The sequence below is a fragment of the Tyto alba genome, unplaced genomic scaffold (genome assembly GCF_018691265.1).
Source record: "Tyto alba isolate M040663 unplaced genomic scaffold, T.alba_DEE_v4.0 Super-Scaffold_19, whole genome shotgun sequence".
NCBI lineage: Eukaryota > Metazoa > Chordata > Aves > Strigiformes > Tytonidae > Tyto > Tyto alba.
This window is the reverse complement of record NW_024881281.1, coordinates 9,590,608-9,847,136: the sequence shown is the minus strand read 5'-3', so window position 1 is coordinate 9,847,136 and position 256,529 is coordinate 9,590,608. Positions and strand designations below refer to the sequence as shown.

Here is a 256,529-nt window from a genome sequence, read left to right as displayed (position 1 = left end):
GCACCCACAGACACCCCAGGACACACAGACACCCCACGGCACACACACTCATCCCCGACCAGAGCCCTCCCGCCCTCCCCGCTGGGCAGCGCCCACTGCTCCCGGTGGGTCCAGCCCAGGGCCGGCGGGGCTCCAACAGCAAGTTGTAAATTGGGAAACGCAGAGACAGACAGGGGACGAGATGGGGCCAAATGTATTTGGAGACTGGTGGTGGGGCTTTGGGATGTAAGAAAATCTGAGGATGTGGATGAAAATGGCAGTGCCAGGCTGTCGCTGCCAGCATTCCTGTAGCAGTGCCCTTCCCTGTACTGCTCCGTATCTAAGAAATACTAAAAGACAAATGTTTTATTTAAGAAAAAAAGGCTCAGAAAATAGGAAAACAGACTCTTCCCTCTGCCACTCCTTCCTGCTCGGAGGCAGCCACAGCCTGGGTGGGTTATGCTGCCTCCCCTGTGCAGGAGCCCAGCCGCGCTGTGAGGACCCCAGGCCCGTACAGGTACGTGCTGGAAAGCACCTTCGCATCATTTTTTTCCTTCCAAGTATGGCAAATTAGCCAGCCCAAAATACACCTGCACCTAAATATACCTGCAGCGGGTGAGGGGGGGGGCGGAGGGTACAGGTCCGGGGTGCACACAAGGAGCAGCTCAAATTAGAAATAAAATAACCTACTTGATTTTGCATTGATTAGCAAGAGTAATTTGCTAAACCCGACACCACCGGGTTGGCTCAAATTAGCCCGGCAGCGCTTCAGGCCGCGGCGCCGGGGGCTGCGGCGGCTTGGGGGGGGGCTGGAGGTGGAGGGGGGGGAACTGCCACCCCGGGGGGGGCTGCAGGCTGGGCCTGGCGGGGGAGCAAACCCCGACACCCCCGTGAGCCCCCGCACAGCCGGGCCGGGCTGGCAGCAAACTGCCCGGTGGCGTGAAACACGCGGCAGCAGGTAAAACACATTATTGTAGGCACCTGCTACGTTACAGCGGACGCCTTTCTCTACAGGATTGTTCAAAAACAAATGACTCAGAGAATTAATAATTAGCCTGAGGCTTTCAACATAGTCCCGAAATAATATTACTTAGGCATGCCTCATCAGAATCTGCTTTTTTGTAGCTTTTTTTTTTTTTTTTTTTTTTGCAAAGGGCTGGAGCCCCTCCCGGTGTCCCAGGCCCTTCTGCATGAAGGCATGAGCCTGGGCAGGTAAAGTAAGAAAAATACTAATGCTAAAAACCTCTCAGTGTGTGCAGTGTGGTGGGGTGGGTGCCAGGCAACTGTTTAACAGCTTAAATCTTGTGTATTTACCTAAGACACCAGTTGGTTAGTTTTCTTCCTAGTAGCTGGTACAGTGCTGTGTTTTGGATTTCATTTAAGAATAATGTTGATAACACACGGATGTTTTAGTTGTTGCAAAGTGGCACTTATCCTAAGTTAAGGATTCTTCAGTTTCCCGCACTCTGCCAGCGAGGAGGTGCACAAGAAGCTGGGAGGGAGCAGGGCCCGGAGAGCTGACCCCAACGAGCCAGAGGGATATTCTGTACCATGGACCATCATGCCCAGTATATAAACTGGGGGGGGAGGATTGGCTGGGAGGAATGGATCACTGCTGGGATATCAGTCAGCAGGTAGTGAGCAATTGCACTGTGCAATACTTGTTTTTTCTTGGGTTTTATTTCCCTCTCTTTGTGTTATATTAATTTTCATTACAATTATTACTCTATTTGATTATTACTATTGTTATATGCTATTTTAATTTAGTTATTAACCTGTTCTCTCAACTGAGTTTTACTTTTTTTGCCTTCTCCTGCCCATCCCACTGGGAGGCGTGAGCGAGCGGCTGTATGGTGCTCAGTTCCTGGCTGAGGTTAAACCATGATGCTGTGATCAGGGCGACGTCTCATCTAATTTCATTGGTTTTTTTTTTTTTCTTGCACACTTCAGCCAGGTCCTCCAGCTCCTCCTTGCTGAGCTGCGTGTGGCACCGGCCCCGTGCAGCCGCGTCGCTTACCGAGAGGTGACAGCACCTAAAACACCCCGCGAGGGGCTGGCGTTCCTCCCGCCCCCGGTGGGGTGCCGGGCTCGGGGGATGCCCACCAGGCACCTTTCTGTGAGCAGCTAAAAATTAAGTCTTGCAAATACACCGGCAGTATCCCTCTGACTTGTTATTTTAAGGGAACAGGACGGGGCAGGTTTGTGGCTCCCAGAGAACAGCTGAGGACGGAGAAGATGGTGGCGATGCCATCCCTGGGGGGTAAAATACACCCAGTGACAGGTCTGCGACACCGGAGAGTGCCGGGGGTGGCTGCTGACCTTTCTAAATGGGTGTTGGTAGGTAAAGGGCACTGGTGGGAGCAAGGCCTAGCATGGCTGTAGGTCAAAAAAAAAAAAAAAAAGAAGAAAGTGCGCTACATCTTATAGACAATGCCAAGCTCTGCTTTATTTTCATCAGTTTGATCAGTACAAAAGCAGACAGCGTATGTTTCACTTTTTATTCTTTCTCATTTTAATTAACACTTTACAAAGTACAAAATATACTGTCATTTATTTTGGAACATTAGGATTTTTTTATTTTTTTCTGTTTTGTTGCTTTTTTTTTTTTTTTTTTTTCTCCATACAGTACATAAATCTCAGCTTTTCAGCATAAGACCAGCAAAGAAAAGCAGCGTGTGCACTCGCTGGGAAAGCAAAGCATCCACTTCTCAGCTCCACACATCGTGCCCAGAGCACGATCCTCAGCTGCTGCCACCTCTCCCTCTGCCCCGCGGGGCGACACCTCCCCTCGCCCCGGGCCGGCACAAGGCCACCGACGCTTTCGGGGTCCCTGCGCCTTGTGCTGCTGCCCACACAGTCAGTTCGATTAGTCTGGTCATTAAAGGGAAAAAATACACATATTTTGCTCCACCCCCACCCCCCCAAAGGAAAGGCTCCCGTGGGGTTCCGAGGAAGGGGAGCAGGGAGGAGAAGCTGCAGGAGGTCGGGGTGTCCAAGGCTGCCTGCGTCCCCAGCCCGGCTTCAGCCAGTTTGGTGGGTGTCTGAGGCCTGAAGTGGTATTTCACTTACAGAGAAAATGATACACAACTAACTTTTTTTAAGAAAGGCCTAAAGATTTGTGTTTCCTCCTCGGGCTGCCCCGCACGGCCGTTCCAAGCAGCTGGGGTGCAGAGGGGCAGACCCTGCTCCAAGCCGGGCAGCCGCTGCACCAGGAGCCTCTCTGCTCTCCTGGCAGTTCTAGAAATTCAGGTTAATGCTGCGGCCATCATGGGCATCTGGGGAAAATTCGGGCTCCTTCTTAAGTCCAGAAAAAGGGGAGAAAGAGAGAAATGCTTAGGCTTGTTCAAGCCAGTTGAGACACTAATAAAGTGGCGATGCACTACGGCTGTGGAAGGGCTGACCCCCACCCCCAGCTCTGAACGTGCCCAACGCCGTGGAGTTACGGTGTAAATCCGCACCGTAACCCCGCAGGGCCACAGCTCACCGCGTTTTAGCCCAGAGAAACCAAACTAAAAACCTGTCCCAAAGCACTGATGAGGACAGTGAGGCTCCCTTTATGCAACGCTCCCTCCAAATCAACCCTCCCGGGTACCTCCCGGTGCCAGAAGAGCAGGAGCCAACCGAGGCGAGCGCGCGCCGTGCTGCGGGGCCGCAGCCGGACACGTTCCCAGGGTGGGGCTGCGGGGCCGGAGCGTGTTCCCCGGGCCCTGCGGCACCGAGGAGACCCCACATCCCAGCAGCACCGGGAGCTGCGGGCACGGCTCGGTGGTGGGAGCGGGCGAGCATGTTCACCAAACTGAGGTCATCACCCCACCCCCCCCCGCCTAATTTTAGTGAAAACAAGGGGAGAGGGGGGCTACCCGGGGAGGTAGCGGAGAGGGAGGGAAGACAGGCTCTTCCGAAGGCTGAATTGGAGCATCCAAAGAGCTCCTGCCCTGAGTCACTGCCCGGCAGCCTCCTTCTCCCCTGCCTGTCCCAAGAGCCTCGGCCATCCAACCGCTTGGGTCAGCAGGACGAGCGTCCCCGCGCTGCAGAGGCTGCACCGAGGAGGAGGAGGATGTGCTGGCAGAAAACACAGCTGCCACGGTGCTACAAATGACCCCCTCCTCAACTCCGTGTCTCACGAACCCCAAAACCAGCCCTGCAGCCCATGCACAGGGGAGGGACGACAGGAGGGGTGACCCAGGCACTGGGGACGGGGGACGGGACCGCACTGGCTGTGACACTGAGCACAGCCCCGGGCTGGTGAGTGCCACCAACCTCTGCGCCGCCAGGCCCCTAAGCCGGGCACTGCCAGCACTCGGACACCGTTCTCACACCCCGACTGTCAGCGGCCATCGGATTAGCACGATTATTTTTAGCAGCAGCAGCAGCAGCAGCAGCAGCAGCGAGGTTTTTGGGTGAGCTGTGAGGGCAGCCCCAGCTCCAGCACAACCAGAAACACCGGGAAGACTCTTCCAGTATCTCTGGGGAGCTGTGAAGCACCCCAGCCCCCTGCCCCAGGGACACTGATGTGCTCCTCCATTCCTCTGCACTATCGGAGCAGCTCACAAATGCAAATAAAAACCCAAAGGAAGGACTGAGACGTGGCTCAGGCCCCGCAGGGCTGGGAGTGGGGACCCCGGCGGGCAGGGTCTGGAGGAGGGTGAGGGTACAAATCATTTTTGAATACTACAATAAAACTAAAACAAGGGCAAGCTTGTTGAGGAGCAGACAGTGTCTGTTCCTAACAAAGGAAAAACTGGGCACTCCTTTCCCACACCTTTTTGTACGCCGAACCTCCCAACGTGCCGGCGCAGGGCTGGGCCCTGCTAAACCACACTGACCCCCCACACACACCGCGAGGGAAAGCACAGGGGTTCGCTCCCAGAAAGGAGACGTTCAAAATCCAGTGATTTCTTCAGGTACAGGACTAGTTAACCAGGCTGCCTGCGTGTATTGCTGTGGAGGAACAGCCCGTGCCTCGGGGCTGAGCCACGGGGTGAAGGGTCCCGGCACCCTGTGCAGGCCAGTCCTGCCCTGGAAGCAACGCTGCCCTAGGAAGGTTTGCAGTTCCCGCAGTTCTAGCAGCAGAGCCAGCTCTTTAGGTAATTTCATTGACCTCAAAAATTCAAAAAAATCACAAGGCTGGCCTTAAAAATAATTACAAGAAACAACTACAACAAAAGGCTGTGGGTTTTTTTCTCCTTTGCCCCATGCATACAGCCCCCTCGCCCCTTCCTTCAGCATCCCACATGGCAAATGCTCTTTTGCTCTTCCCACCGACCACAAACCCAAACAGGAGACTGCTGGTTTTCTTCAGCAAAAGGGAAATTTCCCTCCGTGTCCTCTTCCAGCCGATGGGAATGGCTCAGTGGGGGCGAGGGGGCTCCGCTCGCCGGGGCTGCACCTCCCCAGCGCCCCGTTCCCCCGAGCGGCCCCAGCCCGGCCGCTGCTGCAGCGTTTCAGCAGGAAACGGGGCCGAGCTCTTTCGGGGCTTGAAGGGCCATCGGTGCTCACAGGAGCCAGCCTGGCAAGCGGGGTGCTTCCAGCAGCATTCCCACAAGGGCCAGGGAATCAGGTACCTGGAAAACTGTTTTTCAAGTTACAAAAGAGCTGGTAGGAATCATTTGGGAAAAAGTTTTATTACTGTAATCGCAGAAAAGCTGGTTTCCAACTCTCAAGACACTGAGATAGCAGCAGACAGCTGGGCAGAGCAGGGGAACCTCAAACTACAACCAGCCTCCCCGAAGAGAGAGGCTGCCTCTGCCACATCCACACAGGGAGGAAAAAAGCAACCACCTCCACAAACTAAGGACAAAAGGAGCCCTTTTTCTGGCATCATCTTTTAGGGCTGGGAGGACACCTGTAAAACCACGGGCTCTGCCTAGAGAGGGACAGGCAGCAGCTGATCAGCTCTCCTGTGGTACAGGCAGAACAAACACTGAGGGGAGCAAAGTGCTCCCGCTCCGCTCTCGGAGACAGTTCAAAATTTCAATCCTGCCAGGTTCCTGCTGGGCAACTCTGTCTCCAAAATCCACCCACCCTTCATTTACAGAATTCTGCAGAAAGCTAAAAAAAGGATGAAAACAAAAACCCAAGGGACTTAAGCGGCTGGTCGGCAACCCCACGACCCCTCGGGCAGCCCGAGCCGGGGCCGCGCGTGGTTCCGCAGCCCAGGCAGGAGCTGAGCAGCCGCCGTCCCTGCGCCCGCGAGGGCTGGGATTCAGCTGGGGTGAGCTGCCTGGGGTTCGGGTTTCCCCGTGGTCGGGCCCCCACCGAACGCGGGGCAGGCTGCGGCACAGCTCGTCTTTGCAAGGGAATCACGGAGCGGGGAGAAGCTACTACAGGGAATCTGCAATTACAAGGTACCATTCAGCCCTAGGCTTCGATACACAAATTATCTTCCCAACCTGGAGGAGTAATGGCTGGTGCTGTCTAGAGAGACCAAGAGAGGGACATCTTGGCTATATATGTTCCAAAGAGGTATGTTCCTCTGCACACTCATACCCTAAAATTGGAATATACTTTGTTTGATACATACTTCATTTATTTCCCCTGCTCAAAACAGGGGCTGTGCGTTGCTCCGCACTCACCAGAGCTTCTGCAGGGGCTATTGCTGCCACAGCCAGGAATTGCTGAGCAGCCTCCAGTGTGCACCCCATGCTGCAGAACCCGGTCCTTCTCTTCACCTGTGCTAACCAGAGCTGGTGTCTCAACCGAGCTGTGCTTCATGAAGATTAAATAAAGGCGGCAGCCAAGGGATGGAAAGGAGGGGCTGAAGACAGCAGAGTAACTCAAGATTGAGCGTTTCCCTCCCAGGTGTCCTGGGCAGGTCCCCCAGCCCTCACTGGGGACACGCACAGAGCATTCCTGCACTGGCTCAGTGCTGCCGAGATGCCCGAGGGATATTGCTGGCCCCTGACATGTATGACAGGGTACGGACAGACAGACAGACAGACAGACAGACATGCTCATGGGGAGAAGGAATCTAAATCTGGAGGCAGATCTGCACGTCTCGGCCAATGTAAACACACCCCAGCACACGCTATAAAATGTAAATACTATTTGGCAAAGGATTACTGGGTTTTACTCTCCAGCAGGTAATAAAAATTTAATCCAATCCAACGTTTTCAGGCAGGACTGGAAAGGTAAGTGAGATGCCTTAAGCTGCTTACTGGAGATGTCCACAATAGTCATAGCAACAGAGAGAAAAGAAATCCTCATCAGAAAAGGATTTCTTGTCCTTCACCGAATGCTGCTGTGAGAGGCCTTCACTCAGGACCTAGCAACCAAGGCTGAATGAAGAATTTCTCCCTCGTCATTATCAGAAAATACCAATTATCCCGTGCCAAGACAGGACCATTTGCTTTCGCTGAGCACCGGCTGCGCCGGCACAGGACCTGGCACTCAAGTCACTGACCTGTAAGGGGGGAGTCTGAACGCCCCGGTGCTCCCAAACAGCACGTGTGGGTACGTCGATGGGAAAAACCAGAAGGATGTGACTAACCCCTCCGGCCACGGTGCTGACACCAGCATTACCTCAAAACACTCAGTAGCACTTGGAGGCTTGTCCCCAAGACGAGATCGAGCATTGGAAGATTTTCTGAATAGTGGGGGTTTGGGAGGGCTTGTGCCACCCTCGCTGGGACGGTGCTACCGGGACAAATGCAACCCCAGGGGGTCACTGGGCTGAGCAGGGGGCTGGGCAGGGAGAGGAGGTCTGTTTGATCCGGAGAGGAAAAAGAAGAATGAAAATGCTTTTGTGTTCACAACAACAAGCAAAACTGCACACATTCATATTTGCACAATTAAAAAAGGAAAAAAATAACCCCTTTGCATCACTTGATACTCCAGCTATCCCTGCTAGTCCCCTGGCTTTTCCCTGCCTGTCCACTAACAGAAAAATGGAACCTGATAAACTTCTGTTGGATGCTTTTCTTGGCTAAAGCAATCATGACCTTCCAGTAACATTTTCCTCCAAGTGTCAGTTCTGAAAATCCCCACGCCTGCTCTGCATGGCACGTCTTAAAAGAGTAAATCACTGCTCGATGCCATTTGCAACCCCACAGGCAGGGTCTGACACCAAGTTTTTTGTTACAGACGAGGGTCGATTCATCTCTGACCAACAGCATTCCCTCCCTGTGCCCCTGGGAATGGTAACACTTGAGTGTGGAGTTAAAAATACATTTGGAAGCAGCAGCATGATGTTTATATGATGAATGTTCTTTATAAATGGCATCGCCATTAAGTAAGTCTTAATACTAATGTCACCCACTGCAGGTGCCACTATCTCTGTGCTCCAGCAAACCCCAATACTTCCATTAAGGCCTCCCTATGCAAGAGAGATTAACACATGCCACTTAAAGCACAGCGTTTCAGAAACTCTATCAACTGCAAACCAAACTGACTTCAACATCTGAAAAGAAACAGAAAGCTGCGCAAACCTATGCAAGGGTGCATTTATGGGGCAGACTGAAAATCAGCAACCTGGAAGCGCCGAAAGGCCAGCTGCAAGGCAGCACCCCCACTGCACTTGGTGAGGAGTAACTGAACTATCAATAGGGGACGTTTTAGGTAAAAACCTTTCCCCACCTGGACCCTAACAGCACTCCTGGTCAGCAGGAAACTCTGACAACGAGCTGCAAAGGCCACCTGCTTCCAGCAACCGGGTTCAGACAGCCTCTCCTGCTTCCACCAGGAAAAGACCCTCCAACACTCCCATCTATTTAAAAATAACCCACTGATTTATGCTCCTCACACGCCAACAAATGCGAGTTTCCCACTCAATACCAGAGCCCGGCGCTAGCCCTGGGCTGCCTTCTGGCCACCGAGCCCCCGGCAGACACCCACGCGCCCACGGCAGACACCCACGCGCCCACGGCAGACACCCACGCACCCACGGCAGACACCCACACACCCACGGCAGACACCCACACACCCACGGCAGACACCCACGCGCCCACGGCAGACACCCACGTGCCCACGGCAGACACCCACGCACCCACGGCAGACACCCACGCGCCCACGGCAGGCACCCACGCGCCCACGGCAGGCACCCACGCGCCCATGGCAGGCACCCACGGCCGCCAGCCCCGAGGAGACGCGGCGCCAAGCCCCGGCCCCCCCCGGCCCCGGCGGGCAGGAGGCTCGGGAGGTGCCCCCCGGCCCCGGCCCCCCCCTCGGTGCTCGCAGGAACTGGCAGCCCCACTGCAAACCCCCCGGCCAGGGCCTGGGCCGGCGCTTCGCAGCCGAACCATCCCTGCGCGCAGGCTGAAACTATTCAGGGCAGCAACTGAAATATATAGGCAAAGGAAAAGGAGCAACTTTCCTGCAGTCCCTGTGCTCGAGGCACCACGCCGAAGAGGGACAGGACGTTTCTGAAGCAGGCAGGAAAAGCCGGCGCTGCGAATCGGCGGGGGGCTCGCGGAGGAGCCCCCAGCTTTGCTCCAGGTCAGCTTCGCTGCTGCTCTTCGCTAAAAACGTGTAGAGAGATGCCGAGAGCGTAGCTAGGTATTCATATTGCCTATATACTTGAATTAAAAATATATGGTGAATAAATGTGTGTATACAGCGCTTACTACATACATATACGCACACAGAGCGTGTGCCTAGAGTATACACACATGTACTCACACAGTATATATTAACCTATATTGCTCAAGTATATATGCTATGTACAGTATATAGCCATACAAACATGAAACACAGGTATTTATATATGTGTACAATAGAGACGTACTAAGTATTTCTATGTGAACACTATACAGTTATATGAACATATGCACACACTTGCACAGTAGAAGGGAATTTGCAGCCAAAATCTAATCGGGGTAGGGGAAAAAAGACAAAAGCCTACGTAGTAACACACACAACATGAGAAAGATTGAAATTTCTAAGAAATCAAAGGCCTCGGAGAAACAAGGAGGGTGCGGGAGGGCGCTGTTCTCCTCCCCTGCCCACCCCTCCCTGCAGGGCTGGAAACGCTTCTTGCATTTCGCTGTTTGGTGAATTTTTGTGCAACGAGAGGAACGGAGCGGGCGCGGGGAGGGTCCCGCAGCGTTAAGGTGATCCCTGCTGAGCAGCAGCCCCGGCCGGGCCGGGCTCCCCCGAGGCGAGCGGGGCAGCGCGGGGCTGACAGGGCGCCCCGGCTTCCAGCGCCGCGGGCCCCCGGCCGACGGGCATCCCACTAGGACGTGTTCCTCCTTTTATCCACACAGTGTTCAACAGCGCAGTGCCAGGGATGCTCAGAGACGTTATTATCATAAGGCATTTAAAAAAAAACCAAGAGAAGACCCTTCAATTTTTCCCCACCCCATAGGCCAGGTGCCAGGAGCGTGGGAGCTGCTGAGCAGCTTGAAGAGCCCCTGCTTTGGGCTCATTAAGCACTGTGGTGTTATATTATTATTATCACTAATAATTTTTTTTTTAACGAAGCCCCTACAGTCCCTTTTCTGCCTTATCCAGTGAAGGTCTCACAAGCAACACCGCTGTGCAAGTTTGCACTGATCCTGCCCTTCCCCAGGGCTCTGGTTCAAGGTTCAACCAATTCTGGCTAAATTCGGAGTATCTCAGTTCCCACCAGCAAGGCGATGTGGGGAACACTAAAGGGAAAGCAGCAAACTACCCCAAGTTGTCTGAAACAATCTTCCTGGGTCTCAGGACAAAATAAGAGAGGAAATAGAAGAGTGAAGCTGAGGGTGGTGGCAGAGACAAAAAGCCCCTTGATGGCATTTTACACCTTGTGAGTTTTTTAGGCTTTCTCGTGCCGGGACATCAACCTACTTTGTGAAGCTTTGAAACACACCAAAGACTTCTACAGTTTTCACAAATTTAAGGCTGACTCCCTCTGGAAAAAAAGCAAAAAAATTGAATTAAAAAATCAGCCTCTAAAATAGCCTGAGTGCAAAGTTTGGAAAAATAAAAATTAAAAACTATTTTTTTCGCTTCCTCTTAAGGCTCAGTAAAGTTGTTGTTTGTTTCAAGTAATTCCTTACCGTACATGTTGCGGTCCTTAGAAAGCAGCACTAGCACATGGGGAGAACAACACAGGTTGCTCTCTGATGGGAAAAGTGGCTAAATAATCATTTTCCAATGGCTGACAAAACCCAGGAGCACAAAGAAGACGCTGTCCTGGTGACACTGTTCACAAAGACAGGGAAAACCCAGGCTCAACTCAGCCGACCAGAGAGCCCGGGTGGAACTCAGTAGCTGTACACCAACTCCTGTGCTGGCATCCCTCTCCAAAAAACTCCTGCACAGTCCTACACACATCCCAGTGTGCCATCCCGCGGGGAAACCGTTCAATTTACGTGGTGGAAAGCTACCGCCCGCCCTGCCGCGTCCTGCCGTCGACGCTGTGCGGAGCCACAGACAACATCTCCCAGTGCCTTTAGATACTGCACGGCACAGCCTGGGCTCGCAGCCCCACGGCACGCGGCAGGAGGCCGCAGCACCCTTCCCAGCAAACACCCGGAGACGCGTGGTGCCACACCTGCAACAAACCATTACTCCAGAAATCTGGAGTGAATATAACGTGTCATGGGGCAATTCTGAAAACCCATGTAAACCAAACTGCTCGGTGAAGTATTAAACATGTGCCTAAGTGTTTCTCACCTTAACTCAGTTAAGGCCTACAAAAGACAGTTACCCACACTTTCTCCTGCGGATACTCGGATTCCCGCTCCAGCTGCCACACAACATCCCACCGATGAAAAATCAGGAAACTGGAAACTCAGTGTCTGGGTCCAGCAGCACCAGAAATAACAAATGTTAAGCTCAGCCCTCCAGCGCTGTGAATGAAGAACTAAACAGCGAGCCGTAAGCCAGTGCGTGCGTTTGCATGTCCTACACACCAGTATAAACCTGTCTGCATGTCCTACACACCAGTACAAACCATGCCCATGGCACGACCTCAGGTGCCTGCTCACTGCCTCCAGATTAATGCAAAACCCTGGCTCCGACCTGCAAGACACAGCCTCAGGAAATCATGCTAGAGGCTGCCTCAGAAGCAAAGCTGGAAAGCCCTCATTAAAACTCCAAGACCTGCAATTAGTCATGTCAAAAATGAAATGGGAAGTCTAGAAATGCAAGAGATCCTTGGGCTCCTAACCATATAAAAGCAGAGTGCTCTGCAGGCGGCTTCTCCTTCTCACCACCCCTCACCGAGTGTCCCAGCACGGTGATACCGCTGGTGCCTCCGCCCCGGGTGACGCCAGCTCTCCCGCCGCCGGCCCCCGCTGTCCCCCGCGGCGCTGGGACCGGCTGCCATCCGGAGGCGGGTGCCACCCTGGGCCTCGACGCCTGGCTCCTGCTGGCCCGCAGCTTCGGTGCACGTCAGGAGCACAGGCCTTCCCGCTGCCCCGCGGGAAAAGCCCGCGTCACCTTCCCGCCACAGGACCCGAACGAAACACCGCGGGGTTGATGCAGTTTCAGCACCGTTCCGCTTTCGAAAGGCTGCCCGCTGAACCCAGTGGAAAGCCCCTGGGAGTCAAGAGCCCAGCCAGCAGTGATTTCCACCCTGGTGATGAAGGAGCTGATGAAAAACTTCGGGAAGGTCCCAGCAGGGCTTGGGCACCCTCCTGGCGGAGACAACCCGCTGTGGCTCTTGGCCAAGGAGCCAGGGACCCCGGGCGATCCTTCGCGTCCCGGTGAATGTGAACAAAGTGGAGGGGAAAAAGGCCGAGGGGAGAGGAGAAAAGACGCCTCCCTCCTCTTGCTGCCCCTGAGGGACAAGGGCTCGGGGATGGCTCTGCCGTGGGGGGCGAGGGGACAGCAGCTGCCCTGGAGCAGGGGACATGGCAGGGGGACACTGGGGGCAGGGGGAGGGTGATTGGGGAAAACTGAGCTAAAATGGACACGTCTCTATGCAGACAAAGTCTTGGTGACGGCACCTCCCAGGAGGTGGGGCAGAGCAACGCTCCCCCTGCCCAGGCTTTCTCGGAGCAGTCAGGCTTTGACCACAGAGAGAAAGGGAAAAGGGGAAAATTCAAGTAACTGGGTATTTTCCCCTTTTCCAACACCAAACAGGTTTGTCAGGGGAGACAGAACCCAGTTCCCATCCTATCTTAACACAGGCAATGACGGACAGTCCTCAGAAAGTCTGATGCGAGGAGACAAGCCAGCACTATGCGACGTCTTTTCTGTTTAATTCCACATTTCATTCAGTTTATGGTTCTCAGGGCGCTCTCTGAGCCAGCGGCCCACCCGTCCCCGCCAGGCTGTCGGCAGAGCGCCCGCGCCGCGGGGAGAGACGGGGGCCCCCGGCAGCTCCTTCCACACCGAGAGCGCGGGCAGGTTACGCTTCGCCTTGGAGCTGAACGTCAGGAAACCGTCTGAACGCCCTTTCCTCCTGCCCCTCATTCATAAATTTAATAAAATAACAATAATAATAATAATAATTAAAACAAAGGCTTATTGGAGCTGTTACTGCTCAACTTTCCACAGTCTCTTTTCATGTCACTCTCTGGAATCAGATTTTTCAAGAAATACTGTGAGAAAAAAAAGAATAATAATAATAATAATAATTATAATAATAATAATTATAATAATAAAAAGCATCTGGAACCAGCTCAGAAGATTTCTAATGCTTTTCAGCTTGACTGACTTGGAGTGCATTGACCACACCATTTATATTTTCTTCAGGTACCTGCAAAAAAACAAAAAGAAAGGTCATGCTCTAGCAGAAGCCAGGCAGGGACAACAAGGAAAGGAGAGTCAGGAGACGAAGCCAGAACAGGGCCAAGGAGTCAGGCACTTTGCTGTTGGCTGCCTGAACTCCACGGAGGAAGGACTCCATCTACAAGAGACACCCTCTGATCAAAAGCGTTAACCCACGGTACCCCTAGGAGCAAATATTGTGAGATCTGGCTGGTCTGCAGTCTGTATGGTGGGTGCTGGTGGGGAGGCGACTGTTCTGGAGGTTTCTTTTTCTTCTCCTTTTCCTCTCCCCTCCTTTCCCTTCCTTTTGTTGGTAAAGCCTTTGTACGCTGGCTCATGCATGGTGCCTGTGCTGATGGATTTAGGCGGCTGCCTAAGGGCTCCATGAGGCTCTCCAGGGCATCCTACTGGTTTGGGACCCACAAGTGTGCGTGGGGAGACCACGTCGGGTGACAGGGGAACTTGTCCATCAAAAGAAGAGAACCGCCAGTCTGCTTGTGGTGGGGGTCCCAGATGGTGCAGAGTCGCACCCCAGCTTTCTTACTCAGTCTCGTGATGAGACTTAACCACAGAAGTACATATACAAAATTGTTACTGGGTGTCTTTTCACACTTACTGCAAGAACAAACCCTTGTAACAGAAGCTACAAAAGATCTAAGAGCAACTGTCATCGGTAGAAAAGAATATCACAAGTAAAGTTACATCAGACAGAAAAGAGGCGTCTGACCATTACATAAACTTAAAGACGACACTCAGGGGACAGGCAGCTAACAGCTCTTGGAAAGTAGAAAGGAGACTGGGGGAAAAATAAATTATCTGTGAGCTGCTGCAAGAAGCCAAAATAATTCACGTTAAGTAAGTTGAAGAAGGGACTGTCTCCTCTGCGAGGTATTTGAGTCCTTGGCCAGAAGTACAATACCTGGATTCATTGGACACCCTCCAGAGCTCAGACAGTGGAAATACAACTGGACTGTGATTTTCTGCAAGGCTTTTAACAAAACTGAGGAAAAAACCTCATGAGAAATAATAAGAAAACCGTTCCATTTTCCAATGGGAAGATGGAATAGGAGCAGCTAACTCTGATGATGTGTGAACAAAAGTCAGCTGGGAAAGGAAGAAAATAAAACAACCATACAGCAAATTTTTCTGGGTTAGGAAGAAAACCCCTGCAAGCGTCCACTGTAGGGAATAGGACTTTGAGACAGGATTCTCCCCTGCCTCCCCTCCATCATTTTTCCCAGTACATTGAATACTACAGTGGTAGAAGCTGTATGACTTTCTGCCTCTCCAGAAGATAATGAGAAAAGACACGGGAATCAATTTTGCAAAACACATTTTCTTAGCCAGCCCCAGCGGACGATCAGCGGGTCTCTCCACGTGCTCCCTCAGTGCAGTACAGAAGCAGGAGGAAGCAGAACTGGCCAGTTCTGGCCAGCTGGCTTTGAGGTGCAGGGACCCACCTCCTCACTTAAACACAACGGGCCGATCCTTCACTCACTGCAAAATGCTCGACTCCCTTAATGGCAAGGAAATGGTATCAATCATACCACGAAAGTTTGGGCCAGATTTTCTCCAGGACAGATGTGCAAACAGTTGTGATTTGTAGGACACATCCTAGTTTGCCACCGGTGGAGAAGTCCTACCCCTCTCTGCCCTGTACCAAAGATCCGTATCGCAGGGCAGCTGGTGCAACACCTTCGCTTGTCAGCTGGAGGGCAGATCAAAGCACCCACCATGAAGAGAGATGTAAAGCTCCAAACTATGTCCCAGACACAGCTTCAGCCTCATTAGGTGCAAAATTCTGATGGAGAAAGATACCTCTGAGCATGAGGCAGCGAGAGCAGAGCACCTGGAAAAGGGACTCTTCTCACCTGCACTCTCTAGAGGCAGCTGGAAGCTGCAGAGCTCTCAGCCCGACCTTATGTCACCCGGGGGACAGAGCAGAGACCTGGAGGTTCCCATCTCAGCATTGTCTCCCAAAGGGATTTCTTCTCCAGCACAGGTGCTGATTTTCACAGCAGACTTCTACAGCTACAGCATTGCAGAAAGACCTGAGTATTAACACTCAGGTCAAATAAAAAATTAGGCAACAAAACCCACTTTAAGATGCCCAGGAGAAAAAAGATCAGGTCAAAAGAAGCAACAAGCTTTTAGAAAGCACTCTAAACTGTTGACAGCAAGTACCAAACAACCTTAAATAAAGAAAGGGAGGATGTAGAGAAAGGATTCAAGATGCACTCAGACCTTGGCAAACGTCACTAGAAGTCAAGGTGGCTGGGCAGCAAAGTTAGGGAAAACATGACAAAATCTAAGTCAGGGTCTTGGTCAACAAAAGCCACCTAGAGCCAGCAAGCACACAGCCCAGCCATTGCACCTGGAGCAAAGTCATGCAAAGGAGGGCTTGAAATGCACCTTCCACACGGAGGAAGGATTTGACAGCTAGAATAGCACTGACAGATGAAAAAGCTCTTAAGCTGTACAAAAAGAAAACAGCAAGTAGCAAGGGAAATGCTAAGATACTGATTTGAGTAAGAAAGATGGGCAGACCTCAGTGCATGGCCTGAGTAACACCCTGCCAGCTGCTCGGAGGTGGGGATCTGCTGGGCTCAGGTGCAGCAGGATGAGACACTTTTAAAAGGCGGAGCTGCCTGCAGAGTCATCACAATTGTATGGCACAAGTTTTAAGTGAAATATCTGTTTTAACTGACAGGGCTTAGCTCTCCAGATATTGCCTGACAACTAGAAGCACTCTGCATGTTGTGCTCTGCACAGAAAGCAAGCACCTGGGCCCCAACAACAGGTAGGAATGTGAGGCAAAGCTAACAGTATTGATTTTAAAATGGTGTTTTATTAGCTTATCTTATCAGCACAGTTAATATTCAAGAAAATAAGACAAAGATATATAACACTTTGACCTTTGCTATCTGGAATAATATTTACTTTTACTCTTTACACACGTGACCTATAGGCTGCAAATGGTTCACACCAACTGTGAAAAACCAAAGTAATTAGCTGAAAAAAACCCACCTTGAACTCACTGGAGCTTTTACAGGTCAAAAGTAGGATCTAAGCAGCGAATTTACAGTGGTGAAAGGAGAAGTGTAATGCAATAAAGGGCACATTTAAGAAGAAAAACTTCAAAAGCACAGAGCAGCTGAGTTTTGTTAGCTTTGTTAGCACATGGGTTACTGATTCCCTCCCTCAGCAGCTGGGGAAGAGGCTCCAAATCAAATGCTATTCTGTTTGTGGCTACAGGCATAGCAATTTTCACTTGTCAGGGAAATTCCTCATTTTTGAGGGTGTCCTATACAGCCAAAGAAGGAGCAGAGGTAGGCCTAGAAGGCAAAATATCTGCCAGTATAAAAGAGAACCCTGCACGAATGGCAAGACCCTCACGCTGATGACTGCTGCAACTGCTTATGGGCACTCATGAGAACAAACATGGCAAGACCCTTCTCTCAAAATCACCTTCCCTTGCTGTGCTGCCAATTATTGCTATTTTATCAAAGGCCTATTCCATGAGGAGGATGATGTAGGGACAGCAGAACTAACCAGGACTCATAGACAGGTCTCGAAACGCAAAGGCTAGGGCCATGCAGGTATCAAGAGATGAAGGCAGGGGGCTGCTGTTGGGAGACGACTCTCCAGAAAGTTCCCCTCCCCACACAAAGGCAGCCTCCTGAGAGTCTGGAGCCCACAACTACATTTGCAAGAAAATGGAGAGGGTTTGTAGCTGTTTCCAATAAAAGATGGTGAGGAAGTGGAAGAGACTGCTCGGGGAGGGCGCTGACATCTCCATTGCTGTAGGTCTTTAAGGACTGAGACCAGCCTCTTGCAAGAATGCCACTGGGTAACAGGGCTTTGCCTTGGGGTAGGGCTGCCCTTGGTTCAGGAGCCTCTGACCCCAGGAGGCTGGAGAGAGAGATCTGCTGGGCTACGTCAGAGCACAGGCACTCCCACAAGCTCTCCAGATGGGCAATGATTTTCTGATCATAAGTTTTCTCCCAGCGAAAAGATCTCCCCTATTCCAAAGAAGCTGTCTCGATACTCACCAATGCGTGATCAAACTTAAAAGTACTGATGTAGTAGGCTGGGATGTCGGCTGCAGCCAAAGGCTCAGAAATCTGAGCGACAATTCCACATTCATCTGTGGGGGAGATAAAAAAATCAATCATTGTCTGAACGGCACTTGTCAGTCTCACACAACTCCTGGATCTCACCAGCTCCATGCCTATACAGGGAGAAGTTTGTCTTCACAAACTCCAATCAGAAGGGATCTCTGTAGTAAAACATGTTCTTTCCCAAAGAATTGGGCTCATTGGGCCACCCCCATACATTGCACATTTGATTTCATCGCCTTGGGTTTGTTACAGAGAAATGTAAATCCCCCAAAGGCACAAAACATTAGAACCGGGATGATTTTCAGAGGCCTCAAAAAAAAGGCAATTAATGACATTTTGAAAGGAAGCACCAAGAACAGTCTCATATGCCCTTAACCTTCATTTTTCTCTTTAGTTGTTATTGAACACTTTGCCTCATCTCTGAGAGAGGAGATGCTGACCCACTGGTCAGCCTGGACACATGGTTCCTAGACCACATCCCACCACAGCCCCCGAGACAAGATTTCAAACCAATTTAAATGGTTCATCTGTCCGGTTCATAACAGATCAATGGTACATTGTTTCCAGATGAAATCTGAATTTCACTGATCCAAACTGAATATTTCCAATTGATTGTAAGCTAACATATTTAAACATTGCATATTTAGGGGACTGGTAGGTGTTCTGATGTCCCATCAATGGCATACACCGTGCCATTTCTATGTATTTTGCCTCTAAGATGCATAAAGAGAAGGTACATGAAAATTTTCTTCTTGCTCCTTTTGGGTGTCTGGTGTAGAAGTTGCAGTTAAATAGAAAAGTTGGCCAAATATTTTTCAGAAATGTTCTTGAAGCCTGTATTTTATAACTGTTTCAGAGACCATGAGAAGGAGCCCCAGTGTTTTCTGAAGATCAGGCCTTTGTTGCAGGATTCAGATTGAACTCCTGAAATTTGCAGGGGACATAAAAATAGCAAGAACGATGTTGCAGACATAAAGTATTTGCTCTGTGCAACTTAGGCCCAATATTCTTTTGAATAAATGTTTGCAGCACTGGATGTGAAGCAGGTCTATGAATAGGACTCCCACTTGGACTGCCATAACCTGTACTAAACCTCCTAAAGCCACAGAGTTGCCCAAGGACTGCACTGGAGGACGACAGTGCCTTCTGACCACTGATTTCAGTAATCTACAATGCATTCCCATGCCATCTTTTTGTCCACTTTTTCTCTTTAAACAGAGACCTAGCTGTAGCTACCTCCCAAGTCCAGCAGATGAATGCAATTTAGATGGAGCCATCAAGCATGTAGCAATTTCAAAAGTATATTTAGAAGTCTGACTTACTAGGTAGGAGTCAGACTCCTCCTGTTTGAAAATCTCAGCTTGCAAAGTCACGTTAAGCTGCTTGCTCTTAAAAAGCCTCAGCCTCAGATGGATTTTTTCATCATCCTTGAAGTCCCTGAGGCGACTGGCTACCTGTGCACCAACTGATCCCCCAAATGTTTACCTACCGAAGCCAAGAGGCTGCCCACCAATCCGCACCATCTTCCAGAGTTCGCCAGATGCACTTGTAAACAACAAATTATTAGGAAATCTGTAAAAGAAAAGGAACACCAAACGTGGCAATTAAAACACAGCAGTGTGTCAGATTCTGCCTGCGGGGATGCTGCTGTTCCTGTCTGCATCCCTGTGCTGCTTGAAGCCAACAATAGCTGTAGCAGCAGCAGCTCAGTGAAACAGAGAAAACCCAAGGCAAGCAGGACAGATGCACCTGCCTGCCCCTCCAGATGTCCGATGGTAAATCATCTGATGCTGGAAGTGTGCACGGGCACCCAGGGAGGGATGGGAAAATTTCTAAGAAACAGGCCATGTCCAAGCCTCACAAACATTGAGACTGATAATCTGAAGGCTTGATTTGAATTGCATTTAGAAACAAGTAGGGACAGAATATGTTTCCATACCTGCTCTCTTAGGAGTGTAAACGGTGACCACTGTTTTTATGTCTGAGCATCATCACTGCTTTTTTCCATACCACCCCTGGAGGTCCCTGGGATCGCTGCAGAGATCCCCATTTCTTAGCAGGGGAAAATGCCTAAGAGACTTGCCCAAGGTCAAGCAGGAGGTGTGTGACAGAGAAGGAACTGGTTGCCCAGGCTGCCCAAGCACCAGGCTGCTGCGCAAACCCTCCAGCCTCTCTCGAAGGCAGGCAGAGGTTTACTCCAATTAAAGTCAAAGAAATTTTCAAGAGGGCAATTAATAGTTTGCAAAACAAGACCCTAGGGCAGGCAAGAATCAAAACCAAACACTGCAGAAGCAAATCTATGCACTGCATCTCGGTGCAGCATCCTGTCTAGCCTCCAGACCTCAGAGACTTCTGTGATGTGAAGCTGCAAAGCACACACACACGCAAACAGGCTGATATTTGCTCCCTAGCTGACTTTCTCCTTGCCAGACAAACGAGCCTTGGGCTCCACAGAACAGGGATGACTCAGTACATTATCATCACAATGAGACTCTGCAGAGAGCCCAGCCATGTGTAAAAGCAAAGCAGGAGGACAGCATCACCAACATCCCCACCCTACTTTTTGCCTTTAGCAGTAAAACTTCAACCGTGTACACCAGATTTTTTTGGGTTTTGCTCTTAAAAGCACAACTAATGAACAATGGAATAAAAATGTCAAAATCACTTTGCTCCAGTGTTCTGCTTTCAAAAGTGAGATAACCCCACATTACATCAGCTTGTGATTTCACTGAGGGCTTGGACGGACAAGCCCAAAATTCAGGAGCTGGAACTAACAAGCCAGACTTCACTCAGAAAAGTGAAAGGCTGTACAGGCGCATGACACCCACACAACGAGGCTCCCAAGAATTAACATGGAGGAGCTTAAACTGCTTCCTGCCCCTCTGAGAACATCCCAGGTACTTTTTTGGGGTCCAGGAGACCCTAAGACCAAAGCTCACCTCTGCTGTGTCTGGACATCCATGACCAAGGAGATGTAACCCTCAATGAGAGAAAAGGAGAAAAAGCGAATATGTCCCGAGTCTTCGTTGCCCACCACTGAGTCTTTTACTCTGAAGAAACAGGAGAGAACAGCATTAACTGTGGCTAGAAGAGCAAAGGGAGGCTTTTAAAGCAGATACAGCCAGTGAAACCAGAAATGTTCATACACTCACATAAGGAAGTGACACTGAGTCCTGTCACATTATATCGCTTTTCATTTTTCTGTTTTTGCAGGGGAAAGGAACGCCAGTCCTCACAATTGACAAAACTCTTCCATCGCTGCCCCAAGGTCCTCTCATGGGAGGCTGTGGGCCAGGAGCCACAGGCACCAACGGGCAGCAGCACAGCCAGCTGTACATCCCCTGGTCATAGGTGGATATGCAGCACATTGATCACCCTGCTACTCTTAGCTTAAACCTGAAAAGGCTCAGCTTTCCAAAGCCAGCGGATGTCTTTGGGCACCCTCAATCTTCTATTTGGCTTCCGCCTGTCAGGAGAACCCTCTTGAGCCTGTGACACCTCCCTCCCTAAGTGCTGAGCACTGCAGCAGCATAAGGCCACAGCAGATCCTTGGGCATCCCAGAGGAGCAATGTGAATTTGTCAGCCAGCCACGCCTCCCCCGGGAGCCCGTCGCCCTGCCAGGACCTACCCATTGGAGTAAAACATGACATCCATTAGGAGTGTAGCAACAGTGGGAAGGGTATCTGGATCCAGGCTGGTGACGCAGAACATATTACTCGGACTGGAAAGGGGATGAATGACAGGCCTCTGAACTGAAAGACACACACACAGACACACACAACTATGAAGCCACGTCTGCAGCAGGTTCACGCCCCACCAGACGCGTTATCCACGCACCAGCAGCGGCCGCAGAGGAAGCTGACAGGGTCTGTAAGGGAGTTCCTCCTTGCTGAAGCCCTGCTGGCTCTCTGACAGGAACCGAGGAGCCTGGGGACAACCTGCTCTTGCGTTGTTCTCCCTGAGGTACAGGCTGAGATCGTCCCGAGTACCCTGCCCTGCACGGGCACACGTCAGCTCTCTGCTCATAGGGGCTTTCAGGCCATCGGGTGCATCCACAGGAGACAAGAAGCAAACTAAAGGAGGTGCCAACACAAACTGAAAAGTAGAAGTAAATTCAGGCTTCCACCATTTAAAAGGCAGGGCCATGGAAGGCATTTCTCCGGCTGTGGTTGCTGGCAGTACACCCTCTTTTCCCTCCTTCCTGGGTGCCAGTTTTGCCATAATATCTACAAAAATTAAAAACCAGCAACCATGCAGCAGCTTGGCGAACACGCTGCAGCCAGTGGCTGAGAAGCATCTGGTATTTAGGCATGCAACTATTAAACAGAGCAACACAGCAAATTGCATACCTGTGCGTAATCAACATCTGTTTCACTGTGCCCTTCCTTCGTGCTTTAGCGTAAGGCTCATTTTCTTAAACAAGATGACTTACAGCTATTGAGTGACAAGGCTGAGTGGCACTTCATAATAACTGATCCCTGCTTTGTTTGGTTATGGGCACAAAATTACACAGAGGTGTGTACGTAAACATACGTATTTAAGTAGTTTCTTTTCCTGATTGTGCCCTTTGCTTGATGCTTGTTCCTCTAGACTGGAAACATCCTAAGGTTCTGTACAGGCCTGCGCTCGTTGTGGCCTCAATCCTAACTGGGACTGAAGTGTGGAAGTTGAACAACAATATTCTCTGTGCATCAATCACTGCAATATTTAAACAATCTTTTATGTAAGACATTTTCCTTTGAAATGTTGAAACATGGAAATATGGGCTACAGACAATGTTATTTTTGCAACTGAAATGAACTGTACTTCTGTCCTACAAAAAGCATGTCTCCTCTGAAGATGTGAAACTAGCATTAAAAGGCTCAAATTCAGCAAAGCTCATCAGCACTGCTCAGAAAATTAAGTACCTACTCAAATCCTTGGTTGAAGTGGGAAGGACTCAGGCATGTGTTAAGACTATTATCTTACAACAGGATAAACATTCACCGAGATGTTGAAGGAAGGTAGGAGGCAGACTTTCACCCCCACGTGCCATGGAGACCACCTCCCTGGCAAGCTGAGCCCATGCTGGTCCTTACCTAGTTTTGGTTTGACAAATCCATTCGTTATCCCAAGGTCATCGGCAGCCACTGTCTCCCCATTCACTACTCTGAGGATGGTGAACTCAGCAGCCAGCGTGTGCATCACAAAGGGCAGATCTCGCTCACGTACCTGAAGTTGACAACAAGATTATCTCGTGATGGCACGCACCAGAAGTGAGAATACACTGCAGTGGAGGTTACATACTCTCAGGGCACAGAAAAGTGAACGCCTCACTCCTGCTTGAGCCAGCAGGTGGGTAAGTTTATTTACCATCTGGATGTGTGTCTAGAGAAGCACATTTGGTGATATCACTGCAAATATCAGCAGGATTAAGCACCACCGTGCTTTTAAGACTGTGGAGACTTCTAAGAGGGAGATGTTTCACCTCTTCTCCAGCATCCCTTCAAGAGCACTGCCTGCTCTTCAGCCTCGTTTCCTAAGGAAATAAAGCTTATGTGGTTGTGCCCTGTGTGCGTGCACATACACGTGTGTGAGACAGAAAGACAGTCTGTCTATCCCCAAAACAACTTTGGAGCATTGTGGCCATCATCAGCTGACCTGAGAGCAGACACTGTTTCTGTAACTCTCAGAAAACCAATATCTGAGTGATGGTGAGAAATGCTGCCAGTGCCTCCATTAAGGGAGAGCCTGCAGCGTGGGCTCAGCACTCTGATCAGACACCAGATAACCCATATCAACAAATACCTCATGCCATGGGAAAAGCTCCTGAGATGTCAGAGAGCCTTACTGCAAGGCACCAAGCTCTGGGGAAAGCAGACTTTGGTACTTCTGCTGGTCCTCAAACAATTCGTTCCCAGAAATGTTATAAAAACTGCCCAACTGAACTTTCATCTGGTGGCAGGGAACTCTGCCTGGTCCTCCCATGTCCTCTTACCAAGATGAAATCCGTCTGATAGGTGGAGAGCATGAACACTGAGATGTTTTGGTCAGCTAGTGGTGCTATTACTGACTTGGCAATTTTGGTCACTCCGATGGGCTGGGAGCCGGAGAAGCCACCTCCACCAGACACCACGTTGAGGGCAAGCCATGTTGCATCAGCCACGCTCAAGTGTTCTGAGGAAGGGAGCTCTGCAAAGAGACAGAGGGGGAGGACAGAGGTTTGTTTTAGAGTCAGAGAGAGCCAGGTCCACCATCTGGTTTGTATGTGGCTAGCACAGACCTCAGTGCCAGGAATGGGATGAGCACACTTATCCAGCCAACCTCCTGCACTTCCCATGCCGCTTCACAGATCGGCACCATGCCGCTTTTTAGATACACCAGTTGCACCAACTTCCACAGCAGGATTCATGCAGATTTTCAAGGACAACACAGGGAACTATGTGAGCCTCAGCGATTCACCGGGATGCTGGGGATCAGCACTGCTCACTTGCCTGTGTGGAAACAGCCTGAGGTCTTTGACTTAATTTGAATCTCTCCTATCACACAATTTCGCCAAATACTTTACTTGCGCTTTTCTGGTCTTCTTTGTTTCATTTTCCCTGCTCTAAACCCAAATTTTGTTCTCCTGGACTTGAGATGGAGGTTGGCAGAGCAGCCTGGGCACTAGCCCCAGACTTCGGAGATGCAGAGCAGGTATCCTATGCATCTGCTGGCTGCTGCCTCCATCTCTACAGCAGAAGACATGAACCACACAGCTCTCTAAGGGATGGATGGTGTAACATATACACTAGAGATTACAACCTGATCACATACTAAGATAGTAGAAATCTTTTTAAGAATAACTCCAGTTCTATTTAATTTGCTTCTAGCCTATTGTTGTTAAGTAGTTAAAAATCTGTAGCTAAATCATCAATTACAAATTAATAACTGTTTAAAAGAAATCTTAATGTATTAACAGCCTGCAAAACCAGATGTGGATTCCAGAATGAAGACATAAATTTCTCTTAAGATTCTCTGGACTCTGAATTTTTGTTTGGCAAATTACAGAAACAAACAGTGTTCATATCCAGATCCAGACTTAGAAATGCATAACGCCAGTTAAATCTACTTGGCCTACGAAACCTGACCTCAGATGCAGATCCAGCCAGCAAAGACACAGCGGAGGTCCCAGCGGAAACCTACACTCTTTGCTCAGAGGTTAGATGCAGCCCAGCAGTCCAAGAGCATAAATCCCAGTAAGGCTGCTATTGCAGTCAGTGCCCGGCACGGCAGGCAAGTCACTTCATGTCTCCATCCCCAAGTTTCCTATTCTGTCCACCCACTCCTGGCTCCTCCACTCAGTACCCTTTCCTTCTCCTTCAGCGAGACCTTTGGGAGCTGTTTCTGTACAGCTCCAAACACCATGTAATAAATCCATAACCTCACACCCTCTGGGTCCCCAGGCACCACTGCTGTGAGACGACGACAGCGCTGAAAACCCAAAATGAACTGAATAACAAATACTGTTCATTTTGCTCTCCTCAATAACCTCAGTTGTGTGTGGCATAAAAATAACCCTGAGCAAACACATTGCAAACAGTGGGGACACTGAGGGTTCTGCTTCTGCATTTTGATGTTTAGCTTCATAGGCCAATGTTTCTTTTTTACTGAATAATCAGAGCTTACAAAGAATGAAAACTAGACACCAGGGAGAGTGGGTAAGTTTGTGCATTAATCAACAGCATGTTACCTCGGAGAGGCCAGTGCAAGTTGCCTGCAGAAAATTATTGCAGCAAAATACCATTTTCTGATCAGACAGCCCTTTGCATCAGAAAAGCACCCCCAAAACAAAGATTACTACATCAACTGGCATGGAGAAGCTAGGGCTCAAAACAACTGCTGCTGATCTAATAAGCAGCTGACGTCTTTTTTTCCTTTATTCCCACCTCTGCTCCTTGCCTGTGAAATAAATAAGAAGAAGAAGGGAAAAAAAATAAAATGTGTTCCTTCTTTGGACATGTATTTGCTCCCTGGCAGCACAGAGTGGGCAGGCGCAGGCAAGGCCACCTGCACGTCATCGGTATTTACACTTCCATTTCCCGCATCCCAGATCCATTAAAGCAGCCAGGCAACTAAATCACAGAAAGGCCAAGTGACACCTTTCCTCTCTGCAAACTCATCCCCCAAAGCCTCTGGCAGCCTGGCTGCCCCAGTGACCACGCCAGCCCTGGGGTCCCGCGCTCACCGACCTGTCCCACCCGCAGCCGGCACGCCCCGATGTGCCCACCTCCGCCAGCGACTCGTACCAGCAGCGAGAAGAGATCACCACTCGTTTCCCTCTCTATAAACGGCGTAGACAACATTCCTGCTTTCTATGGCTGATACAGGCCTGGCTGCAGTTCATTAAATACCACTTTAAATACTATTTTGGGTAAGGGATGTGATGGAAGATGCAGTATTTCACGATGGACAGAGGCATTGTCACATTTCACTCCAGCAGCAGCAGCGCTGGAGGAGCTGCCCCAAAAAGTCCTCGACAACCTCTTCCTCAGGGGGCAGGGAGGCTGATTTGCCCGTTGCATTTGTAATTACTGGAAAGTGTTGATCATGTTTGGTTTTATGTGTTTAACAGGCCCGATGAAGTGTGACAGGGGCCATTGCATTTGCTTAAGTAACCTGCTTCTCACAATTCAATTAACTTTGCAAAAAATATATAGTAAGTGACTGAAATACCAATTTTGGACACTGTTTCCAGTAGGCAGCCAGATGGAAAAGTACAGCCCAAATTTTAATGAAACAACCCAGGCTAGAGGCTCAACAAATTCATCTAAATAGCATCAAATAAGCCACATGGGAAGGTGCTTTGCCCAGGAAGCTGTTAAATGCAGTAAACCCAAGAAGAGCTGAAAACACCAGACATAACATTAACGCAGACCCAGTGAGGCAGAATAAGGTAATAAATAAAGAGCAAAATGAGGAATCACCCACGTTTCAGCACCAACCCAGCAAACCCACCATCTCTGTCACTCCCCCTGCGGACAGCATTGCTCCTGACACCCCCCAGCTCCGGCACCGCCGCTCCCCTGTCCTCACACTGCAAGGGCCGTGCAGAAATCTCTCTGGTTTTGGCCTCTCAGGATCCTCTTTATCAGAGTGCAGTTCACTCCCGCTTCTGGTCGCAGGGGACATCTCACCCATGGCTGAGAAGGACCTCTAAGAGGTCAGAGACTTGGGCTTTGTTTATTGTAATTAGGATCTTTGTTTTGAATTAGCTTTGGGGTGAAGCCTTTAGATTTTCGTGCGTTTGCTGCGCAACACTCTGCGGGCACCCCGGAGCGGTTCAGCTGCCCGCAGGCTCTGTAACCGTCGTTTGCTGCCCGTCGATAAACCATCACTGGCAAGCAGAGGAGGCTCACAGACTCCAGCTATCATTTCATCCACGCTAGCTGGCATGGAACCCCATCAACCTACAGACGATGTGATCATCCTGATAGCCCAAGTACCGCATTCATCTCGTGTGTGATTTTGCCTGGCAGTGCAGTGCTAGGTACCAATTGCTGGTGGGCTCCAGGAGCCCACGGTACCGCTCTCCGTTGGCACAGCAGTTTTCTCTCATCCAAAATTCTCCCCACTTTGTGAAATCTGCCGTGCCACCAAGCAGACAGACAGATGCCATGTGGGACACAGCACCCACCGAGGGAGGTATTAAACAAATGTCAACCCCTGCTCAAAACAAGCTCAACAAACACAAGTTAAATAAAGTTCGGGGCATGAGTTAAACTGCTTATTCACACCACGGGTGATTTAAAAGGTCAGAGGTCTGTCCGGAGCCTCACTGGCCGATTTGGCATGTACAGCAGGGGCAAAGCAGCCTCTGTGGCACACATCATCCTGGGATGCAAGGTGGTGACTATCATATCGGCCGTAACTGGCTCCTGAGCTCAAATAATCAATACTATTTCCAGTGAGGACAACAAACGTTGGCCAAAACCCAAATAAGGATTGAATTTCTGCCACTGGAGTGCTACGAAATGCTGTAAGCACTGCAGGCTGGTGCTCCATGTGGCACTCTTAAAATACCTTCGGGAGGATGCCGCCCAGATGAAGAACTTCCAGCTCACGGGTCTTTGCAAGCAGCCAAGGTGGTCATGGAAAGCAGGGAAGGAAAATCTCCTCATTTACAGCCCCAACCAGAGAGTCAGCCCGATGGTGTGGGTCTGCACAACAGTGGGAAAACAGCAACATTCTTCTGCCTCCATTTTCCACCCTGGGGACCCCTCAGTCTCATGCACCCTGTACAGCAGGAGGCAAAGCACTAGAAGAGAGTCCTCTCCCTCTGGAAGAGCACTGGAAAATATTCAAAATGCTCTGCGAAATTGCAAGACCACCAGAACTCTTTTTCCCCTTTCTGTTCCTAATTTAAATGGGTTCACATTTCCCATAAAAGGGTTACAGTTCATGGGGGATAACTGGAAAGTGCACAGTTCCGTAGCAGAAATGCATCTCACCCACCCACACCGACATCTGGATCCGTGCTGTGCAAAGCACTGCCAACCAGGGACTTACTCCCTTCCTCCAAAAGGATACCCTGGGAGCTGTTTTCTGTGGACCTCATTCCAACCTCACAGCGGTCAGGTACCCACCTGGGGACACCTAGCAGCTTTCAAGTGAAACCGTAGATACCTGATGGATTTATTGTAGTGCTTGGAGAGAAATGAAGGCACTCAGCTGTTTTGTTTCTTTGCTGTGGTATGTTGGATCATCTCCTTAAGCGCTTATCTTCACTCAGTACATAGATTTTTGCATTATACCAGAGTACTCTTGTTGATGTGCTACTCCTTGATTTGTTCTGGTACTCTGAATGAACCAATTGCTCATTCAGTTTATCATGACAGGACTTACGTTTGCAGCTGTGGCTAATTCCAAATGTTAAAAAATAATGAAATTAAAAAATACCGTGGATTTTTTTGACCAGCCTTCTGGCTTTAGATCCTTTACACTGTACTTATTTCACTTTTTATAGCCTCTCTCTGCAAAAATGACAGCTAGACTGTTGCTTGTATTAAAAAGATAAAGAAAAAAGCTCCTGCAATAGCAGGACTCCAATGGTCAGGCATTAAAAATAAAAGCACAGTCGACTGCAAAATTCATGATAAATTGGGAGAGCTGTCACCAATGCCTCTATGTGGCAGCACAGTTTATGTATATATATTTTTAATAGGATTTTTATGTTTATTAAAGGATTCTCTTCCCACTGCCCAGTGGAAGCTTTTCATTGCTCTGCAGCTTTAAAATCCCATCTTATAATGAAGTGAGGACTTATCTCAGGTCATAAAGCCTGATCCAAAGCCCCGGCATCCTTCTGACTTCTGTTGGCTTTATGACACAGCCACTGAGGAGGGGCCACGGGGTGCTGGAGCTGGGTGCTGCCCAGAAGGGCGTGCGGTGGCGGGCCCATGGGGAGCTGGGATGCCCAAGGCCGGTTTCCAGCACCCACCGGTGTGGTTTCCCTGCCAGCTAGTAAAGTGCATGTGTTTGAACTGGATGTCTCTGCTCAGAAAACGTCCTAGGAACTTTTTATCCTTGAGGGAGCTCTGGAAACTGGACACACAAGCTCAAAATCTTGAGGGGAGAGTGGGAGGAAGATAACTACCTGAGCCTCGTTTCTTTTGAGAAATTAGGCTAAGTAAGCATTCCTTTAATGTTAGGAAATAGAGCACTGTTTCTCTCGTTTCCAGAAAGTCGTGCGAAATGGGATAAAGCAGGGTAAAAATGCCACTTATCAGTTTCTATAGTGTGCTAAAATCCAGAAAGAGCTCTGAAGCTGGTCCAAAGCCCAGCTCTGTATGTCCCAGTCCCGACTACTCTGGAAGCACGAGTGCTAATCCTGCAGGACGCCCCGTTTCTTGCTTTGCTCTGCTGCAAGGACAAGCCAAAGTGATCCACCTCTGCGCTTCCCCCATGGGGACCCCACCAGGGCAGCAAAAACATCTCGGGGATGTTACAATGCAAATCATAACCTTTCAGAGGATACAAATACCCTTTCTTTTCGCCTCAAAAAACATACACTGCCAGCTTCGCACGTAATAACCGGGAGCAAAGACCTCTGCTGCTGCATAAATTCTAAACAAGCCCCACAGGCAGTTTGCAGCACGGTGCGAGATGGCTCCAGACAGAAGGTCCTTGGTGTCGGTTTGATTCAAGTGCCACAGAACACTCCCACACCAAGGGACTTAACTGAGCACAATAGCCAGGCGAGATGAAAGCACACCGCTTGGCTGGGTGTTGGGAAACATGATGATTTGGTCCAAAAAGTTAATGCTTTTGTGCACAAGAGAAGGAAGAAAATCCCACAGCTCTGATTCAGCTGAAATCATTTGACATGCCAATGAGCTCGAGCTTGTCCTGGGAAGAGGTCGGCGCACTCACAACCAAGCAGCTTTTGCAATTTTTTCCATTTATGCTAGTTGTTTGGTCAGCTGCCACCCTCTTCTGAGGGCAACACCAGAGGTGATCACAGACCCACAGAATGGTTTGGGTTGGAAAGGACCTTTAAAGGCCACCTAGTCCAACCCCCTGCAGTGAGCAGGGACATCTTCAGCTAGGTCAAGCTGCTCAGAGCCTTGTCCAGCCTGAGCTGGAATGTTTCCAGGGATGGGGCATCTACCACCTCCTGGGCAACCTGTGCCAGTGACGGGTGCCACAGGCAGGCACACGAGACAGCCCTGCGAGCATGAGTCACGACACGGGGAGTGCAATGCCTCCAGCACCACACCTCTGCCCTGCAGCACGCGCCCTGGCTCAGTCTCAGAGGCATGAGCCGGCAGCAAAACATCCCATCCAGCAGCACATCAGCAATTTTTAAAGTGCTGGTAGCTCCAAATGTTCATTAGATACCAAGCGCTACTAGCAAATGGGACAGCAGGTTTCTCCAGGATCACAGCGGACTGTGAAACTTCAATTTTTGTCTTTTCTCTGTGCATCCCAAATTTGCTCCCGATGGGATGCCTGGGCACCTCTGCAGGACTGGATCCACAGCCAGGGATCCTCGCCATCTCACCATCTCTAACTGTGTGCTTCTGTGTTTTTGACATTTTCTCCTAACAGAGCATGCAAAACTGAGGGGTTTTTATTCCAAACTCCCTCAACAGGGAAGCTGTGAAACCTGTCATCTCATTTTCCTATTTAGGTATTATCCCACTCACAAAACTGTCAAAAGAACATTGTTAGGTTCATAAACTCAAACACTCTGCAGTGAGGAAATGACAGCTTGACATTTTATATATTTAACCTCAGTGTTTCTGTGCCTCAGTTTCCTATCTATAAAGTGGGTACAACCCCCCCTATTTCTTCTAAACCTTGCTCTGAAGAAACAGCTGACCCGTTTATCTGGTGTTTATATACATCTCACAACTGAAGCATTTCACAGTTAATGCAGAAATCAGCACTAGGCAGACAAGCAGCATGGAAAATTTCTGCCCAAAGAGGGAGAGTGGCAAAGATTTAAGTGTCTGAACACAGGGTGACAATGGAAGAAACTGGGAAGTTTTCCTCTGGCCTCTTTGAGCATCTTTCCTTCATCACTGAGGGAGGACGCTGTTGGTACCAGTGCTATTCTAGGGATATTAAAGCAGGTTTGAAAGGCAAAGGTCTCTCACTTTCCAATATCAAGACAGACAAATGGATAGATAGAGAGAAAGAAAGAAAAACAAAAAGGAAGCAAAAAAGAACTCACCCTCTGGAAAAAACCAAGCAGCCAGAGCCTGTCAAAGTCTCACTCCCTGAGCTCTGAGCAGCCAGCGCTCATACAGCACACAGTATGGACCAGCTCTCCCCAAATCCACACCTGGGAGTGCTCCCAAAGTGACACTGAGCAATGCAGCCATCTTCCCTCATTTCTCACATGACATTTATCTTACACTGTTCCTTGTCTACTGTTACAGATTTTCTTTCAATTATGGATTAACTAAATCTAAAGGCTATTTATGGGTTTATATTAGAATGGGCGAACATATCCAGTGCAATTTTCTCGTGTTTGTCTGACAATTAATTTAAAAGTCTACCCAGTGTAATAATCAGTTTGAATTTCAAACTATTCATGTGAACAGGACAAATTACATACACAGGGAATTATACACAGAGATCCCAGGTCCCATGTTCATCTGACTGAAGCTACTGTTACTAATCAAGGGAGTTCTCCAAGGCCTTTAGTGGAGGGAAATTACAAATGCATTCATCCTGCTTTTATTTTATAAAAACTGTGAGACTGAAAAACCTGCTTCCAAAAGCATGGAGGTCACCCAGGCCATTTCTTCAAGCCCCATTCACAAAGAGAGAGAAATAGCTCCTAACCAGAGATATTAAGTGATTCAATACTGAGTATTTCCAGCCACCTCAGCAGCTATCAGAGAGACTGTGTCGGCTCAGCCATCTCCACCGAATCTTCAAGGGCCCCGTAAACAATTTGCAGGCATCTGTGAGTATTTTTGAATTTTCAAAAGAGCTGAGCACTTTTTATGTAACGTACCTACTTTTTCTAACCAGCCCCATCCACTGTCCCATACAACACAAACATTTCTGCAGGCACTACAATCAAGCAGCTCTTTAGCAAGAGCTGTTATAAAAAGTTTGCAGAGAAGAGAGGGTACGCTGCTGTGCAGCTTTTCCACTGCTATGTATCTGCCCACATATCTGCACAAAGTCAAGTCAAAAAGTCTTTCTGACAGCGCTGGAGATGTCATACTCAAAGATGGAGAAGTCAGTGTATTTTTACCATTTACGGTACGGTTACACAAAGACATCCCAGGCACCATGTCCATGCCCTGGGATGATGGAGGAGGACAGTGTGTTGCTGCTTCTCTCTGCCTATCCAGGAACATGTGCATCCCCTTCTCAGCAGATGCCAAAGGGATCCTCGCCTCTGCTGACATGGACATAGCCTACCTGCATTCTGAGGAGTGAGATGAGGTAGATGCTGAGGGGTGGCACCTCCCTGGAAAGTTTACTAGCTAGTGTGTTAAAAGCAGCAGAAGTGGCAACATATTTACACTAGTTCCAGAGCTTGGGAAGCAGTACGTGCTAATTAAAATCATTCTTTTTGCTCAGCATGTCCTCAACTGCATTTGCACAGAGCAGAGATGACGCCATGTGGCTGACTGATCTATTTACACCTCTGGAGTCCCCTGCTCATGCCCATCCCTGTTTCCCAATTAAGGGTGCAGACAGGAATTTGGGCAAGTTCCAGCAATCAAATATGCCTGGCACACCACTGGGACTGAAGAGACAAACCAGTAACTTTTACCCAACATAAGCTGTTCAGGATCGATCTGCTGCCTGAAAACAGGCAAGCAGAGGAGCCTGAAAAGCCCATTCCCAGGGAAGAGCTAAAACAAAGTGATTATTGCTGCTGGAGCCTGTTGTGAATGCAAAAAGTCATCAAAAGCCAGGTTAAAACTGTCTGCCACTTTTTCTGACTTTAAGAAGCAAGAAGCATGCTGCATTCAGAAACGCAGCCGCTCCTGTGCAGCCGCCGGGTCTCTGGGCCGGGCACGTTCCGTGTGACTGGAAGCACCAGGGTGGACAGCCCACGGCACACACGCACCTGAGCACACGCCACGGCCAACCCAGCACTGCTGCTTAATTCAGGTTTGGCCAGGACATAGCCCGGCACCGCTCCCCAGCGCCGCACAGCCCCAGCCCGCTGCGAGCCCACGTGCCCCCACCGTAACGGAGGTACCACTGTACTCCCAAAGACGCCTCCCGTATCTGTTAAAAGAGAAGGCATGGCTGAGAGCTTGTGAATGATCTAATTCAGATACAACCATGGCAGTGCAGATAGGGAAAATAAAGCTTCCAGAAGATGTGCTTTTGCTATCAGCACCTCGGGGGCTCTTCCTGGCTCTCCAGCTGGTCGTGGTCACCGAAACACCAGCCGCCGCAAGAGTGATTTTAACACTTTGCTTTTTTTTTTTTTTTTTTTTTTTTTTTTGCAGGGACAGGGCTGTGTCTCTACTCCCCAGGTCTCTGCGGGCATCGGCTACGCCTCAGCCACGTGCTCAGCATACAGATCTAGAAAGCAGAGCCCTAATTAAAGAGCTACTGACCTCTGAGGTGGTGAAGAAGCAGCACAGGGGATGAAGCTCTCCTGCTGCACTCTGTCTTGCTGGATTTGACCTAAAAGACCTAGATGTTGCCAGATGCCCTTCCAAGTTGGAGATGTGGGTCTCTTCCTCCCTGCAGAGCTCCAGGCCTGGGGACGAGGTGTCTGCATTCAGCTGTGGCTGGAGCTGCCTATGGCAGGGATCCCTCCAGCAGAACACAACTCGCTTGTACAACTGCGCTCCTGGATTTGGTGACTATCCAAATTGCCACTGAACAGCAAGCAAATATTTGCACAAGTTCACGGAAGCTTTTTATGGAAGAAAGGAGCTATGATATTTAAAAGACGAAAACAGTATGCTGCAGGTATGAAGATTTTTGTAATTGAAAGTATGTGCTGGGGAGCCCGCATAATGCTAACTTTCATCAATGTTCAGAAAAATAAGTGAAATATATTCTTATTCCCACTGCTTATTTCTCTTTTAAATAGAGGGGAATTAGAGTATATATCAATTACATGTTGGAAAACATGAAACTGTTTGCTGATCTCCCACGGCATTTTATCACTGGTGTTTCCTGGAGCAGCTAGTTCTCAAGATGAATACTCCCCTGGCTGCACCACCAGCAGCTTTCTCTCTTCCAGACTTTCTTTATACTCCCTGACCAGCTGGCTGCTGACTTAGGGGTCAGTAGAGCTGCAAGCTGTTTCACAGGTGCCCCATCCCTGCCAGACAGACCCAGACTGCATCAAGGATACTGGGGCACTGGCAAGGGCTGCAGCATTGCAGATGGATGCTGTGAGTCCATCACCGGGGCCTGGCCCCAGCAGACATGGCTTACTTGCCTTACTCTGCCACTAGTTTATGAGGTGACCTTGAGCACATCATGTCCTCTCCCTTATCTGTGTTTCTCTTCCACGTTAAGTATGTGTGGTCGCTAAAGTCCTTCTCTCTTGCAATACGCATGTGAAATATTGGCACCACAGAGCATTGTGGTTCCTGGGTGTTAAAGAGTAATAGCACCAAAAATAAGCTCAGATGATGTGACTTGGCCATCCATCCTGGTGCACTTGAAGGAAGCAGCTCCCCTTTATTTGTCTCCTGGTATTTTCATTTCATGCAGTTTTCCCAAAGCCACCTGTGTCTGCAGCACCATGGCACTCAGACCCACCCCCAGCAGCGCCTGTGCCACTAAGGGGAGGGGGCTCCATGCCTCCTCTTACCCTCTGAAGTAGGTAAACCAGCAATAGCCGCAGAAATCCAAGCAGTTGCTTTTTTCTCCCTCCATTAGCCTCCAACCTACAACCAAAACAAGTGACTCCTTCAGTCTGCATCTGGAGAGCAGCTGGATCCCCTTGCAGTAATGGAAGGCCAGGATTTCCCAGGGGGAAAAGAATGTGTTTGCAATGCAAGTTCCCTTTGCAGGAGAGAGATCTTCAGCCATACGAAGCACAATATATTTCCTTTAAAATCAGCAAAAATTCCTCCCAATCTCAGCTTCCCCGTCTTCAAGCAAAGAATTAGCATCCCCGTGTCGACCTGACAGAGAGCTGAACTCGACAGCCGCTGCGTGCTGCACCGCAGCCTTCCAGGTGCCGCAGGCAGAGGCCAGCAACACTACCTGGGGTCTCTGCTTGTCCCACACTAACCACATACCCAAGCAGTGACATGTTCTGTCAGACCTGCTGCAGCCCAACCTGCTTCACCAGAGGCACCCAGCACAAATCCCTGAAGACCCATCTGAGCTCATGTGTCTGTCCCTCTCCCTTCCCTGGCACAGTATCTAGTATCTGATGAGCATATGCACTGGGCTTTGCAGGGATTTTTCTGCTACCATCATTTTTCCCAGGTCTCATGGAAGTCCCCTGACTGACTCTGGTCCTTCACCTGAGCCTGAGATGAAGGTTGGGGCAGGAAGAAAAGCCCAGCAAAGCTGTGCCGCTGGCGGGTACATGAGATCACTGCTCCTGGAAGTGCTGCTGCGGTCCCGTGTTGTGCCACAGTGAGTCTTGTGTGCGTCCTGGGTCACGTCCAGAGCCACAGGCATGGCTAAGGCAGTGAAAGGAGTGAGAAAGGCCATTTTTAAGAGTCGAGTGGGTCTCTGATGTACAGTGCTAGATCGGGGATCTGCAAGGCAAATAACTTCACATGAAAATGTCAAGCTCTCCAACTTCTGAGATTGTTTTTTCCAAATGCTCCCCCTCTTGTTCCAGTTAAAAGATGTGGAGGAGAAGACACGTCTCTTGGAGATGTTCAGGATACCAGTGACCACACCAAGTCAGACCAGACACAGTTTCAATAGTGTCCAATGACAATCATGCAGGTCCGTTTCTGGGGTGTTCCCATCTCACTCTGAGACTACAGAATGGATCCAAAGCACCACTCAAACAACTACACCCGTTTAAAAGGGACTTCTAGGGCAGTGCAGTCATATCCACAAGTCTGCGGGCAAACCAGAGAGAAACCTGGGAGCGCTGGCTACCCAACCCATCCCGAGGACGATACCTGTTTGCCACTTGTCATCTGAGCCCACCATCATAAAAACCAAAGACCCTTCCTGGCTGCCAGCCACGCAGACCAGCGGAGCTCTGCTGCGTCCCCACCTCCTGCCCACGCCAGGCACACAGGTGACACAGGGTGGTGCTGGGAAAAGGATTCACAGCAGCTCAGTTTCCAGCTTATGAGATGTTTCTTTCTTTCTACCTCCCCTTTTCTACTCTGTGAACTTGTGGATAGACAGAGCGGATATTTCACTACTTTGTTTGAACTGGGAAAATCTTTCCTTGGCTGGGAGGTGCCGGATTATTCCAGAGATGTCATTGATCTTTGCCATTTCTGGAAAGCCAAGTACACAGGTGCGAGGGCTGCACACACCCACTCAGGCAAAGCCTTCGGAAACAGGAGCAGAAGAAATACTACCTTTTCTATAGATGAAGTCCTTAAAGCTATGGCTTAAGTGTGCGTGAGCCAGCATCCCTCCAAAGGCACGGTGCGAGGCAGTGGCGGGGGGGTGAAGCGTCCCCTCCTGCCAACGTGAGACCTGCCAGAGGGACAGGATTTACCAGCCAGCGGGAAAGAGGCCAGGACTGCAAATGGTGCAAACATCCACCCCCCGCCACCTGGGTCCATGCACACCTTAGAGCTGGCCTCCACCTCCGACCCTGTAAAGAAGGGGCTACTTTTGTAGCAGGAGATAGGTGTTATATTTCACTTTTCAGAATGTGCGTATGATTCAGGGTAGACAACTGTTACTCATCTCTACTTATGCACATCCCCCCCACACCTGGAGACAAGATCGCTCCCAGAAATGGGATGCAAAGGTCATCCTGTGCTTTATTCACTGTCGCTGCTGTCCCGGAGGGGTGCACCTCCCCACGCAGCCCCGCTCACGCCGGGCTGTGTGCTGCCCTTTGCTCCTTGCCCAGAGCTGCTGCACCAGCCTTGCCCTCTTCCCTGGTTAGCAAAACAACCACTGATGTCATTTAGAAGCTACAAGAGCAAGTCCGCCAGGTAAACCGAACCTGCACATGCAAGCTGGGGAGAGAAATGAATGCAGATGAGTTTATTTTTGCATAGCCTCCTACTACCAGAGCACCGGGAGTTGCTAACATTACATCATCTGCACACCCCCGCCCCCTCGACGGATCAAACCCTGCAAAGGCACAACGCTTCTGCTGAGGGCTGCTGGAAGCAATAGCCATAGGAGAATTAACTCTTTGCTGCGCAGGACGCGTGCTGCACTCTCCAGGGGCCAGTAGTTACCCTGTGCTGTTTTTTTGTAGTTAGCTGTTACAGAAAGGGATGTCTGAGACCTCAGAGATGAGCAACCCCAGCAACCTCTGCCTCCAAGTATTTACCTAACAGAACACATATTTTACTAACAGGACAAAGAGTCTGAGTTGCTCCCAGTCTGTCCCAAATGTGGGACTAGGGATGGGCAAGAGAAGCCACCTGATACCTCAAGGAATAGACTAACAGTTTTGATAGAGGGACAAGACTGAGCAGGACTTTCAATTCCCACCCACAGACTTCAATTACACAAGGAACGGGTATTGTTAGTGTCAATTTTCCTTGAGACCCACGTAGCCTGACGGAGCGGCCGGTGACTGAGACAGAGGCACAGGCATCTTGTCGAGAGCAACACAAAAGCTTTTCTTTGCAGGAAATTAAAAACAAGGAAACAAACACCAGCACTTGCGTAAGCCCCAGACTGGCTCAGACAGAAAATTACCTCGAGACTGTTTGTGTTCCAGATCAATGGCTCAGCTGCAGCGCGGGGCAATTAGCACCTTGAAATTATTCAGCAAGCCAAGGGTGGGAATTTTAGAGGAGGGCAGCAAGGGAAGGGTGAGAGCAAGAAGAAATAACAGTAGATCTTTCTGGACACAAAAGTCAGTGCTTGGCTCTGGCTGAGTACGAATGTGGCTGTTGGATGCTTTTGCAACCAGGCAAAAGGGGGCCTGGAGAGAGCTGGAGGGGCTGCTGACACTGCACCCTGGCAATGGGTATATGGTATCAACATGGAAAGCAGAGCAAATTTTTCCTGCCTGGGACTAAAGATATCTGCCCAGTTATACCACAAACCTGTTTTCTGCTACACCCAGCACTCCAAGCAAGAGAAAACTGCTCTGTAAACAGATCCTAGCTGTGCTGGATGTGCAGACAGGCGCGAGGTGCAAGCTGGCCGCAAGGCAAACACGTCGAGCAGGCAGGCACCAGCTGAGCCCGGGCTGTGCCCAGGCCTGCGACCCCGCTCGGCAGCAGCCCCGTGCAGGGGAGCCAGCACCCGCGCAGGGGCTGGGTAGCCCTCTCTAACCACGCTCCTCAGCAGCACACACCCCCAAAACCTTCAGCATTCCGGGTGTTATGAAGACACCGGTCTGATTATTCCTGCCGCTGTCAGAACAGGAAAATCTCATTAATTCCTATGTGCTACATAATGTTCACAAATATGTAACATGCTTTACTGTTGCCATCAGAGAAGGAGGGGGGAAGAAGGATGACTGTGGCTGGCTCCAGCGTAACATCTTTCACGACCCTTCTTTAAACAAACAAAATCTCCAAACTCACTCAGGAGAAATGAGACATTTGCTCAGACGAGTCTTGTTCCCCAGCCCACGGGGACCAGAAGGACTCACTCCCTCTCCCTGTGACTCGGGGAAGCACACACACGGCCTTTGCTGCGGGAGCTGGGGGCTTTCCCCACCATTCCTGAACGCCGACCCACAAAAAAGCCAGATACCAAAGACGTAACAAGGATTAAAGTAACTACATGAGAAAACCTTGCAGCTTTCTAATAGATCTCCATGCTTCTATTATTCATCCAGGATGAAAAGAAAACCACCTCTGTCCAAACAGTTTTCTATTATCACGAATGTGTTTGCATCTAATCGGAACACAGGGAGGCCAAGGCAAGCCGAGTGCAAAACTCTTTCAGGCATTGATGCTCTTAACACTACGAAATCATGCTAATCTGATAAGGCACTGCAGGAATTATATAAGTAAACAAAGCCGGGCCCCGATAAGGAGTATTAGAGCTAGGGCACACCACATATTTAGCGCTCAGAGGGAGGGGGGCAGCAATGGCCAGCACAGGGGAAGCTGCGGCAGGGCCCGCACAGCGGCCGGCACGGCGAGGAAGGTCAGCCTGCCCCAACCACTGATCGTTTGTAACCCACGACAAGGAAACTTAAGCAGCAGGATGTGAGTGCTGCTGCTCACAGCTAGATTTTCCTGAGCATTACCATTTGATCACAGCACTTCCTTTGCCAGGATACAGAGAGATGCAGGAGGAGGACAGGATAGAAACCATGAATAAAACCAGCCAGGACATAAGGGTTAGCTGCAAATGGGAGACAAAGGGTTTTTTTCTTGCCTCTGCATGGTTGGTTGATGTTTGGCAAAACCCAAGTCCCCTCTGCATTCCAGGTTGCTGATAACACTTTAGCTTTGTGCTTTGTGAAAATGATGCAGGAAGGCTGCAAACCGCTGCCTGTCCTCCTGCCATGCTGCTTCACTGGGAACTCGCCTCCCGTCTCCCTGCAGAGCCCTCCAGACAAACAAGCCTCACAGTTGGAGGAAAGCTGATCTAAGCCCTAACTCCTAAATCAACTTTCTAATTTAGGGGCAATTTTTCAAAAGCCTCTCCCCACCCTGGGACACGCAGAGCCTGACTTTGCACAAACGCTGCTCTGGGACTCAGCACCTCGGAAACATCAGGCTGCAACTCAAAGCCCCAAAACAGACTCACCCCAGAGCAGCAGACACCTCCTATGAAGTTTTGTTGCTAGCTTCTTCGTCTTACTTTCCTTATTTATACAATGGGGATATGAACCCTGTCGTTTCAGGAATGCTGCTGAGTGATTAATAGCTGCAAAGCATTTGGAAGGTAAAATGGTCTGGGTAATTATTACCTTGAGCAACAAAGAACAAGACAGTTCAAGAGTACACATTGATAGATTACAACATCATACTACAAGGAGGCACCCAAAATCTCCCAGCAATTTCTGCTCGAGGGACCAGGTCCAATGCTATACGTTGTGAGAGATGCTGTGGGATTTTAATCTCTTCTTCAGCATTTGATTCTATTATTATTATGTTAATTGCCAGTGGAAAAGAAGAGATTAATGGGGTAAGGAGAAGGGTAAAACAGGCTGCGGGAGGGGCTCACACTGATGGGATGAGGCAGGAATCGCCGCTCTCCCACTGCTGGCTCCCCTTTCCTTGGCAGCTGCTGCGTGGAGCATGGTGCAATGGGAGCAATGCACATGAGGAAGCCTGGTCCCTTCCGTGTGTAATACAGGACCTTTCCCTGGAGCAGGAAAGGGTGAACAAGGACACAATACCTCTCCCATTTCCCACCCACCCATTTGCACAATTAATTGCAGGAGCCTGAGATCACCAAGAGCTTCTCTGCCTCCAGCAAATTTGGTTGAAACCAGCCAAGCAGAGAGACTCATTCTCTCCATGTGTGCAAATCTCACTTTCCTAGGAAGAACACTGGTGTTCCTGAGACAGGTGGGCTTTTGGGTAATCCACTGCTAAGTGCCACCGAAACAGCAGCATTAGTAGTAATTAAAAATGAGATGCTTTCCACACCAGGCTGTCTACTTTGGAGGCAGCCAGTTCACCCAAACAGGATTACAATAGCTCAGGATTTTACTTCTTTATTTCCACTCCCTTAACCATGAGATCAGTGCAGCCAGCCTTGGAAGAAATAGGCACAAAATTCACTTACACTGAGATGGGTCTGAAATGAAAATGTATTTTTCCTCTATTTCTCCAGAACACTCAAGACAAATACAAATATGGAACAGGACTGACAGTGGAAAGCAAATAGCATTTAGTCACCCACACAGGCCTCTAACAAGCACTTTACGGCATAAGTGAAAATCCCCTGCAAAAGCAGTTTAGTTCAGGGGAAGGAAACCTTTAGGAGAGTGGTAGGAGAACTCCCTGACCGCTCATTTGTGGGAAATTAGAGGTAAAAAAAAAAAACATACAAGGGAAACCAGGATGGTTTAAGTGGGAAACCTCCAAACTGAGGAAGCAGTTGGGCTGTGGTGGCCTGCTAGCACATAAACATATAGTGTGCTTGTGTGCATCTATATACATACTCCTATATATAACACATAAGCGTGTCAGCTTCTGCACACAGAGCAATGCTCTCCCTTCCCGACCGGCCCCATTTTCAGTGAGTAGCAGGCTTGTAGGACAGGCAATTTGTCTTCAGGCCACACATGTGAGCTGGCATCAGGAGCATTTGCTCTCTTTTTGACCCCAGTATGTTGGTTCATTCTATTTATGTATTTTTGATCTGTAACCCACAAGAGAGGTTTTTGGCACTCTTGCTGGAAGGTTAGGGAAGGACCGCAGAAGAGCAAGTCCCAGGCATGGGGCCCTTGCAGAGCATGATGTGTCAGCTGCCTCTGCCAGGAATTTGCTGTGTTTTGAATTCAAAGAATCTCTTCCAAAACCAAAAACCCACCCAGGCCTCCATACCAAGATGGTAAGCTGGCAGCCAGAGCTGGTGGAATAGCACGGGGAGCATCCCATATTCAGATGGGGCAGCCAAACTTAGGGAGACACTCGGCCATGCGACCTGCGAGAAGGTCCTGTGGAGAGGGAAGGGATGGGGCAAGATGGAAAAGGCAGATTCAGGCAGGAGGAGAAATGCCCTCTGAGAACAGGCTCTACTCCTGCCCAGCACTAAGCATGCTGTTGGGCAGCCAGTTTATCAGCATTGCCCAGGGCAGGGGAAGGTGCCTGCAGAGCTGATGGGGAGCTAAGAACCATTCCTTGAATTTCCTTCTCCCTCCAAGGACTATAAAAGACATTTCATAACTTAGATCCTGCTTCCATTAGGTGCCTGTGAACATCCCCTGATGATTTCTTGTACTGTCTTGTCAAAGGATCCAATGAGAGAGTCCAGGACATGTGCCAGATAGGACAGGAGGTTCAGCCAGGAGGACGACTTAGGTCCTGAAACCCTGTGAAACAGTCAGGTGAGGCTAAGGAACAGGAGACCACTACATGAGAAAGGGCCATGTGTATCAACAGAGTTGGGCAAAACACGCCAGGGTAAGGTTACCAAATACACGTTCTCTTCATGAGTAACCAAGCAAACTCATGAGTACACGTTGGATGTCCTAGGAGAAGACACTGGAGGGGAAGAGGGGGGAAGAGCTACAGGGCTGGGTTTTCAAATGATAGAAAAGCACAAACCTTGGAGGAATGGCACTTCGGAGTTTCCAGCAGTCGTTTTCTAAAGCCCTAATTCCCACATGACTGAAGAAGGTCTAGAAAAGAAGGTGAATGCAGGTGCCAGGAGTTTCCCCTTGCACAAGGCAGGTACATATTTAAAGAAGCAACAACAGAGTAGAGTTGGGTTGTATATTCCCTGATGGGGACAAACCACAGCACCCTGGTTTTCAGTGCTCAGGTTTAAGAAACATCCTCCAAACTTGACAGTTCATGCCCATGGATCTCTCAAGACAGTACCAGGGGATTTTATCATTACAAATGCTTCATCACAGGTTAACCCCTCCTGCAGCTTCAAATCCCACGGTGGGGACAGCCTTTCCTGAGAAGGGACAGTTCCCACAGAATGAGAGCATTTTGCGGACTAAGCACACCCTCCCACTGCCTCCCCACCTTATCAAAACACACTATTTATTGAGCAGGCACAAGTGACGATATAAGAAATACATACGATGGTGATATTCCCTGGGTGGACAATAGCATCTTCTCTCCTCTGGAGGCCCACGGCCGGGCTGTGTTGGGTATCAGCAACCAGGCGCTCCCCTGACCACGGCGGGTGCATCGTCACCGTTCACCCACTCACGTTCTGGCACGTGAATTTTCTGTTTAATAAACTTTCCTGCAGTTTGTGTTTCTCGGTAACCCTGCGGTAGTAGTCATGGTGACAAAACTGGGGTCCTTGGCAACACACCAATGATGCTGCAAATCTACGATGACTAATCCTAAAAGCCTAATTTGTAGAACTCATTTAAATGCTTAAAGATATGCAGGTCACCACAGGGGTTGATTTAATGGCTATGGCATATCTGATGGTGAAGCAGTTGTTACAGGAGGAGCAGTCAGGGCATCTTCTGGTCATAAAATTAAGTGGATTTTTAATGCAAGATGTAGACTAAAGAGATTAAAACAAAAGCACAATTTAAACATAGGCACAATAACAAACCCAGCTGATTTCCAGTCAAAGAGCTGGTCAAAGCTTCCAGATGAAACGCTGTTTTAAATAACAATCCCACACAACAATATCGCTGATACAGTACTGCCTGGTTTATTTGTGCCTATTCAGAATGTAATGAATGCTCTTCTCAACACATCTTGCCCATGAGTGTGCAAAAACACGGTGCAGCACAGCCAGTTCCCCAGATTGGCCCCATTAAAGGCACACAGAGGACACACGCCGAGGACCTTCCAGTGCCGTGGTTTCCAGCTTCACCAGGACAAATGATGGGCCGAGCATCTGCCCCGTGCCGCCTTCACCCGTGAATCTCCCACGGGGGAGCACGTATAGGACAGCAGCTCTTGTTACCTATTCAATGTTTCAGACTTTCAGCTCTTTGCTGGCACTAAAAAATTCATGGCCACATCTTCAGTTAATATGCTGATGACATCACCGAGGGAAGAGCGCCAAAGTAAGTCTATTGCTAGAACTGTGCTCGGCTGGACCGAGGCAGCGTTAAAGCCATTGGCTCTTTTTTCCACAGCGTTTCCCCTCTCCAACTGTCTGCCACCTGGCATTTAACACACATAGGCACAAGGAAATGGAGAGTGGCTTCTGCTGACACACACATCAGCAAAACCCCCTTTGCATAGGCTCTCTCTCCCTCTTTATACAAATAAAGCAGTAAGCACTGTAGACAATAACTTACCCCACAGAAAGCAAATCAGGCTGGCCTGAGGCTAGAGAGTCCTAAATCTTTATCCCATAGTGCTAAACAATTATCACTCACCTAATTTGTTGTGGTTTTGAGTAAGCATTCACATCACTCTACTCAGCAACTACCAGAGACAAGCATCAACACACAACCAGCTTAAGCTGTTTAATCACTCAGCAATATGATTTCCACGTCCTGATCCACTGCCCTAACCCACTGCCCTTCCTACACAGGCATCTTCAAGGAGAAAGACTTCTTTCATCTGACCAGGAGCTGGGACATAAAGCCCGATCATGTGGCAGAGAGTAGGCAGCTTTAGTTAAAAGCAAGCAGACAAAAATACTTGTTTGGTAAAATCCTAGTACTACTTACTTAGCAGCATTCCCCCCTCCTTAAAACTGGATGCAACATAACTGCACTTGTCATTGTGGCTGACACAGAGCCAACTCGAGTGTAAAGCACCCCTGGTTCCCTTCATTAGTTCGTCAACATTTCTGTTCCTGCAGAGGAAATTGAGTTTAACCAGGAGTTATCTGCACTCATACTTCATTATATTGCTGTAATAAAGCAATAGCAACAACAATAATTACTATGGGTACTAATGACTTCTGCTGCACCTTCAAGAGCAAAATGCGCCACACAATGTATGTAATGCTTGCTTGGATGCAATCAAGAAGCCTCTTGGGTAAATTCATGCAAAACAAAGGCTCTGCAAGTCTTGAAGACAGACTCAACCTTTGCACTTCTGAAAAACAAAACCCCTTTTTGAGCCTACTGGGTACTGAACCAGTGATCCTGGAGGGCTTGGACAGTTACACACAATCTCTGGTCACTTAAAAGAGCACCTGTGACTCCTGCAATGAAGTGTCATTAGTCTCCTCGACCACAGAGATGCCATAGCTCATTAACAGGCTGCACCTACTATAGTAAGAAACCTGAATATGCCATTGATACAGACATTCTGGTCTTGATGCTTGGATATAAGAACAGCACAATGACTGTTTTCAGTGATGAGGAACAGAAATGGCAATGCTATACACCAATTACAGCAAACGATAGGAGTCCAAACCCTGCCTTCTGAATCCCTGTGTGTGACTCTGATCCAACCGAAGTTGCTTCAACCACAGCTCAGTTTCACCACTGGTGATAACAGCACTAGTTACCCTCTCTTAGTATTACTGTGAGGCTTTAATTAAAGCACTCGTATAATTTTGTGATACATAGTGTTGTTCAGTGTTGTACATCTCTATGCAGACTAAAATCCTGGCTATGTGGATGCAAAGAGGTTTCTGCTCATGGCTTTTTCATCCAGGACTATTTGAGCCTCTCTTGTCAAAATAACAAACCTTGCAGGGTCCCCATCAGTGGTGGAGCTCACTGCTGCTGCCTGCGCGACCGCCCTGCAGCTCCCGCCTGGGTCACCTCCACCAGCCTGTCACGTCCCCCTGTCCCCAGGGACCACAGCTGATGCTGACTGCCCTGCCCCAGAGAGCTGCCACTGCCCTCGAGCCCCGGCCTCGGCACTTCCATCTCACAGCACTCCTCGGCCTGGGCTGCCTGCTCGGCCTCTGGGAACGGTGCTCCAGGCCCTCCACAGCCACATCAGTGTTTTGCTACAGAAAATAAGGGCAAAACATGAGTGGCATCAGTTCTGGGTAAGAGCACCTTGAGGGGTTTACTCCCTTTTTGCAATTGCATCTGGGCTGAGCGTCCGGGCATTGATGTCAGGTCCTGCTGGCAGTTCAAGGGAGGGCTTAAGGATGGAAAAGGCAACATACTTTCTGCTGCAGCTCAGCTACAGAAGAGCTCCCTATAAAACACTGCCTATGAACCTGTCGAGTTTTCAATGGCTGCTGCATGAGCAATTGCAAAATCTATTCCCTGCTACACTTTACACTCACCTCCTCCTGAGAACCCAGTGTCTACCACAGACATTTAAAGCTCAGCTGAACAAAGCATTAGAACAGGGGCTGCGTGGACCTATGGCATGGTCAGTGGGGTGTGCAAAGAGAAGACCTGAAGAGGCATTTACCATTTTTAAAACTCCAGGCAGAAGAGAAAAACAAGATTGGAGAAAAAGAGGGATAAGAGACAGAATAGGTTGCTGTGCATTCTAGGGGACCTGTAAGCTCTTCTCAACATCTGCAGATGGGTTTGAATACAGAACCAGAAACCCTGGGACAACTCTAGTTAAATGCTTCAATGAATTGGAAGTTATCTTCCAGTATATTTTTAGTTGGCACCAACAGGCATTACATAATGGCTATTATATAACACTACAGCTACAAATGCTCTCTTTTGGGCTTTTTGTTTGTTTTTTCTTTCTCTCTCTCTCTTTTTTTTTTTTTTTTTCAAAATCTTCTCCTTAGTAGGGGATTGATCAATAATTGCACTTTCCATCAAATGAGGGAGGCAAATCCTTAGGAGAAAAATCAAATGGAGTAAAAATACTGTTACTAAGCCTGTGAGCGCTTCTCTCTTGCCCAACCTCAAACAGAATTAACTATTCCCAGAATAGAAATTCCACTAAGGCTTATCTGTAGTTTAAAGGGACAGGCTATGATTCTGCGAAGACACTAAATTTCTCAAGACTGGAGGGTTTTTTATCTCGTAGTGATGATAGCTTAGAAGACAAAAATAAAGGGGCGAGAAGCACTATGTAAGAGATGCTGATGAGAAACTGAAGGAGATTTGCTTTATCTGCCAACAATATCACTGCCTATTGGTGTTCCTTTAAAATCTTCCCCTGGCGTATTTTTTATCTTTTCTTCCTAACAGCCATACTGGCAGAGCAACAGAGACTTTTGCTTCCAAACTAGGTGCTACATGAAAAAAAGAAGAAACTTTCCAAAAGCTGGAAATATTTCTTTTCCTTTATTTCGTATCTCTGAACCTAAAGAGAGCCAAAGCAGGCGCTCTGTCTCTGAATGCAAAAATAAAAATCAGTTCAGTGGCACACCACGAGCTCCCACATCATGCCGCCCTACGGGCTTAGGCAAAGGCTCACTTTGCTTTTGTTATCCCAGCACAGAGCCTCTCTGACAAACACAGCACTCTCAGTAATTCTGCCTTTTTCAGGCTAGTCCTTTAAAACAAATGAGCTGATTCCAGAAAGAGCAAAAGACATCATCTGACAAATAATCACTTCTTTGCTAGCAAGCTTCTCCCTTCTGCTGTTTCACTCTCCCACCTCCCCAAACCCAGTAATGCCCCTGATGCTCTCCTGACTCGCGCTAGGTTTATAAATAAACCAAACCCTGGGCTACCTAGATGGAAAGGCATCGTGCTGAGCGCATCGCTGGGTGTCACACACGGGAACAAAAACAACCCTGAGTGAGTGGAAAAGGAAAAAATACAAATGCAGCTGCTTGGAAAGCACTAAGTCAATTCAGAGAGGGGCTTTTTGGCTTCAAAAGCCATCACGGTACGCAGCAGACCTCACCACAGATAGCAGCTCTGAAGGCAGCGCCTGCAGCCAAGTGTAGAAGGACAGCCTGGCAGGGCTGGTCATGTGAACATGAGCAAAAATCCAAAAAAACAGGACAAAGAGGGAACAGAAGGGATAAAGATGAGTTAGCTGGCATAACAGTGCTAGGTTTGGGCTGAAGTAGTGCAGTTGGGCGCAGAAGAAATAGCATAAAAAAACTTATCAAATGTACTAAGGTATGTTATTACATGGGGACTACTGCCTTGGTCTGTTTTGTGGGCATCTGACACCTAACTATTATGATCTTCAACAGTTAACTTGAGAAAAAAGTAATTTGCTGGAAAAGCTAGCTCGAGAAGTTATCTGAGCTGTGAATGTATGAATGCATGAGACTCCTGCTCTGGAATGGTCTGCAAGTCATCCATGCTAACCACTAGGAATACAGCCATTTGTCATTCAGGACTGAAAATATTAGAAAAAACAAGTGTCAAAACAAGCCAAAGCAGTAAGTTTACTTGCATTTGTCATGGTTTTCTCCTCTATACAAGCCATTAAGGGATTTTACAATAACCGATCACTTGCAGCACTGGGGAATAGCAAAAACAAGCTTAACTGAGACAAACATTCAAGGTTCTCAGGAAAAATGCTCCTAATTCATTTCAAAGCTACTCTGCCCTGCTGAGCCTCCAGCCCCAGGTGCTCAGGATAAAGGCATTTGATACGGGTTTGGACGCAGTGCTGTTTCTGCTGTTGAGTGCCCTTCTCAAGATCAAAGCTCTGCAGTCAAACACGGCACCACTGCTAAATCCCTTGTTAATGAACCCTTCTACATGGCTGTACATATATATTGGTAGCTTGTTCATGCACGTATGCAAATGGAGGGGGGGGGGGAGGGAAGACCTCCTCAGGAATCAACAGCTGAACATACGGTCGGGCACTGTTTATCAAACAGAGGATTGCAGTTGCTGTTGCAGCACTTCTGTTTGAGTCGGCGGCAAACAGCCCGTCCGCAAACAGCGCGGCCACAATGGGAGCGCGCTTGGGGGTCTTCCTGCCGTGGGGACTCGCCGCGGGGAAAGAAAAGGATGTTTAATTTAAAAGGAAGGGAGCAGCGTACAGACTGTGTGAACTTGTAAAAATCAGGTTTCACTCTGACATATTCAAAGTTTGGCCAAAGAAAACCAGCTGAACTCTGTGAGTACAGAACCGCACAGCTCTTCTCCATCAGGAGCTTCCTTTGTCCAGCTCCCCATTAATCCTGGCCAGCAGGCAGGGGGAAGAGCTGCTAAAACCAGGCTCCACATGCACCTCCTGTGCTCCAGGACCAGCTCGGGGCAAAGGCCCAAGCGGCACTGCTGTGATGTGCCTGGGACACTGCAAACCGCCTGGCAGGAGGGAGAGCAGCAAACGCTGCGGAAGGGACTCCTGGATTTTACCCCTGCTCTGCCACAGGTGTGTGCTCACATCTGAGCCCAAACCACCCACCGTACCAGCCCCGGGTCCAGGTCACACAGGCAAGTAGCTCAGTCATTCCTTTGCCCTACTCGATTTCCTTATCTCAGTGGACCCAAACATGCATTCCCATTCCCGCTCCCATTCCCACCCAGCCTCTTGCACATGCCCCTAGAGCAGCCTGACATATCAAACCTCTCTCCTGTGAAAGCAGCACAGTTATCTCTCATAACCTTGAGGCATAATGCACTGAGGTTCAGTGCGATGGTGTTTCAGAACTCCTTGGTTTCTGACTTTTATGAGACTTCTGGGGAAGTGCACACAACAGGACTGTGAAGAATCCCAACTCACCAGCTGCGTGTCCGAGCGCGAGCCTCTGCAAACATGCTGCTGCTGGGTAAAAACAGCCAACTTCACTGTAAAGACTGTTTCATTGTATTTAAGATGGAATTAAAAAATATTTAACTTATGTAAGTGATATGTAATAAATTTAAGAATAAAATAAAAAAGTCCCATCCGCAAAATACTAACTATTAATCAAATAGACACTCTGAAAGGCTTCACTGTAAAATCTCTAGTGATTAGCTGTGGGCACTCAGCCAGAGAGGCCTGCAAGCTCTGTTTCACTGACATGTATTTTTAAACTAGCTCCAGCAAAGAGGAGGCCATTTGGGGCACAGAGTATCAGCTTTGGGGGCTGGGATCAGTCCCTACCACAGATTATCTTGCAGAGCATCTCTCTGTACCTCAGTTCTCCATCTCTAAAGACTGGAATAATATGTCCCGCTCCTAATTTCTGCCTAGCTTTTACAACTACATCTGCAGGGCACAGATCACCGCTTCCTAAATTCATGTAGTATGCAATGCAACTCTGTCCCTGTTTGGTGATGAGAGCTGTATACATCTGTAACACACACCATGGAGACAATAAAAAAAACAGGATTGAAAGATCTTCAGGTGTAATGCAGCCAGTCTAGGGCAGGGCCAGTTAGCCCTAGATCATTCCCAATTCTATTTGATACATTATTTGAAACCACCCAGCGACAGAGAACCTGCTGCCTCTTTAATAGCCTATTGATTAAATGTATAGCCACAGTCTGTGACACAAACTACTAGAAGCATCTCTCAGACTGCATTAACATCCCCTGCAACTCCAGGTATGCCAAAACCTGCCTGGGCTGGGTTGGGAGAGCTGATGTTTTGTCAGGCTGGTGGCCCCTGTCTGACTTGTGCTGAGCAAAAGATCTATTAACTTCTCTCAGTTTGCAAATCGCCCAGAAGGCTACAGAGACAAGAGGTTACACTGGTAACAAACACAGAATTAAGCTGACAGTTTTAAAAGATTAGTAAAGTGTTATTTTCCATTCAAATTAGAGGGAAAAAAAGATTGCTTATAAAAAAAGAACTTCCCCCCCCTGAGTGTTTACCCTTTCCTGAGATGCAGCAAAAGGTATTTGCATTACTGCAAATCCTCATCAACAGAAAAGCACATGTTTAGAAAGAGGGAGAAAAACATAAGAGTTTGGAAAATAAAGCCAGTTAGAAGGTTTTCAGATTGATGTGCATGAAAGAAAATGAGTATACAGTGCTCATCTAAACTCTAGCAAAGCAACAACCGTTTAAAGGGTGCAGCAGACCCGCAGAGCGGTGTCAGCACGGGGCCCTGGGCGAGCAGGCTGCCCCGAGCTGGTCCCACGGTGGAATCTGAAGCCAGCGCAGCACAGCGCAGCAGGGCTCGGCTGGCAGCGGTCAGCACTCGCCCCTCTGTGCCGGCCAGAGCCACCGCGGCCCTCTCCGAAAGCCATGGTTGGGGGTCAAACTCACCGTCACTTTTGTAGCTTCTGGTGATCCTCAAGCAAAACAAGGTACAGACCCAAAGGGTGGCTATGAGGGCAGATTCCTGAGCTGGCAGCACCACTGCGGCTTGGCTCCTACCTGCTGGAAGAAGGTTTGCTGGACACAGTGGCTGGGGGAAAGGGAAACCCCACGTATGAAGGTGAGGTACTAATTAAACAACCAGAACGGAGCAAGCAGAAAAGCAGACATCAGTATCTCCTGCGTGCCTCACCAGCTGGGAGTGATTTAACATGCAGTTTTATTTCAAATGCTTGTACCACGTAAGGTCTTGAAATAAGTTTTTACTGATCGCTTTACTTGCAACAAATGGATCAGAGACAGCGTTACACTGAAGGGCCCTGCACTTGTTTCAAAAAGATGATGCTTGCCCCTATGAGTTTACAATTCAACCTAATACAGAGAGACAATGGACAAAAGCAAAAATGCATTCTGGCTGCTTTCACAGCACGAGAAGCATTAGGAGAGTAAAGAAGGTAAGTATAGACAAGAATAGTTTAAATTGATTTCTGCAGATATAATCCAAGAAGTGCGAAGTAGAACTTCTCTGTGTATTGCAGGGAATCAAAAGCAAAAGAAAGTCCCATGACAGGGCTTAGCAGAAGCTCAGCACAAGCTCTTGAGCAAAGAAATAAAACAGGCATCTTCACAGAAACACAAGTTCTGAGAGAACTGATTGAGAGAGATGATGGGTGTCCCAGAGAAGGAGGCTTACAAATGGATGCAGACTAAAATGCTGCTCCACAGCTTTACCTTCTCCTCCTGAGCTGGCCAAGCTGTGGGGAGGTGGGCACACAGCCCTACCAGCAGCGTCACTGCTCAGCATGCTCTTCGGCTTAGACTCTTGCCTTCAGGCTATCCTTCTCAACTCTATTTCCAAAGTGCTACCCTGACACAGCTAAACTCTAATTTGTAAGAATTAGAATTGGTCCTATCAGTCTTGGGTCCTAAAAATATAAATAAAAGGACAGCTAACTTTTTCAGCTCTACTGTGCCCTGTTGTTGTTGTGAAATGCCATGGGACAGCATGGTATGAAAGAAAGCATACAAGCGAAGCATCCTGCAGAATAAAGCTGTTGTGTCTGTGTTGGACTCGCATGACCTCTTCTTTAGGGTAAACAAATCTGGACTACTTCTGAACCAGACACAGTCAGAGATGACTCTCCACTCCCAGGACTCCCAACTGATCCTGAAGATGAAAGAGAACAAGAAAACCTTAAACGCGGAGTTGCTGCAGCCCCATCTCTCCCATGTGTGGCACGGACGGCCCTTCAAACAGGTAAAAGCGATCTCTTGACTTGCTGGACTCGAGTTAATCATCGATTAGCCACTTGTTTAGCATTTATTAACCTTTTATAACTTCCCTATACATGTGCCCTTAATGAGAAGGGTGATCCTTTTCCTCAATATAGCTGGACATTATCTGCAGAGTTTCTCCATAGGGACAGTTTACTCCAGATCGCATGACAGCCTGGAATTTGGGGCCCATTACCTATGCTTGGAAAGCAATACATTCCTCAATGGTCAAGGGACCATGCCCCACAGTACCGGTCAGTGCCCAGTGTGACAGATCATCCTGCAACTACACTACAAATCAACTAAAGCACTAATGCACCTGCCCAAGTCCCACTGATCTCAGTGGAGCTTAAACACCCATTTTAGCACATTGACCTGGAAACAGTGGTTCCTTGCAGAGAACTTCCCACAACCCATCATCTTGGAGCCTGCTTTACACCAACCACTCCAGCACAGTTACTGAGGATTCATCTTACACATAAAAACATTGTTTAAAGTGGTGCAACATTGAGTGCTCTGAATGTAGGAGGCTGCCAAACCGAGGTTGTCACAGGCAGGGACACAATCCTATTTACCATGAAGCCAATCTTTCTTTTCTTGCCATGGGCTTTATTTAGTTACCAGCTTCCAGCAGCGGGAAGGATGCAGCTGTTTGCAGCCCCCAGCCGCATTTACCACCCAAGGCAGATGCCACCCCAGTGCAGGAGCTTTGGGCACTCAGGTAGTGGATCTCAAAGCAGTAGCCTGTAATGATGCAACTGACTGCCTGCATCATGAAGCAGATGCAAGAGGAGGTCAATTATCACAGGCAAACTGAGTTTTGGCATAAGCCTTTCTAATAATCCCAGGTACTTTTACGAATAGTTACACCAAAATGCTCAGAAACAAAACCAGTACAACTACCAGCTTGGGCACTGAAAATTGCTGAAAAACTGTTAATTGCATCAGAGCTCCATTGTGTTCTGCACATGCCCCTGTTTTAGAGCCAGCCCGTTCAGCTGCCGTGTGCACGGCAACTGTAGCTGGCCTTTCCCACTGCCCAGAGCTGGGGTGGAATGAAAGACACCCGTTGCTGGTGAGTGGGACAGGTACCTGCCACCCAGGGTGTCCTCACGGGCAGTGGGAGGAGAGGGTGCTCTGGGTGGCCAATTTCTGCTCATCCACAAACCCAACATCCACCCGTTTGTTCCTCTTTCTTAACTTCCCTCCTCCCCACCCCAGTCACTCTCACCAATAGCACTTAGTCCTCATCATCCTCCTTGTTCATACATCCAGCTTTACTCTTTTTCATCTCCTCTTGTCCTCGTGCCTATCTTCCCCCCAACACCTTCCCCCTGACACTAGGTCTATCCCCCTCCACCCCACCCTCCCAGCCTGTCCTCATCTCCATCACTGCGGCTCTCACTCAGATTTTTCCTCTTCAGTCTCAGACTATTTACACCTTTATTCTATTTCTTCCTCTGCATTATGTTGGCAATAGCAGGGCCAGAAACCTTCCTTGCTCCTGCACAGCCCCAAAGGTCCCTGCTCCCCACGGCAGCACTGAGACAGTTGTTACAAACCTGGGGGTACAGCATGCTCTGACAGCATGAGCTGGACTACAGACTGAGAAAAAACACTACAGACTCGGTATCACCCTGACACTTTGGCTGCAGAACTCCAGGGTGCAACAAATCTACACCTGGGCTGAATGGTTTTAATAAGGCGAAGGTGCCTTCTCACACAAGGGCACCTCCCCTGCCAAAGCATAAGAGGGCTAAAGCTTTTCAAAGGCAAAATTGTCAATATTCTGCAGTATTTCCTTCCAAGCTTCTCTTGAGAATGACTTAAATAAAATAAAATTTTTTAAAATTGAAAAAGTCAGGTCCCCTGGCATAGAGAATCTCACTCAGGTTACCAAATCTAGCCGGCAAAGGCCTAGGGCATTTTAATGGGAAAGAGTGGGCAGAGTTAACAGAAGGCTGTACTATCAGCCCCACCTATAACGAGTTTTAAACTTTTGCTGACACAGTTCATTATTTTACGAAACAAATTGCTCCAAGTGAACTGTGACATTAGTGTGTGTGATTCTCCGGTTGCTCAGGCTATTAATGTTTAAGATGTAATTAGAAGTAAGGGTAGAAAATAGCCTTTGCAGAATATTTTTCAGACCATTAGTTGAAAGAATTTTCCACACAATTTCTCTCTGGCATTTCTGAGTACAAGGACCTTCTCTTTATCAAGTTCTCCCCACCCTGCTAAGCACCACGCGTTTTCCGTAGTCACGCCAGCCACCCACCCAACGTGCATCAGAGGCTCTTGCTCTTATTCCTCTACTTCACCAAACCAGAGAAGATCAGGTCAAATTAGACTTATATTGACAAGGGGCTGCCTTGTTTAACTCGCCTTAATGGAAAAAGGCCAAATCAATCTTACTCTCTAATCCGCAAGTCCCTCTTGGTAGCCAGATTGTTAAAGAACTGAAGGAAGAAGCTGGGAGGAAAACAACAATAAATTATTGCACATCTATGCACGGTAGAAATTATATGTATTGTCACTATCCAGCAACAGAGACTCTGTCCACTTACTAACATACCGTTCATTAAGGCAGCCCGTTTCTATATGGGAAGCTGTTCATATTACGCCTCTTTGCCTTCTGCTCACCTTGGAAATAAGTACCTTCTGCGCTTTATTTAAAACCTTTCTTGCCACCTAGAACCTTCTAGCTGCAATGGCTGCTTGGAAAAAAGTACTTGCCAAACACACCAGAGTCTTTCAGTTTTTTGCTTCCCAGACCACTTTACTATTATTATTTATGCCATAGCAGAGGCTAAGAGACCTGGTCATGGACAAGAGCCCAGCTGCCTCGAGCTCACTGGAGGGGGAGTGGGGTGGGAAACAGAAAAATTCAAAAGCATGAAAGGCAGCAGATGAAAAGCAGTGTCTAATTCTTTTCCTTTTCCCAATTTTCCACAGAGTGCTTTTTAAGCATCATCTTTCCATTTTCAAACAAGGAAGCAGGCTGCACCCTACGTCAGTAGCCCAACTAATCAAAACCGACAACAAAAGTGTCCCCACCTAGAACAACCCATCAAAAACATACCATACTCAACCACAGGAATCCCTATAGAATAGGCTCTTTTTTTCATACTAAATTTCCCTCCAGAAACTTTTCAACTAGAGAGAATTTTTAAAGCAGCTGGGGAAGGACTAAGAATCAGTGACAAACACAATCTGAAATACTGCGGTGCCCATTAGAGCTGCCCTGCAGCAAGCACTCCAGCACACGCCTCATCTGCTGTACTAAAGAGCCCTGCTCAAAATCCAGTGTTTTGTGCTGCCAACAGACCATCAACTCCCCGTGTCCCATAACCCAAAGTCAGATACATCCACATAACGAGGCTTTTATGCGAGTAAAACCTCTGCTGATGCCCTCCCTCCTTCCCATTGTGAAGAGCTGGGCTCCCTCCTGCTTTGCTTTCTCCCACCTCTTCTATGGGCTGGTACACCAAGCGGTCCTGATATTTTGGATATTTAAGCCACGTTCAGCATGCCAGTGGCTGTCTAAGCCCCAGCTTAATATGCTTAAAATGAAACAGGTGCATATGCCTTAAAGGAGCAGCCACTGCTCCACAAACAGCCTTGCTATTAAACCTCCTATCCTCCAGAGTGTTTTCCTTTGGGGTTGGTGAAGTGTACTCTGCAGTTCCTTTGAACTTCATGTTTATGAGACACAGGTTGTACTTTTGAAAGCAAACTGGTTTCAGTTTGTGATTTCCTTTCATCCAACTGGGAGGCAATCTGAGAAGCTGGCATGGATTGTCCTTGATTCTTGGACACATAAATACATTTCCTTGTAAAGGTACATACAAGCCACTAAAACCAGGCACATTGTGGCATGTTGGAGTATTCATCTAGGTCAAGAATTTGTTTATACAAATTCTAAAAATGAATTTGTCTGGGGGGAAAATGATCTCCTCTCTGTTTAGAGCATGAAGAGACATGGTAAACATCCATCAGAGCAGGCACTCCTGTCTGCTGCAAACAGCAGAAAGCTTGTTTCAGAGGCTGTTTTATTTTTTGTTCACTGGTTGAAATGCCAAAACAGAAATCCACCAGAGGCTTATCCACACGGTGACCGACATAAATCATCATCCCAAAGGCTCATTAAACTTTTCTTAAAAAAAAAACAAAAGAAACAACAACAAACAAACAAACAAAAAAATCAAAGCAAAACCAAACCAAATCTAACTCACCAAACCTAAAACCTGATACCACTGAGGGTTTCAGCTGAATGACAGCAGTACTCAGAGATCAGGACACAACCTGCTGTCTAGCTCCTGAGAATACCCTCCTCTGCTGGATTGTCCACAGTTATGGATATTCACATCTGTGTGTGAGCAACCTATTTAATTCACCAACTAAAGATAACCTTGGTTTGGTCCTGGACCGCTGAGTCCTGGCAGATGCTCTCACTCAATACATTAAAGCTTGAAAACCCAATATACTTTTCAGTTTTAAGACAGAGTTTAAGGACAAGTGTCTGAAAAAGAACAGCTAAAAATGCTTTCACTTGATCCAGTTCTACATCCCTGAATAAATATATACATATACAAATATAGGTATATACACATACGTGCACACAATCATTATATATGGATATATAAAAATTGGCAACTCTTAATTACACAAGTTCAGCTCAAAGTGTTTCAATAAATAAACATCTTATCCAAGCCCAGGGAAGCAGAAGAGAAAAACAACTGTGAAATAAATACCTCGCAGACACAGTTACTTCAGCAGGACTCCAGAGATTACCATTTATTTATCGCTTACAATCTGCTCAGCAATGTGCAAGATACAAAGATGAAAAATCAGGTTGTCGGGGACCCTCCAAGGGAAGGCCAGCCACAAGCCCAGTGCTGCTGACACCTCCGTCCCTTGAGAAATCACCTCTCATCTTATAAAACTCTTCAATTTCATGTACAACAAAAACTCACAACAATAAATACAGACTGTGACTGTAGAAATATGGTTCACTCCAACTTCAGAAATTCAGTAAATGTGGACGTAGGGCAGTTGGAACTGAAGAGGGATTGGTAAATCTTGTAAAATAACTATGAGAATCTTTTGGTAGAACATGACAATGGAAATCTCCAAAAGAACAAACCCAAAGGAAAATAGACAAAACTCATACAAAGCATAACTGGGGACATGTTCACCACTAGATGGTATGCAGGAAGCCTGGAGAGGGATTATGGAGGAAAATAAACTTCAGTTTTTATGCTACTCTGAAGGAAGTTAACCACTGTAAATCACGTTTGTGATTCAAACTGATAGGTATATTTGGGGGGGAAGAAGAGAGAGGGAGGTATGAACCTAAATACATCGTGATTCTCTCCATTTGTCTTCTGGGAATGAACTGTTCATATTTAAAATTTTAATTTTATTATTCTCTATCATGAGAAAATCAATGGATTTTTTCTTTTTTTTTTTTTTTTTTTTTTAAAGTACTATCGCTATAATATAGTTCTCAGAGATGGGATTTTAAGGAAAGATATATTATGATACAGCTTATCAAAAGGCAGAATTTGTCTTACAAACTTTCTCACTACTTGCCTAGTAGAGTGGAATGAAAGTGAAGATCCTCTCATGGACTTTTAAGAAAAACAGCTATAAACACTCAGTTCTCAACGGAGGGATTTTTGCAGGATAAACCAATAGAGGCTCCTGACAGGACCTACGTTATTTTACATTTTCATGAAGGGTCTGTTCATCCCCATTCCTAAGAGTCTTGGAAACACCGGGGATAGTTCTTTGAGAAACATCAAGTTGATGTTCAGAGATCTTTAAAAACTGTTGGGAGGAGAACTGTGAATATGACAACAGGCATCGTTATGCTACAGTGCAAACAAACAATACCTGAAACCCAATGAAATTACCCAGAAGCAGGTTTAGAGGACGTGAAGTACAAATCCATACAGCACACACACCACTGCACGTGCGGACAGAGGATGCCGTGGAGACCAAAAGAATGAAGAGGCCTCAAAGGGGTTTAAACAACTTTGCGGTGGATTGGTATAATGATAGCTATTAAATATGGTAATGTGGATTTACCCTGTAATTCAGGAATCCCTCGGTTTTTGACTGGTGGGCGACTGTAGTGGGGGAAGGAAGAATACAAACTTTCTTGCTCATCTCCTATCCTTGCAGATCTTACACAGAGGATGACCCATGGGCATTGCTCATGTAGCCACAAGCCAATCTGAGCTGACATCCCCAGTTTTTTTCAAACAGATCAGCGTCTCACCAGAACTGGCTAAGTCCAGATTAATGCAGACAATAGGGTTTCACTGCTATTATACACTGCAATTGATGCAGTCATCTCTCTTTCATTGTATTACTGTGTCTGAGCAGGATATCAGTCACCTAAAAGCAAATAGATATACAGAATCCATACCAGAAACCTTCAAAGGCGCCTTCTGGTCAGTGGTACAGGGCGTACGTGTAAAGACTGCTCAATTGAGAGGCAGTGGTAAACTCTGACTGCAGATTAGCAAACACCTAATTAAGGTTCCAAGACTTTTAGGTAGGCATCCAATATACCAGAACTGCAATTTTGCATCATGGTTATATAAACAGGACATCAAGGGAAAGAGATTAAAGCTTTGCAGTGATGGGGACTTGGTGTGGGAACTGCCAGAATCGTGAGCTCTGGAAAGGAATTGAAACAGGGACTAAAGCAGTGAAAAAGAAAAAAATAATCTATTTTCTTTTAGAATCAAGACTTCAAGGGAAGTCTGTGAATTAAAGGAGGGGAAGGACTCCTGAACAACCACTTCCTGCTGTCACAGGAGGGAATTCAGAAATCATCAATTTGTACAGCCCAGTGCATAAAGCTTCCATAAGCACAAATCATGTGTCAAGATCTAATTAACATAACCTGATGCTAACACCCTTTCCAAATTGAATAAATGATTTGGAAGAATAGTTGACTTGTATGTTTATTTCTATCACTGGCTGATTGTGCACTAAGTGCATGAGCCATAAAAGCAACATATGGGCAACGCTGCAGTGTAATATAACCCCCAAGAAGCTACAACCCTCAACTACAGGTAAATCTCATACACTTTATTGTTGCCCGTGTGTCTCTAAAATGCTCTGCAGCCTCAGCTGTGCAAGCCCTGTTAGTCTTGCTGTGCTGATAAAACATATTTCTGGAAGGTGGTTACAGCTGAAAGACAGATTTACTGATGACACAGTCCAAAAAGATGAGAAGCGTTTTAACCACAGGGGCAGAAGAGCGGGCATGCCTTTAGCATTATGCACTGAGTATCACAAGATAGGCACAGCTCTGCCAAGGGAAGCTGGAAACGCAACTCGCTCAACTTTCTCATCTGTAAGCTGCATACAAAATATTAGTGCCATGGTCAAATAAAACATTCTACCATTTTAGGCACATTGCCTAATTAGAGGCCATTGTTATCTGAGAACACTGTTTTTGCAGCTGTCAGGAAATTAAATAACCCAAGGGTAACTTGGAATTAAATGAAGCTGTACAAACACACAGCCCAGCTCTGAAATCCCGACACTGACAAGTAGCTCCTCTGCTTTCCAACGGACTAAACATCTAACGTGGGCATGCAACTATCCTCCTCTATCAAGCCATAGCCCTTCTTCAGTGGCTGATGTGGTAGTCCTTCTGAGACTGGGAATCTGCAAAGCCATACATATGCACAGCCACTGCCTTCCCTCCACTTAAATCATCAGCACCCCCTGAGGAAAGACCTTCTGTACAAGTGTCCACTAAAAGAGCAATCAAGGACTGATAAAAGGAAATGCTTATACAGAAACCTCTGCTTTCATCTCATTTTCAATCAATTACTTCTCGTCTTGCGATCCTTGTAACTTTAAACTTTGAGAGCAATCTAAAAACTAGCCTGGTTATATTTTTACAATGACTTTTTAAAAATTAAAGAAAAAGGAGCACATTTCCAATGAGATTGGTGCAGTCATGTGAAATGCACAGAAATGTCCATTTAGAAAATATATTTATGGTGGACTCCTTTCTTAGCTTCCTACCTGTGATTTCTGCTGTGAGAAACAAAAAACTCGACTAATAGCAATGGTCTGAGTCTAAGAGCAAGGAGGTGAGTTCTTGCCAGGCCAGACACTGGTTTAGCAATAAATGGCATTGCACAAGAAAGTCAAGTCGCACTGTAGAAGTTGCTATAATGCAATAGCATACTTCCCACCTGGCTATGAGCACAGAGGGATAAAGGACTCTCTACACACTCCTGGGAGGATGTCTGGAAAACTGTGGCTTTACAGGAGTGTCCCAGAACAGACACTGGAGTTTTTGGAATACAGTGGTATATAAAGTCTGACTTTGCAGTGCAGACAAGTACATGGCAATTTGTGCTTGTAGGTAAAGAAAAACCTGATCCATCCCACAAAGCATTTATGTGACTTGAAACAAGTCATTCGGTCTCCTTTTTATCAGTTTCCTCATATGAAGGAGAGAAAAAGTAATTCATACCTCACAGGGGTATCGTAAGACAGGAAGTATGAATACACTCCAAAAACAAAGCATCATTATTGTCTTTGGCTAAAAATGTGGAACATGGCAGGGTAGATTCCAAAAATAATCACTATGTTCACTCTCACTGGAGAACCATGTTAGGAAGACAAATCCAGGTTAGGCTCCAGTTTGCTCTCAGGAAATCAGACTGCTTTCTTCCTTCCTCTTCATGGCATAATGCACCACTAATAATGAGCAAACCTGGAAAACCAAGACCAGATCCAAGCTCCAAAAGCCACCGTTTGCTCATGAGAAGAAAGAAGGGAGCAGAAATTGGCTTTTTGCTTTAGTGATAAGCAATGAAGATTAAAAGTTTGGCTCAAGACGTGTTCAGAGCGTGGATATGAGTGTATCTGTCCTTCTGCACAGGACTGCCTCCCGAGGGCACTCACTTTGACACCCTCTCTGTGCCACAAGCAAGAGCTGGGTCCTTCCCAACCCGTCGACCACGGCTTTTTGCTCCCAGCCAGGATGGCACTGCTCCTGGCCAGCCTCTCCTCACCCACTTGCTGCTTCACGAGTGAATGGGCTCCACAGTCCGAGAGAAGTGAGGATTTTGTCTCTGGTAATCAGAGGGCAGGAACTGCAGAAATTAGCAGATTTCCCACTTCCTGAAAAAACTTTCCCTGTGTTTCAAAAACTCTTGGCAAAGGCTTTGCTTGCAGAATCTGCAAGCCGGGGGGGTGGGGAGGACCTAGCCCAGACAGTCAAAGGCAACGCTGGCGGCTCAGGTTACTGCTGGCAAGGGGACACAAACAGCATGTTTCACTGAAAAATGAAAAACTCAGAAATAAAAGATGATCAGAAAAAGAAACCAATGCAGTTGGACTCACATTTCCAATTCCGTCTGTATTTTCAAACAAAATAGCAAAAGGAATCCTTTTTTTCTTCTTTTTTGAAAATCACATTTCAGACAGTATTTCACTGGACTGACAGAGCAGAGCAAATAATTACATTTCAAATGAGACTTGAAGATGGAGCCACTAAATTCCTAACTGTTGTATGACTGTAACCTTGAGGTTGTGAGACTTAATCCTGTGCAAGATTAAATACTAAGATATGAGATTTTAAAAAGATTATGCAACTTTTTTCACAAAAGGGTATTTTTTTCCCACCATAATCTCCAATCTGTTCCACTGTAGAAATGATTTATTCAGTAGGTCTGCAAGTGTACCCATTGTAAAAATGAATCCTGTGGGACTGAAGCTACCTCAATTATTATTTATCATGGCCCTTGCCTGTTACATTATCAAAGCATTTCCACATGTTTACTAATTAATCTTTATAAGGCCTGTTATGAGGTGATTTAATGGGATTATCCCTATTTTTCAAATGAGGAAACTGAGACACAATGAGAGATTTGTCCAAGGTCAAACAGAGAAACCTGCAGCAGACCTGGGAACTCCATCATGCTGCTCTGACTCCCCATCCCTCCACCTTGCGATCGCAGAAGCAAAGCTGCTCACTTGAGAAAGGCTCATTTGCCCAACAGGCAGCCCTTCCACAAACCCGAGGAGACTTTCTGTGACCGTCAGGCCAAAGGCCTGATGATGATGGTTTGGCCAGTCTGTCACCATCAACTTAATACTGCACGAAAATTAGCTCAAAGCATCAAGCCTCCCCTCAATCCCCTCAAAAGAGAACTGTTACTTTGGACTCAAACACGTCTCACACTGCATTTCCAGAGTGAGATTCAAGGGACTCAGCTGCATCTAGTGAAAACCAAAAAACTAGACATATGGCACTGGGATTATGAGAGCTACACCCGATCCATCATTAGGTCTGGAGACTTTGTACCAAGGCTGTAAAGAAAGCTGGAAAGGACTGATTACTGCACCATGGGAAAATAAAGTCGGTGAAGTTTTGGGGCACAAAACTTGCCACCTCTGCCTGAGAGCCTCGGTCTGGGTACAGACAGGATGTATGTTTGTTTGGCTTTCCCTCCTCATTTGACCAGGAGGATCCTCCAAGCCTGCCAGGGACAGAGATTTTTGCACATTGATGAATGACTGCTGACCCTTGGGAAACCTGAGGCATGGAGGCCTCCATCTCCTGCATCAAAGAGAAAGAAAATCTGGCAAGCCTACTCAGAGACCAACCCTGGGGAGTGCCACATACTGTAATTTTTTAAGGAATTACCACAAAAGAAAAACATTTTCTCTGTTTGCAGGAGATGACAGACTGGTTTTTGGAAGGTTATTGTCATTTCACCATTTCCAGACTAAGGTCACAGCATTTATGACATGCCAAGGTAAAGGAAATCCCCTTTCTCATCAGGTCATGAACTTGAGAAAAGTGTGGCTTGAAACTTAAAGTAGGTTCACAAATAGTAAAGTTTAGGAACTGAGGGTTTAATGCTTTCAGCCTTGGGAAAAGAGGTTCATTTCTCTGCTGTATCACTGATCCTCCCTGTGCTTCAGTTCTGAACCTGTGATGGGTGGTAACAGCACTTCCTCATCTCTCACAGGGTGGTCCATACAAAATTCACTTAAAGAGCAAGGAAAGATCACAAATTACAGTTCCACCAGCACTTAAGATACACAAATGCTTCAAAAGGTCTTACAGAGTATATTCAGCTTGTCCCTTCCCTGCCATGTGGTGCACAGTCAGCTACCCTGGCGTGTCTCCACCAAGCCGGCAGACTGTGGTTAGCTCCAGACACAAGCAAACCATGAAAGCCACCAACTCCCCTTAAGCCCTGCCTCAAGAAATTTAAAAAACCCACAGAAACACACCGGTAAAACAGCAAGCAGATGGCCAAATGCTCTCTAGTGAAACAAATAAGCAGGGCTGATACTCCTCTGTTGAGCTGCATCTTGCTTTTAGAGACCAACCTAAAATTTCAGTGAATTGTTCCATCATTTCAGCCAGACGAGCTTTTTTACGTCCTGCATTTATGAGAGCGGGTTGATAAGAGTGAGCCATGGCATCTATCTGCTCATCTATCTCAGACTTTGGAAAATGCTAGGAAGCAGCAAAGACGTAATAAATTCAAAGGAGGAAATCATGGCCAGTCAAGTGGTTCAGGAAGAGATGTCTGGGCTTTCTCACCACAGGCTGCGAAACAAAAATAGGTATCAATACACACCCATCTGCTGGAGGAAACAGTGAAAATTATGTATTATTTATGCCGTATTTCTTTAAATAGGAGCAAGCAGAGAAACTGGACTAAAAGACTTCACGTTTACAAATATAAGGAATAATATGTGCTATCAAGATTTGCAAACCCACTTATGTAGGAGCTCTGAGGAGAAGCTAAAGCGCTCCTTTCCCCAGGTAACACAAACCAAACCTCGGAATATTACATATTTGTCACCCTTCCCTCCCTTCTCCCAAAAGCTTTAATTATCAAAACTTACTGCCTCTCAGGAAAAGGCAGAAATCCCATGTAATCACAGCCCCCCAACATATGTATCAACATATATGCATTGCAGGAAAAACCCTTCCCAACCAAGCATATATTTCTAATTAGCTAGTAATTGAATCCCCATGTTTTTGATTTGAGTTTAGGTCATTAATACCACATTACTTAAAAAACCTGAAAACCACAGACACAGTGTAGTCTGGCCAATATAGGGATCCAAAAGAGAGCGATTGTGCACGTGTTTAATAGAGAAAAACATCTTCTGCCTAGCAACCAGCAGGCTCTCCTGGCAGTCCAGGGGAAGGAATTCAGCGCTATAAATGTCAGAAAGCAAATTAAGCCACTGTGCCTGAGATACAAAGGCCTAGTCACTGGGCAATAAAAAATTAAAGGAGAAATAGTTATAGTAAGAAATATTCAAAAAAACAGATGCATCTATTAGCTTGCTTCCCTCTGTATCTTTAAATAAAGTTACAGATTGCTCCCAGCTAGATGGGTTCTGTGCTCGCACTTATTTATAAGCTGTTTTCTTGCCCATTTTATATACAGGATGAGAGAAAGGACACTGAAAGCAATTTACCATTTTGATGTTATTGAAAAAGGGACTCAATGTGGTACTAAAGCATACAATGGTCCTGAATCCAAGGTCAGATAGGGAACAGGTTGTCTGAGGATGATGGTTATCAAAACAAAGCACTGCTGGCAAGAGGGCTTTTTTTCTTTTTATCCTTTCTTTTTGTTAGAATGAGGTCAACATTTTATGAATTCCAACAAAATCTCTTTTCCACTCTACCTAGTTGAGATTTTTCAAATAGTTCCATTATTCTTAATGTATTGGGCAATTTATTGTGAGGTATGAACCGAGATTAGGAGCTTTTCCTTTCTGGAAACTGTGTAAATGCATGGATCTCTTGCCTTAGAGAAGTTACTAGCCATGTCAGGCAGCCAAAGAAGGTTACAGGAAGGACTGTCACCTCCATCTTGCAGATGAATCTCCGTGTGGGGAGACTGAGAGTCTTGCTCTACGTTCACACAGGGGATCTGCACCACAGAAGGAGATGTTTCCCATTGCTGCTCCAGTACCGAAATCAAATTGCTTTTCCTCTCTGGTTCCAATCCAGAAGAGATCAGTCAGGACCTAAGGTCTGACTGCAGTGACCTACATGAAATGGGCTTGCCAGTTCTAGGAGAAAGAAGACCAGAGCACGTGAAGGTCATGTGTTCCCCTCCTTGCCCTCTATTTCCCTGAAACTAGAATATGCATGTTTACCAAGTTGGAAATCATAAGGATTCACTCCTCCCTTGACCCCAGCATTTGATTTCATTTCCTCTTCTCTGGTAGCTCTTAAGTTCCCTGTCTACAGAGAAAGATTGCATGCAAGGGACACGAAGCAAGTGCCAAGGCTGAAAAGGCAGTGATGTCTCCTTGAAAATGGTAGCAACATATTGCTTTACAATCTTCCATCTTCAGGACAGCTTCACCTGGGTGACAGACTGTCACAGACCCCATTTAAGCAGATGTTGATAGAGCAACTCCGCAGCTGCCAAGGTCACAAAGGCAGCTAGGTCGGGGCAGCAATAGGCTAGGGGTTGTCCCCCGCCTCAAAAAGGGAGACTCCCCTTCCCATCATAAACAGGGCAGAAACTCAAAAAGTAGAACTTGTTGTCTTCTAGGTGCAAAGATACTACCTTGTCATAGGAATGATAGTACAGAGGAGTTTCTTTTGCCTTAGCATATAGCCACGTCCCAGCGATGGTGATCCTGGGAAGGTTCTTATCAAACAGTTCAGCTTGGTTTCAAGTAGATGCAAAAGTTCTGAAACTAAGAAATACCTGAGGGTAAACTGTAGCCATCTCTCCCTTCCATGCAATTCGACCAATTTATATAGATGACACCGGATGGGCTCTTCGTTCATTAGGCTTGTAGAGAATATAGGTAGTTGAGGGAGAGTGTTAGCTCTTCATTTCACATTGTGCTGTGCAATTAGAGAAGTGCTGTAAAATGGGAGGCTAGATGGATGGCATTTCATTGAAAGCTACCCAAGCAGAGCTATCGCTAAACCCAGTAGTGGACTTCCAAGAGAAGAAAGGATGAACAGGATGGCAGACAAACCGACTGGAGAAACCAGGAACAGAAAAGTGACAATCAAAACAAACACGTAAACTGCTCCTTTACCTCTGATAAAAGGCTCTCTGGATATATGGTACAGAAGCTGCAACAAGACAGTTGTTGGGAGTGCCTCTGGAGGAATGTTGCTATCCCTAAAGCCCATTATTTTACTCAGATGGCATCTCCTGGATGGGACTGCAATATCAGCAACTGCTTCCCGATGCACATTAGCAAGGTTTCTCAGATCATGGCTATCTCCAGGTGTGCTGGCATGTGTTTTCCTTTGATGGAAAGTCTCCTTTCATCTCTTTTGATGAACAGAGACTACTGGAACCAGTGCTAAAAGCTCTGCTGCTGCAGATGTCCAGAGTCTGTCCTTGCTGCCCTTTGAAAAAGGGACAGACTACACAGAGAGCCCAGGGCCTGTGGCACGTCTGCACCATGCACAGGCAGCTCCTGCTTTCAGCCAAACCTTGGGAAAAAAGGCAAACCAAACTCAAACAAATATTGCCATATTTCAGGGGGCAGCAGCCGCTCTACTACTCTGCCACGTGCTGGCTGCACAGCAGGTGATAAATGCAGGGATTTTACACGGCTGTCCAAGCACCCCAGTAGCTGAGACACTTGTCTTCAACAGAGGAGGGCCCACGGCCAAACTCCTTCTGCTAATTCACCTCAGTATCAGCCAGGAAAAGAGCGTTCTGTGCACTGTCGCCCTATGTCATTTGCTGAATAAAGTTCTTCCTCATTAACAGGCCAAAGCCCAAGAAACGGCCACTGGAACAAACAAGGTTCTGTGCAGCTATAATCCCCACCTCACTGCTGGGGAATTAAAGCAAAGAATTAGGCTGTAACCGTTCCCTTCTAGCACAATGAATGCTTAAGCAGGTTATGGCTTTGCACTGCAGACGTTTTCTGGGGAAAAGAAATAATTACTTCTTTACCAGCCCGACTCACTTGCTACTCTCAGGGAAACAAGCCTGAGGATTATTTTCTGACAAAACAGTTAAGAATGATTACTGCGTGTCAGTATGTTTGAAGTATTAACCTCAAGGATTGCTGAAAGTGCCAGTATTTCTCCAGCCTCTTCTTTTCCCTTCAGTGCTGTTTGTGATATGCAGGAGAAGGGGCCTTGCTAACATGAGAGATGCCAGCTAACAGGACAATTTTCCTATTGCTGCTGCAGCAAAAATTCATACACGTGCCTCAGAAAGAAAGCCCCTCATTTTCCACACAGAAGATCCTGCCCTTCAGAGACTTACATCGAGTTTGTTAAGTACAGTAAGAACAAAAGTTACCTGGAGAGAAAAAAAAAAGTCATTTGTTGCTGGACTTGCTACTGAAACTGCTCACCAGAGGTGAAAATTTACCCTGTAATTCTTGAGCAGAACCTGGCACTTTGCTAGTCAGGTCAAGAAGCAGCTGATGTACCTGAGGCATACATGATTGGTGCTGTTTTGCAAGAAGGTGGGATGCTGCAATTCTTACAGATTTTGATTCTGTTCAAGCCCATGGGCTGATTACACGCTATACAAAGGCCACCAAGAGAGATTCCTCCTCCTAAGATATTAATAGCCAGACGGTGAGGGGAAGCAGGGAGTGAAGCAGAGACCTTTCATTGTTACAAGACATCCTAGATGGTAGATCCTGAATTCCTCCAGACCGTGAAAAATTTATGGCATATGGAAATGAGGAACATGAATGGAGCAACAGTGGAGACTGCGGTCTGAGCTAACCCTGGGAGGAAGCTTTGGATGTGGTGGTGACAATTCAGAAAGAAGAGCGTAGGCTGGACGCAAACCCACAGGGCATGAGGGTTGTGTTGGGAGAGTTAGCAGGATGTAGAGAATACAAGTCTTGTCAGTAGATCATCACTTACTAGCAAAAGGCAAAGCAAAGGTGATGAAGCTGCCAGCTCTGTGACACTACTACCCATGCTGGGTTTTGCACCTGGCTTCCACACCATCCAGTAGCAGAGGAGGGTCTTAGCACACTCCTTCCTTCCCCTGCATTGCCTGGAAGGTGATCTCTTCTCCTGTAAAGTCCTGCTTTAACACCCCAAATGCACACAGTGTATTTGAACAAAAAGGATGTTATAAGCTGCCAAAACAATAGCCCAACAGAAGCTACATGGGTACTGTAACTATCAGCAGTAAATTAATGTGACTATGAGAGCCAAGGTAACAAAGTCAGAAAGGTCCAAGCAGAGAGAGCTGCTGCTTTGAAGTGCAGCAGCACTGTCTGGTTCACTGAGATAACCCAGGGCACCAGTGGAACACGCAGCTCCTCAAGGACACTGGTCTGGCTAGACCTGGGATTTGCTCCAAGGACAAGCAGTGGCGTACACAGTGCAACACAATCACTCACTACCGATGAGCAAAACCACTGCTTGAGCTTACCTTTGTTTCAGGCTGGAATAATTTCGAGAGGGATTAATAGCAGTGTGGCTGCTAGAGGCTCTACAGGGGTGGTTGCAATCCAAACTCGCCACCAGTGATTTAATTGAAGAATCTGCCTTATGCCAAGTGGGCAGAGAAATGAGTGCCATGGACGTCACAGACACAGATGTGATGCTAGAGACAAGCATGCCAAATCTGCAGAGACAGCACAGTTCAGTGACGCAGACGGCCTCCTGAGAATGGGATTCTCCAGGTTTCTTGCTCTGCCACGTGCTGTGGCCCTTGGAAAAAAACCCCTCTCCTTCCCTGGGGATTTCTCTCTTAAAATAAAGGTCTTAAAGGTAGGCTTTACATCCCACTATTATGACAAAACCAAATTTGACTCAATTTCCCCCAGCTGCCACCAATAATAAAAAAGCTGATACTACCTATAGTAGGAATAAAATTTCTGTGCATATGTCCCCTGAACAAATGCAACAAGGGACATTCTGGCAGCAGAATTGTACGTCACCTCCTCTTTTGGGAGCAAAAGCACAACACATGACATATACTTTCAGTCAAACCCTGCAACACCCAAAATACAAACAGCAATAGCTGTCAAGATCCATTCACCTATTCTCAACCTAGTGATTATTTTATGAAAAAGTTTAGCCACCACTGCAGTCTTCTAAAATATAATAATTTATTCCATTATGTTTGTGAGTACTCCTGAAACAGAAAGGGGAATAATTCAGCAATGCTACTGATTATAAAATTTGACTCTGTACTAAATAAAGATGGTACAGTTTCTCGTTTTCTCTTTAGGGTTTGGATATCACAAACCCATTGAATATTACAATGTCACAAAGTAGCTTCTCAACAGTTAATTCCTATTCAGGAACTAAATCCTCTTTTTTCATATTTTAATTCATTTTCTCCAAACTGGTAAAATGTGTAACTTTTAATTCCAACCACAGAAAGCAGTGAGTGAACAAAAATAATGATAGCTGCACAACACTTCCTCATTCCACCACCTCAGTAACACCGCTACAAACAAAACCTCTCCACAAGATAAATGTTCTTACAAACTATTTCCATCCACAAAGCCAAACCATTCTCTCCATCAGCACTCACCCAACGCCAAGCCATCTGCAGCTCCCAAGCACATGCCAACTACCTTTTCTGACACACAGCCAACTCCACCTTTGACACAGGCTGAGACACCTTCAGCCACCACAGGCAAAGATGGCACATTCGGTATGAAGAGAGCTGGGTGTAAGAAAGGGGGTTAAATCACAGCTTTCAGTGATGAGCCAAAGGAGCTGATTCACAACTCCACAGCACTGCAATGGTTGTGGGGATGATATAAACTACTCATCTTCAAGTGCTCCTTTTAAAGAGAGAGGCTGGATGAGCAAGCTGGAGATGCAAGACGTGGTGTGCTTGTGAAGGTTTGGAGACAAAGGCCAGCTCATTTTAATACAATGATACGCAAATGGTTTTGTTTTTTTCAAACATGCTTAAACTGCTCTTTAAGACCTCCGTGTGCTATTTTCCCGACATTAAAATATATTTGTATTCCATGTGTGAGATGCCTTGTACAGCACAGCAGCAGAGACAGTGTGCTTAAGTGATCAAAGCACCTTTCCTGGCTGCACTACTAGCACTGACAAACAGACCTGTTTTACAAACGCTTTGGTTTATAATCTCAGGGACATGTTTTCCTCCTCCACCCCCAGGCTGGATACCGAAGTGGCACACACCGACACTTACCTAGGAAGCCCTCTTCATCCACAATGATGGTATAGTCCTCTGGGGTTTCTGTGAGGCTGAAGAACTTGCACCTGGCAAAGGCAAACAGCAGGAGAACATGATTAGCTGCTGGACTGAGTAGAGCCTGGTCTTCCACCTAAACAGAGGTCCTTTCCCACCCAAGCTGTGCTGGAGGAAAGAGTCATGGTCTGGTGTTTATGGAGAGGCCTGAGGCATTAACAGACCTGGATTTTATTCTTGGCTCAGCCACTCACACTCCGTGGCCCACATTCCCTGCTGCCTGCCTATGCACAACGGAGCTGGTAAAACACTTATTATTTTTATGACTTAGTTCTTAGTTACTTTTCTTAATTACCATATCCCTTAAGGCTTCCCGTCACAGCCCGGGACCTGCTGTATTGCACTGAGACAGAGCAAAAGGCTCTGCTCACCAACTGATCACTCCAACGCCCTCCAAAAGCCTTCCCATGGCTCATACATGCACCCATCTTCCACTGAAGTTTCCTGCCTTGTCAAGGTTTGACATCCGATCTCTCAACCAAGCCCCAGTATCTCTTCTTGCTGCTTCAGAGGCTTTTGCCACCAGCAGATAGCATCCCACTTCCCTTCGCTGGTCCTTGCCCCTTCCCTCAGCAGATGCCTCCCTTCTCTGGGGAGCTCCAGGTGAAGAGACAAGTGTTAGAGCCCATCGAGCACACGAATACAAGGTCGAGCTTCCCCCCCTGCCCTTAATCTCTATTGCCTCTGTTCTGCACTGTGCTCATCTTTTCACACCACAGGCCATGTGCAGCACAGCCTCTCCATCTCATTCCGCACTGAGCACAATGTCACCTCTAACATGAGATACAGAACAAATGTGACATGGAGTTCTCGTAGACACACAAACAAAAAAAGCCTCAGCCTTAAGGTTTAACACTACATATAGTTGGAAAAGTTTTTTTCTCTGACACACCAACATATTTACATCAACATCTACTAAAAAAATAACCCCAAAATACCTTTCTCCAGCTTCTATCCAGTTGGTCCCCAGCAACAATGGGAAGGTTTGCACAATGTTCTGCAAGCTCATGTTCACCTTCAGCAGAGCATGCACTTGTTGAGCATCAGCACAGTGCTGGCTGGCTTCCCCGACCCCGCCAGGAGCATGCCAGAGCACACGGACTCTATTTGCTGCCCAAGCCACAGGAGAAATTTTCCCTCTAGGAAGCTAAAGTGGGTGCAGCAGGAAGAGCCTGTGTCTATAAGGACCAAAGAGCAGGATTTCACAGTTACACTGTAATACTATCAGATTTATCTGAGACAACCTACAGAAAATATTTTAAAATACTAGAAAGACTGTTAAGGCCCCCAAATTTCACAACATGTTCACAGTATAATTCCTGCTTGGAGCAGAGTTCAGCAGGACCCAGCAACCAGGGACTACCAGGGCTTCTCGGCACTGCCGAGCATCTGTGTCCCAAAGTCTTTAGGACTTCTGAAATCCTGGAACTCCACACTGGCGGGTCAAGTCATCAAAAAATTGAAGCATTCAGCTGATTAGAGAATCAGACTAAAAACTGGCTTGAGCATTCTTCTGACCGGCTGAAAAGAACAAAGATTACAGCTATCCCCCTCCAAAAACAACAGGGAGAAAAATGAGATGCCTGCTGCCCTCCCTCTTACCCCATCAGAAAAACTAGAAGAAACAACATGCAGCTCTATTAGTGATCTGCCATGTAACCAACAGGATTTCATGTAAATGAAAAGTATCAGACAACCTGTCTTTAGAGACTCGTCCTGATTTCCTGGAAGCATCTGTCACGACAATCAAGCATGACATTACCCCTCCTAGCACAGACATATCCCTGTAAAACACAGAACTGGCCCCACCACAACAGAAACCACAACTTAATTATTTTGTGTCATTGGTAATAGCTATTGTGACAGCCACATTTTCTAACTCAACTTTCTCCAGGAATAGTGCCAAGAGGAGCAGAAAACAGCAGCAGCCCAAATTTTTTATGCTCATTTCTTAACTGCACAAGGAGGCTACCTGTGCGAGGGGTGATCCAAGCTGGGTAAAAAGGACTTCTGGGAGGCTGCTTCAGGTGGGCCCCAGAGGTGTAAGTATTTATTATTTAGTGGATGAATTCCCTGCAGAAATCACTGAAATAAAACTCCTTCCTACTACTACCTGACTGAGCCACATGCATGCTGACTAGGGAGAAACTAGTGGTTTTAAAGGAGGAAACATTTATACTAAAAAAAAAAAAATAAAAAGTTCCTGATCTACAGTGGCATTTATGGAGAAATTTTGTTCCAAAACAGTAACACACGTCTGTGTGCACATAATGACCCGAGCAGAAAAAGTATGATTGTGACAGATGCCATTTTCTTTGCACACATCCAACAGTGATGATATTTAAGGGATATGTACAGATGAAATCCCATAATTGCTGGCTCAGAACACATGTCAAAACCTCACATCTTCATATACCATCTCAAAGCCCAATCTCCACCTCGCTGCAATTCAGTAAAAGGTCAGCAGCACAGAGCCATCTGAATTTAAAAGCAAAGTCTTTTCACCAGCAAAGAGAAGACCAGGGATTCTTGTGGTATACATTCACTTTAAGCCCATGATGCATTCTTTTTCCCAGGGAAAATCTAAAAATGAAAAATCGGAATTGCAAACATCGTGTGATAAAATACGGCACGGAAAATTTTCTTACCATCACATGCTGCCAAAACTCAAGTCCTCACCCTAAAACCTGTGCCTCGGCATAGATATGTAAAGATCTACTTCCACTGTGAGTGCAACTCAAAAACTGTCTTTAATAACCAATGATGGGAGGAATTCAATGTCATATTTCTCTCCTGCACTATACTACACATGCTTTTTCCATTCAAGTTATTACAATCATTTCTCTTTCCTCTTATACCAGTTCTCAATAAGCTGAATGAAAATGTATCTTCTATTACCACACCAAAACTAATTAAGGAAGAGAATTGCCCTTTAATAATTTTGAGACATCAGGCAAACAGTATTTCTCTAAGTAAGTGTGGAAGGCATATATGTAAGACGACAATATTTTTAGTTTCCTAATAGCCAAACCTCAGATAGATTCTTCTGGATTTCTGCCTTCTTCGTGTTTCAGCACATTTCCACTTCAGCACTGTTGCTGACTTCAACTGCCTGACAACATATGTCTTTTTCTGGCAACGCAGCAAATGTAGACCAATCTATTATTAGATTAGATCTTTGAAACTGCAAAGCTTACACTGTGTATGGAAGTAATACCCAAGCCTGCACAGAGCAGGAAAGCATGTGTAGGATGCAGCAACAGCATCATTTCAGTTTGCAAACAGCACTCAAGTCTCCACGAGAGAAGAAAGCAGGCAGGAGAGCGTACCGGTTGGCCTCACTTGCAGGTTTGCACCCGAAGTGTCTCCTCAAGACATGAGGTCCCCAGGCCTGCCAGGATCACAGGGATCACCATACGGGAATGAATGGGACATCCATGGGTTCCGGGTCACACACAAAGCACACGTTTGAGGGAATACTGCTGTGGGTCATCTGAAAGTTCAGCACAGCTGATGGTCTTTGAGGAAGCCACAAGTCCTATCTTCTCATTTATAAGGAAACAACTCAGTTAACTGTTGCCTTGGCAGGGTAAAGTGTTGCAAAGCTGTTTGTTCTATGGAAAAGATCCTTCCCAGAAGCAGGTGCGGGGCTGGCCTCCCCACACGTCAGAAAACCATGGCCAAATGCCACTCAAAACCAACATAATGCCTAAAAGGCATTCAAATGCAAAGTCTGGAGGTAACCCAAAAGTTTGAAAAGAAGCAGTTGAACTGAATGGGAATTAAGCAGCAGCAGCAAGTTGATCTGAGTGAATATGAAAAACATAATTTGTTGTGTTTTATTCCACGCTGTCTTCTCATTTTAGATGAGAAGGGATTTGTAAGCTTCACTCTGTACATTATCATGATAATATATATTCTTAGTACAGAAAGACAGTCTCATGCTAATCATCTAATTCTTCGTGATCTTAACTTTTTTGCAGTTTATAAATAATGACAAGAGGTGGGTTCTAGTACGACATATTGTGAAATGTATTTAGGAAAGCAGTAAATAACACTTGTGCTGTTAATGCGTTTTGACATATTTGTGTAACATGCTAAGTACTTTACACCATCTAATTACAAGACTATACAGTCAAATGGCACTGAAAATTGCAAACAGTGAGATGATTGGTGTTTTCTAAACAGCGTATTTGTTTGTTAGCCAAAACACTTTGCCATCTTTTTGGTAAGACTGATAAAACACAGTTTAGCTGAACTCCAAAAACAAAAAAAGCCCCTTCCACTAGGTAACAGTTGAGTTTCTGCTGAACGCTCAGATCAGGAAATGGTGGGTTCACCTTTCTTGGAGTAACTTAATTCTGCAGCCTAATATTAGAAGGCTGCTACCCTGTTAAAAGGAGCATTATTGTTTGTATGAGCTGTTTAAACAAACTCTGCATGACCATCCCGACCAAAAGTAACACGAGATGTCACAGCACTGCTAGAAGCGGTCAAAGGACAGCAGCAACATTCCTTCCAGTCATTAGGAAGGAATTGCGCTCAGATCTGGGATAGAGACATTAGCAAATACAATCAGGGACCGCCTAAAGAGTCACTGTGATAGCAGAGTTTGGTTCATTACAGAAAGTTAATCATTTTCAGAAACAACAGAGAACAAAACTAACGCATTTGTGGCCAAGGAAAGCAAGTATTCATGAACAGACATAAATTCAGGGAAGTCCTACAGCCTGTACTAGGCCAAAACTACCAACACGATAACCATGATGGTCTTGTCTAATCCATAATAATAGCGACAGTTTGAACTACAGATTACATTGTGTAAAGTTAAAGGGGGGGGACCTTCAGTCAACCCCTCTCCTTGCCACTTTTGTGTAGCTGGGGAAGTTATCTAAGCCTTTATTTAGACTATGAGAAAACTGGGAGCAGAAAAATAGAAAAATCTTCGTCACTCTGAAGGAACAAAAATCAAAACACAAAACGGATGACCCACAATACAGAAAATAAATAAATAAATAAATAAATAGATGTGGATATGCTGAAGAAGATACTGATCTTAAGTACAGATTACTGATCAAGCCAGGACACATGGCAAAAATAAACAAGGATTAATCCAAAAATGGCAGCTGGGTGTCTACTGTATTAGCCTTCATTAAACCAGTATCAAACTGTGGTTCAAGTCTTCATCAGAACAGTTCCATGTGGTCTGGACTACGAGAATCCATGCAAATCAAATTATTGCTTCACATGAAAGATCAGCAGTAGCTTGAAACAATACCAACTAGTAATCCTGGTATGATTTCTATTTTTCTGGAGTCAGACTCGGTCAGTCCAGACTTTCCAAGCTGCAGATTAAACAAAGCTACAATATTCAAGAGTTATCTTGAAACACTACCACAGGAGATACTTTTTTGTTTCTATAAACACACACTTGGAGTTTATTTTGTATGACTAGCAAAGCTCAAGTCATGATGCTTTCACTGGTCAGAGCACAGCATTTGCAGTACTGCTTTGTAAAACTGTTACTTTGGATACTAAAACATATCTTTCCTTCATTTGTCATGACAGCATTTTTTTAATACTTCCTAAAAAAACAATTAGAAAGCAACATGCAACTTGGCTGGTTTATTTTTCCCCCTTCAACAGACTTCCACCATCGTATTTAGGAAGATTCTGTAAGAAAATCTGTTTTATCTCGACTTATGTGTAGAAATAAATTCTTGCCAAATGTGAAGGGAGAAGCCAGAACTACACCGAAGTAGTAGTACGAAAATACACCACATGAAGGAAAGTAAGGCACGTTACATGCTGGAATGGAGTGGAAAGCTTATCTTACTGAAGAAAACTATGTAAGGGAGAGGAAAAGGCCCAAGTCCCCCCAAGTGCAGCTCCCTCATTAAGCCATTCCATCTGATGAACGTGAACGACACTGGTTTCCCAGCCCAGCATGACTGCCAACAGGCAAAGTCTGCAGTGCTTAGCAGAGATGTACTGCAGGAAATATAAATGCAGTTTAAGACTATGCAAGTGTTACTGTGCTCATCTGTTATTTGTCCATTGAAGGAGCTAAACACAGATTTTTTGTGTGTGAACTCAATGAGAGCAATAGATAAACAAATGACTTCAGGTGTGGGCATACTGAAGTCAATATATCTTCTATACCCAAGACTTGTCCTGGGCATGAATCTGCAGAATAATTTACTGACCTGATGTAATTAAAAAGTTATTCTTAGCACAGATATTTCTTCCTGGGTCATAAATTATTTCAAGCGAGCTCTGCTGTGCAATTTTTACTTGGATTGTCACCACTCACCACCTATATTAGTGAATGGGGCCGAACCAAAAGCCTGGATCTGAACTCCACTGCTCTGGCCAGTGCCCAAGATGATGCAAGTGCCAGGTGCTTGGCAGAAGTCCTTCCATCCACATGCTGAGAAAAGCCACCCAGTTATCTCCAAATGGCTCCCCCATAGTTTGAGACTCCAGTCTGCAAGGCACCATGTAAGCACCCTCAATGTTAAGGGTGCTCAAAGGTGTAAAGCACAAGGACAGGAGCCTGCAGCAGACCTGCACTGATGCTGCACCTCACCTCACACAGCCACAGGGCAGCGTTCTCTAGGTTTTAGTGTTCTTACTCGATATTTAGTGGTACTGCACACTGGTGCTCATAGGATTTGGTGGATACAATGCATCCAAAAGCCTATCTGGTGTTCAGAGAGGAAGCAGCTCTTGGTCTAAAAAACCATCAGTTATAGCAACATAATTCCAATTTTGCTGAAGTAACCTGAAAAAAAAAATTGAAAAAAACGTCAAAGGGAATTACCTCACCTCTACTTCTCATTTGTCATTTTCTTTTGTCTTCTTTGCCATCTTACTTCACAAAAAGGGGTAAAAGAAGTTGAGGCAACAAGTTCTTGATAAACCAAAGCTAGGAAATCACCTGTAGCTTCAAGCTGAAAAACTTCCTTTTAGTTTTAATTGAAATTAAAAATTTCATGCCAGCAACAAACACTTAATGGAAGGCACCATTCCATTTTGACATAACTGAGCCCCTCAAATCTTAATTCCATACACAATCTTCACCGGTTAATGCCTTCTGCTTGGGAAATGCTTGTTTATCTTGGTGCAGCAAATAACAAGGGGGTTGGAAGAGTTCAGCAGTCATGATTCAGAGTTGCAGACAGGAACAAGATCCTCCACTAATCTTAAAGGTAAAAAAAATATTAGAACAGAAAAGGCTTTAGATAGGTATATGCTCATGCTTTCACTCCTACACTCTCTTCTCAGGCCTTTAAAACTACTGTGCTTCACAGCGTGTATGACTGCCACATACACCTCGCTTACTCTCACCCTGGGACCACAGGGTTATCCCTCGGGCTTGCACATGGCACGTGCACTACAAATGCTGCAGGTTTAAAAGCCCCATCCCATTACGTGACCCATGACAGACCCCACCTTCCTCTTCTGCAGCCAGAGATGAGTTGCAAAGCATAATGCTGGCCTTTTCCCATCTTAGAAAACTAATTTTTATCATCAGCTTACGTAGGGAACACTGTAAGGCAGGAAAGAAGGCTGGAAGAGGGAAGAAATGAGAGGAAAGAGATACATTCATTTAGGTTTTACTTTCACAAATACTATTTGAACTTTTTAGGTTCATTATGGGCAAAAAATTCAGGTGTCAGACTGCTGATGGAACTAGCTGCTTTTCTGTTTGAAAGCAGACATCTCTCCGTGCTCTAACCGTTGGAGACAGAAAACAGAGGAGAATTACTAGGTCATTCATTTTCTGTTATTCTCACAAACTTTGAGAGCTATTGCTTAATACTGCCTGCAAGGTACTAGTTTTCTTTCCTGTCATCACACAGTGATTCTGAGCCTAAATTCATCAGCATATGGGTGAACATGAATAGAGTGGACTATGCATCTTTGTCCCTTGACTGTATGGAAAACATGAGCACACTTGTTTGTAGGGAAACACAGCCACAAAGTCAATAACAGGTGCACCTTCTCACTCAAAACGATTTCCTATTTTTCTTATAACACAAATTTGGCAACTTAAAGTTCTGTGAAAATAATAATTATTAGTTGAATTTGTATACCTGCCTAGAAACATTAAAGCCATAGCTTCCCCCACACCTTGGGATTTCTCAGCACAAGGTGGTGGCAGCTGTGTGCCCAGCTGCAACTGCAGTCAGCAACTTTGTAGGGACTTTGGTGGGATTCCTGCTATCCATCCCAGGAGCATCCTGGTGTGTGTTCAGGGCTGTGATGAGCACTGGGTGTCTGCCTGGGGTCAGCACGGGTTATTATGGCAAAAGTGTTTTTGCAACCCTGGTTCCACGGAGCTCAAGGCAAACTGAGCACAGCTCTATTTCTTGACCAGATTTGAAAGGTTTCCTGCTAAGCCTCTGAGGAGCATTTAAGAAACCGGCCTTGCAGAGTCATCGGAGCCAACGTGCCCGGAGAGCCCCACGACATGGGCCAGGCGTGGAGCAACGCCGTGCACACTGAGAGCACAGTGCGAGAGTCACGAGGTGTGAGACAAGCTCTGATCCCCAACTCTTCCCAAGTCAGCATTCATCCTGTGCTGCCTCTTTTTACCAAATGGTGCATAATTTTCTACTGATTTAGGTGCTCTCACATAGCCTTAAGTAAACACTGACAGGGTGACAACCTGTTTGCATTGCAGGAGAAGCACTGATGCATGTTTGCAACAGAAGCAGGTACAACGCATCAGGTCCCTGATCCACCAGGCTATCCTGACGGCTCACAAGCACTCCCAAGATTTGCTTTTTTTCCCCCCATCTGTTATGGCAAGTCAGGGCTGATGTTGAGCTTTCACTAGAAGGAGCCTCCCTGAGCTTGACCACAGCCCTGCTTGCAAGGAGTTCTGCTTGCAATATAAGAGCAAATTAAGTGAACTTAAGCCAAGAAGTTTTGTGAACCCTGTCTTCATGGTTTTCTGGTTATTGGGATATATAAGCAAGATCCAGCTGTAGGAATAGGTCTTGCATAGAGTTGGCTTTGGATCATTAAAGACTCTACATTTCCCCAAAGGCAAGGTGCATAAAGAAAGCAGATTTTTGTTCTGAACACTGAAAACATGGATGAGAATCTTCTTCCTCCAGCTGCCACCGTTGATTGATACGTATCATATTATAGAAACTCAACTTGAAAAAGTGAACTTTCAGGGAAAGCCATCTAATGCAAATTTGAATTCGGGATGAAAACAAAACAAAAAACTGCCAACAAACTTGCAGTGTTCATAAAAATATAACCAAAAAGAGCCCAGGATTTATTAGCATGGTTTTCTGAGTTAAAAAGAAGCCATAGAAACATGTTTCTGTCCATGCAATTCGCTGAACATACTCCAGTTAGTGGCTTGCACCAGCTCTCTTCCCAACTCTTCCAGATTTCATCAACCCCAATGCTAGCTTGACTCAACACAAAACAGTCAAAGGGCAAGAGGAAAGGATATTGTTCCTCATAGAAATCTGCCTTTAACACTATTATCTGAAAGAACAGCAGTAGTGTGTTTCTATATCACAGTCCCAGAAGACTCCAGTTTGGATTGTCTTGCTCTGTGTTCAGCTTTTCACCGGGGGCTCTGGGCATGTTCTGTACCTCCCCCCAGGGCGGTGCAGAGCTGCAGAGGACTACCACGGTGTTGTGCAGTTCCACAAAACCACGAGACTGGTGAAAAAATCACTTGCCACTCTTCATGTCAAAGTGAAATACTTGGAGGCTTGGCACTAGATAAAATAAATGAAAGGCAAGCTAAGGCAGGAGGTGAGCCACAGCACAACTTAAAATGCCAGACCCGCACCTCTGTGCGGAGCAGGGAGCCGGTCTCTCCAGGAGCCAAAGCAGCACAGCACTACCAGCATCAGTGGTATCAAGAGCCTTGAATATGGACCAGCCATGGCTGCACTGAGCACTGTCGAGGTGTTGTCTATGTTATGCTGACCTACTACAACTGTTAGCAGGAACCATAATAACCATTAACATGCAGGAAGAGCCAGGACGCCTCCTCTCAGCCCAGAGTACTTTAGGGAGAACAGAAAACTGCCTGTAGGGCCTCTATGTACATTCTCCTCTGTTAACCTAAAACCTGTATTTAAATAGATTTTCCCCCCTTCTGCCCCTCCTAGAAAATTTTATTAGGAACAACTGTGAAAAGGGACTAAGACCCTAGCAGTGTGTACGGTGTCACAGTCCTCAGACCCAAGAGACATGAGAGCAGTCGATAACAGAAGTATTCAAAAGATAAAACAGCCTTAGCTAACACGTTCCTCCAGTCATTACAGCCAACTACGAGAGGACAGTCACAAAACAGACTGTAACCACTAAGCCAGATCCTGGTTTAGAAGTAAAAGCACCCTGAGACTGGTTACATTTCCAGCTTCCCTGCCTGGTGGGATGGGAGCAGCTCTTTCCCAGTGCAAAGGCAGGTGGTAACACACCTCCTGGGTTACAGGATCCAGCCCCAAAGGCTGCAGGCACATATCCATGTGTGAGAACGGCAGCAAGGGAGGTCATGGCCACTGCTACTGACCTAAGCCTAGACAACAGCAAGGAAAGCTCTATTCTTTTTAGGCAAACTCATACATTAGATCAGGAATTATTTTAGTCCGCTAATTTAGATTGCAATGTCTTAGGAGTTACAAATCGGAAAATAACACAAGACTCTTATCCGCTTAAAAAAAACCCTCATCAACTAAACAAACAAAACCAAACACCACCACCACCCCCAAAAAAACCCCAAAACAAAAACCCAAAACTGCAAACAAAAAACCCCCCACACCCAACAAAACACAACCCACACCAAAACTGCCAGAGTTACATTACAGGCTCCAGGGACTCTAATCTAAGACCGTGCTCCATACTGGTCCTATGGGCCAGTCTATGACTCAGTTTCCATTTGTGATACAGGTCTAACACCATCCCTTGTTGAGAAGTATGGGAATATAAAACCAAACCAAACCTCATCATATTCTCATTTACGGTGCTAACGGGAAGTAAATGATCATCTCTGGCATCACTTTGCTCATGTTTTTTTGCTGTTCTTCCTCCACCTTTCTTTTTTGAACCAATATATCAGAAACAAAGCAACAGAGCAATAGCAAAAATGTTTGAATCCTCAAACTTGCAAAAATCATAAAATTATTTGCAAAGATTATTTGCAAACTATTACCTGATGCATAGTGCAGTGCTGCCTGTACTAATTTCCTTCTCCAAGGACAATCGTAAAAGTGCCCATCACTTCTAATCCAACTCCTTTAACTTGTTCCTTTTGGTTTGATTCTCCCCCCAGGCATCTTTAACAATATTGTTTACAGTTTTATCATTGTTAATGACAGAATAATAATTTTTCAAATCTCCACAGAAGGTCAATGGATGTTTACATCAAAATGGCAAAAACTCTTTGCTTTGGGAGAGAATGCTGTAATCCAGCCTTTGAAAGGGAAGTTGAAGCAGTAAATGAAAAGGAAGCTTAGTTTGTGTGCATTGGAAAAGGATTCATTTATTATCTAACAATTAACTAATTGATCCAGACACACCTTTTCCTCTTCTCTCTTTGCTATTTCAGTCTGCCAGCACTATTGCGAGCCAATTTATCCATACAAGAGATGCAAAAGCAATTATTTCCATTTGAAATAGCCTATCATTTATTTAATCAGAAGGTGACTGCACTTTTAAAACTTTTCCTTTACAGCAGGAACAGTATCCTCTGATCACAGTCAGAGCTGAACTTACTTTCAGCACAAGAAAGAGAGGTGGAGTACAACACAGAATTTTCCTTAGCCACAAAATTATCTTCTACAAATCAGAAACTGAACTGAGAAACACATTACAGATGTGGGTGTGGGACCTAAGGTTTATGGTTGAAAACAAAGCATGATTTAATGTACAACAAAGGCTTGTGAATACATTTTACCAACCAGATCCAGAAGGATTATCCTATGAGGACAATGCAGATGCCAAGAAAGCGAGCAAGCCCTGTTCCCTTTCCCCTTCCAAATCAGGCACTATGCATCAGTACTATCGAGTTTGATTCTCTCTTCTATTACTCCTTTAATGCCCTCTGCTGCAGAATATTGACTTTGAAATCCTACCAACAATAAAATACAATTGAGTTTTCTTAAGTACAGTGCTGCTGCACATCCAAACCCAAATATTTGGGGTACATAGTAGCTATTATTGTGTTCAGCCAAAACCCAATGATTACCTTGTGGACAGCACTGAAAAACACTGACTGCAGAACATATGCTTTTTATTTCAAAGATGGGAGAAACCCAGGCTCAACCCAAAGGGGGCAAGAGGTTCTTACGATATTGCTCCAAGAGACAAAAGGAGGAGGAAGAAACAGCAAAACTGTTGTGGACTGGAACTGATGAACTTGTTTCCCTGCAGGAACCATAAACACAATTTTCCCAGCATGGGACATAACAGTTATCCCACAAATTACTAAAATATATTTCCAGTGCTCAATATAGAAAGCTAGATGCAGAAGAAATGTTTGCAGCTTCAATGCAGGCAGTAATTGAGAACATGTGTGGCAGGGGGATTGAAGGGGGAGGAGGAGAGAGAGCAAGCCATAGTCCATCGAAATGGAGCGGCAGGCGAAACATATTTCAGTCCTCATCACTTTCAAAGAGCTTCCATTTGCAAGTGGGTCCAAAACCCCATATCGTAACTCCATCTGAGGGGGAACACTGTCTGTGAGTCTGCATGTCAAACCCAAATTTAATGCACATTAACAATTTAAGAGCCATTGTTGAGCCTGACAAAAAAATAGAAGTAATAGTTTCATCAACATTCCCTTAAGCACAGCGAGTGAGTTTAGTTTCTTGTATGACTTAAGGACACATTTACAGAAAATGCCACCTTTGACTCCTCTCATTCTCCCAGGCTCTGCTTTTGGGTCCTACCCAACATGGGTATTAACTAGCCCAGCGATGAACAAGAAAAGCAATATTTCTGCATATACTAGTTGACATTATGTGCAAAATAACATTGTAGATCTGCCTGTAGCCAGCTTTCCATAAACCTGTAGGTTAGCTGTTTACCAAATCTATCACACTCAGACTGACTGAAAGGAAGCTTCGTTTGCTTCCTTTGTTAATGTAGCAAAAGGAAGCTGCTCTTGTGCCAATTCTCTGTTTTTTTGGATAAAGTTCCCTATACACACAAGCAAAGGGGAAAATGCATTTCAAGAATTTTATTTTTTTTAAAGTAAGTCAATACTGACAACCCACGAAGTTTCAGCCTTGAAAATGCCAGCCAGTATTATTTTTAACAATGCACTTCCAAAACGCTCTTTCTAAATCGGTCTCTTCAGGCTGCGAAGGAAGAGCACACGGTAAAGGTAGGAACATCAACTTCTTCCCAGGCTTACCAGACCCAAGAAAAACATGTGAAATTATTCAGCAAATGAGCATTACATAGCTCAGATTGAATTCTGTAGTTTCTGAATATTGCTCCTGAAATCCAGCTGCCAGATCCAACACCCAAAACAAAAGCCAGAACTCCTGGAGAAGTCAAGTCCACTGATAATGCAGAGCAGGTGACTGGGTCAAAACCAGCGTCCTGGCCAGCACCATCCCACACACACTTCTTGTTGCTCGGTCACGTGGAAGGAACATTGCAGCCACTCCACAGGGCTTAGCTTCACTGCGCCCGTCTCAGATCCCTGCAGGGTCACCCATGTGAAAGGCATCAAAGCAGCTCAGAAGCAGCTCAAACCAGGGCCTCAAATCAATACTTCAAAAGTCTCCAGAAATTAATGGAGTTACTCATTCCCTCACTGTGTTCTGGGGCTTTGGATTTGTTTGATGGCTACTTTACCTGGCTGCACTGTACCTACAGTGCCTTCCTATTTGGCTTCTGATCCTTTCAAAGTTTCAGCACAAGAACTCCCTCGCACTCTCTGTACAGCACCTAGTACAATGAGGCTCAGACGTTTCTAGAGAGCATGTGACACAAAAGTGTGCATTAGGAATACTGTTTTGTAAGGCTGTTAACTTCGCTGGGTGATGAGAAAACAGCTGCTTAGAGCCAAGGATTCATAAACTCATTTTCCATCTAAAGATCTTGTAATGCCTGGTGACTGAGTAATAAGATGGCAGGTGAAATACAAAGTCAATAAATGGAAATTAATGCATACTGAGGGGAAATCATTTAAATTCTGAATGAAGAATGACAGGCTTTGAATGAGCTATTACCACTCAGGAAGGATATTCTGAAGTCACCATGGGCTGTATTCCGAAAGGGTCAAGGTTTTCAAAGAAACTGAGAGAACAGGAATAACCGGGCAAAGAGGCAAGAACATCTCATTACCCCAAAGTACAAATCCAGCACAGACCCAGCTGCCAAGTACTTCATGATCAAACCATCCCAAGGCTACCAAATGGGTTGGAATTCAGTTGGAAAAAACACAGAGAAGGGACCAAGGGTGATGCAAGGTGTGGAAAGCTGAACAGATGAGAACCATCCAACTGCAAGAAGCGACAGCTCAGTGTGGGATTATGGGAGAAGTTATAATGGCCAAGGTGATTAAAGAATAATTCATTGTCTCGCAATGTGTGAAAGTGGGGCAAAGAATTAATTGATCTGATAAAACAAAGTTTTCCATCTAAAAACCTGCATGACTGCGTCCATATGTGAGAGGAAGGGCCAGATAACACTACAAAAGCCAATACGCCCTGGAAAGAGATAGGTTCAAGGAAGAAGAGTTGACTGGTGAACATGGTGCCCCTGATGACATCTTCCCTTTAGGACACCTCTTACACTCCTGGCGCTGGGAGGACGCTCCAGGGTAGGTACAAAGGCCCCATTTCACTCGCCTGAGCAGCACAGTCAGTGCTACAGGAGACACAGCACTGGGCCAGACGGCTCCTTGCTCTGAACAACCTGGTATTCCAAAGGACAGCACAGCTCAAAGCAAGGGCAAGACAGGAAGATCCGGCATGAATTAAAAACATGAAGGACTCAATCCTTTTTTTTTTTTTCCGTTTCTTTTTCTTCAGGAAGTACTTGTGCAATTCCGGCAATCAATACCTACTACTCTTCAGGTAACTGGTCTGAGGGTCAAACGGCCCCAAACACACCCAGTCGAAGAGCAAAGCCCTGTGTCATTGCACCCTCTGTCCTTCTAGGCATGTACCCTAGAGGGACTCCTCATGCCAAGTTGCCACCTTGGGAGAAATTTCTCATTCATTTCCCAGAGTGGGGAAGAGAAAAATACCAGCACTAAGCCGAGTTGGTTGTCTGGCTAAGGTAAGTCAGAGCCCACTGCCTTAGATACAACCACAGAGAATTCCATGTTTCAAGTCCCGATTCTCAAATTCATACTTCCAAGCTGGTATGTCAGAATAGGTAAAAGGGGAGTGTGAGCCAAAAGCCAGCTAAACCCTGTTATCAAGACATATCATCTGGCATAACTCTCACATCTACTAAATTTGTGAAGTTTTCTTAGACAAGATGAACTGTGCTGGGGAAGTGGGATAGGACAGAACCGTATCAGGAAAGAAGTCAGCATTTTAGTATCAGTTTTGAGGTTTCATCTACCAGAGATCAGTGTTAGCTGTCATCTTAGTCAAATTAAAAAGCATTTCAATGGCAGTGGTCTGTCTATGTTTTAAAGAGGCATTTCAAGTCTATGGGAATTAATACAATGCATTTAATGTGCTGGGAAAACCTTTCCACAAGCAGAGGTAGCAAGAAGTTAAGGTAGTTCTAAGTGAGAGCCTGAGGGCTCAGACAACATCTTTCCATTTCCAATTGTCTTGGATTGGATAGGCATTTTGAAAGTGAAAGGAAATGCTTCGCCTCTGGCAGGTTTTAATACTTTAACAGATTTTCCCCTGCCCTGCCCTCCTTGCTTTAAAATGTAGATGAATCAAGTGCAGAGCCATTTAAAATACCACTTTGTATGAAATTCTAATCACCATTTCAGTTTGTGTTTTACTGCATTGTTCATTCCCTGCTTCCCCACAGAGAAGGAGAAGAAAAGGGATGAGGAGATATTTGAGTAACTGACAGAGTCCATAAACATGTTCTCTGGAAACAGCCAAGGATTGCAAAATGGCCAGGCCTTATGAAGACCCAACAGGCTGTAAACATCTATTTGTGTCCTGTCCTCACCAAGTGCTGTGCAGGATAAGTATTAAAATTGATTGAAAAAATTAAAGCAACAAAATAACAGCTGTCAAAGATTTACAGAAAATTAAAATTGTGAAATCACTAGCTGGGATTAAAAAGAGCATAACAAAACTACACAATCTTCCTTTTGTAAGGATATGGGCAAGAACAAATACTCTCAGAACAATACAAGGCTGCATCATCAAAAGACACCTCCAAAGTATGAGAACTTAATGAGTAATAGTCTTGGATCTTCCTGTGTGTGCGGCTGTGTTGAGGCCCACCAAAACCCAACAAGGGTAAGGCTGGGCAATATCAACATCTCCTCCATCCTTGGCAGCTGCCTGGGAATACTCCTGACTTCATTATTACTTCCAACCAGTAAGTGGTTAAGTGGATACAACAGAAAATACACTGTTGGATGTTGCTTTTAATTTTCACCAATGAAGAAGTTTAAACCATCTTATGACTCAAAAAAAGGAAGATGAGACACCTCCAGAGAGGTCCTGAGACAAATCAAGCACCCGTGACACCCGTGTGCTCATACCACACTGGCTGGGCTGAAAAGCTTTGAAGGGAAAGTTCTGCTGTGGAAAAATGCAACCAGCTCAGGTGCCCATGAGCTCACGTCTACAACATCAACAGTGTCCAACTCAGAAAGGATACAAGTCAAAATCTCAGTAAACTGAGCCTTTAATATAAAAGGCTCTTCTCTCACCTCAGTTCTGTATTTAGTTTTTAACTGAAGTACTTCAGCAATATAAGGTTCCAGGGTAACAGACCTGTGTAGAACATAAGTATCTATAGATCTAAGGGAAAGCACAGTCCTGTGAACTGAGGGGATATACCTCAGGTATGTTAGCAATCCACTTACACTCAAATCAGGATTTGAAACACACTACGGATACAGATGAGGATTCTCATTTATTGCCTGCATGAGTCCTTTCTGCCCATAGTATTTCAAAACACTTCCGAGCGCAATCATAACATAGAAGCTTATTGGTTGATCTGGGTGAATAACCCAAATTTTGCCTAATGCTTCCTGAAGAGTCCAATGAAAAGTCTGTTATACTGAGGAACCACCATCAGGATAAATGACAAAAACTTCAGGTGAGATGTAACCCTGGACTTTGAGTAGTGTAATGCAAGATGTAAAGATATTGATGAAAGCTTATAGCCTGACTCACATAATACAATTCTCCCTTCTCCAGAGCCATCAAATACCTGAGATTAGCACCATTAGAAAGCTCTCTCAAAAATATATTTAGGTCACAGAAAACACTTGATCCACAAAGAAGATACAAAACTAAGCACAATGTTGAACTAAGACAATGACAGATGAAATAAGAACTAGAGAACACAAGTTATTGCTAGGCTGTGAGTGGACCTGATAGGGAACCACTAATTTACTATTGCCAAGGAACAAAAGAAGAAAAGAGTCTTAAAAAAGGCACAATTCCACCTGGCTCCTATTTGCTGCTTTTCACAAGCAGACCTCAAAGCACTTTCTAAAGAAAGACAGTATCAATATCAGGTTTTATTGCATCTCAGCTTCACAGGACACAACACAAAAGTAGTAATTCTCTCTGGCCTCACACAGCCCAGACAGGTCTGAACATTTAGTGCTCTTCCAGCAAGTCCTCTAGTAGAATGAACAGTTTGTAACAGTTAAAGAACATTTTTAACCTATGCTGAGGATAAAGGGAGCACAGCCTTCGGCAATATACAAGACTTTGCTTTCAAGCCAAGACTTTGCTTTTTCACAGCAGAAAGAAACAGGAACAAAACCACCAGGTATTGCTGTCCGCACGCTCTACACAGTGAGAAAGCAGTGAGGAGATGAGAAAACAGCGTGGTCCCACACGACAGCAGGGTCTGACCCAAACCACCAGCACCTTCACATGCTCATCCACAGATAATCCAAGCAATAGCATAGAAGCTGGAAAAGGAAGTAATGACCTGAAAAATAAAATTCAGTCCTGTTCAGTGTTTGAATATCTGTAAGATTTTTTTTAAGCATGACTAGGAACCTACACTTAATTTGGTCTGATGTGGTGCACAGGTCTCCGGCAGGATCTGGCCTCCAGTAACCAGATGACTCCAGAAGCAGTTTCAGGAGGTTTCTGCAAAGACATGCTGCCTGGGCTCCCGTCCCAGACAGCACTTGGAGGATTTATAAGAAAACTGCCTGGAACCAGGGCTTCAGTGCTGAGGGAAACAGAGAGTGCAGGACAGTCTGGGAAAGGTAGATCTCTCTTTCAACATGGACAACTTCTGTTTTGCTGAGCCCAAGGCTTTATTGTCAAGCTTACACTTTGAGATACAGACTGCAGGCTGTGTTCTGGCAGCAATTAATTGGCTTAGTCACCATTTTTTTCCTGCTGTCGTTGACCTATGTCAGTAAGTAAACACCATGGGTTTTTTGATCAGACAAGGAGTGAGGGGGTAGAAACTGCTCAAAGAACAGAAAACAATCATAAATAAACCTCAGATCTTAGAGGCTGTTATAAATCAAGAGGGGGAGCAACAGAGAAGGTGCTAGGAAACCCACTGGTTATTGCACAAGCTTTTCTTCACTTAGTGCCAAGATTCAAATCCCACTGGAAGGTTAGGAACAAAACAGCCTTCTCCACAGCTATGACAGCATGCCCAGTTGCCAAGCTGAGAGTCGTCTTTATTATTCCAGTTCAAGATACTGCATTAATGTACCTACATTATCACAGATAAAACCTCAGACTCCACTATGTCCAAATCTAGAGCATTTGCTATTATTCTTGATCTGGAATACCTCAGTACACAATTTTGGTCTATTCTGCCCCACCCTGATGTACCTTCTCCCAGTGCTTAAGCTCTGCGCCGAGCAGCCCTTCCTTCCCCACCACCTTCACTGTGGGGATGGGAAGTCTCACAGATTATGGAGGCTGCTAAGGAAGATGAGCAGCCACACGCTTCAGCTGCAACATCCTTGGGGCAAGCACTATCTGTAGAGCTCAGCAGGATCCTGTTGCATAATTAAACACATCTGATTTTGTCACAGTAAGAGAGATTTCAAGTTTCAATTTGAAACATAACAACACAATGGTCAAAATTCAGATGTGGTGCAAGTCACAGTAGTTTGGGGGTGATGAATGTCACACAAGGGGTGTATTGGAGGGATGTAGTAATTTATATTCATATATCCATACAGTTAAAATTTCCTTAAGCAGCAACAAAAGCAAAACTAACAGGAACATAAATTAGTGTAGTAAATGAACGAGACCACCATGTATTTTTCCCTGTAGGCTACTTCCAGATCCACTTACACAGCTCTTCATAAAGGCCTGCCGACGACATCAATCAAGCTTCCTAATGCAGAATGACCGATTTCTCTGACCATCCAGAATACATTTATATCTCAAAGAACTGAATAAATCCAACAGAGGGAACTTATCGTTCATTTATTTGCCAGCAAGTTCTTTGCCATTTTGCCTTTTGCTCCTCTGCTAAAATGAGTACTGCCATGAATCGCAGAATGATCTTCTGACATAGAAGTCAGTCAATTCCTCTCACATCAAAGAGTCCAAACAGCATTTTGCACCATAAACAGCAATTTCACCCACGGATTTAGGTGCTATTCACTGTGAGCGTGGGATCAAGAGTCTGGTCCATGATGGAGCTGTAAGAAGGCTGGTAGGAATGTCTGTGCACTGCTGTCTCCTGCAGATCTAGCAGAGCAGCATGAATGTTTTGTGAATGCGAATTTTTAATTGCTGTCTTCCCTATAACTTCATTTCACTGTTTAATCTCAACAGAGGGTTGAGATGCCCAGGAGGTGTTTGGAGAACCTGTGCATGCGCTCTAGCAGATGAAGAGCGAGCCAGGGTCACACACCTAGATGTTCCTCCAGTTACGTGGCAGCCGCCAAGAATGGTGAACTGGTTGTGAGCCAGGGAGCTGCCTTGCAGGTAGACGAGGCTGAGCCATGAGTCACTGAAGCTGCCCAGTATGGAAGAGGAATAGTGACCCACTGAAGGAATCAAGATCTTACTAAGATGAGAAGTTCTGCTTTTTTTCTTACTGTGTTCAGTTGCTCAGCAACAAGTGGTGCATGGAAGAGATGATCACTATCTTCCCAAAGACAGGGCAGGGAGGATTGGGGAAAGAAGTATTGATAGATCCCCTATTTTGGGCCTAGTTTTAAAGAGGTGCAAACACACTTGTCCCTTCCATGTACGTTTTTGACCTATTGGCTAATTTCTGTTAAATGTCAGAGTTGGAGATTTCAAAGGTACTAAATTCATGTAAGTTTTATTAAAGTGTGTGTTAGATAGAGGAGGAAAGCCTGCCTGCTGCAGTGCTGAGGGAGAGGCCATAATGCAAGCACAAACCTTATTAGACAGCAAAGAATCCACAAGGAGCCTGTCCTGACCACAGGAAACCTCAGAGCTCATGCCATGCTAGACTCCAGAGAGTCTCACTGCAAGACAAAACGAGAGGAAACCAGCTTTACTAGTTTGGCTGCTTGTTCTCATCAGAGAAGTGCAGCCCAGGCATGCTTTGCGAGGCAGAGTTCTGGTTGTTTTAGAAATCCCACATAAAGCTGCAGTGTTTCTTTCTATCAATTGCCTGAAGGAGCTGGAAAACGCGGTAGCGTGGCTCCAGCCAAGGGAAGAGCACATGGACTGCCGTGCTGGTGGGACACAGCTGGTCCAGTGCCTGAGCTGGGGGCGCAAACACAATTGCCACCATCCTTGGGAACCAGACCTGACCCAAGCCCAGCAGCCTATGCACATGCACCTAGATGTCCATGTAAGAAACAGGGTCTGTCCCCGCGTTTGCTCTGGGGAGATTGTCATGACTGAGGGGCATCTCTGGCAAAGGACAGTGCTCAGCCAGCCCTCCTGCCCTGCCAGGTCACAGCAGTCCTTGCTTCCCTCCTGGAGCTCCTTGGCCATTTTGGAAGAAGCTCTCTTCTGCTGAGAAGCAGGGGCACCCAAAGCCAGCTCTCTGATTTTGGAAGAGAGAAGGCAAGCCTGAGTATGAGTTTTTGAAGGTTGAGGACTGGCAAACTTTCATTAAAGCAGTCTAAAAGTTTTCAGTTACCTCAACATCTGCCTGTATAAATATAACGTTTCTCTCAAAGTCAACAGTGATCTGTTTTTATCTTCGCTATCCTTTGATGTCATTGCCCAGAGGGCTGGAAATGGTACTTAACAGCATCACCACAAAAGCACAGGTAGCAGGATCTTCTGCATCAATAGCTGATGACTCAGGAATCCAATATAATTCAGCCTTCACTTTTGGCTGTTTCTGTTACCTGGATTTTCACCACGCTGCAAAACCTGCATAGAGTGCTTAGTATCTTCTCCTTGGAAATGGCCATCTGTTTACCCTGACACGGTTGAGCTGATTTCAGGTTTCAGCATTGCGTATTAGCTATAAGCCACCGAGCAAACAAGGCTTGAGGAGAACCTCCCAGAAATAAGACTGGGGGAAGGTATGTTTTAGTCATTGATATAAGGGGAAAATCAACTTAGAGCTGCTTCCGCCTCACTGACAGCAGCACTTTTCCACAGTTACTTGCCAGCCAGCCAACTTCCAAACTAAAACCCAATGACCAGACTTTCAGAAGGAGGTGGGGTTGCTAACAGTGCAGACTATGAGGTTTCCAAAGCATCTGCCCCTTCAAGAGAAATGGAAAAAGAAGTCAGGCATTTCGATACCTCTGAAACCCCATATGAGTAACCACATCTCAAAATGAATGAACTAAATCCCTTTGCACATGCAGTATCTAGTCTCACCCTGTAAGTGTGGGGAACTTCTGCTTCCTACCCAAGGTGCCGCTGTACCATAGGGTCTCTTTCCCAGTAAGATGAGAAGGGACTTCACTGGGAGCTGTTATCATTTCTAGACCCAGTGAATCACTGAGCACTGGCAGTAGGCTGGGGGAAACCCCATCTAAGCAATCCTTGCTGTCACAAAAGTTAAATAAGTTAGATAAACTCAGTAAACCAGAGATCATTCATGTTGAGTTAATCTGGCTAAGGCACAGCTCCAGCTCTCTTCCAGGCTGGTAGGAGGCAGAAGACACAACAAGTGAGATCAAAATGAGCTTGTGGTGCCAAACGCTTTCATGCTACACATGGAACAGAATGTCATCCTGCACTAATTTGTGCTATGGTTTCTTATTCATTCCTCTGCATCGGTTTCACATATACTCAAGCTGCAGATCTTTAAATGGACATGCTAAATATAAGCTATGGAGCTGACTGACAGTTTTATTTTTGTCTTTTATTTAAAGACATGACTGAATCTAGTATTGCTAGCTGGTTTTCTCTCACTGCCCATATTCGTCATAAGAAATTCCACTCCCTAGCAGGTAAGAGAGGTAAGGGAAATTTCACTCATCTTCCTAAGAAAAGAAGTGACTTCTATCTTAAATAAACACCACTTACATCCTCCTATATAAATTCACATCTGCATCACTACACATAAATATAGGAGTCATACTAATGCATATAGAAATGATTTATAATCTTCCTCCATTTTTACTAGTCTAACATTCTTTGTATCCAATCAGCCCCTCAGTAAAACCCAGAAAACCCCTTTCCCAAGAAAGTGCACTCTCCTCTAAACCACTCATGGGCAGTATTGCAAATTCGAGCCTATAGGAATTACTTGGGCAATTGATTGCGAGGAACCAGCCAAATTAGTCTTGCTAGCTGATCTTGTTACTCCGCTGGATTTGGGGAAGACAGAACTTGCACAGCTTATGGCATACAAAGATGCTTTTCTAAGCCATCTGTAGAGAAAAACACCACAATAAAAGGAGTGCTCATGAAAGACAATGAAACTCAAAGGAACAACAGAAAATGTTTTCACTTAGTAAGGAACATGCTTTACCTCATGTTTCACACAGGTGCGACAAGACTAATCTGCTTTGTCAACACAGGCCAGCAGCTACTTCTGCTACCTGATGCAATGAAACAGATTTATTGTGGGTTTCACTTAGAGTGGTGCTATCTTTTCAAGCTACGTACCTCAAAGACAGAAACAGTCTCACAACACAGTTTCACAAATGCCAGCCCTCCAAAGATGAGTTTTGAGGGCCAAAAGGAGACACTGTCACAACTGATCTTTCTCTTAGCACTCACCACCGATTTTGACATCAAGTCCAAAGCTTGCATATAAAGCAGAACCTCAAGTGTGGGAAAACAACTGCATATACAGGTGCTGAGCTCTCTGGAACAAAGTCCTGTGGTTTTAGGGAAGAAATGAAAGCCAAAAAAGATACTTTTCCATTTTAAGATGCTTTAGTGTATGTGAGAGCTCTTGCTCTCAAGAGGTGAATGCGAAGGGCAGCCTCGTTCCCTTGGGAAAAAGCCAGCTCCTCTACTCTAAGAAAATGTCCCTGCAAAATAAGAATGCAGTGCTCGCTCCTGCATTCCTCCTCAGCTTTATGTCTTTGATTGAAAAGGCTTTTTTTCTCTCAAGCACAGGAGAGGGCAAATTACTACCTTCAATTTATGCCTAGATAAAAAAAACATGCCTGAGAAAGAGTGAAAACTGAAACAGCCACAGGAGTAGAAAGGCGTATGTGAGTGCCCATGGTTGTTCAAACTGCCTGGACAAGCCTTGATCTTTACCTGCAAGTACCAGGGAAGAAATCTAATGGAAGCGGCATCACTGGGACTCAGGGCTCTTAGGTGCTGCTTGTGGCTTCAACATGAATTCACTGCAGTATTTTGGGCTGGCTGCTGAAAATCCTCTTTCACATACTTTATCCGGTTAAAATCAGAGTAGAAAAAAAGCCCATCAACCTCTCAGGTATCCTCTGAACTTACCAGCTGTGGTGAAGCACTATATTTCATAGGTAAGTCTCTCACTCAGCATCAATAAAGGAGCCAATTTTATTTTTCAGAAGATGTGGTATAACACTACAAATCATGGAGAAAAGTCAGAAAATATAAAAATGTACGCAACTGGGGGTAACACATTACGGCTTCTGCTACTACTACTACAACCTGGGTAGGGGTTTATGACAACCTATCTATTTAGGACTTGAATTCAGCTCTCGAAATTTGCAATCATCCTTAAAATTCATTAAAATAAAGTGTGCTGAAGTGCCAAGGCATGGGGAAGAGATAAGGAGAGAAGTATTCAACAGCAGGCATAAAGGAGCTTATGTACATGCTCTAAGTGTTCATTTACCTGTCCCTCAAGATGCAACTTCTTTGCGTTCATCTGTCATTTTATTGGGAACTGTAGAATACTTCATTTCAAAACACAAGCACTTGCCAATGCATATTAATGAATATTAGCACTGACAGCGTGCTACCATACTGTCAAAATGGGTAGTTGTGCAACTTGCTGATTTTCACAATTTTGCAGCACAGAGGTAGGTGTGTTTGTGCACATATTATTCAGCTGCCCAAGGAGAAAGAACAAAAAACCCATTGTGTCCTCCAAGAAAGAAAAAACCAACCTGCTGTGGCGAAGACAAATCAGTTTTTAGTAATGCAGCCAGGGACACTGTTGATGACAAATGCTGAATTCTGGCTTGAATGTGTGGGGTGGGAAGATTAAACGTGCTCTGTCATTTAATAAATTTTACACTAAGCTCTGTTTTCCTCTGCCTCGCTCCCTTATCAAAAGAATGAAGCAACTTATCAGATATTTCCAGGCACGCTTCAGATATTATTACCAACTTAAATAATATCAGCTGCTTTTGCTGCTAGAAATAAAGGGTGAGACATAGGTCAGAAGCCTACAGTTTGGACCAAGTACTGTCACCAAGTTAACTCCCTTTGTTACAAAACCAAAGGCAAGATTACACATAAAGGCTCACACTTTAGGCATCAGACAATTTCAACAAGCATGGAAGCAAGAGAAGCAAAGCCTCGGTGTATTATTAAACAAGAAACAAGTACAAAGAAATCCAGTTAATCACAGAGACTGCTGGCATTATTGTCCCTGTGTGTCCAGACAGTCTCCATCTTGTACCAGCAACTCTGAAATTGCTGACACACTGGCATAAAAGTGAGGGAGTACCAGAAAAAGCAGTGCTCCCCACCACACTTTCACCAAACTGCAGCAATTTGTTGTAGCACCATACTACCAAATTTGCATGGTTTTTTTGATTGTCAATTCTTATGACTGCCTTGTTGCTGATGTATTTAGAAACAGATGAAGTTTTCATGTAATCACATGCCATTTTTTAAAAAAGGTCTTTTTAAACAAAGCAGCTTAAACAAAACACACTTCACAGGTGTGGAGAAAGGTCCTGGAGCATTAACCCACAACTCAAAATCAGGATGCCAAATTATGTGCATATGTGGAGATTTGATGCACCTTGAATGCTGCATGTCGATATTAGCATAAATTCACAGATTCCCAGGTAGAAACTGGGATATGAGACACACACACAAAAAAGCAGCAATACAAATTTTTTTTTTTTTTTTAAAAAAAGGCACCCATATCCAGGGAACAACCAAAGCTACAAACTGAAGTTAGAGGCCAACTACAGGGGAACAGTATCACTGGTATACCTGAAATGCTGATCTTCCATCAGAAATTGCTTCTTGTTGATATTCAACAAGAATCAAGTTAGGAGCTGAACAGCCCTAATTCTCATCTCACACAGAAGAGCAAGGAAGGGAGAGAGCAAACACCAACATGTCCCCACAGAAGAACTAACCCATTCCCTGTGCCTGACCAGCCAGGAACACTGCCACGTCCATAGCACTGCTTTTATCATTTACCAAATAATTCCTTGAGTGAGTATTCAATTAGCAGTCGAGATCTGGAAAAGTGCCTGAAGATAACCTCTTCCTTTTAAATGACCTTAAGATCTCTGAAGAGGGAGACAACAGATCTACATGAGTCAAAGTACTTCTCTAGGTAAGAAAAGTCTAACGTCCAGACTGACACACTGCCCTCTGTGCTGAAAAAAAGCCTGTAGAGAAAATTAAGCACTTATTTGTTGGCAGTTGCTCTCCTTTACACACACAAGAGGAGAAGAGACAGAGGCAATAGATGGAATAAGGATTTCCAAGTACATTCAGTTATGGCTTTAAAAATTAACTATTGCATATTTTTGCATAGAAATAATAATGCTCTATTGTACTTCAGAGTAGTGCCAGAATTAGCCTCCACACAACGCATCAACGTCTTGTACCCCCAATACATCCAACTGTTCACCTCTTGGCTTACAAAGGACGAAAATAATTAAGGCATATACTAGGGCATTTCCAAAGATATTGCTGCTTCAGTACAAAGCCCATTATATTATGGAGTGCTCACCTATACACTTTCTCTTTTGAAGCTCCCTCCTGCTATCAGATAAGACAGACCTGCCAGGTGCAGGCAGTGCTCGCTTATACTCAAGGTTCTCAGTGTAAGGAGCTTTGCTCCTTTTTACGCATACATTTTATTTGATGCAACAGTGAGGTCTCCTGCAAGATCGTAACTGTCCCATTCCTGGCTAGCAACAGCTTTTTGCATTGATCTGTGTTCCAGGTGAATTCATCAGGGACAGTCCTGTCTGACACAGGGGACCAAAAGTTGGAGTTTCTCCCTGTCCTCTATCGTGAATCCAATCAGAACAGTTCTGGCAGGATAACAGAATGGAAGGAAAGGGTGCATCTTTAGTAACTTTATTGGACACAAGGAGAACAAGAATTTTGTCACCAACTTTAACAAGAGGAGGATTAGGCCATTGTGGAGGTGAGGATAAATCAGAATCAAAAAGCTTGTGATTCACTGGGCTGGAACAATCCTATCAAATGAGATCAATGCAATACCGCAATCTTAACTCCCGAGCATCAAATCACCATTACTGGTTTAATGCCACTGGAGTTCACACCTGCTGACTTGCTATCCTAAGAACAGCCATGGAGAAAGAGTTAATTTCCCATAAAATTTATGGCTATCAGGAACATCTTCCTCTCTCTGCCTTGCTTAATTTCTTGCTATTTATTCATGTTCCTCTGCCATGAAAACGCAGGACAGCATTTTCAACTTCACTGCCTACAGGCAGGCACCTACATCTGCTTGCAAGCCCTTCAGCAGCTTCCGAAGTGCTGAGCCACCAGTAATTCCTGTTGCCATCAGCTGGACCTGCAGTGGCTCAGCACCTCTGCAGGGAACGACCTACTTGGTGTTTCAGTGCAGATGTGGCCATTCAAACACTTCCATGTGAAAATTTTGTTCCTGATTTTAAACATACCAGCAAGTAAAGGCGAACAGCACACAGCCATTGCAAAACCAACCATGGGTAGCCAGGGATCCCCTTGTTATCAGTGTCCCCAAATAAGCCTGTACACAGAACAGTTGAACAATTTCACTGTGTTCACACTTCTGGCTTCCCAAGGCTCGTTATAAGCATGATTTAGTTGTAGTGCTCTTCTAAACACTGCAGTAGATCCCCCCCATAACTAATGCTCTTACTTTACAGACAAAAAGGCTGCTTAACAAGCCCTTCCCTCCACCCCCAATTACCTCCAAGTATTTCATTCAGTCTTTTCCAACATCTCAGATGTGGAAATCAAGCTATACTTACTAAGTAAGCAGAAAAGTTCAGGGTATAGCATAGCCTCCCCCAGATTTCCTCTCTGCTCTGCAGAGACCTAGAAGAGTTTGCTAGTGTGTTGATGGCAGTATCCTCAAACAAAATGCATTCACAAAAGCCAATCTTAGCCTCTGTAACTGCAGCTACAGTTGAGACAACATTTGGATCTTCTGAGGTGACAAGAATCTGGGGAGTCTGTCTGTATTACAGTAGCAACCCCAAGCCTGATATATAACATATTTATATGGTCCTCTGAACTGTAGTATCTTATTTTATTCACTGTCCTTGATGCACTTACCCTTAAAATACTGAAGGAAGTGAATTTTTCCCCCCATGTTTTACAGATCAAATTTGAGAATTCAAAGCTGCCTGTGCTATCCATTCTAGGTTTCTTCTCTGATCTTAGGCCAGTCTCTTTGATCTGTGAGCTCCCTTTCACATCCACCTCAGCAAAAAAGTTTGTGAAGGACTGGCATTATGACATTTTGCCAAAAAGCCCAGAAGCTCTGGTGTGAACTGAGTAGGCTGAGCCCTTTCAAGGATGGAGTCAACAGAGTGGAGCACAATCACTAGAAAGCAATTAGAAGACACTGAAGTTTGATTAAAAGAGAAAGAGACAACACTACAGAGAAGCACATACGTACTGCTGGGCTCAGCCCGCGTTAACAGCCCCTATCCAGCCTGCTTTTATAAAGTGAAGAATTGCAGTGATGACAGACAAATGAGAGCAGCAAGAACCAATTCAGTCAGACCGGAGAAAAATCTTTGTAACTGCTCAAAAGTCCAATTTAAGCAAAAACCTATAATGATAATACAGTAAAACCCTTCCCCCAGCCTGCGACTCAGACTGTGGAGCAGAACTGTACTTATCCACAGTGTTCATCCCTCTGCCCTCCTCACTTGCAAGGGAAGAGAGTGAAAAATGAGTACCTGAACCCCATTAGCAAATGAATCCAAAGAACTACTGCCCAGAACTGCACAACCAGGCACTTGCACACATGCTCACCTTCCACAGCTAAAGTCACTGGTTTAAGGAATAACACTGCGAAGGCATCAAAATCCAGACTAGGCACAATCATGCACAGAAAAAAAAAGTTCATGCGTTTCCATGGGGATAGCGGTGATTACATATTTAGCGACAGTAAGATAAGGCAGCATGCATGATCAGCACACCAATTTCCTGGACGGCAGAACAGCTACAACACCTAAAAGCCAGGACAGCCACAAAATGACAGACGGCAGATTTCCATTCAGGCTTTAATGTCGAGGCAGTATTTTCCGCAGAGCAGGAGCTGGTGGAGGTCTCTGCTATTTCATGTCTTGAGATCAGACAAGTGATGCCTTAACTCCTCCCCGGATTTGCTTGTTATAGAAATCCCAGCAGAGGAGGCCTGCCACATCTAAAGAAGTGCAAGTCCCATGACTCCTCCCTCTCAATTTCGGAGAGCTCGGAAGCATCATCGGCCCTCACAACCTACATGTGGGAGAACAGGCAAAACGCAGGGGCTGACTGGGGACACAGAGTGTAGGGTCTTGTGGCAGACACAGACAAGCACAGAGGCTGGTGCAGGAAAGATAAAGCCGAGGACCAAGCACTGTTTGCAGAGGACTGTCTGCAGTGCAAAGCACTGTATTTCTGCTGAGCCTCATGCACCAAGCTCTGGGCAGACCCCAGATCAAGCTGACACCTTCACAACCAGCAGGCACGCTCCCCAACTGGGAACTGTGCAATACAGAGCTGAAAAGCCCTAAAGGGAGACAGAGCACGAGAGTCTCTTGCTGACTGTAAGGCCTGACAAGGCTGGAGCACAGTGCTCCAGGGCAGCAGATATCTCCCAGCACTAGCCAGTGCTGCCACAGCATCCTCAGAGCAGCCATTAAAACCTTTTTGACTATATTAGATCTCCAGTGTCTTTTTACGCTCAAAAATAGAATAAGGAAAAGGACTGCAGCAAAATTAATAAAAATATAAAACTCTTCTACCAACTGAAACACTCAGAGGTAACTTCTGCACATTATGTCAATGCTTTTGCACCCTAACCAGCACAGGGCAGGGATCAGGGGTTGGTTCCTTACACAGATGCACTTTTGTGCCAATTCCTTTATGAAAGCAAACATGCCATTTATAGGCAACCCAAATGCACACAGACACACAGCAAATGCATGCAGTTATAGAGGGCTTGATAAAATTAAACTCCCCAATGAATTTCAATTATATTCCTTCAACAGCTTAATAAACGGCAAGCTTAAACTACTGGCAAAAACAAAGTCATTTGACTGGTCACTGAAGTACATTTCTATGGCTTATGCAATTATACCCCTGTGGCAAAGCTGTAGCACTTGAAGTCCTGTTTAAAGAAAGGGAAGAAATTAAAACCCAACCAATCACTGTATGCTGGCCCAAAGATTTTGGTACAAAGCTCTAGGCTGGAAAATAGCCTGCGGTCACCAGAGCAGGGGCTAATTTGTGTCTGATGCTGCCAGGGAAGAATGGGACTCTGAAGGCTGACACCTCGAACACCCACACAGGAACGATGTAGCACCTAGCATCACTCACCCAGCTTCTCAACTGCCTATTTCACATTACTGCCCGATACTTAGCAATTCAGAACATGTATCATCTGTGAAAGTATTTTACAAATACATCTTCGCATGTCCCTGAAGTGAACAGGTGTAAATTGTCATTAACTTCAACACTTTCATCTTTACATGTGGAAGCAGGGGTGAAACCAACTTCCAGAGCCCAGATCAGAACCAAGTTTAATATTAATCTAGATGTCACCTCTAACCTCAGCTCAGACATCCTGCCCCTTCACTCCCCTATCTGCTCCAGAGAGAGCACAATGCTTCTGCTGTGCCTCTGCACTCCCACTGCTGGAAATGGAAATTGGAAGCAGCTCTCAAGCAAATTTAAGAGCTCCTGCATTAGGACACCGACCCTTGAAAACAGAGTCATGAGAGCATGGATCTGCTTTAAAAGGTAAAACAGGCTTTCCTGCAGAATCAGAAGAGTGGCAAATCATTAAGCAAACTCTGAAATTTATAGCTTAAGGCCCCAAAGACCATTACATCACTCAATCCAGGCCCCTCTTAGTGCCAGTATCACACCGGAGCTGGGCTTCAGGGGATGGAGGATGAAAGAGTCCTGGAAACTTTTCTTGTCCAGACCATTTTCTGATGCTCCCTCAGCCTGGGCACACAGCAGGAAGGTAGCAGGAGGGTGCTGTGAAACCAGTACATCCAGAAATCCTCAGAAACAGATGTGGGAAAACAATGAAACACTGGCACACAACAGGCAATCCAGGACCAGGAATCAATATAGTATCATCCACCCAAAACCTGCCCAAGCATTCATTTTGGGGGAGCTTTTCACTACAGCACATCCCATTCCTTAAATAAGCCCTTCTCGCAAATTCTCAGTCATTTTCCAGGTAGTTCCTGCTACAGAAATCAGGAAATTAGTTTTTTAAATTCTTTTTTAGGAGGACTTTTAGGGGCACTACCTAGTGGGTAACTCCAAACAACCTTTTAATCCACTGAGGGCAATGGTTGCACTGCTCTACCCCAGGCAGCAACGGCCCTTTCCTGACAAGCAGCCAAGGAACAAGGCGGTTGTCAGCTGCAGAGCCTCTCTCACCACTTTCCCTCCCAGACTACAGCTGTTGAGTAGTAAATATCAGCATAATTAGAAAGAAGGGGAAAACACACAAACAAATCTAACCAACCAGGCAACAAGAACAGCACTGCGAGAAGCCCATCCTGAAGTCAGCTGCATTCTTAGCTTGCTGTTGATGCCCTAAGGCTGCGCTGGAGGATGACAACCTGGCAAAATGGGACAAGTGTCCCACATGTCCCCTGTACAAGGTTATGACTGTACCACTAGCGATCTCCTTATCTAGACAGACACAGCAGGAAAGGGTGAAGAATAAAGCATTTATCCTGCTTTGCAGACAGGGAAAGGAGACAGAAAAATTAAGGCTAGAAATGCCAATACTTGGTTTCAAGAAGGTTTTTGCTGCCCAAAGATGGGCTGTTAGCTTTTGAAACATGTGAAGCAGCTGCAGCAGCAGTACCAAAACCGAACAGCAGAGCCCAAGCCCCAGCTCAAAGACTAATCCAAGACCTTCCTTTACAGACTGCAGAAGCACTTGCAAGTCCCTGTTTGTAGCCCAAGGACAAAGCCCAGCTCCTGCCAGCACCAACTATGTCTCCATTCAGTCCTGACATGTTGCTTTTGCCAAGAAGGCTGTTCCCTCCAGGAAGGCTGCAGAGACACCTCCAACCCCTCACAGATTGGTTTCCACTAAGAACATCTACTGTTGTGGAAGGAATGATGAAGAAACTGGGGAAATAGAAGGAAACAAAGTTCCCATTCGAGGGAAAATGGAAGTTTTTCACTTTCTGCTGGTGGGCAGGTCTTGAAGAGCAGCCGGGGCAGCTGTGGGGAGCAGAGGGGACGCGGCACCCCAGTCTCTGCTGGGGATCCTGCCTGCTGTGCTGGAAGGAAACGCAGGCAAGACATGGCTGCAGGGATCCCAGAGCTGCCTTTCCACTTCCAAGTCAGTATTTAAAGTTACAAGGGGAGAAAATGGCTACTCATTGGTACAAAATTATTTCGCTATGACAATAAATCCCAGCTGAGCCATAGAAGAGCAACACAAGGAGAGCAATTTTTCCAACCTGTGTAGTGAATGAACTGTGTAATTCGACACTCCCCCCCCCCAGATGTGTTGTTACAGATTTAAGCAGTGTTGCTACAGTGCAGTGATTATGGCTTAAACACAGTATTTGTATCTATTGGTGCACTTCCAAAAGTTGCACTCTAATATACCCTGATAGGGATACCATAAACTATTCTGTGATCCTCTGGGCACAGACAGCTTTCCCCCCTGCACAGCCCTCAGGTCTTGCATCGCAGCAGATGAGATGGCTACATGCTGGTTTGAGGGTTTGTGCATTAAGCATTACTAGAAGTATGCGCTTGCTGCCATAGACTGCTTGGGCTGGAAGATGGAGAAACTAACACCATAGCAGAGGGAAGTGATCATTTCTTAAAATGATCTAGCTGCCACTCATTCATTTAGTCCGCATAGTAAAAGAGACTTCCAGCTATCGTCTGCGATGCATCTGTCTGCTTACACTTAACACCACCCCACTGTCCCCTGGTAATAAATACAGCTGCACAGTAACCCAAGTTTTCTTGCAACCTGATCTATAAAAAGCAGCTGGCTTCCCTTCCCTCTCCCAACACTACCTTGGGTTTCCTGATACTCTTGGAAACCTAACAGGGTTTTTATTGAGCGAGTTGGCATTGGGTAGCTATAAACATGAATTCTAACCCTACCTCTCTAAATATTACTTACAAGGTCAACATCTCTCATCTACCCTTCACCCTGCCCTCCAAAGCAAACAACAAACACAAACTTTCTTTAGCCTCTTTTGAGCTTTTGGAAGCTACCAAGCATAAAATTAAGATACCACCTAGTTGTGTACTCTGCTTAAATACTTTTGGCTAACATGGAGGAAGAGAAGTTACATTCAAGGGTACGTGAATGCAGCTTAAATAAGGGTAAAATTCCTACTTCCCACCAAAATGGGAGCAGAACAACATGGCAAATTCTTGTTTACAAATAGATTCTTTACCCCTTTTCCTTCTTCCCTGAAATGTTGCTTGTAAACTAGACAATTGAGGGCATCCATTTTAGAAACCCCATCATCATACACAGCCTCCATTTTATCAATTCTCACCCAGTCTGCAGTGATGCAAGAACAGTAGGCAGAGCTCAGCCCTATACCTTACTGCCATCAGACTGGGAGACAGATTAAAAGCCAACAGGGAGAAGGACAGAAGAAAACAAAAACCCTACAGCCACCAGTATATAGGGGGGTAGGATTAACCTGAAGCCAACTCTGTTTTCTGGGAGTAAAGAAGAAAGGGTAAAGTCTCCGTACAAAGTGCCTTGCCATAGCTCAGCTCTGCCCCAGACCTTTATGCCCTCTGCAAATCGTAACGCTCACTCTGAAGGGGAAGGAAATCCCATTGCAACGGCACAGATTAGGTTAACATGTTCAGTCTCAGTTTCCCGGATTTTGCCACACTTCCGTCCATTGCTGTGTAGCCTCTTTTTTCCAGCACCTTCAAACCTCCTTGGATTAAGCCTCTCTGCAGACAGTTTCACCTCATCTTCTACACTCAGGACAAGACCATGTAAAGAGCTGCGGACACTCCCCTGAAGTCCCCTAAAGCTGCATTTTGCTAAGAAAACTTAAGATTCCTCACCACACTGTGGGGTCACACGCATTCTTCATAAAATGCTTGGTAATGACAGGGCCAGGTACTGTTTCTCTGGTCTGACATCCTTACATGTGAATATCACCCTGTGCAGGGTACTTGGTCACTGTATGGCCCACACCAGTCTTCTGTGCCGTGTCAGACGTTACAAGCGTGGCAGCAAGAGCCAGGTACAGGTTGCTCTGCAGTGGGTTTGATCCCTCCCAAGTAATCTGTTGCCTTGTTTTATAAAGTACAGAACTTCTTGTGCAATGTTGTTTTGGTGAAGAAATAGTTTATTATTTATAGCATGTTTTTTCAGGGAAATTTATATTCCAGCTTGAGTATAACCTTAAAAGTAGGCTGAGAGTGCATCAGGGAGTAAGAATGAGCTGAGCTAATGACTTGCTCAGATTCAGCCCCTGCTTTCTGCGCTGTTTATTGAGGGAATAAAGCTGCTCCTACAGCACAACTCAGTAGTAGAGCTTTTAACCTGTACACGTCGTCTCCTCCCAGCAGTCCACACACAAGTATTCTGGGATCTGTACATGGCTATAATAGGAGGTAATTCATCAATAACCTCTCCTTCTCAGGTCCTCAAGGAGTATTTACCCAACTCTCAGGTAAATGAGGCAAGACAGAGCACATCTTGTTCCCAGAACCAGCCCCTCTCTATCAAGTGTTAGACACACTTGCTGAAAAACAAATTAGAGCATGTTAAAACACTTCACTTAATTAAAAATAATCCTAACAGTATCACAAAGGTAAAAGTAATTCAGTGTTTTGGTTAAACACTGAAAACAGAACCGAAGCCGGTGAGATCACTTGGTGCATACCAAATAGTGCTTTATTTTTAAAGCATACTAATGGAGCAAAAAGAAAGTCATTTGAATTGGCTTTTTAATCACACAATTTATCCTGTAAATAACCATCAAAAAGCATCCGGACAGAGGTAAAGGTCAGTATAGAATTTTTTTTTTTTTAGTGTTAAAAACTGGTATGATGCATCATCACTATTCTGAATTTCAAAGAAAAAACAAAACCAGAAAAATTCTAATTTCTTCCATCCTCTAGGGCCTATCTTTCTTCCAGCTTTACAAATAATACTCGAAGTAGATACCTGCCTCCTTGCAGTAGCATGACAGAAAAAAATCCACTGCCTTTTACAAAACATGGATGAACTACTGAAATGAAACATAGCTCCTCAAAGTTCTTAATTTGCAGCCTCCCCCAGTGTCACAGTGGTGGTGGGCCACGTTCTCCCTCCAGCGAGCAGTAACAGTCTTCAGTTTCCCACTGAAGTCTGACCACAGATTGTCAGTGATTTCTGTGGTTCTCCAACAGGCAGTTCATAAGAAATGGATCTGGCACATCAACTTTTGGCTATGAAAAGCTGTAGGGAACAGAAAATACAAAAGAAAGAATGGAAGAAAAATACAGAAAGAAATTTGCAGCAAGCCTCCTTCATTTAACATTAAGTGTGGTAGAATAAGCCACCACCATGACTTTTTAAACTTAATTGCTTTTTTCTTTCAGTCTCCTTCGCGGTGCCTTCAAAGAGAAAGCAACATACATCTTAACTTTTTCAGCACTATGCTTTAGTTCAGACTTCCTTAGGAAAATACATCAAAAGTTATTTATAAGAATGAAAAAGAAAAAAAAAAAACACCGAATTACTCATTTCTTGGCATTCATATAATAGGAATGCTCTAGGGAGATAAAAGCAAAACTTCAGTTTTTGCACTAATGTATGCCTGTTTAAGAAGGTAAAGTCCATTGCTCTGGACAGATTTTATTCATTTCATTTTTCCTGTTACTGTCTGATGCCAAAATACATTCTTCCTGAAGAATTATGCACTTGGATCACTAAAGCCAACATCAGTTTCACCACTGTATGCAACAAAAGCAGGATCTAGGCCACAGTGCCGAGCATATCTCTGTCCAGTTATTTTGAGAACATAAATTAACACTGAAGCATCCATCTGGCATAACAGATTGTTTGATGCACTTCGTCCCCTGCTAATTAATCGATTAGCTCTGCTGGGTAACAAGAGAGTTTCCCGCTTCGTTCTCCAGTTTTGGAGGACAGGCTGCCTGACTGCAGACTCAACGAGTAAGGACTCACACTGGCATCAGGTCTTTTAAAGACCTTTCAATTAAACTACAGTTGGCAGTAAATTCCTTGGCCAAAAAGCATTTTGGAGAGGAGAGATGGTTAAGTTCATTGATTAAAAACTGTCGTTTTGTGAAAGGTTTGCGGGTGTCAAAGCTCTTCTGATTTGGCAGTGTAAAAAAACCCAAAAGAACTGACTAATTCCCCTTTTCGCTTGCCCCCACCCAAGACCAGCACAGGCATCACAATAAAGGCTGAACACACCAACACACCAGTTCCCAGGCCCAGCGGTGGAGCCGCAGGCCAGATCACCTGGCAGCAGAGACCTGACCCACTCCAGACAGGGATGGAAGCCAGCCACCCTTCTTCCAGCCCCAGCCCACTTCTGTTGCAACAATGCCTGAGGGAACTTCTGGGCCTTCTGCTTGTAAAGTCCATCCTCATCCCCAAATATGAGCTCAGGAGAGTAACATCCCCCACTTGGGATGGAGCCAGGCAGCAGAGTGACCACCACGGGGCTGCAGGATGGGGAAGGACTCCTCGTCCAAGCCACCACTCTGAGCTCTAAAGAAAACTTGCTGAAAGCTGGAAACAGACTTCCATGACTCTGAAAGAGCAGAAAACTTAGGGGACTTGCTTGATGCATCTATGTATGCAACATGCCCTGGGAAGTGCTTTGGTAGGAAACTGTATAGCTTTCACAGCAACAACAAAACAGAAGTTAGGTTCTGTTTAAGCTCACTTGGCAGTGTATTTCCTGCAGTTTTCCTGGATTTAACCACTGCTGTTTATCTGCAGTCTCTTCCAACTGCAAACCTGTGCCGCTGAAGGAGTGGACACAGCCCCTGGGAAGCCACCGAAGAGCAGAACGCAGCTCTGCTGCCCTGACTCGCTGGGTGCATGTACCTGCCTGCACCCGCAGCGGTGCCTGGGCCCAAAGCAGAGCCTTTCAAGCAAACCCAGAAAGTCAAAAGTGCCTGTGTCAGGAACTGAGGGCTTAACTCACCTGAGACATTAACAACAAGCAAATTATTGCACATGAAAATGCTCTTTAAGTTCCTTTTTGTAGTTCAGTTCAGCAAGTTGAAAGGCACTGAGGATTTTATTCCTCTGTTGAAACTGGCCTGTTTGCATAAAGTAACAAATGAAAACTCATAACAAATTTGAGGAGTAACAATTTTTCCTCAAAATCTGCCCATGTCATTAAAATATTCCAAATACACTTTCTGGGAAATAAAACTTTCTTGAAAACTGCCTTTCCAAATTATATTTATCTCCTTGTCAAAACTGCATGCTCAGATGGGTTTCAGTGATCTGTGTAAGCACCTCAGGGCTGGGACCATCTCTCCCAATGCAAGTCTGTGAAGTTCCTTATCACACTTGAGGGCGGTACAACAAACAACACAAGTGCAAGCATCTGGAAAAAAGATATCTTATGAGCCAATGAGATACTCATCAAAATAGAAAGCTGATTAAACATGGTAACAATTCAGTAAACAGCCCAGTTCTCTGCTACAGGACCAACACTTCATTGCATTGGGTTTGACTGCTAAGAGGGCATGTACACAACAGTCCATTTTTGAGAAAAGGGAGCTGCTCTCTGTACCTATACAGAATTTTTAAAATATCTGATGTCAGAAAACAAGTACTTTCAGTCCCTGGCATCACCACAAAGCTGCCTCAGACAGGCCAACAAGAAGTTTGTATACTGCAGGATGTGGGAAAGAAGAAATATTTGGCTTATATGCTCATAAATAACATAATAAAAATTCAAATGCATTTTCAATCTCTCCTACAGGGTGTGAAATGGTGGCAGGGAGCCATGCTGATACCTGAACTGTGCTTCAGTTAGGCATCTCAAAATAAAAACATGCGACCTATACTCATAGTGGGTCAGAGTCTAGAGCCTCCCACTCGTAACAGGAACCAAGGAAGCCCAAGATCCAAGGGAGAGGACTCAAGTCCCATGTGTTGGCCAGCCAACAGGTCTGGGATGTGACACAGAAGCTGCCAGAAGGATTGAGGGTGACTTTAAAATAAATGCCTGTCACAAGGAAAACAACTGCAAAACAAAATGCCTTCATCAACCAACCATCCTGCTTGCCCTGGCCATGCAGCCATCCATCAGCCGCCTTCATGCTGAGATACACTCTGTGCTTTAGCTGGCCGCAGGGGGTCTGTTCAAGTCATACTTGGCCATGAAGTAAAGCTTCATGAATGATCAAACACTACTGGCACACAGTGATGGCCCACATTCCCCCCCATCAAGTAATAGGTTAGATAACATGGCTTATTTTATCTCAGTACCACCCTGACTCCTGCAGCTCTTTGGTTCTATTTTTTCCCCTGCTCACTATTTCCTCACACCCCCCTGGCAAACGCTGAGCGAACACAAGCTTCGTAGCGCTGTAACACAGCGGCACCGCAGCTCAGAGGAGGAAGGCATGGTGGAAAGATCAGTCACTCTGCTACAGAGAGATGCAAATTATGGCTCTCCCTGTGCTAAGACAGGACAAGCCTCCTCTGACTGCAGCACAAAACCTTCTGGAAGTAGGAAATGTGAAGATCAAGGTCAGGAAGAAGAAAGTAAGTGTTACAGAAGGGAGATGGTTCCCCCAGCAGCTCCAAAGGCCGCCTGAAAAAAAACCTGCGCATGTATCATGCATGCATGGGCCCACTAGCTGGCAAGATCCTGGTGCTGGTCAAAAGAGCAGAGGAGCCAGTCCAGCACATGGCACTTAAGAGAAGCTCAGCACTGGGCAGCCCTGTCCACCACTCCTAAAGTTTATCTGCAAGGCTCAGCTTGGGAGCTCTTCAAACAGGGATTTCATGGAAGTTACTCGCTGAGAGCACTGCTGATCTTTCGTAAGCCAAAGGTGGGCAGCCATTAATCCATTCAAGCACCAGCCGATACAACAGGTGCAGTTATTATCCTTCAACTTCACAGGCTCAAAACTTGCAAGCATGGCTATTTCAAAGGCAAAAGAAGAAAAAGGAACTTTATTTCTCCTTCATTTACTTTTGTGTTTTAGTTCTGTTCATCAACCAGGGTCTGGCACTGTTCTTCCAGGAAGAGTTCCCACTAGATGCCCTTCATTACTGAATCTAATTATTGCTTAACATGTTGATCTCATACCAGGAGGCCACATCCCTGCAGTCTCCCATGCAGGAAATTCCAGGCTTTGTCAAAGCTTGGCTTGAGACAAGAAATAAAAGCTCTTCATGTTCAGATGTCACATAAGTCTTCCGAGCACTATCATTTATTTATACAGCCATGAGTATTTAGTTTAAACCTCTATCACATGAGAGCCCCATGTTCATTATTCCTATCTCAAAGTCAATTAATCAATCCTTCTCTGGTATCAAAGCCTCCATATCAGTTTTCTTTAGAAACATATTCACACCCAGAGTTTACATCAAGGTCTTCCAGGCAGTGGGGAAGGGGGTGAGATGCAGCTTAAGAGAAGGGAGAACTTTCTTCTGCAGAGATGTGGGATCCCATTCAGATGAATGATCTCCATAAACTTAGAGAGGTCAGGAACTGCGGAGGTACTGCAGTTTTGGAGCAAATGCCTCCCTTCTTCTACACTCCCGCATAATACTGGGCCATCATTCATTGCAACATGGTTAAGAAAGCAGGTAACTTTTCTCTAAATCTTGACCTAGAATAATGTAATTATGCAAGACCAAACAATAAAAAAAAAAAAAAAAAAAAGGTTCAGGCTTGTTTGCAGACAAATCTAAACTGAAAGCCTGGATACTAATCAGAGAAAGAAACACCCATTGAATACTTTTAAATAAAACTCACCTTTTAAAGACAGTCTTCCTGTTTCTTGGGGCCCAGCCTCCTAGGTTTTTGGATATCTGAGTACATCAACGCTGAAAAGGGAATGTCCAGCCCACACCTACCTCACGCAGGTGTTCTGTGGTTTAACCACTCTTAATGAAATGCTGCTGGTCCTTTGACAGCTATTTCTATTCAGAGTTTGTGGTAACACCACTCCTAAAATAGCTGGCCAGCTCCAAGAGGTCTCTGAGCAGTTTTTTCTTGATTCTGCCTGGCTACTGTGCAGCACTCACCTTGCACACCCAGGCTAGAAGCAACCAAGCAGAAGCCAGAAGTGCCCCGCCAGCAGAGTCAGCTTTCTGTACATCTTTTATGCTCATATTCCACACAGCAATAATCAAAAAAAGATCCTTTACCGTAACATCCTGGAGAAGCAACTCCAACAAGCCCACTACATCACATTCTTTCCATTTGGCCTCTGGCAAGTCTCTGCCTGTTTGAACAGATGCCATCAGCACTTGTCCACGTTGTGCTGTGCTGCTTTTTTCTACTTATTCCATCCGCCTTCTGCTTAAAAGAACAAACCAACTTTTACAACCTCAACCTGAATGTTCACCTTATGGCAAAAGATGGCTAAACGTTAAACCAGAACAGTTTCCCATCCTGATCGCTAAGCACAAGTCTACATTTACATGTTGTCTCCAATACAACTGACACTAAAGAATCGTATTTGTGAAGTCAGTATCGGCTGTTAGAACAGTGCTAAGAGGCAATGTTGAACAAAGCTGCCCTTTACTGCGAATGTGTGTACAGACTTGTTCTTCAGAAGCACAACTCAAAACCCAAAACCTTGGCTGAGATTCATCTGGGAAGCCCTACCTGAGAAGCTCAGAACAGGCTCAATCACTTTAAGTCAGATCTGAGCCTATTCTTCAGCTGAAAACACAGCCAGACACTCATCACGCTGGGGGGGGGGGGGGGGGGGGGGGGGGGGGGGGGGGGGGCGGGGGGAAGCAATTTCTGTAACTTTTCTTTAGTTTTCCAACTTTCATCTGGCAAGCATATATGACACTCTTTGGGATTCCACTTGGAATAAAATTCAGCATTGCCTATCTGTTTTACTGTCACTGATCCCATGATATGAGCTCTTCTTAAAACTCCAGCTTATAAAGATAACTCATATGAAGCTCAAGGGTATGTATTTCAGGCACCTGAACAGAAAAAGAAAGGTAAACATTATTCATGTGTAACTAAAGAGGCTCAGACTGGAACATAAATAAGAATAGCTCTATTTTTATTTAAAAAAAATAAATCAAGATTTTAAAACTAACTCCATTGTTTTGATCACGTATGTACACTTGTTCTCAGTGAAAATGTTTAAAACCATCTATCTTTCATTTTTTTAAACTCTGGAATCCAACTGTGAAAATAGCCACAGGCATAAGCAGGTTGTAAAATCTCCCTTGCTACAATGCTTGTGGGCAGACAGTATTAATGATTTTATTATTTTTTAATATATCCTTTATATATCTTGTTGAAAAAGTCTTGAGAAATATCATAAGAACTTACAGAAAGTTAATATCTCTGTAAAGCATTTAAGGAATTATAATCCCTCTGTATCAAATACTTTAAATGGTTCAGAGAGCAATGGACAAAAAGTTATTCTTAATGACACTGTGCAGAACTTAGTCTCTTTTAAAATAAGTTTGCTGGTTTTATCACCTTTGAATCCCACAAGTCTATCTTCAAAAGAATCACTTGACTTTTCTTCTGCCAAACCTTGAAAAATTTCATTAGTAAATCTTGGAAGCAAACAAATCTTGCAATTACACCACCACAGAAGGGGTTACAGCCAGACAAGAGAGTTGGGGAACAGTCCCCCAATCCCTACTTACAACTTGCATTCCCAATTTATCAAGTTACTCAATCACATACCTAGCTAATAAATTTTAAATGGGGTGATTCATGTGCTTGAAGTTAGGCATGCCCTAAGGCAGGGATGAACCAGGAATATCAAGAACCACGAATGCTGACCCTAGAGAAAAAACAACCCACCTAATATCAACAAAGTTTTATAAAAACACACCTTCTTATTAAGGCCATTGCTTCCAGACAGACATCCTCACACTATCTGGTATTTACACTGTATATGGAGTACTGCAGTTTCTACTGCATGCCTTCAGTCATTACTGGCTAGTCCATTAACAGAAATATTCGATAAAAGTTTAACAACAACTAATTCGATCAGTAGTGAAATATGATTCCTTTCAGCTTTGTCAGTCTTGTGTTACATGAATGATCCCAAGAGTTGATGTTCCCTTGGTTATATTAAAGTAACACTTGATGAGGAAGCCATAACCTTTTTCTTCCCAAACTGCTCAGACAGCAGGCTGCCCTTACGCTGGTATCTCCGTAGAACACTGTCATACACTTTCCCACTGAAACAATTTACTAATGCTCCCAAGTTTCCTGATGTAATTTCTCCCTCTCTTATTAAATTGAGGCAACAGAGAATATGAGGAAAGAGAGAGAAAATACATAGCTTAATTACCTAGACTATGGATAATCAAAGTAAATCACAAGGTTGAAACAGGACAAATGCATACTGACTTTTATATAAACAAAAACCCACAGTGTACCCCTAGTTACTAAAAGTAATCAGTCACAGCCTGAATTGTAACTGCATAGTGAGACCTGCTGAGGACAACTAACCAAGCAGAAACCTATGTCCACACAGACAGAGCTACAGTTTGGAGCTTAGCTCCTAATGTTTTGCTGTCATTACACTATGAAAAATAAATTCAAAGCTAGAGACTTACCAAAGACTTTCATCCACTTAAAAATCTTTCCTCACTTTTCTCTTTTGTGAAAAATGAAGTCCTATGTTTTCTTACTGAGAGGATGCAAGAAGGAAGTAATTAGCCTTCATATCAAGCCTGAAAACAAAGCTCTAAATCATATGATGCTCTCATGTCAGCAAAAGGAAATGAACATAAAATGAAAAAAAATTGCTTTATGGATGAAAACACAGTAAAAATCATGGAAAAAAAATAGCAGTGTACAAAGGTGCCCAAGAGTCTCTTAGTTTTTGGGCAGGCTCTAGTCAAAATACTGAAAGCATCAAGTGCACAACTTAGTCAACACCGAGCTACAATTAAGAGCATATTAAGGTGCTTGTCTAGTGCAGTACTTGGAGAAGCAGAGCAAAGGCTTTTTTCCTGGCCCTTTTTCTGATGCCCATTTTGTTGGGGACAAGCCCTCCTGCTCTTCTGGGGTGAGACGCACTCAGGGCTGCCACCCTCTCTACAAAGTAGATGGGAAAAAAACCTGGAAGCTCACATCTACTTCCAAGTCCTCTTGAGACAAGCAAACCAGGCAACTTGCCCTCAAATGTCCCACGCTTTACCCGCAGGGGCTACTGGTGCCCTCACGCAGAAGTGCAGCCACCAGGCTCCTTCTGAGAGCCTTCCCCTTCCAGGCAGGGGGGATCCAGCAACTGATCGAGGGAGAGAGAGCAGACAGGAAAGCAAGAGACTCCTGTACCTTGAAGATGAGAAAATATGTTCGGATAAGAATTAAAACAAAATGAGGGGAACCTTGTTAAAGAACGGCAAAGAGCCTGCTGCACGCACAGGGGCTCCAAAGCACAACCGCAAGGTGACTGTCAGGAGCAGTATGACACACATTGTCATCTGGGGAGACAGGCCCAGCCCTAATGCATCAACCTCAGAGGGTCTCTGTGGATACGGACCGGTTCCCCAGCGCCGGGGTGGGCTATGGGCACTCGCAGGAGCTCCACCCAGGGATGCGCCGGGAGGACCAGGAGTCACCAGCACTGGGGGCAGCTCCAGTCCATATACAGAGACCATGAGATAACTTGTAAAGCTGGAGAAACACAGCAATAGACTTATATGTGTATTTAAAGGTAGAGGCATAAGTCATCTTCAAGCTTCTGACTATGGGCTACCTGTGCTCTCTGTATCATTGCCCGCTCCAGGCCCCCAGAAGTGGCTTGCTGTAAAAGTCAGGACAATGTTTTCATTCACTGGGGAGAGAGGAAGGGAGGATGCTGTCCCAGCCTGAGGGACACGGAAGGTAATAATTCTGCTCCTCTGCCTCTTACTTTAGCTAAATAATTTATTCAACAAGGCCTGCCCACTTGAAAGCTCTGTTAGTCAAATGTATGTAAGCGCTGGGAGAGACCTGCCCCTTCACAGGCAAGAGCATGAAGTGCCACTACATTAACAAACATTTCCTAAAAGAAATAAATAAAAAAAATCCACGATCAGTTTCTGCATTTTCATAACTAAGTTTACAAAGAGACCATACTTCAACACTTATCAAAAACTCAACTGACATAAAAATCAAGCTGTGGGTTTTTTCAAGCTGATTCCCCCACCACTGAAAAGCCTGTTAACAGATTTTGCCAACAGCTCTGCAGATTAATCCACCTCTGTCCCTGCACCAGGAAAATAAAGCATCACACGAACCAGCAGAGCAGGATGCTGCACTCGGCAGATATCAGAACTGCACATGCTACAAAATACAGCACAGTCAAATGTAAAGGCAAGCGTTTTGCACATTATGGTATCCTTTTCGTTGTGCCCTTTTATCTTACAAGATACTCCAGAAACTAACTCCTAGCCCACAATGTTTTTAATTTGGTTTCATTTTAAGATTGCAGCTCAGATTATCTTAAAGCAAAAGTACCATACAAAAACAAGCATTCCCATTTACCTTTGCAAAAGGGTGGGAAATTAATTTAAGGCCAATAAAAGCAGAGTTTACTGCAGATATTAATTTCCAACTCTCTAAATTTACTGACAGCCATAGAAATCCTCAACTTCTAGCTGAGCCAGTAGCATAAAGAGAACAAGAGGCAGCAGCACTTATCCTGGCACACAAAGCAACTGAGCAAGGTCCACGCTACATTGACCTTGCCATCTGGACATGTGGCAAGCCCAGTGCAGACACATTTCCAGCATTATCCTTTATAATCATGTAAAATTGTATTCTGATGAGAGAGGCCAAAAATCCTGTGCTCCAAAGATCCAGCTGATAACAGCAATCAATCAGTCTCCCTTCATGGATGCCAGGTCACACATCACACAGTGATGCCTGTTACTGCTTCACAAACATTAACAAATTATCATACTTTCTGCAAAAATATGTTGATTTTCACTCCCCCAGTCCTACTGAGAGAAAAACAACAGTTAAGCAGCTGATCCTACATCCCCAGTGAAAAACAGAACGGACTTTACTGGGAGCTACTATATGTGCAGCATTAGGCCTGAATGATTTGCAAAAGGCTTTGCAATGAATTGGTTACTGAGCTGAGAATAGAATCTGAGAATGCTGGTTCCTAGTCCTGTACTCAGTACGCAAGTGCTGCCTGCTCAGCCTCTATACCCATTGGCTTCTCCCGTACCGGGCACTCAGGCACACAACTGGACTTTGATGTAGCAAGAGGACACATTGCCCTTGTGAGGCTTCACTCGGGAATCTTCCATCAGCTACACTGCAAGAGCCCCGTGCTGGAAACTATGAAACAGCTGTAGCTTAAGCTCCTACTTCAGTATTACACGCCAGTGTTATCAGTCTCCATCTTCACGCCAGGAATTCTGCAGGAATTTGCTTTCTCAAGACTAAAGAGAAGGAAGAATGAAAAAGATAAAGGGAAGAGATTATTTTGTGTATGTGTGAGAGGGGGAGAGAAAGAGAGAGCGAAGATGAAAGGCTTTGTAATTACATAGTTTAACCTTCTGCAAAACATAGGCTGAAAAAACTGATTTACTAACTCCTGTATGAATCCCGTAACTTCTAAGTCTTCTGCATGGCATTCACCCTGCCCACTATTCTACCATCTGTATTGCAACAGCTTCCAGCCCACATGCAGGCCTCTTGTACATACAGTCTCTGTCCCAAGAAGCTTGCTTAGCTGCATCAGACAAATCCCAGTGCTTCAGCAGCAACAGCTTCAGCTGGCTGAGCACAACACAGTTTGGGAAGAAGCAGATACCTCCAAGGCCCCAGATGTAAAAGACAAAGGGCTCAAAAGAAGATCTCCCAACAACAACAATATATACAACCCTCTCCCACACACCCTGACATAAAAAAACTTTACAGGGCTTGAGGGAGCAAGCATAACAGTTATGATATGTTGAAACAAGTAATGTCAGTCATTCCTCGTCTTGTACGACAGATTGACGGATTGTCAGTGCAGAACTTGTAGTTAACTTCAAAAGGCGGCAAGCTGAAGACAAACTGTTAGTGGAGGGACCAAAATTTTTTTCTGAAAATGAATAAACACAGTCCCTAAATCCCTGAGCACTCTGGACTGTTACTTAGACATAAGCACAATCCAAGAGAACAAATCCTGATATAAGCAGAGGGAGAAGAAAGGGTCTGTGTATCTTTCCAAAGCTGAAGAAACTGTTTTTGTGAAGGATGTAATTATTTAAGGACCAACAATCCAGATCAAGAAAAACTGGTTGATTAGGGAAGAAAATGACCAGGGGATATTATGGGGTTTTGAGAAAGCCAGTAATGAAACAGCTAACCAGAACATCATATAATTACACTAAAGCCAGTCTACCACAGTGATACTTCCCAATTCTGGACACAGCCATGACACTCACTAGTTTGGTGACATGTAATGACGTGACACTGATTTTCTACATGGGATCACAAAGGAAGCACACTCCCAGCCTGTCATCTGCAGAACGGGAAAGCTGCTCCACAGATGCAAACATTTCAGGAGGATGCTCCATGTGTCCATACAAATGCATGGGTAAAAATACTAAAAATGGCTTTACAGGACTAGTTGCTCCAAATCTGTCAGTAAGTAAGCCTGTACTAAAGTCTACTACTAGTTTAATAGCAATGTTCTACATCGTGAAAGTATGCAGGCCAAGGTAAAGCAGTTATGATAGATTTCCTGGGAAGCTACAATGCCAGACCACTCTCTCTGCAGGGAAGGGAGTTATCTTCATGGGAATCCGCTCACACAATGTCAAACTAATAATTTTGTGCTCAGATGAATAAATGAGGGAAGGGGGGAAATCTTTTCGAATAAATCGCAGACAAGGTTTTTCTACAAATGAAATCCGGCAGCATGCTAAGGTTTCCAAGCTGGTCACTGCTGACCTGTCCAAAGAAAAGCTGAAGTGTAATTTACTGGATTTCTGTAAAATAAGCTTCCGTTTCATGTAAAGCTGCCATGCGCAAAGCTACAACTGCTGTGGAGTTTCAGATGGTGCATAAGGCTTCATTCTAGAGCTGTGTGAGCAGCAGGCAGCATCTCCTACTTAAAGGATCATAAAGAACTGAACATAAGTGTGCTGGAAAAAGAAAGTAACTCTTGAACCTATCATTGGATAGGGACAAAGTCCGTCCCTTCCAATTATATTAATGTCAATACGGCCACTGCTTTCGATCGAATAAAGACCTCTCCTGTTACACAGGCTTAGCTTGCTCATTGTCTACCAAAACACATTCAAAGCTGAGCCACGTTCCTGTTAACTTCTTCCTCAAATGAGAGTATTGCCTTGATTGAAATGAGCCCGTATCACTGCCAGCTGCAATACAACCATACAAGGTACCTGAAAAAAGGACAAAATGAGACTTCAAAATTATAGAGGCAAAAACTTGGCAAAGATAAAATGGTTGGATGTTTTTCCTGCTATTATTTGAGCACTAGCAAACTTCAGCCTTTCCTGCTCCAATCAAAGGTGGTGTAAACAAAAGTCACTACTGTGACCTGTACCCAACAGACAAACCTCTTGCCTAAGTTTACAGAACAGATGTGTAGAGAAGACGTTCCCCTCAATTTCAAAAGCAAAGCTCAATACAGAAAAAACAAAATGTACATGCAAGTTTTCCTAAACCCCTGGTTAAGTCTAACACCCTTTCTACCTTGCATCCTCCATCTTGCAGCACAGCAGCCTAGAAGTTTGAGAAACGTTCTGAGGCATCACCGGCTATTCTCAGTGCAAGGCATCACATCTTGCTCCTGAGCAGCATTGACAGCTGTAAACAAAAGACCTACGAAAAAGACTATTGCATGTTTTAGAAATTTTTTATTTCCATTTATCTGGCCAGAATCCCAGGCAAAGGTAGTCCTGTGCCAGTTACACTCAACCAGCATTTTCACGCCCAAGGAGGAAAATACTTTCCTCTTAAACCTCTCCATCAAGAGCCTGGTGAATAGCCATTCTTTGAAATGAAATGATGTCACAGAGCCATCATGGGTATTTTTCTTCAACAAGCTAGCACTGAACAGAATCTCAAAGTCACAGAGGCAGCAATAAAGGGAAAGAGGTAAACGAGCAAGGCTTAAACAACCATCGCACAGAGCATCAGCATCTTCACACTCACCACAACGCACAATGGCTTCAAACCACTGTGGAGCTGCTGAGCAGCAGGACTGGAGCACTGTAAACATCAGTTATCCAGGAGAACAAAGTGATGGGAGAGCCTTGGCAAAATAAAACTTTAAGTAGCAAAAATCATACAAATGAGTCTGGAATAGGATGTTGGTGGAAGAACCGTCAGCAATCCTGTTGCCTGCTGAGTTTCCCGAGCTGGAAAATCAACAACAAAATGCCATGCTGCTTTCAGTCTGCTCATCTAGATCCAGACGGGATGTTTTGTCCCCTCAGCACAGGAACTTCACCATTTGCACAATTCACCCAGAGATAATCAAGAGCTGGCTTTAATATAACATGAATTAATCCAAGGATCCTGACGCACGCTACATCCAGCAAAAACGGTTCTCTTCCCAGAAGGCTCAAGCATACTGATGTGCAATTTGCATTAACAGGATTTTGCTGAAACATCCCCTCTCACGTGAATTTTTCAGCCTGGGTTCTAACTCACTGACATCAATGAAAAGAAACTTGTTGACTTTGCCAGGAATAGAACTGGGTTCCCAAACAGATTTGTAACAAAATCACTGGCTTGAATATTGACATTTCCACTGCAGTATCTGGTATGGTAAAGAAAGAAATACTTCTTTCAAGAAAAAGCTCTGGTCAAGAACAACTATGAAGTCAGCTATATTTCAATACAAAACAGTAAGGTAAATCATTACATGGTGGTTATGCTGTACTAAAGTATACTGGCATTATTTTATACCAGGTTTTAGGCTTTCCAATTCATTGCTGGGTAGAAAAATAGACTTGCTTTTCAACTTAGTACAATACAAAATACAGTGAACTGGTACAACCTTAGAGTTTGGGCTGACTGCCATTTCTTGGCTGTACAGCAACTGGAACCAATAAAACAGGGCTTATTTGCAGCAGGAAACTACCTGAACAACTGTTTTCAAAGGAAGACAGCAAACTTGTAGAAAAGTGGGAAACATTCCCATGGAAAAGAGAAAGCCACACCTGTAAGCTTCAGGTATTTCCTTATTATTAAACTTGATCTTGGGGACAAGACATACTTACTCATCGTTTTTCCCACTTCTTGCTGCCAGAAATAGATGATGTATTTGAAGCATACATAAAGCTGAGTCTCTGTAGAGACCACCATTTTGCCACAACCTGATATCTTCTGTTTATTAGCAGAGGCTTAACCTAAAGTTTCCAATACGATACACAAAGACCTATATAATTTGAGCTAGAAGAATAGTGCCATAATTGTCAAGAATAGGTGCGGCCAAATGCTTTCTCACGTGGCTCAGAGATATCACAGTCAGGCAGCATCTTCTCAAAACATAACAAAAGATGACACTTCATCAGACAACATAGATGTGCCAGGCAATAAATCTTGCAGCAGAAGTCTCCTTTCTATTTTAATTCTAGTTGTCACTGATCAGGAGATACAATTGTCTTTCTAAAGACAGACACAGGAGGGGTGAAACCAAAGCAAACACCTCAAACAACTGAAAAAAACAGAATTACTCAGAGTTTCATTTGAATCCTGGTGTACTTGTTCTGGTCTAATAAAAATAGCCCACCCCACTGTTTGCACAATTCCTGAGATCAGTACATACTATCCTGCAGCTGCCTGCGCTATTCAGAACAGCAAGGAGGCTTGTTCAGTTGGGCACATCCATCTGTTTCCCCCTCCCCTTTTAATAGATGCATCATTTCAGCCCCAAGTATGGAACAGGTTGGAGATGTCCCCCACTGTGACTTGCATATCTTTGCACTACCAACCACAAAAAGGTGTCCCCACAGCTCTGGTACTCTGCACTATTCTAGGATTCTTCACGTAAATGTTAACAAGCAAAACTGTTTTGCAATACTCCACAAGAATGGTTTTTATTTGACATCTGACCATTGTTGCTGTCAGGGCATGAAGACGGGGTTCTCATGTATGTAGCAGCACAGACCAGCATGGACTACAAAAAAACCCATTTAAAACCAGAGTAAATACTTGGTCACTTTGTCCATGCTGAGTTCTGTGTTTTATTGGTTACAAGACCAGATTTAACCAAGCTACCTAGTTTAAAGCTATAGATATGTTACTGCTGTGCGGATTGGTCTTGAGGTAGGAAATTTTAGCTTTCTATCTACAGCCACAAAATTAGTCATCTACAAAGTGCAAAATAAGATCCCAGTGCTTGGTCCCCAGGTTCTCCAACTAGTAAGGAAAAATTAAGCAGTGGCAGCAGTAAGAGTCATAGTCAAAAGAATTTAAAATGTTACCTCTTAAAGAACAAACTCAGATATATTATCTAGTAAAATTTATTTGTGTATCAGTAGCCACTTTTCCTTCAGAAGTGCTCCAAGGCTCCTTCCTTCAGTGCTAGCAGCTCAGAGCTCACAAATAACCCTTTGACAAGAAGCCAGCACGCACTCAGCGAGGATATACAGCCTACCGGGATCAGGACTCAAATCAGCTTGCTTCTCCTTCTTGTTCTTCCACAGCTCCCTGCATGCCTGTGGGTAAATCACTCAATCTTCCCGTGCCTAAATTCCACATTTGTATAAGAGGGATAATCACCCTTCACTACTACAGAGGGCCATTGTCAGGCTACGTTTACTAGTGACTGACAGGAGCCTAGGTACCACAGACAAGCACCACAAAATATCCCCTCTCTGCCCCAAATGCTTTATGAAAAGCAAATGTTCCTTAAAAAGTAGGTTTCAGATTCAGTTCCCTAGTAGTTATCACAAAGAACAGCAATTTAACAAAAACTCTACAAGTGTAAAAAAAATCCCAACATAATTTGACGATGTCCTTTCAACCTGACATTTAAAAAGCTACATGCACAATTACATATGATAAAGATAATGACAAAACAAGAGAACAAAACAGGTGGGAAACATTGTTTCTTATAACTTAAAAAAAAAAAAAATTATAGTGCACTCAGTTTGCCAGTTTAATAGGTGATGTGACAGGTCCTTAGTTCATCTTGGGACAATTTGAGAACAGAATGATTAGCAGTGTATGATGACAGTGATCACTAGCTGGTTCCTGGAGAGCTGATAAGTTATTAAGCTAAACAATGCATCACTATTATGAGCAAGTCAGTGCACTAACTGTAATTTCCTTGAAAGCTGAGCAGTGCATGATTATACTTGTCCACTCAGACTCCCTGCTGGCAGCTCCGTATTCTGCTATTGTTCTGAGCTCTAGAGTCTTCCCAATGCCCAGGATACAGCCGTGCAAAAATGTATTCTTCATATTCAGCCTTCCTTGTGGCAGCTGTCATTCAGAAGGATACTGGGAAAAGAGACATTCTCTGTCCTGAAGCACAGCTCTTAGAGCCCCTAAAATCATGTGGGTTTTGTTTGTAAGTACGTGCTACCTCTCACTTCTAGCTGAGGTAATTGCCATTTCAAGAGTGCTCTGACTTTGGAATGACACATATATACCTATATATATATTATACACATCTATACATGCATTTATGTATATTAAAAAGCCACACATACATACAGGTACATTTCTGATAGATTTCTTTATGACTCAGGAAGACTGCTGTTATTGGAAGCTCAAATGGTCATCTTTCAATTCACATTTATCTCGCAAGGTATAAAGCAAAGACAACAGAGCACACCTCCACTAGCAAACCTACAAAAACTAGGAACAGAAAAGGCAAAAGAAAAAGAAGGCAGCAGCTGGATGACAAGGATTTCAAGTGACTAATACAAACACAGACTGAAAACATGGCCTTCATCTATCCTACCAAAAGCGGCAGTTCTAGTGGTGGAGATGATGCAAGACCTGGAAAAAACAGTCAGGTCCTACTGCAGACCTGCTTTGTGAGATGGATAAGCCACTCACCCTCCTACGTGCCTCGGTTTCTTCCTCTGCAAAGAAAGCCAGCAGCATGTCCCCACCGCGGAGAGGTGCAGCCAGTGCGCGCTGCCTCGGGTGGTCCCGGAGCGCCTGGGGCCCGGTGCTGCACAGCGAGCAGTGCTGGAGAAACCAAGTCCCCAACCCACAGCTTATGTGGAGAGAGAACAAAGAAAACCCCACTTCAATTCCCTAAACTAATTCTTCAGAAATATATCTTCACTCTTGCCTGCATGAACAGTCACACTGAACCTTCCCTCGCTGTGGTGCATTTTTACCGTGCTCTTATCCTGAATGTCGTCAGCTAGTCTGTCCAGGAGGCAAAATTTTAACACCCCCTAAGTGTCTTCCCCTCCAAAAGCAACAGACATTTCAGAGTCTAAGCCCCATTGGCTTCCAATGAGCCTTGGGGTGCCAAGTGCTTAAGTCGTTTTTTTTTTTTTAAATGGGACTTATGTGATTCTGAAAATATTATCATGTACCTCACATTAGATTTGATATAAAGTGAACATTAAGTGGGACAAAACTTTGACACTGAGAGCATTTGACAAGTACTTAAAAGGTAGGTCCTAATTAATTTTAAACTTTGTTTTATGTAAGACTCATTTAAGGAGCACCATCAAATTCTTTCATTGTCCTTTTCTCTGTGCTGATCCTGCAAGGAATATATAATCAGCAATATGTTTAAACAAGTCAAGGAAAAAGTACCACTCTACTTTGAATCCAGGAACTGTTCTATTCCTGTCACTGAGTTTCTTCAAACCCAAGTAAAAGGGAAACCCCATTACTGTTGGAATTAAAACCACAAAATCAGCAAATGTAATATTCAAATCATGATATTAGTAATACTTATAGGATAAGTCTACCCTATAGTTTTGAGAAAAGGTTAACACCATTGCTATTTGCACTCCTCATGCCTTTACAAATAAATTATTTCTGTCCCCACAACAAGATATAACCATCTGACCATTCTCCTGGGCAGTAAAGAAAGGTTAAGAAGTCAATCTACTCCAACTCCCAAGTTAGCCATCCCGTAGCTGCACTACTGCAACTGTCTGTGAGCCTGTGCCACAACCAACTAAAATGATTTGGCTTTAAAGGTGTGGGTTTGGTTTTTTGGTGGTTTTTCTTTTTTCCCCCCCCTGAACCTGGTAACCCTCAGTAAGTTAGCAACTTCCACAACACTGGAGGTGGGAACTGTTGACTCGGGACCAGGAACTTCATCAACTGCTTTGCTATGATCCTCCAACTACACCCTTGGTTATCCAGCCAACGGAGACTACACCTAAAGCTAGAGCCGTTAACTGTTCTAAGTACTGTGGTCATCTACAAATCCATAAGGAAAAATGTATGGCTGTGCTCCAGTCAGTAGAAAACTCATAGGCAGATAAACAGCAATAACATGCCATAGAAGGCTATCAAACATGGATTAACAGCCAAGGATGTATCAGTTTAAAGCCTCAGTGATATACTAAAACATAGAATAAAATTAATTTAAAGCATACGCTCATGTACATCTCAAAAGGACACGAATCTTACATGAAGTATTTTACACATATGTGCACATACTATTTACCATTGCCAACTTTCTTCCTGTTTCTTTTTTTTTTTTTCCACCAATATTTAGGTCGTTATCGCCCTTACAATGAGATATCCATTCAAAATACACTGCTTCACAAGATCATTAAAAGCTAATAGATAACCATATCGTTTCAGGACTACTTAATAGTTAAATTAATGTCTAATACTACAATTCAACCACCATCTGAATGAACAAAGCCATTGAAACGGGTACGGGACACAGAAAGTCCTTTTACATTAGTCATTCCAGGCTGATTTCACACTCCTGTGCAAACGAAAAGTACTTTTGGCCTGTCACAGCATAAAAGCTACCAGGGGACAGCTCAGTGATTCGGTGCAAACCCTTCCCTTAGAGACTTTTATCCTTCCTCAGACACAAGGCTTTCCCTACATACAAACACAGAGCATTTGTCCCAGGGTCAAACCTCAGCAGCCCCCGGATTACAGCACTGCGATGGGTAATGTGACAAGGCATAGAGCCAACAAAATGACTGCACATACAGGAATTATGAGAGCCATGCAGAAATGCAGGGCATTGGAGTAACTTGACACCAATATGAAGACTACAGAGAAAACTCTTTCATATAGTGTGGTTTTATCGCATGACCACTATCACAGTAGGATTTCAGAAACTGTAAAATAACCAAAGCATAACTTACTGCAGGGCATCCACCACACAATACTGTACATGAAAGTCAAACCAAGTTACATTTGGACTTCATGTCATTCTAATACTTTCCCTTACTTATGTCAAGGACATAAATAAAATTCCTTTGCAGAGGACTTGGGTAGAAGTAGCTTCATTAGTCTTGTACATCCATCTAAAACAGAAATTCAGCTGTCTGCACTGGTACAGAAGTGAGTGCGTGCCCCTTCCCAAGGCAAGCTTTGCTCTTACTGAGCAATGGAATTCTTTGGCTTCTAGCTTGTTTAAGTGAAAGCAGCCTTAAGTCTGCTCTAACTTCAGCTAGTTTTTCACAGTTTGGGGCCAATAAGAAATTTCACACAAAATGCTCACAAGGAAACATGAAGGACCGATAAATTACCGCAGTAGACAGTTTCTCCTCCATACCAACAATTCTTTCAAACTGAGGGGTTGTACAATCTCACTCAAGTTCAAAAAATACTTTCTCCTGTTTAAATGACATTAAATCACACATTTAAATGCTATGTGGAAAGTAATGACAAAGGGAGTAAAGCATTGCAATGCCAACAAGGTCAACAACATGTTAACCCAGAAGAGAGCAAAGCTCCATGCATGGCTTTAAGTACAAGATCCAACTGGACAAAACCCTGAGCAACCTGCTCAAGTGGACTCTGCCTCGAGCTGGGGGGTTGGACTCGATGATCTTCAGAGATCCTTCTTGACCTCAACCACTCTGTGAAGATTTGTTATTTTCTAATTTTGTGATGACAGCATGCTACAAGGCTCAGACTGAAAACAACACAAAAAGGTTAAGGCTTCACTCCGGCATTAACTGTTGAAGTCCTGCATGAGGCTCCCATGTAGCTATGAGACACCCATGCTCATTCACCAAGCCAAGCCTGTGCTTTGTCATCTTCTGTTCCTCTTCCTCTCCTGCTCATCGTTCCCCTCCAGAAAACCATAAAGCCTGCTTTGGTCAAGCTGAATTCTTGCTAACCTCTTCTGTGCTTAGTCAAAATTATACTGGTCTAGCAAAGTGTCTCCTGGCAGTCATCAAAATACTGTTACACCTGTGTGCCAGAAATATTGAAAACAACCATTAAAAAAAAAGTCTCTGTAAAAAATTATGTTCTGTTCTGTAGGAGTCCAGTTGTTTTGTATATTTGTAACTACCATTACCTTGCATGCAATGCAGGTAACAAATCCATTTCGTTTTCCAGAATAATGTATTAATTTAATTTGCACAGAATTTGCTACAGACTGTCTAAGCTGCCCAGTTTTGCCTGAAAAAGGACCTCTTAACAAGAACAATAATCTATCTCAATTTATGTCTCCTTAGTCTGTAAAAAGGAAATATTGCAAAACAGAGTCCCACCACTCACAGCAGAAAGCCATTCAGTAACTAGTCTAAAACCTGTGGTAAACTCTGGAGAGAACAAGCCACAAGTGAATGGTTTCACACCTTGCTAGCTCAGCAGATGCAAACAAGCCACTCAAATTAAAACTCGGCTTGGTTTATGAAAATGCCAAATAGGTAATAACATGCAAGTAAAAACACATCATCACAGTGTATCATAAACTGTCCTAAATCTATCCCCACATCTGTGAGACACAGGCTAATTCTAACATTTCCCTTTTGCAACCACGTAGTTCAAATGTGAAAACAATTAAAAGCACAATTTTATTTTAACATTAGCTAATCTGATTTGAAGATATCTGAAATAATTTTTGGAGTGATGGCATCTTAGGTGTAAATAAGATAATTTAAACAACAATTACCAAAAGAATTATGTTTGCTGCTGAAACTCCAAAGCAAATTAAACAAGACAATTGAGGATCAAATCAGTAGCAAAGCAACTGGAATGAGTCCATTTATGCAATAAGCCAGATTTTGACAGCAATGGCACCTTCTGCAAGAAGCAAGTCTTTTCCTCATTTCAAATTACTCAGTTTAGTTCAGAATGATCACTAGTTCATTCCAGGCTGAGAAATAAATTAGGAACTGAAAAGCAAGTAAATTTGTAAACTTTTTTTTTTTTTTTTTTTTTCTTCTTCCAGTCTGTAAAACAAGAAGTAGGTGTGAGAAGCTGAGATCTACTAGCTCCAGTGCCTCGACAAGCAGAGTCTCAAGTCACCACCAGTTTTGTTTGTTTAGTACAGGTCACATTACACTGATTAGTTATAAATACAAAATAGGCTGAGATTTTTTTCCCTGAACACTCAGCACATTTTATATTGTTTATTAGTTTAAAAACAGAAAATGAAAACGTTTGTTTTCCATGTTACAATTAAATATCAATTTCCACCCAAAAGCAGCTTGAAAAATATTACAACTGAAAGATTAATCATGTAATAAGTCATTCATCATTTTCAAAAAAAGCATAAAACCAAAGACTAAGTAAAACTATGTAAATATGTACTGTTGCTTAGGTGCATACAGAGTATATCCTAATTATTAAGAACAACATTTTTTTCTTTTTGCCAAGACTACATTTATTTGCAAGTGTGTGCCTTAGAGGTTATCAAAAGAGAAAAGTCAATCTTTCTTTAGGAAAAGAAATAAAAGCTACAAATGTTAAACAAGATTAACACAGACCATTTCAATCCAGGTTTCTGACTTGTCAACTTCAACCAACTCACCCTGTAAAACAGGATAAATGTGTGGCATAATAAAGGGTTGAATACTGATCTTTTAACCACAGAACTAGGATAAATATTCAGGTATCACTAAAACCAGTGCATATCGTTACCCAGATTCTCTGACACATAACATTTCTAAAGAGTCTGAACACAGAAAGACAGGGAGAGTCACACCTATGTTTTAACTGTTCTATCCATGTCAAAACTTGTAAGTTTTCCCCTACCAGCTTTAGAAATTCCCCCAGTGTCAGTTTTTTTTTAATTCACCTATTTGAATGCTTTACGTAAGACTTAAAGGTTGTGTTTTAGTCTAAACTTAAGTGGTATAGCTTGCAACACCTTATGATATCTCTAATATCCTCTGTAACAAGGACACTAAAACTTCATAGGCAAAGAAAATTAACTTTTCCTTTACAGTTACATCTTGATCAAACACACATTCACATTTACAAGAGGGTCGGCTTCCTACCTTATACACAATTTGTATGGAAAAAATTTGGGTCAAGGACAGCCTACAACCAATAACAGCCTACATCTTCCTACAATTACTGGCCAGTAAGTAGCACAAGCATCTTAAAAACATCTACTCCATCACATTAACGAAACTTAATTGGACTGCAAAGGTCTGAAAAAAAAAAAAAAAATCATTCTGCCTACTGAGCCATCCCCACAAAAGCGTGCCTCAGAAATCCCCAAAAGATTAACAAATGGTTTGCTGCCACCAAGCAAACTCACCACTTCTCTTTCCCATGTGCCAACTTCGTGCTACATAGCAACTCTGATATCTCAGCATTACTGCTGTGAGCCTTCTAAAGCAGGTTGCAGTTCAGAAGTAGGCTTTTTATTTTAATCTCTAGTAAAGCACATTTAACAGACCAAAGTAAGGAAGTCGGTTCTGGTTGGTGAGGAAGTTTAGGCATTCACTGCTTTTCTTTGGATGTGAAAATAAAACTTTATCAACCAGTACAAAATGTTTATTATACATCAGACCACAAAAATGAGATCAGATTCTCCGCTTCCACAGTCAGCACAGTAAAACTTTGTACAGTACATCTGAAACCAGCAAGGGATTGTAGAGTCATCAACCAGGCTTAATCAATCTTCATTTCTTTTGTGCCATAACAAAACATTTTTGTCTGTTTTCCCTCTTAACAAATGTATCTTATAGTTAGCTACACAAACCTAAGTTGAGCTCAGGGGGAAGAGAGATCTTTTTACTTTGAAATGATAACTGCAACTTACAGGCTTTGCTCTGTTGATTCTGAATTGCAATGAATGGAGTTATTTCCTCACATTCCTGTTGTATAATTCTTCCTTTACCAGCCTTCAGCTATCAGCAGATCAGAGCTGGAGTTTACTCTGGAGTTGGCCGTAAACAAAAGAATGAATCTGCACTGTTTCCTCCCAAAAAAAAAGAAATTGTAGTCCTTGTCCAAATATATTAAAACACTGAAACAGGCAGGACAATTAAGGAGTTGTGAGTTAGATAAATGAGGTAGTGTGCTCAACAGATTAAAAAAAGAATTAAGTGGAAAGATTTACATATTTATAGAGCACAAACAAGACATTGTCAAATAGTTCCAGCCATCAACTGAAGCCTAATTTAAGTTATTACTCAGTGGAAAGAGTAGCCTGTGGATTCAAACTATTGTGTTAATGAACAACTCAGCTGTAACTTCTTGATGACGAATGCACAATAGTCATACTTTTCCTTAACAGACCTGCAATACGTTTGCTCTACTCCTAAAGCACAAGAGCACCCAGCTTGTAGGAAGAGCCCTCTAGGAACTAATAAAAGCCATATTTTTCATTTAAATATTGATTTTCATCTGCAAGTAATAAACAGATATTCAGCTGAAAGGATCTTTAATGAGCTACATGGCAAAGATAAATATTTTTCCTCTTTTTTATTTCTCAGCCCAACATCAGTGCACACCAGTGTTGTTTCCTTTACATCACTCCTGTTGCACCTTATCCCCAGACAATGCATTACATCTGTGCAACAGGGCTGCCAATGATGGAAACAGTTTAGCATGGGAAATAAGGAAGAACAACCAGCCCACTACAAACTACAGCCAGGTATTTATTTATTTAAAAGGCAAATGTCCAAGTTCAGATAAGAGGAAGAACAAAAAACAAAAATCTAAAAAACAAAAAACAACCTAAAACAAACCAGCCCTGTTAAAACATCCAATATCTAAACCAACATTTCTTCAGCACACAGTGCTCCCCAGCATCACACTGCGGGTTTGATCCAGTGCTTCTGTTTCACCTTTTGAATCTCATTTAATTTCTAAGCACTCCTGTCAGCCTTTGACTTGGCATCAGCCTTAGCCTGATGGGACCATGTGGTAGGTTGAGGACAGCATGACAGGACTGCCAGGCACAGACAGACAGAAAATGAGGCAGTGCCCCACTGGTCAGCCTGTGTGCCAGAAGCAGAAAAGAAAGGGAAATAACAACAACATTTGTAGATAAACAATAAGAGACTATCAGGAAGGAAACCTGCTCTTTCCAAGGTTTAATATATTAAAACACTGCAGAATGTTCTCACAGCCCAGCAGCAGCTGAAACACCCAGCAGTCCTGAACACAAATTGATGACATTCGCAATTAAAGAGCTTATGTCCTTCGTTAGCCCAAACAAGTAACTTCTATTCTCTCTCCTCATTTATCTATTTCTCACTAGCTCTTAGTCATCCTGAATACCCACCATCAAGTTCTGCACCATAAATGCACCTGGTGATGCAAACAAGAAGGCAAACGCTTTGGGGAAGGGCAGGCAGTTGGCTTTAGCCATGAGGCTTTCCATCACTCACTCCAGCCTCCTGTGGTGTCTGGACATCATCACTTGGTCCTTCTCTAACAGATGGTCACCAAGTCAGACTAAAAAAGAAGTTCCCAAACCTCAGAGGTCACACACACATACACCTCCAGAAAAAAAAAAAAAAAAAAAAAACAAAACACATTTTGGCATCTTTGCCACTCCAAAAGAATACAAGCAACCTGTTTAAGATGAGTAGACACTGTCCTATAACTTGCAAAAGTCTTTATTTAGTGGTCTTCCTAGGACATACGGGATGGCAGACGCCAAGGGGGGGTGTGTGTGTGTAAGTTTTTACAACAGGAGTAACTTGCCTTTGCCAGATGGTCACCCAGTGTTGCAGACCAATCTGCATTGCATGTAAGGGCATAAATGACATCTGTTTGTCTGAGTTCATACCAAAAGAAAGAGTACTGATCTCCTAGATGTCCTCAAATGATGCATTTTAAGCACTTGTTTGTCCTAATATGCTCGGAAATCCAAAATAGACCTTTTATTACAGTATCTCCAATTGCAGGACACCTAGACAGTAAACAAGTGATCAGGGAATGAGAAACACTTATATTAATAGAAACAACATACTGTTCATAAGTAGAGGTGTCGATTATTACTAAGCGAAATGGATAGATTACCAAAAATACCACCACAAACTTAGCAAAGCTAACAAACCTACTTTCACCTTTTGTTCAAATACCAAAGAAAATCTAGCTTATTCTGTACAGTTTATCACTGTTTACTTCTTGCTACACTCCTATTAGAATTAATGGTTTTAAGCACCTCTCAGCTCTAAGAATACCTCCTGCCTCCAGGCATCCCATGGTAGAGGCAGCATGACAAGCAGCACGGAACGTGGGGCAGAGCCCAGCCTGGCTCTTCCACCCCATCCCGCTTCCCTGGGAAGCGCCTCATTCGCACAGCCAGCCTGCTGTATTTAGTGCCACATCTGCAAGCTTGCAAAGTACCTGTAATTCTGCTTCAAGTCACCAACATACACAAACTGCACCTCCAAAAGACACCTGAGCATCTTGGAAAAGAAACCAGACTGACAGATGCTTTTAATGGCTGCCTTAAACACTTCTCTGACCAAGGTCTCATCCTTTACACATGCAGAACTTGTTCCTTATCTTCAGCACACTGAAACAATGACCATCTCATACTAAACAGTATCAGAAAACTCTCAGAGATTTTAAAATTATGATGCTAGACACCCAGCCCTGTGAACAAACTAACCCCTCAACTTCATCCTGGTTATAACTTGACAGCATTAGAATTTAAATAATACCTTTCTCTCTCAACTACTTTATTTCACTATTTACCACCAAATCTTTATATCAGGTACTAGAACAGAGAAAGGAAAGGCTACTTGTTAACTCACCGACTCCAGATGTTCCAACGGTCTACCAAAGTGTTACCCAGAAATCAGGCTAATTACATTATACAGATATAGTGCCTGGAAGAACCCTGAGCCCACTTAATTCTCTGTGACTTAAACTCTCCATATATTTTTATATGCACTGAAAAGACAAGGTCAGGCTCACCTTCCCTCTCCCTATTGCATGCACTGGTGGCTCAGTGCAAGCATTATTCAAGACTGTCCTTCCTCCCCCTCCATTCAGATTTAATTCCTATGCAGTAAAAGGAGATGCAGTTAAATACATTTTGCAATTAGGGAAAAAAATCAAGAGAGGAATGTAGCAGCACATTAGTATGTCTGTCAAGTCCTCAAGCAGGTTACTCGTGGCACATCATCCAATAGCATGAGATAGTTTAATTCTGACCAAAGAAGTGGAGACACTTAATTCTGGTGGGAGGGAAGCTGTTCTTTTTGCAGCATACAAGGAGCTGAAGGTGGGAGTTTACAGATGAGCGTAGTCCTCTGCCCCAGAGAACTAACATTTACAGAGGTGTGTACAAAAGAAAAAGGACACAAGATTAAAATGAGATGCAGTTGTTATATTCACGTACATAAACATGTGACACGCCTTCCGAACAGATGAAGATCCTTGGCACCAAGGAACTCTCAAGCCAAACATGGACACAACACAATCAGTAAAACATTAGGATGGTGATGATGACAGCAATAGCAAAGAGATTAGACAAGTGCAAATCTTAGCACGCAACTAAAAATTACACGGATCTGACCCTCCACCATGGTGCCTGGCAGAGCCCAGCTGAAATCAATAGGTCTGCACTTACTTACACAAGCAGAGCATCATGAGCATGTTGCCCACTGTAACTGCCTCGGAATTCCACTATTATTTATTTCTGGACTACCTGTCTTAATGTAACTTTGCATAAAATACCTCATGCCTAACTTAAAGTTATGATTAACAGTGCTTTTCTTTCAGCTCAGTTCTGCCCACCGTTTTATTCACTACTGGTCTCACCTCTTCACCTCGTTAACTGCTTTCTTGCTTCTGGCCATCTGAATAGTTCCAAAATTGCTGTTCTTTGTTCAAAAAAAATACTGCTATTGTAACAGGAGCTAAATTAAAAGACTTGTGTCATGAACAAGGGCAGACTGAGAGTGGCAAAAGGCCAAATAAAAAGAGGGAGATTTGTTACTTTTCCTTCTCAAGAGAATTAAGAAAAATGTACAAGATGTTAAAAATTGTTCCAGCCCTCTTCCCTGGTGTACAAGAACATGAAAGAGACTCCAATGCTCCCCCCAGATCACTTCTCAGAAGAGCCTATGTAGAAATTGTAGTTTCTTGCATGACTAACATAAGGATGATGTCATTGCCACCTCTCTGGATCACATCTGTCCCACAAATCATTACTTCTTACTGGCAGCCTTGTAGCACAGGTAAAAACTCTGTTTAAGGTCTCACTGGGAAAAATGTAAGTGGTGTAAGTAACTGGCATCTTTGTTACCTCATCAGAAAAGATTAGCAGGGGTGTAGGCCACCTTCCCCTTCATCCCCCAAGTGGTCCTTTTCAGATGGGAGATTTGTCTGGCACCCACATAAGAAGTTGTTTCCTGGGCACGTTCACTTCTTAAAGGAGGAGGAAAAAGAAACAGCAGGATCATAAATTTATGGAGTTACATCTCCCAGAGACCCTCACCTTCCTCTTACATCCGGTGTTCATCTGAGCAGAAGGGCTGCAGGGCAGGGACCTTGTTTGCCTCAGGGCACGTAAAAAAAGCACACAGGAGAAAGCAATGTTTCAGTAAGAATGACACAAACAAGCTTCCCCTTCTCTCCCCTGCATCTCTACTGCCTGCAAAAACAACAAAACAAACAAAAGGGAAACAAATGGAAGTCTCCCATGCCAACAAACCTTTCCACAAACAGTTTTTTGTTCCTGACCAGTGAGATCCCATGAAAGCTAGGGAAAGATTATTGATACTCCCTGTGCATGGAAAAGGCCAGACACCACAGGAACCAGAGGCAATACCAAGCTGTCAAGTGCTGTGCCCAAACACAGGACAAGGTATCAAACCCCAAAGGGCTTATCTTAATGTCCTAACCCTTCCACAGCTCTCTGATGTTGAAGATGTGACTTGTAGCGTGAAACAAAAAGACAACAGGACCATCCCCCTGAATTTAAAAAAAAAGAAATAAAACACATACACACAAAACAAACAAACAAAAAATAAACAAAACAACAACAAAACAAAAACACAACCAATAAAAACTCCATCAAAACCCAGTCTATGCATCAGGAGTGACAGATTTAAAGGTTTCACTGTTGAGGTTTACAGTGACATTTTAAGCATAGGAGCGGGAAAAACAACCCCTCCAAAACAATCAGCAACCACTTTCCATTATAAAGAAACAACACATGAAAAATAGAAATTTAAGACTGAAGAGCCTTTAATGCCCTGTTGAGTATTCAGGGACAGCAGTAAACAAGGTGCTGATACACTTTACACTGCAAACAACGTTAGTGGTGAGCCAAATGGGATGAGCCCCAAATCAGAGTGAAATTTCAATGCATGAAGTTTAACTGTAAGATAAGGGAGTGTAATCAAATTACACCACAAATAGGTCCATTCATTCGTAAGCATTATCACAGAGTGAGGATTGAATTACAGCTTGGAATAAAACAATTTAAGAAATAAAAAGCAAATTTATTATCTATTGTTTTGCTACTGCCAAAGAAAATTTCCCACCTTCATACAAGAATGCTATCCAAGATGAATCTGGGGAGAAAACTGAAATACTAATTATCAGGCTGGAAAAACAAGAAGAGTTTGAGTTATTTACATTCCCATTCCTCTTTCAGACTAGAGCAAAGTCAACAAGCTAAGTGAAGACACAAGAATATGCATTTGCAATTCAAGTTGTTTTGCTGCGAAAGGCCTAGGCAGCTTATATACATTCAATAAACCGGCCAGGGTATTTTTTTCCTCCCCCTAAAAAAAAATATAATTTCTCACAGTGCCTCCCACTACGTTTTTCTTTTTTTTTTTTTTTCCACGAAAGCTATCACAATCCGTATTACTCAATACCACAATTTTTAAAGAGAACCGAGTGCAAGACATGCATTGCCCCTCATCCTCCTCCAATTTGGCAGCCCTGAAAAAGCACCTTTTAAAACAAACATGCGTCTGGACATTTTGCTCTTTCAGTAAGTGCTGCAAGGAAACAACAACCGGGGGGGGGGGGTGGTGGGGGGGGGTGGGAAAAAGAACGAGAGGAAAAAAACCCCACCACTCCTCCTCCTCGCGTTGCTGTTGTTGCCTTTGTTGTCCGGCGGTCGCCCCGAGCTCGCCGCCCCCGGTCCCCCCCGGTTCTGACCCCCCGGTTCTGACCCCCCCCCGATCCCGGCTGGGGAACCCGCGAAGGACGGCAGAAGCCTCACTGGGGCTGCCCCGGAACGGTCCGGGGGGACCCCAAACTCCAGTGCTGACCCCCATCACCATCTCCCAAGGCTTGGGATGGGGGGTGGGGGGTGTAGGGAAGATCCAGGTGTCCCCCTTCATTCCCCAAAACCCCTGCCCTCTGGCGAGGAGGGTGTCCCCCCTCACCCCAGCACCCTGACTTCTTGGCAAGGAGGGTGCCCTCACCCACCCCAGCACCCTGCCCCTTTACAAGAAGGGCGCCCCCCCCCCCACTCCAGCACCCTGCCCCTTCGCAGGAAAGAGGGTGCCTCCCACCCCAACAGCCTCCCCCCTTGCAAGAAGGGTGCCCCGCACCCCAGGACTGTGCCCCCTTGCAAGGAGGGGTGTCCTCCATCCCAGGACGCTGCTTTTTTCCAAGAAGGAAGGCTCCCCCCACCCCATCCCCTTGCAAAAAGAAGGCTGCCCTGCCCCCTTGTAAGGAAGGCACCCCCCAGCCCCCTCGCAGGGACAGGGGGTGCCCCCCACTCCACCACCCTGCCCCTCCGCAGGACGGAGGGTGCCTTCCCAGCACCCGGCCCCCTTGGAGCAAGGAGGATCCCTGGCCCCCAACACCCTGACCCCTTGCAAGGAGGGTGCCCCCCCCAACAAACACCCCGACCCCTTGCAAGGAGGGTGCCCCCCCCAACAAACACCCCGACCCCTTGCAAAGAGGGTGCCTCCCCAAACAAGCACCATGACCCCTTGCAAAGAGGGCGCCCCCCCCAACACCCTGACCCCTTGCAAGGAGGGTGCCCCCCCAAAACTAGCACCCTGACCCCTTGCAAAGAGGGTGCCCCCCCAACACCCTTACCCTTTGCAAGGAGCGTGCCCCCCCAAACAAGCACCGCGATCCCTTGCAAGGAGAGTGCCCCCAGCCCTCGCGCTGCCCCATCCCCAGCACCTACCTCGTCTTGGAGGACAGGAAAGCAAGTTTGATTAATCCATAGGTAAACAACTGGATGCTCTCCTTGGCTATGCTGGCCACTCTGAGCCTGTGCTCTAGGATGTGCAGTTCCATCTTTTCCTCTTTCTCATTTGTAGTTCATCTATCCCTGGGGTTTATTTTGTGTTTTTGAATGGGGAGGGGGAGGGGGGCTGTTATTGTCGGTGTGTTTTGGTTTTTTTTTTTTTTTTTTTTTTTTTTTCCTCCTTCCTCTCCCTCGGCTCCTTCTCCCCCTTCCCGGCTCCGGGGGCGGGGAAGGGCGGGCGGGGGGGATGAAAGAGCAAAAGGTGCAAAAGTTGGCCCGGCGGGGGAGGCCGGCGGGGCGCGGAGCCGGGCAGGGAGGCAGCGGAGCCCCGAGTGCCGAGCAGCTGGTGCTCGCTGGAACAAACAACTTGCCACTCAAGCCCGGCCCAGCGCGCCTGCGCAGCGCCGCGCTGCATGCTGGGGCTTGGAGTCCGCGGGGGGACCGGGGGGGGACAACCCGCCTCAGCCCGGGGAGCGGGAGAGCCCCCCCCCCCCCAACACACACACACCGCCCCGCCTCTGGCCTCAGGGGTCATTTGGACCAGTCGCTTTTAAACCAGATAAATCAATGAAAAGGAAATTTATTACAAAGACTTGTAAGCGACCAGCCTTTCGGTTGAATTCTCATCGCACCTAACCGTTCGGCTGGGGCAGGGGAGGCACACAGGGCAGCTGGAAAATCTTTCCCAACCCCAAAGCCGGCAGAACGGAGAACTTCAGAGGTTTTCATTAACAGTAGTGAAATACTCAAATCTTACCCTGTTTACTCTTTTATGGGGCAGGTAGGGCATCCTTGTTTATTTCCCTGTGCAGAAAAAAAAAAACAAAAAAAAAAAACACAAAGTGGAAAAAAACTCAATTTGCATGAAAGTCTTACAGAGGTAAAATCACATTTGTTAAGACCATAAAAACAGCCTTGTGTGTATGACAGTTGGTAATGCTGGAAGGGTGAATGGCCTGTTTGTCCCAGTCCTCACCCCGCTCCTCAACGAGAAGGCTGGAGAGAGGGAGGAATGGACAGACCTTCAAACCAGCCCCCCCGAAATGGGAGCCCCAGGGTGGCCCCAGGACACTGACCCCAGCCACGCTGTTTGTGGGTACCGGCTCCTCTGCACTGAGCCCTGCTGACACCACACAGACTAAACCAAGAATTAAATTCAGGCTTGGGGTATTGTTAAAGCAAGACTTAGGACATAAACCTCCTTTTAGCTTTGCATCACACCAATTCTGCCATGAACACAACAGCAACAACAATAATGCTACCACCTAGATCGCTATGACACTTTTCATTAGATATCAAATAGGCTTTATAAAGACCATCAATAGCAACCCTTCTGTTCTAACCATGGGGAAACTGAGGCACAGATGTGTCCAAGGGTGCAAGATCAGAGCTCAGTTAGTCAAGCCCCACTCCAGGCCATTCCTCTTCCCTGTACAGAAGGAAGATCTTCTGCAGTTTTAAGTTAAGCTTTTAGGGTCTGTGTTCTCGTGACAAAAATTCCCTGAATCCAGCTCTGGAGACAAGCTTCTGAAATGAGGATTTCCAAAACATTTCTGTCCTGTTAGTTCCCACTGGATGCCTGTATTTCTCCCCTGGACGTGTCTATTCTTCCTCTGCCTGTGGCCATACTTCTAAAAGACTCTTAATTTTGTTATATCCCAAAAGGAAAAACTCAAAACTAGAGGCATTCATATCAGTAGTTAGTCGCAATCATTTAGAGGAAAGGCAACAAAGATAAAATACCAAATCTCTACTTCATTTTTTAAAAGCCTTTAAAAACCAAGGAGTTGTTTTCCTTCATTGCCTCACACAAGTTCAGATGACTGTAGGCGTTGCATTTTAGAAAGCTGAAGAGGATTTTTAATCTGCTTCCACTGCCAGTTCAAGGTCTTGGTCTTCAAAGCTCTGAATGCATCTGTGCCTGGCTACAAAAAGTGCCTGCACCTGCACCTACAAATCACAGAGATATCTGCGTTCCTCTGGGACAATGCAGACCACAGAGTCCAGAAGGAAGCAGCCAGGGACAAAACATGCACCGTCAAGGTTGCTGTGAGCTTCCAGAGGAAATCAGACAAATGTAGCCTGAATCACTTCTAGGAAATGCTGCAAAACTCTCCTCTTTTAAAAGATTTTTCCATCGTAATCAGAACAACATTCCCAACATCAACTCTTCCCCTTCTCACTTAGAGAAAAAATATGCTGCCCCCAAGCAGAGCTTTCTCAACCCAGAGAGGCCAGACACTCCAGGAAGGCCACCAGGGATTTTGCTATTACCAGTCTAATTACCACAGAAAATGCTTACGTGAAACAATGAGAGATGGTAGAACAGACCCAAAGGTAAAAATCAGTGGGGACCTTCTGAAGCAAGCAAATCATCAGAGACTTTGTTCTGCCTGCAGGGAAGAAGAAAAGAAGCCCCAAGTTAGTCATCTGGATTTAGTAAAAAAAGAAGAATCAAGCAAACAAGCAAAAAAAATCCCCCCAAACCCACAAAACACAAAAATACTTCTTCATTTTGTAAGTTTACATCTGGTGCTCTCCAAAATTGCAATTCCTTTCCCGGGTCTGTTCAGCTGCTATGGTTTTCCAAGTCTTTCAAAGAAGGCCTGAAGGCCTCTTTGAGCTGGAAACACAGACCTCATGGCTACGTGAACCTTCACATAGTTGACTGTAGGAAGCATTAGGAAAATATAAAAGCCTTACCAACACCCAACCTAATTTTCTACACATGAAAAATATGCCTAGCTCAGCACAGGCACATTTTTCAAGAGCAGTCAACCCGGCAATTAGCCAAAATACTATTAAGGACCCTCTCTTCCAGCTGTCATTAGTATTCAGATCTCTCTGTCCCTTGTTGCCAGGTATACCTGGGAGATTCCACGTAGGGAGCAACTTAGAATGTGTTGTGATTCTATATAAAATGCTATAATATCTCCTGATTATTGCAATTCCAAGTTTTCCATATTTTTGCAGCTCGAAAGGACTCACTTGGCCCAGCCACAGAGCAGGGACCTGTTGTGCAAGATGATGTAACCACACTTTTTATTAAAACCAAAACCCATTCCCTGCCCACACAGCTTCCAATGTCTGTTACCGCAGCACATGCTGGGCAGGCAGAACAAAGAAACGGGGAGAACGGACAAGAAAACAGGAAGATGAGAGAGCAGCAAAACAAATCTCAGTATGAGGACCAGGCACCATGAGTCATCTCCTGCCTGGATGGAGAGCAGAGCACTTATGAGCCATCAAAAGTAGATGAGATCTCTAAGTGCTCTAGGTCAGATACTACCCATAGCACTAAGCAAAACGTGGGGTTTGAAGCCCTGAGGCTAGAGGTGGTGGGGTTTCCCTGGTAGAAGAACGCAGCCTGTACCTGGACTGATGGGCAGTTTTCAGCTATCTCAGCTTTTGCTCACAGACACAAGGACCTTCCTACTGGTGAGAGGGGCAAGAGCCATCTCCTGTTTGCCCTGGGGCACTGCTTGCCTAGAAGTGAGGTCCTCAGAAGAAACAGAGTGTTTTGTGAAAAACCTGAATTCAGGAAGATGGGGTGTATTTTTGCCTTGACCATTTATCTCAGCAACAACTAAGGTACAGCCAGGTACAGGTCACCAACAGTCCTTTGGGAGACTCTAGCTCTTGCGAGTCTGAATGCAAAATTTCTCAGAAAGCACACTGCAGCCCAGCACCCAAGTCTTTGCGTGCAGATTGCTTCCAAACCAAACTGAAACACTCAACAACAATCAGTGTTTCAGGAAATAGAAATTTAAATAAATGTAGAAACAGTTTAGGTGAAAGGAATGTAATTACGCACTGTGACGAACAGTTCATGAAGATCGGCACTGTACACAGAGGAAAAATAAAGGAGAATTTCTAATCACGTGAGTCATCATGCTTTATGCAGTTATTCCAAACTACAGCAGGATATTTCAGTATTATTTTATTTCAATGGTGGAAGGAAGTTCTTAAATCATTTGTGGTCTCTTCTGATATCACAAAAAAGCCCCAAATTACCCTGTTTGGTTCTCAAAGATGAAGCTATGGTAGCCTTTTACAGATGGATTTTAGCATGCAGTATCTACATTTTTGGCAATAAAACCTCATTTAAAAAAATAATTTAGATTAAATTATCTCACGTGATTTGTATAACATTGCTCTGTTGCAAATCTAACATTGCTCTGCTGTTGGCAGAATTATGCTCTTCTTTCAGAAGCATCTGAAGTTCAACAGCATCTTGACCTCTGACTAGGGCTTGTAACAGCTTCTAAGATCTACACCAGCAGATAATATAAGCCTTAATGTGAATGATGTAATGGCAATACCCTGGATAAATATGCCCAAGGCAAGATGAATCCAGTGTCACAGTTGTTTATACTAGCATTTGCTTTTCTGCAGTAGACAGAGCATATGAAGTTCTTAGCACATCTATAGCTCTGGTGTGAAACCAGGGTCAGTGTGCATTTCTGGGGTCCCTCTCAGACTCCGTACATAAGGGACACAGCAATCTGTTCCAGCTTCTAAACTCAGAGAGTACTTTTGAATGCAGACTGTGTTTAAAGCTTTGAGAACTGGAGGTATCTTCAGGTCAGACTCTGGTTTTGACCAAAAGGGAAGCCACCCCAGTTCTTAACAGCCTTAACCAGTTCACTCTGAGAAGAAAGTTACTAAGTAACTATAATTATCCTGGAACTTCTTGCTTAAGTTAAACAGGCCTTTTTGACCCAGGGAGTGTAATGCTTCTTTAGACAAACAGGTAAACAAAGGCACAGAAAAGCAGGCAATGAACCAAGGTCAAAACATTAGTTATTATCATTTTGGAAGTACAATTCATAGGCCACTGCTTGATCATGAGACCTCTACGAGGCTGTCTGTGGCAGACAGGATGGGCTCACAAGCTGCTGTCTTACACAGTGACAATTAGTCTCTTCTAAAAAACCCAAACAGTTCTTTAAGAATAATCATGTGTAAAATATAAAAAAAAAAATAAGAAAAAAAAAGCTTCCCAAATGATAGCTTCGGGGCTTGCTTGTGAAAAATCACCCATTTGTTTAATTGAAAAGAGCAATTTATCAGGCTAATTTCCCTCTAGCAACCAGAGACCTTTCAAAACTTGATTGCCATTAATGTGCCAGTGTTTCGAAGCATTTTGTTCAACTATCAAATAAGCTAATGAAGACCTTTAATTTACTGTTGCAGTACAAAGTGGGCTGAGCAGGTCAGACATTCCACGCTCCCAGGGCAGCAGAAGAGACTCTGCGGTTGCATCAGCTCCTCAGGGGCCCAGACATCCCGCAGGAGAGCTGGGGTGGCCAAACCAGTGAAGGGATGTGCAGGGGCAGCTCCCACTCTGTTCAGAGCCACGGTACCCCTAACCTGAACAGCAGTGAAGAGCTCCAATCACACATTCACGAGCTAGCTTGCAAATGGAGATTGTACAACTAAATACCTTGGTTGGGAAGGACAATACCTCACATCTTGGTTCTCTCACCTGCGTTCTGTGCTTTGGTGACACCTGACAGCTACTGTCCTAGGAGAACAGAAAACAATGGGACTCACAGTACTGGGCTCAGGAAAAGACGCTTTGGTGCTTGTAATCAGTGTTACAATGCCTCCAGACAGAAGAGATGAACTTGCGTGTACCTGTCTCATGTAGCTGAACATCGCAACTACCAACCACAGTACCAATCAGCTGCAAGTAACTCGCCAAAACTCAGTACAACAAAGTGGCAGGCTAGCACTGTCCCATCAAAGGCAAGCAGAATTTACTCAACTTTGGCCTATGAGGAGCCAAGCATAAATTTTTGGTCTTGGTAGTTTGCTCCACTTCCTTGTTCTCTTAGCCAGTGGCTGGCAAAGCTCACCCACATCCTTGGGAGATTTAATGGCTACAGCCACTCCTGTGAATCCCTCATTCACAGTAACGCCTAGATGCATTCATAAGTTGCATCTATGGCTTTACTGGAAACATGCGAAGTCTGGGAGGTAAAGTGATTATTAACAAAAAGAGGAAAAGTAGTACAAATGTTGCTGAACCAAAACATCACATGAAATAGAAGCTGAAAGTTTCCTAGCCAAGGTGCTGATCGGGTGAGCTACTTCAACCTGTTTGCTGCAATAAACTTTATTGAAACGGACCCAGTTCAGCCCATTAGCTCTGCGCAAAGCCAGATGAAGTGACTGAACTCATGTCCACTTCATGAAGGCTAAAAATTGTTGTTGATGCAAAACTGAGACAGCACGGCTCAGGATGTGGGAAGGACGTCTTCACAGCTACTAGAAGGTGTTAAACACGACCTCATCTTCTCATTTACTTCTGATACTGAAATAGGCAATTGAAGAAAATACACACACATACCCCCCAGACTCCTAAAGATCAACACATCTGCAAACACATTCTGCAAACCTAAGGGAAGAAAGCCATATTGTAGTCTGCCTTATCTCTTCTGACTTGCTAAATGTATTTCAGGCCTCAAGCATCACATGACTGTATATAACGTGTGGATACAATAACTAATGTGGCTTTCATAACGGATCAGCAGGGATCAGCAGTGTTGAACAAACACCCTTATTTGCAAAAGCACCTTCCCAGTCCATGGAGCAGGTGACCTTGTCTCCCAAGGGTTACAGTGCAAAGTTAATGACCCGCAAATTAAGGATGAGAAACTCATGTCAAATTTATCCACAGCTCCCCCTTCACCTCACCTTTTTGCACTGTATCAAACAAATGCTGTCACTGCTCTGTAGAAACCTAGCGCAATAAAAGAGGCCGGTTCAAGGCATCGCAGGAGGCAGCGGACAGTGCATTTTCTGCAAAAAGGCACCTGCTGGTGGGGACAAGATTTCATGAGAAAGCACAGATTAATATCTTATTGAATGTCCTTTGTTGTACCCCCAACTGAAGAACATAACACATCTCTCGCATAGTAGACTAGGTAAGACTCCACAGCGATCTCGGGACTCCTAAAGACCAGGTCAAAGTATAAGCTATTAACAGAACAGTTTTTCTACACACTGCAAAGTTCTGATTGTACAGGATAAAACCCTGCATGCTCCACTGGACCACAGGATTCAGGTATTGACAAGATTTAATTCTGGATGAAATGACACATGGAAAAATTGCCTGCACATTGCCTCTCATTCTCAATAAATTAGATCTCATATCTCAACAACGAGGAGGCCTTATATGCCCATGTATTTATAGAGTAACCTATGTGCATAGAAGCAGTACACTTCTGACCATGCTGTGCTTCTCCTACAACTGGTGTAGTAAATTGAGCTCACAGGATTTTGCCATTTCCACTTGAGGAACCCTTGAATCTCTTGGTCAGTGTAACATCCAGGTAAGTCCTGGTGCTTTTTTGACTCTGTGGGCCTGGGAACACCATGCTCTTTCCTTGCTAGGAAGTTTTTGGTTGTGGCAATGCATTTACTACTATTGAAGCTGGTTTTAGAAGTTGCAGCCTGTCCTAAGGGACTAATTCCTACACATTTGCTGTGCTAGTCAAAGCTTTTGTCTGGCAACAGGACCAACAGGGAGCTCCTGTGACAGAAATTCAGCAAAGAAGAGGAAACAGTGACTATTTTAAATCCACTGTAACGCCTGCCCCCTTTAAGAGAAGCTGAGGCAAGCTGGCAGGAATCCCAGTTAGGCAAGGCAGCTCTGCTGAGACAAAGCAGGGCCTGTTGGTCATTTGTCTGTAAGAGGTGGAGGCCTGAGCCGGCATGTCCAGGTCTCTCTTGGCAGAAGCTCCAACAAGGAAGCAGCCTGGTCTCTCTAACAGCCTCCATTTCCTCCAGCACGTTGTCAGCAACCATTCCCTCCTGTTTGTCTTCTTCAGCAGGGTCTTTTTTCACACAACTGCTCTGAAACCAAATGAACCCTCCTGGAGCGATTTAGAAAATAAAGCCCAGTTGTTCCCATAGGCTCTAACACCAGGTCTTCGTTCAAGTATTTCAACCTTTTTGATTCCTGACAGCACATTCCAGCAAATACTTAAAAATACTCTCCTTGTCTTGCCAGAGTAAGATTTTTAACCCATTGTTCACCCTTGAAAACAGGATACAGCAGTATGCACAAATACTCTCCTGCACTCCATTGGGTTTAATACTGGACATAGACCAAAAACAAAATGAAGGATGTACTAAGGAGTAAACTGCACAATTAGGAAATGTACACACATTTGCCTAAACAAGGCCTGGTTCTATAACACTTAGAAGTCATGAATAATTGCTTCAAGCTCCAGTTTGCAAGTGCAAAAATCATGCAAATGTCATATCTATCAACAGGCTACCTCTGCAGAGAACTTGAAATGTGTTTTCGCATCTTCAGATTGTGTGTTTCACCAGGGAATACTTTTTACTTGGTTTATACACCATATTTGTAGCTTCATAGATGCTGCAAGGAAGGAGTTGTTGAAATAAATTCAGTGATGAACATAATGAGCTGCAGAACTGGACCATCTTGCCTTGAATCTTGTTTCTTACGAGCAAATGCTGATGGCAGAATGTAAGAATAAGGCATTTTTCTAGTTTCTGCTGCTGCACACTGTCTAGTGTCTAACAGGTACAAAAACTCACATTCTTCTAAAACACACTTTAGACCTTGAGCCTTTATTTTAAGAGCAAAATTTTAGCAGTAATAATCTGAGTGCCCTGAAGAACTAAAGCTGAATTGAGGAACAAAGTCTTCAAGACAGCAGGAGAAAAAACACCAAGATATTTTAAAATGGAACATTACAAACACTGAAAACAAGCAGACTAAAGAAATGGGACAGCGAGACACACAGGGGAGCAAGTGGAAAGAGGCAGAGTCAACTGCGTTTAACTGCACAGAAAGTTTGCTTTAAGTAAAATATTTTTACTCCTAGGCTTAAATCATGGCTTTTCTCTGTCCCAACAAAAACAACAACAACAACAACAACATGAACAGTATTCCAGCTTTGGGGATCAAGGGAGAAATTCAGGCATAAGGTTCTAGAATACGGTCACACATATTCCCCTCCCAACTGCTTTCTCTTCCCCTGCTGTAACCACCCATGTCTTTGTCTGGAGAGCTGTCAGGTTTAAATAGAGCATATAAAACTGGCTGTTTTCAAGACCCCATTTCTCCCTGTATCAGACAGCGTGTAACAGACTTCTCTACACTCAGTCACTTTTTCAAATTTCAGTTTTGATTACTTCAGGGCTGTGTTTCACGCTATGCTGTTATTTATTTTAATGAACTCTGCCTACTCTATCATTTGGTTCAAACTAAGAGATCTTTGGAGCTGTTATGCTACGCACAAATTCAGGATGATACAGCAAAGTAACCTAAATGGAATGAGGCCAAACAACATGTAATCATGTCTAACAAGGAGGGAGGGTAGAGAGTGCAGAGGGGGATGGGTGGGGAGAAGTGGATGTACAATAAATACCACACAGAAAAAAAATAGTGCTTCTTACTGTACATGAGGCCTGACAAACAAACAGGACAGTTCTGGCTGAGAGGGGACAGCAAGATCTGGCAGTCAGGTGGATGGAGAGTGAAAGACATTTTCAGAACTGGCAGCTGAATTTTTTGTAGTTTCCTGTTTTCACAAGGAGGGAAATGTAGTCCTAGAAAAAGAACTGTGCAATAAATTGCTTTTACCTTTTTTCGCATTGCTGTTCATGGCTAGCAGAAAACAGAAAATGAAAAAAAAAAAAAAAAAAAAAAAAAGGACTTACACCTAGAATAGAGACTCCAGACAGTTAGCTGCTTCCTAATTTGCTTGTTACCTGAAGATTAAGCTTTCTGAATTCTTGGCATTAACTAGAGTCTTCCTTACCTCTCTTTCCATGTAAGTCAAATTCATTTCTTATTCTCATTTCTTACAGTGGAGTGAGTAGGCAGTGCTTTTGTAATCTGCTCTTTGGGCAGAGCTAGAAATAGGATAAACTTCTGAGGCAGAGATAACATGGGTCCGCATGTTTGCAGAACAAATAGATGAGCTGAAGTTAAGGCAATATATTCACCAGAATATTTCCAATGCTTTTGCTCCAGTAGGTTGAATGACAGAAAAGTGTCTGCGCTGGAATTATTTGTCCCAAGGGGAAATCATAACGGAATAAACTAGTATACAGTATCTGTTTAACTTAGGAACATGCGAAAAGAAAGAAGAGCAGGAGATAATGAAACCTAAGGAAGAGCAGAAGTCCTAGAGGCTTTTATTCCTTCCTCATATACCAACCACACTCATGGAAGCACTTTATGTTGTTCTCCAAATTCTTGGACATGAACCTATAACTAAGCATACCAGAACTCCCCCTACTGAGGAGCTACCACAACCACAACTAAATATTAGGAGAATTTCTTTGGTGAAAGACTTCTCTGTTGGAAAGTGCTGATTTGTTGAAACCAAAGCTTTCTGTGGAAAAATGTCAACTTCAATGAAATACTAGATGGGAAGAGGTTCTTGTGCTCACAGTGCATTTGCTTAGTGAGACCAGGCAGATGCAGCATTCCTTCTGGGGTTCTTCTGCACTGTCCATATACTGCAGGGTAACACAGACAGACAGACAAACACAAGCCAGAAAGGGCAACCTCTTTAGTGTGGAAGGCCAGATTTAGAAGCGGTGTTTGAACCTGGCCTTTCCCACTGGGCTACTATCATATGGGAAGGGAGCTGGTTCCTGTCTCAGGATCTTTCTTCAAAAAATAGGCTTAGGTGCTGTGGCTTTCTTTTTCAAGAAGTGAACAAACAAAAAGACAAAAGCATTAAACTTTTCATGAAATAGGACTGTGTTCCCACTCTCTAGTTTTAACACAAATGATATCATTGCATTCACGCTAGGGACCTGATAATTATTTTGGCTACAGAAAACTAAATAAACAAGAACAAACCCTTCTAACTCTGTGTGATAGCACTACATTTAGAAAGATTAAGTGTAAGACTTAAAATAAAAGAAATCCTGCCTTGCTCTCTACCCTTCAGCCCGAGGCTGACTCTCCTTGCATGCATACTTCCATACTTGTTGCCAGCACCATTTTATTACATCAGTGGAACAAGGTGCAAGCTGGGCCCCTGACTAGGGGAACAGCATTTTCTGATGATGTTTAAGAGCCCTAAAAATCTGTCAAAAAATGCCAGATCCTCTGTTTAAACGATGTGGCTGCAGTAAGATTTAGTTTGAAAGAATCCAACTGCTGGAAGTTGCCTTTTTTTCAGCCCAGATGGAAAACAGAAAGGCTCTTTCTGGTTCTTGAATCTCATTCTATGCTATCATGAGCAACTGCATCGTTTAACTCACTTCCCAAACACCTCAGACCCCATATATGCCAAGGACTTTTAAAATAGTTCAGCTGCTTAGCAAATTCTTAGTTAGCTCAACCTGGGTGGGTGTTTGTCCATGCTGATGGCTGTATGGGGCTGTTGCTGCATGTGCTCAGGGTTGAGGAGCTTGGTGTGCTGCTCCATGGTGTCTCTGCTAAAGGCAGGTGATGGGTTTCACTGTAGTTATCCAAAGGGAACTGTACCTCCTCCTGATTCTGTTTCCAAGGCAGTATCATCAACTAGCTACAAGTCACTATCAAACTTGAACAAAAACAAATGAAAGAATTACTTTCTGGATATATTTATCCATCTAGCCATAAAATACACCATTTAAGAATGTTTTTGGTTGATTTTTTTTGGAAGCCACAAGGCATGAAAACAGGATGAATACAAGGTCTTGCAGACACTGCTCGCTGGAATACAGTTGAGTGTAAATTAATTGAGGTTCCAAGCAACAGTGAAGACCAGTCCACAAACAAGCTGTGAGACCACAGCCACCTTGACACAAGTCTGCAGTTAGGATTAAAAGCTGAACCACAGCTTTTAATTTCAAAAACCATGGCATTATCTCATCTTAAGTCCTTCTGTTGGTCAAAAATAAGCTTTATTTGGGGATCAGTATTATGTGACAGACATTTTTATGGCCTTCATTTGCTGTATGCAATCACTGTTGTGGCAAAAAGTGATAATGCCTTGCATGTTAGAGTTTGCTGATATAAAAGCCACTCCAGAGGGAACTGCCCAGGAAAAAAGCAACAATGACCCATGCAAAGCATGCTGCTGTGCCATCAAACCTTCCCAAGCAACTATCAAAAGAAAGGTTACCAGAAACACTTTGGTCCCAGACTGTGTTTGCCCATCAGGTTTTTCATCTGTGAAACTCAAGGGCTAGAAAAGGCTAAGAAAACCCAAAAGCCACTTAGTCAAAAGGAGCGGCTATTTGCCAAAGCATGGGTCAGAGGAAATCTGCTATGACCACAGCAGTAGGTAATACAAAGATCGGCCCTGTGTCGCAGCTTCTATTAGGATATTAACTTCCAGCATCCACATGGCTGCATCCGCCTGACAAGGTGGCCATGACTCAATTAGCAATCTGTACACACCCACCTTTAGTACTACTGTGGATGTAGAAAGATACATCTAAAAAAGGAGTAACAACTGTATCATCCTAAATACCATAAAAAGATTATGTTCCTAAAATGCAGATATTGAATGTCTGATTGAAGCCAATCACTGATTTATTGTATATTTTTCCTTCTGCTTCACGAGATTTTTTGTTGCAAATATAAGTGTCCCACTTGATTAGATAATCCAGTCCGAATACTTACAAGCTTTGTAGGAAGTTACGGCTCTTCAACTAAGGGTAGGAGAAAGATCCATAATATAATCCTGTAAGGTTTGATTCAGTCACACTTCAAAATCAGATTTTGGCACACTTGTCATCTCTGTATTTAGAATCATTGACACATTTACAGCCTTTTAAGCCTGTTTCTTCGCAACTTTCAGTCTAAACATTTCTTTGAAAGCATAGACATATCCGTAACAAATTAGAAGATATGCATCAACCAGCTGATCACAGAAGGCTTCACCTGATAGGCAAAAAGACTATTACTATTACAGTGCTGTCCAACACAGAGGCAAAGGTTCTTTATCAGAAGGGTATCTTGCTAGTAATGTGGACTTGACAGACTGAAATTCTCTGAAAACAAATGGATTGATAATGAAGAGAAATAACATGTTTAGACCAGTACTACAAAGCTAGAGTGTTTTGTTTGGTTGGTTGTTTTTTTTCCCCTTCTTCTGATCAAGGCACTTCTGATCAAGTGCCTTTGCTGTAAGCTGTAAGAGATCATTACAAGTTTGTTTTTCTTCAGTCCTCCCCCCCCCCTTTTTTTTTTTTTTTTACTTTTATTTTCTCCTTTAAAGGAAATCTCCTTTAAAGGGAATGGCATTGTTAAAGTGTTGAAAAAACAGAATGCAGGCTGCCTCCCAGACATCGCATAGTCCATGTATTACATCTGGTTTTACCTGCTCTGGGAAAAGATGGAACAAATTTAGGCAGTCAGGATAACATTGTTGTCACTTCCATATTACAGTAATTTTTCTGCAAGTCCCTCTTTGGAAGCTAGTATGAAATAGTACAGCTCCACCAGACCGTCCTGGGATAGCACTAGCTTACACCAGCTGTGATTTTCAGGCTTATCTCTAACTACCACTATTATGTGTGGAAACAATTATAAGAGATTCAAGGAAAAGACTGATGTCTTTCTGTAGTTATTCCATGGTTTCTTGTACCATGTTTTGCTGATTTATAGATGACTTGCTTATTAACCCAGTTTGTCCCTATGGTATCATAACTAATCAAGGAGCTGGTTCCTGCTGTGCTAATCTATCACTTTGTGCAACAGCTGCATCTGAAATTGGATAAGAAATATAGATTTACTGCAGAGTAGCAGCAAACAATCCTTAGTATCGAACCTGCAATCTTTACAAAGTTGGAATTCCCATGGGGTTTTGATTGAGGTGTGCAGTATTCACTTTTAAAGTTCATACATGAACAGAAACACAGTGAGAACAAACACTAGTGGGGATTCTCGTGGTCCTCAGAACAGTAAACTACAATATCATAGACTAATGTAAAGATACCGGGAGTTAAAGACTTTCTACAAAGAGCAGAAATTAACTGTTATTTTGCTCTGTTCTTATTTTCAACTAGATGTTTTCCCATCCCTTAATTTTTCAGAATAGAATGAGAAACAGTCTTCCAGCCAATATGACTGTGATCTTTTAAAAATATTTTCCTCATTTAAATTAGAATGAAAAATTCAACTTCAATTTTTTCATTTCAACTATTCATTTTGTCTTATCTTTTTCAATTTAAGCTTCCATTTATGTGTTTCAAATAGTGGAGTTTATAAAAGAAATTGTTGAAACATCTGCTTTGAAGAATGTCAAAACCTTTCCTGTAAAAATGATTTTAAAAGACAAAATGTGATAGGATAGTCTCAGAACAAGCCCTCTCCTGAAAAAAAGGTTTGATTTTAATGAATCATCATTTTACAACACAGACATTGCAATATGAAATTCTTGATTAATTCCTTCCAATAACCTCTCAGGAAGGAACATCCTTTTACTATCTATAAGCCTGGCATTACTGTGCAAGTGTGCTGAAGAGTGCTAGAGACAGGTATGTGCTCAAAGCCACGTGGGTACTTCTCCTTCGTGACTCACCCTGGTAACCTCAAAGGAAGCACAGAGAAAGCGTTCCTCTCAAAAAGACAACAGAACAATGCAATCCCCATGCCCTTGACGAATCAGGCCAGAACAAAGTATGTTGCTTTACTTTCACTTGTCATTCCAATATCCTTTTGTATGCTCTTCAACAAGGAAGACAAGAAGAGCACGTTAAGTGGCTTTACGCATTCCATACTATCCCGCTCTGCATCTGTACTGATGATATGTGCTGAGTTAAATTCATTCTTTAGTGCATGGTTGTATCTGAAGTTATGTTCTCTTCCCAAGGATGTGAGCAGGGACCATGTTCTGAATCTTGAGATTCCACTCATCAGTGGAATATGCTGCCATTATAACACGAAGCTGCCATGAAAACAATAGCTTCAATTGCATTTTCACGGTAAGAAGGTTCCACTAAAGCTGATTTAACAATACATTATGCTGTCTATTTTCCATGCTTATGCCAACGACTTGGAAAATTGTAAAGTTTTGTACAAGAGAATAAGCCAGACCTAACTGCAACCTCCAAGTGTCAGCACTGCAATTTAGTTTCTTCCCTCCCCACCCCCACAAATTTAAAATCCACAAGAAACAATACTGCAACCAGCACCCAAATGTAGGACTTGCTACTTATTCCTGCACCCATATCTTCCTGCTCCAAGCAAGTGGATATAAGTCTTTCTACATGGCTTAAACTCTCTCTCTCTCCATACAGGCTTGCTGACTTCTATGATTTCTCATTATGCAGCAGCAAATAATACTGAAAAATCTTCAGAGTACAGATGCCATTAGTAGATGAGTAGAGAGGGGAAAGAAAAACATGATTATGAAATTCTGGAACCTTGCCAGATGAACCTTAATATAGGTTCCAAGGGATCTCTTCTGCAGTTCACTGTTGAACAGTAGTTTGTAAAGTCAAATGACAGTGAGTTGAAAATATTTTAAAGATTCACCCATATATTCAAGTCAAAAAGTATCATCAAGGATACCTTTCAAACTTTTGTTCATTTCTGAAGAGACATCTTTCTCCTCTCTTCCACAGCTAGAGTAACTTGCAAAGATTCTTTTCAGCTCTATACCTCAGAACAGACAAGGGGATACATATTATATTCTGCTGTGTTACTGTTCATTAAAAAGATAAGGGAAGAAAAGAAAGCATGCATGAGTGTGTGAAATGGACACCCAAGGCCACAGACAACAGCAGGAATACATTTGCTTCCATGACTTGCTTGTGTTTTGTCTCAGAAAATACATTAGAATCACACTAAAAAAAAAGCAACAAAAAACCAAACAAAACCCAATCTTGTGACGATTTCTGTAACAAACATTACAAGATACTGCTAAAAATGAAAACCATGTGTTTTCCTGCATAACCATGCAGGTTTTTTCCTACTAACGCTAATGAAAATCACTGCTGTGGGTCCAAATGTCCCATTCCATGAACTGGAACCATTTTGGAAAGATGTGAATAGGAACATAGAAGGGTCAGCAGGGATGCTGTGCAAAGCAAACACTCAGCCTCGTTCTAACAGATGTTAGCAGCATTGGGGACTTCAGTGAGACTAAGAACCACAGGTTTGGTGTCTTTTTGGTGTTAATAGTTCTGCACAAACACCTCTCTTCCAAGACAGATGACAGCATTTGCCTGCAGAGGGTCACTGCAGTTTTCTCGAAGCCCAGCAGGAGCTGCTGAATACTTGCAAGCAGTGCACAGAAAGATAAGGCAGGATTGGAGCCCAATAAATCCAAGACTATTTACTAATCGTTCATCCTATTGCTTCCAATATTACCTCTTGTCTCATTTGCCTGGGGCCTGAGGCTCCTCTTTCACAAACACTGATGGGCAATAATCTGAATCAAGAGAAAGGGAGTGAATTCTGTTGTTGAAGAGACCATGAGGGTAACACACACACACAAAAAGTATCACACACAAAGAAACACAGTTAATCAGAAAGCTGATGAGCAAATAACCCTCCTTTTCCTTGCTGCAGAGAGCACATACACCTATCAACAGAAAACCTGTGTTGATCACAGCCAACGTTCACAGGGAAATACTCTGCTCAGTGAACAGTCAGCCAGGTCATATCCCGATCTCTGCATTCAACTTCATCTGGCTGCAAAGGGTAATACTAGCTTTTAAGTGGTGTACACAAGATCTGTGTAAATGCAATCTCTGACAAGATTATATAATCTAACAAATGTAAATACAAATGTGTGTCCCACCAACTAATCCTCACGAGAGCTGTGTTTAGAAGGAAACACAGAGCTCTGGCATTATATTTACGTTGCTGGCTCAATCTATTGGGTACAATCAAGGCCAAATTGTAATCTTCCTCAGAGAGGTTACCCCTCCCTTGCCGGGCAGAACTCACTTAATTTCACTGGGACCAGTATTTGGCTCTCCGAGCATAAACTACAAAGTAGCAACCCAGCCACGCTGCTGCAGCTCACACAGCCAACAGCAAAAAAGGAAATGAAGAAGCTAGTACTGCCAGTACTTTGTAGGGGGAATGAAAAGGTCAGCATTTCACAGATATGTTCTGCATATAGACATGTGCGTATACATTTGCAAGAAACTTGTTCCCTCCTCCTGATGTGCTACACGTTTTGTACATGCAGCCCCCTGTTTTTCTGATTGCAAGCCTTCAGGAAGTACTATTGGAACAACCATCTTGGACATGGATGTAATTGTTTGATTTGTATGTACTCTACTTTATCAAGCTTTGACACACAAGTTTCACATCCAGAAAAAAAAAAAGGGGGGGAGGGGCTCAGATATAGGGAGCTGCTTCAGACCCCTGTTTTAGCATCAGCACACAGCGCCTAAGGCTTGTGCTGTGCACACTTGTTTCTGTCATTTTCTACAAGAAGAACAATAGTTAAATTGGCATGAGGTTACCTACTGTATGTCATTGACATTTTTATAGTACTGGAATCAGGTGGACTTCTGCTGTTTCATCTATATTCACTTGTTTGTTTTGTAATAACCAGCCTATTTTTAAAAACAGAATCTTCTGTCCTGGATATTTAGCTGTGTCTGAGTGCAGTACATGAATTAACCTTCAAATGTGCAAATTTAACAGCCTGCAATTATTGCATTCATCTTTCATTACAGATCCTTTTAAACAAATAGTGTTTGGGGTTTTTTTGACATAGGATGAGCTTCCCCCAAATTAGCAAAACCAACAACACAGGCATCAAACTTAACCACATGCTCTCTTGCAGGCAACAGAAAAGAGGCACCAGAGGCACGAGACAAGAAGTGCAAAGAGCTTTGGAAGGTGAGCACTGCCCCTCAGCCCAAGGCCAGGGAAGATGGGACAGTCCTCTCCATCCCCCTTGGAGCTCTGACAGGGGTATTACGCTTGTGCTGGCTCCAGAGCAGCTGCACATCACCACTTTGTGTCTTAGCCTGGACTGGTATTACAAACTGCTTAGTTCCCAGCCACGGCTCAGGACGCAGCACCTAGGTGGTTCGCCTGCCATTCCAATGGATTAGCAGAAGCATCTGGCCAAGAAGTGGTACATACAGTGAAAAGGTGATGTCCAAACCTGTGACAGTAACAGTCATCTGTGCTCATTGACCAGAGTGCTTAAGCATTAACCCCTTCTTAAAGTCTTCCTGATATTAAAGGGACTTAGCATGTGCTTGAAGACTCTGTTGAGCGCATGAACTGAAGCAGGTGCTTAAAAGCGGTCAGATAAACTGCAGTTTTGGTAGATTGAGAAGTTATGTTTAAAGGCAGCAATGAAAGACATCAAATATCTTCCAGGTGTCTTAACACAAAGCCCTCAAAAATGGGATGCTTGGGGTCACAGTCAATGCACCATAAACCCAGGATTTACTGGGATCATATTTCATTAAGAAATCAGTGTGTACATGCTGGGAAAGAAAGTTGGCAGAGGGGTTTGTAAAACTTAAAGAATACTTTCTGGTAGCTAATATAAAATACTTCTAGACGGTATACTTCATTGCCGTTTTGGCTTTGTATTTTTGTTTAAAGTTCACTTATAATTTCCCCTACTTTGATGTTTTTTAACATGTCTTTTTCCTAATTTAATGCAAGTTCCTTAAAGAAGAAAAATACTTCTTACATACATAACCCAGCTGGCTTTTCAAATTCAGTTTTGCAGGATTTAAATAAATCAACATATTTAATTCTTGAAAGAGGTCCTCGGGTGCTGAAGGCACTAAGGCCTTTCTATACCTATGGGAAACGGAGCTTCATAGTTACTATAGAATAACTATTTCACAACACTCCTTTCAGTGCAGTTCAGTTACTCAGAGCAGCTCCAGATGTAGTCCTGCAAAATAAAAGTCACTTTAATTTTAGTTTAAGGAGTGAAAATGGGATAGCTATGCTAGAACAGTTAATTCTGCAGCAGCTAAGCCACAAAGAATTTTCCCTGGCATAAAAGTATGCCCACTTCTGTAACTTCACTTTTTAAAGGAACAGTTGTGAAATGGCCACAAAAATCAATGCTAGGAAAGAGCCAGAATGTATTTTACACTCTCTCTCTTCTACAGATTTTATTGCATTAACCTTCATATATATACTCAAACTAAAGAATCAGGCTTCAGCAAAACTGTAACCATAATATTTTCCACAATGCCCAGAAAATTTGGGATTCTCAGTTTTATTTGAGTGTATTAGTAATTTTTAGGAATTAGACTTCATATGATAGTGCAGTAGTGAACATTCTTTTTTAATGAGTTTTTCATCCTTTAATCTCATTGGTTTCTGTTATTTGGAAATGCCAAATTTCTTTATAGCAGACGTTCAAGATAACACATTTTAGAAATTGAATAAATTAAAAGTTAAAGATAGCAACAACTACAAGTATGCACAGAAACTACCCTGAGTGTTTGTTTCCCACTGTACAAAAGCTAAGTTAGTAGTTGTATTATTTCTGGAGGTGTTTTCTTGATTTTAAAAATTAATCAGATGGAAAACACAAGTTCCATTGAAGCTGACACATGCTAGATTCTAAGTCTGGCTAGCTAAGAAAATGTAGCATGCTAATAGGGCACACATGGCCAACGTGACAGAAGATTGGCACCTAGATGGATGAAGCTGATTTATTTTGAAATACTTTTTTCCCTTTTTTTGCCTTGTACCATTTAGCACTGAAAGTACCTTTGCTGTGAAAGGACACTGCTAAACTTTCCATTGAGAAAAGTTCACCTAACTCTTCCCTCTCGTCTTCCTGCTCCCAAACAGTGTCCACTAATTGTCCTATTCAGCAATTCCCTGCCCTTTTCTACAGAGAAAACATCTATTATTCAAGCAGTTTTCAGTGACCTTGGCCTCACTATGGTTGTTCAGGAGGCCTCCAAGAGACAGATGACTCCAGCTACATGGTCTGAACTTGGGCACTGCAGCAAACATCCTCTTCTCAACCTACTGACACATCCTCTAGCCAGCACTCATGCCTGACCTTGAATTTGCCAAGCTTCTCTTGTTTGGCAAAACAGTGACAATTTATTTCCTTTATTCCTTTCTATATGATTTGATAGATACAGATATTTATCTGTGACATCAATGTTGCCCTTTCTTCCATGAGTAAACGCAGAGAGCATAGGCACTTATAGAGCAAGGCCATGAAGCAAAATGGCAGACTTTTAAAAATAATGTGATCACAGCATTCTCATCACTCTGCAAAGATGATTCATGGCACCGCTAAATTGGTACTCATGTATACTTTTTGTCTTTGATTTTCTTCCCCAACATGCAATAGAAACACATATCAATGTTTCAAAATAAGTGATGAAATCTCCTTAATGGCAGTTAACTACCTTAGAGGCAGTTTTCATCAACATATTCTCCAAAACACTGATTAACATATTTTTAGAGAGGCAGAAACTGTGTTTCCTCTCTGAAATCAGGGAAAGGAGCAGTCCTGTTCCCACACCTAAATGTATTAAAGCAATGGAACACTACTAGCTCAGCTTCTAAGCACAAATATCATAGCCATATCCTCTGATGGGCCTGTCCCAAATTTGGTTTTAATTTGTTTAAATTTAAAACCAGAAAATGTGCATTTGATCTGGTTCAAGCAAACTGCAACAGAACCTCAGATAAATGTTCTCATCATGACATGAGTAAAGAAATCAGTGTATTGATGAAAGTTTATTCAGCTCAGGAACTATCCCCGAAGTATCAGCGAGACACATCACCTCCTGACCTCCCCTATCAGAACCCAGGCATAGTTCCAGAAGCCTGAGACTATTTTTGCCAACTGCAATGCTTGTCTTACACTAGCAGCACTTGGCCCGGGCTGAGAAGTGCCTACACTTCTTCCTTCACTGGAGGTTTGGAGACAATACAGAGGGAACAGGAGGAAGAACGAAGGATATTTGGTACCCTTGTATTTGTGCTACACACTATAACAAGCTGTTTGGTGGTCTGTCTCAGGCATGGTGAAAACAAATACCCCTGAGCCAGTACAGGTTCTCATGCCTCTGAGTAGATCATATCTGTATCGATAGACTGATAGTAACTGCTGGCAGTAAAAGGAACAGGAGCTACAACCAGTGTCTGCTGACAGCAGTTTTTTTGAAGCTTACAAATAACAGCTACAGACATTTTTGAAAAGGTTTTAGGCCTCACTAATATTTTGATATTTTGTTACACTGAACCTTGTAGCATCCACCAAGTTTAACTGGACACCCCTTAATAGACCAAATTAAAAAGGAAAACAATTAATTTCTCCTGTAACATGCCAAACAGTGAGTGAGAGGACAGATTGCTTATTGACTTTCCTTTGCTTTGTTGCTCAAAACACAGGAGGGAAGTAAGTGTGTGTGTCTGTGGGCTTCAGAGCCCAAGTCTGCTATTCCTGACTGTACACAGCAAAACTTTACTGGGAAACTGCCCACTTGCTCTCCATGTGGCCAAGTACTCTCTTATTCTAAGAAATAATTTTAACAAGCTAAATACTCAGACAACATCATCTCTTAGTAAATGATATGAAACTATAATTTTTAGTCTATAAACCACATCATAACAGGCCTAAGCATAACATATAATAAGGCTAAAGATTTTAACTTTGTTATTTTGCACAAGGAACTACAGGAAAGAGTAAAGAGAGAAGCACCATGTTCCCAAGGCTCTCCCTCTCCAGCGGGGTATGACAGAAAAATAGCACTCAATTTTCAGTGTAAGACTCAGCTGCCCCTTCAAATGCTTAAGGCTGAAAACTGTGGCAGCTTCCATCTTCTTATCTGCTAGTGCTTCCTCCTCCTTATCAGGTGCTTACACTCAGCAATAGGATGATAGGAAAGCTGCTGCTTGTGCTGCATCAGAAAGCAAAAAGCAACAGGGATGTGTACAAACATGCAACTCAACCAAGCCAAGCTCCAGTTCCCCACCTGATTGCAGAAGGCCAACAAATCAAGAACCAGTTGAGAATACACTTGCCTAAACCTTCACATTTGAATTGTTCTCCTGCCAGAATACACACATACATTATTAACAGAATACACACACATTATTAACTCCCACTCCAAAAAGGGCAATACAGTCCTTCAATACCTTTTAATTTGATGAAAAGGACAGACTGCAAAAATACTTTAAACAATATTCAACCCTGAGACGGTGATTCCTTTTCTCCAATTTGTATAACATGCTTGTTAAAAAAGAGTTCATACATCACTTAGAGATAAAGGTTGCCACAGTGGACATTATCAAAAAACCACAATATGCACATGCAGCAATGGCCACTTTCAACCCGTGACCACTTAAAATCTCAGAAAAGAACATTCACAGGAAGTCAACTGCATTTAAGCTCTAACTCTAAAAGGGAAATAAACTTCCAAGACACATGATGTATGAAACTTCACATGTATCTCATGGTCCTGGATAGAAATGTGTTGCAGGAAAAAAACCAACTATTTTTTCTTTTTCACTTTCTTTTTTTTTAACCTGAAATCTGTCGCACACAGATACATGTGTTCAAGCACAATGGATCAATAGATGCTGTATCAGCACAACTTACAAACAGGGACCAGTTACTGAACAGCTGACCACTGAAGTTCTGCACAAAATTTAGATTATTCTTTTTTTAATTTAAAATCCTCAGAGATGACTAATTAGGCAAAACAACAATAAAAAAAGCCATATCTGCAGAAAGATAGGAGTGTGCAAAAAATAGTTTCACATAGATATGCTTCTTCATTGAGAAAATTAATTTTCTGTTGATGAGATAAAGTGGAATCTAGATCAAGATCTACCCATATACATGACAACAGCAGAAAAAAAAAAATTTGCTGTAGATGCAAATATTTTTGGCTAACCTGCATAAAAAAAAAAAAAAAAAAGAGGTAGGCATACGTTTCCTCCATATAATAAAGTTTCCATTGGAAACTGATCCCAATCCTTACATGTTTGCCAATCGAGCAAGTATTTTCTTGTATGTCTTCTCTAAGCACTAAAGCCCATCTTAAACCCTGGAATTGAGGATAGATGTTACAAAACAGCGTGTGCAGAGAGGAGCCCTGCAGTGCACTCACCCCACATCCACACATCAGGGAGGGTTTTCACACTGTCTCAAGCTGCAAGGCTGGGTGGGAGAGGTGGCTGGAGAAGGGAAGTTTCCTGTGCTTCTAAATCAATTATGCAGAAGTGTGTAAATTACTGCCACGCTACCATGGTAGGCAGGAAGAAATCCTGGACTGGCATCCTAGAGTCCTGACAACCATCCTGACATTGAGATTCGGATGATGTGCAGAGATTATGTGTGTTATCCATTACTTTACTGCAGACATGCAAAAAAATTACAATTCATCAAACATATCTATGCGGATTTTATGCATTTCCTGTGTGTCATGCAAACTAGCCTGAAAAGGACCCCCTTGAACTTTCTCTAGGAATGTGATGTTTGGGTGAAAAAACACATTTCACAGGGATTAAGTAGAATAATCTCTTCGCCTTCAAATCAACAAGACTCTTGACAAAGTAAGGTAGAGTTCAAGGGATCTGGAAAATATCCAAACCTAGTCCATAATCCTTCTTAATGGAGTGGAAAAAAGTTGGATATTGTTTTACATCCAATCTGATTTTATATTAACAGTGGCATGGCAGCCTCTGACACCACTTTGATTTGGGGTACATGCATATTCTCATGGGTGAGGGGAAAATAGTTTTCTAGTAGCGTTGGTTGACATGGGCAGTCTGCTGAATTGAGGTGCCATGTATTTGTTAGCATTTCTCCCCTGGATATATGCCTGGTTCCAACTACTTTGGTACTACTTCAGTTAGACCCTCAGCTAAATTCAGATGAAAACTCCCATGGCAAATTAGTTTGCCAAAGCTTGTACAGACATTAAGAAATACATAGAGCAGAAGATAAAAGCCTATTGCCTCTCTGCCCAGGCACTGATGATTCTGTGAGTCTCTACAGAGCTAGGTTTTGTTTGGCACTAATGAGAAGGAAAGAGGCTGTGTAATGATTAGTGTTTAGCAAGACCCACCTCAGAATCTTAGAAAAACACTGTTGTGGGTTCAGAAAACACCCACTAAGATTAACTATGAGATCACCATGATAATAAAATTACTTCAGCTTAAAAAATTTAATTTTCAGATCTAAGACTCAAATCCTACAAATTCTCGATGCTTACATGAAAACCTTTTCCTATAAATGTAGTTAAGAAATTAAATTTTCCCAGAGGATCATAAAGCAACTATTAAAAATAATCAGTCACACAGGGCATCTCATTAAGAATTAAATTGACACAGATTTCAATTAGTCTCATTTCTAACTAACATAACAATAGACCTATTGGGGCAGACAGCAAGATCTGAAGTTTCCTTTGGCTATCTTTTACAGATTCTGAAAGAACTGAAAAAAAAAAAATAATCCACCCAGACAAGGAGTTACCCAACTCATAAAACATACTGGCATGTTCTAACAAGGGAAAGACACAAGTTTGACAGATTGAGGTAAAGCTAGGCAATACAAGTCAGACAATAATTTGAGTAGCAATTTTGCATCTACCTATCATGCCTCTTCTGAAACCTGGGTGACTAGTCTGGTACCCTGAGCCAGCCTGGCAAACTTATGAAGAGAGGAAATAACTATTCATCCTCAGTATCTTTCCAGCCTCCAGGGACCTGCAGCTGAGGGAACTTCCTAAACTAACAATTGTTCCTCATATTGAAAAACTCTTGATTAGTTTTTCTCAGTAAGCCGTGTGTTCTTCTGTCCACAACATTCTGGCTGCTTGCTTTAAGTTTATTAAGTTAGACTTAAATTCAGAGCAGAAATTGCCCCATTTCCTGTTGAGGAACAATTTCTGTAAATAATTTGTTTTATAAAGTTTTTGTTCATTTTTTCCTGGAACCTGGAGATCTTCTCTCTGAGGATGATGTACTAATATTTGTCATGAATTCCAGAATCAAACCTGGCAGACTCTCTCTTTAGAGGAGGGAGGCTGAAGTCTGGTGGTACTAATGAAGCAAAATATTGGTTCATAAAGGTAGACAAATAGACCTGAAGCTCTTCTATTTAAACTGCCAGTCTCACCCACGAGTCCCTTCTTCCTGCCATTGATTTTTTTTTTCTTCCCTATAACCTTCATATAAGGAGGTCATGCCAATCCCAGCAAATGCCAAAGAAAAGCTAAATTGCAGCCTTAAACCTCAAATTCCCGAGCCAGGAGCTAAATTCATGAAGTGACCGTAATGCACTATTATTACTAATATTTTTATTATTGTGGGGCTCATTAAAAACATTTTTAGTATCTTTTAGATGCAAATTACCATAAAACAGCAATGTCCTAAATGTTATCTGTAGCAGATTAATTTTCAGTTTATGTGGAAGGACTTTCTCAGAATAATCAATGTATAGTAGGTTTGTAAGCAAGCTAATAAGCAAATTCATCAAATACAGAGTATTATCTAGAAAATTTGCAATCATGTACATGATGTTTTCTTGAGACTAAATTTCTACTTTTTCAATGGTTTAAAGAGAGGGTAGTGATGTAACCCACTGTCCAATATGCACCGCTTCTTCCCTCTGTGCGCATTCACAGACGATGTGAATGCATGTTGGCTTCCAGCTAGCAAACATGCCATTTCATTTTAAAGTATAAAGGTTCTTGCTCTTAATGCTACAGATCTTTCAGTGACAGAGATCATGACCACTGAATCACAGATGAGTGGAGCAGCAGGAAAGAACACCCTGTGCAGTCAGATAAGGGCCAGAAGATGCAAAAGCAAAGGTTACTAACCTAGAATTTTTAAGGAAGCTTGCTTAATGTTAGATACACAATTTACCAGCCTCTGTGATAGGTTCTTCACAAGAGCTAAGTAGTTCTTTAATTTATCAGAATACGTGCTTGCCTTTTGGATGAGATACAAAACCAGAGGCTATTAAAAAGACTATTCTTTATAAGATTATTCACATTAGCAGCATTTAGCCTTGTAGCACTAGTGATAATGGTCATGGTATTGACTCTGGGTTTGGTACAAGTTAGATGACTTACTTTAGCAGGCATGTATTTCACATTGATATGAATCATGAACTCCTGCTAGTGAGCTAAAACACAATGTAGCAGGAACAAACGGTTGTAAACAACTGCTTGACCAGAGATTCCAATCCCACTACAGTATTCTAAAGCAGCAAGAAGTTTGGATCATAGACAAAACACTATTCAGTGACAGGTTCCGCAGTTTTGGTGCCTAAAACATTGTCTGGTAGGTCAGTCCAGAACAGGGCTGCATGTTTTCAAAGATCTGACTCAAACTCCCCAGGGTTGTGCATCAAATGATTTAACAACTGACTTGGAGAAATACTCAACTCTAATTTATATCTGACAAAGATTTTACTGAAATCTCTAATGTTTACAGCTAGCTCTGTCAATCTGCATCTGGGATCCAATTAGTGGGGTCACCCAGGGTTTCTTACAGGGAGAACAACTTAGTCACCTCTCTACCTTTTGCCCTATTGCCAAATTCCTTGCATACACTAAGCCTTAAGGCCTCTTACTACTCACCCTAAAATCATAGCACCGGCCTTAAAACACATCACTGATACAATCCACAACACGTACTCATTTGTAACATTTAAGCCAAGCTGTTCCTACATAACTCTATGCTAGGATTAAGTACACTAGTAAAATGTGCATCTATAATGCATCGGATTGGTATATCAGCTGTCAGTGTAGCAAGACATCACTGCGTGTAACCTTAGCTGCTTACCTCACTGTCATTTTGTTGGCAGCACTGTAGCTATATGTTTTGCCAGATAAACCATTTTAGTAGCTTTAACTCTGAAGGAAGAGAACTGGTGAGTGAAGTCTCAGGACTAGATTCAGACATGATGAATAGGGAAGAGGGTGTAGAGCTATATCCAATAGCCCTTGACCATGTGTAAAATAGGTGCAGTGCAAAGTGGGAGGATGTTACAGCCTCCAAGGACAACAGGGAACAGTTATTACCTTCCTCATGTCTTGGTCAAAAAACCTCAGCACTTTCTCCCTTTTTTCTATGCTTTCATTTTGTTTATGTACATGCATATATATGCACACATATATATGTCCCCAGTTTCTCTGATGACACACTGCCTGGAACATACCAGTCATGCACGCTGCAATTAAATACAACTTCTTGTAATCAACAAAATCATTAACAGAAGAGGCCATCTCCTCCCATGCCCTGGGTTGTGAATGGTAGGTTTTAATTTACTAAATGAAGACAATCTCACTGACAGGAAGATCCTCATTTTGAGAGAGTTATGCTCTTGGGCACCTGTGTTATCAGCCAGCTTCTCTTGCCAAATGCAGCTGAAATTGAGGTCAAAAAAGCATTTCTCACCCTCTCAGAAAACAGCTTGACTGCTCCCACCTGTAAGTTTTAATAAGTCCAAACAAGCTGACCTCCAGTCTTCTCCAGTTTTTTTGAACAAGGCCGAACAGCTACAAAATAATCACCTCCTTTAAAAAGACCACAGTGTTGAAGCACAGAGAAGTGAAGCCACTTGACAGGTTCCCCTTCTTTGCCTCAGTATCGTTATGAGTTAGCTGATTACATTGAAGTCTGCCTGTCAGCTTGCAGCATAGCCAGAAACACAAAGCATAACTCCAGCTCCCAGTTTTATCCTCCCACTTCCACACCTGGAGTAATGCCACACACTATCATCACTTCAAGGAGTAACAAGAATCAATGCAGGTGCAACCAGCAGAAGCTTATGCACAGTAAGTGAAACATGGGACAGTGCAGCATACAGTGAGATGTGAACTGGGAAGTGTTTAAGTGGGATACATCAAATTCAAGACAGAAAAAGGGATGAGAAGGCCCCGAGGGGAGCACTAACATTACTAACTATTTTTAAGGATAACTGATGTATTCAGAAGACTTATGGACAGAAACAGGCAAGCAAGAGATTCTATGCAACATACTGATCACTTGGATAAGAAATACAATACCCTGTTTTCATGGATACAATTCTTCTGAAGTAACAGAGCTGTAAGCCTCAAAGCTGAGTGTGAACAGTGTCATATTTCCTCTCCAACCTTTGAAAAACTCACATAAGGCTCCTACTTTCAGCCCATCTTTAAAGGCCTTGGGCTACTTTACCACACGCAGACCCCAAAATAAAAGTTATGAAGGTCTTTACTTCAGCTATTAATTTCTTATCCTTAATGGTAGCATTAAATCAGCCAACTCCCTCCATTCTCTTTAGCTTTGAGGTTGAAAAAGTTCCTGACTTACACCAGGTTACAACCCAAAACATACAGCAAAGCCCAGGAATTACTGTTGTATTTCCTTCCCCTACTGTTTCTGGAAAAGTCATGGATATGACCTGTAACACCGCACACAGAGGTATTTAACCTCAAGGCCTCATGTATATCTCTGACGATCAGCTCTGTAACTGACTCCTCTCACAAGCTCTCTCCTGCTTCTTGTTGAGTAAGTGGGGGGGATGCATTTGCAGCTCCAAGTTCTTCTCCCATTAGTATCTGCTCACCAAAGTACTGCTTCTGCATGAGCAGTAGCCAGAGGTGCTCCAGAGGACAAAAACGCTGGCAGCAACACTGACACTCAGCAAGGCTGCTTTTCTGGAGCGTATAGTTACTTTGAGGAGAATCACTGTTGTTTAATTCTTTACATGAGAACAGGGCTAGAGCCAGACATCTGCTGCATTACTCCTTAAAAAACAGATGTAAACCCAAAGTTTCACAAATACACCCTGCCACTGACATCCCTTTTCCAAGTCAAGACAACCCAACTGACTGACAGATCCACGGCTACATCATTGCCTTTGACTCAGAAGGCTGTATTCTGAAGGGCGAGCCATTTGCTCAGCTGCTGTTAGGCTACAGCTGATAATTCAAGTGCATTCAGAACAGAACATTTGCCAAGTTCACCTCTGTGCTTTTCGTGACTATGAGGTACAGGGCTTTTCCATTCATCAGGTTTGTCAGCTTATTTGGGCACAGCAGAGGCCAGGAGACTTATCTTTGCTCTACACAGGGAAGCAAAGATCCATACTGCAGTGTGCCCAGCCAATTTTCCTTTCTAGTTATCTGTGCAGAAAATACACCACCTTCTGCACTGCCCTGAGCTGATGAGCCCGTACCAACTGGCTCACTTGAAAGCAACCTGTCACTTCCATTACACATGACATTTGAAAACATATTATTCCCAAGCAAAAGATGCATTACAGGGAGCATACACTTACTCTAAGCAGAATGGTCTTTTTGTCTATTAAAAGTGATAGAAAGTATCCACCAACCAGAATCTGGCTGCAAGTTTGACCTGCACAAACTAAAGTAATACAGTTCACTGCTGACTACAAAAATTAAAATGATCAGATTGAAACAGCATCCATGAAAGCTAGCTCATCTTCATTGTAAACACAGAGAGGCCCAAATGATCATTTGTTTGAACAGTATGAGTGCCATCAACCAAATTCTTTATAAACCAATTTTTATTAGGTGTATTTGTCTACATTATTTCAGGAAGATATAATAAGTAATACAAATACAGAGATAATAATAAGCATCTTTAGCTGCCGTTTTGCAAAAAAAGCATACAATTCTTATTAGCAAGTAAATACTGGCTTCGGCTGCACTTTTGATTAAGATGATCCAAGACATTAGTACTTAAACTATTTGCCTGATTCACTTTGGTTCTCCAAAGGAGTTCTCAGATCTGAGAAACTATTAACCACCAGCAGGAAACACGCACGTCAGAGCAGAACAGGAAAGGAACCTCTTCACTCTCTTCTGTCCTTGGTGAAATACAGCTGTGGCCTATCGCAACAGGTAGCTGTAGGAAACAGTCCTATTTCTTAAGGAGATATTAATCTCAAAGCTAAAAGTGAATCTATCCTTTCTGGCAACCCTGAGTCTATTTTACTCTTGTAAAATGCATCATGGCTTATGTCAGAGGACAGATTGTTAAAAAGATTTTAAGTGAATTAAATGTCTAAGAATCAGACATAGAACAAAGTATTGGTTAAAGTATGTGGAGAAGCAAAGGAAGAACTTGAAATGGTGGCAGCTGAAAGAAGCTCAGCACAGTGTGCATGGAAAGAGTTCCTGGTCATTACCACCAGAATTGACTCTGCAAATAAACAAGGTTGGTTAGATTTCTAATTACCTGTGTTAAAATGAGTAGTATTACCCTATATCTGACACACTTATTGGGGAAGCCCACAGCTATCATTTAATTAAGCACAGTTTAGATTTCTGCAGAGTTTGTATAAACTGGATTCTCTACTGCATTACACTACTTCACACACAGTTAGCTCCAGTGAGGTCAGGGGAATTAAAACAAGTGAACTCTAAGGAGCGGAAAGGAAATTTAGACCCACTGTCTTCATAATTTTCAACAGCCATCTGACTATTCGTCTGTAGCTCATACCTTTACAGCTTGTTGAACTGATGATAAAGATCTTTGAAGGCATTAGGTTCTCATTTAAATCAAGATCTTTATGCTACACTTGCATTAAACAGAGTTTGCCTGCATGTGTCTGAGCAAAAAGCAGATGATCTAAAGTACCACCAATACATGTCCTTGCAACGGAACTTGATTTGCAGACTCTTTGGTTGCTCAAAGTTGATACAGCATGTAGGACTATCATTTTCCTCCCTACACAACTTCAGAAAGGAGGAAGTATGCATGACAAGATGGTTTAAGGGAGAAAACCAAAGGGCAGCCAAGTGCCACTGGAAAAAGCGAATAAGTAGAAGAACAAGCTCTGAGTCTTCCAATCTGTCCTTATTACTTTTCTTAAGATACCAGTAAACTGCATGTCATTTGAAGTAGCAAACTATGTATTTTAAACTACTTCATGAGCTTGCTGAGCCTGGTATTTGAAGAATGAGTCTGTTCAGCATAAGGAAATTACAGTGGAGAAATTAGTTACAACATACTTGTAAATTGCTGACATTTTAAAAAAACAAACTGACCAACCAACCAAAAAAAAAAAAAAAAAAAGAAACAGAAAGCAAACATTGCAGACTTACTAGAACATTCCCCACAAGACTTAAGGTGATTTATCAAATGTGGGATCCCTATGAAATTCTAAAGAAAGCTGCAATTAGAGAATTAATGATGCAACACCCATGTTAGCAGCTGTCATGTTCCATGTAGCAATTATGCAAGTCAAAGCTTTTGTTAGAAAGGTATAAACATCACCATCCCTGTTTTACAGACAGGAAAGGAGTAGCAAAATTAATCATTTTCATCACCTATGTATAAACTCAGAAGTATATGACTCCAAGTTTCATTCTCATTCCTTTGGATCGTGGTTACTACATCAGTTCCAATAAATTTGTTCTATATTCATGACATGCACAGAGAAGGGCAGTGAGTGTGCAAGCTACATAACTCTGTGTACAGTCAGTACACAAAGAACCCTGTGGTTACTAAAGTGAAATAAGTAGGAATTCTATCAAAATACAATATGAGAGACTAAAACTACATCAATGAGCAAGGAAGCCTGAAACTCAATTAACTAAATTCACCACTTTGTCAAAATACCTTCTCCATCTGTAAAAAGGATAGCTACACTTCTCTATTTCACCAGAGGGCCAAAAAGGGTGCAAAAGTAGTATTGCCATAGAAAACATAAGCAAGTAGAATACATTTACCAAAATATTTTTCCTAAATTCACCAACCAGTAGATTTTCTCCATTTAGCTGAAAGTACTCTCACTGTCCTGGAAGAAGTCCACCAGATTTTCACCTGGCTTCCTGGCCTACAGCGGTGGGATGGAAGCTGTGAATTTATATACAAAGAACAAAATGTACCAGAAACTTTCTTGAGAATAAATATGCTAAAATGTTTAAGAAAGCACAGAGATGGTAAAAGCACATAGTATGGTAAAAAAGCAGATACACAACTTTAATTGTAGCTCCTTTAATACATGCTAGATACTTTTCTTGGACAAGCACACATAAAAAGAAAAAACAATTTAAGTAATCATAAAAAATAAAATGAGTGAATTATGACACAGATTAATTACATATTTAATTATAAATTTAGTACTAGAAGTGCCCATACTTATCTGAGACATCTGAGGGTGGAAGAAGGGATTGCTATGCATGTTTGTAAGAGCTATCACCTTGTGACTTTTTTTTTTTAAGTACAGTTTATGCTGCTGCCCTCTATCATATGCATAAGCAAGTCTCAAATGGGTAGCATCACTCTTAAGAACAAGTACAGATACTGGAAAACCTTCCAAAAAGCCTTGCCTACAAAAGAGAGAAACTTCCAGTCTCTGGTTCTGTTCTTGCTGCAACACTGAGCAATCCTGGCATTCAACACTGGGGAAGAGCATGAAATGTTTGGGTGGCCAAAAGGCTATCACTATTATCATTCTTTATATAGACATACACAGATATAAACATTTTGGTTTTTTTTTTTAACAGTGCAACTGTTTTATCATAGAAATTAAACTTTTTAAAGAGAAAAACACTCCTTTAAATAAAGCAAGGGACTTGAAGAGCCTTACTCCAATATTTATCTATTCTGGTCAAGCAGCACTGACATTACAGATCTAGGCATACAGCAAGCGCTTTTATTCAGCCTCCTAAATCTAAATGTGTCACTAAAATGAAATTCAAATCTACAGGCACAAACAGAAGACCAAGTTCTGTCCAGATTTAGTCACTGATAAAAGAAGTATATTTATCAACATGTGGCACATCTGGAAGAGTTACAGCCATGAACCGGATGGGGAGTAAATCAGGACAGAATTGGACTGCTGGAGTGCACAGCTGTATGGCAGCCAGATGTGCTCTCTGTCAACAAACATAATCCCTTCCGAGTCATTGACTCCATCACCAGCAGAAGTGTCATTATTAGCCAATGCTGTGCGTGCAGTTTCACTAATGTACTCCCTCAGTTTCAGGGATAAACATATGCCTAATCTTGCACTGCATGACTCTCACACACTAAACAGGAGTTGGGCAGACTGGTCAGACCACCCAAGCTGAAGGTCAAACAGTGCAACCTGTAAAATGTCCAGACTGCAAACCCTCTACTCATACCAGTAAGCAGTCTTCTTCCAGTTCACTGAGTCAGTGGGAAACTGCTTGCCAGAGGATTGACAGCTTTGCCTCAGAATAGCATAGATACTTTCATTTTAAGAAATATGAAGTGATTGCCATAGTGTATGTGAAAGTAAACTGGGGTAAAACAGGCTGAGAATTCCTAACTAGAAGTACCACAACCATCTCAAGAGATTTGTCTCTGATAGATATAGAATCGCAATGATTCTTCTCTGGAAGATGATGACAGATCAGATGACCCTGCAAGCTCTTTCCTAGTCAGTATATGGCTTGATATATGCTACTTCTAATTCTCAGTGGCTACATAACGCATGGAAAGGAGCGCTAAAGTTTTACTACCCAGCACTGAACTCAAAGTTCACATTCCTCTACTTATAATTAAGATAATCAGCATTTCTCCTATGTTATTGATGTCACCAGGACTATTCCTGGAGAAGACTATCACCCTAGCCTGTCTAAGGATGACAAACATGACACATGGCAACTTCATACAAGTATGAGTTGCACTCTGAAAACAAAATAGTACAAAACCCTTTTAATAAAGATCAGCAAGTTCTTTATTAAGCACAGAGTGCCTTGCTAATTGAAGAAAAAAAAGCAAGAATCAAATCAGTTAAGTGAATTAATGTTCCCTGAAAATTACATCGAGAAGGCATTTAGAAATATTTTTAAAGGGGTATTATGCTAAAGTGACTAACAAACATTTTGTACTGGAACAGCAAAACAATTTACCATATTCAGTTGTCTGGTTTTAGGGATGGGAGTTTCAGTCTAAGAATTTAAAGAATGATAGCTGCTTCTATACACATGAAGATTACGTAGGCAGCATCAGAGGTATAGAATGTCTTAGCTCGTAGAAGGTCACCTCAGTAGTTCATACTACATCCATGGGAGAAAAGTGAATTATTCTCGAGTAGGTGAATTATGACAGTTTTATTTAGCAAAATTCATTGGAAGAGAGGAGCACTTTTCTCAACTGATACAGAAGAGCAAGTTTTATAATTAAAAGCTGCATACATTTGAGATTTCCTTATGCATTAAAATTTTCTAAGTTTAATTCTAAACAAAATAATTGTAAACCTTTTTCTTAATGGGAGAATTGTTCTCATGCTGTGTGTTAAATAGGGTGTCATATGGATAAGTACTATAAAGCTTCTTTCTAAAGCATGCCTGAAAACGGACTCCTAAATTGAGCAAATAAGGCATAAACCTTTCCCAGCACCCTTATGAAAGACCTGCACAGTTTAACTGTTTTACAGACAGCTAATTAGGGAGACAAACACACTGGAGATCGGCCTACTCCTGATACAGTTTCTTCTTTCAGCTCTAAAAAGACATTTTCACTGAGCTTCACCAGCACAGTGAAATATTAGTGCTTGGTTTAGAACAAATTAGCAAGTTGCCGACCAATTCAAGCAGCATAGATTTATGTTGCTTCCCCAGTGAAAGTTAATATTTTAATAGCTGGTATGAAATCCTAGGACTATCTTTTAAATCCTCTACTTTAAATACAGGTGTTTCACATGCAGTCAATAAAAATCTACCCTGCTTTATACCTTTGATGGGCAATCAAGCTCTAGAATATTTTCTAGTATACAAATATATCATACACAGAAAAAATGTGGAGTGATTGTTAGTCAGGAAAATCTTTAGCAATGCAATACATTCCTTGCTGCAGCTGTTTTCAGAATGGATGTGATCATTACTCAGACTTGCCAGAATCCTTAAAGAGGCAGAAAGTCATTCACAGTTCACCGTTTTCTGCCTGGAGACTGTAGGAGTCATGGTAGGCATGGAAAAAATCAGCACATCAGAGAGGTTATGTAGGAGCAGAATTCTCAACTGGAGAAATAGGTAATTTTCACAGCACCTCCTTCCCTTTTATGTAAGTGTTCCTAAAATAAATACTAGACAAACAGTTTTTGGGTAGTGTCTACTAGTGTAAACCGCCCATTTCTTTTAATTTTACATTTTCTAGCAGAAAAGTAAGTTTAATGCCTGGTGATATGACAACAGCTAAGGGGCAATGAAAAAATCCCTTACAGGGCTGCGCAAATGGCAAAAAGTCTTACAGAAACAGATAGGTATGTTTTCCCTGTAGAATTAGATCAGGTGACTGACACAGGAGACAGCAGTACAGGAAGTTAAAAAAAAACACGCATAAAGAAATCACACCAGCGAACTGGTGTAATTTTGGGTGCTGTGCTCAGTGTTGCTTCTCCCTAGTACATACCATGGAAAAATACCATAACTATTTAGAGTACTTCCTCTGTGCACAATAGAAGCACTACAGGCCATCTTCAAAGGAACAGCTGACCTTCAGCTTCTAGCCTCAGGAAAACCAGTTTACTTGGTGCTGAAGGATTTCGCTGCAAGCTCTAGGCCCAAGACTATTGCTCACTGTACACCTCGAGTTGTATCAGGGTTAGCAGCAATCATATGTGAAAAAAAATTGTTGCACTAGAAACAACAACATTGGTTGGTTTCATACACTGCCTGTAATACTGTTTGTTTTGCCCTTTTTTTTTTTAATCCCCAATCTGAAAATTTTATACATAATTGGATTTCAAGTAACAAAATTAGAGAGGAAAAAACAGTAATAGTATCAGTCCCAATTTTCATTTCTTCCTTATTTATATCTAAGCAGGATCAAGCAACAGAGCTGTTTATTTTAGAAAATACCTGTGCTATTACATTGAATAAGATTACTGAAAGAAAATTAGAAGTCCTTCGGGCTAGATGAATTTGGCCTGAAACTATCACAAATTAGCCTTGTCCATGAACTCTTTAATTCAGGGACAGAACACTTCTGATCACAGGCAGCAATGAGCTCTGCATCCTCTACTGTCTCCAGCTCCCAGAGCCCCACTGCTACAACCAGGCCTATGCACGGGCAGGGCAAAGCCAAGGGAATTTGTTTGCCTTAGGCACCTTACTAGGGTGAGCCTTTAATCTCTGAAAGTTTGCAAACTCCTGTCTAACCATGGCAGCCTTATACCTTCTTCCTCCCCTGACAACCATTTTATTTTATTGGGGTTATTGAGGCAGGATTACTTAAGAGTTTATTAACACAAAGCCACCCACAGCATTAAAAATTAAAAAAAATCAACAGAGTTATCTATATAGCTAGCATCATCCTGGACCAACAATTATTTTCTAGCTAGAGAGTCACATTTCCTTGTTAGCACTAAAAGCTGACTCACCTGCTGAAGCGGGCCAGGCTGCCATCTACCACTGCTCCTCTGCTGACGGAGCACAAGAACGCAATGCAACCCGCTTCTTTAAGGAACTTTCTGAAAGTGGCGGCAGCACTCATTTTAATGTTTTGGTGATTTAATTAGCGGGGAGAGGCGGGCCTCCCACCCGAGGGTATTCGGCTCCCCGCCTTCTTTCCCCTCACAGAGCGAGGCTGCAGGCCGTGCTCCGTTTTCCCTCAGCCCAGCTCCGCGGGGCCCTGGGCCGGGTGGGGGCCCCCTTCTTGCTCCGCCGAGGTGCTTCGTATGACCCCCCCCCACAAGGACGATGTGTTTGCTGTGGCTGCTTGTTAAATTTTCTCCTGAAGGCCCAGGTACGGGGAGTTAGGGACTACTCCTGGGGCGAGGGCTGTGCTCGACGCCGTTGCTGAAGTGGCCCCAGAGGGGCACCAGCCCCCAGGGTGTCGTGCGGTTGAGGCCTGAGTGCTTCCAGCTCCATCACGTTATAGTTTGTGGCTGTTTCTTAAATCAGAAAGTCTTTTAGGCAGCCGAGTGCGCTCGCAGGCGTGCCGGCCTCGGCGGGGGAGCGGCGCGGGCCCGTTTCACCTCAGGGCCGGTGCCCGCCCGCCCTTGGGAGCGTTTGGGCCTGCAGCCTGGCCAGGGGAGCCGCTCCCCCGCCTCCTTGCTGTGCTTTAAGGGACTTCGCTGCGATCTGTTGTGCCAAAGTGTGAAATATTTCCACCTGAGGGAAAGGATGTCTAAAATACACATGGAAAAAAAAAAAAAAATCCCCTTTGCCAGGAGGGTAGGACTTACAAAATGTTTGACAAATAAGTCCCAAATATAGCTATGTCTTTGCCACACAGTGTGAGTTAGCACTGGATTTTGCAGCATCTTACGTTGCTCTTAAGGCCTAGCTAACTTCTATTTCTCTGCCTATCTGATGGATTTCCTGGGCTTTATTAGGCTCTCCTGGTTGGAATTGATTTTTTTTCCTTAGAAGTCTTTTCCCTGATCAAAGACTTTTCTATGTTAATGAAGCACTATGTTCATGTATCTATAAATGGAATAGCATACGCTATACAGCAAGTGAATAAGGAGCAATAGAGAAACCTCTAAGAAAAAAATACCTCTTCCACTAGCAAAATCAGAAATGCATGACATCAAGAAATATTTTGTAAGACTGTCAGTGTGGCAGGAGAGCTGTGTATGGTCAGTACCTCATTAGCTTTAGGTTACCATAATATTTGTTTTGTGACCTTTGTGCTGTAATTCAAAAGCGAAGCAGTGTCACTTTATTGCATTTCTGGTACTAAGTCAGAACAATATGATATTTAAAAGCATTTTTCAGTTTCTGTGGTTTTTTTTTAATCCTGCTCAAGTTTTCTGTTGGCAGTCCTTTAAATGTTACTAACAGTGTGGTGTTGCTGATCCTCTTAATTGCTGTGTAGAACTTGTGTTGATTTAGCAAGCTCAGTTGTTGTTTTGCTACTAACACAGATATCCATTCCTGGTTTCTGGCTTCCTACCAACCTGTGGTGAAAGCTTGCTGAATAAGAATGTTTGGCTGCTGAAGTTTAACTCTTTGGGGTTATTTTAAAGATAGAATTCATATTGGTGCTGTGTGTGAAACATTCAGCTTTAATCCTTCAAAAAGATATTAAAAAAAAAATCAAATCTAAACCAAATCTCTTGTGCTACATACTTACAGCTGAGAATCCTGAAGCCATCCCTGAGGAACACTGTTTCAGAGAGAGATGGCAGTACAGGACAATTAGATAAGAATTTGGTTGCTAGATGAAAGGAAATGTGAACTCCAAAACTCTCATGGAAGCAGCACAAATTGATTTACTATGAAGTGCAAATGATCAGAATGAGTAAAATGCAAGTATAGAGCGATTTTGTCTTTCTCTTTCATGCTTCTCTTTCCTTTGTCCAGAAGCAAGGAGATAACATTGTGCACTTCATTAATTTGTTTTTCAAATTGAAGATTTATATATGCTATATTACTACAGACTAAGCAGTCTGTAGTAGTTACTTCACCTGCAAGTTACCATTAAAATTTCATCCTCAAGGCATTCATATGTGAAAGTAATTCTCATTAATGGCAAAAAGACCGATCTGGTTGAGCCGTAGCTTTACTTGGTGTTTGTATTTGTTGGTAAAGTATACATACCTAATTCCTAGGAAGGTGGTAGTCTGAGAATGGAGGTGTGCTTGCAAGTTAACTCCTGACTTGAATCAATATAGCTTTCCAAGGGTCTGGTTCAGGCAGAGGGGACACCGTGGTCAGAATGGTGTTTTCCTAGGGTGATGTTAATGTCTTGTATTTCAACTATGCTGACCCTGAAAACCAAGCTTGTGGGAGAAATGTTGTTCAGAGGTAACAGCATGATACCCAGGCACTAACCCCCTTCTGCCTGGAGTTAGAGTGGGTTTTGCATAATGTGATAGGTTTTGTAACAGAGTGGGCCAGGTGAGGGCGTTCAGACTATTATGTCTTTGAAAGAAGTTGGCTTATAATTTCTGTGCTGAATGAAGTGTTTGAAACTTTAAGTACTTATTCTGCTGCAGGATGGAAACAAATGTGAGATTTAAGTGCAAACATTCCCTGCAAACAGTGTAACAGGCCTGCTGTTTTTCAAATAGTAAAATTTTTCCCTATTGTTTCTCTTAAGAAACTAGTTAAAATAGTATAAGCACCTTTGTAGCCCTGTTCACAGCTGTGGGAGGTGTGGCACAGCTGCATTGTATTATTTCTAAAGCTAGGACGTTGTACTGCTGTAGATCTTGCTCAGCAATCCAGCATGCCAAAGTTAACCTAAAGGTTTAGGATGAGAGTTGTAGTCTCGCTGTTTTAAAAGCTTTTTCCTTGTGCGTTTCCTTTTTCTCCTCCATTGTTTAGTGTTTTGCTAAGGATGCATATTTCTGTCTGAAATAATCCTGCTGGGTTTGTCTCTGTGTGGAGATACCCCAGCAGACATATCTTGGGCAGATGGTCCCTGGGGAATGAGTGATACCTGTGAGTTGGGCTCTTGGTAGCTGAGGCAACCTGTGACCTGTGTCCTGTTTTTAGCTCAGCTAGAGCTTTCTACTCTGACACCACATGTGTTTGATCAAGCCTGGGAATGAACTGCTTGCACAGTGGGAAGCAGCAGCTGAGGCAACGGGTAGAGGAAGGACGCAGTCCTGGTTGGTGCTGATAGCCTATCCAGTTTCCTCGATTTCTGTGATGTTAGTAAGGGAGAAGGAGGTTGAAGCAGATTTTTACATTAATATTTTAAAAGCACCAGAATCTTCCAGGGAAGTAGAATTTGAAGAAACTTAATATGAGGGATGGAGAGTGGCAGAAGGATTCATTTGCTGTAGAAATTAGTGCATAAGATGATGAAGGGTAGATGACTCATCAGGGAGGTACAAGGGCTTTTGAAGGCCCAGGCTACCTAATGGGAAGCTCCTACTGATTTTTTTTTTTTTAACTGATTTTGGGTCATGCTTTTACAGGACAGAACTGAGAGTGCTTCTGATGAAGTCATGCATTTATAAAAGTGATAAGCATATACAAAAGCTCTCTGTGAGATTTCTCCAGGAAGCAGTAGGAATACAGATGAAGCTTTTAAAACAAAGACATGTGAAGGCCAGATCATGTAACATGGGAGAATTGTGTATGAGATATCAAATACATGTATAATTATTAAACCAGTGATTGTACACTTGGTGGAACAGGGGTAATGTTAACAAATTTGTGTTTGGAGAGTAGCTAGTGCAAAGGCTTGTTGGTCCTTGTACAAGACTTTGTGTGATTAATAATAAATTAGCAAATCTACTTGAAGAAACAACATATTCTTCAAGGCTTGATCTAACAGGGTACCCTTGAAGATATGCAGGGTTTAGATCATTACTAAGCTCTGTCTAACAGCTGGGAGCAACAGAAATACTTCTTTTAACAGGCAGGTCATGGAATCTTCTCTTTATGTCTATGTGTTGACTGGATAGTTCTGCTAGGAAAGGTTTGTCTTAATGGTATTGGTAGCATGGCTTATCCTGCTTCTTTGACCAATGCTTTTTACATTCTGTTGCTGCATCAGTTTTATGTGACGCTGTTTCTCAGGGGATTTGTGTGTCAGTTGTTTGCAAACGTATGACTCAGAATGGTCTAGCTGTCACCAGCTATGTTAATATTTATAGTATATTATGATGGTCCCTCCCCCCAGTGTGTAAACACCAAAGCAGCTCAACAACACTTATTTATATGTAGTCAAACAGGGTGGTTTATAGATCTGTGGCATCCAGTGCTGAATCCCAGAGTTTGATTACAGGAGACTCAGAAATTCAAGGTGACTACCTGATGCACTGATCAGAGGTTTATGGAGGTGAACTTAAGAGGTAGAACAGTAGCAACGCATACCTTTTAAGTAACGTTTATTCCCAGGTAGGTCTTAAATCTTAAAAAACAGATGCAATAATTTCCCCCTTATTTTACAAGTGGAGAAACTGAGGTACAGAACAATTACAAGTCTTGTCTATCACTATGCTAGAGGGACAGAGCTGGTAAAATAACTTGGATTTTTTGAGTCTTAAATCAGTGATTTCTCTAATGACATTGGAGTATCATGGTGGACAGCAGTTTTCAGTCTCAGCTCTTGGAGTCTTGCTCTCCAAATTTTGAGATTTGTGTGAAATTTTGTATGAGTCCATATGCAGGTTGCTATATGGTGTGCACAAACTAGATTTTCTTAGGTGCCTTTCGTTGATCTGTCCTGAGTAGTTTGTGGACCCCTCCCTGCCCCCCAGAGGAGTGTGAACCACAGGATGAAAACTGCTGGTGTAAGAGTGCTATTAGCAAAGGCTGTAAGGACTGAAAAGTGAAGGAAAAGGTGTACGAATGCAGGTCTGGACTTGCTAGATTAATGCTCTACTTTGCTCCTCAGATAGCTGCAACTGGAGGAAAAGTTTAAGTGAAATTCTGTTGTATATGTCTGACTTCAAGGTAGGTTGGAAATGGAAGTTTTAAAGCTTTTGTTTGTGAATACCACCTGTGTGACCACAAGTGGCACAGGTTGGGGCAAGGATGTGGGTCTACATGTGGAGCAGGTGTGCTTGTTGCAGGAGGCAAACCTGGAGGGAACTGATATGGTGACAGACACTCCATTAGTGTCCTGGTACTTCTGTAACAGTTTGCAGTTCATATTCAGGAACAGCTTTAGCAAGCTGGGCCATTGCTAGGATTATCACTCCGTAGTGATGGAAGTGCTGACAGAAGGCTGCCTGGCAAGTACTATGAGTGTGAGTTTTAAAGGAAAACAGGCTGTGGGACAGTGTGGGGGGGATTGGGAGCAGGGGATTAGGACTATGTGTAGAGTTGAGGGGTTGTGGAATGAAGGGCTGGACAGTGCTATCTAGGCTTTATTAATGGTTTATATTTTGAAAGTGTATTTTCTGAAAGATGAAAATAACTTTTGAGGTGAGGCTTTTAAGCTTTGGCTGAAGCAAATATATGCTGGTGCTGTGAGGAGCAGTTACAGAGTGTGTTGTATTTGCTTTTTTTTTTCCTGGAATGTAATTTATTTTTCTTCAGGTTCTATCTTCTAGCAGATTATTTGATAGCCTCAGTGTAAGGCTAGGAGACTGCATTGAAACTGTAGCTCTCTTGCTGTCTGTTTCTGCATGTTTAAATGAGGTCAGTGGGACATTAATCTAGTTATGAAATGAAGAGGTTGCCCATGGAAGAATAGCACCTGAGTGCATGATCCTGCTGTGTTTGTGTATTTGCAGTTAACTTAGGCCAAATATAAAATAGGAGCAGTAAATCATTCCTTGTTGTTATCTATCTGCATCTGGTTCTCTTTGCTCTGAATTAAGTAGCAGGGGACTTGCAGTGGAGTACAGCGCAGGTGATAGAAGGCTTGGTCTAGCAATACCTTAAAAAACCCTTTGCCTAAAAACTCTTGCGTGATTGCATTATTCTCAACAGCCACACTATGCTTAGCTAGCACAGAGCTGTTCCTTGGTGGTATCTGCACTGGTCCCAGGGCAGGTAGGGAGCTCATCAGCATGTGTGCTGCATCCCATTGTAATGGCTTTAGCAGAGCTGATATCCGAGTGGGACTGCCCTGACCTGGTACCTGTTCTAGCTCCAGGGTTTCCAGGCAGTGTTGCAGTGCACAGTGTAAACTAACCTCAGCACTTTTAACAACAAAGCTGAGCTAAGCCAGTCCCAGACTGCCAGGAATCAGAGCTTTAGAAAGAGATTATGTTTGAATAGGCCGTTGGGGTTCTGTATCCCAGAGTTTAGCAGTTTCCTTCTCTATTGAGGATAGAGCATACCAGAAAACTCAGATTTTTATAGCAGCTGATGAAATAATGTTAGAAGTGTAGCCACCTCAGGTGCCCTGACCAGCTTCATTCACATGTTGTGTTCTGTGTAGAGAGTGGCAGCCTGGCAGGTATAAATTAGTGGGATCTTGGTGGATCCTCTCCCTCAACTACAGTGTGCAAGACCATAGTCCAGAAAGCCGTAGTTCCTTCATGGTATTTTCAGTTCAAAGTTTGATGGCAGGAGGAAATAGATTTGCTAGAAAAGCATGGTGGCTTCTTCAGTTCAATGCACTTTTAGAAGATTTGGACTCAGTTCTTCTGATAGGGGCATTTCCAGTGCCTAGTGCTAAGACCCATCCTCACACTAAACTGTCTCCCAGCCTTTGTTGTGTGAGAGTGGCTTTATCTCTGCATTGCTGGCTGAAACTCAAGGGAATCCAGCTTGACAGAAGCAAATGTGACTACCCCGTAATCTCTATGTCAACTGATATCACTTAGGTGGTTGCATTTTATTCATATCTCTCCCTGCATGCTTTGGGATGGACAATTTCTCAACATTTTCCTGTGACAAAAATGGAGTGGTATATTACAATTACAAGGATCACAGTATGACCCATGTAATTTGGGAGCAATTCATACAGAGTAAGGCTGTGCAGACTTGATCACCTTTCCCCAGTTATAACCAGTGAGACCAACTGGTACAGCATGTGCTCCCGTATCCCATACCACCAGTGAACAGGAGTTAAGGATTGTTTTCAAGTAGTTATTCATGAATTTATGACAGTAAGTGAAACTGGAAAGTGGAAGTGGTCTTTCTTACAATGAAAATCTGTATCATGTATGTTGGAGTTTGCTACTTTTTATCCAGAACTTGATTTCTGTTCTATAGAAACAAATTGATTTTAAAACACTAAAGTATTTCAATGTATTCATTTACCTCTGATTTATTTGTTTAAATATGACAAATCTAAATTCTAACCACCTTCAACCCTTCACCCTTCTGATGGTAATGAATCTGTAGTATGTTCTAGTACCACTCAGCATAGGCTTAATCAGAACATTAGTTGTGGATGTTAACTAAAACATCTGTGACGTTTACATAAAACCTGTAGGAGCCTGACGCTGTATGAAATTGCTCTCATTACACAGTTCATTTTGAGATTGTAAGTAGCCATGCCGCTCAGAAAACAGGATTAGGGTAAAGTATTCTATTAACACACTTAATCCATAACTAAAATAATATTAATTACTCCTATCCTGGTTTAGGAGACAAATGTTTTGTTTAAACTGAGAATGATCTTTCTGAATAGGACCTATGTAGTTACCTTATAAAATTGAAGTCCATAATAAGAAGGATTAGTTGGAGCTCGTAATACAGCAAAATTATGTGTCAGATAGGAACCAGCTGTGTCAGACGTGTCACCATTTTGTCAGAGTTGCTCCTCTGCAGCTGGCAAGGATAAAATTGTAATTCCTTTCTTATACCAATTGCACTGTGGTATATGTTGGAGAGGTCCAACCACTGTGTCTTCCCTGGATGTCTGAGTTAGGCATTAGTTTTTTAGACCACTGACTGTCTGCTGGTATTTCCACAGTGTCTGTGTTGCAGCCACAGTTTTGGCTCATGCTCCAGGACTGAACTGGAGGACTACAGAGCTAAAACAATGAGCGCCGACAGCTTCAGCGAAAGAGCCAAGCTCCTGTCGTGGGTGGCTGTCAGAACACATATGCTTTGCGTGTTCACTAGAGGATGGACACGAACAGTAATGCTGTGTTTTTCTTCACACACAAAGGCCGTCTGTAGGCTCTGTCAGAATTACTTCTTCTGGATTGGAAGCAACCGCAGGATCTTTGTCAGTGAGCACGCTGTGGAAGAGTGGTGCTGGTGACTGCCTTTAATTGAACGCAAAATGGCTGCTTGTCTCTACAGCAGAGCTGCGGCATTGTACAGAGAAAAGAAAGGCACGACAGCTATGCACTTACCTTGCACAACTCGCTTGCCTGAACTCTAACCTTACCCAATGGCTAGTCCCAATTAGGAATAAAGAAAAAGAATTATAATTGTTAACGAAGTACTAAAGGTTTTTTATGACTGGAAACATTTTAACAGCCTTTGGGTAGCATGGTCATTTGAGACAACATCTTTCTGGAGCAGAATGAAGCCTCACATTTTTCGTGCTGCTTTGGAAAAGATTTTTGTGAAAATAGATTCACACCGGGGAGGGGTATGCACACGTGTGTCTCTTCGGTTGTAGCTTGTAGCCACAGCATGACCGACTGGGGTGCGGGATGCTTTATGTTTAGTTCTAACTGATTCAGAGAGGAGTTTTTTTCATCCTGCATCATTTCAAATGAGGCTGAGCAGGGACTAGAATGAGAATCTCCCTGGTCAGTACACCCCAATTCATTTTGCCCAACTTCACATGCCTAAATGCTGTTTTTCTGAGGTATAGAATTGGTGTATTGGGGAGGAAAAAAGAAAAGAGTATTGATGTGGGGGGGAAGGGGAATAGGAATATAAAAAAATAATGGTGAATTAGCAGAACAGGTAAAAAGTCAGAAGTAATAAAACTGAAGTAAAACTACTGGTTTTGTACAGATCTGTGTTATATACGTGAAGTCTTGCTGAATGTCAGTGTGTAGCACAGAACAATGAAGGGGAATGGAGGGAAGGAAAACATCAAAGGATTTGTTCCGTAACAGCTTCTAGGTTTAGGTTGTGTTTTCTTTCATAGTATTATGAAAGAAGAAGGGGCAGGGCAGCCCAGAATCTGTTTTGGGTAAGGAACAAATCCAGCTAGAGCCAATCCTTTGGTCAGATGAGACAAACAGAATTTTACATGAGGAGACTGCCAATTCTCTGGAGCTTCCTGTGGCAATGGCCAGTGGAGTCGTCACAGTTTCTTTTCTGATAATGGAAGATTTTTTGATGCAAGAACTATTGAGGATACCCAAGAAGATAGCTTTTGAAGCTGCTTTCCAATACCTGCTTGGAGTCAAGAAAATCTGGAGACCTTCCTATGTTAGGCCTCTAGGGTGGTTCAGAAATGAAGGTCCATCTCTCTGAGAAAGTTTCCTTTATTTTCTGGTTCACCAGTTGCCTTTCTATCTCTGTGATAGCATTTGTTTGAATTAAGATTTAAAATATGTGAAGATATTTTGGCATTTTTGGACAAAGGTATAATTTTTGTGTTAATGCTAAGCTGCTGTGGGAGAACAATCACAATTATGTATTTTTTAAATTAGTTTTTAGTTTAAATTGATCTCAGAAACAAGGGTTAAAAGTAGATAACAAGCACAATTAAAAAAAACCTGTCAAAATTACCAATGAGACAAATGGTTCTGTTAAAATGCATTAATTTTGTGTTCAGATTATCCTTTCTTCAGGAGTGTGTTCTTGTGCAAAAACTGTTCTCACCTTCAGAATTTTCACATATTCCTCTTAAGCTTTCAGGGATTGTTCAAACATGCTGTAGAATATATATTATTTTCTATGTTGTTTATGAAGAAACTCTTCAATTTAATCTGTAATAAATTGTATGTGGTCTGTTCCATAAGGGACTGTATGTGACTGCCAAAGATCTAGAGTATCATGCAGTCTCCTTTAAACACCTTTCTGGGAAATGAGTGTAGCAAAAATCTCTCATAAGAATATGGGTTTATTCAAACTGTGCTTGAGCATGGAAACAAACACAAAGCTTGCCAGACCAGCAGTCCTTGTAAAGTAAGCTTTGGTGTTCAGTCGGTTGGTTTAGTTTCAGCCAGAATCCAAACCTCTGATTACTGTCAATGACAAGTGATTATACAGGCTGTTTTTGGCTCCCCTCGGGCAGGATGGGGAAAGCCATGCCACGTTGTACGGGTTTGTGACGAGCTTCATTTCATAAATATAGCAGAGGTGGTGTGTCTGGGGGGCGCCTGGTGGGGGCCGGAGGGAAGAGCCCACTGTGCCCCGGAGTTTGGCTCGAAGGCAACGGCAGGCCCTGTGCGGGGGGGGGGGGTGGGGGGGTGGGATGGGAGTGTTTTGCTCACCTGCTGGTTTGAACATGCTAGCACAAGTATTGGTTCTGGTTTTGTGGTTGAAAAAGATGGAAATCCCTTGCTTGTAGAGATTTCATGTAGCACAAGGTGGCAGTAATACTCTATTTAATTTTGCATTCAGCCTCTTGCAGTTGAACAGATGTGAAGTTGGAGCTGCAGAATGCAAAGCTGAGATTTTTTTTTTTCCTTGGAGATTGCTTCATCTCCCCTTTGGCCCCCCACTCATTCTTCCTATTTTTCCCTGAGGTCTGGGGGTGGGTAGGGTGGGACAAAATGGGAAATACTTGTGACCTGAATCTGTCTGGAGCCTCCTACCTCAAAAACAGAGAGAACTGAATCCGTTTGAGGTTGGTGCTGTAGGAAGATGGCTGGGAGTGAGTTCCTAGGATTAGTTAACATGTACTCACCAACGCTTGTTGCTGCAAAACTTGTGCTATCTATTGAGCCCATAGAGCTGCACAGGCATGACACTGTAGAGAGAGGACTCAGTCATGCTATGATGTAGCTCTAATTCTTTTGCTGCACAGAGGGATGGTTTTCTTTGCTGAGCTTTCTAGAGATCTTCAGGATGGGTCTGGGTGTTGACCTCTTGTAGCCTTTGCTCAGGAGCGACACAGTATTGGCCCATAAACACTTACCATTGGTTTCAGCTGACGTGTGCAGTTTAGCCTTGGTGTGTGAATGTCAGGCCTGGGTCATTGTGGAGTTGCTCTCCTGCCCTGATGTTCTGTGTTGGCCTTTCCTGCTAACAACTCATTGATTATTTCCATTATGGCTCCCTTCCTGAATTTGTCAATTCTGTAAAATATCTGTTCCAAATGATAATTTCACAGGAAATAGGCTTTATTCATTCAAAGATAGTATTTGCAGTTCTCTCATGAGTAGATCTGGAATTATTTACATGAAAAATATTTGTATATTATACGCAGAAGGGGAAATTGGTACCGGAGTGATGAAACTTGTTGCTCACAGCCAGCCATTAGATGCTGGTACAAGCCCCTGTCTTGGGACAATTTCATATTCTCTTGGCAAATTTGGGCAGGTAGGTGGCATAAATCTGATTGCAACACCATTGTTTTCCTTCCAAGCTGCAATCCAGTATTGGCTCTAAAGCCCAGATATGAGGCATCTTTGTATTGCTAAGATAGCTATGCTTGAAGGTATGATGGCTTGGGGGGAGTGTTGTTTTGTGTTTTTGTTTGTTTGTTTGTTTGTTTGTTTTTTCTTTCCTTGTGGTCATGTGCTCTGTTCCCCTTCTAGGGTGGTACCGCTGTCCCTGCAAGTCCCGTGGGACAGAGCTGGAAGGGGTTACAGTGACTGTTTTCGCCCCTGCACATCCCTGCTGCTCGTCTCCTTTGCTGCTGTCCCTCCTTCCTGACACAAGCATGCCTGCTGCTTGCCTGCTTTGCTGTCCCGAGGCGGTCGGTCTGTCTGCAGGCAGTGTGCTGGCAGTCTGTCTGTCTGTCCGGGAGGTGGGGAAGCGGCTGCCAGCTTTGGGGGCACAAACTCAGTACGGTTTACAGAGATAGCTGTTCCAGGTGCATTCACACAGTGGCTGTGCAACTGCATGCCGTGATTTTAAAAGCGTCTGTGATTTCCCTGTATCTGCCTGATTAACTTTCTGAGTAAGCAATTATATTTCCACAGTTATTTTGATGCACTGGCAACATTTAATTTTTGATGTATTTCAATATGTAGTGCCTTCCAAATGTGCAAATGATGTCACTCTCATCTATCTGGGTGGAAAAGACTGAGGATTAGACCTTGGTTTTCTTGCCTTGGGCCTTTTCATCAAGGGTTATCCAAACGTGCCTAGTCTAGTTAGTGACACTTGGTTTGTAGACTGAAACGCAACTGAAAAATTGCCCCTTGTCCTGCTGTGTACCACAGCCTCTTACAGCTGTGTGAGTGTGCAAGAGCTCTGGGTTTGTAGGATGATGCTTTGGCCCTACTGTGGGAGGAGCAAGGGCTTATCTTTCTCCTGACTGATGATTGATTTTTGTTGTGGATTTGTTTTGTTTTGTTTTTTTAAAGATTTTGATAGGTTTTGAGGAACTGGGACACTTTTTACCAGCTTGCTTCTGCATTGCTTAATACAGCCTAAAGCACTGTTTGACCATGGACAATACATGTTGTTGAGTAATATCAAAGCCTGCATGGGTATCTTTGACATACATAAATGCATCCATATGTCTTTTTTTTTTTTATACAGTAAGAAAGCCATATCACTGCTCAAAAAAGCAGACTGTAGTTATTAAGCATATGCTAAAACTCAGAGTTTCCATTAATTTAATATACCATGCATAGCTGGAGAATATACGGTACTAACAGGAGATTCCTATTCTAAGCAGAGTTGGGATTCAGGATCTCATATGTTTTGTATCACTTCCTTGTCTTAACTCCAGCTTAAAAGTATTGAACTGCTTTTTGGTTAAGTTCCCTCCCAACCCTCTCTTTTTTTGTCTCCTCTCCAAATACTTTCACAAATTGTTAGCTTCAAAATTAATAGCATGGTCCTTGTGGTGCCAGAGTGTAATGGGAGAAGGAGATATTGGCACTTAAAGCTGTTGGAGTGATTTGTGCTACCTGTGGACTTGATTCTTTGGTATGCAGTCTGACCTGTGCAGGTTCCTGAGGGAGGGCTGTCCACAGAGCTTTGATTTGGGCCAGGGCCTGTGCGGGTGGTCGGAGCCAATAGTTTGAGATGGAGAACCAGAGAACCTCTTCGCTGGGATGTGCTGACTTTGGCAGGAGCCAGGGCTTCGCTGGTGACACAGAGCTGGCTGGCCCGCTTCCTCTGGAGGAAAAGGCATCAAGGTTCTGTCTGTGCCTTTGAAGGAGGGTCAGGCTGCAGCCTGCTTGGGCGTGCTGGAGCAAGCTGCATGTGCCTGCTAGCCAGCAGGTGTGGGGAGGGTGTAGAGAAGGGTGCTACTGCTTGCTCTTGGGAACGTGTAGCCAGGTGGTTGGCTTGTTATTATTTAATTTTGTGCCGTATTATTTACTAATTGTTTACTGTTCAGACTACATGGGTTAAGCTAGTAGATACATCATATGTTAACAGATACATCTGCCTGAGGTTACAACCACACCTTTATTTCTCTGTGTTGACATGCCCTGGGAGGACACAGTGCGAGGAAGCTTCAGGCCTGTGTGTGTGGTCCTGTGTACTCAGCACTGTCATTAAGTTGAGCCTTTTAGTCCTGAAAGGTATCACAGAGTAACTCTGTTTCTTTGTTGTGCATTTGACAGGCAGGGCATTTTCTCTTGTCCCTGCCGTGAATCTTGACTGTTGCCTCTTAAAATTCTTACACCACTTACTGAACACATAATTATTTAGCATGTTGTTTTAGACTGACACCTTTTGTATATGCATTGTTGGATCAAGGCAAACAGTGTGTTCATTCATGCATACAGACCTAAGCCTGCCTTCTGCCAAAGCAATTAAACTCTAGAAATGCACCACAGCTGTGGCATCAGTCAGCAATGTCAAAATGTGCTTGCATAGCAGTGGGTAAACTGTTCTTTTCTCTTGTGGCTTGCACGCATGCTCCCTTTCCTTTTTCTTGGTGGAGACTAAGAGCTAGATACTTGTCAAATGCTATAACGTAAAGTTAAACATTTGACTTGGGGAGAATGACACATTGACACTTTTCATAATAATTGCTTCCTACACTGGAAACCTCCAGCTGTTTTGGTGAAAATAACATGATGTGACTGTGACAATAATACAGTCCCAAAGCCTGCAAACTGAAAATAGAAGCTTCTAGCTCCAATTTTAGTTGAAAAGTAGGGGTTTTAACCTTTATTACACTGATCATAAAGATGACTACATACAGAAATTAAAGGAATCCCAAGAAAGTTCTACTAGTTGTTCACAGATATGTGTAGGTATTTTTTGGATGGCTTTATGAATAAGGATTATTTTTATGTCTTTGCAGCAGTAGATGTCAGGAATGCCCTTTGAAGAGGTATAGGTTTAGATCTTCTTTTTGCTTTGGAGAATTCAAATTGCAAAATCTGTATTGCAAGATCACCCTGTTTGGTCCTGATGCTGTGCTAGTGTAGGCAGCAAAAGAATCTCAGAGGCTCTTTCCCTCTGAGGAGAGTGTATGGCCAGTCCAAGTTGAATGGAAAGGCATTTGAAGGTTAGTCTGTAGTGAGACGACTCTGGGGTAGCTTTCCATTCTATAAGCAAAATTACTGATGTAAATAAGTCATTACGGTTAGATCTGAATGAGGAGTATTTACTTTTAATATTTCTTGCCCACATGAAACATTAAAGATTGGACAGTAAGTATGCTTTTAATGAGACACATAACTGTTCTATGAAAGGATGACTATGGTAACTGTATTTCATTATCTATTTATTTGGAATTAATGCCTCTGTCATTTCTTCCCTCCTCATAAAACCAGAATGAACATACGTCTACTAAATCTTTAATGTCTCTAATGGTCTCTTGGTCATTTGCATTTCAGATCCTTTTTCACACACAGTAACAATTTGCGATCTTGGAATGTGCTGCTGATCAAAGCTGAAGGTGTTGCTTATTACTTTTTTCTCCCATTCTGCCCTAGGATGCAACATATAGGACTCTGCTGTGATATTTCTGGAGATTCACTGCTGAGTCATCAGGATTGAGAGGGTACAGGCTCTGCTTAATTGTGCTCTGAAGGGAATATGCATTTATGCATCTTTCTTGTTGATGACAGGGATTCAGAGAAATCATTAAAAAAAAAAAAAAAGCATTTGTTGAAGACTGTAGGGAAGCATGTAGGCAGTAGCACAGTAGTAGTCATTGCCCATTGTGTTTAGAAGATGATCACAGAAGCCCCATCATGTAACTTCATTAAGATATGGATTAAAATCAGTTAAGTTCCTTGTGTTTTGTCAGTGGTGACAGAGCCACTGATGGAGTAACTGCTGAAAAAAACAACTCACGGAACTGAAATATGTTATTAAACCATGGGCCACTTTTAGAAGAAACAAAATACAGGAACTTTGAGTGGAATTTGGGCTGTGTGAATATGGCCCTCAGAGGAACCTGTTCATAGAACAAGTTACTTTCTCAACCTGCATCATGCTGAGATTAGTTATGCCAAATATCACTATAAAATGCCAAATCCAGGAATAGTTTTCTTACATCACAGTATCCTAGTCTGGATTAAACTCTTTTATGTCTGTTTGGAGACGACCTGGAAGGTGGTTCGCTACTGTAGTGGTTTGGTTTTTTCTTTTGGTTTATGCCAGTCACCAGGGTATATGGTCTACTTTCAGTGTTCAGTAATAGATACTGAAAAGTTCCTCCTCTTTTATTCAGCTTTGTGTGAGGTACCTTAAAAGGACCCTTTTTGTTAAGGCAGGAAAACAGGGTTGCAAGCCATTTGCAAAAGTGTGATTATTTACATTGTGAAGTCTTCATCTTTTTGTAGGGATACCAACAGATAATGTGACTAATATTTTTTTTTTTTTTTTTTTCTGCCAAGGTATCAGTTTCTGTCTTTTGGGGCTGTACTGGATTCTGCCTGATCTTTCATGGTAGCCCTTCCATATTATTTCTGCTCTTTCATGCTTCTGTGAGTGTAAAGCCATTTAAGACCGAATCTGGAACATATCCAGAACAAACCCTCTGCTTGTACTGAAAGGTGGAACTAGATACCAGATTTCAGAATTTGCTAGTTGCAGTTCAAAGAGTACACAGATGCTATAACTATATCCCCTATTTCCCAGTTGAAAATGTTAAGACTGAAATGAATACTTCCCTATTACATAGGACATTTTTAATAGGACAATTATTCGAAAGTCTCAATATCTTTCTATGTTTAGACACAGCATTTTAAAGTGCAGTGCCAGCTTTACTCCAAAAGATATCTAGTCCCTCTCATTTTAAGGAAAGACAGCCTTATTTACTGCACAACTGGCATTGTCACTTCCAGTTATCATGAATAGCTGTTCAGTGAGCCGCTGGAGGTAGATTATTCAAGCTCCTCCCTTCCTGTCATGGATCCAGGTGGATGCTCAGCTGGCTGGAGAGGTTTGTGGTGCATATGCCCTTGTCTGCTGCGGACGCAGACCAGGTGTCAGTGCTGATTCTCAGCCTGCAGCTTTGGTCTTGGTGCCAGTGACAGGAAAGTGGTATGTCTGTTGGACCCTGGCAAGGATAGGTTAGATGCCCGAGTGTGTCTGTTTTTTATCCTTTGAGAACTTGAAAGCTTCTATGTGATTGCTCATCTGCCTTGAGGGTTAACTCTCCTGTGGTGGGATAGAAACCCATGTTGGCATCCCTGTTGCTCAAGGCTATGAAGTGATCTGATCAGCAGTGTATTTGGGTGCTGTAAAACTCCACCTGGCTTATTTTCCTTGATGCATGTGTTGTTGGCACATATGGATTGAAAGTGGCCAACTGGAATGTGGCCTAGATGATGAGGAAAGCATCCAGCAGAAATGGCCATAGTCATGGAGTGACGGATGAGATGTCTGTTTTTTCTCACTGTAACTTAAAATCTGGTGGTTCTTTTGTTGACAAAGGTGACTTGATAGTACTCCAGCATGCCTCTTCCACTTTTTAAAGATTTGTTCTTGCCTGTAAAGTGACTGTTTTTGCAACATATAAACTGTGTTTTGTAATCTGTACGACACCTGTTTTTCAACTCCCACTGTTTTTTTGCATTGCATTTTTCTTGTGGTTACAGTTGCCTATCTGTTGGGTGTCTTTAAGTACCTATGCAGCTAAGTATCTGTCCAGTTCAGCATATAGCTTCGTGGCAGCTTGAGTTCAATGGGATTCCGGTTCATGTACAGGTACAACAGCAGTGGGCAGCGCTCATCTTGTGTGGATACAGGGGCAAGGTACCAGAGGTGATCTTGAGGCTGTTCTGAAGGCAAGAGTACCTGGCACTTTATAAGAATAGAGGTTTGTTAAGGTGTCTGGCTAGTGACAGGAGAGGATTGAAAAGTCCTTGTATGGGTATGACTCCATATATTTCATCCCCATTAAAACTGAACGACATTAAGCATGCTCATGCTTAACTCTTAGTAATGAGAAAGTGAACTTGCTTTGTAGGAGAACTCTGGTCTTTTTCCTCATAGAAGATTTAAAAACACCAAAAAAAAAAAAAAAAAAAAAAAAAGGAAAAAAAGAATGTGTATTAAAATAATAAATGAATGGAGCCCAATGGTGTGTCTGGTAGTGTAGTGCTGGCTAACATTGCCTGCCTGTTTGTCTCAAATGTATAATCACTTGCTCTTTTTAAATGGATCTTCACATCTGAACAGCAATACAGATGAAACGGTGGCCATTTTAGGAACATGTATCTGATGGTTTTCATAAACTTTACTGCTTGCAGAATCTGTATTTTGTTGACCATAAGACTTTCCTCTTTTTCCTTTTTGTGTCTGTCTCTAATAACCTGATTTTGATATACTATATTCCATTGTTCAGTACTTAAGACAGACACTTTATTATTATTGTTGAGCAACTATATTCTAGAGGGCTTTTTTGATGTAGTACATCTTGCTCAATCTGTTAAACCAAGGCCTTCAGAATGCCTGACCAGAGTAATTGTGTAATTTTTTTTCATCCCTACTTCCAATTCCTAGTTGGTGACTCATGCCACACATTGTCACCATATATCCTCATTTGAGCAGTCCAATTTACATATTGCTACGATCACACTGAAAGTTCTAATAAATTTCTCTTGGTGGCAGAAAGCTATTTGAATAATGGCTATGTCTAAGACTGTCATCTTAATACCTCTGAGCTTGTCATCTCCCTGGAGCTTCTATTACTCGAGTTTTAACAGTATCCTGTAACTGATGTCCTGCCTGCGTGGTTGTCTTCTAAAACTCTGTGAACTTTCCATTGCCTGTGGTGATGCTGCAAGTACTTACAATCCTTTAGGGTTTATGTAAGTAGACTGAAAGAGTCTTCAGGTGTGCTGGACAAGGTGCTGATCACCTTATTCCGTGCCTGTTTAGTTGTTTCTTCAAAGGAGTGGGTGAAAGCCTTCATGAACCTTGTCCCAGGAGAGACCTTTTCTTTTGTGTTTTATTACAAACGCTGTCTTGGAGTGGCACATGGTTTACAGATCATGCATAATCATTTGTCAGTGAGGTTATATACAGGCCTATCTCTTTTCTGTAACAAATTTTTCTTTTACAGTTCAGTATTTACCCATATTTTTTGTGCTAAAGAATATGGAAATACTGATGATGGGAAGTCATTGGATCCACATGGAAGAGCTGAAGTGCTATTTGTGTTATGATTTGCCATAAGGGAAGGAGGTGCTAGAAGCTTATAAGCCAGTACTGAAAACGGTTGAAGCTGTATCAGGAGGCAGCAGTTACTTAATGGGAACATTTATGTGACTGACAGTTGTTGCAGTTTCCAGTTTTTTAGTCAAATGCACTGTAGGTGCAGTTATTGTCCAGGAGGTATTGTAAATAGCTGTTTGTTCTTTATTTTTCTTATAAGTAGGCAATCTATCTTAGCCTTCTCTCCTCTTTGGGCTTTGTTGTTGCTTGCCACAATCAGATGTGCTTCACACTCTCTGACTGGAGTAGTTAGAAGCAGTATAGAGGAAATGAATGTTGGGCCAATCCATTGCACTATGACTGTTTTATGAATACAAACACTTTGCATATAATAGAGGACTTGAAGTTTTTCTGTTAGTGCCCTAGATGGGTTATTTGCTCTTCAGCCAGAAAAAAGAGGCTATTTTCATCTATAGAAGGAACTCAGTCTTTGAATGGCTCAATAGACAGATGCATAATGAAAATGGATGTGACAAAGGACAATGCACTACTGCTACAGGGCTGATAAGATCCCTTGTGTGGAAGTGTTAGTAGTCAAGGGCTGTAGTGGCTACGTGTATGTATATGGGGTGAAACTGATACTTGAACATGGTGGTAATTTTAAAGCTAAATGGTCAGCAGTCTCATAAGAGAGTGGGGAGGGGTGTGTTTAAGCTTTAGAGTGGCATAGGTTTTTTTGTTTGTTTGTTTTCCCCTGTTGAAAACTGTCCAACCTGGAGCTATAGGTGCTAGGCCAGTGCTCTTGCTCAAATGTTAAGGAAAGCTGGTTCAAGACGCTGCTTCAGGTGGGTGAAAGCAGCAAGTGAAATTGGATTTCCTATGTTCTAGGTCAGTGTCTTATCCAGGAGGATTTAGAGAGGGGCTTTTCTGCTTTTTCTTGTGTTTTTAGCTTTTCTGACACAGAGTGAAATTGAACGTACTTTCTTACAGAATTCTCTAACTTCTTGTAAATGGTCCTATTTAGTACCCGATGTTGCCAGCCAGTAGTGATGTGCACCTTTCACTGAGGGCTACTTTTGGTGTTAAGAATCTGTCCTAATTTCCAATTAAATTGCTGTGCGTTTGGCCTAGGGAGCTAGTAGGAATGAATATGCAACATATTGGGAAAATGTGTCATGTTGGGGACTGGGAATCTGAGTTCAGCTCCTGCTTGTTCTCTGTTTGCTCTCCCCCAATAGAAAATGGATATGTGTTTGCATATGTGATGAAAATTCCCAATATGCTTTTTTAAAAAATAGTTTGAGGGTCATCTCATCATGAAACACTTGCACAGGCTGTCACTTTAGCTCTGTGCAAAGTTGTGGAATTGAGGACAAAGCTTTAGTGTTGTTCAGGTGCTCAAACTCTCTTGATTTCTTAAGGATTCATTGATTTCAGTGGGAGGGAGGTGGTTTCAGCAGTTCTGGCTCTTGCTCCAGATGAGAAAATGCCTAGGTAAGCATATAAGTGGTCTCACTTCAGTTTCTGTAATGCCTTGGTGGACATAATATGCAAGCCTACTTTGAGGACAGACAGATAGTGATTTCTGGGGCCTTAGGAGAGAGCCTGATTTCTGTGTGCCCCCCCCCCCCCCCATTATGCCGAAAATGAGACCTTTCTAATGCTCTTCAAGTTGAGCACTTCCATATCAAGGATTGGTTTGGAAAATTGTATTTGGTTTCACTATTTATTATTTATAAAATACAGATGTAAGCATGCGCACAGAGTGATGATACATTCACAGTGCCCACAGAGTGAAAAATACTTTTAAAAAAAAATATTATATTCTAGGTAAAGTTAGACAACAAGTCTAGAAAATACCAAGGAAAGACAAGAACATTGCCCATCTGTTTGTCTCCCCTTCTCTGCCACAAGGTATTGCTTTTTGAGTTGCATGTAGAGTTTTATATCCTAGATGTAAGTAAACAGACTGCCTCCCTGTAAGATACTTGCTGCAGTTTGTCACCCCGTGCATTGTTCTAGTGATTTCTGTACCTCAGATATACAAGCACATGCTGAGTTGTTGGAGCACAGGCAGTCTGGCAGGTGGCTGCACAGTGTCTAATTACAAAAGGGTAACATGGGTTTCTGTTGTACATATATGTAAGCATAAATCAGTCAGGAGATAATGAAAAAATATTCTTTGTCCAAGTTGGGCAGCAAAACAGGAAAAATAACTAGACAGTAATGAGTTTGCTGAACTTTTTGCAATAACTTTGCTGGGTGTCTCCTCCTTGTATGGCACACTTGTCTGTTGAGCTTCTTGCATCAGATGTGGAAAAAGTGAGACCTGCTTTGGGGTACAAGGATATCAGTGATTCACCTGAAAACTCGTGTTTGACTTTTCTCTGGTGTGTTTTTTTTTGTTGTTGTTGTTTTTTTGTTTGTTTGGGTTTTTTTAATAATAAAGGTTATGGAACACAAAACTAGATTGTTTTATGCATTAGCTAACTGCATTAGGAAAGGTAGTCTCTCAGCTACAAACTGCTATGTAAAATTAATGGTTTAGTAGATTATTCCCAGTTTAAACTCTAGTTTATTAATTGTGTGACAATGGTACTTTGCGATTCTAGTGGAACTTGGACATTTGTTGCTCTGGGCACTGTGCAGAATATACACAGAGAAACCTCTCTGCCACTGAAGAACTGCAGTCCAATGTCCAAGGGCAGCAAAGGACTGGACCCTGTAGCTGGTCGGATGTCCAGCTGGACACGGATCCCAAAGTCCAACATCTCCGAGTGGAGTGTGTTACATCCTAAGTGAAGTATCTGTGTTTTAATACAGCCATTGATCCATGAAAAAATCTGTCATACAAAAAGAATGCAGTAAAAAATAGATTGCCAGTGTCCTGATGGTACATGCCTGGTGGACTTGAAGGGAAAGTCTTTTTTTCAACAACCTGTGTTCTTATTGCAAGTACTAAGCCAGCTGACATTTCCACACTGACTCTGCTTCTAGCTTTATGTAAGACAAACCAAACTCTGCCTGCAGAATGAAGAGAGAAAGAGGAGGAGGAGGTGGGAGGATATCTATTGTATTATTGGAGGTGGAGATTTGGCATTTGGATTGTGCTGGTATCTTGGAGGAGAGTGTGAATGCAAGTGCCACCTTTGCTAAGGCAGAAGTGATGGCATCTGTTAAAATACATGGCCTCTGAGATGTATGAGAACTGGTTTATTTCAGATTGAAATCTGGCATGAGGAGTGCTAAGGAATATTTTTCTTCTGCTTTTCATCTGTGACTAATTGATGAATAAATTAATGTACTGTTAGTGTGAAATGAGAACTGAATTATTCATACTTTTTTTTTTTTTTTGGTTAAGACATGTAAGTTGTGAACAAATAGTGATAATAAGTTTTGGTTGGTGTAAAGTCAATAACTGACTGAAGTACTGGAGGTAGATGTTTTAATAATGTGCCTAACCAACTGGAATGTGTGTGTTTTCAGGCAGGAGCACTGTGAATTCCTGGAAAATTGCTTTTAAAAAGTACCTGATAAATTGCAATGCCTCATTGAATCCATTTGACCCGAGGACTCACAGAGGAATACTTCCTGTCTACAGGAAAGCTGCCTATATAGACAAAGATTGTGAAATCACCTTTTTTTTTTTTTTTTGACCCAGACCTTTGAATGATAGGATGTGTGTCTTTAATTTCCACTATGCTTCCCCCTTTGTCACTAAAGAGAGCACTAAAATACTAATAAGTATCAGTATATATACACTTTCAAAGGTAAAATTTTTTTTTTTTTCATTAAGGCGATTTCCCCACAAATATGTGAAAAGATTAAAGTATGAGATGTTTTAATGTATCATGCTAAATATTAGGGCTCTATTTGTGTTGTAGTTCAGAAGACCGATACCAAGTTGTGCCAGAAGACAGCACTGTCCTGGTCAGAGGAAGTCCAAGTGGAGAGGAAACACGGTGCTGCGGCGCTTAGGCCTGTCACAGGCTCCCTGGGAGACCTTGAGGCAGCCTTGGTGTGGAGTTACTGTCTCCGCTTCCTAGCTCTAGTTTTGCTGTTATCTGTTTAGGTGGTAAATATTCAGGAAATGTTCTGTCTTGAGATATGTACAGCAACTAGCACGTAGGGTCTTGCTCTCGGGGCACTGTGGCAATATGAATAATAATCCTTACCCTAGGAGGCAAGGCACGTTTTCCCTTTGCAGCATAATAGCACTTTAAATTCCTCTGCTGTCCTAGGGTAGATGCATGCCGACTCAGCAACATAAGGAGACACTACAGAAATATCTTTACGTATGCTATGGGTTTGTGACTCTGCTTCCACAGCCATGTAAATCAGAAGTAACTCTGCTGAAATTAATGTTTTATGTACTGGTATATAACTGTGGGAGAGAAGAACAGATTTATTTTGAAAAATGGGAACGGCAGCTTGCTTAACATTTCTTTCCTTGCATTAAAAAACCAAAATGTGTTGATGATGTTTTTCTAATGGGCTTTAAAGACTCAGTCCTTAAAATGAGTGGGTTCATAAATAAAAGAATTGTTCCTGGCAAGGGAGAACTGCCAAAAAATATGCTTAATTTATGGCACTAAGAAAGAAATACTGATGTAATAAATGAGTTAGTTTTGCCATTCGATTATGCAGCTAACGTTATGGGTACTATAATCTTAAAGTTGTTTCCAATTTCTATTTTGTTTCCTTCCCACATGATATAAATACTACAAAGTAGCTTCCAGTTTAAAATGGGTGAGTACTGTGAAAGGAAAACTTTTCTTTGGTCTTCCTCACGTTAACTTGCACAATGCCATGTGCACATCAAACACGTTGGCCACCAGCATGCTGACCTAGCTGTCCTGGTTGTCTGTTCTCATTAGATTATGTGGATAATGTCCACGAGGGAGAAGGCTGCATCGTGTTGACAGGTGTCCTTGCAACATGTTTCTCTAAGATATTACCTTCTAATTATAAAAAAACCCCATTCTTCTGTCTTGTGTTTTCCCCATCTAGTGACTTTTTTTCTTTTGTAAGGTTGTAAAAAGGACTTTTGGTTTTCATATTTCGATATGAGCAAAAAAAAAATGTTTAAGGGTTCAGGGTTGCTTGTGTTTGCAGTATGTTCTGCTGTGGACCCTGAGCAGTCAGCATCAGCTCTTGGGTGGGATGATGCCCAAGAGAGCAAACGATGGAGTCTGCTCTCATTTTGAAAATGAAGAGAACAGGGAATTGGACCAACAGATTTCATGATGGTTATATAAAACTGTGACTGAGAAAACAAGATGCCTGGCTGGCAGCTACTCTGTTTGCTAATTACCTGTTTTTTTGTTTGTTTTTTTTTTTTTTTTTTTTTTTTTAAATTAAAGTGCAGGGGTTTTTTGCCAATGCTTTGAAAAAGTGTACTCATCTACCATGAGGTGCTGATTACCCCATAATCTTACTATTATATAGTTCTCAAAGCATGCTGTAACAGATTATATTTAGCTCCATTTATCAGCTGGAGAAATGGTCTGAGACAGAGGAAGTGATGGCCTCCCTGAGGTTTAAAAGCACATTCTAAGGCAGAATTAGGAAAGAGTCTCAGTTCACAGGCAGTGCTCTATCCACAAGGCATCCCCTCCTAATTCAGCTGGTTGAACACCAGTTGAATTCTGATGCCAGATACTTATTGTCCAAAGTTTGGTGTATTCTTACTGCACAGCAAATAGTATCTGACCACCTAAGACTGACTGCTGCTAAAACCTGCTGGAAACGGAGGTGATTTATAATCAACCTTTTTTCTTTCAGGAAGTAATATGGGTGCAGATTTATAGAAGTGGGCTAATTTTGTCAAGTAGAATAGGATTGAGGTTGGGACTCAGAACATTGGGGTTTGGTCTCTTAGATCTGTTAGGAATTGCTTGAGAAGCAGTCCCCAAAAGCTTTAAGGTGCTAACACTAGGACGTAGGCAGAATTAAGGTATCTAAGCCTGGAAGCACGGTCCTTAAAATGTGTTAGCTTGCAGATATCTGTTGCCATCAGGGAGTTTCAGCAAGGCCCCACATGGGCATGTGCTGCCTTGGGAATTGCGCAGTGCCCTTTCATCTCTGCCTCATGAGTCCTCCCCTAAGCTGCTTGCAGCCTTCCTATTTCCAAGGGACATCTTGTGGGATATGTTTTAAACATTAATGCATACTACAAGATCAGTCAGAAGTAAGTTTAAAACTGAAGGGATATGAGGGCTGAAAAGATGGTCATATTCTTTTATGTGTGTCTTAGCATTTAGGGCAGTCTCCTGCGTATGGACAATGCAAAATTAATTTTCCCCCACCTGCCTGGCTCCAGCTTAAATTTGTGTCACCTTCTGCCCAGGACTGACTGCAAGTTCCCAGGCTCCGAGGTTTCCTGGCAGGTAGGACAGTGAAAGGTGCAAGTCTGAACCTCCCTCAAGCAGAGGAGGAAACTGAAATTGGACTTCCTACATCTTGGCCACATGTTCTGATCATTAGGGAGCTGACTGAAAGAGAAATGTCACTACATCCCATGTCAGCCATGTTTCAGAGGGAAGGATGACAGCTGACTGGTATTCAGTAGAAAGATCAAGTAGACAGCTCACAAAGATGTTGTCAGATGTGTGAACTCTAAAAGAGGAAGATGGACTTCTACAGGAGAAGCAAGACATACCTCCTTCTGAAAAAGGCAATCTAGTTGTTGTTTAGCTCAGCGTGAGGGTTGTTGTGAATACTGCTTGGATGTGCTGACTGTCCCCATGGAGCACTCGATGAGCTTAAGAACCTCATTCACAGTGATGGATGGCACTGGTGAAAATGGGTGAGGTACCTGTGGCGCTCTTCATTGCAAGCTATGAGCTCTCTTTGCAGAGCTGGTCCTTGGCTTCTCTGCAGGTCAAATACACACTTATGAAGAGAGTAATCAGGGCTGCAAAACTGGAGCGTTCTGCATACACAGTGTGAAATGAGTAGAGAATTTTGAATCCAGAAGACCTGGAAGTTTCCTTAAGCAGAGAAACTGTCAAGGTCTGTTGTTGGGTTTGTTTGTAAAAGTATGTCTGGAAGATGTCATGAATGTATAGACCTGAGGCTGTGGGATTGAAAGCTTAAAGATTAAAATCCATTTTCTGTGATCATATTGGGGTCTTGCAAAAATAGCGCGAATTTCACATATGTGACTTTTGGGTTGTCTTAAAGTACAAAAAAGGCAGACAACACCTTATTTGCTCTCCAGAATGACCTTCCTCAAGTCATTCCCCTGTAACCTTGACTAGTATGAACTTCTTTGAGTAACATGAGGGATAATTTGCATTGGAGTCCCTGCTCCTGTTAGTCCTCACATCTTTGTCTTTGATTTTGATGGTTTATCTTCTGACTTCTTTTATTTGTAAAAGGTGGTTGAATGTATGAGCTAAGAGCTTATATTTTCAAAAATGAGCTATTAGAGTGCTAGAGAAATCAGGATCTACAATTTATTCAAATATAGCAATTCCTGAATTTCCTAATATATCAGGATATGGTTAGTCTTAAGAGATTGGTTCTTGCTTGTGGGTCCATTTAGTGTATGAGTCCGTAGCTTTTAATTTGCCTAAGGAACTCTGCAATCAGAGGTATTTTATCTGACTTCTGCAAAGGAAGTTTCATTTATGGCTGTTGTTTCCCTCCACTGAAGAAAAATTCAAAGCTATTACCTGGTAGTGTGAAGAGGTGAGTGGATAGGGCATTGCTTATATTAGCTGTGTTTGTGGTAAATATTCCCGAGGACAGTGCAATGAATAGAAAGCCTGAGCTTTAATTGACAGACTCAGACATGAAAAGAGAGACCTGTTTGATGCATTTCTCATTACTGGGCAAACAGAAGGTCAAGCTAATTAGTTCTCTTGATAACTTGCTTACTCCACTGTGGGAAAACTTGAATGTGTCTGAACAAAACTGGTTTGCAATGCAACAGAGAATTACCTTCCAAAATCATTAAAGAAACATTAAGGAAATCACAAGTGTAATGCACCTGAGCAGATTACAAGGTTTTGTTAAACCAGTGCATATTTAAAATTAGCTGTAATTTCTGCCTTCATTTAATGTACCTTCATCTCTTTAATGAGGACTCTTGTGAATTTTAGCAAAGGGGGAGCTGACAGAGTCCCAAGATGGCACTGGTTCTGCACAAATAATTCAACTAGTTGTTCTCTGGTCGCATTCAAGGGCTGATAACACCTTATCTAGTTTGATTCCAATGAATGTGTACCCTGCACTGAGGCTAGTTTTATCTCTTATGTTTGTCAATGTATATCTCATAATTATGGAAGGGTAATGTGGTCTTGGTAAGGGAAAATTAGTCAAGTTAATGTATTGTGGCGTTTTACCTAAGAGTGAAGGATGTTTACAGCAATCTTGTGACTTGAATCTTCATGGAAATTTGATTCAGTGTACTCCACTAGATCAGCAAATATATATTTATTGTTTGGAGTAATCTGGTAGAACTGCTTTTGTGATCAAACAATTTCGTAACCTTTTCATAAAGGTCTAGCACTCTGCTTCCTTGTTCGGTATCCTACAAATTCAGAGGAGGGGAAAGTTGTGTTTTCAGTGTGATCTGTTGTAGTAGCTATAATATGCTATTTCTCACCACTCCAGGCTCTGTGGTTTTGCACCCAGATCTAACCAGTGCTGGTACTGTTGCAGGTGTCTCACAGTTGTTAGATGTGTGTCTAACAGTTTTCTTTTAACTGGTAGCGTTTTTAATCCACTTTGTTGTTAGCATCTATCAATGAGAATCAAACAGGATCAGGATCCTAGAGTGCTGCACAAATGCAATTTTTAAATCTGCACACTTTGAAATCCAAATCTGCAAGTACGGAGGGGAAGCAAAGCAATACATTTGTTATCTACTTGTGGGAGGCCAAGTCCAGGAGAAATCAAGTGATTTACTGTAGCTCCCTTGGGACACAAAGTCTAGGCAAAATAAGAGGTTGGAATCTGGATCTCCTGAAGTGCAGTCTGGTTCCCCAGCAGTGGAACTACTTTGCACGTTGATGCATCTAGTCCAAAAAGCAGAGAGTGTTTTGGCACCGTGAGCTTAGCTGCTTTGTGCAGTGGAAGAATAAGCCTCTGGGAAAGTACTTGAATGCTTTCTGAGAAGGGTTTCAGAGGTATCTAGACTTTTATAATGAGTTACTTTGCCCTTTTAAGCTGTTCTTTGGTTCGAATCAAAAGTGGGTACAGATTTTGAAAGTGAAAGTAATAAGCAAGTAAGCTCATTTTTAAAAATGGGGAGTATTTAAATGTATGTTTTTCTGTTGGCTTTCTCTTGCAAAAAGGGCTCATGTTTTAGCAGAATATAGCAAAATTTAATTTAAACATAGGAGTTGTGGTTTTGGTGTGTTTGTTTTTTTTTTGTTGTTGTTTTTTTTTTTTTTTTTTTTTTTCAGATTCCAAATATGAATACTGTAGGAAAGTGTGTCTAATTTTAAGTTTCTCTTAAGTGTGTTTAGGGCCTAATTGTCAACTCTTTTATATTGGGATCATTCCTGTTTACAGTGGAATCTAGTTTTGTGTTTAACTTCCCCTTTGGAAGAGAAGGGAAAAAACATTTTCATTTTTATTGGTATCTATGTAGCTAATCCTTCTCTTATCACTTTCTTCCATGGTATATCCCCTGCTGGCTCCTTCTGTTTTGCCTTGACATAAGAGACTTGGATCATGCATAAACAACACCTGATGGTGTCAGTGGGACCACTGCATACATGAGTGTCCTCGCAGTCGTGCCCTGCCAGCAGCGATGACATTCCAGCCCAGAGTTTGACATTGATACCTGTTCCAGAGGCAGTGAGGAATATTATTGCATGCTTGCATTTCAGAACACATGCACTTGATTTTAAAGGGTTTTCTTTTTTACTCAGTATGTCTGAAAGGCAGCCCACCTCACGCTGCTGGTTTAATTCTTGACTATGAAACCATATAGATCTGTATTTATTTGAATTGCATGTGTATATAAGAAAAAAAATATTAGAACTGTGGAAACATCCTACTTCTCATGTTTAATATTTGCAGTTGTCAGTTGCTAAATGAATCTTTGAATTGTTTTTGATGCATAATTTACTTTGGTGCATCCACATTACTTTCTGTTTTTTCAGACAAATCTAGAGTAATTTTACAAACTTTTTTTCTTGAGACCTTAGACACTCTTTCTGTAGCTGATGTCAAGATAAATGGAAATCAGCTTCCATGTGCTGTCAACAGATGTCTTGTGAAAAGATCTTTCTTTTTGCTCTGAAGTGTACACTTAATTCCTATTTTGCCACAGAGCTACATAAGAGATGTGAAACTAATCTGGATGCAGTTCAAAGAATGATGTCACTTTATGCAGGTTTACTGTGTGGCTTGTAATAATTAGAGACCATGTGTAACAGTGCTTTTTATTTTCCTACATTTTCATTTGTGTTAATGGATGGCAGCTGCTGTTTGTATTACTGAAATAATCACAAAATCTTTTGATCCTGGCGCTAGTATTGATGAACTCATATTACTGGTGATAGTGCTTGCTACTGTTAGTGTTCCCTGTGGCTCTGTGTGACAAAAACTGCCCATGTGCATAAGTGAAGTGTACTGGAAATGTATTGCTACACTTCAGTGAAGTTCTGTTAAAACTGAAGTCTTAATGGAAACCTACTATTAAAAATTCAGGATTTTAATGTTGTGGCGTATACTGAGGAAGTAAATGACTGATCTGAACAGAATGAGTTTTATTGAGTAAATGGTGAATGAGGCCTGGTAGAGTCATACCGATCTGCATCAGCTAAGACCCTGGACCAGCGATATTTTTACTGTTTGACACCCTTGTTCTTCCTTACGTGAGCATTTTAATAAGAGAGGAAGTTTACTTTAATATTGAATTTGAGAATTAAGTTTTATTTGTTAGATTTGCAATAGGAGTTGGCTGGGAACTGTTGCTGGAGGTGGACCAAAGGGAAAGTTGTACCAATTTTCTGTCTTTGATGGCCTCATTGTGTGCAACTGAGTCATCTCAGCCTAAGAGGTGCAACTACACTAAAATCCAGAAAGACACTGAGTGTAAATGGAGGCTTAATCATTCATTTTCCTATTAAGTAGAAGTTCTGCTACTTTTTTTATAGGTAGCTCTAAAAAAAGGTGTTTTATAGGACTGTTAGAAGGTCTGTCTCCTGCATCTTCTGCAACACCTTCCTTTATTTTTTTTTTCCACTCCCCCCTGCCCAGCAGCCATCATAGCAGTAACATTTATAGCATCTCCATGCTGCTCCATGGTTGAGAGTCGCTATGAGCAGCAGTTGAACAGGCAGTGGCTGCAGAACACCAGTTGCAAGCACTGATATCCAGCCCCCCCTCACATGCCAAGGAACGAGCACAGCAGTTAATTAAACGGTTCTTCCCAAAGTCCATGTTCAGAAATACAGATATTCTAGTTAGTGACATGGGACTTAGTGCCAGTTGAATCTTGTTTTTCTCCCATAAAATTCTCTTGTAGGGCGTCACTTCAACAATTTTGGTGAGGAGGTGAGGTCAAGAGGACAGTGTAAAGGTGAGAGTAACTCTCTCGGCTCATGCAGTGGACTTGCAACAGAAAGTGGAATGGGAGAGAAAGGGAGAGGTGGTGCAGGCTGTCTTTGTGTATATAGTGATAGTTCATTCCTTTGTGGGTATTTTCTGTAAGGAGGTGGCCCAGTGGAATTTCTGCCCATTCTAGAAGGCTGCACTTTGGGTGAAGTGTATGTAGCTCTGTCATAAAATGAATCCAGTTTGGCAATGGGTGCATTCCCCTGTAGCAAGGATTAACTTAACAAAATCTCATTCAAGTGGAGCATGTCTCCTTGCCTTCTCTCTCTCCTAGAAGAGGCTGCTAGTGATTGATATGGAGCATTTGCTCCATGGTATCACTGTCAAGACATAATGTTTTGTTAAATTTTTATAAGCCTTAAATATAAACTACTTGGCAATTAATTTCATAATATAATGCCCCTTCTCAGAGTGTTGAGGATATTCTTGCTTCTAGCTTCGCTTCACACATCCCCCTCACCCCCTCAAGGTAGATCAACATACATTGTTTACATAGAAAGATGAATAGCTGCTCATAGGATAAATGCGTCTGCCTTAAAACTGCTGCACCTGAGTAAGATGCTGCTGGTGCTTTTTGGACTTGCAGATCTGTTACCAGACAACATAAAGTTTTAAGTTTTCAGTAAATGCTATTTAATCACTTAAAATAGGAAAATGAAAGTACTTTTAGTGCCTGGGGAGAATCATGCTGGAAAGACATTAAGCAACTTTGCCACTTCAAAACTGGTTAAGTTTTTGATGTTACTGTTTGTAGGACTACAATTCCTGAATGGTGAAATGGTAGGTTCTGGTTCTGTTTTACTGCTTTCCTCGTGTTAGAAATATCTTACTTTTCAAAAAGTAAATACTGTATTTCTTCCTTACCCATGGAATTATATGATACAGTGCACAAAAATAGGATGAGAATCATGATAAAATCATTAGTCTGTCTGCCATGTGTGTTTTGTAAGTCATCCCTGAATGGATTGTTCTGTAACACTAGCAAGTACTTTGAAGTCTTTTTGAAGTAGGCTAGCTTTAAATGAGTACATTTAGCAATGACCTGCTTCCTATTTTACTTTGGATCAACTTGAAGTACACAGTTTGCAGTTGATACTAATTGTGTGTCAGTATTAAACACAAATGAAGCATGTGTTCATGCAAGAGCAGTGAGATGTGGGCCTGTGTGAGTGAACAGAAGTAGAGAAGGCAGAGATGGCAGCTCATGTGGAGCAGAATTCAAAATACAAAGTGTTACACACATTTCTAGGAGAAGAGAACTGAAGTCATTAAGTTACAATTGCTTGACTCCCTTTGCCTCTGAACCACAGAAACAGTATGCACATTTTAATAACGTTGTGGTATGAGTAAGGACATCGTTGTGCACAATTCTTTTGCTGACTCTAGTAATAAAGCATTCTGCCCTTTATTTATAGGACTGCCTCAAGGATCTGACAGGAGGAATTGAGTATGCTGCCAAGATATTAAATGAAATTCCCCAGAAAGACATTCAGTGCACTAAAAGAGCCTCAAAGGCAGAAAGGGAAGGAAATGGGCAAGGTAAGTCATACATAATGATCTCGGTTGGCGTCCATTGATCTTGTCCAGCATCCTTTGAGAGTGGAATATCCATAAAAGTCTTTTAAAAGTCACTTGGATATTCTGAGTAGTGTTTGCGCTCAGACACACGTTGTGCAGCAGTAAGGTTAACTGTGACAAGCCATTTTCTTTTGACCCAACTAATTAAAAAATAAGAATAAAATTGTTGCCTCAGTCCATTGCTGTTAATCTGAAAAGTCAGCAAAGAAATACATATTTTGTCCTGAATATCTTCAGCGCTCTGCTTTTTCCACTGGTTTTCCCTGAAGGAGAAACATGAACATGGGACCGTACTAGAAGAGATAAAAGATCGCTTGAGCTTGTGCTCTGTCACCAGTGCAGGCCAGTGGTGGGTACCTGGGGTGACTACAGGGACAGGGCAAGCATGTAGTGGTGTTTCAGAATTGTCTGTCAGCTGTCTGTGGCTCGGATCCTTCCTGAGCTACATGGATTTATCTACTTGGTTTTTGAACGCACATAAGCTACGAGCACCCACAGGGCCTTGCAGAGAGAAGTCCCAGAGGTGAATTACATGTGTGCAGTTAATTACAATTTCTGTGTTTAGTGCTTGCCCTGAAGTTTCACTTGATGCTCCCTAGATCTTACACTGTAGAATTCACAGGAGCTGACCCTTCTCTTTATGCTTCATGTGATTTCAAATCTCCTGCCCTCCCCTGCTATCTCCTTTCCTATCTGAAAAATCCTCATCTGCTTAATTTGTTCCTCATGCAGAAGTGTTTTGTTTATGTATCTAAACTACCTGCTCGTGAAGCATCTGTGGTAAAAGAAAAATGGGTGTTATGGGGGAGAGCTACATGGAATTCAGTTTTGTAACGTTCCTGGCCTGAAAATTTCTTGAGGTGAGAAAACTCTTGTTCTTCCTCATAACCATCAGTAATGAGGAAGGGTCGATATTTCAGGTGATGGTGTAAATCAAAAGCTATCGATATCTATAAATCTTTTACAAACATTTTATCTTTTGAAAAATTGTATTTTGATCAAAGAAACTGCTTATGATCTGACAAAGACACTAGTAAGTTCCTTAAAAGCTCAGAGCATGCAATTTGTTCCTGGTTTTGGGTCTTCTGTGTGGGAAGGAACGTGTTTAAAAGTTGAGTTGGCTTTTTAATGCTTGAACAGCATCTTTGGGGAGATCTGATAGTAAGCACAAATATTTTACGAAGGATCAATACAAAGTACATCCCTGTTCCTAAAATGCACTTAATGCTTTAAGTCAACATTTTCCTAAGATACCAGAAGGCAACATAAATACTTCTTAATATTACAAAATGCTTCTAACCCATTTCCAACGAAGATGGAAGGCACGGCTGCGTGTCTGTGGCTCTGTCTGTGAGGGCACAGTGACTGCTCGGAAAACATGCAACCGCTCTCAGCTTAGAAACTGTTTCTGTACAGCTAGCTTGCAGTTTGCTTTGTTATGCATTATTTAATTTACTGTTATAGACTCTTAGTAGTCTTGTTGTGCACAAATCTAGTTTCCTAACTGAGAAGAATGAAAGCACCTTTGTTTGTGTTGGGGTTTTTTTTTGGAGTATGTTTGATGTGATTCAATCAACCAGGATATCAAACCCAAGAGGTGTCATGAACCAAACACCACCTAAATCTTTTGGGTAGATTGTGGTTCTGTGTACCAACATTACAGTTCTGAATTACATTTTTAATCCTTCCTGTTCCCTCTTGCATCAGAACCATATTCAAGTTTTATCATGTTCTTAAAAAACGATACTGTTGCATTATTGTCATTATTTAAATTGTGTTGATGAAGTGCTTGAGTGCTTGGAGCTGTACAAGAAATATCTGAAACATGACAGTCTTTATAGCTTTGTTCTAGTCGTTGATTTAGGTAACAGGCAAAGGGTGTAATATTTCTTCTTTTTCCTTGCTACATCAACTCTGTATCTCTATTGTGCAATTTATATAAGGTAGTTTATTATATGCATTGTATTCACAGGCACTAGATAGCATTAGGCAGGCAGATGTAAGCTTCATGTTTGAGTCTCTCATTTTCTTTTCACTGTTTTTTTTGGCATGCTCAAATTGCTCTGGAGTACACTGAGAAACAGAACTTTCTTACTTTAACAGTCCACATCCTTTTCAATGGGAAAGTTACAGGTTTAGTGATTGATGCTGTTGCTGAAAAACTGGAATTTTTCTGTCCTTTTCCTTTTAATTTCAAGTAAAAAATAAAATCAGCAACTTCAAGGGACACCATCCCGCTCACTGTGGCTAAGGATTGTAATAGTCTACATTCACACTGCCCTGGCCCAAAACTCTGCTGGTGTCATATGGATTAGTCTTTTACATAAATATCTTTCAGGTTTTCCCCCAATAGGAGAGCAGTGTAGTCATGCCACCTAAGATGCTTTGCACACAAATCTCTATAGAGTTGTTAAAAAGAGCCTAAAGCTGGTAATAGGCTTAACATAGAGTCATTTAGTTCACCAGAGAAGTGGAGTTAAGCCAGAAATACAGCAGGCCTGCTGTACCAAAAATTAAACTTCTTTGGGGATCCTTATTCTTATAACTGAAATAACTCCAACTGCTTTGGAAGAGCAGTAAGCTGTCACCTGGTTGGAATTTGGCCTGGCTGGACTTTGGCTGAAACACCTGTGTGACACTGAATTAAAAAACCCCGCTAAGTTTTGATGACCAAAAGATGTCAGTACTTTAAAAAACAAAACAAAAAAATCACTTTGAACCTGGGCAAATACTTCACCCTGTTCCATGACATCTTTAATAGAATTTTTATTGATTGCAGAAGGGAGATTTAAATACTGGCTTTTCTAGCATTGGACCTCTTCACTAAACAGCTGCCCCTAAATTTTAGCAGATGTTTCTCTATTTTAGGCTTCTTGAAACCTCTAAGGATTTTTTTCCATTTAAGTATATTAGGACCAAATGGTGAATTACTGGAAGTAAAGAAACTTTGTTTTTATCAATAAAGTGCTTTCTAATAACAGAAAAGGCGATATTAAGGCCTTTATTATTGTCTTCTGGATAAAATTGCTACAAATTATTCCATATTTAGTCCAGTAAAACACTTGTGATTACTTTGCATTGAATATGAACTGTAACAAAGTAATGTGGCAGTTGAATGAGCTGATGAATTAAAAAGGAGAATCTTTTACAGCTGGGAAACTCTTTGATTTGTCATTTATTACTTCCATGCTCCACTATGTGCTAGTGGTAAGTGTGGCTGCTTTACAGTCTGCCTGCATTTGTGTATGTGGACTAGAACTATCTCCGTGTTGATCTTGATGTTAAGACAATAGGAACCGCTTCTCACAGTGAGTGTAACTGTTAGAAACTGGAGTTGAGGAACAGGTCTTTTATTCCAATGTTAGGAGAAAGAAGTTTTGATCAGTGTTTCCATATAACTCAGAAATATATCTAGCAAGCTTGTGCTTTCAGTTGTTTGAGTAATGATGTTATGCCAGAAATGACTACTGTCAGTTATTTGAATGGGATTAAGTTTGCAAACTCTACTGTTTTTTTCTTAAGGCTGCAGGATCTGCATTGTCGAAGGAATTGTGTGTAACCTCCCAGCAGACTTCCTGTGTGGGGTTTTTTAGGAACTGCCAGGTTTTGTGCAGGACACTTTTACGTATCTTTGGATCTGAGGTGGTGGTGTCTCCATGGCCGTGTTGTTCTCTTGGCATCTAAGCAGTGCACAACTCTTCCCTGCTTCACCCCGTAGTGCGTGAATAACTTCAGTTGCTGCTGTCTGTAGAGCTAGTAGTTCCCCATCCTCAGCTGTGGCATGCAAGCCCTACACCACCCCGGCAAGAAGAAGAGTTGAACCTTTTGGGTTGTTCCATCTGATGTTCTTTTTCTAAATCTGTCAGTCAACTACCCAGAATTTTTAATCAAAATGTCAGAACCTCCCCTTTAAACTACTGTTATGATACACTACTGCACTGTTAGTGCATTGCATCATATCCAGGCTTAGAAGACCATCTGGTCTTCCCTTGCACCAACATCTCTGGTGATACTGCTTTCCTGATGGTGTGAAGCTTATGGTACAGGAAACTGCTTGCCTTGGTGGCAATATTGGTACAAAAGAATGGTATCTTAAACTTCTCAATCTTTGTGATTCTTTCAGGTACCTCTTTCTTCCTGAAAAGAAAACTGTATGTGAAAAGAAAAAAGGTGCCAAGAAGGTATCCTAATAGAGCAAAAAATAAATGTTAAAAGGGAGAAACCTTCATTTCTATCTACCCTGCAGGGTGTGGGAGTCTTGATCAAAATGCTCCAAGCCCTTTCTCTGAAGTGCAGAATCACCCTTCCTGGTGCTGCGGCCTGTAGTCTGCAACCATGCTTTCCTGGGGCTCACAATTCTGTCTTGTGTAAGTTGAGATAGAGGCTGCAGATTTGAAGGAGAACAGGAGTGACCATAGAATTAAACTTGTCACTAGTAGAAGTCACTAATGCCTTCTACTCTGGCTACACGTTTCAGGGAGAGTTTTACTGAAGAGGCTGAGGAGGGATTTGCCAGCCGGGAGCGTGTGCCCTGTAACAATGCATTTGTCCAGTATTTCTAGATGCTGGCAGTGTCCAGTTAGGAGGCACAGGGCATGCACAGCTGGTGAGGGGGTTCTTGGCCATCAGCAATGTGTATGTCGGCAGCAAGTCTGACTCCTGTCCGGATTCTGTCCAGGAATTCCTACCCTTCATCTGTATCAGAGCTCTATCTAGGGGCAGATGAGATGGTGCCAACCATAAGTGCATAAGAGGATGAAGTCTTGAGATGGAAACAGTCTTACTGAGTTAGCTCACATTGGAATTGAGCTGATAATCCTCACTCTAAGACAAAGAGCATTAGATTGTGCTCACTGCAAGGTTGATATGATTATATGCTTTCCAGCTAGCTTGGAGCATGGGCAGAGCGAACTTGAGGCCTGCCCACAAGAGAGCGTGCAACTATCCTTATAATACGAGGTATAAAATAAAATAAATTTCTTTCCCAAATAACTTACAGTTAGGGACTGATTTTTGTTCCATGAAGAATGACTTCTCACCTTTATAATGTTGAAAGTTCTTGTTCTATATTTAAATTTGTATTTTTATGTGAAACGCTAGATATGAAGAGTCTGTTGAGTCTGTTTGGTGTTTGTTCAACTGGATTAAAAGCCTTTATCATTTTACTTCATCTACCCCTTGGCAACTTTTGCATCCTGAGCACGGAAGCCCTGAAAACTTGATACAAGATCATTGCTACAGCTGTAGTCTTTGATTTTTAACTGAAAGCCATTAAAGCCATTTATGTGCTGGACTGTACCCAGTATGGGTTAGGCTGAATGTAGCGTGAGAATTTTTGTTGCAAATGCTGAATATCTTCTGGCATTTTGACTTCCCTTTATCTGTACAGAATTAAGGAATCTCTTCATGTACATAAGTATATATGAAATACTTCACTTTAAAAGAGCTAAACTGTGTTCTACTTGGAGGAGCTTAACATCCTTGAAGGAGGAGAATCTGAGAGGCAGAAATGAGGAAGATAAAGGATGGAGCTGTGTGAGCAGAAGAGGTTATGGCTATGTGGGACAAGTGCCTGATGATTCACTGGGTGTTTCCCAGGATGAGGGACAGACTTTGATTCCCCAGAACAAGCAGCGATGTGGCCCCTGGGAACCTGTAGATCTGTTAACTTTTGGGGCCATTCCTGCCACCATCCTGAATATCCAGTATCCCTCATGAGTGTCTCCTGTTTTCTGAGCTGAGAATGGCTTTGTTTAGCTTCTTTAGTGTAGGAAAGGCTAACGATTTATTCTGTTTAGATTGATCCAAGGATCCCAGAGTTCTAATGATAAATGAGGCAGTCATTTGAGGAGGCTGCTGTCATTTAACGGTAGCATATATTAAGTTTACTTATGATAAATGTGGGGAAAAAAACTGCCTACAACCTAAAAACCAACTTCATAAACTGGACTGGTTAAAACAAGAAACTAAACTGGTAGGTAATTGGAGAGAGGCCATGGCAGAAACAGTAAGGGATTTTGTTTACTGAAGATACTCAGCTGGTAATTTCTGCTTGGGTGGGCTTTTCTACTTCTGTCATATAAATTAGAACATTTTCTTTAAATTTAGAAAGTCAATGTGTGCAATAAATTGGTGTGCTGTCTCACAGAATAAACAAATTAATTTTCATCATATGTAGGTGTTAATCCCTGTCACACTAATTCAAAATTCTTAATGAGTTTTTGGTCATCATTTTGGGAACAAAGCCAGTTAGAGGGATGTGTTTTATATGGAGGTAATGAAGAGTATTTACTCAGCTTAGAAATTGTAGCAGTGGCAGAAGAAAGATTATTTTCCAAAATGATATCATTTTAGACCAAAATCTGGAAAAATTTCTGCTGACTTCCATCAATTGTTTCAGCTGAAAGAATAAGAGAATTGAAACTTTCTCCTATCTGAATGTCACCCTAATTTAGATGATGTATATTGTTAAATGTAAGGTAGCACCTGAAATGTATTTGTTCACTATAACATCGTGGGGTTTTTTGGCATTTTGTTTCACCAAGAAAACAGTGCAAACAACATTCTAGCCGGTCAGCTTTCCTTCATTCCCCATCTCACCTTACACTGTTTTTGTTAAGGAATTTTCTATCCTAGCTCTCCTTATTTTGTTCTGCCAGCCAGAGATGTAATTCATTTTTTACAGGATTTTAATTCTGAAAATAGTGACTGCTATAGAAAGAAGAAGTTGTGATTTTTATGGCAGAATTAGCTACTTGTCAGAGTCAGACTGAAGGACTTGCTTATTTCTCTCCTGAATGACATTTGGGTGGTTTGAAAAAGTGGTTCTGAAGTGACTTGAGAATATGGAAATAATAAAAACTAACATATTTACTTTCATAGTTGACTTCTGTCCAGAAGCAGCTATCTTGAATGTAGCAGCCCTGAATCTTGGAGTAAATGTGTTCTAGATATGTATTTTATAGTTTGCTTTTGCCCACAAAATTGCTTAATCATTAGCTGTGAATTGAAAATATGCGGCCTTTGGTGATATTCAGAGATGGTTATAATTATTACACTTTCACCTTACCGTCATTCCTAATGGTCACCTATCTTCTTCAATTTCCATTTGAAAACAAGCTAGTTTTCATCCTGTGTATTCATGATATTGTGGTGTTTGGGGTTATTTTTGTGGTGTGTTTGGGGTTATTTTTGTGGTGTGTTTGGGGTTTTTTGTGTGTGTTTTTTTTTTTTTTTTTTTTGTGTGTGTGTGTATTTTGTTGGGGTCTTTGTTGTTGTGGTATGTGGGTTTTTTTTTGTTGTGTTTTTTTTTTTTGTTTGTTTTTTCATCCTCCAATTCTTCTCTTCTTTTATGCAAAATGAGTTTGGGATTACGTATTTAGGAGATACTTCAGGATAAAAAATTACTCTTAATTCTGGCCTTTTTGGCCATTGCTAGGTGTTGGGGATGTTTCTTGAAATGGATACTAGATTTTTCCAGGCACATGCATTTGTTTTAATGAAGTTGCTTGTAATTACAGCTGCTAAATTTTACCTTCTTGCTCAGCTGCTGGGTCAAGCTTGTAGTCATTTAAACTCTGGGAAATTTGAGTTGATGTTAAAATCATTTTAAATGCACCAAGGACCTGTACTGTTGCTATTAGAAGGAGGAATAAAAGCTTAATTTTTACCTTTAAAAAGGCAATTTGTATAGTAATGTGGACATTTCTTACAGGGGCTATATGCTAACTAATGTGCAATTACTTCTGACAGCACGGTATTACTGTATTACCAGTTCTTCTCATATATTAATGGTTTTATGATTACTGAAATGATATTTCCAAGCCCAAATGTATCCAGTGGGGTTGGATATATTTAGTCAAAGTTTTCCAGTTCTCTACAGGAAAGAATGAGGTGTGTAAGTGAAAATGTAGTCCTTGGAGATATTACTTAGAAGGAACATTTTCTGTGTGTGTTATACATTAATCTTTATTTTCACTAGCTTTCCACCCTTAATATTAAGAAATTCCTTGGAGGAAAGACTGCAAAATCCAAATCATTGTCATAAGACATGAACGGAATAAAAGGTGGGAGCTGTAGCAGGTTACCTTGCTAAGTAATGGAGCTTTCTTCTGGGTTGCTTTCATTAATGCCAGGTGGAAATCTTACATTTTATTGTATTTTCATTATATTTTATGTTGTCAGCTATATCCAGGAAGGTGAAAATTGTTGTTTTTAATTTCAGAGGAGTACAAGTAAGAGCCAAGGTGTTTAAAAGCATAGAGGACCTATACCTGACTGAAAAGATGCTGTTGTTAGCGTGAGTTTGCTGCGGTCATGGATCCACAGGTTTTCCAGGCAGTAATGTTGAAACTGCTGTGCCTCTGGGTTACAGCTTACCACCACAGGGCAGTGCTTTGGGGCCCTTTCTGGTCTCTCCAAATATGAGTCTGCAGCAAAATGCCTCATGTCATGCTGCCCTTTGACAGTCCTATTTGCAACACTGTTGCAAAAAGGTCTGAACAGCAACAGAGCTATTCACTTTTACAGATTTTCTCTGAATTTTTTGAGAGATATGAAACCCACATTTTTGCTTCTACCAGGAATCTGTTGTTCCGTTGCTTGGCTGGGTGTTACATTTAGAGGCCTCGCTAGATATAATAATAAACTTCTTGCACACAGCACCTGCTTGTGTTCAATTAGAAGTGACTTGCTTGCCTCCTTAATACTTGGTGGGTTTAGTTCATGCTTCAATAACCGTTTTATTAAAACTGTTTAACAGAAAGGCTTTGTACAGCCTTTTGAGTGACTTTTTTCCCCTCACCCTTCTGTGGTTAATGGTTACTCTGGATTCATGTCTGACTTTGTACAGTGTGGTGGCATCTTCCAAGTTCTGTAAGTTGGGTTGCTGTCGTATCAGGCTGTGACATGCATCTCTGTCTAACTTAGCTCTGCGTACTTCACAGCACCAAAGTGACTTTGCTCTGGTAACTCTCCTTGTCAAAGTTGCTTGTTTTTTGTGTGTGTGCGGTACTAACCCTTTTGAAGGACACCGCTTGACATAATCAGTCTGATTTTTGTACAAGAAAACAGGTGTCTAGAAATGATGCAGTATTCCGGAATTTGTTCTCAGTGGGCTTTTTTGTTGATGTTTGTTTAAATGTAGTATGGCTTAAGTGATAACCCCTTGCAAAGCATCTGTAATGCTACTGTGACTTAAGATGCTTTCCCATCTTAAGTACACACACATAATTTCCTTTCAGAGGGAACCTTCAAGCAGCAGCCTTGCCAAGCTCTGCGGCAGGGTATGGCTCCATGAAGGGAGAATGGGCAGGGTTTCTGAAGCTTTTGTTTAAAAGCTAGAGGCTTATCTAAAGATCAGTGTGCCCTGGGTGATGGGGAAAGGTGTCCCCCTCACCTGGAAGGAAGACTGAATTCCTCAGGAAGTAGGAAAGTGGAATTCTGACTCAAGAGCACACATAGCTCAGCCCTGCCTGACCTGGGACTCTGCCATTCCTTCCCAGAATAGGGATGCTTCCTTCTCATAAGGGCATAAAAGAAGGAAGGTGTCATGAATTTTTTTTTTTTTTTTTCAGGTGGTGTGGAATTTTATGAAAACATAAAAAGCTCTCAAAGAAAATGGTGGGAGGTTATCTTTCTAGGACTTGAGAAACTAAGCTGAGAAGGATGCTAATAAACAGTAGCACTGGAGACTCTTGTGCTTGCAGGGGAATGCACCAGCTGAGATATTTCAACAAGCCTTATTTTGTCTGTCTCTGCTATAATTATCTATCTTGGAGGCACCATGTACTAAGCCACCATGACTACAGATGTTATCTGCTACATGATACAAAAACAAGCACTTTAAAAACCAAACAAACATGGTGGTTACAGTAATCCTCTTTCCCACAACGGTTTGCAAATCACGCAAACATAAACAAATTCTATAGAATTTTGAGCAAGTGTAATCTGCTCCCATTCAACTAGAGCGGATTGTTGCTTTTCACAGCTTTAGTTTATGAAATCTGTAATGTAATTATAGTGTAGAAGTAGCAAGAATGGAAGGAATTTAGCTTAATGTGAAGTGAGTTTTCAAATGGGAGATAAATACTGACATTGCAGGAAACTATGCACAAATTGTGCAACACAAGCACTGAATGAGAAACATATCCTGGCCTGGAGTATGTGCTGACCTTTTCTTGACCAGGCAGCACTGGGAGGAATGCATTGGGGTTTTGCTGCCTCTTTTTAAGAGGTGAGTGAAGATCTCCTGGATGACTTCTTGGCAGAGGTGGGTCGAGATCAGCTCTGTCCCATCAAAGAACTGGGAGCAGAGCTGAGAGGAAGGCTGGGGGAGAAAGCCATGTTTTGCTTTCCTTAAACTGTGCTCTTGAGCCCTAGGATAGTACTGGCTGCACATTAGATGAGCCTCACTGCTTTTAATCTGCCTGCTAATGGCCCTGGTTAGCTATTGAACTGTCTGGGGAAGTCCCAGAGACTTTCCTGTCCTCTCTGCTCAAGTGCACCAGTCAGAAGCAGGTGAAGAGAGCTGCTGCTGTGCCTTGTGGGGACCTCTCTTTCCTCTGCTCTGTTAAAAAACTTAGTTGCTCAGTAAGGGCATGTGTACATCCCTTTTCTGCCACTTGCCAGGGATCTTGTGGAGGGCCTGCATCTGGCTGCACGAAGGGGAGAGTCTAGGTGATGCTATGGAAGTGTGAGGGTGTGAAAAATGGCTGGTGTAAGTTGGTATACTTGGCCGGCTGCCCAAAACCATAAACAATTGTGCTAAGGCTTTAAATGTTTTTTCATTATTAGAATTACAAATATAAAGGCATTCTTCATGGCTCTTATATCTTTCACAAATAAATTATGATAGGAAGTGCCTTTCTGGTGAAACATTTGAGTGGTCTTAGTTAATAATGCTCAGTTATATGTAGCAAGGAGGTGGAACGCATTTGTAAATAATGGCAACTACTGTGTGGAGCAAACAAGAAATTTGCCTTGTGCATGCAGCTTGATAATGCACCTAATAATGCAAATTAGTAGTCTGATATTATTTATTGTGAAATCCTCTGATTTGAAGTGCTGGCCCCTCTTGTCAGAAGCAGCTGATGGAATTGTTCTGTTCTTGGGGTAAATCCTCCTAGAGTTTCACGGAGCTCAGGGAACTTATGCTAGCAGGTGTTTCTGACTTTGTGGGCTCAAATCATCATTTCTTTCTGGTGCAGTAGACAGAGGTCTGTGTGGGAGCTTGCTATAGCTGACTTGATAGATGTAGGTGACACTATTTGGGAAATCTGGCCTTAGGTTCTCTGAGAGTTGGACAGGAGTTGGGGGTGGGAAGGGTAAAGATCTGGAGAGGGAGTAATGGTGATGAAGTCATAAGGAAAAGTGGAGAGAAGGTAAAGAATTTTTGGTCTCTGAGCAGAATAAGGATGAGGTGTTTGTGTTGTGGTTTTGGTGTTTTATTTGTCTGTGGGTTTGTGTTTTTTTTTTTTGTTTTTTTTTTTTTTGTTTTGTTTTGTTTTTTTCCCCTTTGTTTTTTGTTTGTGTTAGGTTTTTTTTTGGGGGGGGGTGGGGTGGGGGCAGGGTTGTCCAAATAGGATAAAACTCCTCATTCAGGGCTGGAAAGCATTTGTTTTGTACTCAGTGTGCAAATGTGTTTCAAAGTTGGCACCTTTCTGTGCCATATAACTGGGAAATCAAATGTATTTACAAAAATTTCTTCTCTGCCAAAGAAGGTCAGTTGTATTTATATGCACTGGCTGGATCTCACCTCCTCAGAGGAATCCTGTGTGTGTATTGGAACTCCATCAGCTTTTCATTTTAATGTTGTGTGATTTGATCTGTCTTGTGTTGTTGCTGTTAGCCTTGAGGCTAATTTTTAACACGTGCTCTGCCTGTGCCAGCAATGCAGAGCCTGTCTGTCAGGCGGCGGTGAGGCCGGGCAGGCGCGCGCTGGGTGACACGCTCTGCCTGGTTGCTCACCGCTTCAGCTGGCATGAAACTGGGCACAAGGATAAGTCCCCTCACAATTCCTACAGTCTGCAACCTCTTCTTCTCTGCTCTTTCCCTCACTGATTCCTTAAACATGAGTGGGAAGTGATTTACAGTCCTTCCTGATCCCATGAAAGTTCACCTGCCTCGTTACCAAGTGGAATTGGCTTCTGTCCTGGGCTGGGGGAGTTGTGGGACGTGTCCTGTCCTCACCACGGGCTGTGCCACCTCCCCAGTCAAAAGGTTCCCTACCCACGACGTACAGTGAAGTCTTCAGTTTTGCAGATGGTTCCTCTGTTCAGTGTTTTAGGATGAGGGAGATGTGTAAAGCCTTACAGGGACAGGCATGAACGTTAAGCACTAGCGTTCATCGTTCAAGATTTTAACCTTCATGGGAATGAAGCTGCAGAAGAATTAGTTGTATTTACATCCCTGTTAATCATATTCAGGCAGTAAGATAGTTCTGTTTAAAGCTTGTCTCCATCATGGAGATAAGAAAACAGAAAACACTACAGAAAAGTAATTTCAAATTAATATTTATTTTGTGTTAAATGTGTTAAACCTCTCTATACAGGCACTGTGTCAGAGCTGGAGTGGCTTTAATTTGCTTTACGTGTTAAACAGCGTTGAGGCATTTTAATTTTCAAATGAGAGGTTTCACTCCAGGGTTTATAGCACTTTCTACAGAGAAGCCCATATGCATGTTTTCAGCTGAAATGTTTCCAGGCTTTTGATGAGCGAGTTATTTTGTAATTGTTCAGCTCTTGATGCTCTTGTTTCATTTTAAGGTATGTGTTAATGACCTGTGTCAGGCATCAGCGAGGACTCTGGATGGACTTCTGGCTTCTTCTTGTATGGCTACTCTTGCCTTCATTGAGATGGTGGAGGAAGGTCTTTGAGACAAGATGGCAGTGAAGTAATGTGCTGGCTGTGCATTTAAAACCACCTATTCTTGGCATCTCTGCCCTAGTAAAACTGGCACATCACCTAGCAAGCAGGCAGTGTGCCATCCTGACAGATGGCTTTGGAAGCAGGCAGCCAAGAGGCTATACACGAGCATCAAATGCATTTGTTGAGGGTGGGATACCAAGCCAGAAATGTCAAAGTGGTTTTCAACCCAGAGCTGCTGAGCCTGTATGCAAGAGCATGTCATTGATACTTCAGCTCAAAGCTGGATTCACTGGGTAAAGGTAAAGCTGAAATTCCCAGATCATAAACAGTGAATTTCTGGGATAGTTGTAGATCAAATTCTGCCTACCACAGGACATAAAAAGGAAAAGGCTGTCACACTGACCTCTCTTAAAAGCTCTCTATAGAAGTGACAGTAGTACGTTCTGATCTGTTCCTGGTTAATTAGATAAAGCTGTTGGGTATCTCATGGGTTACTTTTTAAACCTGAACAATATTTCTGTGATTAGAATCCTTTGGCAGCCTTACATATTAATGCTAAAATATTACATGGCAGAGATAATGTCCATGTTGTAGTAGTCTAGTAAACTGCTGATTTGCTTTCTCAGGGCAATCGAGTAGGACTCTGGATTTCTAAATCCAGCCCTTCGCTGACGTAGCACCACAGTGCATGAAATTATTTTGCTTCATCTTCAAAATTGTAAGCTTTTGACGAAATGTTCTGGTTGGAAAGCAAATGGTAGAAAACTTCTTCCAATTCTTTTCATATAGTTGAATTAGAATAATTTGAAACCAGTGTATTTTTTTTTTTTAAAGAACTTTACAGAAAACTCTAGTTTAGCAAATGTGAAACACAGCTGGCACCTAGAGAAGTATTGTCTGTGATGATCTGTGGGTCCACAGCGTGCACTTTTAAACTGTGTAATTACACTGATTAGCTTTATTCATACAATAATCATATCAATGTCTGGTAAAATGAGGGGTTTTTTATTTTGTGATATAGGAAGATTATTTTAATTTAGTGGGTTTCAAAGTTTGTTAGTGCCAATGTGCTAAAAAAGAAAATAAATTGCCTATAGTCATGTGGGACAGTTGGAACACTGAGTAAATCTGTGTTCAGGCTGGAATGGATCCCACGGGGAATACTTTAGCATGGATTTCCATGCTTTGCAAAGGAAATAATGGTCTTTAAAACTGTCAGTTTCTCACCTACGCACTTATTTAGATTGCAGTGCTACCCAGAGGCCCCTCCCCATAGGGACCTGGTTGGCCTGGGAAGTGGAGCTGCTGGTGCAGGGACAAATGCTAACGGCCCCCCTTGGCTAAGCCTTGCCAGCACCTCCTGTCTGCTACTGCCGCACTATGGGGAGATGCAGCATTTTAATTTGTTATCATTAGGCTAATCTGGTTTTCTGCATAGTGCAGTCTGAGAATCTTACTTTTTATTTTGTGTATCGCGATCTTAATTTTCCTATTTTATATTATATTATAGAAAAATGAAGACTGGGAAACACTTGTAACTTCCTGAAGCACCTTGAACTTTCTGTTTAGAGACCAGTTCTGATTTTCTGCTCCCCTTTTACATTTGACCTAGGAAAAGAATATCTATAATTTGCACAAGGAACTTGAAAGGTGCAACAGCCTCAGTAATATGTATTCAAACCAGATTTAAATCTACATTTTTTTTCTGTTTATTTGAATTCTAAACAAAGTGAAAGCTAATTGATACTTCTTAGTAAAAATAGGTTGTTTCTGTATCAAACACTATTTTAGCCTTATTAATAATTCAGCTAAGGTTCTAGTGTTGACCTGTTTTGTTTTGTTTTTGTTTTGTTTTGTTTTTTTTTTTTTAATTTTAGTGCATATTTTTATGTCTCTATAGTATTATGACTGAAGACTGCTATTGTGGGTGTACCAAAATTCAAATAACACCATAAATCTCCCTCAACCCAGTAATACGTTAATTAACAAAAATGTATTGTTCATGCCTTTTGAACACAGACATTCATTATTTTGCTTGATGAAGTGACCTTAGCCAGAATTTGCTAATGTCCAAATGGGTAAGCTTGTGACCTCAGTAACGTGGTTAATTTTAATTAGTCAAAGATGTGCTCAGGCTCTCTGTGGCTTTGAAACATTTGAATTCAGTTTTGATGGCATTATTCTCAGGGAGCATGAAACAGATGCACGTAATTCTTGTTAGCATATTACTTGAAGTTGACTTCAAACATGTGTTCATTGTAAATTGTTAGACTGCATTCATGTACTGGGAATTCAATCTGCCTATTTGATTTTTTTTTTTTTTTTTTTTTTTTTACATTACTACTACTATTATTGTTTGTAACTCACACATAGGAGCCTATGTCATGTGATGGGCCCTTTTTATGCTGAGACCTGTAAGGAAAAAGTCTCTGCGCCAACAGTTCGTAGTTTAAGCCTCAATTTCTTGCTTGATTTTTGTCTTACACAAGACAAATTTCTTTAAAGGAGATATTTTTATTTCCAGCGACAATTTTGATTTTTTATTTGTCCGTTCTGGTGACAAAATGGTGATAACCATCTGTGTATATTCTTAAAAAGTAGAATGGGAGTACCAGGGTTACCAGTTCTGCACAGCTGCCAGCAATTTTTTTTTCATTACTTCCCATGCTTTAAAGACAAGTGCTCTAAATAATCTTGTGCTGGATGAGCATGCCTCCTCCTGCGTAGTTCCATTGGTTCACCAGAGTTTCTTGGTTTTGTCTTCAATCAATATGTTATGATACCCCAGCTGTAGAATAAGGCTTTGATTTTTGGACAAAAGAAGCCTTTTTGTTTGCAGAGTAAGAAATAGGTTTGCAGAGTTGTGTAAGATGTGATTTTTACCTAGATTAAAACCTTGAGGGTTTTTTTTGGTTGTGGTGGAGTAGTAGTTAGTTTATTCCTGTCTTTAGTCACTGGTTAGTATATGTTTGATGATTTTTTTTTTTAAGCCACAGAGGTTAATTTTTCATGGTGGTTTGTGTCATACCATAGCAAGACATAATTTTCTTGCTGAGATGATATGAAAGGATTGGCTGAGCATAGCAATAATGCTGTACCTTGCTGGGCTGGAGCTTTAGTTCGCAGTCTTGGCTGTAATTCTCTTCCTCCCAAGTCTGGAAGGAGCTATAAAGTTAACAGTCAGTTCTCTGCAAAATTTACCTCCCTTTTGAAAATGTTGGAAAACATTCTTGGGGTGATAGTGAGTATTAACACCTCTTTAGTTGGGGAGAAAGAAGGTAGGCAGCCAATTTCTCCTGCTGCTCTAAATTGATTCATGCTTTGTATGGCGCTTAGTCTTGAATGCTTTCAGTGTGTGTTGTTTCTTATGTCTTGTAACGTTCTCATTAAATGCAAAGGAGAGGTTTGAATTTGGTTATTTTTTCAATGACATCAAGTTGGAATCAAAATACTGTAAGATGTGGCATTCGCAGTAAATAAGTTTCAACAAAAAGGATGTCAGCTGAGTTTATGTAATGTCTAGTGACAGAGGACTTGAAGCTTAGGGAAGTCTTTGGCATCAGGGTTGGCTTCCAATGTGCTGCAGTTTTCCCCCAGAATGCAAATACCTTCCATTTCCTTATGACTTTAGAGCTCTTTGAAGTCCAATCAATAGTCCAGGCAAACCACATTGCAGTGGTTTGGAAGTTTTAATCAGGTCATTTTTGTGCATCAGCATATTGTTTGTATCTCATGTGGAATTATACTGGAAAAATAGATAGAATATGCGTAAATGTTTAAAAGTGAAGATGTGCCTATTAAATTTCGCCAGATAATGAGCTAGATGAAGTGCTAGTTCCTGCAAAATCTTCTTAAGCTGCATTGCTTTAATTAAGGGAAGGGTGCAGGGTTATTGAACTTTCAATAGTAAAAGCCATATTTTGGTAAGGATACAATTTTGAACTCCTGGAATTTGCATCCCTTGAAGATTTGCACTCGAGACAGGGAAATGAACTGTTGTAGGATTATGTCAGGAGGCTAGTGTAGGAGGGCTGGTAGATTGCTTTGTATTGGTCACTTGATGGTGTCTTAAAATTATGTCTACTCTCTGCTCACCTAAGGATTCAAGCTCTTGGCATGTTTGCCCAGGTGACGTGACACGGCAGGGGCTTCTCTAGCTGTGGTTTTCCTGTGTACTGGCAAACTTCCCTAAATTTGATTACTACTGTTTGTCTCGGTGGCAGCTATACTTCAGAACTGATCAATAGGGAAAAACAGTCTTCTGTTCTAAGAGAGGGCTTGGCACTTGTTTCTCTTGAAGTACATCATTAAGGCCGAAAAATATGCATACAGTTGTTTTAGAATTGAGGAGATTGTCTTGCACACCCTCAATGGCAGTGATGAGGACATCTCTGATGCTGAATCCACTGCTTAATGGGTCTCATGATACGGTGGGAACCTAGAGATTCACTTTCCTTTAGGGTTTTTTCTATGATTATTGTGGCTGCCAGTGCATTGGTGTATGATTGTGTGTCTTATACAATCTGGAGCATATGACTATCTCCTGCAGAGTGTTTCTTCCCTCTGCAAGGCAGAAATTTAGTGTTTGAGTCTGTTTTTTTTCGAAGTGGCCATGATAACTCCTGAGACTGCTAAGGGACTGTTGTTTTTTTTTGCTTCACTCTTGCTATATTTTACTCTGGCCTAAGCTGGCACTGTTACAGGAGGAAACGTTCTGCTTCTGACCACTTTGTCTTTTTCCCTGAGGTGGCTATATGTTATGCCCCTGTAAGCCATAGGACAGAGTGGTTTGAACCAGCCATCTCCCGTGCTCTCCCCTCCTGGTCCATCTCTTGATCAGTCCTCTGATCCGCTTCCCAGGGTGATTTCAAGAACATTTATCTTGGTGTAAGAGTGTGGAGTAACAAGGAGAGACCGGAGGCATGGATAATGTGAAAATGTTCCTTTTGGCCTGGGGACCAGGTTATGATGGGGTGGCATGCTGAGGGACCTGCAGCTGTAGCAGCACCCTCTGTTACTTGCTGAATTACAGGGAATGTGGTAGATACTGCTAAGAACAAACAAACCAACCCCATGAAACAGCCACACTGTCGGGGCGGGGAGCAGGAGGGTGTTGTCCAATGCAACATCTCTCCATCTTAACCTCATGGATAAACACATGGACACCTGACCTCTTAGCCAGGTGGAATGAAAACACAAGACTGCAGAGAAAGCAGGTCTCTCAGGCTCAGGTTGACCTGGGAGGACATTGCACCAGTCTGTTCATTGTGCTCTCAGTCGTGTATAGAATTAGAGAGTGAGTTGTACGATCTATCAGATGACAAAATAGGACTGAAGCTGCTGGTGGGATGTGCTGACCGGTGTCTCCACCCCATTTACTTCCTGCAAAAGGCAGAAGTACCAAGTGTTGATCTCTGTTTAAACCATTCTGTAGCTAGAAGGCTGTTGAGTGACTGGTATGTGGTTTGGCTGCTGCACAAGAGAACTACTAAAAACATTGCTTGCCTTATTTATTTCATAAACAGACTTCTGAGGGCACATTAGACTTCAAAAGACCTTTCTTCCTCCTTCTGCCCTGAAAAAGAAAAAAAGTTTCCCTTACGCATATTGCTTTAGGCCCGTATTTCAAGATGACACATTGGTACCAAAGATTGTAGAGCTGAGCACATCGCTCATGATGCATTGCTCCCTATCCACATAGTTCCTCCACTTTATAATAAAAATAAAACACTTGAAATATGTTCTAGTCTGCTGGGTGGGAAAGAGAACAAAATGCTGGAGGGGAACCTTTAAGTAGTATCTCTCTGGACTTATTTACAAGATTGCACTATTTTTCCCCCAACCCCTTCCCTGTTTCTCCTCCTCTTTTCCTTCAAATATTCTGACTGGTGCTGACAGAAATGATTATAGCTTATGAGTGATAATATAATTCAGTTTCCCTCAAGGAGAGATGTTATCAGGAAAGGGTTTTTTTTAAATATACTGGTTGAAAAGAGCCATCTTTCTTCCTAGAAGAACAGTTATTAATCTCTTACTAGTACATTTTCATATCATTTTGGACATTTATTTCCGTGCTGTGATATTATAAAACCAGGCATTTGTGTCAGTTTTGATGCAGTGCAACATGCTGGAACATGAAAAGCCGTAATTACCACTGTGGTCATTTGAATTGCTAACCAGATCCTGACATTTTAAAATCGGACCAATTTCTTAGTGATCCAGAAGTAAGCCTGGGTGCTATATGAGCTGCATTTCAATTAGGCAACTCAAATTTAAAAAAGAAAATGCAGAGCATTCACATCCCCAAAGCATTGCTAAAATGAAGTGCTTTGCTGGTTTTCTATTGCCTCCTCTAGACTGAATGCTTGGTTTGTGAGGATTTTTTGATAAAATTGTAGTTCCTGTTAATTTTCATGCATTTCAAATGTTTGACAGGGTCTCTATAAGGAACTTTTTCTGCAACTGCTAACTCCTTTTAAATGCATATACTTACAGCAACCGGCCCTGAGGTTTGTATGTGAGTGTGCTGTTTACCTTCACATGTGTGAGCTTTCAGTGCTCCTGAGGTTTTGTGTTACAGGCTTCATTCTCTGGGCCCTGTTCATTTGGGTTTGTTGTGCTATGAGCATTGTAATTCGAGTTTCCAAGGTGACTGAAGAGCTTAATTTTAGCCAGCGCATGCACTTGGCCATGCTTCTGCTTGCTGATGGTTCTCTGCCGGGTGGTGGTGCTTGGAGAAGTTATTTTGTAAGAGCCTTCGGGCTGAAGCGGCTGGGAGGAGGGAGTGTGCCAGAGCAGAGCCACAGCTGGAGAAATGTGCTGGTGATTAACAACCCTACAACTGAAGGGTGTGACACCTGTGACACCAAAAGTTTTATCTTTGAAAGAGTAATTCAGAGGCTCTCAGCATCCCAAACGAGTAGAGTGAAATATATATATGAATAAAAACATTTTTTTCTTTTGAACCTTCTTTTTAAAGAAGAAAAAGTGCTTTTAGCCTATTGGACCTGAGGAATGTAGCACTACTAGGTAAATGTTATCTCTTAGACCTGAGTCTGGAGAAAACCCTGTAACAATCATCCTCTAAGTGTGAGGAGGGAAAGTGAGAAGAAAGTATATTTACTTCTATTCTGAACAACAAAAGTGGCAGTTGGAAAAATATCTTCCACTTGAGTAACTATGGAAAACCAGTACCTAGACTAGACTGGATGAGGAAAGAAAGCATGTTTGAATTAGTGGGAAATACCGGTATATGATTACTCTTCCACCCACTTCCCCCCTCCCCTTTACTTACAAAATTCTGTATCTAAAAACCTGAAGAGTCTGATTTTTGCTTCTCCCCTCTCTCCTTTTTTTTCCTTTGGGAGATGCCAGAGTGTTTTCTCACAAAGAAAAGGTGAATTCTTGGCTCAGTCTGGAGAGGTCTGTTGTTCTTTTCCTCATGTGGACAAAAATCATCATTTTCCTTAAGCTGTGGGTCTGCTTATTGAATCAAGGAGAGAAAGCAAGATGACAGGAACCAGCTGCTGGCTTCCTTTAAAGATCAGACTTCAACCTTTCATATACAGGGATTTCACCTTTCCTGCCTGAAAATATCAGATTTGCATATCTGTCATAATGTTTTTGTGTATTGAACTATGAAAGTGTAGCTGTAGACAAATGAAGCTAAAAAGTGGCTTAAAATAATAGTTGTTTTCTTAATGACAATTTGGGCTCTTAGAGGATTGAGAGATCTGCTTTAATCTGTTTTTGTGAATTTGGAATATGTAATTTTTATATTCCTAGCATGCAGTGCAGTAGTTGTTGGAATATTACTTGTCAAAGCTACAATTCCTGATTTAAGTCCAACTCTCCTCAAAGTGGATTATTAGATCTGTTGAATTTAATGTGAGTTTTGGAGTGACTGAAGCGGTGTTGATGATGTTATCATGTATGGTATTTAATGTAGTCTTTTAGGAGGTAAAGTTGATCTTGAGAACACAGATAATTTGAGCATATTGTGCTTTGCACTCAAGTTGGCAGTGGATAATTTTCATGCAACAGATGTGTTTGATTATGGCAACCTGGGGCATGAAATTACTCCTAATGCTAAAACTAGTGGATTCAATACAGTGCTGGGCTGTGCAGTTGTTATTTCCACTGCAGAGACGTCTAGACACCTCACCAAGGGAGCCGGGCCCCCAGGTACTAAGCACTGTATGCTGATATAACAAAAGGCCTCTTCCAGACTGAAACAGTTTTAAAAATACACTTGAAAGCACATTGGTCGTTCCAAAAAAAGAAAAAAAAAAAAAATTATTCTGATTGCAAAACTCTTGTGTGGGGAAAAATAAGAAAAATCTCTGTATGGCAAGTTGTCAATGAGTCACAACGTGCACAGCTACTGATTGACTCACTACTTCTCTGGGTTTTCTCCTCCTTGCGTGTCTCAGTCTTTTCAGCCCAGTGTGGATTGTATGCCTGCTGCATTAGCAGTAGCGTGCTTAGGACATCGAAAAGTGTATATGATGCAGAGTTCAGAGACTGGGATTTTATAATGGGCTGTCCTGGCCTGCTTGCTTGACTTTCCACCAGTATTCTCTGGGTGGCATGGGGTTGGTTGGTTTGTTTGAAAGAAAAACATATGTAAATGGCTAACTAACAATATCTATGTCTGGATCTATGAAGTCTGAAGTCCAGAATATGAAGCAATGAATAAACTTGTTGGCATTTGTCCTTGTGGCTTCTTACATGAGGTGCATCATTTTATCTGAGCCAAATCAGCCACTTCTCAAATGCTTTCATAGGCATGGACTACTTGTATATGCACTGCCACTCTCTTCAATCAGCATTGTGCTGTCTTTACTGAAGCACAAATAGCAAGTTTCCTTAGGGCATGGCTGCAGATGGGGTTCTTTTTGCTAAGAAAAAACAGAATGTGTTTGCGTGCATTTATAACGTGGCATGTCTTCTCCAAATATAATTGGTATCATATCATTACATTGGAGTCCTATTTCTGTGGCATTTTAGAATATGCTAGAGAATATTGCCATAGATTTGTGTTTTAAGTCAGCCATGGTAGAAAATGGGAGGATTATGACCCAGCCTGGAGATGAGACAAAGGCATACAAACAGTGCAGTGGTCACTGCCATCCATCACTTCTTCCCTCCTCTGTCTGACAGGGGACAAGGTGAACCTCTTCTCATCCCTTGTGGGGGCACTCTGGCCCCTTGTCATCTCTCCATCAGGAAGCCGTGTCACCTGCAGTGACAGCACTGACATGAGCAAGTGGCTTGCAGGGATACAAGAAAGCATCGCAGTGAACAAAACTTGTCAGCTTTAATTAGCAGTGTTGAATGATGTCTTGAAAGCCCGTAGGTATAAACAGACAAATAAGCTGATAGAATTAAAAACAGATGTTAGAATTTAACTCCTTTAATAAGAACATCCCCCTCTTCCTCCCCACTAAAAAAAAAAATAAAAACATCTAAAGTTAGTTAATGCCCAATTCTATTTATACGTTTCTCATTTACATGCAGATTTATCATAATGTATTCAGGAAGACAACATGCTTTTTGTTTGAACAAAGGTGACTTGTTATTCATCAAATTTCTCTGCTCTTACCTTGTTTCTAGCCACTTGTCCAGACTGAAGGAACTTGACTTAAAAACTGACCAGGCCATATCTCAAATTCCATAAATTCCTGATCCTTCAGAAGAGGGTCAAAACAAATCTGTATTAAAATCCCAGAAAAATGTTATCTGGACTACTAGAGTGCACTGAAAACTCTTAACGTGAAACTCATTCAGTGCGATAGAAAGGTGGTTTAATGTGAGGAACCTCATCCAGATGCAGTTTTGCCAGGGTCTCTGTGCCTTTCCAAAGCAAGCTGTTAATCGTGACCATATGCAACTGGAAACTGAAGCAGGCACAGTCCTCGTGTGAACAGCAGGATCGCACAGGCTCTGACCATGGCTGTGGCATGGGATGTAGCACATGCTAAGCCAGATATTAATAATAAGGGGGAGGAAGTGGAAAGAAAAGACATCATGGCTCCCTTAGCCCTCGGGTAAATCTACATCCACTTTGGTATGCCTTTGAATTTTTTTAATTTGCAAAATGCTTTATGTAGCTGTAATTCTACAGAGCATAAGCAAACTCTAGTCTCTTACTTATCTCCGAAGTCTGAATTTAGGCTGGAGGTGCACAGTGTCTTGGAAGGAGGACCATGGAGATGAACACAGTATTGTAGCAAAAGGCTTTTCCAGTAAGCCCGATTTGGAGATGTGCAAATGCTTTCTGACTGAGGAGATGCTTGTGTTTCCTAGCCTGTTAATCTAAGGATCAACAGTCTGTGTCAGGGATGCCAAAAATGGCACCCAAGCAAATTTTGCATGGCATTTGGCAAGGCTGCCACATTGTGACAGGAGAAATAGCCGAGACAAACAGCGTTGTCTCATTATGATTTCCTGTTGAGTTGCAAACATGGCCAGAGTGGGATCCCTGTGTTACATGAGCAAGAGGTGGTAGATAAGCAACAACTTCCCTCTGAGAGGCAGTGTCTCCTGGCTCCAGTGTTTGTCTTCATGCTTAACACTGAAATTGGAAAGAGAAAATATAGTTTGGCACATGTCCTCTGAAGCAGAATGCAGCATGTCCCAGTGGTGGGAACATGACTTGGAGCACAGCTTTTCCCTATCAGCCTCCTTAAGGGGTTCAGATCTTTGGGAACTTCTTTAAAGATAAGTCTTCTAACTAGTACGTACCAGGAGAGAAAATCACAGTCTCTGATGTAACTGCTATATGAAAGTGATATATTTTTCTGGATGATATATTTGATGTCAGACTTCCCTATTGGACTTTACCGGTACCTGAGGACCAAGCAATGAGCTTGGGTGTACTTCACCATGACTAATTGGAATTCTTTCTTTCAACTATTAGTCATTGTTTTTCCTGCAGGCTAGACCTGTATTTATGATATGAGCTGCAAATGCTCCAATAAATTATGAATAGGCATGTAAATGTTTAAATCCATGTGTTTGGATGAGAGGCAAGACTGGAAAAATAAGAGCAATTCTTGATCTACTGTGATTTTCACAATATGACAGACTGTCAAGGTTAAAGGGACCTTCACAGATTTTTATTCACTTTTATATTACTTGCCTGATGTAAAATGTAGATGGCAAAACAGGAGAGAGTCATGGCGAGGTGTCAACTTATTAAGATTTAATTGCTTCTGGAGAGTACACAACTGAACACATACAGTGCTATGATGTAAAAATAAAGTAGATGTTAAATAGATTGGCTAAATATGCAAATCAAGGACATCTTCCATTTTTGTTTTTGGCTTGCTGATGCTCACAGCTCGATAAGACATGATTAGTCTCAGAATCATTAATATGATACTGCTATAAAACATTGCTCCTGTTTCTGTTCATTTTACTGAACTATGTCCTGCTGAAAACAGAATAATGGGCAGTTATAACTGAAATCAATAGCTATTGTTTCTTCTGTTCCAAAGCATTAATATGGTAAAACTAAACAAAAGCAGTATAGATTTCCTCACAGAATTATGAGAGTAGTAGTCAGTTACAGAAGATGTCTATGTATGAAAGACTCCCACCTTTGTATTAAAATTACCTTTTAACCTCTTCCCTCAAGTTCATATGCATGTAAATCTTTAAAAATGCAGAAAAGGAAAATGTTTAGGAAGCTTTCCTGGCAACCTGAGAGAGGTGATGGGCCAAGATCAGCATCCCCTGGGTACTGGTGAGCTGGGGGTACTCGAGCAGTGCAACACCCCCCCCCCCGCCCCCGCAGGTGGTTGTGCTTTTCCCACAGGCGTTGTTTTGAGCTGAACCAGCAGTTTGATAACTGTGCTCTTTGAAGATGCTTGTCATGGTTGCAGATTTTGTTGTGTCAAAAACCAACAAAGACCACCACAAAATAAAAACCACGAAAAAACCTCCTAGGGAAATACAGGTGCCGTTAATTAATAGGGTCATGGTTCTGCTCCTAAAATGGCTTTCACTGTTACCTTGTTATAACTGGCCTGTGTTTTTCAGGGAAATGGGATCTGAAATTTGTTGTGTTGAAACTATGAACTTTATAAAATTTTATTACTGAATGTAATTAACCCTTAGAATGACATTCCTTTAGACAAGGGGGATCCTTCACTGAAAAGTTTAAATTACTTTATTTGTAAGAGAAATAGACACGGACAACCAGAAGTTATGCTGCTGTTGCAGGAATACACTGCTGAATCTGCATGTCACACTTTAAGTGACATAAGACTTCATGTTCTCTCATGTCTTTAAAATCAGATCAGACTCTCTACCTTTTTTTTTTTTTTTTTTTTCTTTCTCTCCTTTCTGTTACAGTAATGCTTTCAGCAAGGATTAGGCCGAAGGCTGGGAACCTGAAAGTAGTTTTGTCTGCTTTTCCTTCCTGGGAGGCACTGCACTTTCATCTGCCAATAACAGGCTCCTTCTGTCCAAATGAGGCAGTGAGGTGACTGCAACTTTCTTCTTTAGTTATGAGAACTTCCTATTAAACAATTGCATTGTCCATTGAAAAGACTCTGATACTTAACTTTTCTAAGTAACTTTTTTCCAAATAACAATTTAGAACTTGGACAAAGATCAGTCATAACAAAACAATTGTTAATTGTGCTGTAAGGAGCTTACCTAAATTGCAGTTGCAAAGTTATGAGTGCCATTCAAGAGAGATGAATTTACACTGGGACTGGGGGAAAAGGGCTGTGGAAGAGACACGGGGAATGAGTAGCTCGGAACAGGAGACAGTGAGCTAGTTCAGGTGTCTGCTGTAAGGTACTTCCTTCTGCTGCACAAGCATACTCTTAGATAATTTGGGTTCTATTTTGTCCGTCTAGTCTATCAGCAGAGTCCATATTTCTTAAAATCAAATATTTGTGTTTAAATATCTGAAGCATATCTTACAGTGATAAACACACTGCTAACTATGGGAAAGCAGGGGGGGCCAGAAAACACTCTCTGGATCAGGTTTTCCACACTGGTACCCCTTCCACACGACGCTGTCTGGATATGCTGGCAAAAAATTATTCTTCCTTGTGAAATGCACAGCACTAGAAATAATCCTTACTGGATTGTTCTTGGCTGGTGATGTTGAAAGCTGTATTATATTTCCCTGTAGTTGGTACAATTTTGCTGCCAGCTTGCTGTTCGGGTTTGTGTGTTTCTCATTCATTTTCCGGGAGTTTAATACCATGGAACGCAGAGAGCAGGATTGGGACATTAGATTCAAAGAAAATAGTTGTGAGGGGAAAAAAAAAGACTGTTTTCAATAGAATCTAAAATACTGAGAAGTTTTTTGCTGGTTTTGGTTTTTAATAGTTGATGAATTCCTTTGTCTATTCCTGCAGCATTGTTTGGGGTTTCTTGTTGTTTAATTTATTTAATAGCAATAGTTTCAAAATCAATAAAAATGAGAAAAAACAAACCCAAACCCCCAAGCTTGCGCCTCGTTGGCAGAGAGCGCTCTGCTACACATCTGCTAGCTGAAACTTGAGCAGGCTCTGTGTTCATACTCTGAGCCTGGAACCTGATCTGGTGTCCATTTATATGGAAGAGAATCTTGCCATGAGTTCACTGGGCTTTCCTTCATGCTGTCTCTATAGCAGTGGGTTATCAGTCAGAAATTTGAACTCTTGTGGGATTTTGGTGGTGTGGGGTTTTTTTGTGTTCTTTTTTGTTTTGGTTTGGCTTTTGTTTAGAGTTCAGCTAGCTCATCCATTTGCTTTGCACTTACTAATGCAACCGTGTTAATTCTTTAAACCTTCATTCCATATTTTAGCAAATACACACACATCTCTGCAGTTACCTTTAGATAGACTCAGCTGTTTTTCTTCTGTAACATAGCTGGCTGGAAGATCTACAGTCTCAGTAATAGTAGAAAATATTGGTTAACAAAGAAATAAAAATCTGCTTGAGATTTTATTGCCTTAATCTTGGAAAAATTTAGCTTGTCCATGTGGTTTTAAGACTTGCAGCAAATTTAACATTGCTAATGATGGAAAACAAAGTGTATTTGAATTTTGGTTTTCATTCAGATAGAGGGTGACTTCTACTCTATGGGCAAAGTGACAGCCCCACACGTCTTTCGGTGGTGCAAACAACCTGGAGCTTTCTCAGTAGCCTGACTCTTTGATTTGCTTGTAGATAGACTTGTGCTTTGGAAAAACTGGACATAACACCATCCAGTGGTCTGGTACTTGCAGTGGGAATATCCAGAAGGCCTTCTCCAAGATAGAAGTGTTTGTAGCATGTTAAGAAGTACTAATTAAAAATATCTGATGCAAGAAAAAAAAGTGATGTTTGCATCAAGGAGGGCAAGATGATTACTTTCTCTAGGCTGTGGGAGAACACTAACATATGCCATCCTTATATCCAGTTAGATTGATGAGTACCAGATGGAAGTCATGCAGAATGTTTTCTGTAGCATGCATAAGTATTGCTGGCATCTTTTCAGTTTTTGATGTAGCAAAAGACAGTTGTACTTGCTTTAGTGAGTTGAGATAAATGCCTGCAGACTCCAAAATCTGTCTAGGAGAAGCACTGCAGCTCTAAAACTTTCCAGTGATCCTTTATTTATTGTCAAAGTATCATGATTGTGGCTATTATTTAATACAAGTGCTTGATACAGACAATGTCTTAGTAGCCATTTTGTACAACTTTCTTTATTTTTCAGGAATTATTACTTAAATCTTAAACATACATTCTGGTTTTTCCTTCAATAACCAAAGACGCATGTTGAAATGTTCACTAAATAGCCTTTCATGAATAACATATGACTGCTGAATTTCACATTCTTCTGTTTCTTTTCCCCAGCACTTTGTCCATCTTGTCCATTTGGGTCTTGCAGCTGCATTTAATCTGCATCAGTGGAGTCTTGTCAATTGTGACCTAAAACAATGAGCTGTGCAGTGCCAGCACCGTCCTCTTGTGTGCATGCTCCCGACTGCATTACTGACTGTGTTCAATTACTGAAAGTGTTCTGGTTACTGCCTAGCAGTAACAAACCTTTGAGATACCGTAGAGTGTTCATCTCTTGAAATATCCATGCATGCATCTGTTACGTTTTGGCACTATATTTTATGGTGTTCTCCAACAGTGGGTTTACTCTCCAGGGGCTTAACTGACTTTTATTTTGTGAATTGTAGTTTTTAAGCTAATGGTCTGCAGCAATTTGTCTTTTGTAACCTTAGCCTGTGATTTGGGTCTGGTTTGGGTGTGATTTCCGTGTGGCTATTGTTTGTTTCCACTGGCCCCATTTGTGACTGTTTGACATAATTCAGTTGAGACCATGTTGACATAATTTCAGGTGAGAGCAGAAAAAATGGAAATCCATTCTGAAAAACTCCTACATAGGCTGGCCTTTGTGCCCCACTTGTGCAAGGGTTCAAAAGAGACTGTGAGCCATGCAGTAATTGTGGGGAAAACCAGTTCTGTAGCTCATTTCCTTTGGGAGAAGGGAGTGAGATGGTAAATGGCTGCAAACACTTACTCTGGCTGGGGAACTGCTAACTGTCTTCAGCTGCCGAGAGCAGCCCAGTCTCCCAAGGCAGGGGAGTGTGTGTTACCTCCCAGAGTTTGCAAATATAGTCAGTTCTCTTGTTCCTTTGCCATGGAAGAACTGGGCTGCTGCCGATGGAGGAGAATGCACAAAAGCAGAGCGGCCAAGTGAAGGAAAGGGTAGAGCAAGTTTGTTTGAACATGCTTGCAAAACACGATGAAATGACTTTCCCCCAAGGTGCCCAGAGGAATAGGATAATAATTGGATCTGGTTGTGAACTTCTCAGTGACTTTTTTTTTTTTTTTGTTATATTGGGGAAAGCTGACTTCTTGAAATGAGAAAAATGTTTTCTTGAAGGATATTGGCTTTGTTAAAACTTTTAAGGAGGGTTCCTAGTATGAGTCTTCTGAACATGAGAAAGATGCACCCCTGGAACTGTTCAAAAGCCTGCCTGTCAGAGCACTCACTGAGGATGGAAGACTGACATCCTCAAGTCCTTGCTTTGCTTGATTAAATTGCTCCTTAAATCCAGCTGGAGGCAACAGCTGGATGGACAACAGAGATGGCAGTGCCTGCCAGGGTTACTGTCCTCTGCACCTCCCTGCTGCCCAGGGACCAGGTGGCTGAGCCACTTCCAGATTAGTCGTTTAAGTGCTACCTTTCACAGCAAGGATATCCATGATGTTTACTTTAAAAATCACTTTGTAAATGCCCCACTGAAACTTCATTAGCCACTCAAAGCTATGCAGTCCCTGCTCATCAGGCCAAGTCCTCTGTGATTAAGGCTCATCAAACTCTGATCCCTGGGCTGAGTTCTCCAGCGATTCAGTACCATGAGGTGTATTGCACTGTGCTGTGTCCCCTGCTCTGCAGTTCTGGTAGCATGTCAAGTAAGGAAAGAAAAGGAAATTTCAACAACTTAAAGTCCTCAGAAGGCCTTTAAAAGCAGGCATGAACTAGGGTGATCTGATATTTCAAATGTGTCCCAGACAGATACCAAGAGCCTGTTGAATGGTTTGGATTTGTTGTGTTGGAAGTTGTTCAATTGCTTATGGCCTGCTGGACAACTGAAGGGCCCGACTACTTCTAACCTGTCTCGTGTATAAAAATGATGTCCCCTCATGTTGTCTCCAGCTCTGTACGGTGCTGGCTTGGTGTATCCCCGTCTTTCAAGCAGTCATATGCAAAACTCAGGCGTTTTTTATGGGGAGTGGTGGTGGTGGGGCAACAGAAGTCGTGACTACAGGAGATGTTTAGTTCATGTGCTTTATTTAGTGAATGGAGGCATCCAGGTAGACTTGCAGTTTAAAATGAAAGCTAGTGCCAAACTCTTGAAAACATCAATAGTTTGATATTTTCTTTTAATGTGTTTATAATGATGTTCTAAAGCCTGAATCCTGCTATTATTCACCTCTGAAATTTGTATTTTGCCTTGTTAAAAGTAATACCTGTTTATTAGCTAGTAAGTTGATACTTATGTCTGAATCCTTTGGATGACTTGAAAAACCCCATGTCTCAGTTTGCATAGTTGCAAAGGGTTGTGTTGTATGGCTTGTCTTTGATAGCAGTGGAGGGGACTTAGTGGTGGTGGTGGTCCTGTTTCACATGTGCCAGTTTTGGGTGCTACTGCCGTACATGGATTGCAAGGGTACTGCAGAGTAAGTGTATAGTGAAGACAGCATTGTAAGGAGGTCACTAAGCTACTGGTGACCTGGACTACCAAGTCCATCTAGCACACCGTGTGCTGGGAGAGCCTGGGTCGGAGTATCAAGGTTCAGCAGCCTGGTAGATGTCACGAATGGAAAGAGGAGGCGGCCTTTGCAGTACATGGGGAAGGGCACGTTGGCTGTGCAGGTGTATCTCTTTCCCTGTCTTGTGTATTTGGGGTGTAAACTGTAAAGGGGAGTGACTGATTACCAGTAACCGTGTCTGGTGCAGTGAGCTGCTGATCTAGGTTAACTCTTCAATGCCAGCATAAGAATACAATGAACAGAGTGTGAATACATGGTATGTTGAAGCTGAGGACATGAGGGTGGGTTGTAGCGCTTCCTCTGAGTTCTGTTACTGCAGGATGAGAAAATTGCTTGGCTGCTCCACTGTCCCATGATACAGATGTGAACAGTGTGTGTTGGAATGGGAAAGAGGGGAGAGAGGGCTGAGGAGCCAGAGCATCAGATCAAGCAGTAGAAGTTGTAGAGTGCACTCAGGATGCTCAGGGCAATGGGACTTGAGGGATTTTATCATCTGATTTCCCAGCGTCTACCAAACAATGTCTGCTTTCAGCTTTATCCTCTTTGGCAAGAGCTCTGCTCTGCTCTTCTCCTGTAGCAGGTTTATAGGGTACCTCAGAGAACGAGGTAGTAGATGGAGTCATCACATGCTACTTGATTGCAAGGGAGGCAGAGGTAAACCTTCACTGGGCAGGAATGTCTCTCTAATTTAACAGTTAAGAAATATTGTAAAATAACAGTGCAGGTACCATGCAGTAAAGCCACCATCAGTCTTCATTTCCAATAGACTCTTTAGGCTGTAAAAAAGACTGAATTTGAGCTATAGTTGGATTTATACTTATCTTTCTCACTGTACTAGCAAAGCTGGTTAGGGATTTATTTGTATTTTTCTGGATGAGGGATTTTTCCAGAACTCCCTTGAAGATCTATTGCTTTTGAAAATCCTCTCCTGTGAGACTTAAGAAGAAGGGAGAATTAATAGAACTGGCACTAGAATGGTGGGGAAAAGTGGTAAAATGGTAAGAATACGACTGAAATACTGAGTGAATTAATTGTTTCATTCTAAACATAATTACATGAAATGTGTTCTAATGTAAAACTTGGTGAGATGCCGAGGTAGGTATTTAAAATGTTTATGCTCAGAATAATCTGGTGATAAAGGCAAAAAGCAGTGCGGGCATTTTACCAGATGATGGTGCTGTGGTTTCACAGAAATTCTCTCCACTGTAGTAAATAAAATTTTCTGACGTGGCTATTATTGAGCTTTCATTCTAGCTAGATACATCAGCAATGTTAGCCCTGCAGTGCTGTGTCACTTGGGTATCCTGGCCATAACTTGCAGTGATGTGGAAAGAAAACTGCCTCCTGCTTCACAGAGCAAGATCCACAGTGAAGAATGGCTGGTGCTGCAGCATCAGTTCTGAGGGGGAATTTGGGATAATCTTAACGTTCTGTGTGCTCTGTACTATTGTGGTGTATGCATACAATCAGCTCTGGTAAATGGAGAGGGAAAGTGTCCTGTAAAACAGTTTGGTGCTCTTCCCTTAGTCTCTGCAAACCTCAGCATGTTGTGTCCCAGTAATGTTAAGTACCACAGAAGTAAAGAACCATCAGGTGGTGGTGGTAGGGCAATGGGATGCAACCCATGGTGTCAAAGAGCGTGTGTAGAAGCATTAAGAAAAGACATGGTACCTTTTCTTCGAAGCATCGCAGAGCAACACAGCTCCTACTGAGGCTTGATAATCAAAAGCATCCAAAGCAGTTAGGAACACAAGCCTCCTGGATTTTTTTCAGTGGGAGCTCTTAGCGTTTATTCCTAAGACCCTGAGTGACTCTGTTGCAGTGGCTTAGCAGGCAGCTCATCAGCCAAACTTCAACAATTGACCATCTGTGTGCTCCTAGTTGGTAAATGTGAATGGTTTAACTACCATCATGTGTCATTATATTGTAATAGATAGTATTTTCGTTAGTGGTTTGTGAGCCTTGTGATGGCATTCAGTAGTTGCCATCATGCTGCTTTTAGCAGAGCAGTGTGAAAAACTACATAAGCAGAGTAGGTCCTAAATAATAATTTTTACTTGATATATGCAGGCAGGTGAGTCATGGTTACACATGTGGCTTTTTCACCATTTTTTGGGGGTGATTCTTAAGCACACAGCACAGAGCAACGATAGAAGAATTTTGTAGATAATTAAGGATATTGCAGTCTCCCTGTATATTGTACTTGAGTATCTCAGTAATTTCCAGCTAAGCTTTTTGCATCCCTACTGAATTTCTTTAACTGTCTTTAGGGGTCTATCCGTGAGCAGTCTGTGCTTGTTTAAAATATCTCAACCAAAGTTGACTGTAAAGAATCAACTAGTACCCAGGGAATTGTTAAGAAGGTTACAGTTTAGCAGTTGCAGAATGAGGTTTATTCTCTTATTTGAGACAGAGAAGCACTGTAACAGTCAGTTAAGTATGCCGTCAAATGGGGTTTCTTTCTGGTGTCTGGGGGAAGGGCTGCCGAGAAGATGACTGTTGAACGCTTAGTTTCTTGGTTTATCAGTTCATCACATAACATTGCTGGTAAGAGCGTGTTTGTCTTGAGGAGTTCAGGGCTTGGACAAAAGATGCTTCCTTCAGGTAGATTTTTGTCAGTCACCATGTAGCTGTGTGAAATTTTTGATGGTTTATGGTAACAAGCATCACATTGAGTTTTCTCTGGTTTTCTTTCATCCCTTTGCTTTCTTTCACTTTGATTTAGTAATTTCACTATTTTGGGTGCTTGGCTTGTTGAAAACAGACAGCTAGGATGGCATGGAGAAGGCACGTGCAAATCAGTGAATACAACCACAAGGACAGGCTGTTCGCACAGATTCAGCCAAGAAGTAGCAGGACGGTAAAGAATTATGAAGCCCATATTATAATAGCAATCTCTATTTAAGATTAAAAGGATGTATTCTGTTGCAAGTGCTTTGCAAGTCAAGCAGTATTTGTGAGCGTGATTTTACAGGTGTCACTGTACCAGCATATAGAGGCCCTGCTCTGCCACATTCATACACTACTGTGGAATCTGTGGGGAAATCAGAAGAGCTTCAGAAGCATGAGGTGAAATGTCCCTCAAAGTTGCAGCTCATTGTGATTGCTGGAGGCCTAAGAATAAGTAGTACAATATTTAGAGTCTGGCAATCATGAATAGGCCTAAAGGATAAACCGGTGATGCTTAGTGTCGTCTTTAGGGAATGTAATAGTAGCACTTTTAATAATATTGCCAATGTATTGATTTTTTTATGTGGTTCCATACTGGAAGTCATAGCAATGATTCCCTGCTGGTGGAAATGTGAGAAAAGAATTTGGAGTAAGGTAAAAACCTACAGAAAACTTTTGAACCAGTAGTTGATGCCTGGGTAGTCATGCTGTTTTAGCTTAGATGTAACAGGCTATGAGCGCTTCAGTGTCTTGAGACAGACGTAGGGATGTCAGGTACCTAAACAGTAATATGACAAACAAAAATGGAACTGATGTGATTATTGTACAATAGACTAAACGCCATGATCACACTAATTTTTCTGCACATAGTAATTTAAATTAAGTTTATGTTACTAGGGGGTGGGGGGAAAGACACCATTTAAGTGGCATACTTGAAATCACTCTATGAAAAAAGCATGCTACTGTTGTGGTGTGTAAGAATTGGTAAATAAATAAAACTGTATAATAATAACAGTAAATGGGACCAGAGAAATGCCTGGTCTAATCTGTATTTGATTGGAAATGCAGTATCCAAGAATTGCCTATTAAACTACAGGAAGGTGGTTTAAATAAAACCAGAATTGTATTGGTAATAGCTATCTTATAGTAGCAGGCTGTCAGACATCTCAACACAGATTTCAGAGAAACTGAAAAAACTTTGCATTGGGGTGGGAAAAGAGAGAGCGAAGGAGTCTTGATCACATGTACTGAGGTCACTAATACCTGTAGTGATGCATCTAGTGTGCAAATTCCTTGTAAATAATTGCTACTGTGACTGACATAAGATGCACATTTTCAGACAAAAAAGAAGTTTTAAGGACAGTTATTACAGAAACCTTTAATTCACTCTTTCTGCCTGTCATGGGATATATTCTTCTTCTGGTCAGAGCTTTCTAGCATCATTAAGAAGCCAAGCTGTGAAAGTGTATGAATTATTAGAATAGTCATCTCTGATAGTAATGGCAGAACACAGAGGTTCAGCTCAGCTTGGATAAGCATCTGAAAATGTGGGTGCTATGGATTTATAGCATTTGATTTGTTTTGATGCAGAAATTGAGTTCTTGCAGAATTCTTGCAGAATTGCAGTTTCTTGCCAGATGATCTTGTGTTTACCTCTCACCAGGCTACAGACAACAAGATATGAACTATTTTTCTCCCTTCTGCTGCTCTAGTCCTTAACACAATCTGGAAGTGGAAACTGGAGGTACAAAAGCAAATGAAGAAATAAGAATTAGATGCAACTCAAATGTCAGAGATCTTGTAGAAGATTATAAAAGCATATGTACGAAATGCACTTATTAGGCTTTTAAACATTTGAGTGGTTTGCTCTACTTAATTCATCTGGTAGGTGAAATTTTCAGAAAAATCATCTTTTGAATTACCACAAGAATGCCCTCCAACTACTTTATTTTGTAAAAGAAGAGAATAAGAAAACAACTAACACACTGGAGCTTGCAGAAAGTCCATCTTAGCAAATCACACATGCCAAAGCCAGCTTTCAACATCACCCGTCGAACTTCACTGGAGTGAAGGCAGTGGGATGACAATAAAATAGAAAGCTAAAGCCATGATTGTGTACTGTGGAACTTCGGAGGAAATTGTCGACTTGGAATAGACTGGGGTTTGCTTAGCTATCCCACAGGACTGAACACAGAATTTGTATGCCGTGTTCTGAGCGGGAGGGGGGCAGCAAAGCGGCTGTGCTGGAGGGGTTAGCAGCTCCGCGTGCGGATGAACGTGAGCTGCTTTGCTTCGCCTGGCAGGGATCCCGTGCTGATGGGAGCGTGGGGTGCAGGTTTGTGCAGGGCCCTTGCAAGCCCACCTGCTCATCTTGCCAGAGCCCGCACTGCCACGGCCATGCTGCTCCGGCATTCAGAGAACCTTCGCTGCTGATCTTTTCCTCTTGGTGCTGCCATGGCAATCAGTCCAGAGGAAGTGACTTAATTTCTCTGCAGCTTGGGTTCATCTGTAAAATGTGGATAAATGTGCTGTCTTCTAGAAAGTATTTTGGGTGCTAAAAAAATGTCAAGTGCTGTGTAGCAGCCGGGGGAGTGCTGCAGCTTTCTGTTTAAGGAGTGTTGTCATTCTCTTCCCAGGTCTCATGCAGGACTTCTCCATGAAGTTTTTTGTATCACAGGAAGAAGGGAGGGTAAGGTCTACTTCACAGTGACTTCTACATAAAACATTTTTGCAGAACTAATTAAAACTTTGAGGAATCATCAGAACTTAAATGAATCAGCGCTGCGTAACTAACAGCTTATGTTAAAGCCTTTGAACAGATATCCACAATGCATCAGTAAACATGCAAATTACTTTTTCATGTCGGGATGTGTCTCACTACAATGCTGTGCATTGATAAAAGATTCCTCTGTGTCTGTAGCTTTCCATACTTTTAAGTTTATTGGTTTTCCTAACCTCTCTTTTAGGCCTTTTATTATATGGAGAAACACTCTTCAAAATGATTTACCAAGCAAAATTCTCCGTGCTTCAGCAATAACTAGCAGTTAACAAAGTGTCTAAATTAAGGACTGAAACAAAGCTGGGACCAGTTACTGTGCAATCATGGCTGTTAACTTTGGTAATCTCCTTTAAAGGAGATTATTGCAGCTATAAAATATTTTCCCATGGTTATGGTGGCAGTTATGGAGAAGATTCATGACTTGCAAAACTTTTGTTGGGCATAGGAGTGAACTATGTTTGTTAACTAATACTGTAAAGCCAGCTTCAGTTTGGAGAGGGAAAGGAGGGGAGAGGATTGGATCCAGTAATGAATATAATTAACACCACTGGCTTCTTTTTCAGTTAGTTTTTCATAAGCAATAACTCCCTGTTGCTTGAGCTGTTTCTAACGCTGTTAGGGTTTTTGGATCACTTCATACCTTCCGTCTGCGTGTGTAATACATACTAGCAAGCAAAATGGTTCTGCCTTTGTCTTACTGCAAGATGGTTATAAGCTTGCAACTGCTGGCTGGCAGAACTGGTACATTTGCTCAGTGGGTAGAAGCTGATCTCTCTGGATTCTTGCTGGAGTAGTACAACTGGCTCATATACTAATGGCTTCCTGTTAGGAATTCATGCTAAGTGGACTTCATGCTGTGGGATGATATGGACTTTGAAGGACTCTGAAAATGCTGTATTCAGTCTAATTAATAGTACTTACAACATTGTAGTTCTATCTACTTGTGCTGTTGACATCTAATTGTTCATCCTCTAGGGACCTCTGCAGGTTTTCCAGAATCCACTTGTGGTTGTCACCACTTATCAATTCTTTAACCTTGGTGGTTTTTTGGTAGCTAAGGATGCTCTTTCTGCATGTGTTAAGAGTGCAGGACAGGAATGAAATATCGGCTGGCACAAAATCTCTAGTTTGAGCTGGCCACTATTCCTTAGTGGCATGAAGATTGCACGTCTTTCTGTGATGGTTGAAAACTTGGTTGGGATTTCCAGACTGCCTCAGACTGTCAAAAGATAAGGTGTGAACCATCAGAGCAGACAACAGCTCTTATTTCCTAACCTGGGAGTGTCACCCTGGTAATGGACCAGGGTGAGCTTTTGTCTTGGCCCTTTCAAAGCCAGTGTAATCACAGGTGAACTGTAGGAAGCCAGTGACTAGTGCGGTGCTGGTTAAGAACAAGATGTGTCATAATGGGATAATTTGTTAGGACTGTGTGCCAGCCCATAATGAACCAGGACAATATTAGTGCTGCAGTACATTATGGATGCTGTGTACTGAATTAGATTTTATGCCTATCAAGTCACTTCTGTTCCCAGGTCAGCGTTTGCTGCCTTTGCCATGGGATGTTTATGGGACTATACTGGAAGCAATTAAAAGAATTCCAATACTGTTGCAGGGATAGTGAATGATATCCCAGACTACTGCAGTGATGAAATTATATCAGAGCCTTCAGATATATAGGCACAACTGATGGGAAGAGCAGAAAACTGCATCATTTTAATGGGGACAAGGAGGGAGAGGTGGAGTGGAGCAGAAATTTCTCATGATGGCTTTGCCACCAAGGAATACGCATTGTGTAACTATACTCCGCAAATTAAATGTTTCGCTTTCATGCCCTTCTCACTCAGCATGCTTTAATTAAAAGCCCCTTTTCTTTGGTTCACGGGTTCAAAACTGTGTAATGATGTTAAACAAACAAACATCTGACTAAATTTCTATCTACCACATTAATTTTGTAATTGTTTAGTGAGTAATGGTATATCGTTACGGGTGAGTAGTGTATTTAAAACCAAGTAAGACTTTGTTAGTGGAAATGGGTGTCCTTCTGGGATATTGTGGATTTCAACTTGCTTTTAGAGAAAAATAAAAAGTCTATTTTTCTTCAGAAATTACTTAAATTTTGCAACTATTCCACCACAAAAAAATGCATTCATTTCCTGACTACTCTCTATGTAAAATATCAAAATGAGCATGGAACAACCACATTAATCAATAGTGGAGCAGAAGAGCTGAAAAGTATTCATACACTTCAAAAGTTGATTATTGAATGAGTTTTTGTCCAGACATAGTTACAAAAATATAAACAATATCATACTTAGAATTGTAGGCTGTAAGGATAAAAAGATCAGTGGCTTATATAAACAAAATTCAGCTAATTAACACAAGATGATGGCATTTAGTTTGTCAGTTGTTTTCTGATAGCCTGTTGGCTCTCCGCTTGCCTGATTAATGACAGACATGGTTGCAGCCAGTGGTGAAGCAGAGCTTTCAGAGCATGAACAGCCCCTTTTTGTAGTGTATTCCAGGCTTTGGGGGTTATTGTGGCGAGCGGGTGGGTGGTTTGCTGGTGTGGTTGGGTTGTTTGCTTGGTGGTCTGTGCTCTGCTTCATAGAAGAGGACTGCTTTTTAGCTCTGGTGAAGAGGAATCCTCAGTATTCGTCTAATAACAAATGTTTGTTACATGAAGAAACCACTTTCTCCCAAACAGGCCAGAGAGTAGCAAAGACAACTTTGACACTTATGCAGAACACTTTGTATCAGATCCTATTTGAATATGTAATTTGGAAGGAGTCCTTATTTTAGGTTAGGACTTCTGCATCAAGATGAGAAACATGCTGTGTTAGACTCTGCATGTGCTGATCATATTCCTGCAGGCCAAATTTTCAGTGTTAAGTAGTTGAAAGTGAATATGTATAAAGAAAATGGCAATGGTTTTGCTGTATGTGTTTGGAAGCTTGACAAGTTTGCTTTTGTGCAGGATAGTTTAGGAAGTAGAAACAGAAACTGTTTTGTTTACGGAGCATTTTCTTAGATTGCAAGTTTTGAAACAAATTTTGTACTTCATTTTAATGAGTTTAGATGGTGAGTCTAGGTAAAATGAGGTGTAGTAAAGCATACATGCAGAATAACATCATTGCCAGAAGGGTGACTGCATGCTGTCAGAATAACATCATGTTGGATTCTTTTTTCTCCTCTTAGCTTTTAGAATCAAGCTATTGGTTCCTCCCTCAGTTTCAAAATCTCTTGGTAACAAAAGCTGACTTAACCACTCGATTCTAACAACAGAGTCCTGAGCAAGAGCATTACAGATAGCAAACCTTGTGAATAGCTTGCCGATGCTGATACTGCTTCCCTGGTTTCTAAAACATCTTGATCGTGATTATGAAGGAATCTCTCAGTGTGAGATTTAACAGAAGGTTGTCCCTTCTTTCCTGCCAGGACTTACTCTACAAAGAATGCTTTACTGACTATGGCCTCAATTTGCAGGCTCAAACCCTAGGTACGTACATCCTCCTAATGTAGCACGATGCAACATGACTACAGCTTTTTCTGCTCACTGGTGTGTGACCACTGTTAACCTTCAATATTTTTCTGAGTCAGGCTGCTTCCACCTGTCATGTACCAGATGCAAAGTGCTATTCCAAAACCAGAACTTCTGCACTTACGTGTGTGTGTGTGTGTGACTTGAGCTTGTCATGATTGTCAGTTCCCAGCTTCTTTCCCTTGCATTACACTGGTGAACTGGAACTCTGATAAAGGAGTTATGTACAGTGATGACAAGAATTGATTTCCAATTTCCTGTAGAATGACTCTATCATTGCTTGTGACTCAGGCAATTTAGCTTATATTACAGTGCTAGCTAGGGGCTATAGATCACCCTGACAGTCGTCTAGTCACAGAGCATGCTGATTTTGACAAGATATTGAAAGAGAGATTTTACAAGAGTTTCCTTTGTGATCCAGCTTAAAGTGCTGTTTTCTGTTGTTGGATCATGTGTAAAGAGAGGCAGAATAAAAGTATTGAACTCAGTTTGCCTAATTTGCCCTTAATCTTTGCACTTGAGATCCTATGGAAAAACTGAACGGTCCTTTTGCCTTGGATCTGGATTAGAATATGCAAGTATCTGTGTTAGGTTAGACAGAAGTCCCAGGATCTTTTTAGGAGTGGTAAGTAACAGATGCTTAGGAAAAGAGATTATAAGAAATTAGGTGGGTGTAGGAGTAGTCCTTTCCTGGATATGCCCTGGCAGATTCAGCAATTGGTGATCTGGAGCCTGGCTGGGTTGGGTGAATGACACTATACAGAAATAAGTGCTATTGCTGCCCTCATTCAAGAATTTCTGTTGTTAAATGATGATCTGATCTGCTCTCTCACTATTGGAAGTTATAGCACTCTGCTTTTTAGTGATCTCACCATCTCTTGATACTGACCTGTAGGTAGAGTTGGATGGGAGTTCAGTGCCCTGTTGCCAATACAAACTGCTTCAGGCATGTCCCCGCTCAGCCGTGTCACTGTTAACTGGAGTGCGAGGCCCCTGAGACAGCTGAGGAGAGGCCTGAGGGGCAGGGAGGGATTTGGGCTTCTCTGACTTTCCGCTATAAAAAGACAAGTGTGGGCTTCAGCTCAGCAGGGCTCGCAGCTTCCCAGCCGTGGCTGAAGTGCAGGCCTTGGCGGCAGCCAGCTGTGTGTTATTTCATTTGCGTGGGGCTGGGTGCTGCTGCGCTGTGTGTGCGCTCCCAGAGGGCTCGGTGGAGGCAACAGTATTTTAATAATAATGCATCCATTTGGAGAACCAAGAAAGATATTTTAGGGCGGTCTGTGTCTGTTCCTATGAAGCCACACATTTTGGTTAGGTGCTCTGCTGAGCAGATACACTTCTATGACGTTTTGGGCACTCATGTTCCACACCACTCTGATATCTGACTGCTTTGTACTTCATCCTCACAAATACACCTGGAATGGGAGATGCATGCATCCTCATGTTGTTGGCAAATGGAAAGAGCAAGACTTGTAAAGGCAGATAGTTACCAGAAGATGTAGAGAATTTTTCAGAAGTTGCAATACCTCTTTCCCTATTTCTTTTTACATCTTTATGTAAATCTCTCAAGATGTTTAAAGGCTTTCTATTTCAGTTAAGTATTTTTGAGAACTGAGCCATGTGATTTCTTTAACTTCCCTAAGAACTTCATGAACCAATGAATTTAAGTAGGAGTTCCTAACATTGTAATGGTGCTGTGAGTCTGCCTTTGCCTCCTCAGGTTAACTGGAGCAGAAGTAGCCATTGTTGGTCAGTTTTGCCAAAGCTTTTTCTACAAAATGAACAAAAGGGTAAAATTAGAATTCAGACTTGGACAGTCCTATACAAAATAGGGTGTTGAAATGCTTAGCATATGAAGTCCTTAAAAATATGAGTCAGACACAACTGTCCTCCTCTAAAGTGACTTCCTGAAATTAAACCAGTTCTCTTTCTGTCTTTAAATGATGGTTTAGGGTTTCATTTTCCTCAGATTGTCAGGCAGGACAAAAACTAATGAGTCCAAGCTTGACATATTGGATTTTTAATTGGATTTTCATGTTGAGCATCTATAGTAAAATGACAGTTATGAAAGTAAACCATACTCTGATGTTAAGCTTGGAAACAAATTTTTTCAAAGGATTCTTAAGGGCAAAGATGAAAACTTCAGGTGGAAGGAGGGGAGAGTTCTGTCCTGATGCACTAGGAAAGTGTGTTTATAGAGTATCTACCATGTTGGAGCTCAGACAATGATAACAAGCAAAACACTAACTAAATTTTGGTTTCACAGCTTCCACCTCGTTGAGAAGTTTGCGGTGAGGAGCTCTGAGTGGAAACTCCTTTTGCTATTTTAAGTATCATAGTTTAAGTACCATAGTTTATTTGTATTACGGAAACTTTTGAGGTGCTACCTGAATTTAGATGAAGCTCTTAGGGAACCTGGGAGACTGCGTTCTGCAATAGGCTTCAAATTTTTTATTTTTTTTTGTCTAAATTGTCTTATGTGTCTTACTGGGGTTATAACGGTCATAACAGACTTTTTCCAGGAGGGTGATTCTGAGGAAATCTGATAGCAACTCCACGAGGAAATAAGATTCTTTAGAAGAGGTAGATTGAGCTAATCTATGCGAAGATGAAAAAGAAAGCTTTGAAAAATGGTGAGATGTTTGGAGGAGGTATAAGGGCTAAAGTATTAGAAAAAGTTTAATAATGATGGAGAATGATAAAAGTTGTCCTCTTCAGGCTATTTCATTGAAAATGGGGCAGCTTTTTGTCTGAAATAAGCAGTGTTCCATGAAATTTTCACTTGGAAGTCTTGTGAGCTGATAACTAAATTTCCTTTTTATGTTACACTGTTGGAGAACGGTCATAGTTTGATGAAAAGTAGTAGTATTCCTAATGATTTCTAGGATTCTCAGCCTTTCTTCATTTCAGGTAATTTGTTTGGGTAATTTAAAAAAAAAAATTCTAAATATGGGTTTCTGCTTTTGGAAATGGTGATTATGCAGTGCAAATTTTGTCCTTGATTTATGGTCTAGCCTTTTGGGGTGGAACGAGCTATGTGTTGTCTCACTGTTTTGAAAACTTTGTGAAAATATTTAGCTATTATGGTATGTTGCATGCAGATAAATTTAGAATGAAGCTTCCTGGGGCTCTGTATTTGTCAAAGTCTATCTTAAAAGCAACTTTGGCTTTTAGTTCACTGTTCCTATTGTAGAATAATCTGTATTTGGCAGTTTAGGTTGGAAAGCAGTGGACTACAAAAAAAATCCCCAAATGCTGTCTGCCCTTACAGCTGAGGACTATGTCAAACCACGCATACCACCCTGGCTATACATATGAAAAGGCTCGGGTGACAGCAAGTATAAGAAAGGGGAACATACACATTAATTAGTATATCACAGCATACTTGTTTTTCTACGTAATGCGATGACTTTTTTTTCCCGCCTGCCTTAGTAATTAATTAGTGTTTGGAAAACATTTAAGAAATTTAAAGCTCTCAGTAAGAGGTAAATACTATTAATTGTAATTACCAAGTAGGTTATTTCTTAGCTTTCATATGGTTCCATTCCCCCTGGATAAGCACCAAGGGATGTACACCTTCAGGGTACCTTGATAATTCCTGTTCTCATAGCAAAGCTGAGATAATAGTTTGTCCTTGTTTTATCAGCGGGAGGGGGAACCAACTACAATGCTAGAAATTTTGTGGGCATTGCTCAGGTGTGTTTTAATTATGGCATGGTAAAAGTACCTTGTCTGCAAAACAGTCAAGTTTGCTGAAATAAAATCCAAGTTCTCTAATCTGAGTGATTGCTGGACTTGCATTTCTGAAGATCGCTGTCTGGACTTGTGCAAACAGTGATTCAGTTCATTTGCCCCAGAATGTTTTTTTTCACCTTAACCTTCCTGTGCTTAGTCCGTGGTACCTAACTAAGCCTCTGACACCGGGACTCCTGTTGTGCTGCATTAATGGCTTCAGAGGATTGAATGTGACAATATAATGGCTCTGTTCATACCTGTCAGGTACAAGCTGTATTAAGCAGTGCATGTGAGGCATTTTTAGCCTGTGATCAAAGTGATTGAGGGAAATACACCCCAGGGGTCTTATTTAATTGCTGTAAAAATGACTTTAACAGACAAATAAAGAATTGCTGAGAGGACAGCATGGTGGGGGATGTGCTATCACTTCTGGGAATTAGGTCTGTAGCCTCACTGGGATCACAGAGATGTACTAAGATATTCACACAACTGGACTGCTGCAATGGATGAGACAAGCCCTTTGAGAATGTCAAGCTGGGGGCAGTGAGAAAGAGTTGCCCTTTATGTGAGAAAGCAGCAGGAATGTACAGAGCTCTGCCTCGAGGTGGATGATAAGCCAGCGGAGAATTTGTGGGTCAAGATTAGCAGGTGGACAACACAGGCAGTATTGTGGTGGGTGTCTGCCATGGACTGACCGTTTAGGAAGAAAAAATAGGTCAGGCGGTCTTCAAACAGCTGGAAGAAGCCTCCTGTTCGCAGGCCCTGGTCCTCATAGGGAACTTGAACCATCTCAATATCTGCTGGAAGGGCAGCCCAGCAAGACACAGGCAATTCAGGTGGTTTCTAAAGCGCACTGTTGAAAAATTCCTGACAAAGATGATCAAGGAGCTGACAAGGCGGGGGATGCTCTGCTGGGCCTTGTACTTCCAAATAAGGGAGAACTGGTTGATCATATGAGTTTGGTGGGTGTCCTTGGAGACAGCAAGCTTGAGATTGTGGAGTTCAGGATCCTGAGGGAAGGAAACAAGACAAATAGTAGGATTGCAACCGTGGGCTTCAGGAGTGCAGACTTTGGCCTGTTTGGTTATTTCTTAAGGATTATCTCTTCCAAGCTCATGAGTGGGCCACGTGGATGAGCAGGAAATTGAGCACAGGTGACAGGAGGTCTGCATAGGTGAACATGGAGCTCCTGATGGAACTCAAACATATAAAGCATACAAGAGGTAGAAGCAGGGTCAAGTGATACTGGGGCAATATTGTTTTAACATCTTCATTAATGATGTAGATGATGGGACAGTGTACCCTCAGCAAGTTTGCAGAACGAATAAAACCGGGAGGAATGGTTGATCCACCCCATGGCTGCATTGTCTTTCAGAGAGACACCGACAAGCTGGAGAAGTGGGCCAACGGGCATCTCATGCAGCTCAGTGAAGTGCAAAGTCTTGCAACTGGGAAGAAACAGCCCCATATATCATATAGGCTGAGAACTGACGGGCAGGAAAACACTTGGCAGAAAAGGCCTTGGGGGTCCTTGTGGACCAGAAGTTGAACGTGAGCCAGGGAGAAGGCCAAGGTGTCCTGGACTGCATTAGGAATTGCGTAGCCAGCAGGTTGAGGGTGATGATCCTTCCTGTCTGCACAGCACTGGTGTGAGTGCCGTGTCCAGTGCTGAGCTCCCCAGTGCAGGAGACAAGGATGTATCCTTGGAGATAATCAGAGCCTGACTGGACAGGGTCCCGGGCAGCCTGCTCTACTGACCCTCCTTCAGCAGGGTGGGACTAACTGATCTCTAGAGGTCTCTTCCAACCTTGACTATTCTGGGGTTCTGTGATATCTGTATTCTCTCCAGAAAACTATTTATATGCAAATGATGCTTGCTTTCTTCTTTTTAAAGCAAAATAATTCTTGAGCAGTGTATAGCATATAAATTTTAGTAGGGGATTATAAAATACAGCTTATTATTAAGTTTGGCTGTTATGTCATGGTGAGCTGCACATGATTAATATGGTTCTCATGTTGAAATAAAGTAATAATTGGGATCTCTCTGCAAAGATGGCTTCAGGAGATAGAACTGGAATCTGAAGACGTTCTTGTCTGTGCACTGAATAATTGCAAGGGAATTTGAGCTTTTTTTAATTTTAGTACTGGCATGACTAGCCTGTATAATTCTACATGGTACAGCACCTACATTTCTTTAAGTTTCTTATTCTTGTCCTGATTACATGCTATAAAAAAAGGGTAACCTTTACAGAGATATTAGCTAAGGTGTTCCATATGTGGAAGAAACCAAACCAAGGGAAACTAGAGTGTATGGTAGGTGAGAAGTAGTGTTAGCAGCTCTAGATTTGTCCCAATAAGCTAAGTGCGACTTTGATTCAAAATATCAAGCTGAAAAGATGATATCTAGAAGGACAAGGGCACTGAGAAATAGAAATAATTGATGTCAGAATGTTGCTTTATAGCTAGTAGTTTTGGGGCAAAAAATGGTCTTGTAGAAGTAAATGTGTTAAGAGAGAGCAGGTGTTGAACTGATTTCCTATCTGCCATCTTTGGCTAATCAGATGTGGTTTACTGCATGCTGTAGTTGACTAGCAGGTAGCAGATGGTTGCAGTAGCTGCAGATGTGTCCGTTATCACCTCTGATACGTGTTAACACAGTTGCAGGTGACCTTACCCAGAACTTGAAGAGAAAGGGGAACTGGATATGCAGGGAGATGCAGGCTCGCATTCTTGCAGGGATGACTGCAGAGTCTATGTAAGCTGTCGGTGGTGGACCTAGAGTACATCCAGATCTGTAAAGAAGTTTTGGTCCCTGTGTCTGACTGGCCTTTTGAGACTGATCTCAGTCTTGGTTGGTGGGCAGACCGTTTGGAAGTCCTCTGCCCACAAATGCATATAGGCCCATCAAGGCATATAAAATGCAAGGTATAAAGCTTCGGGAGTGTAGTGACTATGAAGCTGGTACCCTGAAGCATCTGTCAGGTGTTTCTCCCTTGGCTGTCGCAAGGGCAAGGTGGGTAGGACAGCACTCCTTTTCAATAAGCTGTGTGGAACTGGAGTAAAGTCATATGCTTTCCACTATGCAAGTTTTTTTTTCCTAAGTGATATCCACTTAGTTTCTAATAAAAATGTATTCAAAAGATTAGTGGCAGAACACTTGGAAGCTGGAACCACTCAGGACTGATGATATAATTACTCTATAAAGCCATTTGTAAAGCAATTATGTACTATTGTTCTCTTTTGTTCGATATCTTTATAAAAGTGAGCCATCTTGGCAGGCTGTGATGTGAATGCATTGAGCTGGGTGTTATGTAAGTATATGAATAATTTGTGTGCATATTTATAAAAGAAAAATGGTGCTTTTACAATGTGACTGAATTGTTTACATGTAAAAATCTTTGTCCAGAAACAGCTTGCTGTTATTTCTCATGTGGCCAGTGTTTTTCAGTAGGTAGTCTAAACTTCTGTAGAAAGTTTTTGTGGTTTTATTTTTTTCTCCCCCTCTAAAGAGAATGTTATTAAATGTGTTGTTCAGGTCCTAGAGGTAATATAATTATTAGAAATGAGAATTATTATAAATAAAATGTGGGGGTTTTGCAACTTTTTTCATTTAACAAGCTCTTACCTTCTAATTTTCACCTAATTCTGCAGAAGGGTTATGTGCATAGCTGTAACCTGTCAATATATGCTTAACTCCCATGGTTAGTGGGTGTGAGCATCAGATTTTTTTCGTATGCCTAAGCATCAATATCTATTTTGGCTGAACTGTGAGCATGTAATACATGTCAAGCCAGGGTGAGGTTCCCAAGGATGAGCTGACTTAATTCACCACCGAAAGTGGTAGTCCCACTCCAGCTCTCTCCTCCGCGCGTGTTCCTGTCAGACCCTCTGTCAACCAAGTCAGCCTGTTGGAAATGGGAAAAGCTCAGCAGAAACAAGTTTGTTTTCTCCTGGTTTAGAGCCCTGAGCTGGCTCACTGGGATTAGGCAGGTGCCAGAGCCAGCACAGAAGGGAGGGAGTGGGACTGTGCAGCTAAAGCTGAGTGGGGGAAGAGGGAGATGGGAAATGGCAGGGAGCAGTAGCAACAAGACAGACGTTAGGTCACTGCAGCCTTTGGCCAGCACTGGACCTGGGAGTCTGGTGCGAGTGTGGTGGTTGTGGTTTAGGCCCAGCTGGCACCTGAGCACCACATGGCTGCTTGCTCACTCCTCCCCCTCAGTGGGATGGGGAAGAGAAAATATGACAAGCTTGTGGGTCAAGACAAGGATAGGGAGAGATCACTCACCAATTATGGTCACGAGCAAAACAGACTTGACGTGGGGAAAAAAAATCAATTTAATTTGTCACCAATCAAGTCAGAGTAGCATAATGAAAAATAAAATGAAATGTTAAAAACACCTTCCCTCCACCCCTCCCTTTTTCCTGGGATTAGCTTTGCTTCTAATTTCTCTACCTCCTCACCCTGAGCGGTGCAAGGCAGGGGAGCTGTGCACCCTTCGAGGCACTCCACACTTCCTTGGGCAGATAGTCTCTTCCTTAGACTAATCACAAAGGCCACAACTTGTCCTTGAGGCTTTCTGTGTCAACGAATATTTGAGGAATTAACTCTCGCAGTTCCTTACAAGGTGTTTCTCTCACATCTCATTCTTCTGCTGCAGGATTCCCAGCAGTTTTTTCCCTTTCTTAAATATGTTCTCCCAGAGGTGCTACCACCATCACCTGTTGGCTTGCCCTTGGCCAGAGGTGGGTCTGATAAGGAGCTGGGGGAGCTTCGAACAGCTTCTCCCAGGAGCCCCCCCGTGCTCCCCTTCCCCACTACCAAGACCCCACCATAGAAACCCAACACGGTGGTTGAGCTCTATTTCAGCTTTTTGCTGGTAATGTTAAATACGCAAAAAGGAAAAGCATTGTCCACTAAGTAGTTCTTCTGGACATGCGGAGCATCAGTGGTGCACGTCACTGTTGTGGACCATCAATTCTTTCAGTGTTTCACAGCTACCATGATAAGCATTGTGCCTCCTAGCCCAGAAAAACTGTAACACATGACTGGAAAGGAGTGGAATGCTTGTTTTAAATCTCACATGAGAACCTATCTATAGTCTCATCTACGTTGAATGTGGAATTTCTTTAATTTAAAATTCTTCAGAAAGGACTGTAACTTGCATACTGTAACCTGTATGTGCCCCAAAACTACACGTGTGAGGGGAGCAAGTTAATTCTATGCCTGCATTAGCCTGGAGAGAGCCTACCTTGTCAGTGGTAATGTTTTGGACAAGATGCATGCGTTTCTGTGATATCAGTGTTGCTTTGGGCTTGATTCACCTGAAGACCTGGTGATAAGGTACATTCTGTGTGCACCGAAGCTTGTTGAATCGCTGCTACTCATGACAGAGAACACTGAGATACAAAGGAGAGGGCTAATATTAGTCTGTAGGTAGTAGGAGCCTCATCTGCAGAAAATGTTTGAGTTGAGTAAATTTGTGCTATAGCAAATGTCGACTACTTTCCTAGGACCAGTAGTTGAAGCACAGCATAGGTGTATACTGGTCTCTGTTAGGCTGAATTTGTTTGTGTTAAAATATTAAATAGATTGTAATCTCAGTTTATAGAACAAGAACTCACAAATTTCTGAAAGAGCTTTAAAGAAATACTGATACTTACTCATCTCTTATGTGCAGAAAACCAGAAGTGGGGAAGTGATCAGACAGTGGTAGAGTTGAAACTTGAAGAGAAATTGAAAGTATTCATCAATCTCAGATGTAAGCAGAGGTACATAAATGTTACAAAATATTTTGAAATATTTATTTTTCTCTATGTTTTTTTCTCTAACTGTATTGGAGAGAGAGCTGTGTAATACAGGGGCCTAGAGGAGAGAACCAAACGTTTCCATTCAGAAGAGGCTTTCCTGCTGCCTGTGCTGCTAGTTTGATGGGGAAAAGCAGGCATCTTTTTTTGCATTTTTTTAAAACTTACCTTTTACTGTAAAGGAGTGGGGGTCTACTGAGAATAAAAACAGTTCTAAGGGTTAGAAATCATTATTGTTTATTGCATTCTATGTTTCCAAGTGAGGGAAACCTTTGCTCTTTACAGCTTTGAAGGGTGCATGCATCATTAAATTAGGTGCCTAAATTCAAGATTTCCTCAGAGGAACTCTGGTTTCCTCTTATTATTTTCTGTTGGCAAAATATTCTTAATAACATGATATCACAACCATTGGGCAATTGAATATGAAATGAATGATCTTAGATTACAGAAATGCTAGAGAAGCTGAAGATAATTGTGTTCATCATATGTTAATCTCCAACTTGGCTTCCTGTGAATTACTGAGTAACTTCTACCAGAAGAGATTATGCTCTCCAAGCATTTATTTTCTTGATTTTTTCTACATAAGAGTAAAACACAGGATGTGAAAAGTGATTATGAATCTCTGCTGAATAACGGATCACAGGAATTCATCCAGCATTATCACATGTAACTCTTATTTCCCACATTAAAATCCTATAATTAAGCCTTAAAAAAATCCCTGTTAGGTCGTGCACTTGAGTTCCCAGGAAATACTGAATAGTCTCTAATACCTTTTTTTAGTTCCTTCCCCTTCCCCCCCCCCCCCCTTTTTTTTTTTTTCCCTTCCAGATAGGTTGTGCTAGGGTTGAATTTTCACTTCTGCTACATGGTGGTAATACTGATAACTTCCAGTTTTGTTGACTGAGATGTTCTTCACTGATAGCCCGTGCTGCTTCTCTGAATGCAGAATACAGTGTGGGAAGTCCCGTGCTTGTTACCTGCCTGAATTTTAATTTGTTCAAGTTGTTATCTCATGAGGTTTTTTTTCCTGATTCTGCTTTGGATGCTACCTCAAAGAACAGGCTTGATGATGGAATCTAACTAGCAATTTTATATGTGGTATGAATTTTGTTTTCTGTTGAAAGCTGAATGCCACATGACTGTGACCCAAACGTTAGGAAGCACCTTCCAGTTGCTATTGCTGAACTATATATTAAGCGTCATAAAAGTATTTCAGGTGTATACATGAGACTGTGCTCCTTGAAGCATCATAGAATCCTTTGAAGTGGAGGTGTCTGCAGCATTAATAATACAAAAATTTGTCATGATCGCAGGAACAAGCTGTCATGAGGTATTGTCAGTTCCCCTGCTGGAGCCTTTAAAGTGCTAATTCAGTTATCTAAAACAAGATTAAACCAGAGATACTTTGCAAATCTGAATTTAGCCACTTCAGGAAAGGGTTAAGGTAAGAAAAGGAGTTTCCCTTATTTTAAAATACAATGGAAAGAAGGTGGAGAACAGGAAAAGAACACACAGATGACATGAAATTACTTCTTTGAAGGCTTGTACAGTCATATATGTATGTGTCTGTCTGTCCTTTTTGCCCCTCTCAGACTACTTAGTTAACATCTCTTCAACAGTTTTAACCAGATTTGAAGGAAAGGACTCGAACATACTGTATTCCTGCATGAAGTTGATTGGTTAAAACACTCCTTGAGCAAAAGCCTGCAATGTGATCTGACTTCTCACATTGGGTCCCCCATGGAAGAGTGTTCTTTAGCACGTCTGAACTGTGGAAAAAGTGTTCCTGTGTCAGGGAGCAGCAAGAGCAGGACAAGCCGGTAGCACGGGGCGGTGACAGCACGGGGCGGGCAGTGGCTGCCGCAGCACCCGGGCTGGATGAACAGAGCTGGTAAGCGAAGGCGACAACGGGATCTTAGGTCATTCCTGGAAACCTTAACGTGATCTTGGGGACAGGCACAGCTGTGACACAGCTCAGGCTGGGCCTGAAGGCCTGGGCTTGAGCTTGGCTGGAGCCCCTGGGCAGTGGGATCCCAGGCACCCAGGGCTGGGAGTCCTGCTGCCCGCACGGGTGCTTGTTTGCAGGGCAGGCCCTCACCTCTAGGTTTCTACAATAAACTCATGAATATGCTGTATTTTTTCCAAAGAACCCTCAACAAAATAATTTCATGCAGATGCTGTTTCTGATAATGTAGATCCATGATGTTTCTTAAAAATGCTTATCTGAGGAACTGATGTCTTGCCAAGAGTGAACATTAACATTTGTTACAGCAAATGCTGCTTCCTTTCTGCCCAGCCTGCAGCCTTTGAGGAAATATCAGACACATGGTATTTGCAAAAGATGTATATTATTTCAACAATATCTTGCTCCCATTTTCATGTAGGATGATTGAGAGTGACAGTGAATTCACATAGTTCTAAGTGGCTTTGTGGAGCTGATAACATCTAGAGCAGAAGTGGGAGTAATTTATACGCAAATTATTTGCCATGCATGTCTGTTGGTGCTATTTGCTAAAAAAATATTAATTGTAATTAAATTAATCTGGTCCTGTGGAAATATAATCTTGATAAAGTGTATTTCTTGCTGTCACAGAATGCTATTAGCTCACTGAGTTTTATGTGTTGTTAGTAATTTAAGTACTGTACCAGTCAAAATAACTGCAAATTGCTGGTACCAGATGTCATTAATGCAGAAAGGCATTTCTCCGCCCTAACCTTATTTTCAGTGATGTAAAGGAAAAAACTGAAGTTATTGTGCATTTAATTAGGAAATTAACTGTTACCTAGTAATCTTGCATTGTGTTTTCTAAAGAAAATGCTTTCTTCTGTATGCAGATCAGGGAATGAAACATACTGTTGTTATTAATTCCTGAACTGGTGGGGAAACTTTGCTTCAGCATTTTCAGTTGGCAAATGCAGATAAGTTCGTCAGTCTTTTTCTGCACAAGCTTATGTGCATGAAATAAAATATCACTGAGGAGACAGGGAAAGAAAACTGAGTGGGCAGGTGAGGTTAAAACTGCTTCCCAAAGGAGCTAAGAGGAAACCCCACTGCAGGTGGTGGAGATTTGGACTCAAAGCCCTGCTCCGTGTGATAGCCGGCTGGACTAGGGATATGGGCATCCAGCTTTTCCCAGGGGAGTGGCCCAGGGGAGAGCACTTGGCTGGGGGTGTTCATGGGAACAGGTAGTACTTAGGCTGCACAGATACTCGGGGTGTATGTTCCTTGTCTTGCTCTGTTTTTGCTATTGGTTTAAGTCACTCATTAAATGTAGAGTGTAAAACTAAGTATGACAGACTTCTTGATAATATGCTTTGAAATATCGTATATTGAAAATATGCTTTGGAACTAGGCAAGGTTTTTCTTTTCTCCTTTGCTGTGACTTGGATCAAATTGAGGTGAAAGGGAGAGATAGTAGTGCTGAGAGAAAGGGAGGAATGTGTCCACTAGAAGGTATTCACAAACAGCAGTGAAAAAGAGGAGGAGAGGTGAATGCAAAGATCAGAACAGAGGCAGGGTCCTGAGCAAAGAGAAAGTAGTGGTAGGAAAGGGGAGAGAGAGTAAGGGTGTGTGATAAAATGAATGATCAAATAGAAAAATATGAGAAGTGGAGGAGAATCAACGTACAGCTGGAGTTGAGTGCTAAGTCTCAGGAGGAGCGAGAGCAGGATGGGCAGTCTCATGCCTCTCTAGGCAGAGCTGGCTGAAGGAGGTGAACAAAGGGGAAAGTTGGAAGGACTGTGATTTTCACATAGGAGTCTGGGGCT

The 256,529-nt window shown here is 43.0% G+C and overlaps 1 protein-coding gene across 1 annotated transcript; it reads right to left on the bottom strand.

The window, feature by feature from the left end:
* Positions 1 to 13,083: 13,083 nt before the first annotated feature.
* On the bottom strand, positions 13,084 to 136,224 carry CASTOR2 (cytosolic arginine sensor for mTORC1 subunit 2). Its single transcript, XM_032993712.2, has 9 exons — positions 136,015 to 136,224; positions 70,418 to 70,488; positions 23,717 to 23,910; positions 22,818 to 22,950; positions 21,368 to 21,491; positions 20,678 to 20,788; positions 19,228 to 19,310; positions 17,670 to 17,764; positions 13,084 to 13,606 (listed from the first exon to the last, which is right to left on the bottom strand). Exons 1-9 carry the CDS (start codon positions 136,125 to 136,127, stop codon positions 13,541 to 13,543), a joined length of 990 nt encoding a protein of 329 aa, XP_032849603.1. The 5' UTR covers positions 136,128 to 136,224; the 3' UTR covers positions 13,084 to 13,540.
* Positions 136,225 to 256,529: the final 120,305 nt, after the last annotated feature.

Bases quoted from the DNA above. Each gene is read 5' to 3' on its own strand.
- CASTOR2 (XM_032993712.2), bottom strand. From the start codon at position 136,127: ATGGAACTGCACATCCTAGAGCACAGGCTCAGAGTGGCCAGCATAGCC. The intron at 23,911-70,417 runs GTAAGTGTCGGT...GTCTCTTTGCAG, and splicing joins GGATGAAGAGGGCTTCCTAG to AGCTCCCTTCCTCAGAACAC. The intron at 22,951-23,716 runs GTAAGAGGACAT...TGTCAACTTCAG, and splicing joins ATCAGACGGATTTCATCTTG to GTACGTGAGCGAGATCTGCC.